At 37.1% G+C, this 243,793-nt stretch overlaps 1 protein-coding gene across 2 annotated transcripts; it reads right to left on the bottom strand.

The window, feature by feature from the left end:
* Positions 1-8,263: 8,263 nt before the first annotated feature.
* On the bottom strand, positions 8,264-188,047 carry Asxl3 (ASXL transcriptional regulator 3). 2 transcript variants are annotated; one of them, XM_046428402.2, is made up of 12 exons: positions 187,881-188,047; positions 155,320-155,402; positions 118,944-119,052; positions 117,485-117,593; positions 100,984-101,105; positions 89,578-89,695; positions 88,505-88,624; positions 76,212-76,375; positions 31,258-31,354; positions 29,118-29,223; positions 20,718-22,677; positions 8,264-16,986 (listed from the first exon to the last, which is right to left on the bottom strand). In XM_046428402.2, exons 1-12 carry the CDS (start codon positions 187,932-187,934, stop codon positions 13,267-13,269), a joined length of 6,762 nt encoding a protein of 2,253 aa, XP_046284358.1. In that variant the 5' UTR covers positions 187,935-188,047; the 3' UTR covers positions 8,264-13,266. The 2 variants fall into 2 exon arrangements, with proteins under 2 accessions (XP_046284358.1, XP_058429917.1); XM_058573934.1 differs by lacking the exons at positions 155,320-155,402; positions 187,881-188,047 and having other exon boundaries at positions 118,944-119,283.
* Positions 188,048-243,793: the final 55,746 nt, after the last annotated feature.

The raw sequence follows: 243,793 nt of genomic DNA, 5'->3' as shown, positions 1-243,793 counted from the left end.
CCACTTTTTATTAGAAACAATGACATAGGCAATGGAAAGATAATTGATTTTAATTATTTACACTTTCTTCTTAAGTTGGAACTTTGGAAAGAGTTATTCCCATTAGTTACGCAAAACCTTTGTTAAACGGAAGGCCTGGAAAGTTCATTATTTTACCTTGCAGAAGATCCTCTTCTGAGTATGAGAGAGAATTTTTATACAAATGACCTACCATAGCATACTGTGACCCAAGGTCTTAGGTTTGCTTTGACTTCTGCCAGAAGGCCTCTCCATTACATGCTCCAGTTCCTTCACACCTTCTTGTCTTTGCTACTCAGAAGTTACCTTCTGCAGAAGAAATACAATCGATCAACAAACATGAAAAAACCGTCATCATCTCTAGCAATTGGAGAAATGCAAATCAAAACTACCCTAAGATTTCATCTCACTCCAGTCAGAATGGCAATTATCAAGAATACAGGCAACAGAGGAAGAGCATGAGGAAAAGATTAACATTAAACAGAGACGAGTGGGGGGAGAGAAAGGGAGAGAGACGGGAAATCGTATGGAAATGGTAGGAGACCCTCAATGGTACACAAATTACATATAAGAGGTTGTGAGGGGAAAGGGGGGGGGCAAGAGAGAGAATTGAACAACAGCAGATGAGGTAGAGAGGGAAGATGGGAGGGGAGGGGAGGGGGGATAGTAGGGGATAGGAAAGGTAGCAGAATACAACAGTCACTAATATGCCATTTTGTAAAAATGTGAATGTGTAACCGATGTGATTCTGCAATTTGTATTTGGGGTAAAAATGGGAGTTCATAACCCACTTGAGTCAAATGTATGAAAGATGATATGTCATGAGCTTTGTAATGTTTTGAACAACCAATAAAAGAAAAGAATACAGGCAACAATTAGTGTTGGTTAGGATGTGGGGAAAAAGGTACACTCAGACATTGCTGGTGGTACTGCAAATTTGTGCAACCACTATGGAAAGCAGTATGGCAATACCTCAGAAAACTCGAAATGGAATCACCATTTGACCCAGCTATCCCACTCCTTGGTTTATACTTAAAAGACTTAAAATCAGCATACTACAGTGATGCAACCACATCAATGTTTATAGTAGCTCAATTCACAATAGCTAAACTATGGACCACCCTAGATGCCCTTCAACAGATGAATGAATAAATAAAATGTGGTACATATATACAATGGAATATTACTCAGCCTTAAAAAAGAGTGAAATTATGGCATTTGCAGGTAAATGGATGGAACTAGAGACTATTATGCTAAGTGAAATAAACCAATCCCCAAAAAACAAAAGCAGAATATTTTCTCTGATAAGCAGATGCTGATCCATAGTCGGTCAGGGGGATACAGAAGAATGAAGGAATTTTAGTTTGTGTAGAGGGGAGTGAGGAAAGGGGTAGCCTGTGGAGATGGGGAGGATGGTAGAATAAGACAGACGTTATTATCCTAGTGTGATTGCACTACTGAAGTGACTCTGCTCTATATACAGCCAGAGGAACCAGAAGTTGTGCTCCATTTGTGTACAATGTCTCAAAATGCTTTCTACTGTCATGTATAATTAATTAGAGCAAACATAAATAAATGAATGGTAAAATAATTTTCTATGGTTGTATAACTAATAAATGTTAGATCATCCCTGCCTCTCCCCGCCCCCGCCCAAGAAATGAAGTTCCCTTCTGCTTTAGTCTGCTGGAGGTACCACAATGGAATAGCATGGACAAGATAGGGGAAACAATAGAAATTTACTTTCTCACAGTTCAGAGACTGCAAGTCAAGATCAAGGTTCCAGGAATGGTTTCTGATGAGGCCTTTCTTCCTGTCTTATGGATGGTGGCCTTCTCACTATGTCCTCATATGGCCTCGTCTCTGTGCTCATGCAAAAAGGGAGAGATATGTGTCTCTCCCTTAGACACTAGTGCTTTTGGATTAGGGCCCCACGCCTCTGATTTTATTTAGCCTTGATTATCTCTTTTTAGGTCCTGTTTTCAAATAATGTCACATTGGGGGTTAGGGCTTCAACATAGGAATTGGGGGAGCACAATTGTGTCCATACCACTTTCTCAGTGGGGCCTTCCCTGAGAAGCATATAATAATCCATAACACTCACCACCTCCACACTGATATTTCCCGTGCCCTTGCTATTCCTTTGTAGCAATATCACTTAAATAGAATACTATCTGTGTTACATACATCTCCCTGTCACCTGCTTCCCTTCTCTAGAATAAAAAGTCATGGATTTTTGAGTTTTCATTACAGTACTCATGGCATCTTTAACAGCCTGGCACAGAGGAAGCCACAGTGTACACCTTTATTGTGTGCACTAATGTACTAGCCTACATTATGCCTGATGGAAGATGTTAGAGACACCAACATAGATGAGTTACCACACCTGCTCTTCAATAGCTTTCAGCCCATTGACAAATAAGGACTCACCGAAAATCAAGGATAGCTCTCTGTGGGGGCTGGGGTTGTGGCTCACCTAGCCTGCGTGAGGCCCTGAGTTCGATCCTCAGCATCACATAAAAATAAAATGAAGATTTTATGTCCACCCATAACTAAAAATTTTAAAAAAAGAAAGCTCTCTGTAACTATAAAATATATCCCAGGAAATGATGTAAAAGAAATAGAAGAAGAATCTGTATTGTTCACAGTCCAGGGAGATATTTGCTTCCTATGAAGAAACTAACCTCATCAGATTTGCATAAATCTATTTGCCAAACTATGGGACAGGAAATCAGATTTCCCATTATTAAAGTTATCATTCACTCCTGGCAATATTTTAATGAATCAACCTCAAACCATAAAAACAGGTTAAATCTCTGTGTTGATACGCACTTTAAATATCCATCCTTGCAAGCATAAACAGAAATATACCTGTGACGATCCTTTTAATAATCAATCATGTAAGAGTTGCCAATTACCACGTCTTGTTTTTCTTTCCTGATCTCTTAGTTTGATATGCATTAAAAAAATTTACTTACTGGCTCTTGGCCAAAGAGCTTTCCAAATGAAGAAGCATCAAATTTTATTGAACTGGCAAAGGTTTCTTTCTTTACTTTTTCTTTCTTTTTTTTTTTTTTTTGCTTGTTTTTTATTTTTATCCTCCTCTCAATTTGAATGAAAAATTTTAAAAAACCCATTTTCTTTTAGCTAGTAGGTAATATTCATTTTCTTGCTTAGGCTCTAGTGACAAAAGAGTATTAATGCACGTTGCTACCTATTACTACAATAGTGAACAGAAAATGAAATGAGCAGATGCTGATTTACCTTCTTGGTGAATCATGCATGGCACAAAACCACAATCCTGAAGCAAGCAGACCATCTGTGCTGTTTTTTTCCAGATGAGCCAAATTTGATGATAAACCATTTTCCCTACACAGGAGTTTTTCTTTCTTTTTCCTATTTTAAATGAGAAAAGTATAGTTCCTCCAATAGAAGATGCAAAAAAGATTTTTTTATTTTTTCCTTATTCTATATTGCTACTTCTACATTGAACCTGGATAAAGTAGTTTGGAAATTAAATTAGAATTTCAAAGGAGACATCTTTTTAAAACTTTCATCCTTCAATTATCTGCCCCCCTCCCTTCCCCATCCATCCAAGCTGTTCTGGGAAATTGTTATGTCCTGGAAAGACACATTTGAATGGCATTTTCTGAGAAATCCCTTCATCTTATGAAGATGTGTCATGGTATGATGCTGGTTTTACAACCCATTAAAAAAATGTTTGATAGCTTCATTTTTCTTGAAGAATCAAGTCATCAGTAAAATTTGGTATTACATATAATAGAGCACTTAGCATAGAGGTGATGATCAAAAAAAAAAAAAAAAAAAGGTTTGTTCATTGAGTATCAGATGGATTTTGGCTCATTGAATGCTTCATGGAAAGTGCCTTCATCCTTAAAATCCCCTTACAAGTACTGAGGGTCAGGGAGTAAACTGTCCTTGTAGTCACTGAGATGACACATTCTCCTAAAGTAGAAAGAAACTTAAAGTATATATTGCTGGAGATGGGAAAATGTAATTTCTCACTGAATGTAATCTCCAAAATAAATTTCCTCGTTTCACAATATCTTCAAATATGTACTTGTCAAAATGCTGAAAATATTAGGTTTCCAGATGGCTCTAAGAGAAATATTTATACGTAAGATGGTTTTGTCTTTTGGGGGAAGTTGGTGACTCACTTGGTTAGCGGGAGTGTGAATAACCCAGAGCCACATTCTCAGAGCCTTGCTTGACATACAGCACCAGACAGGCCACCCTGTTCTAGAGACCAGGCTTCTCTGTGTAGGAACAGCCACCACTTGTTCCCAGTTCCCAATGCAGAATTAAGGGAGCAGTAGGATTAACTCATACAGGGAAGACTTCCTTGGAAAAGTATTGATACAGATCATGTTTGTTTCTGGCACTGTATTTTCAGTATTATCTGGTGGTTACATTCCCGCCCCCAATGACCGAAATGCTTCCCATTCCCATCTGCGATCATCAGCAGGATGGGAAGCTTTTATTTCTCAAAAGAACTGGACAAGACATTAGTAAGTTCCCTGACTTCTATCCAAACTCGTAACTTGCAAGTGCAAGACTAGCTCTTGGTATTCTGATTTAACTCTATTGAATAATATGAATAGTCAGAAGTGACATTTGCTTCTTTAAGAAGTGTTAACATCCCACATTGTTATTTGTTTTGGGGCATTGCAAACCTTTTGAGGTAGTCTCTGTCATATTTTTTTTGATTCTTAATATAGGAATATGTATTACATTGATTTTAAAAAGTATTAAAAAGTGCATGACCACCAAGGACATCAGGAACCACAAACATCACTTTAGTCTGTTAATTTTTGCAAAATCAATCATTATTACTTGGCAGTACTAGGGATCTTGTCAAGGCCTTCCACATTCTAGGCAAGCAGCACTCAACCACTGAGCTATACTCCCAGCCCCAAGCAGAATCGACTGTTAACAACATCTAAATATATTTCTGAATTCATGAAAGAAGGGCTTGGTGACAGAGTTCTGAACTATGTAAAGTATCTAACACCTTGAAGAGATCATTGTCTTTATTAATAAGCCCTGATCCAAGGAACTCACAGGGAATAATCTGCTCCCCATTCCCTGAGGCTGTCTTTAGACCACATCAGATATGTGACCCAATGCTCCTCTTGAGCCATTTTCTACTGGTAGCAACCCTAAATGGCTTCAAACACTTGGTTGCTTCCTTTTCTGCTGTACCTTGCACATGTCGTGGCTATACTTTTGTCACACTAAAATTATTTTATCTTTTGCACTAGTCTATATGTTTCTTCAAGGTTTGGGACATGCTCATTTTTATCACAATCCCCAGCATCTACCAGCATCTGTGTAGCAGCAATTATGTTTTATTCCAAGAGATGGGCTATGGCCTCTGCAAAAACCTTTATAGCCCAGATCTTAGCTGAGTGTTCTTTAAGCTCTGTAAAGCCTCATTTTCCTTGTTTATTACACATATATAGTAACAGTCCTACCTTACAGGGTTTTTATAAGAATAAATATAATTAAAATTCATAAAATACTTTGAAGCCCTTGGAATACAGTATTTCATTAATGTTATCAATAATAATTTTTAAAATAAAAACTGTCCACCTTTCTGGAATAACCCAGGGAAGTTGGAATATTTGGTGTGAATAGTTAAAACCTTAAAAGCTTATTCATATGAAGAGAATCTAAAAAAAATCCATAGAATTACAGTCTTGGCAATTATTTATTATTGAGAAAAATCACAAGTATAAAACTGGGATTATAAAGAGTGAGATCCTTGATTTCTCTTTTGCCAAGCAAAGATTGGGAACAGAACATTTTTACTACCGAATCATTCCATTATCAAAACATGGAAAGGAAGAGGAGGGGAGGGAATGACTGCTACTAATGTCACAGTTATCTTTCTGATGGCTTAAAGTTGTAGTGCATATTCTGAACCTGCTTTAGCAAGGATATTAGCATTAGGTAAGTGAACATTAGAGGTAATAAATAAATCATTCAGAGTCCTACTCTGAATGTAGTTAATTTTTTAAAATTGTTAAGTGTTTCTTTTGAAGATACCAATTTCTCATAGCTTTGTTTTCTTTCTTCATCTTTGATGTAAAGATTTTACCAAAACACATATAGTGTTAAAAAACAACCAAAAAAATCTGTGTTGAATCCACGGATTAAAGAAGGGATGTAAAATATATTTGTAGCTTCCACTTAGAAGCTATCACAGGGAACTGTCCCCACTCATACTTCAAGGTTTTTAATTTCTCACTTTGAGGTTTAAACTGACTGACCAGGGAAGTATATATCACAGAAAAATTTTAAAAATATTAATACATAAGTGGAAACATAAATGTTGCAACTTCTATGTGGGAGAGAATACCCAAGTGAAGCTCCTGTGTTTCCTAGTCACTGAAGCCAACCACATTTTCCTAGAACTGAAAGATGGTATCACATTTCCAGAACTTGATACTGAAAGCCAAACAAATCAAGGAAAACAGAACCTCAGTCTTGAACTCCTCTGAATTCCCTGTTTTCTCATCATTAAAGAAGGATTCTGAATGCAGTGTTTTCCTGAAATAAACCATAATTTGAAACTAGAGATAAGTGCTTGAATCAAAGATGAAATTTATTTTTCCATTTATAAGCTTATGATAAAAGTAATACTTTGTGATAAGCCATGGAAGTTGAGAAGGACTTTATACAACCTTCAAATGTCCTTGACCTTCTAAAGCAGTCCATGTGAGAAGCACCCACTGATCTAGTTGGAAAATACCAAAAGGAGAAACGCCAGGACTTTTCATTGTGTTTGCTTAAAATAAACAAATATGTGTGTGTGCAGGGGTGTGGATATATGTATATACACACACATATATATACACACAAATATGAGAATGTAAATGGCATTTTTTGCTTAAGAAAAATACCTTGGAAACAAACTTTCCCGTAAATGCAGTGAGTGTACCAAGTATAAATCCTAACCACTGATAAACGCAGACTCAGGCAGCCTCTTCATTCACAGATTGCTAGTCAGCCAGTGTGCTCTGATCTGATGTTCACAAATCATCACTGTGGATACGTCTAGCATTTGTTAGAATTGGTTAAGGCCTTACAGTTTTGCTAAATATTTTTAATATCAGCTTTACTTAGAGTGAGGTGTCACCATATTATTTAATACAGCTGCAAAACAAAGTTGATTTTTGAAATAAAATGGTAAAATATTCAGTCATTGTTTTGTAAATCAGGCAATATTTATCCAAGTAGTGAGAGTGTATGGTAATTAGTTACATTAGCAACTTGGATAAGAGTTTCTGCAGGGAAGAGGACAGTGTTGTACTTACGTTAGACTTCCAGATTAGCTCTAACATTTGATTCTTCCAACTTTTAATTTCTGCATGTCAGGGTGAATAATTGTATGTGGTCTGCCCTTGTAATATTAACTCTGGGGGATCTAGGACTAAAGACTCCAAATATTTTTATGGGCTGGGAACTAATTCCTAGGATTTCTTTTCGTCTTATGCAGAAAAAAATCCCCAAACTATTTTATCAACTTCTCTCCTGGTTAGGTTCCTTCTAAATGACATAATTATCTTTGAGTACAATGAAGCATGTATGTGAAAACTGAGAAATTACCAGATAAAGTCGCTTGCTCGTAGATAAGGGCTATGATAGAAACAAGTGAACACTTTAAATCCTAAGGCAGAGTTTTGTTCAAATTAGGCCTCATTGATGTATTAAAAATAATGGAATTTAATAAAATAAAGACTATATAATTATACTCATGAGAATACATGAATTAAAGTACATAACAGCATTTAGATCATTTTTAATAAATATCAGCTTAAAGAGTGCTGGAGTGTTTGATTTCATCTGATGGATTCTGGACTAGAAGAATAATGTGATGCAAAGAAAAAAAATCTACAATTCTAAATAGAATTACAAAAGTATTTTGTAAATAGGTTAATAGGGGAAAAGTGGCACAAAGAAAGAAATGCCATCATTTAATGAAACCTGGGAATATCCATCCTCTGCCTTCCTTGGGTAAGCTGGACTTTCACTATTACAAGTCATTTCAGTTGTGGAAAGAGGAAGGAGCCTGCTTTGTTCTCCCCCCACCACCTCCCCCTTCCAAAAGTAAACATCCTCTTTCGCCATCTGGTGGCTAAAGACAACATTTTCCTTGTAGATGAAAACAGTGGAACTCAGATTTCTAACAGCCAATTATGTTTAATGTCTTCTGATTCAGCTTACTGAAAAGATATGCAGATGTCTTTAACCTATGTAAATAGAACTAAGGCAATTTTGTTCTAATGGTTCACAGAATTTTATTCAAATAACTCTAGCAATAATATTTAATGTAGGATAAAAAATTAACCAGAACAATTCTTTTAAAAGATCATTTTATGTACTACTCATTTTGAAAGATGAAATTAAATCCAGAAGTAACAATTTGTTTGACCTGAATGCTTTTTGGCATAAAAACTTACATCTTTATGAAAACAAGAAGGTCCAAATATAGTTTTAAATGGTGAGCATAGCAAATACCATTAATTTCAGAGGTTTCAGTGTTAGTTTTTACTGTATTAACAACAGTTATAACCACACATTGTCAATTTACTATAATGAAAATAAGTGCAGATAATTTAACAGGATACAGTTTTCCCTCTATTTCTTAATCAAATGTTCAATGGATCATAAGTACATTTTGCATATGTACATCAACTACCTCATTTCATTAAAAAATTAAAACTGACAGTATTTCATGTTTAATTTCTTTATTTTCTCCAGAATATTTTAATATTGAAACCCAAATTTTTACTCCGAGAAAGGGAAAAACAGAGAAACATGAAGAGACAAACATTTCCTTTCATTTAACTTATGGTATTGTGAGCAGTCACTTTTGTAGGCAACACTTTTTTTCTTTGTAGAAAAGAAGAAATAAAAAAACAAACAGCACCATTAAAGAATGCATGATCCCTGAATTCTAAACAAAACACTGTCTAAAAATTTTTTAAATGCTTGTTGCACTCAGTCACATTTAGTCAGGTATCAAAGCAAGCATAACAGTTTTAAATTGTAGCAGTCTTACTGAATCAACTGCTCCCCCTTCTGAGGATTTTACACACCTTTCTGAGTTTTTCCTGTGGGAATAATATATTCTTTGGTAGAGGACTGAAGGAGGGTTTTACTTTTCTGTATGCTGATATAAAATGTCTATGTATGTTCAGGGCCTTCGCCCCCAATCTGTTTGTCATGCATGTTATGTTTGGGTTGATTTCACATTTTGCTGTTATACTGTAGGAGTAATTCCGCCTTTCAAAAAAGGCATTAAATGGCTAATGTCAAACAGATGTAAACATTCAGAATACTGACCAAAAAAAAAAAAAATTCACACAAACACACATTAAAAAAAAACTGTACTGAAAATAAGAATTAGATTAAGTTTTCATGAAGCAGTGGGGAAAATACAGCAGTACAAGAAAATTATGGCAACCAAGTAAAGCACTTTCCTTGGAACATTCATGAACAGTACAAATACAACAGAGTTTTTCTACAGTCTAAATTATTCTGCAACTATCAAATATAGTACAAAGCGAAATAGTATGTGCTATAAAAAAGCAGCTCCTTTAAATTATAGTAAAAATGTTTTGTTCGCTTTACAGTGACAAAGCATGAGGACTGAAGACAACAGAAGTTTTCTATTCAGTGACGTTTTGGCTACATAGGCCCCTGACAGTCTGATGAGTTCCTGTTCTAGGACTCTTCACATTGTTCTCTGGGAACACAGATGGACAGTGAGTCTGAGCTCTGCGTGTTCGGAGGGGGTCATTCCCCCAGGCAGCTAGTGCAGTGCTGGGCCTCCACACCACAGAGACGATGCACCCTAAGATTGGCTTCAGCTTCTAAAAACTGGGACTTCATACCACGGAGAAGCTGGGAAAACAGAGGCCACAGCAACTTCCTCTTTTGAAAATTGTGCGAGTGTTTGTGAAGGAAATGGGGCTGCAACAACATGTATTTTTACTCTTGACTGCACTATAAAGCACCACGGGCACCAGCTTGTTTTTCTGTTTATATTGAACTGAGTAAGAATATCCAAGGTCCGGAAGTCAACTATGCCTTCTACAGCTCATCCCAGAAGCACACACCACCACAGTCTTTATAGCAACCCAGGCTCAACCTTACAGGTTTGTTTTCAAGTTTTTTTTTTTTTTTCTTCAAACTAGACCTTAGCAGGGAAATATTATATATAACTATGGTGCTCAGTTCACCAAGATTTCTGCCATTTTTCACTTTGGGGAAGGAAAAAATATTATCATTTTGAAAATGAATTTGCATCAGAACGCTCTTATTAACATGCCCATTAACGACCTAAATGTCTTTATATAACTCAGGCATATGCATATCATATAGGAGGGGGATGAGGGAATAGCAGTTTTCGTCCTTCCCCTGCTCCAAAAGTGCTACTTAGGGAAATACATCCTTTGTGATTAAAAAAAAAAAATGTTTCATGTGCAAGTTTATTCCTGATAGAGAGATAATAATGTTCAATAATCAGGATAATGCACACACTGAAATTTGCACATTATACCACAATAACCATATAGTAAATAACATACTCTATTTGCACATAGGCAGACACATGTAGAAATCAAGAAACTAAGAACCTACTCACCTAATTCAAATATACTGGCTTTTGTACATATATATTAAATGGACACCTATGAAACATCTGACCCACATTTTACTTCTCAATTTCTTTTTTTTTTTTTTTTTTAGCCCAAAGGTTTTCATTTTCTCAGTGATATAAACCATATGCGAAAAGTAGGAATTTGGATTGGGTCAAAAAAGAGAGTAAGGGCACAAAAAGTTATGCTCTTTGGACCTGGGTGAGAGAAATCATGCACTATCAACAATTAATTCTCCAAACGTATGATGTGAAAACTCCAAACATACAGAAGGACACTTTTCTTTATTCCCAGTAAGCAACTTGCAGGCAGTCTTCAACACTGATGGAACTGACAATGAGCCCAGTATCACATCGGCCTCAACTGTACCTCACATAGAGTGCAAAGGTTTTGTAGACTGGAGTTTCTTTCAATGTGTGTCAGTTACTGATGCGGTAGTTTTCAATTTGCTGGTGTAGACAGTATCTGACACTGGTATAGCAGCGACTGAATTTGGAAGAAGTTGGCATACAAGTGTCTATATTATGAGTGCCCCACCGTGAGGCTAAGAACATGATCTTTGAAATTAAGACGAAATCAGAGCCAAGCAGACCATAAAGACATCATCCAAAAGGACACCATCCAAATGTAACCTGGAGTGAAGTGAACTAGGGATCTACTGGTACTTATGCTGCATTCCTTGGGAAGGGCTGGTTAAGTGCATTGCTAACTTTCTCATTCATTTTGTCAATTTTAATATGAATAATAGAAGTGACAGTACTGAAGCATCTAATCGTGGCCACAGGGCAGGACTTCCTTTGCTGTTCTTAAGTATCTTTCACTATCAGGAATTTTTTAATAAACATGATGTCTCCTATTACCTAAAAAAAATTTGGCAACATCACAATAAATATGGAGGGAAAAATATCATAGTTGCTCATAAAATAATTACAGGTATATTTTGCTTCAGGAATGTAACTTCTGTACATTCCAGTTAACTTATAAGACATGTTCTCAGGGAATGTCAAAAAGTTTACATTGATTAGAGTGATCCCATGTGAAAACATCTGTCATTCTTACCCTGGATAAAGATGATTTTCCCCGTTTTTTAAAAAAAAAAATTCTACAGCCACAATCAATCAATGGATTAATGGTGTTCCACATTTTGTGCTCTGGAATCTGAAGTTAAATGGGCGTGGCTTTTGCTTTCTTTCATCTTCCCACATGTGCATGTGCTTTTGAACTTGCTTTTGGGAACAGAGCCTCCTGAACTACAGCTGTTCTCCAGCAGGATGGCGGCCAGCGTCTACGGAATGTAGCTCAAGTATTTGACACTCAGACTTAACTGGATAAACACTGAAGATAATTATAAGATGCAGTATCCCTTTTTTGAAAGCAGTTTATGGTCCCAGATATGGGGAGGGGGCGAAGCAAAACATAAAATACCTAAAAATGTATTTTTTTAAAAAATAAGGGTTATTTCAGAGTCAAATACAATTAGACTGAATCATGAGAAAATAAAATGGTTCAGAAAAATGTCACACGTCAACCTTCTAAAGTCCCTTTGAACATCAATGACACCTGTAAAAAGAGATGGCCAACTTCCATTGGGGTAGAGACGAGAATACATTGTGTCATTAATACAGGGCTACGATTATTTTCCCTCAATTTTTAATATCTACTCATTTAATTAGAGTGAAAGTTATTATTAATATGTATATAATCAAACCACTTATACATGCACATACAGTATTTTATTTGCTTTTAATTTTAGGATATTTTTTTCATACTTGGTGTTAAAAGTCATACACGAAGCTCCAAACTTTTCTGGACCTGTGACTCTATGTTGGCCAACCGATCTTATATTATCAGGTGTCCAAGGGCTAGATCCAGTTTACTGGGTATGAGGCCCATGCTGCAATTTCAGACACAGGACACATTTCACTAAAATCTGTGTACAAAATTCACGGCAGATACTTATTTTCTGCCATTGTCTCTGAGAGAGTAAAAGAAGGGAGAAAAGAGAACAGAGACAGTGAATTTCATTAATGGCATGCCTTCTTTAATGTATCTTTCATGATATGAATAAATACAAGGAATCACACATTTAAATCAGATTCCCCATTCCAAAAATGACTTCATCATGGTGGTAACGGCAAGTACAGAAATACCTGCTGTAATAGCTAATTGACAGAAAAATACATGTCCACCTTATTTTTTACCATTCTTTTTCTACATCTGCATTTCTGGTGACGAAGCAATAAAAACTGTCCTTTTCCTATCTGTACCTGGGCTCAAAGGGGGTGAAGGAGGAATGGGGCAGTAACCTGTATATGCCCAGAGAGAAACTTCTGAAGCTGGGAATGGCAATTAAATATGCTCAACATGCTGTTGAGCCAGTCAGTTGGTATGCATCCTCCTCATTATAAAAAAAATGCAAGAAAATAATAATCCTATGAAAAAAAGATTATCTGTTACAAAGTAAAATAAATTAGCATGTAAGTCAGTCACTACATTATTCAATTTGCGGTTGCTGTTTGGCTTTTCCGTGTCAAAAAGGGATACTGCATCGTTCACTCAGCTCTTATCGTACAACCAAGCAAGCTACACAGAGTTTTGAAGGACCTATGCAGTCATCATGGCAGAAGGCCCCACAGCCTTTGCACACAATCATGGCTTTCAGCCGGCAAGAGCATTTCAGTTCCAATTCGTCCGCGTTGCTGCTGTCGGCAAAGTTTTGAACAGGCATCTGAGCGTTCTGACCAGGCAGGCCCGTGGCAGGACTAGAGCCACTTCCCAAAATCCCAATGGACTTTTCAATTGCAGACGCTGCCCTTTTGAAGCTCGTGCTACCAAAGTGTATTGTTGGATAATTTCCACAGAGCTGCTGTTGTTGCTGCACCTGCATTTTCTGAGCAGCTAATTGGGGAAAAGGCTTCTGTGGCTCAGAAAGCAAATAGGAAGAGAAATCTGCATTTTTTAGCGCAAATGCTTTTAACTGTTCTTTCATTTCATTCTGGTCATAGGAAACTTGTTTCATGCCCAGTTCACAGCTGCTGCTTAAACCTTCCTCAAAAGAAAGAGGTTCCGATTTTATATTGCTACATATGCCCGTGGACTGTGGCCAACTAAGTCTCTTAGTGGTTTCCATGGTAACTGGCGGTTGCTTTTGATCAGATGGGACTTCTGCATTAGGGAGAGGTGGAGGTAGTGGAGGTGGTGGTGGGGGAGGCGGGGGCAAGGCCAAGGGTGGAGGGGGCGGGGGTGGAGGAGGTGGGGGCAGTGGAGGATGCACTAGTGCTTTGTTTGGCATTGTGTGTGTAGCCCCTCCCACGTCATCACCTTCCTTTATGGGCATATTGGGGGACAACATGTTGGCTAGCCTTAGCTGGTGGGGTGCTGAAGGAAGACTAACCTCTCCTAATCCCTTTTGTTCAAGATGCCTATTGAAGGCAAATGCATTACAGCCCACGGCGGGCTTGGAAGAGGCCTGTAAGAGAGCTGCAGTGGGAATGGGGCCCCTGGCAGCCATGGGCATTTGGTAAAACTGCTGTCTGTGTGAGGTACCAGCATCAGGGTGGAAACTGCCATTTTTGTCAACATGAAATAGGTTCTGCTGGAAGCTACATGCGGGGAGCAGCCGCTTTTGCTGTTTGACCTCGGGGCTGTGAACGATTCTGTTCTGCATGGAGTGTTTGTTCAGCCATTCTTGCTTAAATGGCTGACTGTGTCCTAGCTGACTCATGCCTGAATTTATGACACACGGCACCCCTTTAACATCTGGATCCACCAACAACTTCCCTGGTTCACATTTAACTTGAGTGTGTTCCCCTACAGTCCTGGCTACTCTCTTTTTGGGATGGTTTTCTCGCTTCCTCATTTGTAGTGGTGCAAGAGTCCCTGCCAAGTAGCCCTTACCATCTGGGTTTGGAGAGCTGGAAGGCATTTCAACGATGTTCCTCTCTGGTGGTGTTTTACCCACTGAGGTAGTTTGAAGGGGCAAAGGAAGCCTGTTGATTTCGAGCTTGGCACCCAGTCTGGGCTGTGGCAACACTTTCTCCAAAGGCAGGTTGCCCTGCAGTAGCTGTGTCACCAGTGGGTTGTTAGCCTCCACGGATGACAGACGACAGCTTGAGCTTCCTGCACTTGGAACTCTTTTCAGGGTGTCTGGAACCAGGGAAATGGCCTCTTCCCTGGCATTGGACGAAGGAGCATCCAGGTTCTGTGCTTGTGGTATGGTGGCGGCTACCTCTACCGGTGGCGGAGGCAGCCCAGGGCCAGGGAAGTCTTCGGTGTCCATTCTAAAGCCCTTGTCCACTTCGTGAGGTTCAGATTTCACAGGAAGAGCGATGTTTGCTATGAGATTCCTGGGGTGCAGCTCTGACATGTGCGAGTAGCTGGCATGTTCAGTTTTGATGGCCTTCGGGCAGCTCTGCTCTGCATATTCCTTCTGTTTACCTGAAACAGAGTGACTGACCAGAGGCTGTCCTGTGCCCCTCATGGCATCCTCATTCCAGCAGATCCGGTTTCCTGGGTTATACTGATTGCTACAGGTTGTGTCTGCTTCACTTTTGTAAGTAGTTGGGTTCCGGGTCTGCTCAGCAAAGCTATGACTAGGAGCAGCCACCTCGTTTAATTTGTCTGGAACAACAAGGGGCAGTTCTCGGAGACTGGTGCAGGGGGCCTGCAGGGTTTTACAGTCTTGTTTGACTGCAGAGGCAGCAATGAAACTCGAACTGTGGTCTATACTTTCACTTGCCACTGGCTCAGGCCTGCTAATTACAGAGACCTGAGGACACGCCATGGGCTGGATGGATACCTCTGTCCTCACAGACCTGCTCTGGAGGTCCAAGCTGGTTTCTGCACTCTCAATGGAGACAGTCAGTGACAAACTGGAGGTCAGCGTGGTGCTGTGGTCAACGATGACTTTACAGGGAATGGATCTGTTTATGGTTGCTGGTGCAAAGCCCCCGGGTGGCTGCTGAGGTTTCCCAGAATTGTCTGCCCTGTTTCGAGGCGCTGAATTTTTGTCCAAGCTTTCAGCACTTAACTTCGGAGGACTATCGTAAGAGTTTATAGTGAGCATGTTTCCCGTAAACATTGCGACAGGCGGACGTGCAACCAGAGCGTCGGTGACCGCCACTGAGTCACTGCAGCTGAGGGCTGCTCTCACAGTGGTACCCATGGATACGGTGGCCTGTTCTTCACTCCCAGGCATGGCTATCTTCTCAGAAGGAAATCTGCTGTTAATTCCCGTGGAGGGAATCAAGACAGAGCTAGTGGAGAGATGGTTTGGCAAATTATTTCCAATGGAGGGAGTTGGCACAGAGGTGTACTGACTGGAGATTAAGTTAGTGGCACTGCTGCTTGGTATGAGCAGTGGCTTATCGTCCATGGAGCTGGATATACCGGCGCCCTCTGTAGTGGCCGGAATAGGAGTGCTTTCAATACATTTTGGTATAATGGCTATGCATGGAGTGTCAGTTCCCTGGATGGTTTTTAACATGCTTATATTACAAGCAGAAATGGTAGTGGTTGCACTGTCGACGGACATCAGCACAGAGGATTTGTCAACAGAACTCACAAAGGGGTGTTCTTTAATTGCTCCCGACATAGCAGCGCTGCAGACAGACACGGGGACAGGATTTTTATTGAGAAGCATGGGCATACTGCTATTTTCAGAAGAGGTAGATGAAACAATTTTCTCGGATAAATGTGACACAGGTATGTTTTCATCAGAACTATGTACAGATAAGTCAGTGGCAGTTTCCGGAAGTTGAGTGGGGTTAAGAGACTGCTGTAAAACAGTGCTGCTCTCCCGGAGGTGAGCGGACTTGTTGCTAGGAGACCTGCAATTTGGATTGACAATAATGACCCCGGTGGAACCTTCCATTTTTGTTTCAGGGGTAGAAGAGACTTCTAAGTTTGGAAGCCCTTCCTTGGAGCTGAGCGAAGGCAACCGGGTCTCTTTAGAAGTCTGGAAGAGGTGGGCTCGGGCTTGATGTTTTGCAAAGAGCTTAGCCTTGGTCTGCTCTTTGATGTGTGCCAGGGTTCTTGCCTTTCCACCCTCTCCTGGGCTCCCCATAGCGCCAGAGACGATGCTCGCTGCAGCGGCCACTGCAGCAGCTGCAGCAGCCTCACGTTGGGCCCGAGCTTGTTGGGCACGGGCCTTGATGTCTGCAAGGGTCCTGGCTCCGGTGTTCCTCCCTCCACTGACGGAGGTGCTAGTGGATGCTCTGGACTCTGGTTTGGAGACTGGCTGACTCTTGATAATAAAGGGTGGTCCGATTTTGGAAAGCTGGATCTGTGAGGAAAGAACAGAAAGAAAAAGCACTTCATATGTGATGGCAGAGAAGGCATGTGGGAGGCCATGATGCAACTGGAAAACAAGCAGTGCTCTCCTACAACATGAAAGGAACTATACCTCTGAATGAGCGCTTAGGATGTAAAGCAACAGTAAGTGCAACAAGGGTATGAAATGATGTTTTAAAAATCAACCAGTGACTTGCTTTGACATGGAAATAAAGCACTGTCTTAATGTCTTACATAAATGAAAACAAAATCCATGTTTTGTACCATAAGATTAGCTAAAAAGTTTGGATCTGCTTAGTTCTTAAATCATCCTCCCTGCTAGAGTAGGGAAAAAAAAACAAACAAACAAAAAAAAACAACTAGGACACTTACTCTGTTTGAGTTGACCTGACTTAATTTGACCCAAAGAAAAAAGTCCAGGTCAAGAGGACGGGAGACGAGAATTATCCTGGCTTCACACAAAGGTATCACACAAAGGTACTCTGTTATGGTAGCAAATTACTATGTACCTGAATTTCACAGGTAACTCTCTCTGGCCAAGGACTGTATTCCTATACCACCTGGTGTGCTGCCTTATAGGTGTGTAAGAAGCACACTATATGAGTTTGTAAACTCAGTTGTAAAATGAAATGAGTTATTTCTGGTCTATTTCCTCCACAGGGCTGTTATAAAGATTGCATGAGACTGTATTTGTGAGAGCACAGTTTTCCAAAGGGATTACATTATCATTACATCATTACATCTTCATAAAAGCAAGAGCAACACTGATTTTCTGCCTTTCCCAGAAAGTATGGAGTGGGCAGTTTCTTTTGATGTTGGTAATGCACGATCAGCTGAACTTGGAACATGTTGCATTCTATACTTTTTGCCTACTTATGCTAATGAAGAGACATGAAATCACTGCCAAGTTCCTGAGGCACAAGACCTAGCACCCAGAATCCCATAGCAATGCTGTGATGCTCCAGTCAGTAAGAGGATTCTCAGAGTCATTGGTTTGTGGAGCTGGAAGGGCCCTGGTTAAAGTCTTCATTTTCCACTTAAAAAAACGGAGCCTGTGAGGGTAGAGTCATCTGACATAGGGTCATATAAACCAGTCAATGAGAGAGTATCTGTGGGCTCCCAAGTCAGGCTGTTTAAAGTAGTCTGTTTTCTCTCCCCCGATTCTGAAAAAAAAAAATTCTTAGAAAACCTCCCCCACCCCCAACATAGATACATTTACACTATAACTGCAACACCGACTACATGATAATTTCTATTTGGAATTACGTTTTGGAACCTTGATAAATGAAATTATCATCTTCCTGAGTTGTCTCCTTATCTTTTGTAAATCACTTAAAAAGCCTCTCCTCTAATCTATGACAAGAAGAGGTGAATTTGACAACAGAATTAAATTGTTCCTTTTAAATATTTCCCAGTCTAAAAAAAAATAAACGTATTTAAAAGTAAATCTAACACTCTTTATTTTTTTTTTATTGTTGGCTGTTCAAAACATTACATAGTTCTTGATATATCATATTTCACAATTTGATTCAAGTGGGTTATGAGCTCCCATTTTTACCCCATATACAGATTGCAGAATCACGTCAGTTACACATCCATTGATTTACATATTGCCATACTAGTGTCTGTTGTATTCTGCTGCCTTTCCTATCCTCTACTATCCCCCCTCCCCTCCCCTCCCCTCCCCTCCCCTCCCCTCTTCTCTCTCTGCTCCCTCTACTGACATTCAAAAAAGAGTTTAAGGCCAAACATCAAATATGTGTTTAACATCTCTAACACCCATCCATCTATTAATAAAGTGCATATCATTTTGAAAATGATATTTAGACCAAAAAAAAAATCAGGCTGGTATGTTTAAAAATATTTCCTCTAAAAATGATATTTATATTTTTCTTTCTGTGGTTCAGAAATTAAAATACGTACTGAATTTTTATTTACTGACTTATTTTTTTTATGTGGTGCTGAGAATCAAACCCAGTGCCTCACAGATGGCTAGGCAAGCAAGGACTCTACCAATGAGGCACAACCCCAGCCCCAATAATGGATTTTTAATTGGAGTTTAGTGTTCATCTCTTACATCTCTAGAATTTTATTTAATTGAAATTGCTTTGTTAAATAGAATGACTATAACCACATTCTTACAAACAAGTCAACCTTGTGAAGATTATGAGTTGACTATAAAAATAGATATGAAAGAATAAAGGAGGATATTTTTAAAGAGCTTGAGATATTGATAACTCCAATCAATCCTGAACTGGGGGAATACTCTAATTTATTGTACAAAAATATAAATTGGCTTAGATAAGAAACATCAAATCAAAATAACATTGGGTATGAATTTTTTAATTAAACAGAGGGTTTCTTTTGAATTGACCTGAATTTTCAGTTTACTTAGGCAGATCCAATTTATATAACAGATTTGCTTAATGAGAATTAAAAATTTATTAGAATCATGAGACTTTATTATAGTTCTACTAGTAGTTTGTAGTGCTACTAGTAGTAATAATAATAGTAATAGTATTTTACAATATTGGGGGTTGAACCCAAGGCCTTGCACATTCTTGGCAAGCACTGAGCTACATTCTTGGTCCCTTTTATTTGGAGAAAAGGTCTAGCTAAGTTATCCAGGCTAGAATTGAACTTGTGATCCTTCTACCTCAGACTCCCAAATAGCTGGGATTTGCAGGCATGCACCCAGCGGATTTATTACTTTGTGAAATTAATGACTCTTTTTCTCTTTGGAAATAAAAATCAGGATTTGTATGTCTCTGTATCTACATTATTCTCCCTCACAGTTCATAAGGCAATTTTATAAATTTATTCAAGGAATATTTAATGAGGCCATAAACCAGGTCATCTTTGCTAAGCAATGATGGTTTTCAATGTTAGCTGGAAAATGAATGCAGGAATAACATGTACCTTCACTTCCACAGTGCTGCCCTCTGACTTTAGACTACTTTCCCTAGGACACTGAAATATCTCTCACATTTTCTCCAAGTGTGTGCAGTTCTATATGTTGGGATCCACAAAAGTCTTAGTGGACTCCAGGCTTCTCCACATCCTGTTCCCTCTTCTTAATTTCTTCCCTTAAATACTGATGTTTAAATACCTGTTTATGAACTCATTGGATAGTTTTAAAAAGGATCATTTACTATTAAACTGGATGCTAGAAGGATTGACTGTGAATTGTGGTATAAAAACTGTAAAGAAAAACACCTGAAATACCTAATCTATTCTTGAAGTTTAAGTTTCTTTCTTTCTTTCTTTCTTTTTTTCCCCCTTTTGTCTTTTGGTATCAGAAATTAAACCCAGGGGCACTTACCCACTGAGCCCATCCCAGCCCCTTTTTAATTTTTTGACACAGGGTTTGGCTAAGTTGTTTAGGACCTTGCAAAATAGCTGAGGCTAGCTTTAAATTCACAATCCTCCTGCCTCAAATTTCCAAACCACTGGGATTACAGGTGTATTGCACCATGCCTGGCCTGAAAGTTAAGTTTCTTAATAAGGGAAGCCTCTTATACAATTTCCTTTTTAAAAAATCATATCTTAGGGCTGGGGTTGTAGCTCAGCGGTAGAGCGCTAGCCTAGCATGTGTGAGGCCCTGGGTTTGATCCTCAGCACCATATAAAAACAAATAAAATGAAAGTATTGTGTCCAACTACAACTAAAAAATAAATATTAAAAAAAATAAAAAATCATATCTTAAAAATATATATATCATACCTTGAGAGGGGGAACCCTGGGTTCCTCTCTTGGAGGCTGCTCCTTCTCGGGTGGGCTACTGGATGATATGTTCCGGGTTGACTGATCATCTTCTATCCTAGCTCTCTTTTCCTTACAGATTCCAAAGCTATGCTGTTCTGCAGTTTTCCTCTTTGATATCTCTGATTCCCTACATTCATTTCTTATCCCATCTGGTGACTTGGAGGGCTCTGATGATTTGGAAGTATGCGAGATCTCCAATCGATTCTGTGTGCTCCCTTGCTTATGTGTTTTACTTCTAGAGCCTTCTGAAAATGACGCCTTATCCACTGAAGAGATGTACTGCTTGTCCTGTAATTTAGCTGATGGAGGCTCATTTCCCTTGCTCTCTGTCTCTTCAGAGAAGGCAGGTAATTCTAATGGAGAGGATAGCCCTTTCTTTTCTGTTCTTTGTAGGACACTAAGATTTTTAACTTTCATCATTTCTGTAGAAGAAAGTTCTGGGACTGAAGGAAGATAGGGCTTCTCAATTTCAACATGTGATTTACAGGGCTGCTGACCCAGGGTCTTATTGTGTAGTTCTTCAGATGGAAACGCTTCAGGAGCAATGGAAGAAGAACCCATTTTGATGGGTTCAGGAGTATTGGATACAGGCTTCTGCTGAGAGATGAGGTTTTCTCCCAGGGGTTTAGCAGGAGCAGAGGGTTCATCTTTCTGTGGGGAGAGTGCTTCTTCAGATACTGAAGGTGACTTTCTTTGTTGATGCACCATTCTTTCACTCATGGAAGAATTTGAAATCGGAGATGTTTCTGCAGGAAGTGGCAAACTGGATACAAAAGTGGTCTCAGAGGTGAGAAGCATGGAAGACACTGAAGAAGTTTCCGATGTCAAAGGTAAATCAGACATCGGTGATGCTTCTGATGTTAAAGGTACATTGGATACTGGCGATGCTTCAGATGGCAATGGTAAGTTAGACATAAGAGATGCTTCTGATATTTCAGGTGAAGTGGATATTGGAGATATTTCCGATATCAAAGATGTATGGAGGTTTTCATCAGTTGGATTCCTCTGATTATATTTGTCTGTATTTTCAGTGCTGGACACCTCAGAACAAAATGTCGTTTCAAGGGAGGCTGGAGTACATGATTCTTCAGATGTGGATTGGGTTTCTCCTCCTGGGGATGGCAGGCTGGTGCAGGCTCCCTCTGGGCTCTCAGAAGAGAAAGAAGTTTCAGAGATGCAAGCATTTTCTGAAAGCTGTTCATCAGGATCACTCTGTAGCTCCATATCTACAGCAACTCCTTCATGTGGAAATTGGCCTTCTAAAGATGATGACCCTGTTTTTATTTTTGGAGTATTGGTCTCTATTGCAATTTCTGGTTCCTTAAGTTCTGCGTCACTGACATGAGTCACAGATGAAGTGGAAGGAACAAGAGAATCACAGACTTCTAATTGATCAATAACAACTGACATTTCTTCCTGCAGAGATTCTGATTTCTCTTCTATCTTAACTTCAATATGAGGCAAAGTTTCTAAAACATCATTCATCACAACACAGGATTCTACGTTGCCATCAGGAGGTGCTATTAGGGGCTCTTCCTGAGAGGTGGTTGGACTTTCACACTCTTCTGAAAATTCATGTATTGTCTTGTGATTTTCATCTTGGCAGTCACAGATACTAGTCTCTACTTCTTCTGCAATTTCCTCCTGAATCACAGCTTCCTCGGGGATCAAAATATCCTCTGATTCCAAATCTGTCATTACGTCTTTAGCTGGAACTTCGACCATTGGACACACTGTAGCACAGAGATCAGGTTGTGAAGAAGCAGAACTTTGCATGCTTTTGGGCTGTTGTTCTTCCAAGGGGGTCTGTGCAGAAGAACCCTGAAGACCAGCGGTCCCACGTGAAGAACTACCTTCAGCTCCATTATTGTTTGGTCCAGAAGTAAGCTTCATAGACTCCTCTCTTGACATGCCCAACCTGAACCGAAATTACATATATTAAACTATTGCTCAATCACAAAACATGAAAGATACAACTTGGATCTCTCTCATAGTACTTACTTCTATCCAACAGAAGTAAATGGATTGAATTAATCTTATATCCAACTTAGTGAAATAATTCATTTATGTAAAATAGTTTATAATGATATAGTTTTATCACTACCTTTATAACCATAACTAAAACAAACTCTACTTCTGGGTTACAAAGATATTTTTATTGTGTAAGCAAGGAAATACCAACCTTAGCAAGTATTCATAAAGCCAATAATAAAATCCCAAATAAAAAAGATCAGAAAATATGGGCAGAAAAGCAAAGGAATGTATAAGATATAACTTTTCTGAAGTCAGATTGTAGAAAGATGCTGTAATAATAGAAAATTCTGTGGACTTCAGATTATGCGACAGTTAATTAAGATCAATGGAAAATGAAGAAAATACACAAAATTCTGAAATTGAAATGACATCCAAAGATTAGTTCTCTTGAAGTAATCTAAGAAATATTTCTCAATCATCTTATTTTAGTATCTAATTTAAAATATGGAAACTTTTCTAAATAATAAAACATTTGAGTTCGTCAAAGTTATTCTAACAGATTCCATTTGTGTGAAGCAAAACTTTTAAATACATTCATGTAGATGGCCTTACTGTAAAGCTATTCCATACGAGGTAGTAAAAAAAAAATCAATAAATAATCCAGCCTAACATTCAGCAGTCAAAGCTATTAAGAATTACAATTATATATAATCTGGGTTTTGGAAAACCACCCCATTCACAATATCCTCAAAAAAAATAAAATACTTGGGAATCAACCTAACAAAAGAGGTGAAAGATTTATACAATGAAAACTATAGAACCTTAAAGAGAGAGATAGAAGAAGATCTTAGAAGATGGAAAAATGTACCCTGTTCATGGATAGGCAGAACCAACATCATCAAAATGGCGATATTACCCAAAGTTCTCTACAGGTTCAACGCAATGCCAATCAAAATCCCAACGGCATTTCTGGTAGAAATAGATAAAGCTATCATGAAATTCATATGGAAAAACAAAAGACCCAGAATAGCAAAAGCAATTCTAAGCAGGAAGTGTGAATCGGGAGGTATAGCGATACCAGATTTCAAACTATACTACAGAGCAATAGTAACAAAAACAGCATGGTACTGGTACCAAAACAGGCAGGTGGACCAATGGTACAGAATAGAGGACACAGAGACCAATCCACAAAATTACAACTTTCTTATATTTGATAAAGGCGCTAAAAGCATGCAATGGAGAAAGGATAGCATCTTCCAACAAATGGTGCTGGGAAAACTGGAAATCCATATGCAACAAAATGAAGCTGAACCCCTTTCTCTCGCCATGCACAAAAGTTAATTCAAAATGGATCAAGGAGCTAGATATCAAATCTGAGACCCTGCACCTGACAGAAGAAAAAGTTGGCTCCGATCTACACATTGTGGGGTCGGGCTCCAAATTCCTTAATAGGACGCCCATAGCCCAAGAGTTAAATACAAGAATAAACAAATGGGACTTACTTAAACTAAAAAGTTTTTTCTCAGCAAGAGAAACAGTGAGAGGTAAATAGGGAACCTACATCCTGGGAACAAATTTTTACTCCTCACACTTCAGATAGAGCCCTAATATCCAGAACATACAAAGAACTCAAAAAATTAAACAATAAGATAACAAACAACCCTATCAACAAATGGGCCAAGGACCTGAACAGACACTTCTCAGAGGAGGACATACAATCAATCAATAAGTACATGAAAAAATGCTCACCATCTCTAGCAGTCAGAGAAATGCAAATCAAAACCACCCTAAGATACCATCTCACTCCAGTAAGATTGGCAGCCATTATGAAGTCAAGCAACAATAAGTGCTGGCAAGGATGTGGGGAAAAGGGTACACTTGTACATTGCTGGTGGAACTGCAAATTGGTGCGGCCAATATGGAAAGCAGTATGGAGATTCCTAGGAAAGCTGGGAATGGAACCACCATTTGACCCAGCTATCGCCCTTCTCGGTCTATTCCCTGAGGACCTTAAAAGAGCATACTATAGGGATACTGCCACATCAATGATCATAGCAGCACAATTCACAATAGCTAGACTTTGGAATCAACCTAGATGCCCTTCAATAGATGAATGGATTTAAAAACTGTGGCATTTATACACAATGGAGTATTACGCAGCACTAAAAAATGACAAAATCATGGATTTTGCAGGGAAATGGATGGCATTAGAGCAGATTATGCTAAGTGAAGCTAGCCAATCCTTAAAAAACAAATGCCAAATGTCTTCTTTGATATAAAGAGAGCAACTAAGATCAGAACAGGGAAGAAGAGCATGAGGAAAAGATTAACATTAAACAGAGACAAGTGGGGGGAGAGAAAGGGAGAGAGAAGGGAAACTATGGAAATGGAAGGAGACCCTCACTGTGACACAAAATTACATATAAGAGTTTGTGAGGGGAAAGGGGAAAAAAAAAACAAGGGAGAGAATTAAACAACAGCAGATGGGGTAGAGAGGGAAGATGAGAGGGAAGGGGAGGGGGGATAGTAGGGGATAGGAAAGGTAGCAGAATACAACAGTCATTAATTTGGTATTATGTAAAAATGTGGATGTGTAACCGATGTGATTCTGCAACTTGTATTTGGGGTAAAAAATGGGAGTTCATAACCCACTTGAATCAAATGTATGGAAGATGATATGTCATGAGCTTTGTAATGTTTTGAACAACCAATAAAAAAAGAGAAAAAAGAAAAAAAAGATATAACATCAGCATCAGATGATAGAGATACATCTATTCTAAATGAAGTTTAAACAGGGAATAAGCAACGACAAAAATAAGTATAGGAGAGACTACTAACAAAGAAACACAGTGAAAAAATATAGCTATAGTAGTACTGATGTAAGAAATGTCAGTGAAATCCATTTTAGTCTTTTATTTAAATAAAATTCTCAAACTGTAAAATTGAATACACTTTTTGGGTGTCTGATCATTGTTTTCTTTCTTATAATTCAGAAGATTCTGAAAAGACTGGACAATAGTTCATTCAGAGTTTCTTTTCAGCTTTCCCTAGAATGGGTTCAAACTGAGTTATAATTTATAACTATACTATACTAGGAGAAGAACTATATTACAGAAAATTTAAAGCACAATAATCATCTGGATATAAAGTCCTTCAGAACTAGGTCAAGCAGAGACACCTCTGACACTAGATATATGACAGATAGAATATCTAGACAAATTTTTGTTAGTTGGCTAAAAGCAATGATATTAAATATACATATGGATAACAATATGTGTGAATGTGTGAAATGACATTGTATTAAATGTGCTTATGCTAATACTTGATTATTTTCATGCAACAATAGGTGTACCGTGGCATAGGCACTAAAGAAGACACTCACTGCATACCACATTCCTCACAAAGGGAAAACTGACCTCAAGAACCCACACCACAAATTCAGAGAACAACCTATAATTCTGAGTTGGCATATAGACGAGTGGTCTCTAAGTAACTAAAACTAATATAGACCAGTACTATATTATAAGCAGATTAAGTCAACAATGACTATGATAAATATCTAAAACAAGTCCCAGACGACTACATCAGACACAACTTAAATAGAGACAAGTTTAGATGGCAACATTTTTTGGAAAAACTTAAAGCAATGAGAAGCACGTGGTGTTGGTCAACAGAAAATTTTATGATGTTAGGGAAAATCCCTCCAATTGGGGAAACATGGGTAATCTAAGAGTAAAAAAAATAAAATGGGAAGGGCAGTCAATGAACGATCCATAATGTATCTGTCAATCAATATGCAATAAAAGAAAGAATGAGAGACTCAATTCACAATAGCTAAACTATAGAACCAAACTACGTGTCCTTCAACAGGTGAATGGATAAAGAAAATATAGTATATATACACAATGAAATATTATTCTCTACAAAGAAGAAGGACTCTATGATAATTGCTTGCAAATGAAGGATCTGAAGACTATTATGCTAAGTGAAATAAGCCAATCCCAAATACCCAAAGTTAAATGGTCTCTGTCATATGTTGATGCTAACATACAACAAGAGGTGGGAGGAGAAGAACAGAAGTTCAGTGGATTAGACAAAGAGGAATTAAGAGAAGAGAGGGGGAACAGGAAAGACAATGGATTGAATCTGACACAACTTTCCTATGGACATATGTGAATGCACCACTGTGGATCTCAACATCCTGTACATCCACAAGACTGGAATCCTAATTAGAATAAGATATACTCCATGTTTGTATAAGTATGTCAAAGTAGACTCTACTGTCATGTATAATAACTAAAAGGAACAAATAAAAATACATGTAAAAAAGAGACTAAACATATTATTCATAAACTACAGAAAAGAAAGGGTCCAGAGTAAGAATTTCTTTGTGTTTGCAGTTTGGTGAGGTGATGAGGAGTCATACTTAAGAGCATTGTAGCTGCTAATGAGAAGCACATGGTGCCGGTCAATAGAAAATTTGGACATTATCCCTTAACCTAATATTCATGAAAATTAATGAAATCCCCAAATTTCATGCAAAAACCGTGCAGGTGTGAGAATTTTTCTAAGAGCTATTTATAGGGATAAGACTTTGAGCAATTTACTTAACCTTGCTGTGTAAACTTGGGAAAATTACTTAGCTTCACTTTTTCTTAATTTTCCATTTTTAAACGATAGTAATAATAATAATATCCATGCTACATAATTATTAAGATGATAGAATAAAATAATACTACAAAATTCTTAGGAAACATAACAATCAGTATATGCTCAATAATTATTTGCCAGATGAAGGAAAGCTCTCTAATGCAAAGTCCCATTAATGTGGGCTCACTGGGGGCAGAGTCGCAAAAGCCCTGCAAGGGACCATGCCCCTGGCATTGAAGAGTGTCAGTTACAGAGGAGAGGTTAGATAAAATATTATTGTTAAATTAATGAAAGAATAGGTCCATCACTTATCAAAAATTAAGGATCAGTGCTCTAGAGGTAACTAACTGAGTTATATTTCTGCCATTACTAAAAATAGTGCCCCCAACATTCACTTCCATGGATAAAAGGAGAGGGTTTCTGAGTGGTCTTCAAACTGGTCCTCATGATTCTTAACCCTGCTGGGCTGTGGCTGTGGCATGACCTGGAAAGTTTCTACCAGAGTGGATTCTTGGGTTCAACTCCTGGAATTCTCAATCAGTATTTCTCAATTCGTATCTATTTACAATCTCCAATAGGGATTCTGATGTGGCCAGGATTGAGTAATACTGCTGGTGATTATATGTGAAGACACAGAAGTAGCCTGCTTCACATTCAACCTTTGAGAAAATACAAGAATTGTTTCCATTAAGTTCGCATAAAACTGGGCTGGCACAGCAATTAAAAACAGGCCTTATGGCTCAAGAGAGCTGCTACAGAGGATAGTTCACCCAGGCTGCCTTCCTCCAAGTAAGCAGCCTCTTCCAACATCAGAGTCCTTTTCCAGAAGAGCTCACCAATAGGACTCCTTTTGGCTTATTTTCATCATTTACAGGGGAAATTTTGTGAAATCGGAGCACACAGCACAGGTTTTGTTACCTGCAACCACCTTGGTGTTCTTTGCACAAAATAACAATTTTCAAGTCTTAGTTACGAAAGTGGTATTAAAACCCAAACTCCCCTCCTGAGTATGACCTGAAGTCAGTGTCAAAGATCAGCCCCCAAATCTTTCCTTTCCCGAGGGGATGAGTGTCTGAGACACTAATTCTACACTGAGTAGAAAATATCTGTGCTGGATGTGAGGCAAAGTTGGAACTGTTCGCAGGTTAGTTCAATTACTACTACACTCAGATGTGGCTGGTCTGACTTTTTTGAAGGAAAAAAAAAAGTGGATGTGAACACACAAACAATAAATTAGAAACAGACAACTGAGAGAAAGATGGACAGACAAAGTGAAGGCTAATACCCTCAGGCTTTCCCCAAAACAAAACTAAACAAATATTAAAGTGGACATGCTGAGCCAATATTTTTGGAAAATGATGTGAGAATTAAATATGTGCCTAAAACTACTTATCTTTAAAGAATTTACTAATGAAAATACTTGGATAAAAACCAGGGAAATTTTACTAAAACCTACTTGTGAAAGCCAAAATTGACCTCTATAGGATTTCATGTGCTATTTTCAGTCCAAAATGAATTTTCATGAACAAGTTATAAGCCCTTGAAAATGCATTTTAAAAAATTTAAGTGCTGATATGCCAGTATAATTTTACCCGCAATTTCTTACACCGAGGGACTATTGCCTTTTATCACAGGTTTATTAAGTTTTACAGCATATGAGTGTGCTATGTGAAGCGGAGAATTACATTTTCATTTCCTTCCAAGAGAAATGAGAAAAAATGCTCTAGTACTTACTTTTCTCCATAAAATCTCTCAAAGAATTTTTCTTTCCAAGGTTCTGTTTTCTTTTCCTTCTCAATTTCTTGCCGTATTCGTAATTGCATTTCTGGGGTAAATTCTCCTGGAAAGAAAATGGTAATGTATTGAGTAAAAGTGGTCACATCTTTTGCCACTAAATAAAGAAAACACGTAATTCATTTGAGTAAACTTTTATGGAGGTTGAAAAGTAGAAGGATGAGTAATGGCAACATTTCTACAGTTTCTCTTTATGAACATCACTCAAACAGTCATTTCATCTTAGATGAACTCTAAAACATTTAGCAAATGTATTGCATGTTAGGGGCTCTAAAGGGAAGCAATGCATATTCACCATCCTTAAGGAAATCAGTCTGGTGGGAGCAGAGGCACATAATTGACTATGAAATAATGTCAAAAGTCCTACACAGGCCATAAGAATAATATATGTAGTGAAAGTAGAGACAGGAAAACACTTAATTCTGCCTAAGTTAATTAAGGAGGATTACATATAGGAGTTGGTTCTTGAGTTAACTTTTGAAGGATGACCAGGCTTTGATGAAAATGATTAAATCACAAGGCACAGAGCTATGGGGATGTATAGTTATGTTCTTTTCAGTGGCAAATTGTGATTAGAAATGGCATGAAATGAAATAGCCAAGGACAGCTGAGGCCAGTTACCCAACCTAAGTTCCAAAGAGAGTTCTGCACTTTTCTGAAAGAGAAAGGTGGTTCTGTTGTCATTTGGCAAGGGAGGAACATGAATATATAAATAGCTCAGAATGATGGGTCTCTCAATATAGTGAAGAAACTGCAGGACTTCAGTTTGGAGGCCACTTAGAGATGTGCCAGCCTCAGCAGTGATGTTGAGGAGGAGGAAATACAATGAATAGTTATGGCCAGAAAAGAGGGCCAAAGACAGCAGTACGGCTTTAAACTGAGAAGCTGCAAGGACAGTGGTAACAATACAGAAAGAAAGAGCAGGCCAGGCAGAGTGGCAAGTGCCTGTAAACCCAGAGGCTCAGGAGGCTGAGGCAGGAGGATTACGAGTTCAAAGCCAGCCTTAGCTACTCAGTGAGGCCTTAAGCAAAATTTAAAAAGGGGCTGGGAACGTGGCTCAGTAGTTGAACACCCCTGGGTTCAATCCCTGGTATAAAAAAAGAATAAAATAAAATAAAATGAAAAACAAAACAAAAAAATAAAGAAAAAAGAAAGAAAGCAAGCAAGCAGAAGGAGCAGCAAATGAAAGGGAAAACACTAAATTTAACACTGGGTGCTTTAGTTTTAAGGTATCTGGCATCAGCTAGTGAGACCTGGTAGGAGTTTGAAATGGGACACTAGAGATAAGAACAGGGTGAGAGTCAGATCTGGAAGTTCTTGACATATGGCATCAGTTAACACCAAGGTGGTGAAGATGGCTGCTTGGAGAATATGTGTGGTTAAAAAGGAAAATGCTGGGGACATCATTTACCATCAAATGGAAGGGAGGGCGGGGTCCCACAGGAAACTGAGAGGATTGTCAGAAATGTAGCCCCAGGAAATCATTTAAAATATATTATGGATGTCTAGGGTAGGCAGTATCCTATTAGGGAAAAAAAGAAAAGAGGTATTTGGGACAGAGCATGATGTGTAAGGGCAGGAAGAGGAAGCTGGAGTTGGCCATCAGAAGGCACTCCTATATTTATATATTTTTTTAATAAGTATTTCAGTTGTGTCTGGAGAGGTGTAAAAATGTGGTAGCACTGAATTTTTAGTTTTCCAAGAAGCGTGTGACTATAGGAAAGACAAGGTAAAATGGAGGCTTCAGGGAGAAAAATACTAACAGAAGTTTCCTTAGACTCCAGGACACTTAGAATGCATAAGGATCAAAAAAATGTGTAATTAAAATTATCATTTCAAAGAAAATCATGCTGCATCAAAAATGTTTACTACGTCCCAGATAATATTCTGCTTTCTTCAAAAATATCTGACAGCAAAATGCCAACTACAACAAAAGAATCAGTGAAGTCATCTGTGAGGTTTTGACTAAATTAAAATATATTTGAGGGAGGAAAAGACCTGGAAATCAGAGAAAGGTACAAAGCTCAATACTGTATGTGAACTCCAATATGTCACATCATAACAGAGAACCGAAATTTACCTTCTGCCAGTCGCTGTTTCCATCCTTGTGCTGCATATGCAAAGAATTCATTATTTAGAGCTGAAGTACTGAGGCGTAAAATTCCATCACTTCCCATCTACGAAATAAGCCGACAAAAACAAGATCCCATCAGGAATAATTCAAAGCAAAAAAGTATGCAGTAAAGCAGCAAAAACTGAATGAGGCTGGTGTGTGTGTGTGTGTGTGTGTGTGTTTATGTGTCTGTCTGTCTGTGTTGGGGATCGATGCTGGAGGAAGGGAGGACAGAAAAAGGACCCCCCCCCAAAAAAAAATAAATCCCGTAGAATAAAAACTATGCATCCTGCTTACTGATACAGGGCATGGAAAGAAAGGTATTGTCCTTGACTGGCTTCTTATGCAGTTGTGGAGTGCAGATAAAACACGAAAGGAGAAACAATGTCAGGCATCAGGTGAGTGGGGATTAAGAAATGCAAAAAGCAAAAGCTACGGGAGATGTTTGGGTACGTGTGAGTACTTAGGAAGAACTTGATACAGGAGGTGGAACTGGTGCAGAGTTGAGAGATTAATAGGATTTGAACAGAAGGATTAGAGTTCTATGCATGGAGTGTAGTGTCCGAGGATGTGAGCTTTCTTGCAGAGGCAGGACAATGACATCAAAACCAGTACTAAAGGTATGAGGGTCCTTTAGTTGGTACTCAAAGATCTGGCAAATTATAGCCCCAACTACTTCCAAAGATTTCTTCTTACTCTATAGATATTCACTAATATCTGAGAACACATGTTTCTATTATTTTCTCTATTCTCCATCTTCAACCACTGAAACACTAACCTCCTTTTAAAATTTAACTCAATGTTTTCATGAATGTCTGGGAAACCATCTTTCCAGAGCAAAGGAGAATATCAAATTTAAAAATGAACATTATTCAATCTGTTCTAAAGTCAAACCCAGAGGCTGGGGATATAGCTCAGTTAGTAGAGTGCTTGCCTTGCACACACAAGGCCCATAAGGCCCTGGGTTCAATCTCCAGCACCACCAAAAACAAAACAAAACAAAACAAAAAAAAAAACATATACAATCAATCAAACCCAGAAAAGAGAGACATCAAGAATAAATGAGATATGCTGCTTGATGGCCAAAGATGTGAATCTGTGCTTTCTTCATCTGAGAAGAAACTGGTAACCATGCATGGAAATCTTAAGGCAAAAGTTCATTCATTCATTGTTTACCCTATCTTAATTTTCACCTTTATTCAACATATACTTATTATATAACACCCATGTGAAACTATCTGCCTGGCACTTGCATGGTGCTGGCACTACAGTACCAACAAAGGAAAACCCATTATCCTAATGTTCTGAATATATTCTACATAGGGCAGATGCTTCTGGTTCTTGTATGGCCCTTTCTGGGTCCACCTGGGTTCCACATGGCTGTAATTAAGTTAGGTCACCTTGCCAGTGTCCTTTCTCATGGACTACCACTGCCCAGAGGCATGAAGGGGAAATGTCCCATCCTTTGGATAATTATAGGACACTACGCTCTAGAGTATGGCTTATGTACTGAACCAACAGATGATAATTGGTGATGTGTCCTCAGTGACTATAAGTGGGTCTAGGTACTAAGGGGTGGAAATGAGTCATCATACTACCAATCCCTGGGACACACTTGCATGTGGTGTGACTCCAGTCCCCACAGCTCTAGATGTTGTGGGCTTAGAAGTCCAAGTTGCCCAGGGTGGCGTCATTTCTGCAAAGGAATAGTTTCTCAATTCTGGCACTACTGTCATTTGGGGCGGATAATTCTTTGTTATGGATGCACAGTGGGGGGTGTGGTATTTAGCAGCATCCCTGGCTTCTACTCACTAGATACCAGTAGTGACCCCTCTCTCAGATGTGGTAACTAAAAAGGTCTCCAAATATTATTAAGTGCAATTTGGAGACAGAATCATCCCCAGATAAGAACCAGTACACTACTAGACAACACAGAGGCTCTACTGTAGCTAAGCTCTGCCTGGTTACTTTGTACTTTTCATCCTTAGGACCATCAAGCAAAGATAAGAGTTACTAGACAATGAGATGATCAGCCCTAACTATCATTAGAGAACAGGACTGCTGCCTCAGAGCGAAGCCAACAGGAGGACTCTGTGGGTGTGTGGATTCACTGGAATATAGCTTCTAACTAGCAAAAGTGATGGTCTGAGACAAACAGAAATGGTTTTCAAAGGAGATGAGCGACTGCAAACACAGACTTAAGACAACAAGTGCAGCCTATAGCTGGCCTAGTAACCCCTAGACATATGTCTTTTTTTTTTCTTTCCAACTTATCATGACCAACTACCCCTTAAAGAGTCAGTGACACAGTGGTCATCATGTAAGGCACAGCGATATTTGAATGGTATAAGTAGACTGTACCGGACGATGGTAGTGCCCCACTCCATGTCCCCTAGCCAACACAGCGCAGAGAAGCTGGGTAAACACTTCAATGCACTCCTCTTACCCAATCATCTAAAGCTACAGGACACTCTGTGAAGCACAAAGGTCTTTGAGGTACATTTCAGGACAGTCAGGGCATACACAGTTTGGTCCCGGGAGCCACTAAATATCCACGAGAGGAAAGGCCCCCAGTCTCCTGCAGTCCCCGTGTGGGAAAATTCTGTGGCCTCGTCTACAAGTGTTCTCTGAAGTTCCTCAAGCAGCACTGAGTCCAGCTGTCCAGGGTTTCTTCACTCCCTTTCTCACACTATTAAACCCCTGGCTTCTGCTTCCAAACTATTAGTACTCAGGTTCTTGTCCTGCTTCCGCTTTGGGAGCAAAGGGACCAGGGAAAATCTTAAATAAGACAGCTAAGCCATGAAGTTTGGGCTCTAACCCCTACCTGGGAATAGCACAGTGAATGTACCATGAGTTCACACGAAGCCCCAGGTCAGTGGCTCCCAGGTCTCAGTTTCCCCTCTTATTTACTTCCACGTTTTACTATCTTTCGTCAATGTGTGCCATAGGGGGGAAAGCTGCAAAGCGTGTTTTAGGTAATGGGAAACTATCCAAAATGTTGAAGCCTTAGAAAGATCTAAAAAGACTCGTGATTAAAAAGATGGTTTTAGAAGCTGTGTAAAAGACGAGAAAGAAAGGGAAAAGTGGATTCAGAGACATCACTGGAAATCTTGTTAGTATTTCAGTAAAAGATGACAAAAGAAAAGCAAAACTGGAAGAAACTCAAGATTTGGTGAATGTCTTCAGGACTGAGGAAATAAAGGCTTTGAGAGACTATTTCAGAAAACACTAAAATTTCTCAAGAGGATTCTGGGAGATGGGGTGGATTTGAAAAGGATAACCTCCATTGAGTACATGTCTTCAAGGAACCCTATCCAAGAGGCTGAGCAAAGAGGACAAGGATGAGGATAAGACGGTCAGCCGAACAGGCCTCTAGGAAGCATGAGGGACATTCTCTGCAAACACAGGCTCTGAATACCTGTGCTAGCGGTTCAGGAGCTGTAGAAAAGGAGCTCTTCCACTGAGGAAGTCTGAAAGGGAAGAGGTGTTCCTCCTGCAGATGTCCACTGAAGTTAGGACCCGTGGGCAGAGGCCAAGTTCCCAGAAAAGGTGAAGAACTGTGTACTAAGGAGTTGATTTATGGAAGGTACAGTAGAAAGGGTCAGAATTATTCTATATTTGAGGGCATATTTGCAGCACTACATTCTTCACACTCTGTGCAATGCTTCGTATCTTGCAGGTCCTCAATAATCGTTTATTGTTCTGTCTTTATTTGGGATAGTGAAAGGTTGAAGATTAAAGTCTGGTAGCTGACACACAGAACTGTAGTTGTGTTATGTTGCCAGGCGAGGGACTTGAGTAGTTTCTAACTGAAATTTCAGCGTAATTTTGAAACACAAAGAAACAGCAGATCCAGATGCACTCTGACAGATTCTCAAGATTTCAGCACACAAAAATGTAAGGCAGTGTGACATCAACACACTCAAGAATAAGAAGGCTAGCCCCGGGGGGAATGTTTGTCTTTTAAAAACAGAAAAATAATATGAAATGCCAGATTCCTAGCCTATAGGAGACGGCACAATTAAACACAAGGGCTAAATTAGACCTAGGAAATATATGCCAATAAAACTTTTAAAACACAATATTAATTTTATGGCCTTTAAGAAATACTGTCTAAAAGATATAACATTTTAATGAACTGGAACAATAAACATTTCCGAAAGATCTATTTATTGCTGAGCTATAAATTCTTGCATTTTTCATTAGCCTCGATAGAAGCATTCATTCTAAAAAGATCACCTAAATATAATGAACTGTCTAACTAAAGTATTGATAAGTTATACTTTCTTTTAAATGAGCAAAAGGAAAACTCTGACTGAAATAATGCTTTCAAAGGAAAATAATACCAGTAAAGGGAAACTTACTCATACAGAGACCTTTTTACTGGAAAGCCTTTCTTTGGGGGATTTTAGCCAGGTTTAAACTATCAATGATTCTATCCCTTGCCTTTGATATTGGCTATATTAACATGCATTTTATGGGATGAATATCAAGTGGAATACAAAGGGTTAACCAAATGTTGCTATTTCATCCTATCCAATGCTTGAAGCTGGATAAATATTAATTTAGTACAAAAATATATTAACATTTCAGTATAATCTTTTAAACCTGTACTAGATTTTTATCACTTTTTTTTTCTTATTTTGTAGTTGTTGCAAGTGATTCTAAATGCACAGTATGGGGGCTGAGTGGAGGAAGAGTGAGAAATATGCTGGAGTCAGAAAATGGGTAAATAATGGTACATATAGAAATACAGGTAGTTTGGAATTCAGTCTACGGTTAATGGGAGTTGTTCAAAGTTAAACAAAAACATGATGAAAAGATTCACTTATTGTATGCAGACAAGCAGATGGCTGATTTAGACAGGGTGTCAGGATGGGTCTCCCTGATACTACTAATAAGGGACACTGGAGCAGACACCTGAAGAAGTGTGAAAGTAAGCCATACAGTGATATGAGAAAGAGTTTAGCAAAGGAAATGAAAATGCAAAGACCCTTGGGTAGGTGTGTGAGGAGACTGTTATCTTGTAGATATGTGTGAGACAATGCAAAAATGGTTCAGAAGTGAAATGAGTTTTTACGAATCAGTAGATTAATCAACTGACACAGATAAATAGTACTGCAATTGCAGGCAGGTAGGATGTGGCTGGAGGTGGTAGATCATGGGGATATGCCTTCTGGGTTTATATTTTGTCCCTGATGAGTGAAGCTCACTTTCTGCTTTCTGATTGCTGCATCCTAAGTTGCTTTCCTCCACCATGTCCTTCTGCCACGGGAAGGGTGAAAGATGATTCCCAAGGATAGGCTTGAATGCCTCACCCTCCGGCCCAGAGACAGCCAACCATGGACTGAACCTCTGAAACCATAAGACGAAATAAACTTTTCCTCCTCTATGCTGTTACTGTCAGGTCTTAAAGGTTGCACTAAAGCAAAATTGACTAAAACAGAGGCTCTTCGTGCTGGAGAATAACCAAAGAACTGGAGGAACAGGGCCAAAGAGCACAGGATCTACTAGGCTTTGTATCCCTCTATAAAGTCTGGCTTCTCCCAGGGAGCTGGAAAGCCTTTGGGGGGTTTTAGCCAAAGGAAGGATAAAAGCTGACATTTCAAAAAGATGGTTCTGACTGCTGTGTTTGGAAAAACCTCAGACTGGACCTATCCAATGTTAATAAATGTGAGTGACGTGCGATTTTTAATTTTTCTAGTAATCACACTGAAAAAGATAAAAACATGAAATTATTTCCAATAATACATTTTATCCAATTAAACCTATCCAAAATGTTATTATTTCAACATGTGCCCAATAGAAAATGTAGTTTGTGAAATAGTTTAAATTATCTTTGAATACTAATATTTCAATATCCTGTGAGTCTTTCTGCAGTACACCTCAACTCAGAGCAGCCATGTTCATAGTAATCAATACTCCCAGGTGTTTAGTGGTTACCACATTATCACAATTTTCAGAATATAAACACAACATTGAAATTAATACAGAGTGATTGAAATAATAATTTAAAAAAGGAAAACAGGAGCTTGAGGTTGGCAGAAAGAAACAGTTGGGGTCTCATCATATGGCAAGGTTGAGCTGCCAGGACTTGATAATGGACTGGATGTGTGGCATGAGACAGCATGCACAAGGAGGACAGCAGGGGTTGGGGGCTGTGGCAATGATAACTATGAAACTGCTGTTTGCTAAAACAAAGATGACTCTCAGAGAAGGGAGTTTGGTGTTCCCCACTTATGGCTGGGTGCTGATCATAATTCCCAGGTGATGTCTTAGATATATTGCTCCTGCTATCTAGTGTAGAGTGTGCCCTGAGGAAAGGCAAGACTCGAGACAGGGCTTCCTATCAAGACACATGAAAAAAAAAAGCCAGGGTACATGTGACAAAAAGACTTAACAGTGTCCCGACAATAGGAATAAAGAGGAAGGAGAGAATTACAGGAACCAGAATTGATGGCACTGAGTAAGCGTGCACATGGGGATGGGGTGGGGAGGGGGAAATATGATTCCTAGAGATAGGCTTGAATGCGTGAGCACACACGGCTAGCACACATCAGGACAGGAAAAAATACTATGAGGAACAGTATTTTAGACACAGAAATGATAGGTTTGGCATTGTATATGTTGATGTAAGTGCTTCTTGAGGGCATCCAAATAAAGATGGTGAGTTAAAAAAACTGAGAATAGAGGCAAGAAGCTCAAGAGTGAGAGAGAATTAAAAAATAATAATAATTAGGAATTATTGGGGCTGGGGCTGGGGCTGAAGGAGTATTTACTAAAAGAGAAGACAGCTCAAAGAAGAGCCTTGGAGAGCACTATTGCACAAGGAATGGGGAGAAGTGGATCCTGTGAGAAGACTAAGCAAAACAGCCAGAAGCAGGTAGAAAATCAGAGCAAGTAGCATCACAGATGTGAGAAACAAAGCATATTCAAGAAGATGATCTGAATTGTGCATGTGCTAATACCTATCAAACCACTTAAAATTATTTAGGTCAACACACCTTGTGTAGTATAGTACGTCAGCTGCTGTGTCCAATAAAAAAAAAATCAATAATGTTTTTAGAGCAAAGTCAATCTAGACAGACACACTAAGCAGGAATACAATTCAGTATCAAAAAGAGTCTTTAAAGGGCATATGAACTATCAGTTGTTATCATGGAGCCACTTATAACCTACATGATCAAAAATCCAGTGCCCTTGTGAGCTATACTCCAGTATGAATTAAACTCAGACTGTCATTCTCTCTAAAAAGTAAGCTTTCATTTTTCACCTTAGTACTTAGTATGATTCAGATGGCTCAGGAGACTCTGTAAGTAAGTTCAAGTTTTATCCAAAAATGAAAATTTTATTTTTTATATTAATATATAATTACAAAAATGCAGAAAGGTTGCTAAGAGAAGAAAGAGCATCACTGAAGGAAACAGAGTCAGCAATCTATTAAAGACTATTTTTCAAATAAGTTTTAAGAGCTATTTCTCAAACTAAAGTAAGACAATATTCCTCAAATTGTGCTTTGAAAAATAGTATTTTAATGGGTAAATCTATCTAAAAGGAAATTCATTCTTCCTTCCAATCAATATAGTATATGCTTAATAAATATAGCTCATTTTCTTTAAGCATTCTCTAACAAGCTAGAATTTATTTTAAAACCTTCAGAATGGACTATGTGGCATCTCACAAACTTTTTATACTTGTAGTCATCTCAGAGAACAATGCAAAATATCTCATGAAACAAGTATTTGCCAGAATACAGTTTGGGAAGTGATGTATTAAGAGCTGGAGAAGTGTCATTGTCAGAAACAGCCAAGTGAGATAAACCTGGCACAATGAATCTGACAATGCTATATCGTAAGTCTCTGTTTAACAAATCAATGAAAAGTGGGATAATTTTCAGTACATTGCAAAAATTAATTATTCAAAATAAACAAATGAAATAGTAAAAAATTACAAAGAATGATACAATAAGCCTTCACCAACAAGCCTGAGCAATCTCCAAGTTCAAAGCCCACTGCAGGAAATGTTATTTTTTCCTGTTCTTTTTATTAAAAATCAGTATGTGCATAGAACTTTAAAAAAATCAGAGATTTTCATTATAAAGATGAAATCAAAATTATTTCTTGTTATATGGGGATTAAAGAAAATAATGTTGTATATCATTTTCATCCTTCTGCCATCTAATTAAAAAATATATGCAAAGAATCAAGTTAAAAAGAACAAAAGGGAAATTTCAGAGAAAATATTATGAAAAAAAATCAACATTTAGATGGAAAAGTGGAATGCTTTTTTTATAATAATTGTTATGACAGAGATTTAAAGCTGATTTTCACAGTAAAAGCCTCACTTCTTCTGAGCCAAATGAATTCTTTTCTTGCCACTACATATGTTTTTTGTGATCACTGCTGAGCACCAGCACAGAAATCGCAAGTTATGAAGTTCAGTTTGGAAAATGAAAGTTCTGCCATACCCAGGACAATGCCAGGGGTAATTCTTAACTAGTCAAGTTATTCAGGGAGTGGAGTGGGCAAAAATACTGGCAACACTGTATTATTAAATGAGATTTGTGAATATATAAACTGAAAAGAACTTTTGAAAACTAAAGAAAACTCTAAGACAGAATAATGGTAGGTAACTAATCTTATGGGAAATGATTATCCTCTTATCACCAAAAATAACAGAAATACATTCACATGTGTAGATATAATTAATAGATATGTATGTATATATGTATACATAACTATATGTGTGTACATCCATATCTATACCTGCACACACACATTAACTTATTTATATGTACACATATGTATGCATACACACACACATGCACAATTTTTTCCCTCTGAAAATACAATTTGTAAGCAATTCAACCACTTGGTTAACATGATGGTCTCCTCTAGAACAGAAACTCTTGCTTTTCCCTTCTATTGATAACCTGCTCAAGTCCCCCAAGTATGCAAAGAAAAACAATCAACCAAATGTAGGGAAGGACATTCTTAAGGACAAGATGCACTGGCAAGTAATTTCTCAGGCTCCAATTAATAGGAAAAAGCAATTTTGTAGCAAATAGAGAAAAATATAAGTTTTTCTCATAATTTCAGTGCTGTATTTCAGCACATGTAATTAGGAAGACCATGTTTGAGGGATATAAACAATTTTAGAAAGAGATAAGTTAATATCTAGAATCAACAAATGGGACTTACTCAAACTAAAAAGTTTTTTCTCAGCAAAAGAAACAATAAGAGAGGTAAATATGGAGCCTACACCCTGGGAACAAATCTTTACTCCTCACACTTCAGATAGAGCCCTAATATCCAGAGTATACAAAGAAATCAAAAAATTAGACAATAAGAGAACAAACAACCCAATCAACAAATGGGCCAAGGACCTGAACAGACACTTCTCAGAGGAGGACATACAGTCAATCAACAAGTACATGAAAAAATGCTCAACATCTCTAGCTGTCAGAGAAATGCAAATCAAAACCACCCTAAGATACCATCTCACTCCAGTAAGATTGGCAGCCATTATGAAGTCAAACAACAACAAGTGCTGGCGAGGATGTGGGGAAAAGGGTACACTTGTACATTGCTGGTGGGACTGCAGATTGGTGCAGCCAATTTGGAAAGCAGTATGGAGATTTCTTGGAAAGCTGGGAATGGAGCCACCATTTGACCCAGCTATTCCCCTTCTTGGTCTATTCCCTAAAGACCTAAAAAGAGCATGCTACAGGGACACTGCTACATCGATGTTCATAGCAGCACAGTTCACAATAGCAAGACTGTGGAACCAACCTAGATGCCCTTCAATAGACGAATGGATAAAAAAAATGTGGCATTTATACACAATGGAGTATTACTCTGCATTAAAAAATGACAAAATCATAGAATTTACAGGGAAATGGATGGCATTAGAGCAGATTATGCTAAGTGAAGCTAGCCAATCCCTAAAAAACAAATGCCAAATGTCTTCTTTGATATAAGGAGAGTAACTAAGATCAGAGTAGGGACTAGGGACGAAGAGCAGGAGAAGAAGATTAACATTTAACAGGGATGAGAGGTGGGAGGGAAAGGGAGAGAGAAGGGAAATTGCATGGTAATGGAAGGAGACCCTCAGGGTTATACAGTGGAGGGGGTAGAGAGAGAGGAGGGGAGGGGAGAGGTGGGGAGGGGGGAGGGTGGAGGATGGGAAAGGCAGCGGAGCACAAGTATGGACAATACTTGTATGACAAGACACTAGTATGGCAATATGTAAATCAATGGATGTGTAACTGATGTGATTCTGCAATCTGTATATGGGGTGAAGGTGGGAGTTCATAACCCACTTGAATCAAAGTGTGGAATATGATATGTCAAGAAATTTGTAATGGTTTGAACAACCCACAATAAAAAATTAAAAAAAAGTTAATATTTGTATAAATTGATTTCTATATTTTGTATAACATAATTACTATTAATAAATTTTGTATACAATGATTACTACTAATAACAAAAAAAAAAGAAAGAGATAAGAAAGGGAGAACCTGAATATTAATTCTTAAAAGACTTTAGTTACTAAGTTTCAACTAGTATACCTATATGGGATATAGTCAAGTTTAATAATGACACAGTATTATTAAAAAAATAATAATCAATTCCCAGTGACAGTATTATATGTATTCTGACACCTTTCCTAAGAATCATTCTGTTTTCAAATTTCAAAAGGAGAGGAATTGTTATTCAAAGTACAATAACTTCTTCAATGCTTTAGTAGCCTGCTCAAAGGTGATGCAGCCTGTGGAAAAAAATCAGTGAAAAATAAATGAAATAAATATATCTAAAGACAAAAATAAAGTCACTGGCAGATCAAGCTTTAATCTAAGATTGGAGAAGGGTGTTTTGATGTTCATAATATATCTGCTTTATGACTAATCTGTGGACAATCATATGCCACACCTTATAATAATCTGATAGGCCTTGACTAGAAGTGTAGTTTTCAAGATGACCCTAAGTTGGATAATAAAATTTGAATAGGTTTTGGCAAATATGAAAATGTGTATATGTCTTAAAAAGAGAGTACTCTTATAATTGTATTTTTAATCAATGTTTCCTCTGTGGGAGGGGAGGAAAGAAGCAAGCTTCCAATGTACTCATCCATGAAGCAGAACATTAATGTTTTATTTAGTGAAACTCCAGCTCATGTTCTTATGTAGATAAAATGAGGCTGTATTATAAATGTGGTGGGAATCAATGAGTCACTGTTTCCATTTGTAATGCACTGAGCAGCTGTGTTTAGTGAGTATCTATTAGTCACTCATTTCTTTAACAAACATTTCTTAAGTATCTGCGATGTGCTAGAACTGTGAAATGGACAGACAGCTTCTGCTGCCTCAAAGGACAGCACCTACAGTGGGAAGAAAAGGACCAAGTGCCCATCGCAGCAGCATGAGAAGTGCCCAGAGAAGGAATGGAGGTGAGAACCCTCAAGCTTAGGAGTAGTTGGGCCCTTGTTCCCTACTTTGTAACCTTTTAATATTTATGCCCAAGAGCACCTGTTTGTTTTTTTTTTTGTTGTTGTTGTTGTTGTTTGTTTTTAATTTCTCCTGGGTTTAACAATGGCCCCAATCTACATACTATTCAATAAAATCTACAATAATAACAAGCATCATCAATTCAGCACTCACATCAGCCCTTAAGGAATATGTCTTAGTTCCTTTGGGTAGCTTGAACAAAGTATCATATATAAATGGCTAATATGCAACAAAAGAATTATTTCTCCATTTTGTAGGCTAGAAAGTCTAAGATCAAGATGGCAGCAGATTTATCTGGGCCCATTTCCTGGTTCATAGATGGTACTTTCTCTGTGCTACATTGTGGAAGAGACTCACTCACTTTGGGGGTTTCTTACAATCTCAACCAAAGCTCTGTCTGTCCTCATGACCCAATCACATCCCAAAGATCCCACCTTCTAATACCTGCACCCTGAGCATTAGGATGTCAAAAACTAAATGTAGGAGGGACATAAACATTCAGACTGCAGCAGTAGGTAGAAGTAGAATCAAAATGACATTCCCCCCCATTGTCAACTGGGGTGCTTTGATTAACACAGGCCTATGGTTTTCTACTCAAAGGGTTTATGTGCAGGTGTGGGGAATATAGCAGCAAACACAAACAGGATCCCCTCTCCCACTGAGTTATATATGATTACAAATTGTGTTAAGGCCTCCAAAGGGTTGGGGGGAGTGTGACGAGAGACAATTCTGGATGCATGTGTACAGGAAGGCCTCTCTGAGGTACCCACTTCTAAGCAGGGATGTATGTGAAAAATGGGGAGGTGTGAGCCACCAAAACTGAAAAGGCCCAGGAAAAGAAGGAAAGAAGCAGCAGCAGTCACAAGTCTGAGAAGGCCAGTGACGAACCTAGCTATAGAGAGAAATGACATGAGTGTGGCAGCTGAAGGGTTACGTTGCCACATCGCTGTCACTGGTATTGCCGCCCCTTGAATTCTCTTTGGATGGATATTCTTAGCTCACAAGGACTCACCTCTCACAGTTCAGTCTCATCATTTGTGAACTATGAATAACAAATTACTTACTTCATAGTTTTGGTGAGGATTAAATGAATGAGCATATGTAAAATGCATTAGGTGAAACTGGTTTAGAGAAAGTTCTCGAGAAAGTTTAGGGATAGTAATAATAATTTGGTGGGAGGTGTGACAGACACATTCCAGGGTGTCCCCCAGTGAGTCAAAGTGTGTACCCCCGAACTTCGTTTGCCCCCTGAGTGCAGGAAGAACCTGTGCCCTGCTTTCAGGTCACAGAAGATGGGGAAGGTGATAGGAAGTCACTCTTTAATGAGGTTGTGCTATATAAGCAGTCATATAGAAGCCAAGCAATCACATTATATGAGCTGTTGACAGACAGGGTGGCCCTTAAGAGGTGAGAACTTCAGCCAGATAGCTGTGAGGAACTGAATTCTACAGGCAACCTGAGGGACTTGGAAGGTGACCCCCATGCTGCAAATGAGAATGAAGCCATCTACCTCCCACTTAGTTTCACCTGCTAAGACCCTAGACAGAGGACTCTATGCAGCTGCACTGAGACTCCTGACCCTTAGGAATTAACCTAATTCCTGAGCCATGGAGACACTACTTAGTGCGCTACTTTAAGCTGCTAAATTTGTGGTAATGTACTACACAGCACACACACACAACAACAACAACAACAACAACAAATATGAAACAAGAGATGCAAGTAAACTCATTTGATTGCTTTTCTTTTATCAGTTTAGAGACAAAATTATCTGTTAACGACCCCAGATGTGGATGTGTGTCTGTGTCCAGAGAACAGGTAAAGAGAACTCAGAACTCAGAGCAGTTTGGTCGAAGAATCAAAAAGATGGATTATAACGAGCAGGCTATAATCTCTAGAGGGCAGGGATCAGTGTCCCATGACAGAGAAGGAGCTTAGTAAATGTTGTTGAATGAACTAATTTTGTTGTGGTTTAGAAGTGTCTCTATTTGATGCAACCACTTAACCCCACCCAGTTGTCTGATGAAGGTGCCCCAAAAGATACTTTTGTTAGAGTGTACAAGCTAGTGATTTTATAAGGAACATACAGATAGCAGGGGCTACTTTTAGTTACAGCCGTCTATGTAAAGAAGAGAAAAAGAAAGCTAACAATGGATTTTAGCTTTTGCCTGAGGTTATCAAGACCACAGTTCTGTTACTGTAACACAACATACCCAAATGTGGACAATGTATCTCTTCCAATTAAATCATTCAGCTTTAGGCAATCCAGAAAATGGAGGTACTGTTGCTTCTACTAAATCTGGCACAATTTAAATTTTATGTACACCCCAATTACTCTAATATTCTCTAGGGAAAGAAAAATAATCCCAACAAACTAGAAATATACAAGACATTTCACTCTATTCTCCATCATTAACTCAGCATGTCGTAGTGGAAAGGGACTGAATTTAAAGTTCAAAAAATGTCTATTATATCAGCTCTGCATCTTCCCACCTGTCTCAAAATGATCCAGTTTTTAATAGTTTTAAGTCTTTGTCTCATTATTCAAATGAAAAAAGTAAACATTATTCTAAACTGTTAATGTGAATCAGAAATAATAAATGTAAAAACATGACATAGTAATTAATTATATATAAGGAGTGAAATTTTATAAGACTGAAATATGCGAATACTGATCATCATTTTATTAAGTGCTTAGTTTGTGATCCTTTAAATCTCAGAATTCTCAAGTGTGTCTGTGAACCTGAACAGAGATACAATATCTTAGAAAGTAACATTTGAAAATCTGCTTTGAAATTAGGTATCCCAGCTGGGGAGTCTGGTCTTGTTGCCTTAGTGCTAGTTGGTCACGTGACCTCTATGTCCCCTTGTGAGAAATTAGCTCCTCAGCCTTGAGCAACTCAGTCCTAGCATCCAGCCTATTGCTAATGGGTGCAGAGATCAGTGTCAGAGGCAAAGCTATCCTAGGGAGATACTCTGGACATCAGATAAAGTTAATTATCTCCTCTAGGTGAAGGGCAAAGATATAGGGTCAAAACAACAGAAGAGATACCATGAGAGGAACACATACATGTATAGCAAATATATATATAATACACACACACACACACAGACTGGGGCAAGGTAAGAGCACCAAAGACTGCAGGTCAATAGCTGATGCAGGTTCAATACTCTCCCACCCAATTACTTAAGGATTCCCCTCCCCCAGAATTACCTTCACTCCTTGCAATTTTAGCAAGGTTAAACTAACACAACCAGGAAGTATTACAGTAAGCACTAAGTAAGCTACTAAACACTTTCCACTTTGAAGACAGAAATTCCATTTGTAACGAAAGCCAAAAACCATGAAAAAAGTTGGACTGAAAACTAATAACAAGCCAACAGTTCCACTTAAAGAATACTATGAGCATAAAATTTCATTACCTCTCAAAATCAACCTCCAAATATTCCTAACAAAATGCCTAAGTCATACTGACACTGTGAACCTAGATGGAAACCCTAAAACAAGAGAGTTACAGATGAGCAACACTTCAAACCTTTTGTTCCTTGACTTCCCTGTTTCCCCAAAAGATTTCATTATAGCAACCCATGAAAAGGGTCTCCTAAGGAAATAAAAGATTTTATTATCAATTAAGTTTGAGAAATACCATTTACACAAAGTTCACCAATCTTCTTCACTGAAAAGCTCTAGAACTTTCATGATGCAATTGTGCACAGCATTTCCCAAACTTCTGAGTGCTCAGAACACTGTTAGCCCTAGAACATTCTATTATATGTTCATTCTAGAAACTGTTGCTCTATACTGACTAAACTGTAGTGGCTTAGAGCCCTGGAGAATTATAGACCCACAATCTACTTGGCCCTACTTCAACTTACAGCCTCACTTCAACTTCATAACTCTCAACACTTTATAGGCCAAAATAACAAATGCACCTCATAAAAAATGTCCCTGCTATTTTTAACAAAATTGCCATTGAAACGTAATTCAAATGTTGTTTGGTATATAAAGAAATGAGGTATATGTCTAACTTTTTGTGTTTGTCTTTTGTTTTACCTCTCTAGAGCCTCTGAGATAAGGGTTTGCTCAAATTTGCAGGCCTCACTTGGGCATTTCTGATACAGTGACACCTTCTAGCCCCTTCCTCTTCATTACCTGCCCTTTGTCTCTTTACCTATGTCTCTAAAGTTCCATTTAAAAATAAATTCTTCTTGCTCCCTGTGCCCGGAAGCAGTTTGAGTCCAGGACACTCCCCAGGACCATCTGGGGCTGTCCAGGACGCTACAGCCGGCAGAAGAGCTACCAGCGTCCCTGATGTTTGGTCATTTTCAATGCCAATAACTAAGCTACAATGGTTCTCCCACACCTGGAAGCTAATGAGTAATGAGCACTATTAAGGCTTATTTCAAATGTAAAGAACCTTGAGATAATATACTAAATATACAATTATCTAAGTTGTTTTCTTAGTGCCTGCTGGAATACTACAGGATTTTCTTTAACATTTGCCGGAGTTCCCGCCTTCATCCCAGTGCCGGTGAGGACGAGGGTGGAAGAATTTCCAGTGTTGCTGAGAACCAGAGGAGACTTCAGATCAAGCTAGCTGCCTGCAGAACTTAGCTGGACTGTGATTTAAGCTAGCTGCCTGCAGAACTTACCTGGACTGTGATTTACCTGGACTGTGAGTTAATCTATTGAGACACTGCTTTACCTGGACTGAGACAACAAACTGTAATCTACAACAAATTGTAACTCGATATCTTTGCAAACGGTGTCATTGCTGGTATAATTTTTTCAAGGGCTCTTGCATGGAGCCATCAATTGGCTTGGTATTGTGGCATTTTGTATCCTCCCCTTCTGCTTGTAGCAGTTTATTTATGGTGTTTGTGTAAAAACCACTATGGTCGTTATTTACATTAAACAAAAGGGGGAAATGTTAGAGTCTGTAAACAAGTCAAGATGGCGCCTGGCATTTTGCAGAGGGAGCGGTTTGTGAAGTAACACCAGCGAGCCATTAAGTGTGGAGATTCCTTATTGGTTGACTGCTGTATCTAGTTTATGTTAATTAAGATAAGCTGTGTGTAATGTATATATACCCCTCCTGTCCTACAATAAATGGCTCCCACTCCTGCAAAAAAAAATAAATAAAATAAATTCTGAATGTAAAGAAATTATAAATGACAAAAACAAGTTTTAACACTCAGATTTCCCATATCTATTTGATTAAAAATTATCCTAAAACTAAAGATAAAAATAGAAAACATCTTCACAAGTAACAAAAATTTTAAAGACGAGAAATCTTGTGGATCACATTCAGACATCAATTACATTGGGTTTTTAATTATTACGATCAGCACTGGGCCTTCTCCAGCTAGCAAAATTGCCCTTCCTTCAATTATAGAAGGCTAAGTTAAATGTGAAGAACACAGAAACATCATTTTAAAAGGCAGATGTGAGATGCAAAAAGATAATACTGGGACAGAATGTGTAGGTTTACATAAGTTTTTAAAACATGTTAATGTATATATATATATATATATATATATATATATATATATATATATGACAGAGCTGTACATTACAAATTGGTTTCAGAGTATTAGCAAAGAATTAATAAGAGCTTGCTAATTCAGGTATAGGAAAAAGGACAACAATCCTGAAAATAAGGAGCTCAGGAAGTAGCAGTAAGGTCACATGATCCAGGGTATACTAAAAAACACATCCGTAGCCCAGAGTGGTGGTGCACACCTTTAATCCCACTGGTTCCAGAGGCTGAGGCAGAATGATCAAAAGTTCAAAGCCAGTCTTGAAAACTTAGTGAGACCTTAAAAAACTTAGTCTCTTAAAAAAAAAAAAAAAAAGTCTGGGAATGTGGTTCAGTGGTTTAGCACCTCTGGGTTCAATCCCTGGTACCAAGAACAAAAAACATCTGCACCTGCACAAGCTGGTTATTGGATTCAATCCCAGAACATAGACAAGACAACCCCATGGGAAGCAGAAATACAGTCAAATGACAAATAAAACTGAGCCCTCACTTAATCTGCACTTCCAATACTTCAGTCACTAATTAAGTGTGCTGAGGAAAAGTGAGGGGCCTTACCAGCTACAAGAACCAAACCAACCGACCTTCCTTCTTTCCTTCCTTCCATTTTTCCTCTCTCCCTCCCTCCCTCCCTCCCTTCTTTCCCTCTCAATGTACTTCAAAACACTACACTTGGCTTGTTCCAAGTTAGAGGTTTCTACCAATTACAGATTGTCACTAAACATACCTTCAAAAACATGTACAAAGGGATTAGAAAGGTTCCCACCCAACCACCCCCAAAGACAATAGAATCAGCATAACACTAACAATCAATTTAAGCCAACAGGGAAAGGTCCTACTCTTAGTTTGAATTCATCATGCACCATATGGAGAGAAGGATCAGGAGAGAGTGGGGAAAGAGTGAGCAGGCTCAGGAGACATGTTTGCCATGGGTCTAGAGGACAACAGTAACTCATATAATGAATGGTGGTCTAAAGCTGAGTGAGAGGAAACCTGAGCAGAACAAAAAGGATGCTGTGACTCAAGTTAAACAGGGAAGCAATAAGAGAGACCCTTGCCCTGTTTCAGAATTAGCACCAACCATATGTTCTTGGACAAGTTACTGTAATGACATGAAAGCAACTGAAACAAAAGATCTCTAATGCTTCTTCCAGGCCCAATGTTCTATGACACCCAAGAACAAAGAGAAAAAAAAAAGTGGCAATTATTAGGTCTAAACTAAGTCAAAGGTAACGGAAATGGTGAACAGAGTTAAGAACTAGGTGCTGCCAAGCTCAATGCCAAGCTCATGAGTGGTGTGATTCTGTCTAACTGACCGCACTGAATGTAATTTGAATCCTATAGTAAAACACATGATGAACACAGGTGGGAGGCAAAGCACAAGAATGAGTGCAAATCCATGTTTCCCACCAAAGAACTGACAGCAAATGGCAACAATGACTTTCAGGAGAAAAACTTTCTAAAAATAAGAATTGCTGCCAGGTGCCACGGTGCATGCCTGTGATCCCAATGGCTCAGGAGGCTGAGTCAGGAGGATCCCGAGTTCAAGGCCAGCCTCAGCAAAAAGCAATGTGAGAAGCAACTTGGTGAGACCCTAACACTAAATAAAACACATGATAGGGCTGGGGATATGGCTCAGTGGTTGTATGTCCCCAAGTTCAATCCTTGGTACCCGTATGCCCCCCAAAATAAGAATTTCTACTTGAGCCAGGTGCAGTGCCACACCCCTGTAATCCTAGTGGCTTGGGAGACTGAGGCAAGAGAATGGAGACTTCAAAGCCAGCCTCAGCAAAAAGTGAGGGGCTAAGCAACTCAGTGAGACCCTGTCTCTAAATAAAATGCAAAATAGGGCTGGGGATGTGGCTCAGTGGTCAAGTGCCCCTCAGTTCAATCACTGGTACCCCCCTACCCCCCAAAAAATTGCTACTTGTAAAGGATACTTTCCACAACTGAGGTGGTATAACTGGTCTTGCATGGACTAAGAGAAAAGATGCAGAGGGCAGGCTAACGTTAGAGCTCAATTGGTAGAGCACTTGCCTAGCACATATGAGGCACCACATAAAAATAAAAAAATAAAGGTATTGTGTTCATCTACTATAAAAATATTAAAAATAAGGGCTGGAGTTGTGACTCAGTGGTAATCCACAGCACCACATAAAAATAAGATGCAGAGGGCTTGCACTGTGCATACAGTTAGTTATACAGTGTAGGGAGTCACCTTGCATGGCATATACCTCAGAAATGACTCACTGGGCAGTCATGCAAGTAAAATGCCTGCTATGATGATTGGAGATGGAATAGGACACCAGCATTTTGCATGGGTTTTAATATATATTGGATTTTTTTTCTAGGAATGCACCTAACCTGTATTTTGAGAAAATATTATACTTTGCTACATCCAGAATTTTTAGAATAGTTTTCCATGAATAATTAGGTCACTGAAGTTAACACCACATGTGGTATTTCTACTGATATTCTACTATATAACTAATAAGCTCCAAATGCAGTTCTGGCAATATCAGCTATGTGATGTTATATATATATATATATATATATATATATATGGTAGCCCAGGTATACTACTATCTATCATGCCAAAATGAAAGCTCATGCTTGGCCATTGACATTTGGGAACACAGAAGATTCAATTATTACTCTGAATTTACTCCTCATATAGGATATATATTGTATTATAATAAAACATAATGCTATTTATCTGTATTAAGAATATATGTATATTTATGTTATATTTTCAAAGACTTTTGTTTAAAGACAGCAAAAGAACTTTACAAAACAAGCATTTTTTTTTAAAGGAGTACTGCTTGTGGTAGCTTCTCCTCTTGTACAAGAGTGATTTTACATGTTTTGAGGGTGTTGTGCCTTTGCTATGTTTGATAAAGCCCATGGACAGAAAACTCCATGTGGCAGACTGCTGTCTTCCAATATCCATTCTCCCCTTCATTCTTGTATAGTAATAAACACCTCCTCTGAGTTTGCGAGTCATCAAGGTGATATTTCCCAGACTCTTGCAGTTACTGTGGCCATGTGTTCTAAGTTCTCCACAAAGGAAGATAAACAAATATGATGTGTGCAACTTATGTATTACTTCTGTGAACTTCCTCTACCCAAGTCTTCTAATTAGAACACAGATGAGCCAGCTTTAATCACTGGGAATGAGGCAACAAACAGCCTGTCAGGATGTGGGACAAGAGAGGGAAGAAACTGAAGGCTAAACTTCACAACCCTAAGTGCTAAAACTCCATGGGCACACTGTTTACCTATAGACTGTTAAGGGAAAGAAAAACTGCTACCATGTTTAGGCCATCTTTTTCCGGGAATCTCTGGGAATATGTTACAGCAAAATGGCCTTTATCTTGATTAAGGCACCCTGGAAACAAACCATGGAACAAACGTATATTCAGAAAAATGTGTGCGTGTATGTATGAATGTATGCATATGTAAAACATTGGATAAGATTTCAGAAATTTCATAAACAAACCCTTGAATCCTTCCTTGGTACTCTGAGATAAATATTTTATAGTGATTGAGGATAGCTAAAAGTCTTTTAGGAAGACTAGCTTTAAAAAAAAAAAATCAGAGGAGCTTTTGTTTTGAGGCAGTTACAAGGAACCTCATTTTGTCAGCCAGAATTATAATACACAGGTGCAACAGGAGAGCAGGCTGAAATACGAAACATGATTAAATGATTGGCTCCTTCCCCGGTAACCTAAATTCTTTCATATCTCATCTCTATTTTCAGGCCTGCAAGCTAGTCATCTTAATGAATGTCAAAGCTTATTTAAGTGTGTTGCTGTAAATACCAGGGGCAACAATCATTTAGACTCTAAAGCTATAATACAATTCTCCTTTAAATGAAAGAAATCATTAAACATCATCATCTACATTCTCTTTCTGTCATTAATAAAGGATGAAATTCTAAAGCCAACATTCTTTGCAATAAATATATAAGGAGGTTAAACAAAGAGGCAAAATCATACTTTGTAATTAACCACTATGAAAAAATACACTTAAAGAATGTGAGAATTCATTCAAAATAATAGCAACTGAAAGATCAGCAATAGAGCTCAAAATTTTGCCCACCCATTTTCCCTTTAATTTTATATTTTATCTTAATAAGCAATTATAATACCTTAGGAATAATCTATTGTTTTTAAACTGGAAATTGGAAAAGCATGTGGAAATAATTCATTTTATATAGAATGAAAATGTAAGAAAATAAACATGGCATATTTTATAACTGTGTAGCCTCTTTTTTATTTTTATTTTTTTGAGCAATGAGGAATGTGTAAAATTTTATTATTTTTATTTCTTAACAGAAGTTTTGTATCGCTGAGGACTCTGTAAAAGACTAGCCCTAAAATATGACTGTGAGCCCTGAGAAAAATTCATAGGAAAGTGATTGCTGTCACAGTGCAGCCTGATTCTGCAAGGGTCCTCACAGTCCCTCCTCACCTAGGGACTGGAGTGATCTAACCACACCATTTGCTCTCACCCACAGGACATGTATGCTCTATGTGCAAACAATCAAGTCAACCATCTAATTTTATTCAAGTGATTAAAGGGAGGAATGGCTTTTAAAATTCAAGCTGTTTAAAAATCAGTTACTAGTGACACAATTCATTATCATAATAACTGAAAAGTGTTTCCATTTAATTCAATAATAACCATATACTGATAAGTGAACAACTAGTCATGTGGGAATTCAAATCATCCATGGTAAGATTTTCATCTCATAAACTGGAATAAAATGCAGCTAATATAAATATTATAAACAATTGAGAAAGGGGAGTTAAATCCAATTTTGGCAAAAGATCATGTATATTTTGAAAGCAAGTTTTAGCCATATGGCACAAAATCCAATCAAAAATTAAAATGAGAACGTGTTCATCAAACTTATATATAAAAGCAAAATGAGTGATAGAGTAATCAAGCAAATGTGGATGTCATGGACATTAGAAATAAAAAAAAAAAAATCTATGTTGCCCAAAGGAACAGAGCAATTATAGCAATAAAACAAAGATAAACATCTGTTTATAAAATAAGATGTGATTTCTCTAATTTAGAAACCAACACAAGAAAAAAATTATTATATCTACATCCATTCAGTGGTAGAGTACCTCTAGTTTCAATTCCCAGTATGAGATGGAGAAAAGGCATATAAATAGGTGTATGTATGTGGGTTTGTATATCTCTGGGGATCAGACATAGATTCCTGTGCATGCTAGGGAAGTGCTCTACCACTGAGCTACATCAGCCCTTAAAAGTATTTTAATAGAAATTTTAGAGATTAAGAACCAGATTAAAGGATTGAGACAGATCATTAACACTCAGAAGCATTCCCGCCCAGGTGCCAATCCCCAGGGTAATCCACACAGATCAGTTATGCTGCTTTTTGACCTTCATAAAAGAAAGATTGCATTGTACATATACTTTTATATGAAACACTTATACTCAACATTATGTTTGTGAAATTCATCCATATTTTGACATGTGGATGTAGTACATCCTTCCCATTTTGATAGATTCAAACAGTGGAATACTACACAACAATTAATTCATACATTCTGCTCTTGATAGTTATTTGGGGAGTTTCTAGCTTTTAGCTATGGTGAACAGTATGACTATAACATTTTTGCTTATTTCTTTGGGTAAATATATCTACAATTTCCATTGGGAGCTTAAATGCTGGGTCAACTTCAATAAACACTGTCAAACCATTTTTTTCAAAGTAGTTTACATTCTCATAAACTTGAGAGTTTTGTTTCCTTTACTTCCCCACCAATACCTATTATTATATGTTTTCTTCATTTGTTTGTTTCTAACCTTAGCTATCCTCCTGAATATGTAGATGTACTGCATTTTGGTTTTATATTTTTAGTCAAGTAGATGATTTTCTGTTTCTTGATGATTCGTGATGTGGAGCAACTTTTCATAGGTTTACTGGCCATTTGGTTATCAGGCTTTTCAAAGTGCCAGCTCTTGTCTTTTTTTCCCAAACTGATAAAAGTTACTAGCATTAACAAGTAAATTTAGCTCAACTTTTGAATTATAATATTATTGATTAAAAAATCTATATCATTGCTAATGACAGCATCAAGTAAAAAGAAAATGTTAGGAAATTATTATATAAAATACCATGTAAAATATCTTTGAATAATCAAACAAAATTTTGTTATTTTGTTATTTTTTTGGGTGATGATGGGGATTAAACCCAGAGGAGCTCCACCACTAAGCTATATCCCTAGTCCTTTATATTTTTAATTTTGAGACAGGGTCTCATTGAGTTGCCCAGACTGGCCTTGAGCTTGCAATCTTCCTTCCTTAGTCTCCAGAGTTGCTGGGGTTATAGGCATGTGGCAACATGCATGACTTGAATAATCAAATTTAAGTGAAAGATGTGTGAGACCTCTGAACTAGTGGTTCTCAACCTCTTCACCTTGGGGGATTCATTCCCAGGGGGCCATTTGACAATGCCTAGAGAAGATTTTTGAGTGACTGAACTCCAAGTAGAGGATGGTATTGATGCCTAGCAGGTGGAGGTCAGGTGTGCCAGCAGATACCCTATGGTGCACAGGACAGCTGGCCCACTCCACCCCTACCACAAAGGATCATCTAGTATAAGATATTACCAGTGCCGATGCAAACCTGTTGTATATTGAAAAATGTAAAATGATAAAGAAAAAAATAATTAAGATATAATCAGATGAGGGTATTATATAATACTTATGGATTGGAAGACAATATTGCACAGATGTCAGAAAGGTATGAGAAAACTCTGATGTGACAGGTATGTTCACGACCTGGATGTGGTCATGGTTCCAGAGGTGTGCTCCCATATCAAAATTCATCAGCTTGTGTATTCTTAGTATGTGAAGTCTATTTTAGGTCAGTTATATTATCAAGGAAGCTATTAATGTTTTTAATTATCAAAAATAAAATAAAACTTAACTTTAACAGAAGACATCAAAGTTTTACAACTATCAAAAGAATTAAGTCTGTAACTAAAAGTTGTCAAGAAGATACAGGCCTCACTAACTTTACAAGTGAGCTTCCTCTAATATTTTGAAAAGATATAAAAACCTTTGTACCAAATAGCCTTTTTTTAAAAGAGGCCAGCATTACTTTTATTACAAAATTGTCAAGGACATAATAAATAAAAAAATAATAAGGGTCAACCTCTCTTCTATCATAAATGTAAGAATCCTAAAAAAAAATTAGCAAATTGCGCGCGCGCGCGTGTGTGTGTGTGTGTGTGTGTGTGTGTGTGTGTGTGCGTCCTTTTTTTCTTCTAGGAATCCAAGAAAAAAAGTAATCATCATAGTAGATGAAAAAATATTATACATGATTAAACTCAGAAAATAAGGAATAGAATGTAATTTACTTAATAAGATTTTAAAAAAGCATCTATAAAGGAAACCTGCTTTAAGCCTCCTGCAGAAAGGTGAAATAGTAAAAACTTTTATCCCTGAGGTTAAATATATAACATTGACTTCAGTCACCACCACTACTATTGAATACTACTGAATATTTTATCTAGTAGGAAAAAAGCAAGAAAGATACAGCCATTTAAAAATAATAAATAAAACAATAATTATCACAGACAGCAATGGTATACTCAGGTAATCTCCCATCAAAAAATATATACTACTAGAATTAATAAATGAGCACAATCACTAGAAAAAAAAAAACTACACAAAAATTGACTCCTCCATTATCAACATAAGTAGAAATGAGTTAGAAAAGCAGCAAAAAATATTTAGGAAAGGATCAATTAACAGGGGCACAAAATCTATCCTAAGAGAACTATGAAATATTTTTGAGAAAAGTTAAAGAAAACCTAAATAAATGAAAGATAAATTATAGTCATGAATAAGATGACTCTGTGGGAAATGTATTACTTCTTCCCTAAATTAGTCTATATATTAGATGGATCCCCTAAACAAAATCCATGTAATTTTACAGAAATTGACACAGTTATTCCAACACTTCTATGAACATCTAAAGGGCCAATAGACAAGGAAAAACAATTAAGCCAGTGAGCTGCCTCTATTAACTATCAAGCTACCAACAACCAAGAAGCATAACACGATTTTGGTGCTAATGTGAAAGACCAACACAAAAGAGCAGCATCCATAAACAGAAGCACATATAACTTGTCAATTGACAAAAGTGACATTACACTGCAGTGGGGAAATCAGCCTTTTCAATAAAATAAAATATGAATGGCCAACTGGACATCAATTTGTGGGACTGCTTAATATAATGTAGCATTATATTTTTTATAGAATAACATCTTTCTATAATAATCTACAGTTTGGCATATCAGTTCTGACCAAACATCAAGAGTTCAAACTTGATTTTGCTGCTGAAAATAACTCATTTTATATAAACTAAAAGCTTATTTAATTTGATAAGTATACTTAATTTAATAAAATTCACACACTTGGTATAAAGAAAATATTTTAAGTTAAATTTTTAAAATGTAACATATCCTCAAGTTTTGGCAACAGGTCTGTAAAAACTGGTGGGACTGTGTCCCAGTACTTTTTCTTCTCCAAGTAAATATGTCCAAAACATTAAAAACACATCAAAGGTCAGCTTCACTGTTTCTCTAAACTTATTTTGCCTTTTGTAATATAAAACTGCTGCAAACTTATTTTAAAATATTCAGAAAACAAAAACTTTCCTAATTTCTTAGGAATTCAAGTGTATACTGGCATATAAAAATATTAGAATAAACATATCTAAGCCATTAAAATATCAAGTAATAGCTCAGCATCAATAATAGCTTATTCATTCTGTTTAAATTTTTCCTGTTTTTTTTCCCTTCTTTTCTTTCTGAATGAATAAAAACATCAGAAAAGGAATTTAAATGAGAGCACAGAGTAACTTTCTGGAAACTATCCCAAGAGAGTAAAGAAAGCAGGGAAACTGAACCACTTGAAGCATTTTCTCAATCCTCCATCAATGCACCTCTTCTTTCTTTCACATGCCCATTATTTAATCATACCTCTAATGTCCACCAGATTTAAATAAGATAAATTAAAATACAAATTAATAAAAACAAATCTGTAATAGCTTGGTACATAATTACTAATGCAAGAAAAATGTTCTCAGTATTGTTAGCATTTCTGACACTCTCATTATCAACGGCACGATTCTGTCTTACACTGATCGCACCATTTCCTAAGAATGCTTATTAGATTCTCCCTCCAGATTGTAAAATCCCTGAGCACAGACACTGTGGCTACTCACTAGTTTATCCCCACTGCCCAGCTAAGAAACAATAGGACATTTAGAAACAGGCTCAATGGTTATGAGTAGCTAAATGCAATTTAATCATGACCACTGAAAATTTAATATGATTATCTCACTCTCCAAAGAAATAAAGCAAACTCCTCAAAATTATGGAAAATATTGATTTAAAAAAAAAGAAAAAAAACCACAATCTTCTTTGAGGATGAAACACTTTAACTGCTACATTAATTTAAGAATTTATACTAGAAACTGTCACACTCCCTATGTTGTTTTTCAGATAATTTATACTTTAATATAATCCTCTCTTTAAGAGGCTTCTGTAATACAAAAAACTTGGCAAAACTAAAACTTTTCTTTCTGAAGTCTGAATGTGAAATGTAATCTAAGACGATAGGAAGAATATAAAGCAGTTTTTTAAAGATGCTTTTACTTACAAATAAGATGTTAATTTGAATTTCATTCAAAAATAACTACTGAATACCTACACGACAGCACATATTGAAATATCCATGCATTATTAATATGTAACTTTTGGGAAAACAGAGATTTATTTAATAAATGGCTTTGGAATACTTGGTAATCTAACAAAGGAAAAAAATTAAACTGATATTTATAACCATATATAAATACAACCTTAAAAATCTAAAGGCAGTAGAGTTCCACTTCCAGACCATCCTGTGAGGAGCTCTGTGGACCTGTTCCTCAGCAAAACACCCATAATGGTAAAAATTACTTACATAAATAACCATTTAAAGTCTCTGGAATTTGTCCTATTGGCATCCAGTGAATGAAGAAACAGTTATTCCAAGAGTCTGCTAAATCTTGTAAACACAGCAAGAGTCTGTGCCACTGGCGCCCTGAACCACTCCCCCCAACCCAACATGTCCCAGTCAGGGGTGAGGGAAGCCTCTCTCCAGCTGCAAGGAGTCTTTCTCTCTCTCTCTCTCAGCTCCCTGTCAAGTGATCCAGAACCTCAATGGGAGGTGCAGGTCAACAGAATTTCTCACATCCTCCCTACTAAATTCCTGGAAAGTACAGCTAAGAAATAAGGGCTCCTTTCTTTCACCCAATGAGCACTATAGTGCAGAGACTCTACCCACATGCAGCAATGAGTACTGAGACCCTCAGTCCCACTCATAGGTTGGGGGCTCCATTCCAGGAGAGGCAAGCTGGGAAAACCAGTGCCCTGCTATTAAAACAGCCCCACCTGATGCCATTAAAACAGTTTTTAAGGTTGTCCCAAAAAACTAACTTTATTCAAAATAGAATACAGGCAAATTCAAGAGGAAGAGGGCTCTGTAAGCTACAGAGATCCTGGTGCTGAGCAATCAAAAGAACAAGAGCTCTATACAGCAACAAGCTAAACTTCAGGCTGATTTACTAGATAGAACCAGAAAAGATTTAGCTATGAAGAGCCCTCCACGGATCTGAACTACCTCAAAATCTGCCCTCGAAACTATCCTGCAATGGAGCACTAAATTAATTGGATCAGACTGTGAACCTGTTGAAAACTATAAAGCAACCAGGCAAGCAATTAACAGAACCACGGGGCTGGTGTGATACCAGAGGAAGTCCTAAAGTCTTGCACACAGTTCTACTGATATTGAAATCAAGGAATAGAGAAAACTGTGTCTCTAAAGGAGAAATGTTCCTGTTGGAATATGAAATGGAAGGCTCGTGGACAATTGCTGGAACTAAAGGAGCCTAACGAACAGAAAGAGACCAAAATAAGAGCACACTAAACAACCCATAAATTACTCTGTATCTTTCCCACTCCCTATAAGTTTTCTGGAATGAAGCAAAGCAGAAACAAAACCTCAACAGAAAGAGACCATTAACTTCTTGAAGCTAGGGGTAATGTTTGATTGGATCATAACCCTCTGGCCCAATGACCACATCAACCTCCCAACCTGCCAGAGACTTTAATGAAAGTGTAACATGCAAACCAGACCAGACTCCCTGACGGGAAAACATGATCATGCTCAATGTTTTCCAAGCCAAGGGAAGTTCAGTCCTTTTGAATCACACACACACACACACACACACACACACACCCCACCTAATTGCATATGCTAATAAAAGACCATATCCTAATATAAAATCCAACAAGCCCTGGCATACACTTCACTCTTGATAGCCCACATTGTGCCCTAAGAGCACATACCCTCAATTTCCAATAACACTCCTCCTCTTTGCTAAAATCTGATGCAGCCTTACGTTCTTTTCTGTGGTGTTCATACAGACCACTTCGGACCTCCTTCTGGTGACACTATCAATCCAATAACTGTATCCTCATTGTTTACAAGGAAGTAGAACATTTAATAACTAGATCACAATGAGTTTAAATGACAAATGTCATTATGTTGTGACTACCAAAAACCCAATATAAATTAATTATCCCACTCCCGGAGCAAAGATAAAGGAAGTCCTAAATATCATGGTACACAGTGATAAAATAAAGGTACAACCAAGAGAAATATTTTCCTACTTTGAAGAACAAAGATTTTAAGTAATTATTGCATTTCACACGGGTACTTACAATGGTTTAACAGAAACATCAGGGGAAAGGACAGTGTGTGCTCATGGCCAAGGTCATGCCCTGTGAGCAGCAACAACACAGGCTTCATGCTGCAGGAAAACCAGCTTGCTAAAATAATCTAGCCAAGTCTCTAGACAGATTAATAAGAAAACAGAGCAACAAAAACAAGCCCTGGAGAAGGGACTATCAGTATACAGACATGCTATAAGATATGCCTACTTTAAAAGAGCAACAGAGAGAAAAAAGTAGGGCGTAAGAGTGAGGAGAGGAGACAGAGACGGGGAGGGGAAATTGACCACAGACTAGGAAGTGGTCAGGCAAGAAACCCACCTGTGGGAGACCTGATGTTGAATTTAACAGGAAAAGGGTTCAGGGCAGCCATTTTAAATATCTTCAAATAACTAAAGGAAACCATGCCCAAATAAATTGAGGAAGGTATGAGGATCATATCTCACTAAATAGAGCAGAGCATAGTGACTGGGAAAGTAAGAAAGATAGTGAATGGGGAAAAACACACTGAGTTGAAAAGTAAAATAATTGAAATTTTACTCAATGGGCTCAACAATAAATCTGAACTGGCAAATCAACAAGTATGAAGTAAAATCATCAGAGATTATGTATTTGCTAGGGCTTGAATGTTTTCTTTAAAATTCATATTGAAATATAATTGCCATGGTGATATTAAGAAGTAGAACCTTTCAAAGGTGATTAGGTCACAAGGCTCCACCCTCATGCATGGATTAATGTCTGGTTGTCTGGGGTCACTTTGCTGTAAACTGGAGCTCCCTCGTGCACACAGTCTTTTGCTCCTACCCTAACCCTCTTGCTCTCTGGCCCTCTCTCAGGACATGTGATGCCCTCTATCACACATCACAGCAAAGAGAGTCTCACCAGATGCCAGTGACTTGACATTGGGTTTCTCAGCCTCCAGAACTGTGAGAAATAAATTTATTTTTAAATAAATTACCCAGCCTGTGATGTTCTGTTATAGTAACAGAAAATGAACAAAGAATTCTAAAGAACAGTAAGAAAAACTATAAAATGAACATAGGCTCAGAGAAACGTGGAACACAATGAAGCATACCCAAGTGTGGGGAACTGATGTAGCACAAAGAGAAGAAAGACAGAAGGAAGAAAATATTTGAAGAAATAATGGCTAACTGACCAAATTCAAAGAAAAACAACCTACAAATTAAAGTATTCCTGTAAAATCAGACAGAAAATTTTGCAAATAGTAAAAAATGACTCATCAAGTACAAGGGAAACATGATAATATATACCACTGAATTCTCATCAACCCAAAAAATGAAATAAAGGGGAAAAAATCAACTTAAATAACATTAAAAATAAGAAAATAGCAAGGAAGAAATCAGACAAAGGATGTATAAAACAAACTGAAAACTAAAACATTATTGGCAGAAATTAAAGATTTACCTGACACTGTTCAGGAATGGCAATACTCTCCCCAAAGTGGCCTACAGATTACAAAAAATTCTGTTAACATTCCAGCTGGCTTCCTTACAGAAATTGACAACCCCATTTAAAATTCATAGGGAAATTCAGGGATTCAGAACAGATAAAAACACATTGAAAAAGAAAACAAAATTGCAGAACTCCCTCTTCTGAAAATCTAAAGTGAAAACATTTTGAATCTAAAGAAGATTAGAATATTTTGGACATTATCTGTACAATGTTGATGTGGGGGACACATTCTTGAACTCTACAGAAAGCCCCATTCTTGTTAAAGAAAACTTTTCTGTAGAGTTACTAATAACTTAAAAAGAGACAAAAGTCTTTGGGGAAAAATCCCCCAAACTTGTCTATCACTGTAGCTCTTCCTCCCTCTTTCCAGCTTGTGGGTTTTCACATGTTCCTCTGGTGGCCATGTGCTGTCCACTCAACCCTCTACCTTCAACTAGTCCTCTACTCTCCTTTCTCTATGCCCCTCCTTATCAAGTTTAGGCCATGGCCCATGGAGTTCACATAATTCTTGCTTTCTTGTCATTCAGATACATGCACCTGACAAAGTCCAGCTCCTGTAGAACCTCCCCATTCTACAGCCAGCACTCACCTTGGTACAGCTGTCTTCAGCACTAGGTCAAAGTGCCCCTTTATTGGCTCACTGTCTCACCCTTCAGTCACTAGGCCAGACTCCATCTCCTCAAGCTTTCTTCCCTTCCTCCCCACCCTCATCCTGCTTACGATCTGGACTCTTACCTTCTTGGGGGAAAAAGAACCTGTAATGATCAAATAGGAACACCCTAAGCTTTTTACAGCCAGATTTCATACCCATTTTATTCCCCTACTTCCTCCCTTCCATTTTTATGGAAATAGTCCTCTTTCACCATTTTATATGTTCCATTTTATAACAAATTTCTTAAAAAACATGAAGTATCCTCCGCTTCCCCTCTTCTTCAACTCACATCTCATCCAATACCAATCTGGATTTCTCCCATATCAAATAAGTGAAATGGTTCTCAAAGAGCATACAAATCAGAAAGATGAAGATCAAATTAGAATTCATAGTAATATAAGTACTCATCTTTAAAACTCAAGAGGATACAAATAATAATAATAATAATTATACATTATTATTATTTTGGTACAAAGGATTGAACTCAGGGGCACTCAACCACTGAGCCACATCCCCAGTTTTATTTTGTATTTTCTTTAGACAGGGTCTCGGTGAGTTGCATACTCACTGTTGCCAACACTGGCTTTGAACTCAAGATCCTCCTACCTCAAGCTTCCCAAGCTACTGGGATTTCAGGCATGTGTCAACCACATCTGGCAGATAAAAATTCATTTGATAATTAAAAATTATCAAAAATTCAGCAGTATATCTCAGAAGGAAAAAAACAGCTTTTATATACATAAAGCACAACAACTATATTATGGAAGAAAAGATATCATTTATAATAGCACTTTACAAAAAACTGGCCTTAATAGATTCAACAAGAAATTCTGAGATCCACTGTTAGGTAGGAGAACATGAAAGAGTTCTATTCAAATGCTCTGCTTCTGCTAATTTTATCAATCTCCGAACTGGTACTTCACCCTACAATGCCATGAAAATTGTACATGTTTGTCGAGATCACTGGTGAACTACATATGGGTAACTCTCAGCCCTCACCTCACCCAGTACTTAATTGCAATATAAGCCATGCCTGCCTCTTTGAACCTTCACTTCCCTTACTCCAATGATGCACACCCCCTCCCCCTTCATAATTGTTACTTTTCAGTATCTTGATCAAGCTCATTCTCTTTTATTCAGTCATTAAGATTTGAAAATCTCAAGCCTTAGTCTTAAGCTCTCTTCTCACTCTGTTCTATAGCCACTATCATTTATATCCACATTTTCTTTTGCAGTGCTGCAAACTGAACCCAGGGCCTTATACATGATAGACAAAAGGCTTTAACACTGAGCTACATCTCCAGATCAATATCTATGGTTTTAATGAACATTAGAACTGTATTTTAACCTCCAGACCAACATAGCCAACTTCTTACTTCTACAATTTCCATGTAGCTTTTTCAATCAGATCCATAAAAAATATCCTTAAGTCTTTTCTTGCTGCTACAACAAAATATCTGAGACTTTGTAATATATAAAAAACTTGATAATATATAAAGAAATTTATTTTCTCACTGTTCTAGAAGTGGAGACATTTAAAATAAAGGTACTAGCAGATGCAGTATCTGGTGAGTGATGCCCTCTGGCTTTCAAGATGGCACTTGGGGGCTATGCTTGTGGCTCCATGGTAGACCACCTGCCTAGCATGTGTGAGGCACTGGGTTCAATCCTCAGCACCACATAAAAATAAATAAATTAAGTGAAGGTACTGTGTCCATCTACAACTAAAAAAAAAAAAAAATAAACTTTTTTCCAAACAAACAAAAGATGATATATTGTTGCTGTGTCTCCACATGGTGGAAGGGATAAATGCTGTGTCCTCACATGGAAGAAGAGATGGAAGCAACAATAACTCTTTTAAGCCTTTTATAAGGGCACTAATCCCATAAGAGCAGAGTCCTCATGATTTAACCATTCCCCAAAAGGCCCTTCCTCCTAATACTATCGCCTTGGTGTTCAAGTTCCAGCATATAAATTTTGGATGCACACAATAGGTTCTTCTCCCAATTTTACCTATCTAAGTAAATCCCATCCCTATCCATGTATTGGACTAAAAAGACATTGAAACCAAGACACAGGAAGCAAAGATGGCTATAATTCACAGAAAGAGAAACCAGAAAAGCCACCATATCATAGAAAATTCTGGAATTCTTCAGTTGAGGGCCAATCCGCACATAAATATGCAGAAAGTACCAGAGACAGACTGGGTAAGAACTACCTGAGATGTACTGAGGTAACAGTGCCTGATACTCAGCCAGAGTCAGAAACAGTGGCTCTTCCCAATAGCCAGATTGAAAAATCACGTGTCTTAGTGATAGAGTAGAAGTTACCACCAAAGGGGCACTATTCTTCTTCAGCCATGGTATCTTCTGATTTCAAAATATCCAACTGCTCCCAAATAACCACAATAAGCTTCTCAGGGGCTTCATACATATTTATTAGTTCTAACTTGTTACCCTGCTAGACTGTTGGCTCAATGGCAGTACTCACGATAGTCTCATGTAATGTGATACCCACGAGGTCTAGCATTTTACATGGCCCACCATAAAGCTTCAAGTGATATTTGTAAAATAAATGAATTCTTTGAATCATCTTCAGTTTATTAATACATCTAGTTGGATCTTTTTATCCTATATCAGGAACACATGGATCTTGTTCTTGGAATTGTCACAATGGGTCTCTTTTTTGAACTGCCAACCCTTTCCTGGGTCTAGTTATTGAATGCTGTCTTTTAGCTGTTTAACAGCATGAGTTGAGTAGGAGTTGGATCAGTAACAACTATTGACATGGTAAGTAAGTCTGCTGCACCTTAGGCAGATTGTTCGGGCACAGAAAAAGGATCAAGAAAAAGTATGTGTTAGCCCAGGCTCATGTCCAAGTAGAAGTTTAGCACTTATGAGGAGCGGGAATTGATTCTCTAACAAGGAACATTTTATCATATATTCTAATGATACATTAATGAGGGTGGGCTTCCCTTTAGCTAGAATTATGACTAGTCTCTGGACATAGCACAAAAGGCAAGTCCATAGCAAGCAGGGACTGGAAATACTTTCTGCAGAAACATTCCCAGATATCAGGAGCAGTGTTGAGATCTGTTCTACCTGACTGAGTGCTCCATTCCTGACTCTGGCCCCCATCACTCAGTCCCCTTTAGTAAAAGTCCAGAGAGAGCTTTCCTTCTAAAACACATTAATTCTTTATTTCACTAGTCTCATCTTCATTATCTTCTGCAGAAATTCCTCACAATTTTTGGCAACTGAATGGCATTCTTCTGCTAAGTTCCAAAACTGATAAATACATTAATGGAAAAAAAAGCCAGTGTTGCTTTAATGGAAAATTAGAAGCACTGAAGGAGATTAAATATGCATATTTATACTGCCTCCTTAATACAAAGATCCAAACATTACTACATCATTGACTTCCTTCTTATAATTGATTTGTTATTCCTTTACACAACTAAATGTTACAACTGGAATCCAAGTATTTTCCCCCACAACTATATTTTTTGAATAGGGTTTAATAAGTACTCGATATTCTAAAGGTGACTTTGTGAGTAAAGTCGGTTTTCTTCCTTCTACCTTTGACCCTAATTTAGGAGTCACTGTATGACCCCTGTTCATAACAGTCTATGGTGTCCTTGGCATGAAAATGTTCCTTATTAAAATGACAGGCACCAAGGTGCAATGTACTACATGAATAAAACTCCCTTCACCAAATTCTACTACTATCCCTGTTCCATGCTGATGATAAAGCAAGTTTAAAGACCTTTATTCTTCCTTCACATATAAACTGGCAGTTATGTATTACCTATACACATATCTTACCAAATAAATCAAACAACAAAAAGGTTATTATGTAAACATTACAATATTAAATATTTAGTAGTGCAAAATGCCAGGGGTAATGGATTATGCATGGCCAAAGATACACTTACAAGCCATGATTTGCCATTGAGTACACTATAACATAGGCAGAAAGTGTTTTAATGCACAAAATGGTATGTTTTCTAGGTTGAATGAGTTTGTGCTCCTCTATTAAATCATCATATTCATAAGACTAAAAAAGCTCCTCTTGTTTGATTCTCTATTATTTGTAATTTAATCTAATCTCTACATTATTTGGCATATGTTGAAGCAGATACTGATAAATAGGACTTGAGGTAGGACTTGAGGTTAACTATCAGTTTGCTAAAAAGTGAATAATACACAGATGAATCAATTTCCTCCTTAAGTGATTTTCATATTATTAATTAAATTATATGTGCCTCCATAAAGCCATTGGTGAGAATGGAAATATCCAGGCATGGTCTGCAAGGATACCTTCAGCTATGTTTGATTTACTATCACCAGTAAGTGACTTAGGCAAGAAGGAATAATGGGTTTCCTAAGTACTTTAAGATATGCTTTCAGAAGCAGAGAGAAAGCCAAAGTGTCAGTTCCATTAAAATAATTACATCTCAAGCACATACTTACTTTTACCTAAAGGCTTAAGATACTAGTATTTTCCATATATTTAATTCATTTGAATTTTATAATCTTTTAGGTAAATTGACATTTCATTATATACCCTATTTGCAGAATAAAATAACAGTATAATTTTAAAATCAATATATACAGTACGTAGAGCAATCTCTCTAAGAGAAGTCTGAGTTATTGAAAATGTATGAGCTATTTCCATGGAGGAAAAGGATGGAAAGCCCTTTCCCATTTGCATTTATAAAGGCTTCTTTAAATATATACACTGATGCCAACAGAGCCATCAGAAATCAATAAATCACATTCTGGTGTGCTGTAAATGTCTGACACACACATTCATTTTCCTAGTCCAAAATTCTCTGTAAAAGAGACTGTGTAAATGTTCCATTTTAGTTTAATGACATTCTCCACAGTTAAAATTATGTGCATTATTGCCAGTGAGTGCAAAACCTGAGGAGCACAAAGCCAGATAGGGTTTTAAAGAGCCTACACAGTACATATCCTTCAGTGGCTTGTCATTTAACAGACCACAGACACAGATATGAATGAAGAACAAAATAGGGAGATTAGTAAGAATGGACAGAAATGCTGCAATTACCATTTGGACAAAAAATAATAGGCATAATTTATTTATAAGTAGCTGGGGGACGGTTTTACAAGTATTTGCACACGGCCCTGTTAGCCCTGATGCTACCAAAGGCAGACAGCAAAAAAAGATCATTTAAAAATGATACCCATGACAGAAATGACAACAACCTATTCATCAATGAGGTTCAATCTGAACATGTAATAAAAACCTAAATATGAATCCACTTTGGTTGACATTTATTCTACCAACTCCCATATATTTTAAAAGGTCACAAAATTGTTCTATGTAGATACAGTTTGCAAAGTACAAATTCTTAAAGAAAGAAGAATCTGCTGCATATAATCAAAAGAGGTTCTAAAAATTCTCCAAGCACATCTTGCAGAGAGTTATGCACAAAGGCATGTCTGGCTACAAACCCAGGCACCGAGCTTATTAAATCAATATTCCCAAGTAAGGACCAAATAAAGGACCAGTATAATTCTACCTATTTGCTAGCCCTAATTAATGCCATCTGGACCATTTGATTTCCTTGTATTTGAACTGTGAACCAAAATGCTATGGCCAAGGACAAGAATTTTGACCCCTGTGCCTGCCTAAACCTGATCATATCCAAAGCGTGTTAAGACTCTGTAACACTCCATTCAACAACATACCTTCCTTCCTGCAAATCCACATTTCCTTCACTCTGAATTTCCCAGTCCATCCCCTTCAACCTTTCCAACAAGCATGTCACAAGTCCCCTAAAATTCCTTAATTCTTTCCATTTGAGCCTTGGCAAATCTCCAACTTTTGCAAGATACAACTTCTGACATATCTGTGACCAAAATTCAGTGCACAAATATTTAGCATTGCAGGGGTGAAAAAAACAAGTAGGTCAACTGCATTCATTGCTGTCTAACCTTGACTGAGCTCTAAGTGCTGATCAGCAACCTCTCTTTTGACCAGGGTGAAACCCTGTCACAATCCAACAGGCTGCCTTCCAAAGTCATTTTAGACTCCTAGTCCAAACCCCTATCCTCTAGTCTCTAAGCACACAAACACACTCCCAAGATCAATACCCTCACTTAGCACTGGACTTTTCACATTTCATTATTTCTTTACTCCTTCTTTCCTCTTTCTCTCTGATCTCAGGAATGGGCTTACTGACCTCTGAGGCCTTTTCGATATGCTTCTTCCATCCTGCCTTTCTAGCCTCAACTTATTCACCTTATATCCCAGCCACCTCAAATTATATGTTGCTAGACCCCATTCACTTCTCTGTCTTTGTGTCTTGAGGACAAGGGACATTGTGTAAGGGAAAGAGTATGAGCTTGAAGTTAGAAAAACTTGCATTCAAATTCTCCCAGGGTTTTACTTATAAAAAGTTGAGTAAGGCTTTTCTCCCCCTTGATCCTCAGCTTCCACATGCAGAAAGTGGGTTAATAACACCATCTGCAGCATTATTATAAGGACTAGACATAGTCTATGCAGACAGCCTAGCATTGTAAGTAACCAACATTATTACTAACATATATTGTTTCTTCTATTTGGAACACCCACAGCACATCTTTTTTGGCTGGTAAACTTTGAATATTTCTAGACCCAGCCTGAAGGACACCTCTACTCTCAGAATTCCTATAACTCTCACAAACTGCTTCCTCTATATTTCCATGGCATGATGCATATACTACCACTATAGCATAGTTCTGCAGCTACAGGCTTTTCCATTTCTCTCAAGACAGGAACTGAGACTTACTAATGTTTGTATCATCAGTGCTTAGCAGAGCCTGTCACATAACAGGTGTTAAATAAACACTGGCTGAATAACTGAATAAATTATATAGCCTGTTCCTACTTGCTTACATTCACATTATTCATCTTCCTCAAAAGGTCTGTCATTCAGGAGTCCCAGAAGACACAGATGTTTCATTCAAGTTAGGATCACTTGAGCAGAGTATACTCAAGATGATATTTACAAAGCCATGGTCAAGGTACAGCAAAACCACAGAGGACTGTGTGGGAAAATAGACAATTAAGGGGAGGTACTATTTGTCCTGAAGTGTAAAGGGAAGAGCTTCTAAAACTTGGATGAGAGAGGGCTGTGTGCAGAGGACCACCTGGTAGAGGTTGACCAATGATTCAGCCTGTGCTAGCCACACAGGGCCGGGGCAGGGTGCAACTTCACTCTTCTTTCTCCATCCAATCCACTACTGAAGCTCCCAAAGACCTGAATCCAATCAGAAACCAGACAGCCTTCTCTCTCCCCTTCTGAATAATTCAGGTCTAAAGCTTAAAACAATATAGGGATGTGTGTGTGTGTGTGTGTGTATGTGTATATACGTGTGTGTGTGTGTGTGTGTGTGTGTGTATGCGTGCATGCGTGTGTATGAATGCCCAGGGTTCATGATGGCCTAATGAATCAGAGTCTAATGGGGGGAGGAGGGGGAAGATAGGTAGGTGTACATGTTGAAGAGAGACCTAGAAAGAAATTCTGGACTTTGAGCATGGTGAGGAGGTACATGCATGAAGGAATGGCCTGGTTTGCAGCATCAGATGTTAAGCAGGAAGAGGAAGATGTCCAGGTAAGGTAGGTGGCTGAGTGCATGGCCTGCCATCAAGTCAGAGCCTGAGTGCAATGAGGAGACCATCCACATGGGGGCAGGATGCTGGCTATGATGGGAGACTGGCTACCAACAAGGAGATTATTAAATAATTAGATCGTTTAGTAATAGAAGCCAGTTTCTTACTGTCTGAGAACTGAGAGACAACCATGGAAAGAGAAAACTAGAATGAGCTATAAAGTATTAGATTAGAATTGAAGGCATTGGTACTAATTCATGATTTACAAGACAGAAAACTATATGTAGAAATAAATATAAGATAAAAATTGTGCAATGTTTATATATTTGCTTGGCCTCTTTCTTCAACATAATTTTCCTTGTCACCAAGATTCCTCGGTAAGGAGGTCTTCACACACACATGCAAAATGTAGTACTCTTGGGTGAGTGTGTGTGTGTGCGTATTTTTCCACCCAAAACTCTGAACTAGATCCAAGAGCAGCAACACCAAAACAGCAAAGAACACACCCTTCATGAGACTATAAATTCCATCCTGCACTAAAGGGAACCAGAGCTTCTTGGAGAAAGGGTTAATTCCTACACTGGTGCCAGGAATGTACAAGATGAATTCAGTACATCTTGATGTGCTTTAAAGTAAGGATACGCTCAAAGAATCGTGGAGCCATGTCAGAGGACACAGAAACAGCTTCAATGTGCTGCCCAGGAACAAATGGTGGACATTGTAAGCATAAAAACCCCTATCTTAAAAAGGAAGCAATGAAGTCGTACAGGTATAAGTAAATTAATAAGTGGAAACTTTGAAGAGAAGCAGGCTATTTACACAGTTAAAAAGATTTCCTCATCAAATACTGTTTAATTGCTAAGAAGAAAGGAGCAAGTTTATACTGAAGAAGCTTGACAGATATACCTTAAATTGAAAGATGAAATGAACAACCTTATTACTGAACAGATCAAAACTGAGTGCCACCAAACTGGATGCAAGGACAAGAACACAATATCATTTACTGTACCCCTCCCAAAGGTGCATAATCTGAAAGACTAGCAAAAGGAAATATCATGCAAGTTCAAACTGACTTATAATCTTCAAAATTGTCATGGTCATGAAAGACAAGAGGACTATTCTAGAAGCAGAAGGTGGGAAACCAGAAACAATAAGACAAATTCTTTTCTAGATCTTGTTGCTAAATGATATTATTGTGATCACTGGCTAAATTTGCATATAGTCTAAGGATCTGATAGTAATTATCACTGTTATTTTATATAAGAGAATGTCCTTATTTGTAGACATATACCCTAAAGTCAAAATATATTGTTGGGAGGAAGACTGAACCACTATACTGGAAACATCTTGAATGTACCATAAAATTTTCTAAAAGTTTACAACTATTTCAAAATTAAAAAGAGAAAAAAAGACGACGGAGGGCACAGGTCATCCTGTTGTAGGATTTCATCCACAGGTTTGTTTCTGGAGGAAAGCAAAGACTGAAGGGGGGAAACCCAAATCTGTATATGCTCTCCACACTGGTGGTCTCCCATGGATTTGCTATTTTCTCTCTGTTCCGGCTGCTTCTCATACTCTTTCTTAATGTATGTGTTCCTCTGTAAAGACAATCTCATCAAATCCATGGCTGATATAATAATCTATATACGTTTTATCATGAACACGATCTTCTCCAGTTTTCAAACCTAAATACAACATAATTTTCTGGACATTTCATTCAATAGACATTATCTCAAGCCAACATGTTAAAAACCAAACTCAGTTTCCACCCCACTTCAGCGGGTACTATTAGTTGCCTAAAAAGCATCTATACCCCATCAATCATATATCCTCTAACAATAAAACTTCCTAAATATCAGATTTTTAATACATTTCTGAACTCTAACTATGATTATACCCTTTCACTCCAGGAGCAGGCCTCGCTGGCTTAAGCCAAGTTGCATATTCCATTACCTTGGCTGGAGTCACTGCTTAAGAAATGGTCATGTGATCTCAGCAGCACTATCGGTGTGAATCTTAGGTCTTTAGTTTAAAATATTGGGAAAGATATGTTCTCCCCATGCACACGAACCAAGAGGCAATTATCTTTTTTTTTTTTTTAAATTCAGTTAGCCATACCATCACAAAGGGAGTCAGGTTTAGAATACTGCCAACAAGAAGGTAGATTTTTTTTTAAATTAACTATTTGAATAATAATTAAATGGGTCCTTCATAATAATTGAATGCCAGGACCAATAACCAAAACTACACCTTAACCTCTGTCTTCTACTTACCTGAGCTAATAAATCCCATTTATGTTGAAAGTCAGTTTGAGTTAGATTTTCTGTTACTTGCAATATAATTCATGAACAGTAATAAAAAGTATAGAACTAGATGTAACAATGTTATAAAACAACTAGAAGTAAAAAAAAAGAGAGAGAGAGCTACAATCCTCCCTGTTGGGGATGTAGCTCAGTGGAGGAGCACTTGCCTAGCATGTGTGAGACACTGGGTTGGATTCTCAGCTCCACATATAAATAAAAACAAAGTAAAGGACCATTGACAATTAAAAAAATATTTAAAAGAGAAAAAACATAATTAAGACAAACAGTCCTCAAGAAAAGATGGAGAGAGATGAGTAGAGGCAGAGAGGAAGTAGGGGAGAGAGAGAATGAGCTCTGAACTTCTTGTTTTCAAATGCCACAGAGCCTTGGTCCTTCCCAATCACCCTAGATAAAATCTTCAGTTGCCTTCCACACCTTTAACCCCATACTATAGGCAATCTGTCACTCATTCCTACTAATTCTGGGTTGAAAATACATTTGGAATTCATTCTTTTCATTTTCAAGGCCAATGTACAAGGTCAGACCTTTATCTCTTATCCCAGCTACTGAGACTGTCTCTTCTCCATCTCCCAGTGCCTTATCTTTCTGCCTTTCCAATCCATCATTCACAGGGCTACTGGCTCCCTTAGGGAAAATAACAACTATATTTTATTTATTTATTCTTTGTATTCTCTTGCCCTCCTCTCTGTCCAGACACTAAAATATTTGTTTAAATTATTCTATGCATGACACTTCTCATTTGCAAACCCTTTGATGGAACCTAGTGGTTTCAGAAAAGGTTCAAAATACATGGCCGACTGGAAGCAGGTCCTTGAGGTTATAGAACAATCTCCTCAACAAGGTATCCCACCACTCTCCTGTGGACTATTCTAGTCCTACAAACCTACTGCATCAATGAGGACAATAAGCAACGGGTCTTTGGAAATGCCATGCCTCCCTGTGTAAATCTCTTTCCTTTGGCTTGAAGAAGTTCCAGGTTCAACTTAAACATCATCTCTATCATAAAATCCTCTCCAGTACTACATTCAGGTTACATCTGTGCTGTCAGAGGACTTTCTTCATACTTCTATTCTAACATTTATGTAATTTAGCCTCATCTTATATGAACTTGGGTATAGACCTACCTAGTAATTAACCTTCTTTCCCACTTTCCCAAGTGTACCATATTTCAGTATGAGATTGCCTTTCTCCTCTGTTAGTCCTCCCCAAGATCCTTTCTTGTATCCTCTGTATTTAGCAAAGCAAACAGCATGCAATACATGCTCTGTAAATATTTCTTGAATAAATAAGTAATTTCCCAAAGGACTAAATGTTATTTGAGGATAGGAATTATGCCTTATTTGTGTGTATTTCTCAGAGCAACTAGAGAAATTCTGAGTCACATAAACTGCTACAGCTTGAATAAAATATTAGGCTTGGATTCTGGCCTCCTGAGTTACTGAATGGTTGGCTAAACCTAGGACAGTATGTCATTTCTTCATTCCAAAAATATTTACTGAACACCTTGTATATGCCAAACCCTATTCCCGGGGCCGGAGACAAAACTCAAAACAAGATATTAAGCTAAGAAGTCAATCCTCTCAAAAAGTTTTTCTAGACATCTGAACCTATTCTCAAGCATGCTTGTAACCAGAGAATCAACAATGACTCCTCCTTTTATCTTGCTTCAAGGGTTATTTAACAAAATGTAAAACTCTGCATTTTATTGTACTTCAATTTTACCTCAATAAAGCTATAGGAATAAAAAATTTAAAATGGTTAAGAAAAATGTAACACTGCCAGGAGGCTAGCTGTGGTGGCCCAGGCCTGTAATCCCCGCTACTCGGGAGACTAGAAGATCACAGGTTTGAGGCCACCCTTAGGAATTCAGTGAGAACCCATCTCAAAATAAAAAATAAAAATGACTGGAGATGTAACTCAGTTGGAAAGCTCCCTGAGTTCAGTCTCCAGGACCAAAAATAATAATTAAAAAAAAAAAACTGCTAGAAAGAGGAGTGGTGACAGTGACAGTGACAATGAGGCTGATGACTGCATTCTCCTCCTCTGTAATTTCAAGGCCAATCCCCCAAAGGCCATCATGCGCCACTTTCGGAAATAACTAATACTGCTTACCAGCTATTCTTTCCATCACAACCCCGCCTCTCAGTACTGCCAGAATACTGTCTGGCCAAGCAACGCTCTGGTGACATTAGAGCTCTACCCAAAGGCCCTCAGTGGCTTCTTACAGCAGACACTAGGGGAGTACAGTTCGGATTCCAGCTTCAAACTCAAGACTCTTCCAAAATCTACTCCCAATGTGTTTCCAGAAACATTTGTTCTGTTCTTCCTACATTCCAGAACCCCTGCCAAATTAGCTTTTGACGTTTATATCTTTGGGCCTTTCTTGGTACTTTTTCACCTACTTTATTCATATTCTATGTGTACATCAATATTCAATTCAAGGATTTTGAATTTGTCTCTTGATTTTTCCCTTTGCATAAAAATCGTGACTCACCGCAGGGTGACACAGTGTGCAGGCTTGTAATCCCAGAGACTTGGTAGACTGAGGCAGGAGAATTATGAGTTTAAAGCCAGCCTTAGCAAATTAGCAAGGCCCTAAGCAATTCAGCAAGACCCTGACTCTAAATAAAATTGCAAAAGGGCCGAGGATGTGGCTCAGTGTTTAAGCACTCCTGGGTTCAATCCCCAGTACCAAAAAAAAAAAAAAATGCAATTCATTTTTGTCTTTTTCCTCTAAGCTTATCTGTCTCTACTTCATGTTTTAGTTATTCACAAAAAAAGTGTATGCATCCAACTGGAGTATATTCAATCATTAATTCCATAACCGCTCATTAAGCATATACTATCTTTCTATTTTCCCAAAGCACATGAAATATATTCACAGTGAATGGTAAGTAAATTTTTGTTGAGTGAAGGCAAACTCCCAAATGAAAATGTATCTGGAAATCAAAATAATCTTTTTCTTAATACGAACAACAATCACCACCAAAGAGATTCATGGGAACTGTAACAAACTATTGCTTATCATATTTAAATATTATGAAAGGAGATGGGTAAGATAATAGAAAACAGAAACAAATAAAAACCTAAGAAAACTTCTATAAGGTAATATGGAAATCTGCCCATGAATGTACCTATCATTTCAAACTACAAATTCATAAATACACATCTATTAATTAAGTCCATCAAATGGAAATAATAAACAGCATCAGAATTTAATGAAATGAGAATAACAGAAGAATGTTTCAAGATACCACTCAATAATTTCTGTGAAACTTAATAAAAGTTTATGTGATGAAAAATTTTTTCCCTTTGCTTTCCTAAGGAAATGGCTTTACAAGATGATTGATGCCTGCTATTACGGGCCTATATTTGTATTTCCTTATTTTTAGAAGCTTTTCAAAAATATACTTAGAGCATTTCCAGTTACACTAAAAAGAAAGATAAAAGGTGATTATTTATAGGCAATCATATTCATGATGATAGACTCTCAGAAAGCAAATGCAAACATAAATTTTAAATGCCTTTTGGAAAGAGTTGAGAATAAAAACATTTACATAATTTCTTAGAAACCCTGGCTTTTTATTACTGAATTTCAATATTCCCTCCAGGCAAAGGAGCAGCTACTTCAAAGATTTATTTGATAGTGGAATGTTTGATTTCTTTGCTTTCCCTTCCCAGGGTGGAGGTCTATAGTTTTCACTCTACCGCAGTACACTGCATTTTAAAATGAGAACTGGCTCACTATTAAGAACAAAAATATGGTTCTATTCTTGGCAGATTAAACAACTAAGCCAATGACAGCAATAAATAAGTAGATATAAATAAATTTATATATATATATATATATATATATATATATATACTACATTATTACAAAATAGACCATTGAGATATCAGTCATCTCTGAGAACAGACAGACCTGCCACTTCATAATGTGACTAGTGACTGATATCAAATGTATAAAACTTCTACTTACCTGCCTATCCACTTCTGGAAGCAAAAGCAGGAGGTATTGCTGAAAATGCTGAGGTAAGGAAGCAAACGTATGTTTATTTATTAATGCCCTCAAGTTAGTGTTGACAAGAATAGATCCTGGGGTTTCTATGTCAATGTCCTCAGCTTTGGTCCATTTCAAGTGTCCTGTGATGAACAAGCAAGAGGTAGGAATTTACTACAGATTGAGGAAAATACACATGCACACACATATACGTATATATTGAACATATATATTCAATCATATGTTTAATTCCATCCCTTTGAAAACGATATTTTTAAGAAGAGAAATCTACAAAGCTCCTTTAATTATGTTTGTCTGGCACTGGCAAGCCGTAATTTCCATAAGAAACATTTCATTCAGTGTCTTCTAATTTTTTTTTTAACTCAAAGGATGTCCCAATAAAGAAACATTTTATTGAGGAACTTTTAATTAATCAGAATTTTAGAAACTTTGGAAGCATAAATGGTAACAACTACAATTGATATAAGTTCTGTAAGACTGAGAATCCATGATGACAACGAAACAAAAACGCTGTTAACTTTATGTTCATTTTTATTTTTAGTGGTGCTGGAGACCAAACTTCGAGCACACTAGGCAAATGCTCCACTGAGCTACATCCCCAGACAGATGTTGTTCATTTTAACAGAGAAAATGGCAACAATAGTAGCTGTGTGTTCACCGTGTTTCAAGTAGTACACTAAATACTGGGTTATTTCAGAAAATTGCTATCCAGTGTATTTCTGAAGGCGATAATTTACAAAGCAAATCTTGATAAAAATATTAGCTGCAAGGTCTGAAACACAAATGAGCTCTGAAGGATAATGTCGCAACTCAAGGCACACTCATGTCCAACAGAAAACCACGTGCAGAGTTCACAACTCAAAATCATAACAAACTACAAAATGACTCACCATAAGGGACAGTCAGCTGACACACTGAGGAAAAGAATGACTATGCTTAGTTACTTGAGCTAAGAGATCTGCTCACCTGTGATTATAAACAGCATGTTTTAAATCACAGGTCAGCAACTTATGATCCATGGGCTACTGCTAGTCCAATGCCTGTTTTGATAAATACACTTTTGCTAGAATATAATCATGCCCAGTTATTTATATACTGTCTAGGTCTGCTTTGCACTATAATACAGAACTGCAGAGTTGTAACAGATACAATGGTCTGAAAAACGTGCAGTATTTGCCCTCTAACCCTTCACTGAGAAAGCTTATTAATCTTTTGTTTTAAAAAATTAAACAAGAAATATTTTTAAAAAGGATAAACAGAACACTATATGATAAAAAGAATAGTCATATCTTAAACAGAACTTCCAGAAATGAAATTTAGCTTTTAGAACTTAACACAAATATTCAGTGGACACAGCAGGAAATAATTATTGAATATCATGATAAAGCACTGAAGAAAATATCTAGAATGTAGTATAAATATGATAAGTCATCAGGGTGTGGTGGCACACCCTAGTGATCCCAGCTCTTTTTAAGGCTGAGACAGGAGGATCTCATGTTCCAGGACATAGTGGGAAATTCATTGAAGCCCTCTCTCAAAATAATAAAAAGGCTAGAACATAAAAATAATGCAATAAACAAATTTAATTGAACAAGTTAAAAAAATAAAAATGGCTGAAGATATAGCTTATTGGTAGAACAAATGCTAGCCTTTGGTTCACTCGCCAGTAGGCAAAGATAAAATTAAATTAAATGATGAGTCAATTTAGAATAGGGCAGCAATACAGAGAATGGATAAGTAGTCACAATGCATATCTATGGGAGTTTCAGAAAGAAAAAAACAGAATATTGCAGAGAGGCAAAATTTGAATAGTTAGTTAATGAATGAGATATTTTAAAATATGAGTTCTCAGAAAAAGCAACACACTTAATCTCAAGAACGATAAATGCCCATTTCCATTCCTGTAACTGATAGGTTGAAATGTCCAAACATCAAAAATAAAAAGGAATATCTAAAAAACATTTGGAAGAAAAGATACATTATCTCCAGAGAGATGACAATAAGATAGAAACTTTATGAATAAATAACAGAAGACACTGGAATATCTTCAAAGGGCCAAGAGAAAACAAATGACAATGTAGAATTTCATCTGCAACTGTCTCTCAAAAATTGGCAATGAAATAAGGACATTTTCAGTGCCCAAAATTGAATTCTAGTCCTTTGAGAAACTTGCTGAAATAACCACTGGTGGATCTTCTTGCCAAATAAAGAAATTCTATCAAGGAAGGAATGACAGGGCTGCAGAAGCAATAGTAAACTAAAAGACAATAAGTATAATAGGTATGGATTGCTCCAAACACTAATTGTAAAAAATAATACCAATGACAGATGAGTTAAGACAATGTGGAAATAAAATGCTTCACAGTAATTTTGCATGCAAAGTGGGAAGATATGACTCAAATGAGAGCACTACAAAACACTGACATTGAGAACAAGATACATATGAACTAATTTTTTTTTATTTTTTACACGTAACATAGAAAGAAGAAAACTATATCCTCCAAATAAATGGATGGAAGGAAAACTTAGTAAATCAAAAGGTAGGCATCAAAAGAGAAAAAAATAAAATTCCAGCATAATCATGATAAATGTGATTTGATTTTTATGTCAGACTTAATAAAATTCAGGTACATGCTGCTTTTGAGAGATAGGCTCAAAACAAAAATTACATGGAAAGAATAAAAATTAGGAAATAAACTAAGAAATACAAATAAAAAATTCCAAACAACTACAACAACAACAAAATAACACAAGATTAACATCGGAAAGATAAACAAATATAAAAAACATTATTGGGGATGAGAACAGTCATTGTATAAATGTATAAAAAATGATTCACTAGAAACATATCATGACCTTGAACCTGCATCCATTTAAATGTGACAGCCTCAAAACGTAAAAGTGAGAGAACTGCAAGGAAACTGAAGTCAAAATCTAGAAGGGAATCTTAACATATATTACTAAAAACTGATGGCTCGGCTTTAAAAATAATCTTACAAACATGGGGGGCTTTTACAACTCAATTATAACTCTTGTACCAGTGAATTTAACAAAGAACACTGCACAGAGCCTTTAGAGAACTCAATTGTTTTTCAGAACTCAAGAAATAGTAAGAAAAAAATAAATCACCATTATGAGTCTTAACAAACACTGAAGAGTTAATATAAAACCTCATCTCTCTGTCCAGAGAGAAATAAAGTTACGTATCATAATGTAAAGATAGCAAGTCTTCAAAGTTCGACACATCTACTGCACATTTGGATATTCAACTGCATACTTGTAAGTACTTCACAAGTTAAGGAGGGAATATAGTAATAGAAACTTAAGGGATAATGAGAAAAATACGTAAAATGTTCCTCAACTGGCTTTAAAGGTAAATTGCACATATTAAAGGATAGGGGAAAAAGATTGATAATTCAAGGGTTATCTAAGTCGTGAACTTAATAAATCAACCAAAGAATAAACACTCACGAAGGGAGAGATAAAAAGTATAATAGTAGACACTCATGACACAGAAAAGAACAAAGATAGTCAATAACAGAAACAGACTGTTTCTTTTTTAAATTAAACTAATGAAAATTGATATTCCTAGTTAGAGATGGCATGATTATGTGCAGGAATTTTTAAAAGAACATAATACTAGATATAACACAGATTTAAAAGGTAGATGTAATTAAAAACAGACCTATAGAGCACAATATAATACTCTGACTTTTGTCAGTACATTTGTAGAGCAATAAATTATTTTAAGTTTACGAATTTCCACAGTTTAAAAATAGAAAATATGAATGCATCTGTTAAAAAAAAAATTCTTAAATGGATCAGCAAGCAACCCTTAGCACATATACACAAACCACAAATTAAAAAGGTACTAGAGATGTGGGCCTGGGGACTCTCTTTCTGTACCTCCTCTCTGAAGCTCTTCCACTACTTTATAGCATAGATTTCAGAGAAGAGGGAAAGAAACAAGTTTCTCATTTCACTCTATAAAATCATTATAATCATTATTCCAAAATAAGTACTATATGAGAAAATAGAATCATCAATCTCAACACAAAAATTTTTGGAAGTTGAATTAAAAAAAATCTAACATTTTTTAGTCAAGTTGATAGGTATATTGGTGGGTCATTTTCTTAGCATCTGTATTTTTGAAATATTTCACAATTTAAAATAAAAACCCTACATCATCACAGAGAGAATTTCGAAGATCTTTCTTTTTTCAGCAATTGAGGAAGAGACAAGAGCTAAAGAAATGCTGGGAAACCAAAAAGGGAGTTTGTTTAATTCTATTACATAGTCTAAATAGTCTCATATAAAAGTATTCAGGTAATTTATAGAGAGTGTCTCTGACTGGAGGGGAACATTGGGAAAATTTTTTTTAAAGGTAAAGAATTCTGAAAAATATTCCATGTCAAGCAATGTGAGAAGCAGGACCCATACTGTTACTATGTAGTATGCTTCAAAATCTTTGAAGAACATCATAGAAAAAAGGAAGCATCAGACAGTCACGTCTTTCATGACAAAGCCAATAGAAGATCTATTTCAAAGATGTCTACCTAAGCAAAAATATGTTTTAGAATGTTGGAACAAAGACAAAGCAGCTGAACCAAATGTGTTACCACAGAGGATGTTTAATTCCATTTTAATTATCCTTACACATGTACTCTTAATTGGCTTAAGAACAATCCAATTATATATGATTGTCTTATCTCATTAAAGCTGGTACTTCATATCTCCCTACAGTGCCCAGAGAAGGAAAAAGATGTAGCCATTTCAGTGTTGAATTCCCAGACATTCAGCCTAGAGGTCTGAAGTATCAGAGGCAGGGTGAGGGAAAGAGGAGAAGCCCCAGTGGCTGACCTGCAAGCTAAGTATCTAGGCTATCCAAAACGGTTGGTCTCATGATAAAAATCATGGGGTCTGTACCCAATCAGGGTTAGGCTAATTCTCTGCTATTCTCCATGGGGGTGGGGTGGGGTCTGAAACCCCCAATCTGGTCTCAGAACCACTAAGTATTCTCTGGAATATTTAGTCTTTGGAGCACTTATTGATCAAGGGTATTCTGTTGTTAATATTTCCAGAAGGGAATAAGCATAGAAATTATGCATCAAAAAGGAGGAGGAGGAGGAAGAGGAGGAGGAGAAAAAAGGAGCACAATGTCAGGCAGACCAGGCAGACAAAAGGAAATGCCCAAACACAGGCCAGATTGAAAACCAAGAGGTTCTTTATTGTCTCAGGGAAAATGGAGAGAAATGTCTCTGAAACAGAGCTCAAACGCAGAGGGAGAGGAAAATGGGCTTTCAACATAAAGAATAAGGGAAAAAGAAGACAAAAATTGTATCATAAACAATAGGAATGGAGCACTGAATCCATTAAAATATAGTACCAGGGTTTTTTTTAAAAAAAAAAAAAAAAAACAAAACCTATGGCCATTAAGGTTAAACCAATAAAATACGAATGTTATCCACCTATTATGGGCCAGAACTAAATGGCCAATGACCAAACACATTCCATTTTACTTTGAGACGCCATATCATGTAAGAAATGCTTCTCCCATGGGAAAGCCCCACCTCTGTGCCCATTAATAGTTACCTAGCATAGCATACTTGGCAACACAAAGTAGCAATTCTTATACAATTGTACTCTTTGGTTTCCATTTTTCTTGGGCAATGTACCTTGTCAGAGATTCATTGTCTAGACATGAGTAACCATTTTCTAACTTGCACTGAACAGAGTCATTTTGACCTCCACTTCCCTTCTGCTTGCTTGCTGCTCTGCCAACCTGGAAAGTCCTGTGGGAAATGCCAATGTACCCATTGCATTGTCTTGCTAACTGCCCAATTCAACTTCTGTACAAGCTTTCTTGCAGCTACATCAACCCAGATGAATTTTTTACCTTTAAATATCCTAAAATGCTCAGGCTCAGGGCTGTTCCTCGCAGAGGCAGTGATAGGTCCTATGGGGAGCAGACCAACTGGCTAAATAAAGACTCTTCAAAATGGACAAAACTGGGACTTGCTGTGTTTTCTGAGGGACCTGCCTTGATGTTTAAAAAATAATATAACAAAAACATGGAAGTAGTGAGACTGTAAAGACAATTATTTCCCTTTTATAATATATTGCCCAAAATTGAAATGAATAATTAGCAGAGAATCATTCCTATTTATTTTTCCTAATTTTATTATCTTTGGAGACATATGACTATATCCTGGGGCAAATATTTAACAATTTTGGTCTTTTTGTTTTACTTCTGTTTCTTAATTAGCCTAAAATTAATTAAATTTAGTACTTCTAATTAAAGTGGAATAAAATAATGGTGTAAAGTAAGATCTGGCTATGTGTGCACATTAAGAAATATTGATGTTTATAAAACACAGAGAATAATATTAGATGAGAGGGTGTAGGAGTATTGTTCAAATTTCATTCATACTATTCTGTACTGATTTATTTAAAGAAGGTGTAACCATTTAAAAAAACAGAATAGTTAGTAACTCTTTACTACAAATATATGAAGCCAAATATGTTCATGTAACTATATGAATGAATTTCAGTTGGGCTCAATGAGGACAGTATTAAATCCCCCCTCAGAGACATCCTTCAGCAGCTTGGGTTTGCTTAGCAAGCACTTTTTATCGGGTGTTATTCGGTGGGAAGAAATATAATTAAAAACTAATTTAGATTCATGACCCTGAAACCAAGGAACTTTTAGGGGAAAATGTTAGAAAAAGAAATACAAAACAAGAAAGAAAGGGATAAACAAAGCACAGAGGATATTTAGGCCAATGAAATTCTTCTGTATGAAGGTGACTTTGCCATTATTAAAATAATTATTAAAACAATGGCAAAGTCACCTTCTGTTTGTGAGAACCCAAAGAATATACACAACAAGGGTGAACCCTAAGTAAACCATTGGGATGAAGATGTGTCAATGGAGGTTGACCAACTACAATAACACATACAACCATGAGGCACAGAATGTCAATAGAGGTGAAGATTGTGTGTGTGTGTGTGGGTGGGTGGGTGGGGGATAGGGGCTTGGGGGTCTCTGTACACCAGCTCAATTTTACTGTGAACTTAAAAACTGCTCTAAACATAAAGCTAAATAATTGCAAACATATGAAGCAAGTGATAAGGCAGTGCATCACTAAGAAACTTTTTTTGAAATGTTCACAAATCCATGCTCTTAGTGCTATAAAGACAGTGACATGATAAAGTATTAAGGTTTTCTCAGAAAACTCCATAGGGGAGGACTTAAAATAATAAGTTTTATCCTTTGCAAAGACAAGAACAGAGAACATTGAAAATACTGATTAGGCAAGAAAAAAATCTGTATTTTCAACATCATTTGCAGCCACACCTATCCTGCATCTCATCAGATGAGGTTTCTGCTCCGGTTATTTGGTAGACTAATGTTTAGTGGCCTGTGATAATAAAAGAACCCCTGTAGACATGGTTAGAATTTGGTTTTATGCATATTGGAACTGTGTTTTCTACCATGCTTGACTCAGAAAAAGGAGAGGGACAGACCAATTTTTTGTTTGATTATATCATCATCATCAGAGAAACACTATTTAGAATTATTTTTTTCAGCTGGACTCACTCATCCCACATTACCAAGTCTATTTATCAGAGGGCTCTTCAGGGAAATACTCAGTTTTCACACATAACCTTGGCAGAGAGTAAAGGAAGGAAACACCTACATCAAGAGCAGTGGGTTCTCATGCTGAATGACTTAATTCTCATATGAACACCAAGATTACCATCAGAATTACAATGGCTGAGGAAAGTCATTGTAGTTGTTGCTGTTATTATTACTACTACTGCTAGTACTATTTTTTTTTAAATTGTGTAGCTGGTTATTATTACTACTACTAATAATAATAGTAATAGTAATTTTTTAAATTGTGTAGCTGGGAATCCTCTCCAGGGAAAGTGGGCATATGAAAGTGTGTGGAAAGGGCTATGGTGGGTCCCCTATTAAGTCCTCAGGAAAACACAGGGTTCCACTGTGTGCTTAACCACACAAGCTCACTCATTCAATTCCAAGAGCCAAGTAAACAGGTTGACTATCCTACAATTTGACAAATTAGGTGGTTTCCAGATATCAAGAGGAAGCGCTTGGGGGAGGATTACAAGTATTTTTGTTGTTATTGTTGTTTTGTTTCCTATTAGGGAAATCTCACAATAACAATGACAATTTAGACTTATACTCTGAAGTTCAATTTTGATTGGATGTTGTTTCAGAACTCTCAAATTATAACAGACTTGTGGCATTTGTTTTCATTTCAGAATGTTTTCCACAAGTTAGTACCTATCTAGAGCTACGCCTACCAAAAGGAGGCAAGCAAAGTTAAAACCACACTTCAGATACTATTTGAATTAGACATGGGATTTAAGTGGGAGAATCAGATGAGGAAGAGCCAGCTACTGCCATTTGGCTGGCTAAGGGCTCAGGGGTGGGATCTTTCCTATGCACTGGTTCAACAGCTACACAGGGCCTCACAAAGAATGACCTTCCCCAAATACATAGAGGCATTTTTATCCAAGGAGACATAAGACTAGATGCATCTTTCATCCAGATTGAATGAAATTCAGTAAATCTGAATTATTCATTCATTCAAAACTTATTCAGAAAATATTAAACAGGAGGGATATAATGGGTACAGTAAGGACTGCAAAGATCCATAGGAAGGTCACTGTTTCCAAGGAGCTAACAACTTAATGGCAAAGAGAGAGCAGAATGTTCACAAAGATGCCTTATAGGGAACTAAACATCCTGATTCTAAGAGACCATCAAGAATATCACAACTGTCTGGGAACAGTTATATTTAAGGTCCTTTCTCCCAGTTTTCTTTTTTTCATTTTATACTGCAGGGCATAAATTGGTAGCTTAATAAGCACTTCTGACTGCAATGGCACAAAATAGGCCACTCTGTTCCACTGCTTGCCAGGTTAGGCTGTCAGCTGCAGTCCTTCCCAGTAATCACCTGCCGTTTGTTTTGGACAGGTTTCTACCCTAATTGACTTATCTCAGATCCCACCGTTTCGTGTCCCTGTTATCACAAAGGACACAGAAATCTATACCTCCAGCACCTGCACTGTCAACACCAGGTAAACTCCTCATGACATTACAGAGCTGGGTGCTTCTCGGTGGTTCCTACATGGGCAAAATACAGGCTGGATGATTTGACATTTGGATTCCATCCAAGATGAATGGCTGGGACTTTGGGGATAGATATGCCTTGGCTTGTATGTTAGCTGTGCCATTTATGAGCAACCTTCTTAACCCTTCTGGGCCTCAGTCTCTTTATCTATAAAATGGAAATCACTCTACTATACAAAACTAAAGAAAGATTTAACTGAAATAACATATCAAAATGTCTAGACCACAGTATTAAATGTGACCAGTGAAAGTGATTTCCCTTCTCCCTTCCTGCACTGAAGTAGATTCGTTATTTCTCCTATTTGTACTCTAACACAAAGCAAGTTAAAAATGACCCTAGTTAATGATGATGAACATTTTTAAATGTATTGGTTGATTGATTGTACATCATCTTCAGAGAGGTGTCTCTTCAGGTCCTTGGGCCATTTATTGATTTTTTTTTTTTATGTTTAGCTTTTTGAGTTCCTTATATACCCTAGAGATTAGTGCTCTATCTGGAGTGTGACGGGTAAAGATTTTCTCCCAAGATGTAGGCTCTCTATCACCTCACAGATTGTTTATTTTTCTGAGAAGAGATTTCATCTCACTCCAGTCAGAATGGCAGCAATTATGCATACAAACAATAATAAGTGTTGGTGAGGATGTGGAGAGAAAGGTATACTCATACACTGCTGGTGGGAGTGCAAATTGGTGCAGCCAATATGGAAAGCAGTATGGAGACTTCTTGGAAAACTGGGAATGGAACCACCATTTGAACCAGCTATCCCTCTCCTCGGTCTATACCCAAAGTACTTAAAAACAGCATACTACAGGGACACAACCACATCAATGTTTACAGCAGCACACAATAGCAAAACTGTGGAACTAACCTAGATGCCCTTCAATAGATGAATGGATTAAAAAAATGGGGCATATATACACAATAGAATATTACTCAGCAATAAAAGAGAATATAGAATCATGGCATTTTGCAGGTAAATGGATGGAGTTAGAGAAGATAATGCTAAATGAAGTTAGCCAATCCAAAAAAAACAAATGCCAAATATTTTCTTTGCTATAAGGAGGCTGATTCTTAATGGGATAGGGAGCGGGAGCATGGGAGGAATAGATGAACTCTAGATAGGGCAGAGGGGGGTTGGAGGGGAATGGCGGGGGCATGGAGTTATTAATGATGGTGGAATGTGATGATCATTGTCATCCAAAGTACAGGTATGAAGATATAAATTGGTGTGAATATACTGTGTATACAACCAGAGATATGAAAAACTACTCTATTTGTGTAAGAAGAATTGTAATACATTCCACTGTCATACATAAATTTAAAAAAATAATAATTAATTAATTTTAAAAATGACGACCCTGGTAGCCCCCTTATTACTCTTTTAAGTTGCTCAGAAGTCAGCCAAAATACTCTGCCAGCACAAATCTGAACCGATAAAATGTTTAGTGGTTGTAGGATTGTCTAGGAGCAGGCTTGACTCTAATGTAAACAGAGTTAAGAGAAAGAATTCTGATCTTCTATCTGCTTGAATATGGATTTCAAGATGTCTCCAAGTAGAATGGAAGCTATCCTGACTAAAGCCTGGAGCCCCGGAGGATCCTGATGACACAGAGTGGCAAACTGTCCTTTTGACTTCAGCCCTGAAGTTAGCTAAGTAAATTGGGGGGAGGGGGAGGCTGTGCCTTGAATTTTCTCACTTCATCGCATGGCATTGACTTTACTGAAATTGACAGCAGGCATTTCTAAATAAAGGTCATTGAACTTTTAATCACTTTATGTGTGGCAACATGGTTTTGTTTGGGGCATTTATGTACTTTTCAGGACATTCTCTGTCATTCTCCCGCTATCGTTTTCCATTTCAGGTGCTGTTTACAACACCCAGAAGACAAGAAAAAAATCAAGTCTGAGTACATGTGCATGTGGTTATACATAAGTACATATCTGGGGTTAGATAATAACTGTGTAATTATTTAGCCTTAGAAATAATGTAAAGTAGGTAATTATGCTATATTTAAAGAACTTAAATAAAAATAAATTCTACTTTCCTGGATATATAAATTGTATTAAAAGGCTTTTTATTCAAAGCATTTAAGAAGATGCCTGGCATATAGGAGGCAACAGAAAAGAAAGAAAAAAAAAACTTTACCAAAAATAAATAAATCTGTTAAAAATCTCACTTGAATGATACAAAAAGATAAACTCTGCAAATAAGAAAGTTCCTAAGTTGTGAAAAAGGTAAGAGGCAGAACCAGTAATTAAGTCCAGGTCAGTACATTCATAGTTTCTACTAACCATTTTACAAAAATATCATAATGATCCAGGTTACTATCATTACTCCTATTCACAAGTGAAATAACCAAAAGACTTGAATGAAGCCATCAGGTCCAGGTCATTGAACAAGACGTGGTGATTAAGAATTATAATATACAGACCAGGATGCATTTATTTTTGTCTTTTTAATTCTAATGCTTCTGGAAGCTGCAGTTGGGTCCCTGGTGAAGAGTTATTAGAAAGGAACTATTTGGGAGAAAAACGTGATGCCCCCTAGCCAGACCCAGGGACTGTGCCATGTTTCTCAGCCATGCTCACCATTCAGACACACGCTACTAAATATTTCAAGCAGCACAGACAGAAATCAAAGCAGAACAGCTTTCCTGCAGCAGACCCCAAAGACAATGTATTATCCAATTCAAGAAGCCTTTGTAAGAGTGGCATTTTCACCCATAAAGCAAATAATACAAGGAAACCCAGTTACATCGACAAAATATTACTCATTAGATAAAGTTACAACTAGAAAGATAATTATTTGAATACATATTTTAAGTTGGTTATTTTTACCTCTGCCTAATCTAATAATGGCATTCACAAATTCAGTTATAAGCTGAGGACCATTCCATTATAACTATAATATTTCTTTCTTTTTACTTTTTCTTTTCTTTTCTTTTTTTTTTTTTTTGGTTTACATAGATGGAAGGATATTTTAATTTCCTTGTTTGGCCACTTAAAAAAGTTTTTGGAATGCTCCATAACTTATGTGAAAAGACATACATCTCTAAAATATAACATGTTAATCTATCGATCACTCACCTAAACCAGACTTTTTTAATCGTTTTAAGTGTTGATTCGTTTGTTTTCCAGTGGGAGATTTTTGCCCATGTTTCATTTCTTTATCTGAACTGTCTGCTTCACCATTTTTAGATTCGGATCCTAAAAAAAGGAAATAGTTATTATGCCATTATCTTCCTCTTGCTGTCCTTGAAAAGAAAAATCTAAAATTGTTTTAGGAACCATAGATACAATCTTTCTTTCTAAGAGTTAATATAGTACCTTTGGCCACAATCTGATTCCCTTACTGGATAAAGAGAGAAAAGCCCAATAAATCAATCAAACAGGACCAAAAGCAAGAACAGATGGCTTAATAGCAGAATCAAAAACTCAGTTACTGATCTGATAGCTTTTAAAATAGTCTAATCTTTTGTAAAAATCCATGAATAATCTTGAACAGTACGATGCCAGTGAAAGATGAGACAAAACAGAGACAGAATGATGAGGGAAGAGGGGATTCCTGAAGAAAAAGAGAGATCAGACCTTTATGAATAACTTTATGTTGAAGCAGGGACAGAAAATGCAAACATTAATAGAATAATAAATACAATGGTATACAGCTGAGAAAATGACAAGAGGTAAATTGGAAGGAAAGGTCAGGGCCGCACCGAGGTAAGAAGAATGTTACTAGAACACAAAACTAATAAAGGATTCCAGATTTTGCAGGAGAGGATTGAAAAACAAAATCACACTCATGGCAGAACTGCTTTTGCTAGTGTTTCAAATCAGCATGTGCTTCACCATTAAAGTTCAGCAGTCAAAAGCCAAAGCAGCAACAAAATCCACCTAGATTCACCAGTTATTTCCTCACATCTACTGACAATAGCAAATGAAGTCATTTCATGATGACTTCACTTCTTATATATTTTTTAAACTGGGTAGGACTCTATATTTTTGAATCACTGCAGAGTCAAAGATGTGAAAAAAAATTAAACCAAACCTCAAGTGTTAGTATTATTCAGTTAAAAAAAAAAAAAAAAACATGACATCTCTCTCAGTGAGAAAGTCTCCTCTGAGAAGAAACTGGCCAAGCATAAAATATTTTAGCTCTTTACCTGAAGGCGGATCCGACTGCTCATCAGACACCTTTAATGGTGTCAAAACAACACGAGGAACAGTCTTGTTTACCATCATTGAGACTCCATTTCTTCTTTTCTGTTGCTGCCTCAAAGCCTATAAAACATGATAATAAAATATAACATAAAAATGTAGCCAAAATGATTCCTCATAATTGAATTAAATGATCCACTTGCCCATCATTAGCTCAAACCTCTTATGAGACTTACATTCCACAGAGCCCCTAATTTGTCAGGATTCTTAATAGACACCTTCATATAATTTTCCCTCAAAAGCATAAAATTGGGCTGTGGCAAAGGGTATAAACCTGAGACCATTTCAGTATAATTCTGACAATAAAGCAGTACTTAACGGTGTGTTCTACCTTAGCAGTGTGGCTTGAGAGCCTATGGAATTTGAAACTATGACTCCCACGTAAAATAAATGTAAAATAAATATTTCAAAACCAGGATAAAAATATATGTGTCTGCACTCCTCTTGCAGGTGCGTCGTCTCCAGTGCACAGCTCAATCAGTTAACACCGAGTGTCATCAGTATGTACAGCATGTAAGAACTACAGTATTGATGCATTCACTCAGCCGTGGGGAGCGCTGCACAAAATCACTGAACATGGCAGGAATCATTTATTTCTGTGAAGGGAATCAGTCCTAATCTTGGAAACCTTGCAGCATTTGGCTTCTGTCTGCTTGACTTTGGGCATTAACCTTCAGAACACGAACAGGACGGGGTTCTGGCAAATCCAGGGGAAAAAAAAAAGATATGAGAATAAATCTGTCCAAATGGGAGTGCTTTGTGTTTCCTAAATGATCGACCATGGTCATGATAATGTAATAAAAGACATTTAAAAGTTTTGAAATACAGCTTAATCTAACTGATTGCTTTATGCAGAAAATTACCTGTAATAAAAAAAAAGGGGAGGGTGTCTTAAGCACATGAAGCGGAAGAAACATTAAATTCACAGTTAACAGGAATGCTAAGACTCCTCGAAAGGTTAAAAGGCTGGCCACAGACGGTATGAAGCCTTTTTATTCCTGATTTCTGTGCAATTTCTACCAATTTTACAACATCTCAGTTACTTGATTAATGATCTCTGACTAACAGTTGTCAGAATTTCCTGAAATACTGCATCGACTGTATATTCCCTTGCTGTCAAAAACCATGTCAGGTTATTTGCTCAGGGTATTAGCTAAATGTTCAACTTGTTGACCATAAGATTTAGCAATCAAGTAATTACAGAAGTGAAAACTTAAATGCCACATAAATGAGAGAAGGCATATTCAGACAAGAGTTAAAGCCAGATGAGAAAGAAAGGCTGGGGCAATCTATCATAAATGACGCAGATACTGATGATTACACAAGACATGTTCCCTTTGATTCTTATGCTTACAGAGCTTTTAAAAAGTATCAGGCGCTGTGGGGGGACAAGAGGTATAAAGATTAATAAGATGCTATCCTTCTCACCTTTAGCCTGCTGTCAATAATATGGCAAATGAGAGCATATGTGCTATAAAATATTTAAGACATTTACTCTTTCTTCCAAGGAGTATACATAATTGCACATAAATTGTGCACATACTTGCATAAATCTCTCTAGTCCTGTATAAGAACTCAAAGCACTTTATAGACATTAACCTAACAATCCAATAATGTAACCAAATGAGGTAACACAGTGATTTAAATTATAATTAAGTCCACCTTTGTTCACAATGTAAGATTTCACAAAAGAACAAACAGGAGTAAATTTTTAGAAGTCATGCATTACATATTATTCAACTATTTCTCTTGGCAAAATATTATGCACTAAAAAATATTCAGTGTGCATGTGTGTATGCGTGTATATATACATGTGAAGTCACAGAATTTATTTTAGATAAATTTTGAAAAAACGAGAGAAACAAACTAAAGGTCTAGAATCTACAATCAAATATCAAAGATGGGCTGGGCATAGTGGTGCAGGCCTATAATATCAGCAGTTAGGGAGGCTGAGACAGAAGGATCTCAAGTTCAAAGCCAGCCTCAGCAAAAAGTGAGGTGCTAAGTAACTCAGTGAGACCCTATCTCTAAAAAAAATACAAAATAGGGTGGGGGACATGGCTCAGCAGTCCAGTGTCCCTGATTTCAATTCCCAGTAACCCTCCCCCAAGAAAAAAAAATCAAAGATCATATGTCTTTTTGAAGGATTTGTGGTAAATAATAAATGAAATAATGAAAATTTGGACTCAATTTCTAGAGCTAAAAGGACTCTAATATAAAAAACTTAGCAGAAATAAATCATGATAGAAAAAAATTTAAAAAGAATAAAAAAAGGAAAAATTTTAAATTTTAAGGTCTGACAGGATAAAAGAAATTGTTAACCATTGCCCATTTGCATGATTTGTTTTCTGAATATGTACTTCATACTTAGAAAATTCAAGCAATATTTCTCAACACAATATTTTTTTTTTTTAAATTCTGACATGCAACACCAATTGCTTATATGGACAAAAACCAAATGACCATCATGTCACAAAAATTAGTATTCTAAATATATTAAAAGTATTCATGCATATTTTTGTTTTATCTCTGACAAATAAACATTAAATTTATTATTCCTAAATGATATTTGTAGGGGCTTAAATAAGCGGAAGCTCGGAAGTGTCTCTTATTCTGACACTAGTGACAACAGTGAAGCACAGGGAGTTCAGCAAACTCAGACAGGTCAAAGCTCAGTCATCAGAATAGGAAAGGGGCATCTTCATTTTGCATTCTAGACTCACAGTCATGTTAGAGTGAATCTGTGGTCATTTTTAGGAGTCTAGCTCACTTTCCTGGAAGCAAGATTCACTTGACATGCCAACATTCACTTGGGCATGGTGGTGCAGGCCTATAATGCCAGCAGCTAGGGAGGCTGAGACAGGAGGATCTCGAGTTCAAAGCTGGCCTCAGCAAAATGTGAGGTGCTAAGTAACTCAGTGAGACCCTATCTCTAAACAAAATACAAAATAGGGCTGGGGATGTGGCTCAGAGGTTCCTTCCAAGCATATCAGAATATTGACTGAGGGAGAAAACCAAGGTCACCTCCATTGAGATATGCCTGGGACCTCCTGGGTGACCCTTCTCAAGAACACTCAGGTACTTCTGTCTACGAGGCTACGAGGCTCCTGGTCTCTTGGAGTGGAGTGTGCATCCTCCAAGTAAAGAGGGCTGGCTGTGTAAAGGCTTCTTGGTTGTTTTTTTTTTTTTTTTTCATGTAACTACGCTTTCAACTTCATGCACATCAACTACTCAAACATGCTGCATATCTCTTTTTCAAAATCATCTTAAAAAACATGGAATCCCTTTGGGGCCAGGATGACCTGCAGGTGAGAACGGAAGAGGCTGCAGTGGGCAAGAACACACCCCCCCCCCCGCCATCAGAATGAGCTGTTGCTGTCTAGATTTTTAGATGAGCTTTCCGGTTTTGAAATCATGTTATCAGACAAACACAGATAACTATGGGCCAAATTCAGTCTAAGGGCAGCCACTTTTGATTTTTTACTAAATACCACTCCCACCATCAAAATAAACAAGTTTGCACAATGTAAGTATTAAAATAAACTACCAAGTATAGATACTGGCTAATATAGGTCTTCTAAGGTGCTGATATGCAGAGAAACTAGGGACTCAGCAGAACTTTTTTTTCATTTGTTGGTGGACCTTTATTTTATTTATTTATATGTGGTGCTGAGAATTGAACTCAGTGCCTCACACATACTAGGCAAGTGTGCTACCATTGAGCTACAACACCAACCCCTGCAGAGCTCTCTTAATGGCTGTGTGGTACAATGGTTACAAGGTTACAGAGGCAAAGAAAGACTTAACTAACTAGCTTTATAATACTGGGTAACTGAGTTGGACAAATGTCCCTAAAAACCCTTGACAAAAGTGTGGGCAAGTTTTGAACAACCAATAAAAAAAAATTAAAAAAAAAAAAAAAGTTTTGAACAACCAATAAAAAAAAATTAAAAAAAAAAAAAAAAAAAAGTGTGGGCAAGATGCTTCAAACAAGAAAGCTACAGAATAGTATTTTAGCACAATTTATAGCACAAAGTAAATACTCAATATATGCTGTTTTGACATTTCTATAATTTATCCATGCTACAAAAATAAAATGATTTTTTGAGGATTTCTTCTGCTGAACTACCATGTAAGCACTGCTGATTCATAGTACTGAACATAACAAAATTTTATTTTAATTATTTTATATTTTCATGAAGGACTGACAAGGAAATGCATAAAATAAGCAAAATAATTTCACACGCGCGCACACACACACACCAGTACTAAGAATATTATGCCAGAAAAAGTAAAGATAGCAGAGTGGGGTGTGGGAATAGGTGAACTAACCTGGATTAGGAGGTCAGAAGAGGCCATTCTGGTGGTGACAAAGATAATGAGACCCAAGCAACAAGAAGAACCCAGTCATATGAACATTGTGATATCTATCATCAGTAAATGAAGCAATGACCAGACCCCTAGCAGGACAGGTCTTTGGTGGTTCAGGGAATGAAATGAAAACCAGAGTGGCTGTGAACGAGGACTAGGAAATTTACAGAGACAGTGAAGAACTACTCTCAGGATGGCTGCCCAGGTGTCCCAGAACAGTGGACATAGGTTCCTTGCAAAGACAGCCCTGTGAATCTGGTCCTTTCCCCACAGCTTGACATCACCATATTTGCCCTTCCGCCCAAAGATGGAGATAAGGCACAGAAAACAGGAAGCCTGGGATATCCTCCAACAAACACCTGCTATTTGCCTTTATTCGTTTACTTGTTTTATATGCAAAGGCTGTATTGTATGAAATGCATGGCATATCTCACACATCAGACAAGTGTCTTAGTAATTCTCGATCATTTTGAGCTGTCCCTTCTATATCAGGCATACATATACCCTTTACATTAACTCTTCTCTCTGGCTGATACACTCTTCCCTCAGAAACCTGGGCAGCTCATTTCCTCACATACTTGAAGGCTCTGCTCAGAACACATTCCCACTGTATCTCCATCTCCACCACCGACTGTGCTTTATTTTTTCCCAAGGACGTATCACCTTCTAATACACTGTAAAATATCATTTTCCCCATCCTGGAAGGTAGACCCTACAAAAGACAGGGATTTCTTTGCTTTTTTTCACTGACATGCACCAAATATACAGAAGAATGCCTGCAATGTATTAGGTGCTCAGTAAACATTTACTGAATTGAAATGAAAATTCTCAAAAATAAGTTTATCAAAATAGAAAAGCCCTCATTTATCTCTCGAAAATCCATAAGTGCTTTATCTACAAGACTGAAATCAGCATGGAATAATCAACAATTAACTTTTTTCTTCTAATATTTTGTTCAAAATACTCTGACCAACTCTATGGCCCATTCCTGAAGAATATTTTATGTAAAATGTATAGTTTCTTGCATCATCTTTGAGTATTTCTACAGTCTCATTTTCAAGTCTGAAAAGATAGAGTCAAATAAAAAGCTTCCCTCTCCACTCCCTAGACTATGCCTATACCTCAGATCAGAAACTTTATTAGGAAAGAGATTCCTGATTTTTCTCACCCCCCATTTCCTCCTCTTTTCTTTCTAGGTTCCCCACGCACCAGCACTGAGAATGAGGAGTGAAAATAAAGGCAAATTTGTTTTAACTAGTTCCATCATACTTATAGCATCTGAGCCTTCTGGGAGGCAAGTGGCCTCCTGTGAGATTCTTAGGGCTGCACTAGTGGGGACTTTAGAGGTCTTCACAGGGAGCAATTGAAACTACATTCCACCTGGACATCAACCATGCACCTTATGATCCACCTCCAGGACTCCCCTAAACATAAGACCTAGACACCTGGGCTCTTCTATCTAGAGAGGCAGGCTTCCTGGGCAAGGTCTTAACAAATCCACCACGGCTGTCTAACCGTTCAGCACCCACTCAGGCCATAAGCACACTCAGTATCCTTGCTCCACTGCATACAATATATCTTGATTCCTTCTGCTCAGTCATTATGGTAAGCCCTCTGCCTGCAGAATTCTCCAAGTCTCATAATGCTTCAAAATATAAGAATACAAGATATGGAATATTCCCTCCCCCTCCCTAACACCTCCTCCCACCGTGTGTGTGTGTGTGTGTGCGCGCGCGCGTGCATGCATGCACACGCACGCACACACACACCCGTAATCAGTCTCGAGCTATTTTTCATATAGCTGTTGGGGGATGATCAATAGACCATCTGGCCTCTCTAAGTTTTCTGGGGCTGTGTCTAGCACCTCTCTTCAAAATAAGGAATATTTGTATCACATTTTCAGCTTTGAGTTTCTACAAAAATTCCAAGAAAGATAATTCTATTGCATATTATGTTACAAATGTATGTTACATGCAATTTAATTTAAAATTATCTAAATAGGAGTGTTCCATGGTCTGAAAAGTATAAGTCCATAGAAGAGATCAAGAAAATAGGACTAGAAGGGCTACTTTAGGTAGCTGGGGAGATGTGCCCTGTATAAAGGTACCTTAAAAGAAGGTTTTGTTGCTTTCTGTTGTGCCATCTTTGGGAGCTGGGCTCTTTTCTATTCCACACCAGGCCTGATCAGGTAGGCCTGATCGTTAGTCTATAACATGGATTTGACATCAATATTATGTAGTCAGTCTTACTATTTCAGCCAACATTCATTTCACGGGTATATTATCAATAAGGTTCCTCCAACAGCCTTAGTTGTAATTTGCTATGCTAATGGTTATCTTATTGATCAATTTTATATCCTATCATTTTAAACCCAGAAAGCAGCAATATTATACCAAATACATAAGCAGACAGCAAGTATAAATGCAGTCTACCATTCAAGCTGGTCACATTATAATGTTCTACTGCTCAAACTAGGTAAAGTGAAATTTCTGTATCCATGACGTTATCAAGAGGACTATAATTAGACTTACCAAGCTTGAGACTTCCAGGTATTACTCAATGAGAAAGAGGTTTCCAGGCTTAAGCTTGAAAATAAACGTACATTAAACTTTACAATTACTGGAAACAAGCATAAGAAGCTAAATCAGTCTAGAAAAATAAAGATTATATTACACATCAATTCAATTCTGGCTTTAAGTGAAAGGAAAGAAATCAAAAGATGCTGACCAAACTGCTTCTCTTGAGAAACACACCACAATGTTTTCTTGTCTAAAAAAAAAAAAAAAGGTGGAGGGGAGAGACCCTTAAACAAATATTTCATTTTTACACAGAAATCTTATGAGATAATTTGGAAAAAAAGAAAGAGAGGAAAAAAAGAAAAGAAACAGTTCTAGTGTTTACTCTAATGGAAAAATAAAATGGGGAATCAGAAATTTTTGTGTTAACTGTGAATTTTAAATTAATGCTTGCTTTATTTTAGTGGAGAAACATCATCAACAAAGTGACTTAAGAATGCACTGAATGCAATTAGCCCTCACCGACAATCTGAAAACATCACACGCTGTCAATGCTAACACTTAAATAATCAGAGATACATACACAGAACACAGCTGGCTGAGTCAGGTATGACAACACACACTCTTGCGACTATGCTAAGTTCTGACATACGTGTTCGGAAACCACTATGGCTCGCCAAAACCTTGGGCATTCATAGTCCTGGTCAAACATATGAACCTAAAGAAACAAAGCACCAAGAATCTACCTGCCTTGCATTATCAAGAAAGAATTTTGTGAATAAATTCTCCCACTCTAAATACACAGTGAAGAAAGTGCAAAGAAGCACCAGAGACAACGTGGAAAGGTGGCATCCACCTGTACCCCACCACTGCGGCAGAGCAAACCCTCCTTCTTTCATCTTCTTTGTTTGCTTAAAAACTTCCAAAACTTAATCTTTCTTAATTATCTATCTTTAAAATCCAAAATCTAACCGTTTTATGCTTTTTTAGGATCATGACATCTAAAATACCAAAGCGGAAAGAAGACAGGGAACAAGGTAATAATCAACCTGCTACTTTCCAGTCTTCTGCATATGTGTATGCAGAAAGAAACCCACTGGAATAACAATGTATTATATTCATGGAATAATGCTCAACATGTGGTATTAAATAATGTTCTGATGATCAGAAAGTAAAATGGAACCAATAATTTGGGAGCAATGAGAATATTCCATGTGAAGAGTCAGGGCATTAGAATTAGCATGCTGCCCAACCTGTACCTACAATGCAATCAACAATGCAGGGATGTCAAAGAACCCACTTGCTAACATGCTTTAGGTGAGAGGAAGATTAAGGACTATGGGGCTAGGAAATTATTACTAGCTTATTTTGCAAGGAGATTTAAGTTGTTATTTTTTTGCTATACTTATGATGCTAAAAGTTCCTGGGTTCTTAAGAGATTTTTGTTCTTGTTCTCACCTACTTTTTTCTAAAAATCTACATCAGCAAAGCTATAGATGGATAACTAAAGACCTATTGAATCAGGATATATTTCTAATAAAATATTAGTGACTTATATATTTGAACGTAGACTATTAATATACACTGGTCCTAAACGTGAGCAGTCTGTTTAGAGATGGTATTCTAAAGGACTATATTATATTGCTGTCTTGATGCTATACAAATAGTCAAGTATATACGTTTCTTTGAATTGTGCCAAAAACGTGATCTGCCCTACTTAAATTCTATGTGCTGAAAGGCAGTACTGGTGAAGAGGGTAGAATATGAAACTATAATTCTGGATGCAAATACCATTTCCAATATTCAAATGCTGGGTGATCTGGGACAAATTATCTAACTTCTCTTAGCCTTAGTTTCCTTATTGGAAAAACAGGGATAAGAGTACACACTTCGAAAGAATTCATATAAGGATTAAGTGTACATGCAAAAATAAAGGCATAATGAAATCATCAGCTAATGTAATTATCATTAAGGTCATTCAACTAATGAAGTTTGTGTGATAATGACTTGTGCTTATATTCATACACACAAAATATATATTCCTAAGCACAAAGCATGCACATTGACATATATGTATATATTTGTATAACACACTTTACAAAATATTATAGATGGTCACAGTCATTCAACTATCTGAAAGAAAAGAAAGCTGCAATCTTGCTGTGGCTGTTACAAATTAAAATGCCATATGTTCAGTCAATTTTTGAAATGTTGTCTTAAAAAAATCAGCAATTACAGGGAATCTGGGCAAAATTCTGCAAGGACAGCTTTTCTTCTAAATGTATTTCCAATATGAATTTGATTATTAATCAAATATTAGCATATCTGCTACATATTGAGGCATATTCTCTTGCTAATTTGCTACTTGGTTATAAAATAGAAGTTTTAAGAAATGAATAAATAACTTTTCTAGGGCATCAAGAAGCTTACAGGACAAGCAAGCAAGTGGCCCTTCTCATAAACATGCTCCGTAACAAAACAAAACACTGCTAACCTAAAGTTGTATAACACTTTAGGACTTATAAAAAATGTTCAAATAATATAAAACTGAAACAAAGAAAATAAAAAATAATGATACATAACAGTACAGACTTGAATCTTTATTTTCCCATCCACATACTAGAAGATTTCATGGTGTGTACATTTTCCAAATCACTGCACTTCACAAGTGTGAGTTTCATTTATGTTCCCATTCCATTCCCGTTCCTGTTTCTTATATGTCATGATACAAGTATCCAGTTTTGTATCTTTGCTCCATCCTGCTTGCTATTTTATTACCTACATCTTATTTGCCACCTGAATAAGCTTTTGCTCAGATTTCCCTATCTACTTCATCCTTTATTCCACCAATTAATTTCAACAGTAATTACAGTTTTGTTCTCTGGTCTCTAAAATGTTCCCAAAAAAGCCATGAGGGGCTGGGGTTGTGGCTCAGCAGTAGAGCACTTGCCTAGCATGTGTGAGACCCTGGGTTCAATTCTCAGCACCACATAAATAAATAAAATAAAGGCATTGTGTCCAACTACAACTTATTTGAAAAACACAAAAACCAAAAAAAGCCATAATATTAATGGAAAGTTGCCCCAAAGATCTGTGCAGGATGAAATACTATTATTACCTAAAAGATAATATTAAGAATGGCAATGTTGCAATTTCAATAGTTAATTCAGAATGAAAGGTAATATACTTCTCTCCAAAAATCTTTTATTTTTTTTAATTTTTTTTTAATATTTATTTTTCAGTTTTCGGTGGACATAACATCTTTTATTTTATTTTATTTATTTATTTATTTATTTTTTTTAATTGTTGGTTGTTCAAAACATTACATAGTTCTTGATATATCATATTTCACACTTTGATTCAAGTGAGGAAGTCTAAGAGGTTGGGTGTGAGCATTAAGAAGTTTTAGAGGTTGGTGAGGCTTGTTTCTTTAATTAGCTTTATTTTAGAATACATGGTTTCTCTTTCTTTACTCATATTACCAGAATGATACCTTTATTTATGTCCTGGTTAGAGTGAACAGATTACGGGATATTGGGACAGAATTCTGATCGAAAGGAAGTTGTAAGAGGAAAGCAATTGAACAAGGGCACAGAAGGAACTTGGGTTCAGTTACATAGACCTTCCACTCACTGCTAGGATGATTAATATAATCCTCATGTGATGGTCCCATCTAACCACAACATCTCTTCTTTTTCTTCAAACAATTCAGCACTTGCTGGAGTGACAGCAGTAGCTAAGGCTTCCTGAGTGATCAGTATGGCCCAGACATGTCCATGTGCTTCCAATGCATCACCCCAGTTAACTCTCAGATCAACCCCGTATACTATCATGTCCACATTTTCTAGAGAATGCCTTTGAGAATCAGAGAGGAAAAGCAGCTTATCTAGATTCACAGAGCGGGTAACAATGATCCAACTGAGGTGTATCAGTGCTCAGAGCCAACCTTAAAACTGTTACCTCTCACCACCACCTCAACACAAAGCGCATGTGACATTAGCATGAGACCATATAACTTCATACAGCATCCAACACCGCATATTGATAGATATTCTAGATGTAGGTAGATATTTGTAACTCAAAAATGAAAAAGAAAATTATCATTTGTTTTTATATAACTATCAGATAAGCACAATGAGATCATAGAGATATTATTTTCAAATTATGCAATATATTTATGAACCCAATTGGTTTACACACACCAACAAAAATCTTAACACAAGTTTTTTTTGTGTGTTTCCAAGAACATTCCTCCTCTATGTCAGATTTGAGTCCTCAGCCAAGCCTCCCCTACTTTTTAGTGTGGACTAAAATGATTATATTAAATATTATGCAAGAAGTTGAACTCAGAATGTGTTTGTTGCTTTCTGATGGTTTGGTTCTTATTTATTTTACCTGATCAGCAGAACACATTACCTTAGGTAGGCAGAACGGAAGGAAGAGGACAGATGGCAGCTCTCTTACCTGCTTGAGCGCCTTTTTGGTGTGCTGCTGAAAGGAAGACACTAGCTTGCCCTGCACTGCTGTGTTCGTGAGGCTTGAATCTCGAGTGGAAGATGCTTCATCGGGTACCTGCTTCGCACAAACTAGAAACAGAGAGAGATAATGATATTACTAATTTGAATTCCTTTTTTTACCTCCACTGTAATTAACTCACTTGGAGCTTTTTCTCCAATTGAAAATGGATACTTAAAATAAAGCAAAATAGCACAGTAAAAAAGAAAAGTTATCTAGATTCAAAGAGAAGGGATCATTTAACAAATGTGTGGCCACAGTTCAATTTAACCTCTTTGGGCCTCCATGTTGCCTTACCCACTAATGGATGATAATTTTTATGTCACAGAGCTATTGTATGGACATAACAAACAGAACAATACCTGCCTCTGAAGTTGTAGTTTGGAGTCAGTAGACACTATCTGAATCGGAATATGGCAACTGAACAATGCACAAACTGAAGAAAACTATCTACCTGAGCAAAAATGTTTTAAATCCACCCAGCTTCATAGATATAATGTTTCCTCTATTTAACGACCCTCCTTCTGCAGAATCTATGACCTGGTGCAGAATCCATGACCTGCTGCGACTTATTTCTCTTCTCCTATGGGACAAGACATGTAGAATAGAGAGGGAAAAATGAAATCTGAGATACTTGTTTTCAAATCAAGACCAATTATTTTTAAGAAATGGTGCTCTCTACGGATTGCAATGTAATCTGCCCATTTTTACCAGAGTCAGATTTTTCTTTGGCCTGTTGTACAGCAGACCAGTACATTCTCCCAAAAGACCACTTTTTAGGAGAACTGATGTCAAGACATGGGTGACCAAGGAGCTCATCTGGAAGCTAGAACTCTTCCTTCAGTCCTGCCCCAACAGACAGACAAGGTTTAACACCTGCCATGATCTTGGCAGGAGCACTGACACAGGTCTTTTTCTGTGTATACTGGAAGAAAGGGAGGCATTTGGAGAATTGAAGTAAGGAAGTACTATGATTAGTAGTAGCAGAATGAAGGCATATGTCAAAGGCAGGAGGCAAGAGGAAGTTAGATAGAAGAAAATAACTTGAGAACATATTGTAAATGCACAAAACATGACTTTTTAAGGGCACAGGGTAAACAGTATGTCAAGAAAACTTTCCAAGTAATGGTAACATGGGGGATTCTGAACAGAGTTTTAAAGGTATGTAGAGAAGTAAAAACTATTATACTTATCAATCCCCAGCACCAATAATAATAATAATTGTAGTAAAAAATTGAAGCTATGCACATACATAGTGCTGAGAAGAGTCAAGTTTCTTTCTACAGACTCTAGCAAATCTTGCCTATGAATATACATGTGGCTCATGAGAAGAGAATTTGGGGAAATCAAGCATTAATCAAGCTTTATTTTAATACAGAAAACAATTAGGAAGCCAGCCATATGAATGAGTTTAGGAAAATGGTTGTTAATTATTAATCTAGGCACTTTACATATGTGATCTCATTTAATTCATACAGCTTGCTCGCAAGACAAATGGGTATTATGTTCATGTGGAAGAGAGAAAGCCAGAGCTCAGAAAGGCCAATAAGTCACCCATGGTCACACAGGCAATGACACAGCAGTGCTGGATCCAAGGCAAGCCCGGTCTAGTTCTGGAGCCCAGGATTATTCCATGTAAACTATTTGGTCTTGAAAGCCAAGAACAGATGCAGGAAATTCCACGTCTAAAGAAATATAACCGAACTGCATGATGTTGCAAATGCTAAAAAAGAAAGTTTCAGAAAGGGAACAAGTCATTTAGCCCCTGGCATGAAAAAATTAAGAATTGTGGGTTTAAATATAATTGTATGGTTTAAAAACATCTGCACATATAGTGACAGAAGTCCTTAAAGATCTAGTGATTTTTTTTCTACTTGATACATTATGACATTTTTCATTAAGATGGTGTAAATGTTCTATTTTAGAACATTTTTTAACACTGTTTGCATAAACCACGTATGGTTGCTAACACCTCTCCTTGAAATTATTACTCATTTGTAATACTTTGCTGAAGCTTACTTACCAAAAAATATTAGAAATAATTGTCAATTTATACTCTAAAGATAAATCTACTGTGTGTGTGTGTGTGTGTGTGTGTGTGTACTGGTTTATACAGATGGTCTTTTCAATGTGTTGAAGTCTCTATGAAGTGTGACAAATCAGGGAAGTGATAGAAAAGTGGCAGACAGGATATATAATCCCAAGCAGACAGATTGAAATGGATATAATGTAAAAGTAAAGGGTGCGTTAGTAAATATATTTTATTACTTTCACATTCTTAGAAGCACTTGCATCTAGAAAACTGAACACTTACTGATTAGAAAGGAGAACCAAATGCAGTCCGTGGGTATTAAGGAATTTATGGAAAATATGAGAATGTTCCTGCATCCTAGACCTCTAAATTCAAATTTACTACCAATTTACTTGGGAAATGCTTTTATTCATGTCTTTCAAAGGTAAACTACAGTACAGCAGGATCAAATAACAACAAACTCTGTCTATACAATTAAAGCCTTTGTATCCCTCCTATTTTCTGACTGCTAACTAAGCGGTGCACAATCGACTCTCCTGAGGATAACACTAGCTCACCATTTTGCTCTATTTTTCTCTGATCTAGGAAACCATCCAATATTGGGAAACCACATGATTTAAATTTATGATGACACTGTGTTCACAGTGATTCATATACATTTATATACACTGTTTCCAAAAGAAAGATTCTGTTCAATTTGGAGCGCAGAACTTTATAGGGAAGCCAGGACAATGGAGTTAATGTCCAGCCTTAATGAATACTATGAACCTAGTTCTCAAAATGATTCATCTTCCTCTACCCAACTCTATTTGCTTTATCTTACATTCCATTCCAGACTCAATGAAGCACTATGAATATTCCTGTATTAAGTAGCCATTTTTCTCCCTGATTGCTCTTTCTGGGACTTGGTCCTCACACATTTCTCTGGGTCAAACCATTTTTTCCCTAATTATTTTCTTCTGATAGAATGATTATAGAATCTTAAAGAAAAGTACAATGTATCAGAAAGTACAATATATACATGATTCGTTCCTTTGGGCTAAAATTTAAATTTTTAAGGAAAAAAAATCAAAAAAGAAAATTACTGATGGGGTACCCATATAATTCATCCACAAGCTCCAAAAAGGAGGTGTGTATGTGTTCTTTTAAGTAATGGCAAATACAGACCCTTATGATGAATATATGAATCACTGGGTAACTGAACTGTACAGGGTAATGCAGTTTCATTCTTTGACAAAACACAGGGTTTTCAGCTTTTTAAAAAAACTTATTTTTGAAGCTTTCTTAATAATAGATGGGATAAATAACTAAGGGCCTATTCCAAACAGTTCCCTGAAAATTTATCTGAAGGACTCAGTGTAGCCTCTGAAATTCAAGCCAAAGAAAAATTAATGCTAAAGGAAGGATCAAGGAAAATCCCCTGTAAGTAAAACTACAACAGGAGCCAGGAAACTGAAGAATTAGGACAGATGTTTTATCCAATAAATATCAAACACTGACATGCAGTTTAGAAACTGATATCTTCTTGGCATTCAGGACAGAATGGGAGCTATTTTTTCTAATTGGCAATTGGCATGATCACAAAACTACTGCCAGAACTTTATACCTTGAAACCCCAAAAGACAGCCTGCCCTTTCCATAGGTGTACAAACTGCAGATGAAGAAACAAAAATAAGACTGATTTTCCCTGGAACTTACATTCCTCAACACTTTTTTTAAAAATGTGTAGAAATAGTATTTGTCTACATTTTGCTTGCCTCCCAAAATTAGGTGAGCAAAACACATAGTTAACGCCAATCTTCTGATATTAGACCAGCCTATCATCTACCTCACACTCCCCCAAATCTCCAAAATAACCTGTTTACAAGATCCAGGAGCAAAGACAGGTGGATGTAACCATGTAACCATGAGGCAACCTCAAAGCCCAGGGACATGGATGACTATATTCTAGCAAAACTGTGGGTTTATTTTTTTTCTCTTCAGTATCCCCAAGTTGTCATATTGTCTCTTTTTCACTTAGCACTCAACTTGAACATGCAATTGAACTACAAAATGTGGATTGGGACCCATGTTTAAAGTTGCATGTTGGACAGAGGATACAGGTGGTATCCCCTCCTAATCTCACTACTAACCCACTGACTGGTGTGCAAGAGAACACCCACAATTCTAACTTTGACCTTTAACTCAAGACACACACACACACAAAGGGAGAAATCAAAACATAAACTTGCTCTGCCACTACTTCTATTCTCATATCTTCCTGATTTCCCACCATCTCTGATCCATTTACCTGCTATGTTTATGCATTGGCTCTGACGATCCCTCCTCCAGATTCTCCTCCCCTTTACTCTACCTAGCAAACTCATCTGGGCAAATCAGACTTCAAAGAGCTTCCCACAAAGCTTCCTAGGGTATGCGTGAGGCCAACTTGCTTCTCCTCTGACCATGCTTCCTTGGAACCTAGTGGATGAATTCTTGACATTCCCTGCAGAACTGGGACCTGTGTCCCCTGGCTCAGCAACTCAAGGACTGAGAATCCCTGCAATACTGGGATCTGCACAAACATGGGCTCAGAGCAGTCAAACTATAAATGTTATTAAACTAAAAATTTTAATTTGATTTTCATTAAATTTGTTTAAAGAATTCATTGTTGAAGCTAACTTTCAATTACTCTTTTTAACCTGAATCATGGAAGGGGAGGTCAGCAAAGCTAGTTTTTATTATGCAAAAGCATATATAATAATAGAATTTAAAAATTTTGAAAACAGAAGCCTGTTTTCAAAAAAATCTCTAAAATTATCCTAAAGTCAATTAGGGAAAAATATAAAAGCCAAACCACAGACCTTCCTATGAAAGTCTGTGGGAAGCTGCATGACTTGGAACTAATTATAGATACATTTCCCTCTGCTGTCCTTACTCATTGCCTTATTTTAAGAGGAAAGTCAGAGTTTTGTGGTTTTACATAGGGAAATAAAAATAAATAAAATTTAAAAGTCAAAATTAGAAATCATTATGCTATGTAAAATTGCAGGAGCGGTGTGGGGTGCAGAAGTGCATCACAGACCAGAATCTGGACATTATCATTATATAGTCAATGCAACGCAGATATTTTGTACTATTAGTTGCTATATATCCCACACTAAGCCACACATCCCCCAGGCAACTGATGTTCAAACATTTAATAAAGTCAAGTAATGATACATCCTTTGGCCGTTTTCACTTTTTTAAATTTTTTTAAATATTTCTTTCAGTTGTCAATAGACCTTTATTTTATTTGAACAAAATCAAACTGAGTATCAAACCCAGGGCCTCACACATGCTAGGCAAGCACTCTACAATTGAGCCACAACCCCAGCCCGACCATTTTCATTTCTATCAGTTGTCCCTCTAACTACTACCTTTCAATTTTCTGAATAGTAAAACCATATTCTCTCAAAGCCCAACAGCTTTCTATAGAAATATAGGTTTAATAATGCCTTAATGAATTAGAAGAAAATTAAAATTAATCCAAGCACTGTGATAAATGGGTTTGTTTTTGTTTTTGGTTCAAGGGATTGAACCCAACACCGCCTCATCCCCAGACCTTTTTCATATTTTACTTTGAGACAGGGTCTCGCTAAATTGCTCAGGGCCTCACCATGTTGCTGAGGCTGGCTTTGAACTTGCAATCCTCCTGCCTCGGCCTCCTGAGCAACTAGGATTACAGGCATGTACCCCCACACCCAGCTTCAATTATATTTTTAAAGAGGGTTGGATCTTAGAAGTTTGTTTTTTCATTTATTATTAATTCAACTGTACAACTTCAAATGAGCACTTTTCTTCATGTCAAGCACCAGGGAAAATGTAGGGAAGAAAACTGTGAACAACATCAAGATGTGAGGTTGAGGCCACGAGAGTTTTCTAAGGGTTTTTGTTTTCAAAGAACGATGATGTGGAACCATTGATTCTGAGGAAAACTGTGCCTACAAAAACATAGTGGTGATAACTACGCTTTGTTTTGAAAGATCAATAAGCAGATAATTAAAAAAAATCACCAAATAGCAAGTAATCAAAAGAATTTAGTTTGGATTTTAATATGTTTTATATACAGAACTTAATTTGAAATTGTATGCATTAGCTATTTTGGATATATGCAGCAACAAACTAAATGTCCCAAATTGTAAAAATTGACCTAAAAAAGAACATGGAAGCCCATTTGACCCCAATTAAATCTTTCTTGGACTCCATTTCTTTCAAAGAAAGATAATTCCCTAATTCCTTTTGGATCCAGTCTGTGGAGAGCTGCCCTCTCTAAAATCATTTCTTGTTCCAAGATAGGTATAGGCATTTGGGCTTAAGCCATTTTTCTTACTGCATTAAAAGAAAACATTCAAAGAATATGCCAAGAAAAACTAGCAATTACATAGAGCAATACTAGCAATAAAATAATGGAAACAGCAATTTTTCCCTATGAAACTTTCAAAGGACAAGGAGTCAAAACATTGTAGCTATTGATGTTCTTGATAATATTTAGAGCAATATTTTCCATGAATAAAAGAGACCTAATATACCTGAAATTTTTACTATACTTTAGGCTTCGAAAGCAGATTATATAAAGTATACAAAGCCTAATAATGCTCTTTTCTTCTTCAGGAGAGGTTTCCAGAAAAAATAAATTAATTAATAAAAAGTAAGTTGGGCACAGTGGCACACACCTATAATCCTAGGAACTCAGGAGGCTAAGGCAGAAGGATCACAATTTCAAGGCCAGCGCCTGCAACTTAGAGAAGCTCCAAGTGACTTGTTGAGACCTGGTCTCAAAATAAAAAATAAAAAAAGGGCTGGAGATGTTGCTTAATGGTAAAGTACCCCTTGGTTCAATCCCCAGTATCAAATAAGATGATCATTAAACCAACAAAAAAGAAAATGTGTGTGTGTTCCTATGAGATGCATCATGGTGACACCTAAATGATTTTTTTTTTCATGGCTAATACAAATACTGCAAATGATGTTCACGTGTTGCTGTCCCAGAACTGGATATACCACAACTTCATTACAATGTCCACAAAAGGTTCACTCAAATTTGCACTGGATAGGACACTGTTACTACATAGGTACCTAGGAAGAACATTTTACACATGGAAAATGTAGCTATAGAAATACTTCCTACAAGCACTTGATTTATCAGCCAAGCCAATTTAGTGATACAAATACCTCTGGATATTCATAAACATACCCTTCAGATACAAACTAGAAAAAGAGGAAACTCAAACTGCAAATCAATATATTTAGTAGGAAAACCCTATCCTATTGGTGCCAGCTTTGAAACCTAACCCTCCTTCCACCACAGAACCAATAAGAATTTCTCTCCCAGAAGTATGGAGAGTCATATAACAGCATGTGTGTGTGGTAAAAATATCAGGGGCTATTGCTTTTGCCCTGGTACAACACCTGGGATCTTCCATGTTGCGTCAGTTTCCTAAAACAGCTGAACAGACATAAAGAATCAACCTAGAAAATGAGCAATAGAAAAAGAAAACAGAAAGCTATCAGCAAAAGGTTAGCATGGGTCAAGAGTAAATGTTTCACTCACAGACATCATTACTAATTACTTTATACCTCAACATATATCAACTCCAATGTGTAGCAACAGGGAGTTAGGTAAGGGACCCAGGTGGCTCACTGAGAAATGGTTATATATAGTCACTTAGAGACAGAAGAGAGAATGGATCATCTGGTATCAATGAAAATAACTTTTTTTTTTTTTAAGAACATGGGTGCTTTGTTCTTACATACAAATCACAGACTGTATAAATCAAACAGAACATTGGCTAGTTAAGATGAGTAATTGGGGGAATACCTTTAATTTTGTTTTTATTTGAAAGGGAGTTTGTTCTTATTATGAGATCATACTCTTTACAATTTTTATCTCTTTATTATGAAATATTCCTCTCATAACACAAGAAAAAGGGGAAAGTACATTTAAATGGGTCACTTTATCTGCACTGAAAGGAAAACTTTCTTTTTTTTACATGTCTCTGGACTGTTAAAACTGATTAAAATCCATTTATACAAGAACAAAGTTCACAGTTCAAGGGGAAATATGTTTTTAAAAAAAGAGCCCCTAATGGATAAAAGAAATGGAAAATAGTATCTACAAGTAATGTCTGAAAGAGTTGAAGTAAGTCACTTGGAGAAGTTGAGATGGAGGGGATAGTGACTGGATAGTCACCAGCTGTTCGCTATCATCAAAGAGGAGGAAAAGGAGGAAATTAGTTTAATTAAAAGCCCAAAAGATTTCAACAGAGGGAAAAAATTCTTCGCTATACAGGTTATCAAAAACATAGAGGGACAGATATTAGGAGAGGAGGATGTCTATCCTGCTGGACATCTGCTATTGGAATAATGTCTAATTGAATTGACGGGTTTAAGAAAAACACTGGCATGGGAGAGGACCCAGGCCTGAATGATCTTTTGAAATCTCTCATGCTTCTTGTGAACTGTGAAATCTGTGGGCTGGGATGAAAGGAGGGAAAATGAGAAAGAGTGGGCAGAGGAAGTTTTATATCCTGCCAATGGTCATTTCTGACTGTAAAGATTGTTCTCTTTGTACTTTCTTCCATGTGTAACTAAAACAACATAATTTTCACATACTTAAATTTCCTTAGGCCACCAATGTGGAGCAGGTGTCTCCATGAGCTGCTAACAAGATTCTTTCTGACTAAAATGCAGAGATGCTGAATGAAAGACGAACTAACTTAACCCAGGAAAGTAAGGGAGGCTGGTGTAGACCCTGAAGGAATTTCGTTTACTCACAAGGTTCTTAGGAAGGGCTACCAGTTGCAAATTGATTGTATTTTCTCTTCTCCCTCCAAACCTACCAACACCTCCCAGCACACCCCACCCCAAACACACCATCCTAGGGCATTCACAGTTGGGCATTCACGGGTTGGTACCGAAAAAAATCTCCACCAAAAAAAGACCACGGGGAAAGAGACCCTAAGTAGGAGAGCAACCTCTAGAGGTATTCCAAACATTCCCTTCCTGGCTCCTCTATCCCTGTGTCATTTTGCTTTCCTTTCCTGTTGTGTGAAAATGCTCCATAAACTCTCAGAGTAACAACTCCCTGGGGGTCGGAGCCTGGACGGTGCCCCCTCGCTTTCCCCGGGAAGCCCCTCATCTGTATGTAATTGATGTCTCAACAGAGATCCTAGCCACACACTTCAGGCCATCTTAAAGTACTTTTCAAGTTTGATAAAAAGACCCCTCAAACTGTGGCCTCTGAGCCAATGAAAACAAAGAATGAGCTGAATAACGTTTCATTAAGTTAACAGAACTCTGCCAAGAATCACACAATCAGAAACCCACTTATAAAACTAGCCATAAAGAAGAATGAAAAAGGGCCATATAAAATTCTTGAAATGTTGGAATCATTATTTACCCTGGGATCTAAGGTCTAAAACATAGGATATGTGTTCTCCATTTTTTTCCCCCTAAATGAAGACTTTTAAAATACTAATTCCCAGCTTGAGTGCTGCTTCCTCCCTGAAAGCCATTAGGGTTAATAGCAAGCAGAACCTTTTTTGATCTCTGTGGATGAAAATTGTACATTCTCCGGTTTCCTCATTTAAAAAAAAATAAATAGGATGGTTACTGTTGATTTTAAACTTGAAATATATGACCACCACAAAAAGGGAAACTCATTTTTGTTCTTGTTAATCTAAGTAAAGGATGAAGAGAATGAAGACTGTCTACTGATGATATCATTTCATATAAAATATGCATGGGTTCTCTGTAAACCAGCAGCACAGTGTAAGTCAACTTAATGTGTGAGGAAACTCAGGGTAGACCAATGTATTATGCTCAGAAAAAAAAATATTCTGACACAAACACACCCACAAATCTCTGACTAAAACAGACCATAAAATTAATAATTTCTTTGGGTGATATGGATCTATACTTACATATGCATAAATGGTCATGGTTTGTCAACACAGAGACCTCAAGTGATTCACCTAAATCACTCTTCAATCTCTAGACTAAGCTTGTAAAATTTGAACAGTTTACTTTCTCAAGTCTATACTTCCAATGCTTATTGACAGACTGTTCAGAAGTCAAAGAAACATACCCGCAACCACAGTTCTGTGTCTCATAAATGCTACTAAAATCAATAATATACCCCTTTTCCCACATTGTAAAAATTTTCAATGAATCTTTAAAAAAACATCTTGGCAAAGCATCTCCCCTTCACAAAGAATGTTTCCCTGGCCGATGTTTCCAAGAAGAGTAAAAGCCCCTTAACTCTACGTAAGAACTTCAGTATTAATACCTAATTTTCTCTCGTTATCTGTTTTTATAAAATACTTTCTTCTCATATGCTTCTCTGCCTGCCTCTCTAAGGGTGCAACAAATGTCAATTAATCTTCATTAATTTGAAATAACTCTATGGTAGCAGAAGCTTATTCTTTCAATTGTGTCAGGGGTATTTTACCAATTAAAGGCTATTATTTACCTCAATACCCTCTACTCTTTCACCCAAAGGGGAGTGGGGGAGAACACAGAAAAACAGATGGTGGGACCCTCCCTCCCCTCTCTCCCTAACCCCCTCATACCCACATCCACACATGTACCCCACCTTCTTTATTTGATCAGACTTTCAACATATATTTGTACAGCTGTAAAAAGTATGGAAGGTCTATCCATTCTAACTTCTGGTCAAATATGTATCAGAGCAAGGAAATCTCCTAAAGCAGTTCTCTTTCCTGGAATGTGTTACTGATTCATAAGCAATCATGTGGTATCCTGTTCCTTCATTTTTATAAGCCAAGGGTTCCTCTTTGTCAGAGTCTCATGTTTATGATCAAAATAGATGTGGTCTAATGTTAGGCAAATTACATCAGCAACCACCAGGCAGTGGGAGTCTGACCTTTGGTGTCACACATATCTGGGTTTGTAACATGAATGAGCCATTTAACCTCTTTAAGTCCGTTTCCTCACTGGTAATAAAATAACTAAAAGAAAGTAAAATAAAAGAGCCTAAAAATATTACCTACTTCAGAGAAATGTTGCAATGATTAAAAACTATAAAAGTAAACAGTGTACAAAGGCTGGACATTGTAAACAATACGTTTTCAGGTTCTTGGTCTGAAAATGTATCCTGAGGCTAGATTAATAGTCTACACCAGAAGTAGGTGACACAGAGATGAAGAAGAAATATGCTTATCCTGCAAGAGGCAATTGTGGTTTGCAATAAGATACAAAAGTGGGCAATCCAAGGAATACTCAAGGAAATAAGTTATTTACTATTCTTTCAGTGATTTCCCATAGCAATTTCCCTAATGCAAAACTTCAAAGGAGAGGCCAGGAAATCTATCCAGGTCACATTAGTCAGATGTGTGCATGTGTATGGATTATTCTGTGCAGTACCTATTCACATGTCAAATTAGGAGGTTTGCTTACCCCTTTTGGTCCAATTATTGGCTAAGTTTCAACCTATCTTCTACCCCTTCCCAATTCTTAACACCCTCCCCTCCATCTCCTTTTAGGATTGATTCAGGATGAGCCACAAGCAAAAATCTTCTGCAACCTCCCAGTTTCTTCTGAACATCCCTTTACTTCTTGGTCTACCTAACTCTCTCCTATGGATACCACTTCCCTGGAAGACTCTCAGGTAGAAGGAATTCTTTGTCTTTTTCCACTCATCTTATATCACTGGGCCTGGAACATGGATAGGTGACATATGTTCTCCTGCCTGTTCCTTCAGACCATTCTCCCTCCCTGTTCCTTAGATGCCTCCAACAGTGTATCTCATTTCATCAGAGGGCATTACCAACTATTCCCGTTAACTGTACTTATCCACCAACTCCTGGGTTACTCTCACTTATGTTATATGTTAGAAGATTCTCTAATATGTTATGCCAGGGCCACAATCAGTTTTTTACAACATCTTTGTTCCAATAAGAAAAAGCAGGGCTGGGGTTGTGGCTCAACGGCAAAGCACTTGCCTAGCATGTGTGAGGCACTGGGTTTGATTCTCAGCACCACATATCAATAAATAAAATAGAGGTTCAATGACAACTATAAAAATATTTTTTTAAATAAAGAAGGACAAGGAAACCTTTCCTCCAGGTAGACCTGCCCAATCCCATGATGCTAAATTGAGCAAATGGAGAGGTGCTTAACTCCAGCCACTGATGGTCCCATCTTCCAGAGTGAATACTATGCCTAACCATTCATGACACCATTAAACCTAGCCCTTTTCTTTTCTCTCAACTCAGACACATAATGTTACCCTAACCTCAATGTCATGAGCTACACTCTCACATGCTTTTCTCATTTTCTCTATCACACCAAGTCAACAATCCTTCCAACCTCACTGAGACTTCCACTTCCACACCATCCCTCAATTAATTGTGTCTTCACTTAGCTCCACGTCCAACTTAAATTCTATGGACATTCACCTTAACTTCTCCAGTTCATACACCCGATTCTTTTATTCCTTGATTGCTTCATTTGGCAAAAATCTCAACTTTCGTCAAATCTAGCTTGTGTACTTGTCTGTACTTGTACAGTGATCCTGAACAGAACAGGGGGACTGGTGCCATATTAAATGCTGACTGGTGCCATATTAAATGCAAGATTAATAACCTTAATGAATGCCCTTAATGCAACAAGACTGTCTTAGACAAATATTTTACATCTTCTCATTATATGTACAAAACCACCTCTCCTATTCTCAACCTCAGCTAATGAACTGATTTCCCTTTTCTTAGAGAAAAATGAGGCAATAAGAAGGAAAATTCCATAAGCTTCTTCCACAAGTACTCACCGACATTCACTTCTGGTGAAATAAGCTGACTCTTCCTATTGCTCCTTTCCTGACCTCAGTCATCTCATCAAGCACAGAGGAAACAGCACCTTTTGCATGTTATCAATTTCTCCTCCTCAACTGGAATTTCTTATTAATAAGCAATTATTCTAAAATTTATTTTCTATAAGAAAAAAAAAAAAAAAAACACCTCTCTCTGGATTCTACTTTCCCTTTTATGCTCACATTCTCTTGAACCCACTCCATTCAGGGTTTCTTAACATTCCACAGAAGTTGTCAACGTCAAGTTCACCAATACCCTCATGTTCTGATTTGGTTATAAAGTTCCTGTTAATGCAGCAATATTCAGAGGAAAAAATGGATACTGAGCTGTAACCTAATCAGCCAACCCTAGTTTGAACTGATGGGCTGGGTGATAACTGTTGGCAGGTGGGGTGCTGCAGGGGGTGGTGGAACACTGAGGTGTGCCCTAAAGGTGCAACTTCCCTGTGGCTCCATCCCCCCACACCTGCTTTTTCTTCCTGACCTTGCCATGAGCTAAGCAGCTCCACTGAGCCCTCCCCAGGATGTGCTGCCACATCTTGGACCCAGAGCAATAAAGCCAGCTGTCTATGGACTGAGCCCTCTGAAACTGTGAGCCCCAAATAAACTTTTCCTCCTATAAACTGTTCTTGTCAGGTATTTTGGTCACAGCGATGAAAAGCAAACCAAAACATCTCATAAAACTAAATCCAGTAAAAAATTTTTAATCTTCAGCATAACATATCAAAATCCCTGACATATTTGAATCACTTTCCTCCCAGAAACACTTATCTTCACTTGATAAACCTGTTCACAGAAAACCTGTTCTCCTGTCCATTTATCCATAGTCTTATTTGCCATTTCCTACCATTTCTCCCAACTCTAGAAATTCAAGAATCCCTCAGCTCAGTCTTTGAGTCTCTTCTCTTTGCCATGCACTTTCGATTCCTTGGTGTTCTCATTCCATTTCATGCTACAAATACCATCTATAAACTGACTGCTTTCAATTGTGTATCTCCAGCAAGGTCTTCCGCTGGAGTTTCAGATAGGTAAGTCAGTCACACAGCATACCTACCTGCGTGGTGAAATGGAATTTTATAATCAATGTCTAGAATGAGCTCATCAATATCCATCCTGTCCAAAACTACTACTCTTACAAATTCTTCCATCTAAGCTAAAGGTAACACTATTCTTCTCTTTGCTCACACTCAAACTCTGGAGTTAGTTATCCCCAACTCCTTTGTCTCCTATATACACATTTATCTGCTGGCAGTTCCTATTGGACCTACCTTCAAATACATCCAGAATCCCATCGCTTTTCATCATACCTACTGATACTCCTTTCATCAAATCAGTTATCATCTGTCCTCCAGACTATGGCAATAAGTTTTCTACCTCATCTCCATGTTTTCGTCCTTGTTTTCATCTTTTTATTACTTAATGATCCTGATAAAATATGAAATTGTCTTTGTGGCTCAAACCTACAATGGCTTAATCTCTCTCTCAAAACAAAAGCCACTGGGACAGGGTTGTGACTCAGTGGTAGAGCACTTCCCTAGCACATTTGAGGCCCTAGGTTCAATCCTCAGCATAAAAATAAATAAAAACAAAGGTATTAAAAATGACACCATGTTTTAAAAAACAAACAAACAAAAAAAGCCACTCCCAAGATACTCTATAACTTAGCCCCCACAACTTCTCTTGCTTTGTATCTTACCACACTCTCCCTTATTCAATCTGGCCTCCCAATTATATTGACCTCTGTTTCTGAAACATTCTAGGCATTTTCTTGCCTGAAGGCCTTTGTGATTGCTGTTCCCCTCTACACAGAACTCTCCACCCTTGAAGACCTTTTCCCTCACTCCACTCAGGGTTTTTCTTAAACACATTCTTCTCCCCATTCTTATGCCTTTATGTATTTTTCCCAGTTCTTACCAGTGAAAGAGGTACAAATTTTACAGATCTATTTTGCTTACTGTCTATCTCTCAAAGAACATAAGCTCCAGGAGAGATCTGTTTTTTTTATTCACTGCTGGAACTGCAATGCCAAGAACAGAACTTGGCACCCAGAAGCTCAATGTACATTTTGAGAGAGAACACATGAGCGCTCACACAGGCAAGCGGTACAGCAAGGGGAACGACCTCAGTCAGATTCTCCTTCATTCTACTGAAGGGATGCTTGTTCGCCAGCCCTTCTAGAATGCCAGAAACTGTGCATCTCTGCTTGTCCTCTGCCTAACCTTAGAAACTCCAAAGTACAACAACAATTGGGGGGGGGGGGTCGTTCTCAAAAGGGGTAAGAACAGGGATATCAAGACAAGGGAAAATTTGGTAAACAATCTATAAAACAGTCTGCTTCCGTTGGACTAAGACAAGAATGTGCATTTCCTATGCTCAATTCACAACCTCTGCTGCAGATCAGACACAAATGAAGTCACATCAGTCTTATGGGGACCATCAGACAGCACACCAGTTTAAAGTAAAGGGAAGGAGTGTTCAGTCCACCCAGAGAGCATGCAAAGGGACTCCTATAGCCATTAACAAAATGTATGGGTTGAGGTTATTACTAAAATATGATATGTCTGCAAGGATTGTTTTAAAGTTTGTTTAAAGATAATTTACTGATTCTGATGAATCCACGGACAAGAGAATTTAATTACACACTCTTCCTCCCAAACCATGATCAGGGACCATTTTTTTTTTATAGTTGTAGATGGACATCATGCCTTTATTTATTTATTTTTATGTGGTGCTGAGGATCCAACCCAGTACCTCACACATGCTAAGCAAGCGCTCTGCCACTGAGCTACAGCCTCAGCCCAACAGGGACCATTTTTGAGACCAGCGGATAGAGTGGAAGAGAGTACAGCAGCTTCTGCAATACAGAATTACATGCAACAACAAGTCACAACAGATTTTCAGAGAGATGAGAGTGAAATAACAGAGTTCACAGGTGGAAAAGATCCTCTTAGAATTCGGGAAGGATCTCTCATTTTTCAAAAGTGTTTAACGAGTAAATATCTTATTAGAGCCTTGTTTCTCTGTAAGGAATGGTAACATTAGGTTTAATTTACAAAGGGCAACACAAGGAAGGAACAAAGCTATTATAAAACAACTACTTGTGATTACAGGAAAAGTCAGCACATTTAGTCATAAGCACTGCACTCTTAATCCAAACCATAAGATACCTCTAGCACCATCTTAGTTTACATGAGAAATATACTGATAATACTTCAGAAATTATTCAGGGAAATACAAAAACACACACGCAAAAAAGCAAAGAACCAGGCTGGGGTTGTGGCTCAGTGGTAGAGCACTTACCTAGCAAGTGTGAGGCACTGGGTTTGATTCTCAGCACCACATAAAAATAAATAAATAAATATATTGTGTCCATATATATATATTTATGCAAAGAAATGTATACTTTTCTTAAGTGCTAACTTTTCTAAATAAAAAATGACTGATGATAAACCCTGGTAAGGGATAAAAATCTTACAAGAAAATGTATAATGGTGGGGAATTCAAGTAGTAAAATCATTGAAATTAACTTAAGAGAACCAGGGATGATATTTGAAGCTCCTCGTACTCACCTCCGTTTTCTTCTCCGTTGGCGTTTGCCTCAGCCATCTCTGTGCCATCCAGCTCAGAGTCACAGACTAAATCCAGTGTTCCATCTGCTGGGCATGATGACTCCTCTTTCTATATTATTTTTTTAATGATGATAAATAGAGATATGTTAGCAACTAAAAATATTTTAAATACTTTTAGCATCTTAAAGGATTTTCACAGTTTTATGAGATTTGGAGTTTCAATACAGATTTACTTTTTCATGTAAAAGTCACTCCTTTGGGGAGGGGTCAAGAGGAAAAGCCCATTACCACTCCATATATTACTGTATAACCTTTTAAATCTACATCCAAAAAAAAAAAAAGGAAGTCTCCTTAAAAGGAGTTGTTTCCAATTTCTTTTCAATTATACGTTTTTCCTGATGTAAACAAATGGATTAACAATTCTGAATTTTCATCAGTGAATTGAACATCCAAGTAGCCCCAAAAAGCAAAGGGAGAAAAAAAAGCCATTTTGAAAATAGCCTCCGCTACTTTCAGAAACATTCATTATAGCTGAGAGAGAATCCCTACTTTCTTTGCCAGGTATAACTTTTTTTTTATTATTTTTTATTTGTTTTAATAGTTATATATGACAGTAGAATGCATTTATTATGCATTTTGAGATATCATACATAGATGGGATGTAATGTTTGACATTAAAAATAAATCTTCTCGAAGGAAATAAATAAACTTTAAATATAATCCATCATTTATCTTTAACATCCTAACGGATTTTCATAATAAACAGTAATTATTTTCAAATAAACAGTAATTTATTTTTAATCTATAAAAATAATATTCTGAGTTTACTTGTTCTATGTTACACAATCCTTTGTAGAACATAAGCGTTGATCATCTGGAATTCTGAATTTTAGATGGCATTTCCCATTCTATATGGAAATAGAAATGCTATTAAAAAATTCAGAATTAACTATTTTAAAATTCTATTTTATTCCTTCCTTGAGGTCACTGCTTATTTTCAAATTGAATGCCCAATTAAAATCAGTAAGTTTTCAAGAAGAAGGAATAAATTGATTATTTTTACAAAAGTCAGGAAAGATTACAGGTGTGAAGACCTATCAGCTGATGGTCATTAAGTCAAAGAGTTTCTGGCAACTGTGATCATCTTACAACTCCTCACTGATGACTCATGATACTCCTCCCTGTAAATTTTTCAAATCAAGAATTTTAAGGAAGCCGTAGCTATTTTCCATTGCCAGATGCTGTGGAGTGAAACCACAGATAAGCTTTCCTTAAAGAAAAATGTCATTGTTTATTCTCAATATGAAATCATTTTTATGACATCTGAAAACATTTAAAAGGCATAGGGGTCATCCTTCAACCCTTTACTCAAATTTAATTTTGTTTACCTTCTTATGTTTGAAAAAAATGCATGATACATGGTAATAACACACATAACATGCAGAACAATACAACTTACTTTGAGAGCATAGAGGCCTGACTTTCCAGGGATTTTGAAGAATGTTCCATCCCCTATCCGAGTGTTAGTGTGAAGCATTGCATTCAGACAGGCTAATGGAGAGGTTCCACTAGAAAATAAAAGTGTGGAAAAATGAAGCGATCTGAGATGCAGCTTCTGTAGCAAAACTGTTCTCTGACTCTCTTAAAAAGAGATCTTCTTGCATGCCTTTTTAAAATATCCTCCCAACCCCGAAAACATCTACATTACAATAACAGGCCAGTCCAGTTTCCCCAAAGTTAATCAGATGCATCTGTCTTGCAGGCTTCAGGCAAAAAGTCTCCTAAATTGAAATTATGCTTTTATTCATAAAGCAACCAACACTGTATTTTAAGGAAACCAAAGCCCAGACTTTTATGTGGTGTTATTTTGTAAAATAACACTATGAGGCCTCAGATTTAAAATATTACAGACAAGTTGATGGTTGCACTTGAATGATCGGGGCGGGCGACGGGGGTGGGGGTGGAACCCCCAAGTTCAAGGGCAGCTCCATCTCATAGGTCGAAAAGCAACAAAAGAATAATAAGAACCGGGGAAGAACTGATTTGAAATTATAAGTATTTAACTTACTCACAGGACTGCATTTTTCACATGGCCAAATAAGAATATATATCTGTGTTTATATCTCTGATACAACTTATACAATGACATCTTTTTCTCAGATATGTCAATAAAAAAATATGTGTTTGAGAATTCTGCCCAACAATTATGTTCTGTAGAAAAGATGCAAGTGACTGAATTATGAAATCAGTTTTCTTAAAGAAATTAAATATTAAATTAATGATTAAAATATCAATGCACATATCTACAAACATTATTGCAATGAATTTGTATACTTGCAAAGATGGTTATGAAATGCATAACACACATATTTTATACATAAAATATATATATATATATATATATATAATATATATATTTAACAAAATATATATAAAAATTATATATATATTTTCCCCCCTTGGGGTAAATTTTAGACTTTTTGTTGTTGTTTACTTATAAACTAATAGTTTTGCAAACCAGAATTTAAAGCCACAATTATTGCACTTTTATTTAATTGTGTTTCTATATATCAGTGTTTGGTCAAACCAATTTTGATGACAAGCTTGTATCTCTTACAGGTCTTTAACTTAAAATATTCTGGGAAAGAAGGCTTTGAAGATATTAAGTGTTCAAATTTTGAATTTCGAGGATAAAAATGTCATTGTTAATAAATTAATCTCTTACTACTAAAACTCACCAGTAAAATGCAAAAATTGAATTAGCTGAATTGCCAAAACACTCTTAATAACAAATCAGCATATATACACATCATGGTTATAAAGGTTTATAAATATTATAATAATATGAGTAATCTGCATTATTTTAGGAAGCAGCTTCTCTATGCTGTCACATAAATATGATTCCACTGGGTGTGACAAGAAATAAGAGTCTGAATAAATTTGGTCATAGAACAATGCAGTAACACTAAAGTACACAGAACAATAATCGGTGTGCTGATGCACTACCCTTTTTTTTTGAAGCTCCTAAAAGCTTACAGACCTCATTTCATGATTTTTCCCTTACAAAAGATTTTTATTCATATTTATGTGGACACAGGCATACCTATAAAGTAACATACATTCATCTCCACTGAAAGATCTATGAATGAATTCTAGATAAATAATGCAATGTGTGTTATACAGAACTCTGCAAAACATATACTTCCACATTATACTCTCAGACAAAAGCACAGAAAATTAGAAGCTGGAAATGATTATGCCAGATTTTTGGAGTTTTAATTTAGTGAGACTGTTAGACCTACAGAATTTCCATAGGGACTTGGCAAGAAGATGTTAAAAGGATAAGTATAAAATATAATACATAAAAACGAGGCAATGTAGATTTAAAAAAATATATAACAATAAAACCATCCACCTAACATAAAACCTCATGATAATCTTCCTGCTTTTGATTACTCCTAATGCATACAATTTCAAGAACTCAGATTTAGAACACTAAGGAACAATATGGATCTATAGGCAACTAAGAAATAATGAACAAATAAAATACCACTGTAGTTTATATTTTCTTTCTAAGGTAAAGGTAATTGTACAAGACAAATTGACTATTAAGTAGCAGTTTGATGCTATGCTTGCTGGAAACATATGTGCTAAGTATCCAATTATGTACAAATAATAAGCTCTATTGAGCATGAATATATTATTAAATCACACTGTTTACTATGAAAAAAATTAAAAATATGTAATTCACAATCACATGAAAATAAATCTCCAAAAGACTCAATGACTACCATCATTTCCTCAACTCTTTCCCAAAACAAACATGAAATGTTATTTTGGAAGTACTCAACGTTTTAGAAGAATTAGATAACATTTGATAACTCAAATCATTCAATGATTCACTTGTTTTAAGCATATTAAGGGTATTTCTTTAATGGCAAAAAATACTTTATTATTCTGATCTATCTCATTTTAAAACAATTAAAATTATCAAGTGTTTAATACTTATTAAAAAGTGATTCATTCAATGCAACAGACATAATAGGAAAATATATTTTAAAAATCTTGCATATCATTTTTACTTATTGCTATTATTCTCACCAATTCTGTGAAGTCTAGAAAACTTGGACTACTTTTCTTGAGGAAATATATGATCTTAGTTAACTGATATTGACAGGGAATAAATAAAATATTTTTGTTATTTTTATCTTCAGAAAGTAATGGAATTATCAAGTGTACATTCCATATAGCTAACTGTAGTTAAAACACAAAAATTAGCAATGGGTTGCTCCTGAAGTCTCTATTCTTAGATATTAGGAACACTTATGTAACATTTCTTATTTTTCACTTATTTTTTAAAATTACAGTTAATGCAAAGGTTAATCACCCTAGTCAAAATTACAGAGTTTAAAACTCTGTATCTCTGTGTATATATTCATATACATACACACACATACACATATATACATTTATATATAAAGCAATAAAACTTCAATGTTTTAACAAAATATCTCTAAAAGTTCAGAAGTTACTTACTTTCTATCAAGATGCATTGGAGGAATCATGATGTTCCAATTTATAAAAGGAAAACAAAGGAAAAAAAAAGAAGAAAAGAAAGTTAGTTTTCCAACATTAAACATGATTCCACATTTTACCATTTCCATACATAGGATAATGTGTAAGACCAAAGCCTTAGATTTGGCTGCCTATGAGAAGATGGGAAGGAAAAAAGGTCAGTGGGCTAAAAGTGACTTTGCTTTCCTTCCTAATTCTTCTACAACGTTTTCATTTTGTTCATAATGCACATATATTTCCAGATTATAAATATAATAAGAAACAAATAAGCAGGACAATGTACACCCCCAATTCTTTTCTTTCTTCCATCCTCTATAACTGGGCCTTTTCCTATACACCTGCCAGGGTAGATATACAGCTTATTCTGTTTATTTGTTTTTTCCCCTAGACTGTAAGGTTGTGGAACCCTTCTGGTTTGTTTTCATTTCCCACAACCCCTGAAGCAGAACAGGGGTGGAATTTGGAGGCAGGGGAGCAGGCATAATTTAAACTGTCTAGACATCAAAGAACCCCCAGAGACACTTTGCAGAGTCCCAGTGCTGTGTGAAACACAGAAAAAGCACTGCTTTATACCATCAAAATGCTGATGGGACATACAACATTTTACTAATAGTAGACACTTGGTGAAGGGAATGAATAGCCTCTCTATTTAAATAACTTTAAAATCCAGGAAGAATAGTGGAGAACATGACTGAAAGACTATTTGCAAACATGACAAAGAAATATCATAATCATGGGCCTCCATTCCTTTATATATAAAGTAAAATGCTTTACATGACAGTACTGAAGTAAGGTTAATATTAAACTATTTTATTAATGTACCTGTTACTTTATAAAAAATTTAGATGGAAGCTATTTCTCATAAACATTTTTAAATCTCATTTTCAGATATGGAAATATAAAAAAAAAATCCTTTGCAACATAAGTGTAAAAACAGATTGAACAAGCAATTATTAAGCACCATTAGTTATTAGAAGTACTATTAATATCAACAATTATACGCTCACTCTCCTTTCAGAAAAATTACAATTGCTTTGTTCAAGTATTTCCAGTATCAGTTTTCAGAAAATATCTTAATTATAAAGAACACATCCTTAAGAGAAAAGTATGTGGGCCTCTGGCAGTGCAAATATGATTTCAGTTGTTGATCTCTGTGTTTGGGTTATAAAATTAAATTGTTTATACTTAGGATATATGCACTTAAATCTACAAGTTTTACTTCACAAAAAAGTTTTTGAATGTTAAGAAGGAAATAATGTACCTTTGGATTTATTTGACTATTCATTCTACAAGTGGAAAATTAAACTATTTTTACCAGTGAATGAGGATAACATCTAAGCACACATAGTAATATAGTATATATCAGCTGATAAAGTAGAGGCCTAGATGAATAAAAAGAACCCGAAAAGTAAAGACCAAACTAATGTCTACTGTAAAGAAATATTACTACTACTAAGATATTTTCTTAAATGAGTGCTAATAAAACCTTTATTAAATACTAGGGTCTTTTGTATGTTATATGAATAACACATGCATGTAAGTATGTAATTGTTATCTGAATAACCCCAGCACAAAACATGCACAAAAATGACCACAGTAAGCTTGAAATTGATTTTGAAGAACAGTCTCCTAAACTGCACATTCCCTTCAAGAAGCTCACTAATGAGAGTTTGATGAACACTGACACAGGAGAAATAATAAAGATTAGAGGTTAGGGGGGAAAAAAAACAGGAATAACTCAGGAACTCAAATAAGAGATAGGTTAAAGGAAGATATTGGGTAAATTTCTATGTAAACATATTTACATGATTTTCAGTATTCGGCATGTCTGTAATAGAAATGTAATCCTAATATTCTTTTATCAGATGAAGATACTGAGGCAAGAAAAGATCATCAAATGCCATATATTATGCAACTTACTTCTTAAATTCTTAAATGAGAATTTCAGACTTCAACCTTAATGCACATCTGATGGACTTCAATATAAGAAGATATTCTTAAATAGATATTGAAACTTAGATGTTTTATCCATTTCTATAGACTACGATGCTACTACTAAACAGATGGCAAATAATTCATACATTGTTACTAAACTGACAATAATTAGGAAACAAAAATTTCAAAACAAGAAAGAAAAGTTTAATTAGTATCATTTTAAAATAGGACCTATAAGAACATTAAATATCCCTATAACTATAAACAAAGTATACAATCTATATTATAATTTTCAAAGACTTTCCAGTAAAACAGGAGGACAGATATCATCTTTGACTGAAGACATCCAACAGCCTGTATGCCACATATGGGGCTAGATATTGATAACTCTTCCTCTACGAACATGCATGTCCTGACATGCCATGTTAGCCTGCTTACTACGGAAGGCCACAGAATGAACAAGACTGTCGTCCCTGGAGGCTGGCAGCCTGAGTTCAACTGAGGCAGACTATTCACAAGATGTATCACAATGAACTCAGCCTTCCTGGGTCTCACTCTCTTCAACTACAAAATGTGAACACTCAAAGTCACTATATCATAGAGAACTATTCTAAAGATTAAATAAGTCAAAACATGGAAAACACTTAGAATGATGTTTGACATGTTCTAAGTGTTCAAAAGTTACCACTGCTACTCAACATAACCAATATCTGTAGGCTCAAAGAATGGAAAATGGAAAGAAGTTAGTATTTCATATCTAGTTTAAAAAATTGGTTCAGAAAAAAAATACATGTATAAAGACATGAAAGAAAGAAAAAAAAGAACTAGTTCAGTTAAGATACTGTTTAAGTTCTAATTTCATTTTCATCTCATTAGTAACAATTAGCAAGTGAAGACAAAGGCAGGTGAAACTCCTAGTCCGCAGTCCTTCACATGTGAATAATACTGAAAATCAGGGATGACTTACACAGTCAGAATACGGAGAAAACAACAACAGCAATAAATGATTATTACAGTTATTGATTATTAAGAACATCTAAAATGTGTCTAGGCTTTCACAACTGATCCATATTTCTTATATCCCTGACAGCTACACAAGATGTAAGCATGATTCCCAGTTTTACAGATGAGGCTGAGGCTCAGATATTAAGAATCTTATTGACGTACAATAACAACTAAGTGATAAAGTGAAATCCAAAATTGAATCTAATTCCAAAACTTTCCACTGTCCTATATTCTGTCTCCACAAAACTGCCTGCTCCACTTCCTCCATCTTGACTACAAAAGGAAGAATATTTAGCACTTGAAGGAAACACACCAAGAAAAGCCAGATGTTGCTGAATAGTAAGGTGGTTGGCTCCATCTTAAGTCAACACTGCATATGGTTTGAATTCCACAGCACAGATTTTAAATATTATAAATATAGACCTAGGCTATAGAAGATTTTGTCAGTTTTCTTACTTGGGTAACGCTATCCCTGGAAACTAAGGAAGAACAAACTTTGAGAAAATATGAGAGAGAATTCAGACCTATAATTGAGATGCCTTTGTAGAATTGGATCATTAAAGAAAAACAATCCATTCATTGAACAAACATTTATTCAAACACAATATATGTCAAGATAATCTTGAAATAAATTTGCACTCTGACAGTGCTTCGCACATAATAGAAATGTAGGCTGAACTGAACTGAATTTTCTGAATACATATGAAAGGACTGGGATTCAGGAAAAAGGCTGCCATGGGGCACATTACAAATGTGAGGTGAACCATTTAGAACTGAAATGTTGCCCTTAGTTTATTCCAAGGAGGTGACTGGAGATATGACCATGTGTAGATTTCTCATGTCATCAATTCCAAATGCAACAGTCAATCCATGTCCACCGGTGACTCTCTGGAACTATATACTTTTTCCCCAGTTATGCAAGCCCAAAGAGAATACTGCCAGATCAAAATGAAAATTTGTACATTCTACTAGGACCTACGCATCCTCTTCCATCTTGTCAGCAACAGTTAATACCACAACTCCCTTCCCAAAATCTGTTCTCTGGGATATTAGTCCCAAGTGATGCTCCAAAAAAATAAAAATAAAAAACCTGACAAATGTGTTTGGAAAACACAGCATGCTGTAGTTGACTCTGGCAAATTTACCAAATATATTAGCAACGTATGTTAAAAATCTCTGAAAAATTCTGGTTAACTCCTTGTTTCTTAACCACATATAATAAAAGAATTATCCACAGCATAATATTTAGCAATGTCTCCAATTATATGCCAAAAAATATACACGGTAAAAAAAAAATGCTATACTATGTTTATATGGTTAGGATCATTTGGAGGAAAGTACTAGTAGTCATCATTCCCAATGTGTTTAATTCTATTAGCGAGAACTTACAAAGATTATTTTAAAAGGATACAATATATCTATTTTTTATGAAAACATAATGCAAGGTGAGTTTTTTTCCTGTGTACATTTATAAAATTGAAAAATACTGACAAGAATTTTGAGTAGTATTGAGATATTATAAGCACTAACCATATATAATTGAGAATACTGTGAATTTTCAAAACTATATTACCCAGCTCATCCTCCCCAATTTCCAATTGCTTAATGAGGGGCACCATCCTCCTCTTCATCTTCATCATCACTTGGGACAAACATTTCTCAGACTATTCCAACTATTTTGCCTCCACAAAGCCTCCTCAAAGTTCATTTTAAATTTACATCATCATCATCATCATCATCTTACTTTTTACTTTCTCACGTCCTAATTCAGTCCTTGCCTCACTCACAAGAGGATAATTCTATGGCCCCTAAATGTTTTCTCTGCCTTCAACATCTCCCTGCTGTATAATAATTCATCCAACACACTGGTGCCAAATAGTTTTCTTTTCTTTTTTCAGAGTAGAAATTAGAAGTTTATTAAAGGACAGCAGAAAAGACTTCTCCCGGAGGAAGAAGGGGACTCAAGAGGTGGAATCCGTGGAAGGGATGTTGTCTCCCCTTTTTATAGTTCTTTCAGTGATGGAATGTAGGTGGGAAGGCCCAAGGGGTGGGACACAGGTGGGCCAAAGAAGTAATCTGGTCAGGAAGGACTTCTGAGTCAGCACCTTTTTGCTGGGGGCTGTTCATTAACATTTCTTTGAGGTGGACTTTGGCCTAGGGCCTTTTTGGGACTTCATTAACATTCCATGAGTTGTCCTGTGTTTTCCCTGAGTCATTCTCCGCACGGCCTCCATTTTAGATTTCACTCGATATTAGACCCGATTTACCTAACTACACTGACTACCTAACTTTAAATCTGGCTTCATTCCCCACTCTAAGTTGGGAACTCCTTACTGCTGTAAGGAAGGGGGGCGAAGAAGATCTTTCTGGCTTCTTCAGGCTGAAAAGGGACGATGTGGGGCAAGCAGTTTGGAGTCCCCCTTTAAAAATAGGGTCTATCGAGTGGTCCATGATAGAAGTCTGATTGAGAAGTAATAGGCTGGAGGGCCATTTGAGTGATGGATGGTCTATAAGAGAAACAAGAATTCATTAGTACTGGAACCATATTGATGCAGCAATAAATGCCATAGCACAGGAATATGCCAATGAGTATGATGGCAAAGACAAAGACTAACAATGTTTTCCACCAGGAAGTACCAAGAACCAGGAGCTAAGATATTGTTTCCATGACAAAGTTGCTGAGGACATGGCTTCTATCTGAGCATGTAAATCTTTAAGGACATTTGTCACATTGCCAGAAATGTCAGGGATATAAACACAACATTTAACTTTTAGGGTTACAGACGTTCTTTCCCTTAAGATATAGTTTAATAATTTAATGTCATCTGATCTTGCAAAATCCTTTTACTAGTATGACCTCTGTGTCTAATAGAGAAATCTTTAATTCTGTTACTTAGGGCTGGATAACCATACTTGCAAACACTAAGCCTACCTGTGTAAGTTAGAAATAAAGGCCTTAAACTAAAAACTACTCTGGCAGTTCCTTTTGATAGTTATCAGGCATTCCTGTCTGAGAATCTCTTTTGTAGCCTCCAGTTTACTTATTTTTGGAAGTTACATTTAACTATTATTATTACTTAAAATGTCCAGGAACAGCTGTGCTTTGGCTTTGACTGTCTTTGCTAAGTGTTTAAGATGAAGCAAGTCAAACTGACTTTTGTTTTTATCTATTGTTAACTGTCAGCTGAGCTTCCCTGGGAGTCCTCGGGGAACTTCACAGCAGCTTCTCAGTTCTGCTACTGCCATTGCGCTAGGATGGGTCCAGGCCTTGCTTGACCATGTGGCTTCCCTTGGAAGCATCAGGGATGTCTCCCTTTTCTGATGACCCTCCTCTTCACAGAAAATGCACTGATTGGCTTTCGGTCCTCCACTGGTCTCATTAATCTCCCTGCTCAGGAGTTTATGTGGCCTAGAGTTGCAGAGCCCTTTGGAGAAGTCCCCTATTCCCTGATTCAGACTGACTCAGAGGGCAAGAGCCAAATATTGGTTTTCTTGGCCCTTTTAATTTAACTAATTTTAAAACTTAATCTTAAACATCCAGCAAATAAGTTTCAACAGCCTTATACTAAGAGTACTGGGCTTTAATGTCTATCTCTCTCTTCTGTAGGTGATAACTCCTTATCTTAAATTAACCCAGGTTGTGTGTTCTTAAAGCAGTACCTCTGCAAAACATTAACAGGCAATCTTAAATCATTTATAAGAAAACTACAAAATAAAATTATCAAGAGTAAAAACATATTTAGTTCATGTAATAGCTACCTTGAATTTTGGCAGAGTTATACATTATAATCCCTTGTTTGAGATCCTGGTAATCGTGACAAAAAAGAACTTTTGGACACAACTTTAAATGTACTGAAATCTGGCCTATTTCCTACTTGAAAACAAAAAACACTGTTCAAACTGCTTCTTAGGCTATACCATTCACTGGCTTTGTTTTTTAATTTGTGGGGTTTTTTTGCCCACCAAAGGAAGTACAATCTCACACCGCCGGCAGTGTAGTCCTATACAACATGCTCGGCTCTCATCTCATTTCATCGGCTCCAACCCTCAGACATTCTCCCAGTCCAATCCAACTCAGTAAATCACAATGCCTCTGCCGTTTTCCACCTCTCTGCTTTAGAGCTCAGGTTAGGACCTGTGCCTGGAGCCATCACCCCACTCCTACTGGGCTTAATTTTGCCACTCTAATACAATTTTTAAAGGAGATGTTAACCACCACCTATATAGTGAAGCCCTTTGAACTCAAGTATATCCCCCTTCCTCTGGAAAATCGTAACAGTGAGGTTCTCTTGCACAGTTTCTTGTCTTCAAAAACTGTTTATACCTCTAACTTTGCTATTCTTCCTACTTCCAAAATGTTTGGAAACTCCCCTGGAGACAGACATATATTTATCTCTGTATCAGCTGACAAACCATTCCAATATACTCAAAAGGTGTTCACTGCAGTAAGTTTGTTTACTGCTATAAAGCTGTTGCAACCATGGATGCATAGACATAAAACGCCTGTGGTGAATATCATAATGGCTCCCTTCATGTCTGAAAACACTCCACACACCCATCTGCAGAGGTCATCTTACAACTGGCATGCCCTGCAGTCTTTCTTGCAGAAACTCTCCTTCCTTATTAATGTGATTCCAGTGCAGAAATCAATGAAATGGTCCAATTTTCCCACCAAGAAGACTGGCCAGATTAGGCTGGGGATATATAGCTCAGTTGGTAGAGTGCTTGCCTCACATGCACAAGGCCCTGGGTTCAATCCCCAGCACCAAACAAAAACAAAAACAAAAAAAGACCCAAGAAGACTGGCCAGATTAAACTATGTTCCTGATCATAGTGATTAGTCCTCGGATGGGAATTGAGTATTTTGGGGGGGTGGGGGGTGAGTGGGTAGAATTTTTAAATAAACAAAGAGAAGGAATATAAGTAATTTTCAGTAGGAACATCAGCTGTAAAAACATAAAAAATATTACCTGGTGCATATCTCTGCCTCTACAAGGATAGAGCCTACTGAGAATAAGGCTACCAAGAGGAAAGCAGAGCAAAACACAGAAGAGAGAGGAAAATTATCCCACCCGATCTACTGCATTATGTAGTTATGTTGAAGATCAACCCATTCATTAGATGTTGAAGTTAAATAAGCCAATAAATCCAGCTAATTTTATTTTCAATATCTGGCTAATAGAAAGCCTAAATGACTTATATAAGCTGACCTTATTTTTATGTGCTTCAATTTCAATTTCCTCATCTGTAAAATGATGAGTTTAAAACAAGTATGTTTTAAGGCTCTGTTAATCTCTTTCTGGCTCAAGTTTTAAGGGCAGCTAGTGGTTGACTATTAGCTTTCTAAAGCTCATACCACTTGGGCTGCCTGGCTACATGCTTCCCTCATCCTCAGTGCCCTTTGCTCTTATAAACTGCTAATTACCTCTCCAGCCTCTAAGGATCCTCTCTGCACCTCCGCAGGCAGCGCAGTCTGTGCTGCTATCCTAGCACTTAGCTCTGGCCAGTCTAACACCGCAATGCTTGTGGCAACAGCTGCCGGAGGACTCCGACTTTATTAATGATTCTTCCAGTTCCCCTCATAGGACCCCACTGGCCTTGAACACTCAGAAAAATTCAGGGCTTGTTAAGAAGCTAACATTTCACAATTTACAGAGAGGAACAACATTTAAACCTTGAGGATTCCAAGTATTGGCTGAGGATGTCCAGACATGGGAATTATGAAATACTCTAGTGAGAACATAAACTGATATAACCAATTTGGAAAGACATTTGGCAATATCTAGTGGAAATACGCATACATGCTCTACAGACCAGTAATTCCACTTTTTGGTATAACTCTAGAGAAACTCACACTTTTACAAAGAGATGTTACTCACTATGGGGGTGGGGGGAACAATAAATACTCTAAATGTTCAGTAGGGTACAACTATAGGCAAACTTTTCACCCAGATAATCAAAGTAAAATGTAAAGTTCCAAACTTCAGTAATACATAACAAATCTATAACAGTGGCTGCCTCTGAGAAGAAAATCGAAGGAATTTCAGCTTTTTCTGTTACTTTATTAAAAAAAAAAAACAAAACCTGAAGCAATTATGGCAATATGTCCAGAACTGTTAATTCCAACTGGTTTCTGCTGGTATATGGGCACTCTGTGGTATTTTCAAAACAGAAAAAAAAAAAAAAAAAAAAAAAAAATATATATATATACATATGAGATTGATTGTTGTTACTGTTCTTTTACCCACGATTCAGCTTCTCTCTAATACTATCGGTTTTTCTGCTTGATTCAATTTTTGTTAATGGATAATTTTTATGCAAGCTAATTAATATTTATGTACATAGAAAGTATAAAGATAAACATTATACTTGCTTAAAAGGAAAAGTCCCTCTCAACTCTCCTCAATCCTACCCAACATTTCAGAAACAATAACTACTGAAAAATGTACAATGTTTTCTTTTAGCTCTTTTTGTATTTACATCTACATATGCACATATTCAAATGGTTTAAAGGCTTTATTTTCAAAACAAACAAGAGCATCATGGTAGGTATGCTCTTGTACTTAACATGATTAGGAGATTTCCCCACAGAACGATTTTTTTTCTTTTTGTTTGTTTGGTTTTGGTGGTGCTGGGGATTGAAGCCAGGGCCTTATGCATGCTAGACAAGCAGTCTACCAACTGAGCTATATCCCCAACCCCATGTTTTATTCTTAATAGTCTACAGAATCTGAATGATTTTAATATTCATTTAAAGCTCTTAAGAGTCTATAGAATCCATATACTGTATCATGACTTAAGTATTTCCCTATTATAAAGTAACCAATTTGCATATAATTTTTTGCCCTTTTGAATAGGGCGCAATAAAAAGACTTGTTTATACTTTCTAGATTATATATATATATATATATATATATATATATATATATCTTTTTTAATATTCATTTTTTAGTTTTTTTAGGTGGACACAATATCTTTTATTTTTATGTGGTGCTGAGAATCGAACCCAGTGCCTCATGCATGCTAGGTAAGCGTGCTACCACTTGAGCCACATCCCCAGCCCTAGATTATATTATTTTTATATATATATATATATATATTTTTTTTTTTAACCAATTCCAAAAGTTGAGTTTTTAATTTGAAGAGTGCTTTAAAAATGTTGACGGGTACCTTCCAATGAGAGTGCCTAGTTAATGAAGGATCTTAAATCTTTGAATGTTTGATAAGCCAATTAAAGGTGGGGGTGACGAGATCATTCCAAGTAGAGGGAGCAGTACGAATGAGGCATAAATGGGAAGGACAGAATGCCCAGTGCAACAACATAATTAGCTGGCATTTCCAGGGCAGACAGTAGGAGAGAGTCTAGGGGAGGGATCAGATTCCTGAGGGAAGGCATGCACTCCATCTTAGTGCATGAAGTTTACTAACACAGTTTGAATGCCACAGCAAGCAGCTTACACTTCATGCAGGAGGTGATGGTGAGGCCCAGAGGATTAACAGGGAAAGTGCTCTTGACCCTCAGCCAGCAGCAGAACAGATTTGAATTGAGATACTCCTAGATACAGACCAATTAGGAACCTGTAAGACTAGCCTGCAGGGAATATGGGAAGAGCTCCACCAGACAATGATGTTAGTATAAAAATGTGTTAGGACAAAAGATGTGGATAAAAGTCAAGAAATGCATGGGGAGAAGTAGGGCATACAATGACTAGATGTATGAGATAAAGGGGAAGAAAAAGAAATCAAGATTGCTTCAGGAACTAAATGTGAATAATGCTATGATTAATTAAGATGGACAATAAGGCTAGGCACCATGGCAGATCAGGAAGCTGAGGCAGGAGGATAGTGAGTTCAAAGCTAGCCTCAGCAAAAGCAAGGCACTAGGCAACTCAGTGAGACACTGTCTCTAAATAAAATACAAAATAGGGCTGGGATGTGGCTCAGTGTTCAAGTTCAATCCCTGAGTACAATTCCTACTACCAAAAAAAAAAAAAAAAAAGATGGGCAATAAGAAGAGTGATCAGAAGACAAGTTGAAATTAGTTCTGGACTTTCTAATTTAAGGTGTGCATCCAAATTGAGATAGACAGACATCACAGAATCAATATTGGGGTTAGAGATAAACACTGGGACCCATCATTTCCTAGATGGCATTTAGAATAGTGACAAATGATAGGCACACTTGTAGAGAAACAAAAGAAAAGAAAACTTACTCATTTGAGTTTATTATATTCCAACTTCTGAAAACTACAGGAGAAAATGTTCCTGAGACCAAAGAATGGAAAAATTCTATGAAGACTTCATTGTAATAGTGTAAGATCTATTCTACCATCAGCATTTGGTTATTTTATAAGCCAGAATAAAAAAATCTCTGATTTCACAAGGAGAAACAACTTATAAATAGGACGTTATCTAGAGAATCTTGCCAGCAGAAACCCTTCCTTTAACAGTCTTCTTTTTCAAATTAACAAGAATATTACAATACATCTGCCAATTGAAAAAAAAATGAGAAAAATTGCTCAACTTCATAACTCCTTAAAATACTTTCAGCATTTCGTGAATTTTCTTTTAGACTATTTTTATTATTCTCCTATTTTAAAGTTATAATTTACCTAAATATTACAACTCATGATAACGCTTTCCATACTACCACAAAACCACCATTAACATCATATCATATATGGTTGAACACATTGTTCTAAGTCAGTGGTCTTCAACCTGGCTGCATTTTAGAATCTTAAGTGAACTCTTCAAAACTGAATTTCAGGACCCATTCCCTAGCTATTAAATAAAAATCTTTGGGTGTGCCCAAACATTAGCATTTTCTTAAATCTTTCCAAATGACTCCAATGTAAAACCAAATTTGAGAAACACTGATATCACCAGTGAACATTTACATTATGTTCTTTATTGACAATTGAAATAGCATCGATATGAATCTCTCAGTGTATATAATATCTTTTCCTGGGAATCGAGAATACTTTCTTAAGATGGTTTGCAGAAGTGGCATTATTAATTCATGAGATGGAGGTTATTTAATAACCTTTGGTGAGTAATATCAACTGAATTTTCATATAAGCAAGAAGCACCATTTGGAGTCAGGACAAAAGCATGGACTTATTAATGTATTCGGTGTGCCCAAAAACAACCTCAAAGGGTTGCTTTAACTTGCACTTTGATGATTATTAGTAAGAACAGATATTTATCCACCTATTTGTTTATTATTCATTAATCTTATCCACTGGAGGTCCTCTGTTCACATCCTTCCACCATGATGCTTGACAGTTATTATCTTTTCTTATTGTTACAATAATTTCTTTATATAACCCTTCTAACATGTGCACTAAAATATTTTCTTCATGGGTTTATTGTCATTTTTACATGCAGGCATATTACAAGCCAATTACATCCACCTTTTCCCTCATGCTTTGTTTTATAGCTTCTGTGAAAAGCTATTTCTCTATCAGTGATGAATTTAAATGTTAGATTTGAATTTTTTTCTAATTTTTTCCCAATGGTATGAATGTTTCATATTTGAATTTTCTATCAGGCTTGTATCTTCTTCAACATAAAACACAACTACCACATTACAGGTTCAATAAAAATTTATCATTTGTAATGGCTTTCTATGGCTCAGAAAGAAAGGGTATATAGTTCCCTTGTCCATTACTTCAGTTCAAATGCATCCTCCCACTCCTTCTCTGCAAAAGACTCTGGCACTACTACTCTGAAATTCCTTGATCAGCAGAATGTCAAAAGAATTCAGCTCAGAATTTTGCTGGCTATGGGAAAAATTTTACCTTTAAATGTTTGATAAAGGAAATGCCTAAAAATAACTACACAGACCACTACTGCTAAGATTGGCATTCACACCACAAGACAAATGCCAATTTGATTTAGTTTTCTTCTCTCCTCTCTCCCTTCTCTTTCTTTGTCCACATATGTTCTTACTTTGTTCATAATGCCTTCTACTTGATTAGAAGTGTTAACATAAAAAGATATTTAATAAAAATAACCTTTTAGGAAAAAGATAACTTTCTGCTATAAAATGTGTTTTGTAAAAATTCAAACACCATAGTTATTTTTAATGATATAAACAGTATCTGTAAATTTTTGATAGAATTATAATGTAAAAACAAACTTTATTTTACCAAAGGCCTAATTTCAAGATAATACTTCTTATGGTAATAATGTGCTTTGGAAAGAAGTATAAATACAAAAACCAATGATTTGAAGAAGCATCCTTCCTTTTCCCAAACTTAGCATGCAACACTTAAAAATATATCTTGAGAATCAGAAGGAGGTCTAAAAGAAAGGCAATACACCTATTTCTTGCTTTAATTTCACCCTCAGGGAAATATGATTCATGAGAGATATAAATAGGAAGCAGGGGGTTGCCGAAATGCTTATGTTTACTGTAACCCACAGTAATACTCTTTCATACAGTAAAAGAAAAAAAATAACATATAAAGTTCAGGATGGATACAATCAATGTAAATGTTTAAAGCCAACAAATACTAACGTTTCAGGCTACCAGTTTTGAAAATTATATAATCACATATACATACATATTAATAAATTACAAAAGTAATGCTACTAATAGGTTATGTATATATTATTTCTGTTTTACAGTAATAAATATCTTCCTCAGGAAAACTGTGCATTTGATGACCCATGAGGAGAAATACATGTTTAGATAAAACAAGATTTCTTGTACATTATTTGACAGCAATATCAATGTTCCAAACAGGCATACACAGACTCCCCAGAGAACAACCACAGTAAGGAAGAGGGAGAACAATAGATAAACAAAATTGGGGTAGCAAGGAAAAAAACTGGTGAGCTAAGGTAACAGTTCAAGAAAAACTACTTCAAACTCGTGGTCTTACTCAACCAACTAACCAGTTGTTAAAATTACAGAAAATCATCTATGTTTACCTAACTACAGGAGAAACATTTTTTCTGTCTTCATGTCTTAATTGTTTTAAAAACACAACATGGGCTATCATGGTTTCTAGCAATTTGTCAAACATCTTATTTAAATAAACATAACTCCAATCCATTCAGTTAACTGGAATCAATATTCCTGAATTTTTATACTGCCACTTGCATAAAGCTTTCAGGAAATATTTCCTTGATGCACCTGCCACCCAATTCCATGAAATCAATATTTCATTGGAGCCAAACTGAGAAATCCTAAGGCACTGAACTCAGATATGAATGCTGCTTTATGAGTTGCTAAGATAGCAATGAAATTGAACACCACTACAGTCAAAGAGTTTTACCTCTCTTTATTGCAAGGGGTTTGTTTTCTAAGGTACCAATGAAGTAATTAATAACAACATTGTGCTAGGATAACAGTAACAACTTTAATATATTATATAGCACCTTCCTATTTCCAGATGCCAGTCTGTAAGCCCAGAAACAACACTCTTTTGGGCTATCCCTAAAATAAATTTATTGTGGTGGTAAGAGATAGCTACCCATCAATATAAAAAGGAAGACTAACAATTCGAAACCCAACTTTGAATCCAATTCAAAGATAAAGACAACCATTTACTAAAATACATACAAATTACTCTTTAGGCAGAACCCCAAAAATTCAGCACACTATCGGCCACATCTATCACGTTCACATGTGAGAACAGCATAGCAGAGGTTCCACACAGAAAAATTCTGCACATTTTTTAAAAGCTTTTATTCACAGTAAACACCTGGTATTTGCCTTCAAACGTTGTTTTTTCTCAAATAATTACTACCTAAGTACTTCATGCATTTATCTTTAAAAGTAGTTTCCTAGGATCCAATACAGGGTATCATTACTTCATTTTCAGCACCAATAGTGAACAAATGTCAGAACAAAGATATAAAATCCAAACTCTAAACCTATTCATCTCTTAAATGGTAAACATTTGCTGACCCTAAAATTATTCTTTTGTCACTTGGCTTGTCAAACTGGGTTGTTAGAAAACTCTGAAAGTTTTCAAAATAAACATTAAGCTAGTACATTCCTATGTCTCCCATTTCCTCCTTGGTTTTTTCATGGCTCCTAAAAGGCATGTTTTTCTTTTTTTTCTTTTTCGTCTTTTTGTTCTTTTCTCTGGAGACCCCACTTAAAGTTTAACATTTGCTTATAGCCCACTGTGACGAAAAGATTGAATTTAGAATCAGCCAACCTAGGCTCAAATACCAGATCTTCCACTTCTAACTGTGAAGTTAGGCAATATACCCAACTTCTCTCAGCATCAATTTCCTCATGTGTAAAATGAAGAAACAGCACCCACTTCTCAATGTTACTGTGAGGATTAAATTAGCTAAAAAATAGAAAATGCTTGGCTCAATGCCTGACACTGATCACTTACTGCATAAATGTTAGTTTCTTGCCCTTTTGCCAAAATGACATTCAACAGACAATTCTAATGATATTTACAGACACACACATCTGTGTTTCTTCTTTTCAGTTCTTTACCTGTATTCTACCCACAGGCCTAATAAAATTCCTCTATCTGCAGTGCTCAAAACAATTTTCATTCTTCCGAAGGAAAATAACTAAAACTGCATTGCATAAATAAATAACAACCAAAAGAGGCACCAAATTTCTAAGAAAACCTGTCCAAAATTGAAGAAAATCTACCATATTGCTTGTAAAAACTTAAAATGCCTGAGCAGCTTAAGGAAAATTATGTTGCAGAATTCCTTAAAAGTACAGCCCAATTTGATTCTCAGTAAAACAGAGTCAGAATAATGAAGTGATTTCAATGAAGAAAAAAACAAAATCACTGGGAAAAAAATCAGCCATCAGCCTCCAGCATATTGATTAATGTCATCAGGCTACTTTGCTTCAAAGAGCCCCAAGCAAAAGTGTGAACAAGTAGACTACAACTTCAGCAAGAAAAAGTATGGAGATGCAGTCAATGTTCACAGGGAAGAAAGTTCTGGACACACGCCAGAAAGAAAAATAAAACATTACTCAAATTGTAATAGGGTTTTTATGATGAGATAAATTTGTGCTTAAAAATATGGCTACAGTTTACACGAACTGTAATTCTAACAGAGAAATTAGAAAGCACACCAGAGAGCCCCACATATTTTCACTTTCCTACATGTTACCCTTTCTCAATTTCCATTCCAGACGGCACTGCCACACTGACAAACGGAAAGTATATGAGCGACATCATTCTGGGAATCACTCTCATAACCTTCTACCCAGTCATTCAGATCACACTGCCTGGTCTTTAAGTTGTCCTCTCATGTCCACTAAACATGAACTGGGAATGAGTGACCACTACGGGGTTCCATATGGGAAGACCCTCAATGTCCATTTCACCCACATCACTAGCTGGTACCTACCCGGAAGGAATGAACGGAACCACTCCAATGCAATCCCAGCCACTCCTGCTAGTTCAAGCATTCGGTTCAGCATCACCTCATGACCAACACGAAAGCAGCTGAGGCTCTAATATAATCATCATGGAAAGTTGTCCCAAATCCTTCATTCGAGGAAGATCCTTCATACACACCAACGCTGTCTCCAAGCCATGCCGGGGTCTGAAACCAGACTGGAAAATATTATATATGTGTATATATAGTAAAACTCCCACAAACCACTCTTCTACTTTGTAATATTTATTTACAACTGCTAATCCCATCCTCTATGCATCACCTTTGCAAGGTGAAAATATGACCATTCAAGGAAAGATCCTTTCCATAGTAGAAGGTAAACTTAAAGCATATGAAGACCTGGTGCTGCCTGGTAAGGTGGTTGAGGCGATCCCAAATGGAACATACTTTGTCCTGAAGGGAAGAGAGAAAACACAATATTGGTTTCCAAGGCTAATTTTCTAAACTTGGTGGACAGGATCAAATTATTCTGATTGTTTTAAAAGCCTTGGCATTGTCAGGGGATAGAATAACAGTGACAGATTAATTCTTGAAGCTCAATTTTTTATTACCAATTGTGCCTCAACTCCTGAATCCCACTGGGTAGATATTGCTTTCATAATCCTAACTACCACCACCTTAATAGCATTATCAGACTCTGTGCTGATCAAAGAGCTCTATTGCGCTTACTCATCGCAGAGACAGGGAGGGCTAGGAACCTTAGAGTGAACCACAACTTCAACTGGGAGGAAAAACAGAAAAGTGATCAATCGAGCCCCAAGATCTATTATACCTTAAAAAAAAAAAGAATTCAAGACAACTTTAAAAAAAAAATTTCCTTCTCTCCTCTTAATGAATAGACTTTTTAGAAAGAAGGTGATAGAGTATACAAAGTTTAACCAAAGAGTCACCATTTTTATTGTCTTGAGCCCTTTATTAAAAGACTGAAGACTATTCCTTTCAGCTTGCCCCTTTTACCTAAATGAAAATATAGACAACTACAACTTTCAATCCCACCACAAAATTTTACCAAGTTTCTATTTCCAGAATATGTTTTAAATGAGTTACATCACTGCAACATTATTTTCTATGTACTTACCCTAAATTATTGTGTATCAAGCAAACAGCTACCTATGAAAGTGCTTGTCACATGTAATTCCATTTAAAAGTTAGTCGAATTCTGTCTTATCTCCATTTCACTTGCTCTCCTGGCCAGACTCACTCCATCCTTGTCTGTTACATTCAGTTTATATTAAAAGAGCTTAGAAATGTCCATCTGCTAGCCTGCCTACATACATTCACTCCCAACTCCGTTAAGTTCTGTGGACATCAAATATCCAGAAATCTTTCAGACAGATTTGGACCTGTAATACTTATTATGTTTTTCTGCACAGTCCCCACTACCTCACTACATCTCATAAAACTGACATGTCCCTCATTAAGGATCATTCACCTAGGTAAGACTCAGAAAACATTATTTAAAAATTTATAGGGATATAAAAATTGAAGGGACAGTATACTTGGTTGTTTAGTTCAAGCTCACAGACTGCTTGGTGCTTGCAAAATAGTGGTTTTCCTCCTAAATGTTAAGTTCTCAAATTGAACCCTGCAGCATTATCTGGTTTCTGACCATAGAACAATAAGTTTATCAGTCTTTCAAACCATCCCTATGCAGATAAGGCTAAGGATTATCTGTAAGTAATAAAGGTTTGGTCAATAAACATTTGCTCTGATGCCTACTATGAACTAGGAAACGCACAGGATGTGCAAATATAAGGTATGTCACTCACCATTGAGGAATTCATAATTCAGTTGGAAGAGAGAGATATAAACAAAACAATTATAATAATGATACAGTAAAAAAATTCCCATGGAATACAAAAGAAAATTTATTCTGCTTGGATGCTATGGGGAAAGTTTCATCAGGAAAGTGACAATCTGTATCTTAAATGATAACAGGCATTCGAATGACAGTGACAGTAATAACCCACAGAAGCTAAGTCATTAGGATCTATGCAATTTACAAGAATCTTGGAAATCAGTTCAATACTTGCAACTAAAATATACACTAAGCTATATTTAGTTTAACAGGCAGGAAACTATTTCATTATAACAGAAAACTCCTCACATATTATAAACATTCAAATATATAAAAGCTGTGAGAATCTCAGTGACTGAAGTACACAAATAATGACACAGATTTTCCAAGAAATTAATTATTTACAACATATACAAATTTAGAGCTCCTAAGAAAAAGCAAAGTGAGATTGTTCATTAAAGTCTATTCTCCAAAATTTCATTTTGTGTATTTAAAATTTCATAATTGAATTTCAAACAAAATTTAGGTGATATGTAAATACACAGGACATTATGACGCGTCTTCCTCCCCCTCAAAATAAAAAATAAAACCACGCCAATTAGATAATTAGGAGTACTGTCAGGATACTATATGTTAACACATATGAATTTAGAAGGTAGGGGAGCAGAGGAAATTCTAAATCAAGATTGTAGATTCAGAAGGCTCGGGTGGCTGAACAATGGGAGTTACCTAAGGAAATACACTCTCTAGATTGCAAATAAGACCTAGGAAAGCATCTTATTTCACACACACACAAAAATAATAATAATAATAATTTAATTCCTGGTGTTCTATATCTCAGGAAAATCCCTAATCCCACACTCCCAACGTTCATCCCTGGCACATTTCATTACTAATAACAACTAGGCTTTGCTCCACCAACTCACAGTAATTTAAAATCTTGTCATGGAGTCTGAATTAAGAAACTAACTAGAATCCCTTTTCTAATCTTGGATGAAATTTTAGATAGAACTTAACTGGTCAAGGATACTATACATTTCTTATTGAAATGTGAAACATTTGGCACCAGTGTGCCAAAATACTACTGTAAATAGCTTAGGAATAATATAAATTGGACTTCATCCCATCTTGATTAACTGCCTCCAAATTGCTAACAAAATGGCCAACATGAAATCTCATAAACCAAGTATCTTACAATTGGCAGCACATTTTCAAATTTTTCCACATTATTTTTATCTTTATTACAGCCTTATAATGCAAATAAAGTTAAGTTTCTTCTATTTTACTGGAAAGATGAGAAAGAAATGACAGACAGACTGACGACTGACTGACTGATTTATCCAGGATAACACATTACGTTAGAAGCAGAAATAAATCTGGAATTCAAATTTCCATTCACTCAATCAGAAAACATCATGAGCCTATTATGTGAAGGGCACCATAGGGAAGAAAAGGATCAATGAGACATGAACTTTACCATTAAGGAAATTGTAGTCCTATTACAACAAGAGAAAATTTGAGAGAGTTTATTAGATACTACAGCAAAGGAACACACACACATTATGTTATAATGGAAAAACAAGGATAAGATGATGAACTGAAGCTGAAGGAGTTAAAAGAATTCTACACTGAGAAAGTGGACTTCACATTTGAGCCTTGAAGATGGGGATGGAAAGCAAGAAACAGTGAGGGTCCTTATAGGCTGGCAGTGACAGACCTAAAAAATACATGAAATGTTTACATATAGAATTTTTTTCAATGTAAAAATACATATTTAACACAAATCAAGTCCAAGCATGAGATTAAATGAAAAAATAGGAATGGGAGGGGCTGTTATTTCATCCCCAATAAGGACTCTTCCCTGCACTTAAGTCCTGCCCACTGTTTAACCGGGAACATGCCACTTTTGCAATAACCATAGTACACCCGCCCCCTGCCCACCCCCAACCACCACCACCCCACTCCTCAGCTTCTCTTTGAGCTTAGTACAAGTATAGGTAAGGCCAGTAGGACATAAGGAAAGAAATGATGCCCTTAACATCCAGAACAAATCTACAAAGGGATTACATGTGCTCCTTCTTCCAACTACAAGCTCTCTCAGATCAATGAGATGAGAAGAAAATCACAAAGATAGGAACGCAACAAGCTGCAAGGATCTGGTTCCCGGACATCTTGGTAGAGCAAAGCTAATCCCATCACTCCTGGGACTACTCTTCAAACACCTATTTGATTAAGCCACTTATGTGGGAAATCCATCATACCTAAGCAAACTTATACATAAGCTTGTATAATAGGTTACTGTATAAAGTAAATAGCAATCAAAAGTAATTCTCAAAACATCTAAGAAAAATAATCTGAAAATATTTAATTTATTTGCAAGGGCTAAAATAAAATGTGCAACATGCAGTTGTAAGAATTTTTAAGTGTATTTTTAAATTTTAATCTATAGAACAGCCATAAACATTAGAAAGTTCAGGGATCAATATTATTTTATATGTGAGGAATAATACAACATATAATTAATTACAAGATATTTGATAGCCACAAACTGTAATGAATTTAACCTCATTTAATCCATTAAAAAATCATTACACATATTCCATGCTATGTTGATACCTAAAAACCCATTCATTAAGTCAAATAAATTATTAATATCAGAAAAGTAGGAATCAATGAATCAAAACTTGATTTTTGCTGTAGGTTCACATTGGTCTATGTTTTCATTTACCCATTGGACTTTTCAGACACTTCAATTTCATTGATTATATTTATATATTTAATTATTTTTATATTTGTACATTTAACTGCTATCCACCTGTGTTTATATATAGAGAACAGAAGGAAAAATATAATAAGTAAGCATAAAATAGAATAACATTTAAGAATATTAATACATAAAAGCACAGTGGTCTGCAAGTCCACTTGGAAAAACTGAAATCCAGAGAATCATGGATGCTGGATGAATCTTTTTACTCAAACTATCTGCAGGCAAATCTATTGGCCCTTGTTTTACTGGTCGTCTTCTCATGTACATTAGAAAGAACAACTAGAATAGGAATAGTCAATAAAATTATCTGTTCCATTTTCATTGGTTCACTGAGCCTGGCTCTCACTGGCTCTTCAATCAGCCCCCAGCAAGGGAAGTCTATTCTCCTGGGTACTCCTTTGGGGCACCAAGGAGCCAATGAGACCAGAACCAAGAACTTTAGATCACTATTATAATCTACAGTACAATCTTTCTTTTACCCTTATGCCAAGAGTGCCACTAGAGGCAAATGGAATCAGGTAATAGAAGATGACTGGATCACAGTCATCTTTAACTCAACACTTCAGTAAAAACAACGGGAAGGCATGATCCTTCTAATAGTACCTTAGAACACACCTGTTTTCTTTATACAGTCTAGCCTTCACTCACTACTAGGCTTTTGTATATCCTACTCAAACTCCAAAACAATCACCCTCTTCTAAGTTGAAAGATGGCTCAAATATTCACTAACTCTACTATTGTGCACAAGTGACTTACATTTTCAAAGTCTTAGTTTACTATCTGTAAAATAAGAATCTAAAACTACATGATTTGTGAAGACCTCCCCAGAAACACAATGGTATAATTCCAAATTAAACTTCATCACATCTTAGCTTGCATCCTAATGTAGTAGGAGCTGTCTGAAGGATCTGCTTCTAGAAGGGACTTTGTGCTTCACAACAGTTCTCACAAGTATAGTTTAAGGTTGACAAATGACAACAGTAAAACTAGTCCTGACCTTCTCTTTACCAAAGCACTTAACCCCTCCTGATATTGAGGGCTCTCACTACCCGTCCACTTTGTTTTCACGGAGCCACACTTTTAAATAAAGACTAGAAGTTTTGGGAAACTAGGTAAAGTTGAGTAAAGGGAAGACTGGATTTTAAATTTTAGATAATTATCCTAATTTCTCAAAATGCCTTTGAGTTTATTTCATAAGTACTCATCCCTTTCTTCAAAGAAGACTGTAGGTTCACATTAGTCTACCACTGTGCCTTATTATACAAAGCAATTTACGAAAGTATAAAAACTAAAATTTGTAACTTTTTTTTTTTTTGGTAACATGACAGACGAATGATTTGTAAAAATAAGCATTAAGTGATCATCTTAAAAATCTAGTTAGAATTCTCAATATTGAAATTGGAATTTTTTTAAGAGGGTGGGGGGCTGGAGATATGGCTCAGTGTTCTAACATTTGCCTAGCATGCATGAGGCCCTTGGTTTTGATGCCCAGTACTGCAAAATAAATAAATAAATAAAATTAAAATTTTTAAAGTAATCCAGTAGAAACTGGTTTGGTAATGCCTAAGAGAATTTCTGTTCCTAGATATGCACTTCCCTTCTTGGAGTGAACATGTGGGGGATTCCTAAGTGAACTTTGCCAGCAACCCCAACACTTAGCAACTTAAGATTGGAGGCATTCTTTCAACTATCCCACTAGCAAAAGCCTATTCCTAGAAATCTGCAGCAATGCCATTTTCTAGCAATAGCAGGTCTTCTTCAAAGAACACAAAATAAACAACAAGTTGAATAATTTGTTATATAAATCATTGTACTTCATGCAGACATGTTAGGAAAGAATTAAGTCATGGATTCAGGAGAACCATGGCCTGGCAATTTTGCATGTCTATTGTAAAAGTAAAAATTAAAAGGAAAGAGAAATGATCTTGTGACTCCCAGCAGGAGTACAGGAAGGCTGATGGATAAGTGGTCATGATACAAATTACAAATAACAGTAAATTGTCTCTGGTCATTTTCTGCTTAACAAAATTTCCTAAAGGAAGCACTGGTGGTGCTTCTGAAACTATATTCACTTATGCCTCTCGGCCTTCTAGTGTCTTTTCCTAGTCTCCTCTCTTAAAAGAAAAATGGGATTAATAACCCAGTGTTCCGGTACCTCCACCCAACCATGGTTTAAACAATACCATCTATTTTCATTCAGTTGTTTCCACAAATGGACAGACTACTACTCTCTAAAATTGTCTTTTGGATTATCTACATTTTGTTAGTAATCATGCTTTGATTGATCAAGTTAGCCAGTTCAGAAAGAATGATTTTAATTTCTAAGTCCAAGATCAACAATAAAACAGTAATATTCCTATGAAGTCCTTAGTTCTCCCTTTATTCACAGTACAAGTCACATTCTCACAGTGTTATCTTGTTAAAAAAAAACAAACAAACAGTAAAAAGTTGCATTTGAACGATGTCTTGCTGCTGCCCATAACCCTGATTCTTTACTCAAAATCACCTCCTCATATTAGGCAAGCATAGTCATCAATGTCTGTCAAAGACGTGGCACCCCACAAATCTCAGGGGGTTATGAGAAGGCTTTTTTAACCCATCCACCCTAATTACAAATAGACTATAAACTGAAAGCATTTCAACACATCTTGGTGAGTAATATATACAAAACATCAACAATGAACCAGAAAAGCCACTGAAGAAGATGGGGGGAGTATTTATTAATAGAATCTTACAGCTTTTAACTTTGTAAAGTTGAAATCCTGTTTTATCACTAGCCACTGGAAAAATTATCTCAAGGTACTTAACCTCACCTGCCTCCATTTCTTTCTCTGTAACATGGGGTATAGCAGAGTATCTACTCACCTCAGTGCTTATTTTACAAAGATAATTCACACAAAGTCCTTAGCCTAATATAAAGGATCAATAAACATCAGTATTCTTTTTATCATCAAGTCCCTACTCATTAATTTGCCTGACATGCTACATAAAACACAATGTCTCAGCACTCTGCTAAGAAAATTAATGGATAAAGGTATCAGTTTCTTACCTTAATGATTTTAGATTTGTGCTAGAAAGACAACCCTTACTGTCATGTTGGAATACCAGATATTTGTTAAAAAAAATTAAAGAGTTTAGACATTCCCAAGTATAAAAGTTAAACATTATGCTCTAGGTTTAAGACATGCTTCACAGAGATTAGAAGATTGAATTAAATAACACAAAGACTGATCTGGAACCACACTGTTAAACCCCAAAGCAGAGACCACATTTTGTTCATCTATTAACCCCATCATGGACTTAGAAATGCTAACAGAATAAACATTTGCCTCATAACTTCCACAAAGCCCCTAGGATCTTATAAGTAAACACTGAGTAGGCCCTTAACTGGCCAACTTTGTGCAACGATAGTCTCTCTCTACAACTTTAACTTCCTTGATGCCCTCTAATTTCTCTTATGTCCCTCTAATGTGACTCCTATGCATCCTGGGCATACATGCTTGCATACTGAGAATAGCCCAAAAGATGATAACCAACAGACTGAAGAGACCAAATACAAAAATCTTTACACTACACCTAGCACAGGTCTTGACTTTAAAAAAAAAAAAAAGGTTAACAAAATAATCACCTGAATTTCAGACAGAGCTCCAGCCAACAATTAGCAATTTAATTTTGCTTGGGTATGTGAGGAGGCATTAGATAAATAGTCTTTTTTTTTCCCCTAAGAGAAGTACAACTTATTCTTAGGAATTATGCACTATAGCTTTTAGAAAACCTGGCTCAACAAAATACCATAATTTTTATTCCTTTTGAAAACAAATCAACTATAAAAAGAAGTCCCCATGTCAGCATATCAACTATTTTGCATTTGAATTATGTTGTCAAGTTCAAAACAATGAAGCAAAACTAAAATCATTTAGGCGTGTGGCAATTAAGAGCACAAGGAATGAAAGAAAAGATGAAGAGAAAAGCACCACTTAGGAAAGAATGAAACAAAATCACCCCGCTTTACAAGCCTGCTCCTCCCCAAAGATTTTCACCTGCACAGGATACTTAGAAAGACTCATGCACAGTGTAATTTTATATCCATTTCTGGTTCTATTTCTGCACTGAAATATTTATAGAGTGCTCAGTGTTTCTGGAGTAAATTATACCTAGATCTTGGTAAAGCTAAAATCACTTAAATTACCTTTTTTGCTCAATTATTTGGAAGAATGGAGAAAGAAAGCTTGACAGAATAAAAAGATGTATTAAGCAATGGCCATTTCATAGCTATAATTGCATAGCTTAGTGGATATTGATGCCTTGAGGGCTATATGCAGTCACCACAGCTATTTTTACCAAAGGCTTCAAATAAAATCCAAATCAATTTATGTTATGTGAGCATACACACACTTGAACATGAAAGTTCTTAAGCCAAGTATTCCATCGGTTTGTATGTTAGGAATAACATAGAAAAACACATATTAGCAGTACACAAAATGGATGTATGTATGGGTACTATGTTAAGCACACGAGTATAAATACCTTCCAAAATAACCACTCAGTTCTAGAAACATTCTTATGATACGCCATGAAATTCAGAAAATGTTCCAAATTTGGAAATCACTGTTATGGACTGAATGTCATTCACCGTCCCCAAGATTCACGTGTTGAACCCTGAGCCCTCAATGTGGTTATATTTAGTCCTCTAAGGAAATAACTAACCTTAAATGAGAAAGGGGTCCTGATCTGATAGGATTAGTGTTCTTATAAGAAGTGACAGACAGCTCTCTCTTTCTCTGCAAACTGTACTGAGGAAAGGCCTTATGAGGACATAAGCAAGAAGGCCAGCTACAAGTAAGGAAGAGACCCCTAATCAAAAATTGACCCTGCCAGACTGATCTGGGATTTCTGGTCTCCAGAATTGTAAGCAAATAGATTTCTATTATTTCAGCCACCCAGTCTATGACATTTTGATATGGTGGCATATACAAACTAAGACAATCACTATTAATATGACTTTGATGTGAAGAATCCTGTTTCAAACTTATTATATCACTGTGAAGCACTGCGTGTGAAAAGTATATTAGACCCACTCACTCAGCAATTCAATCTTATATCAAAAATGTGATAACTATCAAAAGTATATGGGAGTAAACACACAAACACACACACACACACACACACACACACACAACTCAATTCATAAATGCCTTGTGGGCTCTACTTCTATTTTTCAAACCATTAAAGAAATAATGGGGGGGGGGCTGGGGATGTGGCTCAAGCGGTAGCGCGCTCGCCTGGCATGCGTGCGGCCCGGGTTCGATCCTCAGCACCACATACAAACAAGGATGTTGTGTCTGTCAATAACTAAAAAATAAATAAATGTTAAAATATTAAAAAAAAGAAATAATGGGGGAAATTTCACAATGAAAGACAAGTCATCAACTGTGGCTGCAATGTCAGATATTTGACTTTGAAGGCTCTTACAGCTGCCCAAGTCCAAGTTGATTAGGGTTGTACTAAAGATCTGGAACCTGATCTTGTAGGATAATGTTTCACATAATTACTTTTAACTTAGGAACTGCTTTCACAGTAAAATATAACAGTACTCCCCTCAAGAATTATTTCAATTACTTTTGTCACTATATAAAAAAGTAATTTTAAGTTTAACAAAAACTTAATTTATGAGATTACAAAATTATTTTTAAACAATTAGTAATATTCATATATGACTATGTATTTAATCAATACTAGATTAAATAGTTTTTCACTATACATTTAAGTTGAAAATTATTTACAGAAAACATACAATGCCAACAAATATTTTTAAAGATTTATTTTGGGAAAAGTCAAATATATATAAAAATGATCAGATTAGAAATTCAAAATTTCACCTACATGTAAAGTACAACACATGCATTCATCATTCATATCATATATTATCAGAAATATCATAATTTATACAGAGACCAAAAAATAGGAAAAATACCATGCCTAATTTCATCTGATTAACCACAAACATACAATGTATAGTAGTTTTTGGTTCATAATTCACCAAGTGTGATACTGGTTCTAGAATATTATAGATTATCAGTAAGAAATGCTACAATAAATGATGTTATTTGTTTGAGAGTGAAAAAATAGATTTGAAAAGGGAAAACTAGGAGTATGGTCAACAGATAAGAAGACAGTGCAATAATACAGGTAAGAAATAATAAGTGCTTGAAGAATGGCAAAAAGCAGGATACAGAGAAAGAAATGTGTACCTGAGTAGTAGAACTGACACTATCCATGAACCAACTGGCCATAAGAGCTGGGAGAAGACTGTTAAGAATGACTCTAATGGAGATTTCTAATCTTACAGTGATGACAAGTAAAATTTTGCTATCAACCTCTAGAGGCTTGCTTAGACACATGGACACACACATAAATATATGCAAATTACCCTATGTTTCTGCTTAATAACGCCATTGTCTCATGCATCCCTCTCTCAGTAGCTGACTGTGCACACCATTTACACAATGAGAGAATTAGATGTTAACAAATGGCAGGGATGACACTGTGTGCTAACACTATAATTCTAAAATGCCCCAACACAAACAAACTAGACCACCATTTCAGTATGAAAGGAGGACTGCCAACATGGAGACTGGAGATAAGAATTGATTTTGCAATAGAAATTATTTGTGTCTCTCTCTTATCTCTAGACAAAACATTTCAGCAGCAAAAAAAAGGAATCATCTCCTATAGCACTAATTAGCAACATAAATCTCACCAGGAGCAATGCCAAAAGATTGCATTGTTTTTCACTATACATGGAAATAGAATTTCTGACGTTTTATTCCCCTAAAAAAAAAAATGCAACATCTTTAATAAACCATAGTACCAAATGGAGATCCCAATTACAGCACATCATCACAGAAAGAGCAAAACAGAAAACATAAAAATCCTTAAACTGGCGGGTAAAAACAAATTTATTATAAGAATTATCAGCAGGAACTTAAAAAAAAAAAACCTTCATACTAGAATAATTACAAAATCTTGAGTTGGTCAAGTGGATGTTCTCCACACTGCAAAATCTAAAATATGTCTATATTCTAGGTAACACTAAGTCCAATAAAGATTGTATATATAAGTTTTTCAATGTCCCTACTGTGATATGTGATTACAGGCTACTGCTCTGTAACCAGATGATGAACTCTAACAGATTTTTATGTAGGTAGGGCATCTGTAATATTGCAAAAATGTACCTCATAAATATTGCCTATCTTGAACCTTACAGATTTTTTTATTGCTTTCTATAGTTTGTGTATTTTCCTCCTTTGTTTTATAATCCTCATCTCATTAGAAACTGTGTATCTATTATCACTTAACATTACAGTTCATGCCACATTAGTAACAGGTATTTAAGTATGCCTAGTGCATAAAATCTAGCTCATACTGATTTTTTGCTCACACTAAGTAAATGAGGTAAGCCTTACTCCACAACCTGCAACCCCTAGATATGTGACAATAACTAAACACACATTTCTTTGGAAACATCTCTGTTCTTGTCAGGTCTTTTGGTCATAGCACTGAAAAAACTGACTAAAACAGGGGAGGAAAAGTTTACTTGGGGGCTCACAATTTCAGAGGTCTCAGTCCAAAGACAGCTGGTTCCATTCCTTGTGGATCTAAGTGGAGATCATGCTTAAAGAGTGTGGTGGAGGAAAGCAGCTGGCTGGCAACATGGCCCAGGGAAACAGAGAAAGAGTCTGCCCCACCAGGACAAAATAAACCCCAAAGGCAGGCCTTCAGGGACCCACCTCCTCCAGCCACACCCTACCTGCCTACAGTTATCACCCAGTTAATCCCTATCAGGAGATTATTCACTGATTGGGTTAAGATTCTTATATCCCAATAATTTCTCTTCTAAACTTCCTTGCATTGTCTCACACATGAACTTTTGGGGGACTCCTCACATCCAAACCATAACAATCTCTTTAAATATTACATGAGACAGAGCAGAGAAAAACATCCCCAGGCATCAAAAATGCCTCAGTTCCTCTTCATAAATAAATGACAACTTCTGAATAAGTAAATCAAATACAGAAAAGCAGCACTGAGATAACCCTCCACCCCCATCACCCAAAGCATGCTAACTGAAGTTACTCTTCTTTTTCGACATAAATATTGTTCCTGACTGCAGACAAGAATATATTCTGCAACAGCAGCCTAACTCCCTGAGGAAGTGGGAATGTTTAGCTAAGGGGTCCACAAGAATATCAAATATCCATTGGCAAAAGCAGCAGACTGCAATATGCACGTAATCTCCTCTCTCCAAGCAGCACAGCTACTTGATGGATTATAAGATTCTGATCATCTGAAAAGCATTCCAAACAACTGTGACTGATCAATTGCTGACAACCGATACACATAAAGGAACAGAAGCCTGAAAATCTCATAACCAGTAAAGCAAAAGCATAGGTGGATCAGATGTTTTATAATATAAAATTATACTGATAAATTCCTCTATCCCTTTATGTAAAGATGAAGTAAACTTTACCAAATATATTTTCACTAAAAAGAGAACTGGGTCTAGAAAAAATCATGCTATGACCATGCCATTAATCTTTTTCATTAAAACCACATCTAACAATTTATTATATTCAGGTATCTTTTCAAACCCACATGAAAAATATTTATTCCATTCTGGCTTTTCCTAGTAGAATTTAATCATACATTACATATTTCATCAATAACATGAAAATGATACACAGAATATGATATAAAAGACTGTCCTCTTTTTATCATATCTAAATTTTAAAAAATGTGATTTAAAGTGTCACTTGAAAAGTTTGCATAAAATGTCAAGAATTTCATCTCAAAGTAACATCATATATACTGAACATATTCATCTATATATAGATTAGCTTTGCAAAATTACTAGCGTAGTTTTCTTTTTTTAAAATTCCAAGTTACAAATTTAAACTAGTGGCTCTTACAGTGTTTGAAAATAAGCAACAAAACAAGGACTTTACTTGTTCACAGATAATCTACTAGAGACTATCAGCATGCATATATTAAAAGAGATTCCCCAAAAGTTCAGTTTCCTTTTGATTTGAAGCTTTTAACTCTGAAAGCAGGCCAAAGTCATCACTAAATGCCAGCAATTTAACATCATGAGAAAGATAACTTGCTCATCAGCTATTTATTGAGTATCTGCAGAGTGCTAAGAGTGCTAGGGTGGCCTACTCTAAAGGACATAAAGAAAGACACACAAGGACAAAATTATAGCCCAGAAGGTCAAAGCAAGAGAGACCTGTCTATCGAAGAGAATGAAGACCCCGGTAGCATTTGACACCAGCGGCCTTACAGGTTGGAATGATGATAGATAAACACCCTGTCTTCTCTTTCCTAGAAATACCCAATACAGTGGTGGACTATTTGGGTGAAGACTATCACCATTATCTGACATCCACAGAAACCAGAGGGGCTATGGTCACATCAGTAACTTCACAATCAATTCTCTGTATTTAATCAGGCATATCACCAATCTGCATTTCTTGAAAAAGCACATCATTAAATAAATACCTAGCATTAATCAGCCATGTTTGACCTTCTGATGATGGAATTTCTAAACTTTATTCAAGAAAAATACATACAGTTACACTTCATTTACTCAGCTACCTTAAATATTTGGAAAACATTTAAGAACGTAAAAAGTAGCAAAACAGTACATTAAGTAGGCAAAATAAATGTCAGCATCTGCTTCCTACAACTACATAGGACAGTCCCAAATGCACTCAAAATATGTTTATTTTATAGGTAAGTTTAATAAGCAAACTGTAACTAGAAAACCAGGGAAGAGTGAGCAGAGACACATGAGCCACTTATAACAGGTCACAAATGACAGGAGGGAGGAGTTAAGGAAAGTGACAAGAAATGAGAACACAAAATGCATAGTCTGAGGATACTTGATGCAGAACTGATTTTAAGGTGAGAACTTAAAAGAAAAGTGGTCTCTTACTTTTTTTTTTTTCCTTTCCTATTGAACTTGGGAACTGCTTGTAGGTACTACTTTAAATAACACAATACTGGTCCATCAATATTAGGAATAAGGGACATTTTTCCCCTTACAGGACACAATAATAATAATACACACAGTGGGTGGGAAGTACATTTACAGAAACATGAGTTTATGTTTATGAGTTTCCCACTTTAATGTTCTTTAATCTTTAAAGAAATTGTTTTGCCAGGTGTGGTCATGCATGCCTATAATCCCAGCTATGTGGCTGAGGCAGGAGCACCGTAAGTCAGCCTGGGCAACTTAGTAAGACTCCGTCTTGAAATAAAAAATAAATAGAACTGGGAATGTAGCTCAGTGGTAGAGCATCCCTGGGTTTGACCCATACACAGTACCACAAAAAATTAAAAGAAAAGTAGAAGAAAAAAAAGGAGCTGTTTTGTTTGGTGTTTGCTTGTTTCTGCTAACTATGTATACTTAAAACCCTTTCAAATACCATTCAGGGAGGAACAGCATTTTGAAAAACATGAAATAGTGCTGTTATGATAATAAGTGTAATTAAAATGCTGCCGAGAGCCAGTACAGGAATTTTAGATCTCACAGTTCGCAACAATAAATAGCAGCAGAGTCACTCCTGTGGAGAAGACTATCTTAATGAACAAATTTCAAACATCTGCTTATAAGAGATGCAGCTCGTGTCTGTGCTGGCAGATTCCTCTGGCACAGAGCTCACATTTGACAGGAGTGTATCTCCTTAGACATTTACTCCCTCTTTTCTTTTGGCTATGGCACATACATTTTCGGTGCTAAATGTCATAAATATTTTCAGGGTATTGACAGGTGGCCAGGAGAAAATTAACTTCCAGTTTTCCACATTTTGTTCCTTACCTCTTCACACCGACCCCAGGTTGAGAACAACATCTACTTCGACAGAGCTATTAGGCTCCTACAGCAACTAACTGTATCACTGCCACCACTGCCTGGGGGAGCTACTACTGCAAGCATGGGTGTGGTCACATCATCTCAGCCTGTTTCTTCAGAACAGGCATAAAAGTCTCCAAAACAGAGATGAAAATTTGTACATCAGTGTCCTATACCTGATGGGTCTAACTTGCAAAAGATATGTTTTAAACAGCTAGAGATTGATGCTACCCACACTTTAAAGTTACAAGAGTTATATAGGTGCTCAGGAAGATATTCATTTCTCTTAGCAGTTCTATTTCCATATTGATCGAAACATTTCACCAAATTACAACCACTGCCACTATGATGTTGCTAGTCAGCGACAGACAACTCAGGCAAAATAATGTACTTGATAAATGTGGCCAATGGCCTACACTTGATATTATTATAGTCATTCCCTTCTATAACAAATCTCCTTTTGTGTGTGTGTTTTTAAGCAATATATACACAGCCCTACCCTGCTGGTTAAGGCCCAAACTATGAAATTAATACACAAATAAAAACAAAAGACCATTGGAAGTAAACAAATTGTGGTATATCCATACAATGTAATATTATTTGGCAACAAAAAAGAATGATGTTCTGATTTTGCTAAAACATGGATCAATGCTGAAAACACGTTAAGCGTCAAAATTCGAAAACCTACATTTATATGAATTCTATTTAGATAAAATGTCCAGAATAGCAAATCCATACAGACAGTAAAGAGTAGCGGATACCAGAAGCAAGGGAAATGGGGAATGGGAAGCAGCTTCTAACAGGTACAGAGTTTCATTTTAGGGTGATGAAATGTTCTAAAGTTAGACAGCAGTGATATTGCAAAACTCTGTGAATATAATATGAACCACTGAAATGTACATTTTAAAAGGGCACATTTTGTAGTCTGTGAATTCAATCTCAATAAAGCTGTTATTTTTTTAAAGGCTCAACAGATGATAAAGGACACTACAAGTAGAGTTCTTCGCTATAGGAAGACTAAATTCCCAGCCACACTTATTGGCACTTGAATTTTATCAGTGTCAGCTCATCTTTATATCCTGGATCTATCTACTAAGCCTGTAAAAGTTTCACTTTCACTGCTTAATTTTAGAAACACAATCTCCACTTAACAAAAAAAGAGAAACAGGAATAACTGCAGTCAGGGGCTAAATCCCACAGTGCTTCTCTTTGTTAACAAAGTACATTCTATATGAACCCATCTAATGTAATTTATTAACAGGCAGTTCCAAGGAAATCTTAGGTCATCCAAATATTCTGCAATCACAGAAAAAAAAAAAAACTGCAGGTAGTACTTAATTCACCATCAGCTACAATGTCAAAATCTAGGTATGCCTATTTTACACAACTAGTGACAATTATTAGTCAATGAAAAAGGAAAATGTTTTAAATGTGAATACTCACCTTGTTTCTTTTAACCCTTCCTTCTGAATGACTTCCAATATCTGCTTTGCTGTCATTGGTGAGTTGGGATGTTTTTCTAGTGCCTAAAAAATAAAAATAAACATAAAATTTCTAGATTATTATATGGAAATATAAAAAATGAAAACATAGGTAAATCATGCAATTTTTATTTAAAGTTTTAAGGGGGAAGGGGCTTTTATGTGAATGTTATGTTCCCATCACACAGCTCAGGTGTCCAAATTTTTTTTATGAACTTTTAAAATGGCAATTTCTGCAACATATAGGGGGGCTGTTCTTGAAAAAATGTCACAAAGGCATACACACCAAAAAAGAAAAAAAAATGAAACCTAAAGAAACAAGTCAATAAATGTATGTAATTTCCTTTATGTGAAAAATTGCTAATATTTCATGGTTAAAGTCATGTCTCCAGGCTATTAAAATGTTTCCTAAGTTCCCAGGACCTTGGAAACATGGAGCCTGAATGCTACCAGTAGCAGAGAACAGAATGCTGGTCACAAACGTCATCATGGGATTCATATTTTGATCAATCTTGTTTATATTTTTTAAAAAATGAGAAAGAAGATAAAAACCTTCATGGCTAAAATGTTGAAATGAGCATATAGGAGCCAAAGTCACTCAGTGCTATGTGTTTTCCAGTTCAGCTCAGTTTCCTTTCTTTTGCCTTTTCCAATTAATTTCAAGTAAATCCTTTCCTCTTTCCATTCAGCCCATCTCAGTTTCATGACCTCAGTCCCATTTTCTTTCCTCTTCTGCCCTACTTATTCTTTTGGGAAGGGGTTTGCCTCAAACAAAGGGCATAGAAATACATGAAACATAGCTCATTATTTTCACAGGCATTAGACCATCAGCCCTAGTAATCAGGTTCCCTTACTGATCCAGGGACTCAACTCCATGCAGTGGAAGTGGTAAGTAGCTCACCCATGTGGACCCCAGGGACCATACATGGGCACAAGAACCAAGTCTACACAAATCTTCACAATGACCTATTTCAAGGGTAGATGACACCAAACTATGTTACACTGGAGCATCATGCACAAATCATGGCCCCGTGCAACTTAAAGATACTACAGTTCTCATTTATAATTATTTACTAGAAGGATCACAGTTATTAAGAACTAACAGGGTCAACCTAAAAGGCTTCCCAGTCCATTCAAAACAGCTCTGTGATCTCTTTGACTGTCATTGGCCAAATTTCAACTAGTTTACTAGCAAAGGCTCTGTCCATGGAGGTCCCCAAACTCCAAAAGTCACACACAGCCTGCCCCGCTTCATGTTCAGGTTGCTTCCCCTGTCCTCCCTCTCCAGTTCCCAGGCGATTCCCCCCCCCCTTGCCCAACCTTACTCATTCCTTTACTCATTGCTGGTAAGTGCTTTACAGGATGCAGACATATGAGCCACACTAGAAAGAGAGCGTGGCAACTGGTATGTCCACAGGAAAGAAGGAAAACGGTCCTCCCCGAGGAGGACACGGAGAGGAGGTGCACTGAAAACTGGGAAAGGAGATAAAAGAAACAGGCATCAGGAAGAGGACTGAAGGATAAAAATCTTGGAAAAAAGGCAATAAGGAAACTGCATAATAAGGCTGAAAAGGGGAAAAGATTTTATCACATAGAAAGGGAGAAATAAATAGACATGGAAACAAAAAAAAAAAAAGCTGACAGAATTTTCAAAAAAAAAAAGAGGAATTGTAAGAAGAACAGTGCATAATTATGAATCACTGAAAGGAGATGCTGTGGTCACAGGTACTACATATAGGGTGGGCATCACCCCAGTGAGAGGCAATGCTGGGAACACGGATGGTCTCTCATAAAAGATATGGATAGAAGGTCAGTAGACACAGACACACACCAAGCAAGGATGAGGGGAACCGAGGGGAGAGGAACAGGATGGTGGAAAGAAGGGGAAGAAGGGAGAAGGGGAAGAAGGAGGAAAATTGAGCTGAACTGGGAATGTCTAAAGGCAAAATGATTCAGTCTAGAAAGGGCCAAAGAAGAAACTCCAGTGTACTGGACAATATTTTAACAGAAATTTGGGTGCACTTGAAAGTGGGGTTACTCACTGTGGAGGATTCCCTGTTTCTCTTCCTGAGTACAGGCCCCTCAGCACACCTGGGCAGCTCCTCCCAGCAATTGAGAGAATTTGGATAGCCCTGTCCCCTTCTCTATGACATCACATCCTACTCTATAAAGGAAGTAAAAGTGCCAAGAATTACATCATGAAGTGGAAGAGAGGCAGGAAGGAAATGATGAAGCCACACAGACACCAGAAGCCACCCTCAGTTCCTGCAAGACAGAGAAAGAAGACAGAGGAGGACATGTTCCTGGGTGTGAGCAAGCTGTACTGAGCTCTAGCTGTGTACACATGAAGGGAACAAAAGAAATTACCTTCACAGAACAAAACATTGATACCATCAAAATAATGTGACACACAGCAAAGACATGAACAGACTCCCAAGCAGTCATACTCTAAAACACTGAAGTGAGGAAAAGCCCCAGTCAAGTATAAGAGCATCCTAAGCTCTCAGGTGCAAATACTAGATTGAGTACCACCCACTGTACCAGTAAACCTGTAGCTATGGGGTACACCTTGGCCTTCTTTTTCACGTGTTTTAGATATTTTATCTATATGTGCAAAGTTTTCTATATTTATGCAAGCAAGTCCATTGGTCTTTTCCACTGGCTTCTACTGTTTAAATGCATAGAAATTACTTTTACCCACTGAGCATGCAAATATCTGCAAATGTTTCTCTCAAACATTTTTTTAAATATTTATTTTTTAGGTGTAGATGGACACAACACAATGCCTTTATTTTTATGTGGTGCTGAGGATCGAACCTGAGTCCCGCCCGTGCTAAGTGAGCGCTCTACCGCTGAGCCACAATACCAGCCCCATCAAACATTTTTATATACTTTTTAATTCTTCTGAAATTTACATTTTATGCAAAGGTGAATACGAACGTAAACCCCCATTTCCTATTAAAAGCCACATTTCCCCAAGGTATGTGTTCCACTGGCAAGTGAAGCATCCTCTGCCCTATATAAATACCAGGATGATGAAAAGCTTTCAAAATATGAAATCTACATATAAATGTGGGGACCCAATATATAAAACATACAAACAGAGCTGTTCTTGCTGAGCTGGATATGAGAAAGGTACAAGTCCCCATACTTATGGCCAAAGGTGCATCTGGGAATCCTGAGGGTCTCAAAACTGCAAAGCACTGTCCTGGTGGCTTATGCAAGGATCCCTCTGGGTCTCTCTGATCTTTCAGATAATCACTGTCAGGACTCTGATTAAACTGTTGTAACTGATATCACACTAGAGTGCGCTGCGCTCTGAACAGGATGATGCTCTTATTATTCCTTATTATTTTTTCTTTAAAAAAATTATTTTTAATCCATTGGGATTTTTTTCTTAGTTGTAATTGGACACAGTACCTTTATATCACTTATTTATTTTTTTAATTTAATTTTTTTATTTATATATGACAGCGAATGCATACAATTCTTATTACACATACAGAGCACAATTTTTCATATCTCTGGTTGTATACACAGTATATTCATACCAATTCGTGTCTTCATACATGTACTTTAGATAATAATGATCATCACATTCCACCATCATTGCTAATCCCATGCCCCCTCCCTTCCCCTCCCACCCCTCTGCCCTATCTAGAGTTCGTCTTTGCCTCTCATGCTCCCACTCCCTATCCCACTATAAATCAGCCTCCTTATACCAAAGAAAACATTCAGTATTTGTTTTGGGGGGATTAGCTAAACATCACTTAGCATTATCTTCTCTAACTCCATCCATTTACCTGCAAATGCCATGATTTTATTCTCTTTTATTGCTGAGTAATATTTATTAGAAACTTCCAACACAGTATTTCATTTAAATTTAATTTTAAAATCCATAATAACCACCTTATTGTTTTGTATTTTCAGTTGCAACCATGAATAAGCTTTTTTAATATAATATTTTCACATTTTACTGCAAATGCATACAAAAGCCATAGAACTGATAATTATTATCTATATGAAACAGTTAATTGAATTCTTAATAGTTCTAATTGTACCAAAGAATTGGAATTTTTTAACAAATGATATGAATTGTATCTTCTTTCTAGTATCTGTTTTGTTTCTCTTTCCTACATACTTTGGCTGAAAATTTATCTTTTGTAACTCATTTCAAAAAACTTGCTAAAAATTTGAGCTAACTTATCATTTGCTTCCTCAAAAACAGGCCCCTAAAGCTGCAGCATTTTGCTAAGGATAAGCTGCAGCCAGAATTATTAGAATAAGCACTGCCAAGAGAAGAGTGTAATTAGAAAACACTGGGCAGACACATCACTGTCTCTTCACAAATTAGTCTATACCAGTGATCAATCTTTACATGAAATGCCCTTTCTTTCTTTGTACAGTGACTACTCTCCTGTGGGAGAGCCATATCTGTGATTCTTGTTCATTCTCACTCTCCAGGAGTTACCTTGCAACTCTCAAATCCTTTCAGTTATTACCTACTTTCTTTCTACAGCATTGCTCCTGTAGGAAAAGTTTCAAATTCAACACTGGTCTCCAAAAATGGGAACTCCCCTATGGCCAGGGACACAAAGGATACATATCATCAGCTACCTTCCTAGAGACGGGTCTTTTATTTTTTCCCAGGAAGTGAACAAATAAATGTGCAGATACACCACTGGATTTCAGGTTTCTGACTTACTGTATCAGAGCCCATGTCAAAAACATCTAAATTCATGCAACTGAAGCAAGACAGACTCATCCCAGATATTTCCTCCCCCCATTATCCACAATCTTAGCTACAGGAAGGGCAGTGCTGGTATGCCAAATCATTTAGGGCACAGGCCATGTGAAGAATGTGTCTTTCTATGCATTAGGTTCACTCTCCTAAGTACTTTTCTGATTCAGGAACATTGGCTCAGACATTTTAAGGCTTACTCAAAAATTCCTTAGTGCCTTTCAAACAGAAAACTCACTTTAAGTGTCTATAAGACAAACACACTAGAACAGTATTCACATAAAGGTTAAAATTTTGGCCTTCTGGGCCCTAAATTAAAGTTTCAGAGAGTTTACTTATTTGATTGCAAAAAAAAAGAAAAAAACTCTGTACAATTTAAAAATCATTTTAGTGTTTACAATTGTAAAATGCTAAATGGATATCAATGACCAGGCTGTCACCCTTTTTCTAACTTACTGTGTTCTTCCCCTAATCCATAGTGGCAGTTCATTAAAGTGTTTAGATGTTTAAGGCCTGTGTCCTGGGTAAATGATTATGGGGTTATAACAACAATAAGCCATTATATAGCTCTCTACAATTGCAGAGTGCTTTCAAACAACATATAGTATTTCATTTGCTTTCCCACAACATATTATTTTATTTGATCCTCACAATGCCGTGAGATGCATAAAAAACAGTATCATTAACACTCTGTGTGATCAACAGAGTTGAACAAGGCCATAAAGCTAGTAAGTGGGTGAAGAGGACCTATCCACATGATGTTATTGATGATGGGAATGTTTAAATGTAATAAGAGCAGCTAATATTTTATTAGACAACTTTTATGTGAGAGGTCCTCATTAGGAGCTTCTCATTATTATAATAGACTCCAGAATTCCCACATGTAACATTTCCTATTTCTATTACTCTTGAAAAATCTCAAAGGTCCATGTCATTTTGATGAAACATGAATTTGGATCACTGGTAGTCTTCAGATAAAAAAATAAATCACATAAAAAGTTATAGCACCTTGCCAGCTGCCTGGTATTTACAGTTCATTTAGGTTTTCCTCCACTGACAGTGTATGTGGTTACTAATTAAGGAGTTAAAGATGATACTTCCAATTTTCCATTTGAGTTTAATGCATTTTATGAAAAAATGTATGCTATAAAAGTATTCATGTTTATGTGACTTGGCAGGGAAAATAGCATTAGGATAGCCCAGAGAATCAGCCCTACTACACCCAAAAATGAACCCTCTGAGAAGGTAATATGCCGCAAGATGGTACAGCTAGTAAGTGACAGAACTAGCCCATTCTGCTCTTTTTAACAAGTTAAACTTCTCCTCATCATGAGCACAGGGCTTTTACAGAAATGGAGATCCTCTAATCAAGATATTATACATAGGATCTATTTCAAAACCCCACTACAACAATTTCACTCTTAAGAACAATCAGACATTTTCTTGAATTCTCAGATAATGGTTTAAACTATATGTTCCCTCGATAGCACCTGTCAAAACTGTCATTAATTAGTATAACCTGTTTAATGATGTTCTTCCTGCTATACTGCAAACCTCATGAGACCAAGGGTCTTAGTTCTCATTTACATCTATATCCCCAGATTATAGCCCTACTAAATAGGCTCTAATAAATAAAGACCAAGGTAATTTGGTGGGATATACTGATTCATCCAATATTTGGAATTTTATAGAATACTGAAGGCACAATCAGGTGAACCAGGAGCCCCTACTCATTAACTGACTGATGTTAGATGTTTAACCTCCTTGAGTCTCAGTTTTTACATTCTGTCATTCACAAAAAACATTGTGAGGACTAAATGAGATAATGAATGTCAAGTACTTATTATTCCAATGAGTCAAATGACTACCTACAGTAGTTAGAGTTAATAAACATTAGCTAGCACTATCGTAAAAAATAAATAAATAAAGACCCTTTACTTAGTCTAGAAACAGATCTTGTCAAAACCCATAATAGAGCTATAAGAAAATGAAGGACATTAGAAGTGGTCGCTGAGATCTTCTGAGTAAACTACACCAGTTTGTACAAATCAGGTAGTCACATATTCCCATTCCTCATCTCCTGGCCAAGGCCAAACATATTCCACCATAGATTCACAGGAAAATCTGCACCACACAGTGCCCAATTTCATGGCACAGTTGACATTACTTGGGTACACAGAAAAATGGAAAGCAAGAGACACCCAGAGCTCACCCAATGTTCTAAAAAAGTAAAATAATAATTGTTACAATTATTAAGTCTTTTACCTGCATCAAATAAAAATTCTACTTCCCTTTTATTTCTACCGAGTAATCCTAATTTTTGCCTTTGGATATAACAATGAGTATTTAATATTAAATTATAAGCACTGTCCTTACATATAAGTTTAAAAGGCAACTGTTAAAAAAAGGTTTGTTACTCATGACATATTGTCCCATGTTTTTAACACTAGTAGGAGCCAAGTCTCCCTATTTTTCCAGGTTAATGGAGCTTGTTTCTTTCATCAGTCCTCAAGTAAAACGGTTTGCAACAATGCCATCAATATCACCCTTCTTTGAATATTCTTCAGTTTCCCAATTCACTTTTAAAACACAGCTTTGTCTTTGAGAATTATACTCATTACAATAAATTAGCCAAATACCAATGATAAATACTTTACAGTTTAATCAAAATACAATATCGTGTGACCCTTAAATCCCTTTTTATATCTCCTATGAGTACATTAATGTAACCTAATATAACGCTTTCTCTTTTTAGCAACCATCTCACACTGTCAGTCAATGAAAACTTTTGAATCTTTCAACATTTGCTTCTGAAATCACATCCACAATTCTGTGGTGCATTTTCCGAGCTTGCCAAACAGATTTTTGTTTGCACTTGTGTTTGTTTCAATCCATTTGTGCAGCCTCTAAAATCTTATTAGTCACAAGTATTTGATTATCCAAGGTCAATTCATCCAAGAAATCTCCCCCAGATTTCTACATGCCCAGAAAAAAGGCCTATTAAAAAAAAAAGGACACTGTTAACTTGAGTGAATTTTATCTTTAAGCTGCAGGCTATTTGTTCAAGCTTATAAAGTACTCTGTTGGCCAGTTGCTCACGTTCTGTTTTAATCAACTGTTTTTTTTTTTTTTTTTTTCCTGCTGGGACTAGAAGATCTGACTAGAACAATTTTAGGAGGAAAATTTTATTTGGAGGCTCACTGTTTCAGAGGTCTCAATCCTCAGGGCTCAAGGTAAGGCAGAAGCCTGTGGTAGAGGGAAGCAGCTCACAAGCTCACATGATGATCAGAAAGTAGAAAGAGAGAGACTTCCTGCTCCAGATACAAAATATATACCCCATAGCCATGTCCCCAATGAACCACTGCCTCCAGCCACACCCCATCTGCATCAGTTATCACTCGGTTAATCCCATCAGGGCTTAATTCAAGATTCGGGGGGCTGGGGTTGTGGTTCAGTGGTAAAGCACTTGCCTAGCATGTGTGAGGCACTGGGTTCAATTCTCAGCACCACATATAAATAAACAAAGGCCCATCGATGACTAATAAAATATTTTTTTTTAAAAAAAGAATAGATTAAGGCTATAACCCAATCATTTCTCCTCCAAACCTTCTTGCATTGTCTTGTACGTGAGTTTTAGGGGGACACCTCACATCCAAACCATAACAAGTTCCTTTTGTATTCTGTAATACCCACACCCTTGACTGGCAGGATTTTGATGTATGACTTCAAGTGATCCATGGCAGAGTCACACAAGGCAGTGGAAAACAAACTTGTGGCTACTAAAATCTTCCTGTAGACTGATACTGATTACTCAATCAATATTTTTTGCCTATAGGTGTTCAATCTGCTACAAATCCATTTACTAATTCTATCACTCAGATCATTATTGTCCATCACTTCTAAAAGAGTTTCAAGTAGACTAATGTCAAATAACTAGCTGAAGCATAGCTCTAATAGGCACATCTTACTGATGTATGAATCTGATAATCCTATCAAACATAGATTAATTTAGTTTGGCATAAATTAACTGAGAGAATCCATAATGCCTTTCATGGATCTTTACTTTAATTTCTAAATGTTCATAGTCATATGTTTAATAATATACTCCAGAATTTTTACTGAGAATTGAGACAACGCTATGATTTTGAAAACTCTGTCCTCCCTTTTAAAAAACATTTTTAATTTATATATGACAGCAGAATGCATTAAAATTCTTATTACATATATAGAGCACAATTTTTCATATCTCTGGTAATATTTACATAACAGTTATTCTGAAGCAGGTCTTATTCTGTGATGCATATAATCTCATTCAATGCTAATAACAACTCTATGATGTCAGGCCTGTTATCATCCTCATTTAAAAAACCACAGAGGAACAACTAAGGCACAGCAGTGTTAACTTAATTTGCTCAGAGTTCTACAGCTAGAAAGAGACAGCACAAGATTTGAATCTAGTTCATCTGGACAACTGTTCTCCTGTTCTCGTGGTCCTTCCCATGGTTATCAGCAGCGCTCTCGGGTCCCATCTGTACTATTTCCGTGTCCTGTCATTAAGCGGATATTTGATCATTACTTATCCCAACTGTAGTCAATATAACTTTCTTATGACACCTTCTTAAAAGAAACATGATAATTTAAAAAGAGACAAATATAATGAAATGTTTCAAAACTAAATGATGATAAAGTTGCTGTGTCTGATCTAGAACATGTCCTAATTTCATGGCAGTTCAAAAGTAGAATTTGTTAATTCACATTAGTTGAGTGAAAGAAACAAAAGTTTGTCAAAGCAGATAAGTGCTTTTCTATTTCCAAACTGAAGGAATTGTCTGTTATCAAATTCATAGTCCTTGATAGTAAAGGACAATCACCCCACTGAGGCTTTTGCAAAAGCAAACAGAGAAGATATACATTGTGCTGTAGAAACTCCCATTTATTTATATATATATATATCATTAAAAAATAATTGAGAATATTAGGTGAAATAATCCAAGTAAATAATTTTCCCACAGGCTAATATGATTAAGTCAAGATCATATGTTCTACCAACTTAGAATTTGGGTGTTTTTTGTTTGTTTGTTACCCGATTAAACTCAGAGGAACTCAACCACTGAGCCACATCCCAAGCCCTAGTTTGTATTTTATTTAGAGACAGGGTCTTCACTGAGTTGCTTAGTCCCTCACCATTGCTGAGGCTGGCTTTGAACTGCTGATCCTCCTGTCTCAGCCTCCAGAGCCGCTGAGATTACAAGCATGCACCAACATGCCTGGCAAACCTAGAATTTATTTATATTTTGTTAGTAACTATGGATAAATAGGTAACTCTGAAAAACAGATTTGCCAATGGTGGGACTAATGCAGTATCATCAAATTATGGTGCTTCCTGTGTATTTTTGCTCACGTATGGAGACAAAACCCATGTCCATGTGGAAATAGACAACAGAGTATTGATGGTCAAAACCAGCATCATTCTGCAGGATGATTTTTTTTTTTTTTGAGACAAGATCTCATTAAGTTGCTTAGGACATTGCTAACTTGATAAACTTGGCCTTGAACTTATGATTTTCCTGCCTTGGCCTCCCAAGTCATTGGAATTACAGGCGTGCACCACCACGCCTGCTTACAGGATGACAAGCTGAAGCAGCAATCACTAGAGACCTTGGGAAGCCTTACAAGGTTCTGGTGTTAATAATAGCAGCTAATAGTTACATAATGCTAGAAAGCACTTTGTAACAGAAGCACTTTGTGATAGAAATAGGCCAGGCACTTTTCTAAGAACTGACTTATGTTAACACATTTAATTCCATAATCACCCATTAAGGTAGGTATTACTGCTTTCCGTACATCATAGAACCAAGACACCAATCTATTCCCAAGTCAGAAGCAGAGCTGGGATTCAAACCCATGCTTCCTACACCAAGTGTTTCACCATCACAATATACTCTCTTGGATCAAATGGTACAAATTTACTTGGAGGGTAATTTAGCAGTACTATTAAAATATAAAAGATAGGCTGTACCATTTATGGAACCTAGTGCACTTTTAGGTACTTCCCTTACAGGAATCTACAACCCATGCCACATCTTTAATGAAGCACTATATGAAATTATAACAAAAAGATCCAATTCTAAGAGAAATAGTTAAATGATGATACACAAATGTGATAAAATAATGTATAGTCATTAGAAAAAATAGGGTAAGAAATATATACTGACATGGAAGGATGTCTGTGAAAAAAAATGAGTAAAAATATTTCCCAAGCACACACATTCTCCAAAATATGTATGAGAAAAGTATACATTTGAGTGTATGTGGTATTCACATACACACACCCACAAATCCCCATCCATATGAATGCAAATCATATAAAAACATTCAGTCAACAACTGTTACCCTTTAGAAGAAAAAAGTCAAAGAAGGTAATTTCATTTCATACTCTGTTATGCTTTTGTATATAAAATCACTAATGACTTTCATAATCTTTAAATTGTACACTTATGCAATCTCTATATTATATAAATTATACTAATTATGCATGTTATGAAAATGGTTATTAACTAATTGAAAAATCTGCTCCAAAAAGAACCAAAAGTGAAAACTCACACAACGAAACAGTTATATGACTTATACTGTAAAGCACAGTGGAGAAAATATAATACAGGTAGACCAATTTTTTTTCTAAAGCAAATATTAATCATCGTTCAATCTGAGTCAGGAAAAATCTTCAGTCTTATTCCCACAAACTAGACTGAAATGACACAGCATCCAGATGTATCTGCCAGAAGGAATTAGTTGCTAAATATATTTTTAGATAACTGTATAAAATTACATTGCTATATGGAATTATTTGATTCTGCCCACTTAAATGTTGAAGAATGACAAAGATAATGATGCTCATTTTGTCACAGTTAATAGTAAACCTTTTATCCTGACTATAGTTGGGCAACAGCATCACCTCCTCAATAATTCATTGATTTAACAAATATTTGCCAAGCACACACATTCTCCAAAATGAAATACAATAAAACAAGCCATCACTATTCTCCAGAGACGCTTATTCTCTGGCTTACTGTAGTGGGGGAGGGGAGGAAAGCAAGAATCTAATTTACTTAGAAACAGATTTAAAATGAAAGGACACTAAACCATGTCTTCTTTCATCTTCATTCAAAATGCTAATCTAGTCTACATAGAAATAACCTCTGCCTTTCTTGTTTCTAGCAGTAATATTATAATTCTAACTGCGTGCAAGTGTGATTATCATGGTATCTGTGTTTGTGTGTTTGCACAGCATATGGTAGGTACTTAATAAAAACTTGCCTGATGAATAAAAACATGATGAACAAATGACAAAGAGTTACTGAAGCACTCAATTTACTAGATTTTGTGCACAACTCCCTACTCTCTTCTTTGCCATTTTTTAGTTTCAATGGGAGGTGTCATATTGCCATAGCTGCTAAAAACCTGACAACCAACAATGGGATAGGGGGATGTTTGGGGTTGGTACACAAGAAGAGGCAGTCACTGATCATCTGGCAAAAACAAATCTCACCAGCTTTCTGGTAACGACACCATGGGATGTGGCCCTGATTTGCTAGAAACCATGTTCCTAGCTGTGTAGAAGAAGCCAAACTCAGAAAATAAATCACTGTGCAGAAAGTAATAGAGTTGAAAGCTTTCTTGACATGTTCTTTTCATTAAATTGGTTAGATAAGAAATGCTACCACATGTCTGTTACACTAATTATTAAGCTCATAGTTGGTTCCTTTCACAGGATATCAAATAAAGGCCTGGAGTTTGATCTCAAGCACCACAAACAATAATAATAATAAAATTTAAAAGTACAAAACATAATAAATGCTTGTAAGTTAGATGCTAATTTTTCTGATGGCTTGAAGAGAAACCACTACTAAAACCTCATCATCGCTGGCAACTCAAACTCATAATAAACTAAAATGTTGGAAAGGCAAAGTGTATCCCTTTGTTAAATATGCACTTTGATTCATCCAAGGATGATATCTTAAAAATTAAACAATTTTATAATATTGGGACCTTACCGGGCAAAGCTATAAATAATTCCAATAGTAAAAGTTCTTCATCTCAAACTTAAATTTGATGAGTAACAGTGAAAGAATTCCTGATCACAGACAGGCTTCAGACAGAGTACTACCATTTTTTAAATATGAGCAGGTAGCCTAAGATTTTAGAAATATGACAGAGGCCTCTCTCCAGACAAGTAGGCTTATGCAGTACTGCATCCCTATTTCTAATAAGAGTCATGCAAAAACAAACAAACAAAAAAAACTACCATCCTAGTTTATATAAAAATGAACTCAAAGATCTCTCGCTCTGGTTTACTATACTCAAGTAATTATGATACACTGAAATATCTACATTAAGATATATGCAGAATAAATTCTTGGATTAATTATTTTCATATGCTAGTTGATATACTATACCATCTTAATAACCAAGTTTTCCAATCCTATTCCCCTCCTACCTCTCTCTCTGGTCCTGCCTTTTAAGCCATGTATTATAAGATTGAAGGCCACATTCATTAGGATGCACAGCAAGCAGAACTGGTTTCAATCAGTCAATATTTGTTGATTTGAAATACAGGCTAGGTCTTAAAGAGTTAAGGAGGCAATGAAATATTAAAACTTACTTTTGCCAACCAAAGATTCTTTATGAAATCAGAGAGTCCCTATTGCTTCTCGCCTTCCACAGTTCTGATTTTACAAGCTGAGTTCGACTTTCCACCAGGCTGAGAGCTCACTACTCTATGATACCACATTTTGATATCAGAATAAAGAAATATGATCAACTCTGATGTGATCAAAATTTCTGTCTTTTGCAAAGAACACCAAGAAAGAATTACCTATTACCCAACCCTAAATTAGCACTCACATAAACTCTTACTTCTATTGTTCCCGGAGGTTACCATTCAGCATTATTAAATTATGCCTGAAGATAAATTAGACCAGATGTTTTTCTCTTACATTCACTCAACCACAGAGAGTAGGCCTTAAGCTCACAAGGAATCAGTCCTCCCAATGCAAGCAAACTACAGAAAATCTGGAGAGTACTGCTAACCACCGTAGCATTCAGGTTTTAGGTATGAAAACACCTGCCATCAGGTGCGGAGAACACATTAGATGATGAACATGTGGATAATCTGTATATATTCTAGTACAGGAAGTAAAGATAAAATATATCAGCACTGTATGGTGGGATATTAAAGTGAGAAGATGAAATTCTGTTTTATGACCCAACCAATTTATAGGTGGCCTTACCTATAATAATTAAATGGCTATATCCCCAAGAAAAGGTCAAAATTTTCATAGATAAGGAATTCACTGTGAAAATCCATGCCTTCTGCAGATAAATCATGCCAGAGTTTAAAAAAAGAAAAAGAACTACAATTTAACAAGTCAGGTATGGTGATTGTTTACAGCAGCTCAATTCATAATAGCTAAACTATAGAACCAACCTAGATGCCCTTCAACAGATGAAAGGATAAAGAAAATGTGATACATATACACAATGGAATATTATTCAGCCTTAAAGAAGAACAAAATTATGGCATATGAACAGAACTAGAGAATATCATGCTAAGTGAAATAAGCCAATTCCAAAAAACCAAAAGCTGAATGTTTTCTCTGATAAGTGGATGCTGATCCACAGAGAGGCGGGGGGATGGGGAGAATGAAGGAAATTTCATTTGTGTAAAGGGGAGAGAGGGGATGGGGGGGCTGTTGGGATGGGAAGGACAGTAGAATGAGACAGACATTATTACCATATATACATGTATGACTACAGTACTGGTGTGACTCTGCACCGTGTACAGCCAGAAGAATGAGAAGTTGTGCTCCATTTGTCAGTATGTCAAAATGCAGTCTACTGTCAGGTATAACTAATTAGAATAAATTTTTTAAATGGTTAAAAAAAATAAAGTAAAACTAACAAATAAAAGAAAAAGTCAGAGACTGTGTATTTACAACTCATTTGAGGACAGAATTGGCAGAAAATTCCAGGAAAAAAAGGAAAGTGAACATGATCAATGAAGATGTATACATGCATAGTAATGTCACAGTGATAGATGTTAATTTGCATAACAAATAGATGTTAACACAAAAGAAAAAGGAGAGGGCTGGGGTTGTGGCTCAGCAGTGGAGTGCTCACCTAGCATGTGTGAGGCCCTGGGTTCCATCCTCAGCACCACATAAAAATAAATAAATAAAGGTATTGTGTCCAACGACAACTAAAAAAATAAATATTAAAAAAAGAAAGAAAGAAAAAGGAGAAAATTTCAGGAAACTTTCTGGTTTTGAGTTTGGGGTTTGGTACACAGAACAGAAATGACTGGCTATTGGGACTGAAGAGCTGGACAAACATGGTTCATCTGGTTTAGGATGCATGTGGTCAACACATTCCTCATGGAATGAAAGTCTGCAGGCTTTCAAGCCTGGATTTCTTCATTTTTTTTTTTTCTGTTCCTACATGAAGTGGTAAGGCTCAATGGGGAGTCTGTGGGCTGTCAGGAGTTGCTGTACACTCTATCTTAGGGAAGAGTGGGGATTGGTGGGGAACAGCCCGAGGGTGGCTGAGTCCTTGGTGGACAGGAAACATAGCCAGGGCTCTCTGAGACAGAATGGCAGGGAAATGGAATCTGTTCTTTGGGGTGCTTCTGGATTAGTACTCCCCTCTGCCAAAGAGGTAGCCGGTGGGAGTGTGAGAAAGGAAAGAAAGGAAGAAAGTAGTACTGAGACAGGGTCTGCTGTCCTCCTGCCCCCCCCCCTTTTCAGTGAAACACATTTTGTCTGGACTTGGAAACCTGAACACATTTAAAATATTCAGGTGCCCTTTTTCTATCTCTTCAACTATCGTAGAATTCAATACCTGTTAACAGTAATTGTTCTATTCTTTCTGGTCAGAAAATGTTCCTCCTCCAGAGGCAGATGGGAGGGAAAGCAATTATTTCATAAGGCAAAAATATAAACAAGTATCTAAAATGAAATATAAAAAGAACTTTCTTGCTAATAAAAATTCTTTATTGTTTACTGGTGTAACAACATATCAGAGCACAAATAGTGGAGAGGAAAATTTTATAAATCAATTTAATGTAATGCAGATGGGGAAAAAGGGGGACTTAACCTTATTTGTCTAATCTACCTCTGAGCATGTAATTATACATTTAGTGTCTCATAAAGGAAAAAAAAAAAAGTTGCCTGGAATAAAATACCAGGTTTGCTGTAAGTACTGTATCTGTTGGGAAAGGCAGAGAGATGCAAGATCAAACCCAAATCACAGTGCAGTACAACAGATACTTCTCACTCACAGCTGTATGTCTAACCACAAAACAGATTAACCTGGTCCCAAGTTTCCACTGGCTTCTGTGATCAATGAAGCTAAGAAAGAAATAAGGAGATTCAAACATTGTCCTGAAAAGCTTCAAGACAAAGGTAACAAAATGATCCATATGCTCCTGACCTAACTTCTAGGCAGCAAAGGAGTACAATCCTACTACCTACTGACTGTAAGAAAATATCTCATTGCCTATGTATGAAAGAAAGAGATTTTTAAGAACTTAACAGAAGACAATCTTTCTTCTTCATAGATGTTCTTCATCAGCATAAAGATATATGCACAAGCACACATGGAAAGCATTAAAACAAAACAGTAATTTTTATTAAGTACTACTGTTTGTTTCTCCATCATTCATATTTTTTAGATCATATCTTTCATGTGCTTACCAGTTGCTTTTTGCACTAAAACTGCCTCCCACTAGCACATAACACTGAGAGAACAGAGATAAAAATTTCATAAAAAGATGAAGTGGGTGGAGTCAGCTAAGAAAAAGCTTCAATCTCCAAGAAGCTTTTAACAAATAAAAAATGTGTTTAACTTTCAGGAATGCATTTTGTGCTATGAAGTTGAGCTCAGTGAATAATGAATTCTGAAAACAAAACAACAAAAAAAGTGGAGTCATTAGAAGATTAAAAGGAAATGCAATATCGGTATTTACCATTGATTTTTCTTTTTTCTTGCTGACAATCCAACTATCCCTGTTTAGTTCCTGTAATTTAGTGAAGAAGGCTACATTAGTAAAAGTGACGAGACACACACACACACAAAAATTGGAAAAGGACTGAGAATAAGGAGATAACATTTTTGTTTATGTTGAATAGTGTCTTTTGTTCATTTTTCTCCTGAAAGATTCTGGTGGGTCTAGACTAAATGTGTTTTACTTTTTTTTTTTTTTTTTTTTTTTTTGGTGGTAGGGGCAGGGGTTCAGGCAGTGAACCCAGGGGTGCTTAACCACTTAGTCACATCCCCAGCCCTTTTTTTTTTGTATATTATTTACAGACAGGATCTCACTGAGTTATTTAGGGCCTCGCTAAGTTGTTGAGACTGGCTTTGAACTGGAAATCCTCCTGCCTCAGCCTCCAGAGCCACTGGGATTACAGGCATGTTTGACTCTCTGTGCTTAGTGGGCACCTGTACCTAGAGTTGAGTATGAATAAATATCAACCCTCAGCATATCCACCTCCTTCCAAGCTGAAAAATATGAGAAAATTTCCACAAAGCTGAGGGGGGCAGGAATTAAAGAGAGAGAAGAGGGAGTTTTCTGATGCACTGTGTCTGCTTCTCCTGGGATGTAGAAGAAGAGTGCCATTAAATATCAGGATGTGGCAATAACGACACCATGGAGTCTACAGCCTTCTATGTGAAACAAGGAGTCATCATCCAATTTAGCCAACCTCAGCACTCAGACAAGGAGGAGTGGGGATTCACTCCAGACAGAAGGAAAGCGTGTTCTCTTTGACAAAGTTAACATCCTCTAAGGGTAATGATATACTCAGAAACTTGGCATTTTAGTCAGTGAATAAAAATATTTACTTACATCCAGAAACTATCTGGAAGCTTCATGCAGACATATGCATTTCGGTGTGTTAAGACCTAAACAGACCAGATTCTGAATTGTATTAAACCAAGTCATAAGTATTACATAAGGCTATTGATATATAACTCTAAGAAATTAGTGTGTGGGGGGAAACTAGAACTAGAAACTAGAAACTAGTTACCACCATCCATGGTAACTTCTAGCCTCTAAATTTGGAAAGTCTGTTTAAGTGGAAACAGACCAAAGAAATATTTAGGATTGTTCTAATGGCTGCCTTGGCTTCAACATGTTTTTAGTGTAAAATAATTATCATTAAAAATAACACCAGAAGAGCTGGGATTGTGACTCAGTGGCAGAGCACTTGCCTAGCATGTGTGAGGCACTGGGTTCAATCCTCAGCACTGCACATAAATAAATAAAGGCCTGTTGACAACTTTAAAAATACTAAAAAAATAAAAATAAAAAATAAATAAAACACCAGAAATAATGAGAAAGCACCTATATGAGAATATAGGTCCAGAGCACTGAAGTCATTCAGATGTAGGTTTTTGTCATTCCTCTCCCACTTACCAGCTGAGCAAGTTAACTCACCCTCTTTGTATCAAAGGCAATGGCATTTCTAATTTATTTTTCAAGCATATTTCCATTTGCCTTTTACTGGTGCTTCTGTGTAATTTTCCTCTGTGTCCACATGATCCTTGTATGTCAATCAGTCATAATATCTGATCCTGCACTATTGCTGGTACAAGAATAGGCATGTCAGCCAAGCAAGGACAAGGTAAAATCTTCCCTGGGATTGGTACTTTGAAAGTGACAGGGGACAAGGATGGAGGCTGGGGTGGAGTCTCTTTAAACTGGCATGGCTAAGCTTAGAGGAGGTAAGTTTGTAGTATCCTTGACCATCTTCTCCAAGACTTGGATAGAACCCTGTCTGCAGTGTGATGCCATGATAAAAAAAAAAAAAAGAAAAAGAAAAGAAAAAAAAAGTCTGAGAAAGAAAGCAAATACCTGGATGATATTCTCTGATCTCTATATCCACTTACAACTGAAGTCTGTTTCTCAGTTACGTGAGCCTTTTTCCCTTAAACTAGTTAGAGCTACATTTATTTTGCTTGCAACTGAGAAAAAGTCAATTAACAAAATGTCTACATCTCAATTTCTTCATTAGAAAAACATGGATAATAGTGCAAAATAACTCCTACATTTATTCACAGGATTAGGCAATTTAAGACATATACAAAGTTTACTTCAGTGTTAGGCACGTAAGTACCCCCAAAACTACTAGTTTAGTGGTAAAGTCATTATTCAGCTTTCTATTATACAGCTCTCCATAACAAATACCTGAAATAATACACTTATGAAGATAAAAGGTTTATTTTGGCTAACAGTTTTGGAGGTTTCAACCCATGACTAGCTGGCCCCCATTGCTTTAGGGCCTGGGTCAAGGCAGCATACCATGGTGGGTAGTGCACAAAGGGAAAAACCATTAGCCTCACAGCCAGAACAAAAGCAAAGAGGAGACCACATATATATCTAATTAAAATAAATTAATTATTGTTTTTTAAAAAGTGAAGAGGAATCCAGAATTCCCCAATCCCCATAGAGGGCACAGCCCCAGTAATATAAGACCTCCTGATAGTCCTCACTCCTTAAAAACATTCTACCACCTCCCAAGAGTGCCACAGGTTGGGGACCAAGCCTTTAACACATGAACCTTGGAGGACATTCCAGATCTAAACTACAGAGCTATATTTAGTGATACTAATATTTTATATAATTCATACACTAAAGCTAGATCATGTCAAATTCCTATGTTCTCAAAAGGATGAAACAACATAAGTTTATGAATATTTTATTTACTTATACAAAAATGATTAACTTTGCAAACATATCTAAAATGTGTTGTAATCAGTGTACTGGATAATTCTTCTTTTGATTTGGAAATCAAAACAAGCCTTTATAGATCATCATCACCGTAGCTTATTAAAAATCAAACACATAAGATTACTTTTAGGTCACTGAATTTCTACATTACATAACTTTAAATTTACAGAGATAAATTTTATTTGAGCCCTAAGGATTTTTCTTTTTTTTTTTCCTTTTAAGTTAACTACCCAAAGGTCAAGATCCATATCTTATTTCATTCACATCATGCCTAACATATTAATGGCAGGAACTGAATATTTTTCCAGTGCTATTAATTATAATGACTATTAAATTATAATCCCAATGAAATAAAAGGTGCCACTAGTGGGTTGAAAGTAGATATAGACTTTCAAAATTCATAAGTTATCTGACTGAATCTTGGAAAATTTGATCCCTTTACACTGTACAGTACCAATGACACAAAAATCAATCAATCAACCGTAAGTTTTGTGGAAAAATCCTCCTCCATTTTTACAGATCTTTTGAAAACTTCTAAAGACCTGGATCTATCAGCTCCTCTGAAAAGTCTCCTGTGGTTTATTCACTGAATTCAACTATAATCTAAACCAACTGAAGTAGTGCAAAAAGTATAAACAAGAAAGTAAGGAGAAAATTATACCATCACAACTACAAAGTGCTTTGGGAGCACATAAATGCATCTCAATGGGAGTTGAAATCTGAAGAAAGCCTAAAATTTTACCAGATTAAAAAAGAAGGGAAAGACGTGTGCGGTGGCACATGCCTGTAATCCCAGTGGCTTGGGAGGCTGAGGCAGGAAGATGGCAAGTTCAAAGCCAGCCTCAGCAAAAGCAAGGTGCTGAGCAACTCAGTGAGACCCTGTCTCTAAATAAAATACAAAATAGGGCTGGGGATGTGGCTCAGTGGTTCAGTGCCTGAGTTCAACCCCAATACCAAAAAAGAAGAAGAAGAAGAAGTAATAGTAGTAGTTTTGGGGAAGGTGGGGAGAGAAGATTTTCAAGAAACAACAAGACATACAAAGTTCAGGCAAATTACAAACAGCAGGACCAGTACAAAGACCTGAGAGCACTTTACTATGGAGTATGGAACGCCAGTAGCAGGAAAATCCAGCAATGAGACCAGAGGAATATGGAAAAGACCATTGGGTTTTGCAGATTTTCATCTGGGAATGAGACTCCTGGAATAATAGAAAGCTATTAGAAAACACTATAATAGGTATGTCTCACCTCCAGATCCACCATCTATCCATGTTCACCTAGTTCTATGTCTCAGTAAGACAATGTCTGTGAATTTCCTCAATGCAATCACCTGTCCTTTGACTTCTGGATGATTTGGCTGATAGGAGGCATCAACTATAGAGATCAGAGAATAGGAGAAAGATTTCAGAATATGAACTGGACAGTCCTTCATGCAGGGTTTAAGGCTCTGTCCCACCCGGAAATGCCATAGCTTCTGTCAGAAAGCTTTCTGTGACCGTCTCTGCCCACCTCATGTCAAACAGCCACTCCACTCTTAGTCCTCCAACTCTAAGGACTGTAACCACTTCCTAATGTTATAAGCCCTGGTTTGCCTCACAGGTTTCCCTGGTTTCCCTTGTGATTTTCTTTTACTATGCCCTAACTTTCTTAATCACCCCTTTAAGATAATGCCATCTGTTTCCATGAGGGACTAAGTCAGACTCAAGGGAAGTAAGGACAGCTAATTTTACAGAGGTTACAGATTCAAGGAGGAGGATCCCAGAGGAGACAAGTGGAGTCAGTGAAACCAGTTACATACTGGCTGTAGCAACTTAACTAGAAGATGAAGGTGGCCACATAGGAATATTAACTGGCATCTTATAACTTCAGACCCTGTACTATATATGTTTAAATAAGAATAATATCTTATTTAAATACTCAAGCTACTCTTCAAAGTAGATATTAGCATTATTCCTTTTTTAACAGACAATGCAACTAAAATGAAGAGCTGTTAAATACCTTGCCCAAGGGGCTGAATTTTTATTCAAAGACCAACTGGCCTTCCTTTTAAATCTATCATGAATTCATACTGTCTTCATAACCCTCATAGTGACTGAATTAAAGGTAAATGACAACCTAATTTAAATATAGGATTGAAAGAGTTGAAGAAAAAGGGACAAAAATAGTAGAAATCAGTAATTTCTGGATAAAAGGAAAGAAGAAGGTATTAGTGATAACAACAGGGTTTGCAGCTGGAACAACTGTGAAGCTGGGGGTGGCTTCCACTGAAAAATGAAAGAAAGGGGAGAAGAGTTGCTGAGAAGAGGAGATGGGGAAGAGAAAAGACATGCAGCTTTAATCTTGTAGACCTTATGTGCAATGAAAATGCAAATGGATATGTTTCTACTTCAGGATTTACAGGAGCCACATATACCTTCTCACCCTTCCCTGGCAGCCAAGGAACATAGAAGGAACCTAGATTCTGCCAATTTGATGCTTCTGCCTGTGAACACGAATCTTGAACATGGGATGCAAACACAGCAGACTATGACACATGCATGATACACTGGCAGCACTGCAGTGACCCACTGAGTCACAGCAGCAACCATCACTGGTCTGAGTGGTGCCTGTAGCAGCATCCCAATTGGCCTAATCTTGTGGCATGACCTGAACTGTGTTTTTTTCCTGCCTAGCCCCAACTGACTCCTGACAATAATTCAAGCTTGATTCTCCAGATTCCTCCCGATGGTTTATATAACTACTTCACAGCACAAACAAACAAAAAGCCTTCTATTTCTTCCCCAAATTATCAGTTATTCAGTGTTGGTTGAAGCCCATAATCCCGACAAAGTCAACACAGCCATCATTGTATTCTGTTCAGTAATAATGAGGAAGGCGTCCTTTCCCCATGGCTCTCGTACAATTTCTAACCCATAAGCTAGAGATGCCATATTTACTAGATGTTAAGAGGACTCTTTTTAAGAGTTCAAATAATTCAGTCTGGAAGGGATACAATGCAATAAGCAAGTTATATACAATATGATTCACATTTTAAAGTATCCAAATGGTGACAGCTTGGGAGTCTGAGGCAGGAGGATTGATTGCAAGTTCAAAGCCAGTCTCAGCAAAAACAAAGTACTTAGCAACTCAGTCTCTAAATAAAATACAAAATAGGGCAGGGGATCTGGCTCAGTGGTCCAATGTCCCTGAGTGCAATCCCTGGTTAAAAAAAAAAAAAAAAAGAAAAGAAAGAAAGAAAAAAAAAATGGTAACAACAAAATATACTCTAAGTACCAAGTAAAATAAACACAAATCCATCCATCAACATTAAGACAGAGTATTTAAAAAACTGGGATTGGGGATTTAGCTCAGTGGCAGAGCACTTACCTAGCACATGCAAGGCCCTGAGCTCCATTCTCAGCCCTGGTGTGGGGGTAGGGGGGGAGCCTGAAAAAAACTTCAAAGAATGTGTAACAAAAATAAGATACAAAAAGCCTATTTCCTCCTAAAGAATAACAATTGAGGCAAGGTGCCCTGTAATCCCAGTGGCTCAGGAGGCTGAGGCAGGGGGATCACAAGTTCAAAGCCAGACTCAGCAACTCAGCAAGGTACTAAGTGACTCAGTGAGACCCTGCCTCTAAATAAAATACAAAAAAAAGAATAACATTAGACCAAGTCTCACATTCAAGGATGAATGAACACAATGAAGAAACATTTCTAAAATACTATGGATAGTTAACTGAGGCTTTTGTAACTAGCTAAATTATCATTATGAATTAAGGGCAATATGGGGTCTCTTAGTTTTCTTCCTGCTAAGTTTCTCCATTTTTTAAAATAAAAGATGTGCTACTGGTACTTTTCTAATTCCTATAACATCATGTGAGTCTATGTTTCAAAACTAACAGTTTAAAAAGTGAAAGTACGGTTTTTAGATGTGCAAACAATAAGTGTTTAGACCCAGAGGCCTTCACATAATTAAAGATGTTAAAGGTTATGACTGTAATGCATTTCACTATTGTCATGTATGTAAGAAATTTAAAAAAAAAGAAAAAAGATGTTAAAGGAGGCAATTTAGAAAGAAGGGAAAGTACAACACAAGGAATCAAGTTGAGCACCAAAGCTGATAAAATATGCTGATAAGCTTAGTCAATTATTTCATGTTAAAATAACCAGTCTCTTGTGTTTTAAAAGAACACAAAATAAATTTAAGGCTGCAGAAAGTACCACAAAATGAGAGGGTTGTTACAACAAATGGACATAACACCCTCAATTTCACAGATTATTAGGGAAAATACTTATCAATTTTTTTTAAAAAAAGTGTTGCCAATATTGAAAAAGGGTTCTCATGGCCTGCTGGTCTATAAAAGTGTTTTGGCAGAAGAATGACTCAGTGAGATCAGTTCTGTCCTAGACACATACGTACAGTTTCAGTAAGAACTAGAAAAGAGATTAGAGACAAAAACGATTTGGAAAGTCAGAATTCAGTAAAATGAAGTGAATGAAAAGAAGAGGCTCTAAATGGGAGCCATATTCAGAAGACAGAATTCACCACTCCCCAGGGACTCAAGTATTTAGGTACACACAGACAAGTCCCTTCGGAGAAGAATGCTGTCACATTCTCTTTGTGCACCCAATGCATGACATATTTGTGGGAAGTGTTCAATAAATGTTTACATGAACTTGATAAATTTCATTTGAAACATCTACAGTACCTAGAGATAAACCATTGGAACTGTTAATATAAGTCTGAAATTCAGGGAAATCATGGCTGCACTCCTGGTCATGGGAGATTCACCAAGAGTCTAGGTGAGACTGCCCAGGGAGGAGGGCAGTGAGAATAAAAAGTAGGGAACAGGCAGAACCCTGAAATGTGCTTGCACTCAAGGGGCAAAGGAGAGAACAGGAAACTCAAGTGAGCAGGAAAGAATAAGATGACAGAAGGAAAGAAAACAAGGAAAGCATCAAAGATAATAACAAGTATATAATTAAATATCTAAACTTGACTTTAAAAAGATGAAATTAAATAGACAGTCTTTAGGAAAGACATTAAGATAAATCCTGCCTAGTGGATTTTATAGTTAACACTTTTAAAGAACAGAAATTTTCTTAGGAATTTTTTTTTTAAATGAGAATTTATCTGTTGTGGGGTGGGTGAGGGGGTATGGAGGGTCATAAACAGTCCTAATGGTCCAGAGAATACCTTATTTCAGTGGCCATGTCAAAAATATTTGATATATATACAAACTACATATGTAACCATTTTTATTTTGGGGGGGTGGGAGGGGTAACTGGAGATTGAACTCAGGGGCACTTGACCACTGAGCTGCATTCTCAGCCCCCTTTTGTATTTTTTTTTTTTTTTTAGAGACAGGGTCTCACTGAGTTGCTTAGCACCTTGCTTTTACTGATGCTGGCTTTGAACTCGCAATCCTCCTGTCTCAGCCTCTCAAACCGCTGGGATTACAAGCATATGCCATGGTGCCTGGCCCATTTATTTTCAATATTAAAAAAAAAAGACCTTAGAATAAACCACAGATTCACTATATCATGACTCCCAATGACTAAACATGAAAACAAACACAAGTATACAATCTCAATTTCTAATTCATTGAAATTTTACTAAAATAGGTTTAATATATTTTAGTTAATAAAATTTTAGAAATACCATCTGTCAGCTGGGTATGGTGGTACATTCCTGTAATTCCAGCAACCAGGAAGATCACAAGTTTAAGGGCACTGTGGGTAACTTAGTGAGATCCTGTCTCAAACTAAAATTAAGACAAAATAAAATTAAAAAGTCTGGGGTGCGGCTCAGTAGTAGTAGAATACTTGCCTAACATGCTCAAGGCCTCAGGTTCACTTCTCAGCACAAAAAGAAAGACCATCTATCTTGTGACTATAAAGTGAACAGGGTCCAACCTTCTTTAGGTCATAGATAACTGACTTATTATTGATTTTCTAATTTATTCAAAAACCAACTGTTGCATAATAGTTGCATAAAGAAACACTTGCCAAAAAAATATCAACTCTAGAATTATTTTTAAAATCGTAATCTACTTTTTTTCTGAACTAATCCATGCTAGAGTTATGCAAAGTAAACCAGTGATAAATAATTATTAACATAAATTAAATATATACATGTACATCTTTAGAAAAATCTTACAAGTTTTAAGCTTGTCCATGAATTATAAATTGCGCCGCCTTGGAGAATTTCTCAGGTTCTAAAAGTTCCTCCAAAGCGAAGGTCTTGGATGTCATTTAAGTTATATATTTCAGCTATTAAAGTCAATGTTCTGACAAGCCCTTTGGCTCTAACCCCAGGGCATGAATTTGCCTTGAACCGACATAAGAATGTGTCTGAGGGCTATATGTCAATCAACTAGGAGAAGTGCCCATTCCCAATTTAGCAGTTGTCAGTTGCTGACATTAAAACCAGCAACAGTTAATTGTAACCACTTCAAGTGGAAATACTGAGGGAAGAGGAGAGGAAGGTGTCTTAAGTTCAGGCCCATAAAGCTGTTAATTGCCACCCTTTTATGTAGATTTGTTTAATAATGAAACCAATGTGGCTAATCATATAATGTTTCTATTTGTTCCCCAAGGGCTCTTCAAGGAAAGTTTCAGTCCGGCTAGATTTCGGCAGCTACCAACTGTGCAGGGACAAAAGCAGAACAATCAAGGCACTCAGTGCTGGCAAATAGCTGAAAGTGGTTCCACAAGGACACCCCTCCTCCCAGCCCCATCAGGAAGGAGCCAGGAGCCGCTACTCCCCAAACCTTAGGGGGAAAGTTGAGGATGTAAAATAACAATAGTAACAACTTATGCACAATTTTAAGGCAGGCAGAGAGAAGAAAGGAGAGAGAAAGGGGGTGGGTGGGGAATAAAGCCAAGGAATAAATCTGATGTAGGCTTGGATCCTCCCTAAACCTACAAGCAACAAAATCAGTTAAAACCCCAACAGTCAAAATGCCCATACTGTTTTAAAAAACTGGAGGCAGCACAGCTGGGGAAAAAAGTCCTGCTCAGCCCTATTCCTTAAGGACACGGTGAGGATATTGGACACAGTCACTGAGATGATCCCAGCTATCTACTGATCTCAAGAGGGTATTTTAAGGAACAAATAGAGTACTCTGTATAAAGTCTTCTACAAATGTGATGTATATTATTTACAGATTTCTATTTTGCCTCACTTAGTAAAGAACATAGGACAGAATAGAGTTGTATTGTGTAACTGTTTTCAGACTGTTTAGTGCCAATTGATGGGAGCACTCAATGATATACCTCCTCTCACACTGTACAAAATACATATAAGGGATATTGTTCTTTGTGCTTCTTCATGAGTGTTGGCAAATGGGGTGTTTTTAAATTCTCCTACTACTATCACCTCCCCCATGAGTCCCATGCTTACAACTCACTGCCTTAAAATGATTTTCAAAACTCTTTCCAGTCTGATCACAATTTAACTTTCAATTATATCAAAGAGCCTACTCCCTCAGTCTTCCCATATTTCTAGACTCATCTGCTCCCTGGCACCAGAATCCATCCTCTCACCCAACATTACACCTTTGCCCACGCAGTTCTCTCTTAGAATGTTCCCCTCACGTCTACTGTTTAAACTTACTCCTATTTCAAGACCAAACCCAGCTTCACCTAATCCACCAAGCATTCCACAATTGCCACATACCACACAGCTTCTCCCTTCTGTAACTCTGTAAACCTGCACCTGCTTGATCATTCATGTGTCACCTACAGATGGTGTCTGCTCAGTCATCCTCCACTTCTTGCTCCCTCTCCTTCTGAACTTTATACTCCTCTAGGATATATCTTTGCATCCTCCCCAGCATTTGAACCATCTACACAAGAGCCCACAAAATGTATGGGCCATATTTCACATTTCCAAGCATTTCAGTAAAGTTTTACAACGATTTCTTTATTAAATATTGAGTTTAATTCCTTTACTGGTTAAATTTTCTGTTATGAAATTCCTTTACAGGTATGACTCTATCGGTCTACCAAAATGTAGTTCATGTCTGACAGCTAGGAAAGCATTTATCAAAGGAGAGAAAGACTTTAAAAACACTAAATTCTTAAAATTCACTGTCATGTCAGCTGGAGTAAAAATTAGCTAAACAGTAGGCCTAACTTAACATTACTCATAATTTCAAATACATTTTTTTTTCAAACTTAAAACTCATTTTCTTTCTAAATAGGCATACAGATCACTAAACTCTTCCCTATCTTTCAAATTGCAAAATGGAAATTTAAGTTCCACATTTGAAAGAGGAGATGATGAGATAGAGACATAAAGAAATGATGCTATGTGTGGATCACAGAAAACAGCTGAATCAAACTGAGTGAAATGTGAGTGATTGAAAATAAACTCCATTTGCAGAAATAGATTTGTCAGGCTCAGGATTCAATAAGAATTTCCACAATTATGCTCAGGTGCACCTTTTGGGGTGACCCCAAATCACAAGTCAAAATTGTCTTTACTGTTAAAGAGGAATGATCATAACCTAGAATTTAAACACAATGAAAAGATTCCAAAAACAATTCCAATATCCTTCTCAATCTCCTTGCTTATCATCCTGAGAAATTATATTTATTTATAAAATACAAAGACAAAAGGCAAAGCAAGCAGTCAATTAACAATTATGAAGTATTTTGTATTTTAACAGCTACCAACAGCATTCGACTTTATTTTATAGAAACACTAACAGTTCATTTGGGATGTAATGCATTATTCAAAAGAATATTTACTGCGCAAAAGATGCACACAGATTTCCTTTAATTAATAAACCCACCTACTTAATTTTTAATAGAACATGGCTTAGCAAACTTCAATTTACTTAAAACCTTCAGTAATCCTGCTTTGGCATACAGGGATATATATCTGTTTTCTTCCAACAATGAGATAAATTTGCTATATTAAAAAAAATTCCCCCCAAAGGTCACCTTGAACTACCCCCCCAAAAAAAATCCCTACCAACAAACTGATATTTATTATCTGTATGAATATATCTAAGCTATGAGTAAATAAATCAGCCATGTTACAAAGCACAAAGCTACTGAAATTGCTAAGATTTATTTCCAGATTTTCAGGTGCCACTGAGACTAAACAAAGATTGTAAAAAATAAAAAAAATTTTAAAAAAAATAGAATGAAATCAGGGAGCAAATTAATACATTGAATCATTATCTTAAAAGCTGCATTCCCTACAGAACAAAGTGATGAAACTATCAAAAAGCACTGCTCAAAGCAACAACATTTTTGCATGTCAAAAAAAGAATTAACCTAGAATAAATATATAAATAACAGTATGTTCTGTGTTAAGCCAGTAACAAAGAAACCCCTTAGTGCAGTAAAACAAAGTCCTGTCAAATCCCCATTTTTTACAAAGAAGCATGAAGATCCTTTCACAATGGTTTAAACTGTATTTATAGTAACAGAGTGAAGACTTGAGATAAAAGTCAAAAGGATTAAAGTCAAAGCCCCAGCTCGACATGAGTTATGGTTTTGATTTTTATTCTTATTGTGGTCTACAAATATTAAGACAGAAGATACTTCCATTTGATTGTGGGGTCCTCTGAGACTCTACAACCTTAGAAGAGCAGATAAAACAGATGAAAATGCATCTGGTTTGGGAGCAGCCTCCATATTAAATGGCAATGCGCAAAGTAATGACTACAACTGCAGAAGGCCGTGGGGGAGGGGAGGAGGCTAAAGGCTGAAATTCTGCAACTGATGCAGGGCAGAAAGGAAAAAAAAGGGGGGAAATGTGGCATTACTGTTTTAAGATGGCAGCCTGTTAATAATCACTGCATTCCTGAAAATACAGGCAAATTATTCCACCACTCCTTCTTTCAAAAGCTGAGAAAGCCCACCACATACAAGTATTGCATACTCTCTGAAGGACAGGGTAGGGTAGGGCTTGGTAGCTGTACCTACAGCTAAAACAAAAATCCCAGGAGTTGTCACTCAGGAGTTTACAGATTTGCACACTGTATACTTTTCTTACAAAGAAACAAAACAAAAATTTGTTGTCGAATGGAACAAAATTCTTACTTACTCTAGGAAGAATTATTCTTCTTCTAGATATGTTTTTCTTAAAATGAAGACAAAGCTACATTTAACCATAAGCTCTTGGTCACAGTTCAAAATATCTATTTTGCATTTCCTCTCCCCTTGTATCCTCCTTTTTAAGAAAATCTCTCTCACACACACACACACCACACACACACACACACACACACGCTCTCTCTCTCTCCAATAAGAGTTTATACACACACACAGTATGAATTGGAAGACTGTTTTTTACTGTTAATTTGAGTACTCCTTCTTTAGTTCACGTATTAGCAGAGCCACATATTGAGTTGCACATTTAGCCCCCATTCTTAATCATTTTTACTATTAAAATCTGATACCTGGTTTAATATTTTGTGAAGAAAAGGCTAAAAGTCCTGAACATCAGCAAAATCAGCAGTATATTAAAAGATAATATCTATGTCACAGAAAGATTAAAAAATCCCTTTTTCATTGAGCGTACATTAATACGAACAATTTAAAAAGCAAAAATATCCTATCTTACAAGTTTGAAACAGAGTTCAAGTCCATATGCAGTCATGTAATCATAAAGAGAGCATAAGAAATGTTACCATTACCCAAATGGACCAATTTCTCCTTTTCTCATAAGTTAAGAATTATCATAATTCACTTTAAAAATCACGAATCTCTGAAAATGATATTTCCAGCACAATCACTTGCTATTTCATTCAGTATTTTACTTCAACTGTCACATTTTGAACACATACACATTTGTACAACTACCAGGGGAAAAATAACTTGAACCAAATTGAAAAATTACCATAACTACTAGTTCAATATGTCTGGTTAAAATAGAGACATCTGGTCTATCATTAATTCTTTTGTGTTGATGACTCCTAGTGTGTCTTTTCCTATTAATGAACTTTGCAAGAAGAAAATTTAACTTTCAACAAAAAACTGTGACTTAGTAATCTATTGCAGGATCTATCAATACATATATATCATGATTCAATCAAATAAAGCTCATTTTTTGAGAACAGTAACACACACTGATTGAATACAAACAGCTAAGCTTTAAATTCCATTAGAATAATGTTATCTGTTAAATAATTCTCTGCAGGCAGATATGGCTAATTCATGAATCATTATTTTTAAATATTTATAAATCAACTCATTGTTCACTTGTTTAAAATATATACACTGAAGCTCTGTAATAGTACTTGATTGCCACTCCAAGGAACCTGAATAATGCATTTTCAGAAGCCTTGTACACCCCCACACAATTCTGAATTAATGGCCAAGCAAACAATAAGTAATGTACTGTGCTCTGGCAAAACTCAGTGATAACATCAATCTGGCATCCACTTAACACTTACTGCTTACTTCTCACATATTCCCCACAACTAAGTTTCCTCTTCCAGAAGCAGTTCATTAGAGAATGGCTATCACCTGCCCATTCATCCGCAGAGAGAGTGATTTAGTGATTAACAGTCACAGATAAGGGGAGAAATCATAACATACACCACTACCAAATTAAGAGATGAATAAGTAAAAGAGCCTGGCCACTCCCCATACCAATAACTAGACTGCAATTAAAAACGACTTTTGTCACTTCTTCGCAGGGCAATAGGGCCAATTATCTAAAACCCTCTGCTAGAATCCAGAGACACGGGAGCAAGGCCCTTCAAGGAAACTCAGATAATTACTTTTGACAAATGTTCTCCTTGAGCATAATGTAGTTACTCAATAGCTTTTAAAAATGACTCCAGTTATAGTAAAACAATCTTTACAAAGTCAACCCAATAACATGTCCTGGGTCCCCCACCCCCACCCTGCTGCATGCAGCCAGCTATCTTTTGGCCGATTTATAAAGATAGTAAGTTGGTGAATAAATATTTAATTTCTGTAGCCAAAACCCTGAAAGGCTCAGCTTCAAATGTAATGCCTCGCATTCCCGTGAGATGCACTGTTCAGAAATATCCTTTTTGAAAACCCCGTTTACAGTTGTCCTTTAAAAGAAGATAGGGAGGGGGAAAGAAAAAAAAAAGAAGAAGAAAAACCAACATATATACATGCATCAAACCAAAGACGCCGACGCCCCTCTGCCAACCAGCATTTCTATAGAGACATTCTTTCGATGATTAAAACGTAAGCTCCGAAAGGTTAAAGAAAAGGAAAAGCAGCCAAGTAACACCGCCCAGAAAGCCAGCAGTAAAAACACACCTAGCTGTACACTCTTAACCTCCCACGACAAATGACACTGACCCAACTTCACCAAACACACACACACCGACACACACACTCACGAATTGCACACACGTGCACATAATGTACACACAAACATCGAGCGGAACACAATACCTACAAACACAGCGAACTGGATCCACACAAAACATGCACGTATCAGTGTGCATACATAATGCACACGACACGGCACACAGACACGCAACAACCTAGCCCACAAGCACACGCCCCACAAGTCCGTGTCGGACACACAGCGTGCATGCACGTGTAAAATGTTTGAACTCACAAACGCCGAACATACACACAGACCGTGCACAGAGTTATTGATGAAATTCCGGGGGGTGGAGGGGCCAGGAGGGAGTGGTAATTGCCACACAAAGGTCTCCGGAGCGGCAGAGAGGGAAGTCGAGCGGAGCCGAGCGCTCGGAAATTCACCGGTGGAAGAAGCACAGCGGAGCCTGTGCGCGAAGTACCGGGAGAAGTGTGCCGGGCAGTCCCGGGCGCGGCGGGCGCGGGGCTCCCGGAGATAATCGCAGCTCCCCTCCGCGCGCACACGCACACACACAGGGGACCCTGGGCGAGCCCACTCCCGCAGAATAACAAAGAGCAGGAGCCCGGCGAGCGGGCGGCGGCTCGGGCTGGAAGTGGCCGTCTCCGCCGCCACGGGCCGGCGCGGGGCGAGCGGCGGGGCCGGCAAGACGCGCGGGCGGCGGGCGGGGGGCGGTACGTACCAGGCGGGCAGCCTCGGCCCAGGTGCGGTCCTTCTTCTTCCTCTTGTCTTTCATGTTTGCATCTCATTGATGGTTCTGATGATGACGTGGGGGATTCCACGGGGTGCTCGGGGTTCGGGCGCCGAGACAATGACCCAGTGACCCGGTGACCCGCACTCGCTCCGCGGGGGGAGGTGCGCGGGCGGCGGCGGCGGCGGCGGGTGGGAGGGATGGAGCGAGGGGGTGGGGTAGGTGGGTGGGGGCGCGCGGCGGCGGCGCGCGGCGGGCGGGCCGGGGGCGGGGGCGGCGGCAGCCGCGGCGGCGGGGCCCGGGCCAGCGGCGGGGGCGGTGCTGGCCGGGCTCGCTCGTGCGGGGCTCGCGCTGCGCCGCCGCCGCGGCCGCCGCGGTGACAGCTTCGGGGATGCTCTGCTCGGCCCCGCTCACAACAATACACTCTGACGTCACGGGGAATGGCGACGCGGCCGCACACTCGCCTCGCTCACACTCGCCGCGCTCACACTCGCCCTCCGCGCGCGCACACCCGCGCACACTCGCCGCGCGCCCCCTACTCCAGCCACGCCCTGAAACCCTCGCGAGACCCCTCTCCTTCCAACCCAGCCCACTCTGGGCAGGCCGTTCCACCTCGGTCCCGCTGTCCCGCTAGGGCCGAAAACCGCGGACGCGGTGGCCTTTGGAACTTATGTCGGAGTCAGCTCCGCAACTCGGCGCTGTGTCCTGTGCGCTCGCTCGCGCTCTCTCTCTCCTTCCCCTCTCTCTCTCTCTCTCTCTCTCTCTCTCTCTCTCTCTCTCTCTCTCTCACGCGCACACACACACACACACACACACACACACACACACACGCCGTACTACTCCCCTCTACTGGACTTTCTTAACCCTGTTACTGCATGACTGGGTGGATTCCCAGAGCCTTGTTGAACTGAGCCAGCCTCCTCTGAAAGAGAACTAACACGGAACGTGCAACTTGACACAACATTGAGCCACCTACATCATCTTAAACAATGCAAGACCAAAGAGCCATTTCCGGGATCTATGCAATGCCATCCCTTAGCGCTAATTATTTTTAAATGGTATACAGGCGTCATTCATAGTGTAAAACATGGCTTGTGCAAAAGACTGAGCGAATCTTTTAAAATTATTTATAATCTTCAGGCTTGGGATGCAAAGAGATTGGTTATTTGTGAACTACGATAAAAATGTGTCAAGATTTAAAAAGTTTATTGTAACCTTTCCAACTTCTTAACATTTCTGATAAATTGTTTAGGTCAATAAAGTTTTGTTAAACAAAGGAACAAATGACGCTTTGACCCATACTTTAATTATGTGTATGTATGTCTTAAGTATCGAAAAACAAAGGAGAAAAAGGTCACTCCTAAGAGATTATTTACCTAAAGTTATTTCCTGAATATAATAATGATATGTAAATAATACTTTGTCTTTTTTTGTGATGCATTATCTCATCTGATTCTCTAAACAGGCAGTTAAACATATTTTTCCCTTTTGTGCCAAAGGAGGACAATCGAAAGCATTACAATGTATCCAAGTTCTGCTAAATCATTTTTAAGACCTGAACTCAAGTCTTTTGACCCTAATTCCTCATTGTGTGTACTCTCCCGTACTACTGTGCTTAAAGCTGAATGCCCAAGTCTAAGAAGTGAACACTTAAATCTAGGTAAGACATGTGCCTACGAATTAAGTTGATTGTGATAACGCGATTCCTTTGAGAACCCTAACAGGTGACTGAAATAATAAAAATTTTGATTGCCAAAAATTAAGCATAGACAATTAATAATCACAAAGAGCTGCATACTAATTATTTAAAAATATTTGTTTTTATTCATTAAAATAAGAAGAAGCTATGCATCTGTTTAAGGAAATAAAGATAATCTCCACTTTTTGTTCTTTAAAAAAAGGATTTAGAGAATACACTGAAGTTGTCCCTAGGGAAGAATTTTATCCATGCAATTTGCATAACTCTATCCGGGTGTATTATATTTTTACTTTACATTTCAAATATATTGAATTTGAGTCATGCTCACATCTGCTTTTATTCTCAAGAATACTCTTTATGACTTGAGTAATTGACATATTTTCAAAGTATTTTCATTCTAATGTTTTTTCTTCTATTTAGAAATACCTATTTTAAGCAATCAGACCGTAACATATAATTTGTTATTTTTCTGTGAAATAGTGCTTAATAAGAAGTTTTGGAGCCAGTAAAAGAAAAACATACATAATCAGTTATTCACAGAAAGGCCAATTCTGGTTATTAAAGAACAGAAAACATATCATCCTGTTTAAGCAGATGTAATTTGATTTTTTTTTTAAAAAAAGCTATTGCTCATGCACCCATTCTCTCAGAGTGAGCTGAGCATAAATAACCAATATTATAACTGACTCTTGGTTTCTTCCTCTACTTTTAGGTACTTGAATATAAATAGTCCATGGCAGGTAAGTCTGGTTAAAGAATTGGTGAATATTCAGTGCCATAATGACATATTTTAGAGATAGAGCAGAATAGAAATAGGATACCATTCCAAAGAGGCCACTGTTATATTCTTTTCTTCTATTTTTACCTAAGTACATTCAGCTATTACTTTCCTTTAGAACTCACTCATTCTCTCAATAGATGTTTATGGAGGGAAGGAGGAAAGATCTATGTTCAATTATAGAACTTTTTAGTTTGGTAAATCCTAGGAATATGTTTTAAACAGAATGTGATAAATTTCACAAAAAAAGTGTCCAAGTAAAATCATGTGAATTTGGGAAGAGAAATAGCTCTCTGCTGGGGAAATTAAAGAAGCTGTTGGTAAAAGAGAGGCCCTTTGGAATGGGATTTGAAGACTGGGTAGGATTTGAACATTTATGTTTGTAGGAATGGTGAAAAATCCTTCCAAACACAAATGCATTTAAGTCAGTTAAGAAAACTAAAAACTAGACGAATATTCTAAGAAATAGGTGACATCTACCTAGTGCTGTTAACATTAAGTTTATAGCAGATCTCATGAAACTTTCCTTTAAACAAGGAGAGAGGAATAATAATAATTCAAAGCACAAGTTCCAGTTAGAACTGCCTATAAATTCTTCTCTGAATCCCTTTCCCAATTATAGGGCAATTGTGATTGCCCCGGAGTTCAATTGGCATGTCGAAATGAAACAACTTTTATGAATTCCCCTGCTTTCTTCAGTTCCTTTTCTGCTGTTAGTTCTGAATTCAACAATTCAAATTTCTTTTGTGCATGTCTTCCCTCATCAATTACAACAGATTTTACATCTCTTGCAATGCTGTTTTTTTTTTTTAAAGTTTTGCAACATGTTTTAAGAATTGATGGTCACTCGATGGATGCTAAACCCTAGCAGTAATAAATGTCAATTTACAAAAGACAAAATAGAGGTGATAGTATGCTGGAAAAAGGTTAAAGTTCATTTGAGACTCCAAAACCAAGAGAACAAAGACTCAAGAATGTTGGAACAGCTGGGCACAGTGGTGCATGCCCGTAATCCCAGCACCTTGGGAGGTTGAGGCAGGAGGATCGCAAGTTCAAAGCCAACCTCACAACCTAGTGAGGCCCCAAGCAACTTAGAGAGACCCTGTCTCAAAATGAATGAATGAATGAATAAATAAATAAATAAATAAGGGCTGGGGTTGTAGCTCAGTAGTTAAGCACCCCTGGGTTCAATCCTTGGTACAAAAAAAAAAAGAAGAATTTGGGAACAGAAGTTAGTGTGTCATGTCTGTGGTCCCTCAGGAGAGACAAGGTTTCACCATGGATCCTAATCAAAGAGTTCAGGAAATATGGAAGTTTAGGTGTTTCAGAAGAGAACCAGGCTGCAATTGTTCTGGCATTCAAACCCCTTCCTTGTGTACATATCTGCTAGCCCTGTAGGTGCCCATTACACAACCTAGAATGAATGGAAATCTCTCCCATTCCTTCCACATGCATGCCCCCCTAGCAGGCAGCATACCAAGGGGAAAGGGAAGGTCCTGCAGGGAGGGAGAAATAAAAGAGGAGGGGAGAAGATGGAGGCAAGGGTTGCAAGGAGGTGTGAAGAGGTCTTAGATGGTCTTGACCATTCAACATGGGTCTTGTTTCTGAAATATGTTAATTGGGCACAAGTTGGGGATCTATGAATGTTATAAGAACATTCAGTAATCTTGTTTTCCCTGAAAATCTTTGGATAATAATCACTTAGGATCTCACTGGAAAATCCATGATGGTGGTCAACTTGTCTCCTTTGTCTGCTGCTAAGTTCACTAAATCTCTAGCTCTAACCAAACTACTTGTCATAATCTAGGATTCAGTATTTACTGGCAAAAAAAAAAAATCATTGGAAGTATAGTAGACTTAACCCTTTTATTGTGGTACAGTAAAATTCAGTGAATCAAAATGTATTTTCATATTTTTCCCCTTGATACCATTTTTTCTTTCCATATTTTTACAGAATAATTCAGGCGTACTATTGAAATGAAGTGGAATAAAGCCAAATATCAGTGTTATTATGTATACTCAGACACTACTGGGTAATGCTCTTTGAAGGCCTTTGACTTATCCTGTTATTATTGTACATATTCTATGGAACGTACTTTAAAGTTTTTCAATATGTCCACTTAAAGTTAGTTTATACTATTATAAACATTTGTTGCACTCTGGGAACACACAGAGGTAATAGAATATTATCTGATACTAACTTCATCTAAATTTAGGACACTTCTTCCACCAGGAAACAAGTGACTTAACTGTGATCATTCTATTTTTTTCTCCAAAATTTTAACAGTCTAATTTTAATGTACTTTAATTATATACATGTGTAGCTAAGAAAAAAATACATTTTCATTTCCTTCAAAACTTTGCTGTAGATTATTTTATTTACATCGTCAATGCACATCATTTTTCTTTTTTACCTAATTAAAAATATTTTAAGATTTCCTTATATTTCTCTGGTTAATTTTTATTTTTATTACATATCATTGCACTAATGAAATTTTGATGATATATCCATACTCATAGCAGCTAAAGGAGAAACAGAATAAATTAGCTAAAAATATTTTCATAGTTTACTTCTTATTCACTTGCTTAAATTGCTCTTTTTTTCCTGCTTTATCTCTCTACTTCCTTTGTGCAATAACCAACTGAGCTTCTGAACCCTTCATTTTAGAACACTTCATTCAAGAATTTACCTTTTCCCCCTTTAAACCCTTAATTAGGCATAGAGAACACAGTGTGATTTATGGCCTAGTGTTTAACAGGACTCACACTTAATCCATTACACAAAGAAGGATACACATATTCCCTAACAGCACCACTCATTAGTTTATACAAAATGAAAAAGAAAAAAAAAAAAAAACACTTAGGAAATGTAAATAAAGCTTTGCTTGATACTATCTTCTTATGCATATGTAATGTGATCAGAATTTCAACATTGCAGTGGAACAGCTTTTTGCTTATTTTCAAAACTACAAATTAGATTTCTCTAGGTAAACTCTAATTCAATCCCACATTTAGTGGATAAGAAGGAAAATTACATGCTGCTAAATTCATCTTTATGTGAAAAGAATGTTCTTAGTTCGTGAAAAAAGACTAGAATTCTGATTACCACCACTGTCTCAAACACTATAATCCAGTGGAGTCTTAGGCATGTTACGGATATTCTGCTTCCACCATGCTTACCAAAAGGGTACGTTTTGTGATTAAGACAGCCCCAAAAGAATTTTCAGAGGAATTACAAACAAGTAATTTATTCCAGAAATTTTTCAAGTTGCTACAATTTTTAAGTTGTACAGTAACTTCTTCATTCTACACATAGCCTTTAAAGCTCAAAAGAAGATACAAGGCTATTCTGTAACATTTACAAGGATAGATTGAAATGATGGGGAGATAGAGCTTCTTTTGTAACTGAAGAATTCTTATTGCTTTCCTGTTAAGTTTTATTGCAGAGGACACGGCTGATCATCTTAGGCAACACACTTCCAGTAACCATGGGGTGATGTGATTGATTAACTAAATAGCAGGAATAACTGGAAGATCTCTTAGGAGCCCATTGTGACCAAGGAAATGCCTTCCAATTGTCCACTGGCTTATGTGACAAGAGAAAAGCAAGTAGAGAGGGGATGCAGAAATTTCTATCCCCCACCCCTCCAGTAATTTCCACTTATCAGCGAGGAAAGGCAGCAGGACTATATTTTGGGGAAAAAAGGAACAATGACCCTGCAGTGTCTGAAATCTGTCCAGGATTAGCCCCAGTGAAGCTACGGGTGGGGATGGAGTGCTCCATATTTATTTTTGTGTGTGATGATAGAAAGATCCAGAAAAAGAGATTTTTGTTCACCCACTCCCCCTGACTTTCTACCACTCTATCACATTTAGGCGAGGTATCCCCAAGGAAAAGAATCAAAGATAGTTATGACATTTCGATGTCAAAATAATGAATCATACCTTTTAACAATACCTGGATTGAGTTGCTGATAAGAATTTTGATAAATGCGCATTTTTTAGTAGAAAATTCTTTTCTCTGGGGATGCTCCCCTTTTTCAGACCAAGAGGTGATTAACACTGGAGAAAGATCCAAAATATCTTGATCACAACCTTTCTACCTAACCCATAATCATTCAGTTAATTTTCATTTAATAAGACTATCTGCCCACTTTCCCTCCACCCTTTGCTATTCATGGGCTTCTTGCTGAGTTCTCTATTCAGGCAAGGAGTTTTTCATTTTGGTAAGATTTCTAAAAAAAAAAAAAAAAAAGTTTAATTTTTTTTAACTTGGGGTATAATTAAAATTAAATGCATAGGTCTCAAGCGTTCAGTTTGGTGACTTTGGATAATTTTATGTACCCTAATAACTATCATTCAAAACAAGGTGCAGAACGTTTCCAGAACCTCTGGGTGTTTCCTTAGGCCATTTCCAGTCATTGCTCACCCGCTACAGAAGCAAGCACTTCTAGACTTCCATCACCATAAATGAGCTTGACTGTTAGTAGACGATTAATATTTTCCCATCAGTACTTTGCCTATTCAATTTTGTAATGATGTCTGGTGCATTTAATGAAGTCCATTTCATATATATGTTTTCTTTTATGATTAAGGCATTCAGGTATAGTCTAATAAATCCTTAACTACCTCATATCAAGAAGACTTCTCCTATTGTTATGCTCGAATTCGGGACCCCCAAAGACCACCAGAGACCCAAGATCGATGTAAGCAGCAAAGAGGTGTTTATTGCGAGCTAGCTCGGTCCTCCGCGTGCACACACAGCAACTGGTGATGCTGAGAGGCCCCGAGCCCAGGGTTTGCAGTAGTTTTATACATTCTTTGGAGAGGGCAGGGACTTCACATACATCATAGCAAATCATCACACACCGCGGGAAAATCAAATAACAACTCTAAAACATGATTAGCACATTCACTGGCGGGAACAAGTTGGGTAGGGGTGATTGGTCAGTACAAAAGGGGTATTCATTTGAACTGATTGGTTTGAGCCAAGAGGGGTGTACGTGCTGAACTACATGGTTTCCCAATATGTTATCAACCACCATAAACCACTGGCATCCCAGGTATTTCCCTGTCTCATGCTGATTGGTGGCTGCTATGGATCCCCACCTAGCCTGACTGAGTCAGGGACACCTGGCGCAGCAGATCTCTTCTGTTATTTGTAGATAAACAACTTAGCAGGGTGGGAATGTGCTTAGGAGTGCTCTGTGGGTTTTTCCAAGGACTAAGGTCATGTCCCTTCCTTGGACAGGCTTGGCTCTGAGGTAGAGGCTGGTTTTTCACTATCTTTTTTTGAGAAGCTTTATGTTCTAGGTTTTATATTTTTGTCTATGATTTAACTACAAGTGATTTTATATATATATAATAAGATAGCAATTCAAATTTTTATGTAATTTAATTATCATTTACTATCTGAAATGAATTAGAAAGGTGCTCAGATATCAATTGACCACACATGTGTGACTCTGTTTCTCATCTTTTGATTTTATTCTACCTACCTCTTTGGCTAAATGTACAACGATAACAAACAGTCTTGATTACTGTAGATTTATAGCAATCCTGAAATCAGGTATGTTAATCCTGAAACTTTCTTGGTAGTTCTCAAGTTCATTATAGATTTGCTAGATACTTGCATTTCCATACAAAGAATCAGACATTTTTATAAGGATGACACTGAATAGGTAGACTAATTTAAATTAAGGGTATATTGACAATATTGAAAGTGTTATATCCATAAAGTTGAATTTGTTTGGAGGTGACTTCTTTGATTTTTCTTAGTGTGTGTTTAAATTTTAATATAGAACTTTTAGACATATTTGCTATATTTACTCCCATCTTGATATTTTATTTACTGTTTGAAATATTATTTTGATTTGATTTTTGGATTTTTTCTAATAATGTACAGAAAAAAATGATTTTTAAATATCAATCTTATATACAATAACTGACAAATTTACTTATTAGTATTACTATAAAATTTCTGTATTTATAATTTTATTGCTTATAAACAACATTATATTTTCTGAGCTAATGCATTTTATTCCTTTTTCTTGCTTTATTACATTGGCTGGGACATCTGGAATAATTCTGAATACAAGTGATAGAGGAAACACACTTAGCCAGTTTCCAAATCTTAAAGAGATACATGTTTCTCTTACGTATCATGTTAGCTGTATGACTTTTGCAGATGCCATTTGTCTGATTGAGGAATGTTCTCTTCTTTTCCTAGAAAGCTAACAGTTCTTCTCCTCCCCTCCTATGAGTAGGCTTTACATTTTATTAAAAGGTTTTATGCATCTTTGAGAATATCATAAGATTTTTCTCCATTTTCTGCTAACATAGTGTTTCACATTGAATTTAAAACCATTTCTACAACAAATACCACGTGGTTGTTTTAAGTATATTGTTATATGTTGCTGGATTCGTTTTTCTAGTATCCTGTTAATGAATTTTGTCTATATGCTCAAGATGAATATTAATATTTTTGCTGGAGTTGAACTAAGTGGTAGAGCACTTTCCTAGCACATGTGAGGCTGTGGGTTTGATCCTCAGCACCATATAAAATAAATTTTTAAAAAAGATATTGGGTTGGTGATATGGCTCAGTTGGTAGAGTACTTGCCTTGCATGCACAAGGCCCGGGGTTCAATCCCCAGCACCAATAAATAAATAAATAAATAAAGGTATTTTTGTATCCATCTACAACTAAAAAAAAGTCTTTAAAAAATATTGATTTTGGGGGGGGCTGGGGTTGTGGCTCAGCGGTTGAGCTCTCACCTAGTGTGTGCGAGGCCCTGGGTTCCATCCTCAGCACCACATAAAAAAATAAATAAATAAAAACAAAAGTATCGTGGACAACTAAAATAAATAAATATTTTTTAAAATATTGATTTTTAATTTTCTTTCAATATCTTTGAGATATATATATCATGTATCAGTGAATTCATAAAATGAGTTGGAAAGTTTGTTCCTCCTTTGTATTCCAAATGCTGAAAGAATTTTTGTTGAATTAGTATTATTTATTTTTTTGTTTCTCCCCCTTTGGTACTGGGAGTTGAACCCAGGGTTGCTTTACCATTACTCTACATCCCCAGTTATTTTATTTTTCATTTTCAGACAGGGTCTTGCTAAGTTGCTGAGGCTGGTCTCAAACTTTTGATCCTCCTGCCTCAGCATTCTGAGTTAGTAGGATTACAGGAATGTGCCACCACACCCTGCAATTAGTATTATTTCTTTAGAGTTCACTGTTGAAACTATATAGAAGTGTAATTGTAATTGTGTGTCTATGTGTATGTGTGAAGGTTTTTTATAGCAAATTCAGTTTGTATTATATATGAAAGATTATTTATTCTGTCTCGTTTCTCTGAATTCCACAATTTTCATCAGTGTTACTAGAATTTTTAAATTTGTGCGATTTGTATGCCACCAATTTAGAAACTGTACCTACATACTTTAATGTTTTTATTTTTGTGAATTTATACATTTGTACAAAAATAATCTAATTTTACAAGCATTTCATCATCCCCCAATAGAATCCCCAGTCTGTTTGAAGCTTGTTTTAGTTAGCTTTTGCATGTCTGTGACCAAAAACACTGACAAGAACAACTTAGAGGAGAAAAAGTTTGTCTGGGCTCACAGTTTCAGAAGTTCAGTCCATGGTGTGCTGACACCATAGCTCTGGGGCCAAGCTGAGCCAGTACATCATGGCAGAAGTTCTTGGCAGGGGAAAGCAGCTCAGAACCTGGCAATCAGGAAGCACAGAGAAGGATCCATTCACCAAGGACAAAATATAAACCCTAAAGGCACACCCTAGTGACCTCTATTTCTTCCACCCACACCTTACCCTACCTGCCTATAGTTAGTGCTCAGTTAATCCACTGATTAGGTTAAGATTCTCATAACCTGATCATTTCACCTTGAACATTCTTGCACTGTCTCACACATGAGTTTTTTGGGGATACTTCATATCTAAATTATAGCAGACCTCCCACCTCCAGGGCGCGGAATCACACAATGTGCAAGATTTATATCAGGTTTCTTTAATGTAGCATAATCTATTTTACATGTGTCTGTTTTATTGCATGCATCAGTAATTTGTTTCTTTTTATTTATAAGTAGTAACCAGTCTTATGAATATACAACATGTTGTTTATTCATCAATGTGGAAGAACATTTAGAATATTTCCAGTTTGGGGCTATTATAAACAATGGTAAGAACACAGGTGTAAATCCTTGTTGTGGACATGTTGGAAGTACCCAGGTGCCATAAGGAACCAAACATGTGCTCAGAATTCGGTCAGCAAGGCAAACTTTACTTCTGCAGAAGGGTGTGCCACCCAAAGAATCCAGCCAGCAAGCACACCTGGGCTGGTAGTCCACCTGATTTTATTGCTAAGGTAGTACTGTCCTTTGTTCAGATAGGAACAGTTTGGGTGTTACAATCTACATGATTAGCTGCTTTAAAATTGAGGAGGGCAGTCAGGCATGGTGACACAGGCCTGTAATCCCAGCAGCTTGGGAAGCTGAGGCAGGAAGATGACAAGTTCAAAGCCAGCCTCAGCAAAAATGAGGTGCTAAGTAACTCTGTTTCTAAATAAAATACAAAATAGAGTTGGGGATGTGGCTCAGTGTCCCTGTGTTCAATTCCCCTAGTACCAAAAAAAAAAAAAAAGGTGGGGGAGAGCACAGGAAAGGCCTGCAGCTATGATTGGATACCTGTTATGGAGTTTAAAAATGGCCACGTTTTGACCACATGGTTTCCTAACTTAAAAAGTCTCTATTATACATTATGAAATTTAAGTTAAATTAAAAATGTCTGTGTGTTACATTTCAGGTTTGACTTTCATAAAAAAGAAAACATTAATTTCACCAGCACATTTTCATTTTTCTTGGTAAATAGTCTCAAGTAAAATTACCATATCTTATGTTAAATTTATATGTAGGTTTTCAAATTGATTCATTTTATTTTAGGTGTATGATCCCAAATTTGTACCATATTTTTTGGTGAAATTTATATTGAAAACATTTACCTATTTTTTATTGTGTCATTTTTCTTCCTAATATTGATTTTTAAGAATTCTTGGTATATTTTAAACATAAGATTTTTATTAGATATAAAATTTATAGATAGTCCCCTCAGCCTACGGCTTTTTAAATTTTCTTAATGGTATCTTTTGGAGACCAATATTGCAATTTTGATAAAACCTAATTATCAATTTTTCTTCTGTGACATACATTGATAGTATCGTATCTAAGAAAACTTTGCCTAAATTAAGGCCATATATTTATCTTATGCTTTCTTCTAGAAGCAGTCTAGTTTCAGCTATTAAATTTATGTATATGATTAATTTTGAGTTATGGTGTGGATTTTGTAGACCATGTGAGGTAAAAATATCAGTTTTATCTTTTCTGATATATGAATATGCAGTTGTTTTCCAAAACCTTTGTTGTAGAGGTTATCCTTTCCCCTATTGAAACATCTTGGCACATATATGATTATATGACCTTTTCTGTACTATTAATTGATACATGTTGTTTGTCCTTATACCAATATTGTCCTGTTCTGACTACTGTAGCATATTCCAAATTTTGAAAACATCTAGAGTAAAATCTCCAACTTTCTTCTTCTTCCTTTTCTTTTCTCCTCCTCCTCCTCCTCCTTCTTTTTGTAATTGCTACAGCTATTCAGTTTTAATTGAATTTCATATAAAGGTTGAAATTAGCTTTGCCGCAGTCTGGCTGGGCACAAATCACCGAGCCGCCACAAAGCACTTGTATGTTCAAACAGGAAACTTTATTGCCTGAACTCCAACAGCACTCCACGCACACTCCCCAGGAACTCTCCCGAATGCCACCCAGGCAGCCCCTCTCTGGCACACCACACCAACTGGAACTCCCTCCTCCGGAACTTCACCAACCAACGCAAACTCCCCAGGAAATCCCGCTAAAACTCCAAAGTAGTGGGCACCTGAGGTGGGCAGCAGGGGTCTATATACAATTGAATCAATCCAGCATCATCTTAATGGCTCGCCTCTCAACCATTACTTCTGGCAAAATGCCAGGGGCCATTCCAACTTGGCTGTGGCTCTCAGCAAGCTTATCAATTTCTATCCCAAATAGGGGAGGATGAAGTTTCTAATAAGCCATCCTTACCTAGTCCCCATGTTTTCACTCTCTTCTCACTTGGAAATGCTTTATCCATTATTTCTTTTAAAAAAATTTAAATTTGTTCTAATTAGTTATGCATGATAGCAAAATGTATTTTGGTGTATTATACATATATGGTGTATAACTTCTCATTCTTCCAGTTGTACATGATATAGAGTTACACTGGTCATGTAATCATATATGCACATAGGATAGTAATGTCCCATTCATTCTACTATCTTTCCTAGTCCCATTCCCTCTCCCTTTCCTTCATTCCCTTTTGTCTGATCCAAGTACTTTTATTCTTCCCTAATTCCCCCTTTCTTATTGTGAATTAGCTCCACATAGCTGAGAAAACATTTGGCCTTTGGGTTTTGAGGATTGGCTTATTTCACTTAGCATGATATTCTCCAGTTCCACCCATTTTCTGGCAAATGCCATAATTTCATTCTTCTCTATGGCTGAGTAATATACCATTGTGCGTATATACCACATTTTCTTTGTCCATTTATTCATTATTTCTTCAAATGTCCCTTTTGTTTAATAATCATCCCTCAGTATGCTCCCTACTGACTGGTTACTTTCTAAGGAAGGGAACTATGTCTTTTTTGGCAGCACTGCATTACTGTAATTAACCCAGGACATGGTGCCCACTAGGTGTCTGTCAATGTCAAATGAACTAATACGTGAATTTCTAAGCAGCAAGGACAGCATTTATTGTACTCACTTAGTTTGCTTAGACAACGTATCTCTGAACAGCATTACATTTGGTTAGAAATAATTGATTATATACCACCTCTCGAGCTAATATAATTCTCACTCTAGTCCAATTGAGTTCAATCATCTCAAGCCAGGACACTCCACTGTGATCCCTCCATTTATCCTTGTATTTTTTTTTTTTTTATAATCCCTGTCATTCCTACCTTTAAATGGATGAGGAATAGAAAAGGAACAGGTGAAAAAGAAAGGAGTGAAGGAAAGAAGAGATGCAATTGAACTTGTCCCTCGAAATATCTGAATGATCAATAGCAATTTTCTACCTTTTAAATTTGCAAGGCTATACATTAAGAAATTTTATTGACTTGATTTTCTGTACCAAAAAAGTCAAATATTTGTCCATTTTAAGGACGACACTTATGTAGAAATGGGTGGTTCTTCGGTTTTGCCAATTTTCAAAATAACTAACATTTGTTAATCACTTATTATAGCACTGATACTTTGTTTACTTGTTACCTATGAAAATATCATGAGTAGAAGGTCCTATGTTTCCTCTCATATGTGGAAGCTAGAAAAGAAAAAGGAAAAACCCATGTTGGGTGAATCTCCTAAAAATCAAAGAGAGATCAGTAGTAGAAAGGGAACAAAGGGTGGGAAGCATAAAGTGAAGGGGAAGAGCTGGGGAGAGATATTTATCCAATTATATTGTTATATTGTGTTCATGTATGAATACATAATAACAAATCCCGTTAATGTGTCCAACCACAATGCCCCTATGAAAATGTGGAAAAGAAGAATTAACTAAAACATTTATGAGTCATTGCCGCAGTCCGGCTGCAGCAAAATTACTTGGGGGTGACGAGCAACTTGTGTACATTGATACAGCAGGAGTAGGAGCCGTTTATTGTAGGACAACAGAGGTATTTATACATTCCACACAGCTTATCTTAATTAACATAAACTAGATACAGCAGTCAACCAATAAGGAATCTCCACACTTAATGGCTCGCTGCCATTACTTCACAAACCACTCCCTCTGGCAAAATGCCAGGCGCCATCCAGACTTGTTTACAGACCTTAACAAGTTATGAACCATTGTTACTTCTTTTGTACCAATGAAGAAGCTACGCTGACGATTAAGTAAGTTACAGAATGTCACACAACTTGCAAATGACAATGCTGAGATGAAACCTTAGGCGATATGAGTCAAAGTCGCTGACTTTCACCTACTCAAAGAAAGCACACCATGCCACAATAGTATACATTTCTTCTATTATAAATTAGTTCACTTTTGCTAAAGAGTGAAAATAAAGCTTTGTATTTTTATGGGTATTATTCTTTTTAAATATTGATGCTACATAATAAGCTTGAGTTATATTATTAACATTTTTGCCACTAATATTTGTAAAAGGATACTCTTTGTTTTCTTCTTGTGTGTGAATAATTGTGTTTACTTAGAAAAACAAATCCAGCATGTCCTTGATTTCCTTAGAAACTTTGAGATAATTATTATTTAATAAAATTTACATTCTAGAATAGTTTTCAATTTATAGAAAATATACAAAGATATACAGTGTTCTCGGGTACCTAATCTAGAGTCTCACATAATTAATCTTACCTTGTTGTGGTGTGTTTGTAATATTGATTAGTTAATACTGACACATTGTTAATAACTAAAGTGCTTACTTTGTTCATATTACCATTGTTTTATAGTCAATGTGCATTTTTTTTGGTCCCTGGATTCCATAAAGAATCCTGTATGACATAGCGTTACTCTGGCTCTTTCATGTCTGTCCCTGGGTTGTGACAGTTTCTCAGATTTTCTTTGTTTTGGGTGACTTTCACAGTTTTGAAGAGTACTGGTCAGACACATTTTCGAGTATTTTGTAGGATGCCCCTTCTCTTGGCATTTGATCATGGTTTTCTCATCACTAGAATGAGTTCACGGCTTTGGGGAAGAAGACCAGTTGCCATTTTTTATCATGTGACATCGATAGTACATACTGTGAGCAAGATTTATCACTGCTGATGTAAACCTTCGGGTCGTGTTTGTCAGGTTTCCCCTTGGTAAAGTTCTTTTCCTTCCATCTCTTTCCATACTGAACTTTCTGGAAGAGAGTCACTACTTATAGCAACACTTGAGAAGTGCAGGACGTACATAAATTTTTTGTATTCTTCTGCCTGAGAAATGTGTTTATTCTCCTGTTGCCTTTGTTCAGTAATTATTAATATCACTATGGAGTCATGGATATTTTTCTTATACTTTGTACAATCCAATAAAATTTTATTGATTTTGGTAGTTCAGTTTTCCAGTTTGGGTGAATAAGGATGCCTTTGACTGACTATTGTGTCTCTGTCATTGTATTTTGTTTTTGTTATTTATTTTTTGAGCACTTCTGTACAAGATGTTCCAGGGCCAGACCTGTCCTGTATATGTCCTGCCTCAGTCCTAAAATCAGCTTTTCTCTAAGGAGTCCTGTTTCTTTAATTGGTGGAGGGTATTAGAAACTATGATCTGAATGCTAGGTGTACTGGTTCCTTATTTTTAGCTCCTCTAAGCTGACAAAGCAGAGAAATATATGCTTGAATACAAACTAAAGCCTATACATTCAGATACTTATTCATATTTTGGAAAGTAACAATCTGTATTTTTACTAAGTAAAAAAATGAGCTCTCAGTGATGTCTCTAATTCTGATTCATTATCAAGTAGATCCTTCTACCCTCCCCTCCTTGCTTCTTTGTAAACTTTTCTTAGAACAATAAAATGAATGGCTCTCATCTTCTTCCATCTAATTACCTAATTGTTCAAGTCCATTATTCCCCCATATTTATGCCAGTATTGTTAAATAATCTCCACAAGGGGGAGGGGGGGAAACAAGTGAAATAGTAGACAACAATCCTTACATATAGATTTTTTTTTTAGTCTTATAAATTCCACTCATTTTCAAAGTTAATTAGATTAAAAAAAAAAGTCATCTAGGTCAACAATGTTTCCCTCTATCCCTTCAATGATGCTGTTAATCCCTTTGTTACAGTTTGCAATCTTCATCAATATTCTATACTGTTATATATCCACCAATGTAATATCATACCTAATAGTTTCACTGCCCTAAAAATCCACTATGCCTCATATAATTCAAACCAGTCCCTCCCCAGATCCCTGACAACAAGTTAGTTATCTGTTTACAGTCTTTATACTTTTCCCTTTTTCAGAATGTCCTATAATTGGAATCATATGGTATTTAACTTATTCACACTGGTTTCATTCACTGAGCAATATGCGTTTACATTTCATCCATATCTTCTCTTGGTTTGAAACTTTCCTTTTTATTGCTGAATAATATTCCATTGTAAGAATGTACCACTGTTTCTTTATTCTTCTGTTGAATGGCATTTTGATTACTTAATTTGGGGCAATTATGAATAAATAACACTTCTATAAACATTTTATTATTGTCTGAACATAAATTTTCAACTCATTTGGGTAAATACTTAGAAATGCTATTGTTGGACCATATGGCAAAAGTACTTTTTCTCTTTGTAAGACACTGCCCAACTGTCTTCCAAGAATTCTGTATAATTTTACATTTGCTCCAGTCATGAATGAAAATCCCTATGTATTTTGCATCTTTGCCAGCAATTGGTACTGTCAGTTTTTTCTGGGTTTTAGGCATCAAAATAGATGTGTCCTGGTATCTCATTGTTTAAATTTGCATTTTCATAATGACAAGTGATGCTGAACACTTTTATATGCTTATTTGCCATCTGTATGTGATCTTTAACTAACTGTTAAGTTGATGCAAATCTTTTGTCGAATTTTCTTTTTTTTTCTTGTTGAGTTTTAAGATTTTTTTTTTATATACTTTGAGTGTAAGTCCTTATCACATGTGTGTTTTGCAAATAGTGTTTCCTCCACTGTGGCTTGACTTTTGTCTTCTTAATAGAATCCTTCTCAGAGCAGAAATTTTACATTTAATTAAATCTAACTCCCTGTTTCTTTTCTTTTTTTGTACTAGGGATTGAACCTAGGGGTGCTTAGCCACTGAGCCACATCCTCAGCCCTTTTTTATTTTTTATTTTGAGATAAGATCTTGCTAAGTTTCTTAGGGTCTCGCTGAATTGTTCAGGCTGGTTTTGAACTTGAGATTCTCCTGCTTTATCCAACAGAGATTACAGGTGTGTACCACCAAGCCTGAAACTGCTTTTTTTTTTTGAATTCTTCTTCTTTTCGGGCTCTGTTCTTTGTGTTGTAGCTAAAACTTCATCATCAAATTCACATACATATCCTGCCTGGTTTTTTATTTTTTTCTGATGTTTTATAATTTTGTATTTTACATTCTGTTCCATGACCCATTTTGAATTAAGGTTTGTGAAAAGCATAAGGTTTAGGTATATTTATTTATTTATTTGTATGTTCATATCTAATTGTTCTAGCACTGTTTGTTGAAACCATTTTTTCTCCATCAAAACGCCTTCAAAGATCATTGGAGATATTATTATTTAATATATGTGTGTAGTTAATTCTTGTGTTCAGATCATTGTGCTAATGAGGTCAACTTTGAAGTCAAACGTTAGAAAACAATTTGGATTCATATAAACATAATGTTTTGAACACATGTGCCTCTGTGTGATGGGAGTTCTCCAGACTTATGCCTCTGCCTGTTTGTTTCCAGATGCATATCCTGTTTACAAAGAGAAAATATTCTAACTAACTTAGGCAAGACCCAGAACCACAAAGGAAACCCTGTGAAAATTACTGGTCTTTATTGCCCTGTTTATACACACACACACACACAAAAAAAAAAAAAAAGAGAAGAAGAAGAAGAGCAATTACAACGACCAGGACATAGGTAAAACTGTGCTGAATTAGTATCCAGAATAGTTTTGAATACACCTGAGATAAGTTGTCCTTTCCTGGTATACAGCAGACGGTAGGCGACTTTTGGTACTCAGCTCATCATCTCCATTTCTGGAGCTCTGGCAAAGGGCAAAGAGTGCCATGAAGAACAAAGGGAAAGAAAGAAAGAAAACACAAAAACAAAAACCCTTCTGTGGCAGTACTTTTTCCAGCACTTTGTAGCTCCCATTACTTAGGAGTCAGCTTCTTGAAATTTGTGCTACTGCACCCTGGGTGGATAAAAGTGTTTCTGATCACAATCAGGTATTTTTATTTTCCTTTCCTGATAAAAATACCATGCCCTGCATTTCCTGCTTCAGTCAAGAATTTCAAGTCAAGCTGGTTGTGGTGGTGCATACCTGTGATCCCCAAAACTCTGGAGGCTGAAGCAGAAAATAGAATGTTCAAAGCCAACCTCAGCAATTTAGAAAGGCCCTAAGCAACTTAGTGAGAATTTGTCTCATATAAAAAATAAAAAGGGTGGGGGTGTGTGGCTCAGTGGTTAAGTGCCCCAGCATTTTATCCCTGCTTCCAAAAAAAGAAAAAAAGGAAAAGAAAATAATAATAATAATAATTATTATTATTATATCAGGTCAAAAATATCTACTAGTAAAACAAAAATCCATCCACATTTATCCACATTTGTTTTTACAAAATAAGTCACTTCTATTTAAAGGTAAGTAAAAACAGCAATACCAACCCATGCTCTGCCCTGTATCACAGCTCTGATAAGCATTGACAAATCAAAGAGGCTACATTGATGTCTGTCAATGAAAGCCTTGCATCTCTTAATTAAATACACAACTAACAAAAAGCCTACATAGGCATATCCATAACTATGATTTCATAAAACCCAATTTGGAGTCGAAATCATTGCTACAAAATTTCTTTCCTATAAGATATGCTCCTTTATTATTTGTTAGCATGTCAGCTGTTTCATTAATATTTTATAATAAGAAGTAAGTGTCTGGAGATTCTAAAATCATCATACACTGCCCCAGCTCCACTCTACTGGTTACTATAATGTCATCAAAATCCTTTGATATATGTATAGAAGCCTCCTTACTGGGAATAGCTTCTATTCTCAGTTTATGCATATGTACAGAGAAGGGAAACCTATGAAATTCACCTTTACTGGCACTGAAGATTTGAAAGGGTGTTTTGAAAATCTGTGTATATTTTTCTGTTCTGGATGGTTCCCATGGTGAACCAGTATTCAGCATCTTTTTTATTTTTTCATTCAACATCAACCCTTTTGAGTTTTTCCTTCTTCTTTTTTTTTTTTTTAATCTGGGCTCCTGTATACAAATTGATAAAGAAAATATTAAAATAAGATGAATACGAATAGAAACTAGAGAATATATCCACCATGAATAAATTCCATGTTAGAATAGCTAATGTATTAAAACTATGTCATAGTAAAACAGATAAACTTATACTAAAACAGAAATTTTAAAACATTTCTTACTTAGTGAATACTCTGTTGGTGCTGTAGTTGTTATTAGTGTAGTGTAATTACACTACTGTGTAATTAGTGTGTGTGCGTGTGTGTGTGTGTGTGTGTGCGTACTGTTGGTCTACTTTATGCTTCAAATATAGCCTTTGCAGCTCTGCCCCTGACAGTTATTTTAAAATGCACATCTTTCTTTCTCTTCCTCTCTCCCTGCTCCTCCCTAATCTTCCTGCCTCCCTAATCTCTGGGGAAATAGGATTACCTTTCTTCCCCATCCTAGGCAGATTTGTCTTGAGCACACACCTACCACTGGATAAAAGTACTTGGGAGATGGTACCAGAAGATCTCAGAAATGACTTTCTCTCAAATTAACAAGTGAATTACAACTCAGATGGAGAACACTTTTAAAAGCCTCCGGTTCCTGCTGATGGGGTGAATCACAGCCTCAGGGACAGGAGATCCCTTGTTTCTCCTTTGCTTGCAAATCAACAAACCTTCCTTTTCCTTTTTCTCAAAGCTGGATTGGCATCAGGGACCACAACAGAGCTTTCAGTAACACCTAGATTCAATATTATTGTCAATAGAACTTCTTTTGCACTTGTTCAATGTGAGAATATTTGTGTGTTTGTGTTAATGGCCTAGCTTTAAGTTTTGAGTTTGTGGTGAGGAGTCCTTGTTTGCCCCCTCTTCACATTGGTGTGGAGTTCCAGCATATGATTAGTCTCAGAGAGAATGTAGAAGCAGCGACAGTGTCAAAGGTATTGGTCTTACAACATATTTTCCTAAGCACACATTCCAAAGAGCTAAAATGATGAGTTAAAACTCCTTATATGATCTGCATGCTACTATATACTATATTAGCACAGTAGCAAGTTTGTAACTTATCAAACGTTAAAAAATTTATAAAATTTAGAAAGAATTATTGTTTTTCATTTTGCTCAATTTACGAACAATACCAAATATTTTCTTCTCATTAAAATATCAGTTAATATTAGATTTCTGTGAGAGCCCTGTAAATAAAATATTTTTTGAAGGCTAGCGTAATTCTAAATTAATTAACTAAATAAGAACTAAAGCTATTTGGTTCTAAATTGAACTTCAAGTTTTGCTTCTAATGGATAGTAGAGAGAAAAGGTATTTCACAAAGTTGCATAAACTAATGGCAGAAAACCTTCATTGAGGCCCTTACTAAATCATGATGCGTGTTTTTCAAACTATGCTCATCAACAATGCAAGGGTTTTTGTTGAAGCTTAGATAAAACATTTGTCTTTTCCAATGTCAATCAATTGTTTTAACAAATTAATTGAAAGATGTCAGATTTAAATAACTTTAGCAAATTGGTTAAAAAGAAATTTCTGAAATTATTCATTTGCAAAATAACATGTTATAAAGTAGTTTCCAATTTTTTAAATTTGGCAAAAGATGAAAATATTTTCTATAAAATTTAAATAATTATTATGGCAACAAAAATTGAATGATGGTAGTAACATTTCAAACATACATTTTTATGTCTTCTTTTACTCTACAAGACTCTTGGCAAAAGCAATGTTTTCTCAATTACTTTTAAAATTATATATCTATATAAAGAATATATATATATATATATTCCTGTAGATAACATACTGCTGAGAGCCATGCATTACTATAAACAAGATAAGCAAACTTAGAACAAATGAATTTTTGTTAAAAGCATTATGCAAATAATCTTTAAGCTTACTTTGTTGTTGTTCTTTTTTTTTTTTTCCTCTTTCTTTTTTTTGTATCAGGGATTGAACCCAGGGGCCCTTAACCACTAAGCCACATCCCCAATCATTTTTATTGTACATTTGAGACAGGGTCTTGATAAGTTCCTTGATAAGTTCACAAGTTGCTGAAGCTGCTTTGAACTTGAAATCCTCCTATCTCAGCCTCCTGAGCATCTGGGATTACAGGAATGCGCCACTGCGCCTAGCAATGTCCAACTTTTAATTATCTTTTTAAAGTAATTTTATGTTTAATCTTCAGTTTTTAGTTTTATTTATTTATTCATTTTTGTTTATTTATTTATTTTTGGTAATGGGAATTGAACTCAGAGGCATTCAACCACTGGGCCACATCCCCTCGCCTATTTTGTATTTTATTTAGACACAGGGTCTCACTTGCTGAGAGCCATAGCCAAGTAGGAATGACACATGGCAATTTCCTTGTCGCCTACCTAATGTTGCTTAGAGGGAGGACTCTCCATTGTGGAAATGGGCTTGCCTTGGACCCAGGTCATTTGCAGTGACATTGCATGAATGTTTGAGAAAGGTGACCCTGCTCAAGGACCAGGGTGGATCTGGGTTTAGGGTGGATCCAGGTTTAGGGTGGATCCTGCTGGGAATAGGGCGAATCCTGCTGCCTCAGGCGCCCGCTCCTTGAGTTCCCGTTGAGTTCCCGTGGGGTTCTGAGAGTATTTGGGACACAGAGCCCGGTGGAGGAAAAATTTTCCCAGAACATGCTTGTAGAGTGCCGGTGAGAGTTCGGGAATAAAGAATTGCTGTTTGAATCTACAAGGCGGTGTGGTGGCCCGGTTCTTTTGTCCCCAGCCAGACTGCGGCATTTGGCGACCCATATGGGGAACGTCTGAAGCTTAGAGGTAAGTGAAATTGCTCGCCCCTGAGGGAAGGCGAGAGAATGGGTGACCATTTCAAAAAACAATGTGTTCTTGTTTTGATTTATTTTGTTTTTGTTTCAAGCTGCCTATCCCTAGAACTTTCTCAGGCAAACTGGGAAAAATGGTTGGCTCAGGGTTTGAAGTTTGTCGGCCCTGAGGAAGAGAAAATTGATACAATGATTTTTTATTCCGTTTTTGTTTCATTCAGTTTCGGTTTTGTTTTGTGTTATCTTATTGTGTTGCATTATCTTTATAGTAGATTAGAAATTAGTAAAAAACAAACCGAAAGAGTGTTAAGTAAATTGTTAGAGGTTCAGACCATGGAGAAAGACATTTTAGATCAAGCAAAAGAGAAGGTCTCTCGAGCTAGTCAGACAGAGGAAGAAAATTTAAAGGAAAAGGGGCTATTAGGAAAAAAGCTACAACAGGAGGCTGCTACTAACTCCGTTCTATCACCAGTGGGTGTAATTCAACCAACAGCTCCACCTATGGAGACAGCTGAGTGGCCCTCAACCCCCGTAGTTGATAAATGGGATCCTGAGACAGGACCTCAAAGATTAGCATGCCCTGTACTTGAGCAGGCAGGAGGGCAGTGAATTCATCGTGCTTTAGATTTCAAAACAGTGAAGCAGTTAAATGAGGCTGTAACAACCTATGGTCCCCAAGCACCCTTCACGGTAAGCATGGTCGAATCCATTACCAACTTGGACATGATACCAGCAGATTGGGATAGCATGTATAAATCTGTGCTAAATGGAGGACAATATTTGTTATGGAAGGTTGCCAATGAGGAATTTTGCATGGAGACAGCTAGACGAAATGCAGCAGCCGGTTACCCTCAAAGAAATCTAGATATGTTGTTAGGAAAAGGACCTTATGAGGGTCAACCGCAACAAATTGAATATGATCCTGCTATATATGCACAAATTGCTGCAGACGCAGTTAGGGCATGGAAGACTTTACAAGCACGTGGAGATTTACAAGGTCAGCTATCTAAGGTAATACAGAGAGCTAATGAACCTTACGCTGAATTTGTAGATAGGCTTATTCAAACAGCTGCCAGAATTTTTGGGGATACATAACAAGCAATGCCATTAATAAAACAACTGGCTTATGACCAAGCAAATTGTTGCTGCAGAGAGGTTATTAGACCATGGAAACATGAAGATTTAAATGCATATATTAAATTATGTAGAGACATTAATGAACAAGGGCAAGTCTTGGCAGCTGCAGTACAACAGGCTTTAGATGCCAGGCCAAAACATGCTAAAATTGTGAACAAACAGGACATTTTAAAAGGAATTGCCCCATAGGAAAAGGGTTTAACAAAACTAGGTATCAAAGGAATAGAATACCAGGTATTTGCCCATGGTGCCGTAGAAGGAGACATTGGGCTAATGAATGCCTTTCTCAAACCACCATAGAGGGTACTCCATTATCAAAAAACGGACAAGGAACAGGTATTTACCCACGATATCGTGGAGAAAGGCATCAGGCTCCATTGCCAAAAAACGGACTGGGGGGCCCAATGCTCCGGGGCCCACAACCACAAATATATGGGACAGTGGAGGAACCCAGCAACACCACCAGGACACATTGTCCATTAAATCCCTCATCAGACAAACCAGAGGGAGCACAGGGTTGGACATCTGCGCCTCTGCCAGAGCAGTACTAACTCCAGAGATGGGAGTTCAAATCATTCCCACAGGAGTAAAAGGACCTCTTCCCCAAGGAACAGTAGGCTTATTATTGGGACGTAGTTCTTCTACACTAAAAGGACTTATGATAAGTCCTGGGATAATTGATCCCAATTATGTAGGTGAAATAAAAATTATAGCTAGTTCTCCAAGAGGTATATCAGTAATTTCACCAGGAGATAGAATAGCACAGTTGTTAATAATACCCAGCCTACATGATAAATTTTCCAGCCATAGTGTAGAAAGAGGTTCCAGGGGATTAGGCTCCACAGGTGTAGATTGGGCTATGCTGTCTTTAAATTTAGATTCTCGCCCAATGCTAAAACTAAATATTCAAGGACATGAATTTGATGGTCTACTGGACACAGGTGCTGACCTTAGCATCATATCTCGTCAAGAATGGCCTAAACATTGGCCATTACAACAAGCCACTCAAACACTTCGAGGCCTAGGAGTGGCGACTAATCCCCATAGAAGTGCAATGGTATTAGATTGGGAGGATCCTGAAGGATGTGAAGGAACTATACAGCCATATGTATTGGATCGTCTTCCTATAAATTTATGGGGACAAGATGTCCTAGATCAATTAGGTTTGATGTTAACAAATAACATCAATCTTAATGCGCCCACTACTAGGGCTAGACAAGGTTTTAGGAAAGAAAAAAGATTAGGAGAACAAGAACAAGGTATAGCAGCACCAATTCAAATAGATCAAGGAATAAATAGACATGGATTGGGTTTTCAGAAGGGGCCACTGAGACAATCAAAATTACTTGGAAATCATAAAGACCAGTGTGGGTTCCTCAGTGGCCCCTGACTAAAGAAAAGATACAAGTAGCCCATGATCTGGTCAAACAACAATTAGTGGAGGGACATATACAACCTTCCGTACCTCCCCATAATACTCCCATTTTTGTCATCAAAAAGAAATCTGGGAAATGGAGATTATTGCAAGATTTAAGAGCCATTAATAATGAGATGGTTATTATGGGACCTGCTCAATCAGGGATTCCTCAATTGTCTGCTTTGCCAAAAACCTGGCATGTTTTAGCTATAGATATTAAAGATTGTTTTTTTTCAATGCCAGTTCATCCCGAGGATAGTCCACGTTTTGCATTTACTATCCCTGCACTAAATCATGAAGGTCCTGATCAGAGATATGAATGGAAAGTACTCCCTCAAGGGATGGCTAACAGTCCAACTATGTGTCAAATCTATGTTAACAAAGCAATCCAGCCACTTAGAAATCAAAATCCTGAACTACAAATATTTCACTATATGGATGATGTATTATTAGCACATAAAGATAAAAACACATTGCTGGAATGTTATGCCACACTTACAAACTTATTTAAAAATTATAATCTAGAGATAGCAATAGATAAAGTACAATTAAATTTTCCAATTAATTATTTAGGAGTTCTATTATCCTCAACCATGGTCCGTCCACCAAAAATTCAAATACGAGTAGATCAACTCAAATCACTTAACGACTTTCAAAAGTTACTGGGAGACATAAATTGGATAAGGCCTTATCTAGGCATACCAACAGGAGAGTTGGGACCTTTATTTGATATTCTAAAAGGTCCATCAGATCCAAATTCACCCCACATGTTAACTCCTAAAGCAAGAAAGGCATTAAAAATTATTGAAACATATATGGAAAATATGCATTTGGATAGAATTGATATGTTTGCCTTTATTATTTATTGTACTACCAACAAAACATATTCCTACAGGAGTATTTTGTCAAGAAGGTCCATTATTGTGGATACATTTATCTTATTCTCCTAACACTATTCTTACTAGGTATCCTGAGGCTGTAGGACAATTAATACTCAAAGGAATAAAAGCAGCGAAGGGAGTGTTTGGAATTTCTCCCAATAAAATTATTACTCCATATACTATGGATCAAATTGATGAGTTAGCTAATGAGTTAAATACTTGGGCAATAATCATGTATAAATCTAATGTTTCATTTGATAATCACTTACCATCTAATCCTTTGTTGTCTTTGTGGTCTAAGCATCCTGTACTTTTTCCAAAAATGACAAGAAAAACCCCTATCATGAATGCTCCAAATATATTCACTGATGGGTCAAATAATGGTACAGCAGCAGTAGTTACCCCTGATCAAACTTTTACATTTTTAGTACCCAAGCAATCAGCTCAAAAGGTAGAGCTTAATGCAGTTTTACAAGCTTTTGTGATGTTTAAAGATTCTGTATTTAATTTATTTTCTGATAGTCAGTATATAGTTAATGCTACAGTATCCCTTGAAGATGATGGTAGGATTTCTCCTTCCTCTACTGTTTTCTCTTTGTTTTCCACTATACAAAGTCTAATCTGGGACAGAAAAGATCCATTCTTTATAGGACATATCAGGGCACATACAGGATTGCCTGGAGCCCTTAGTTTGGGCAATGATTTAGCAGATAAAACTACACATGACATACATATTTTCTCTACACTATAAGAAGCTACAAATTTTCATAAAAGATTTCATGTCAATACTAATACTTTACAAAAGCATTTTAAAATAACTAAGGAACAAGCCAGACATATAATAAAACAATGTCAAAATTGTGTGACCTTTTTACCACAAGTTAATCTTGGAGTCAATCCTAGAGGACTGATATCTAACCATATTTGGCAGATGGACGTCACACACTTGCCAAAATTTGGAAAATTAAAATATTTACATGTTACAGTTGATACTTCTTCTGGATTTTTGATGGGCTCCCTTCATGCCGGAGAAAAAACCAAAGATGTTATAGCTCATTGCTTACAAAATTTTGCCACTGTGGGAGTTCCAAAACAGTTAAAAACAGATAATGGTCCTGGTTATACTTCTACCTCTTTTAAACAATTTTGCTCATCATTTGGCATTACTCATATAACAGGAATCCTATACAATCCACAGTGACAAGGCATAGTTGAAAGAGCTCATCAAACTATTAAAATGTACTTATTAAAGCAAAAAGAGGGAATTGGAAAGGGGTATATATCCCCCAAAGATAAACTTAAAATAACCCTTTTTACTCTAAACTTTTTAAATTTGGATTCATCAGGACTTAGTGCTGCGGAAAGGCATATGTATCCAAAAATTGTACATAAGCCTAAGGTACTTTGGAAGGATATTCTAACAGGACAATGGAAAGGTCCTGACCCAGTGATTGTCTGGAGTTGGGGTTCTGTTTGTGTGTTTCCACAGGGAGAACAGCAACCGATTTGGATTCCAGAGAGACTAACCAAAGCAATTTCTACAGACCAAAAAGAAGATGATTTGACTCAAATCCATAACAGCTGATATCCAGAGCTCCAGCTTGGCTATTCTTACATCTGCAACAGTGATTAACCAGGATGCTTTTTTCAATATCTATTTTATTATTGTCTTTTCCCACATCATAAAGTTCTATTTTATTTTTTGAGCTCATACAAACCTAGGTTAATGTTTTTCTGATCAGTTTTATTTTTTGACTGTGGAGTTTTTAAACATTGCAATGGAGATTTCACCTGTGTAAAGCTACAAGGCCTTTACTATTGTCTTATGTGTTGTATGTTATGTGTGCACACTTTTGTGTTTTGTGTTGTATGTCTGTGTGTGCGTATGTCCATATATCATATATGAGGAACGCTCATGAAAAAATGGATCCGAATTTTATTTATTCACGTGATTTAAATGGTTTAATTTAAATTAGGTAAATAGCTGTTAAGGATTGTTTTTAAAGGTGGTTAACAGATCTGTTTGTTTACTTTCACCTTTCCTTTTCATTATATTTAATAATTCTGTTCAGGATAATGTAATGTTACATAATTTCTTTTTAGCATCATTGCCAGAATTCCTATCTTCATCCCAGTGCCAGTGAAGACAAAGATAAAACCAAAATACAGCTTCTTTTATAGCTATCACAGTAAACTGTATAAATTGATGCATCAATAAATAATAACTCAACAAGTAATGCTCAATCAAGGAGTCGATTTACTTTGGGAGGAAATGGACATATTGATAGATTCCTCCGCTTTGAACTGCTTGCAGAACTTGCCTGGACTATGTATCACTTGTATGCATTGTGAACTATCTGTTGATGCAGCGAATTGTGGTAGTGCTGGCATATCTTTGCTGATGGTGTCACCGGTGATACAATTTATCCAAAAGAGCCGTCAATTGGCTTGGTGTCATGGCATTTCTGTATCCTCCTCCCTTCTGCTAGTGATGGTCTAAAATTTGGGGGCCAACAGAGGTGAGGAAAAGAACTTCACCCCCCCACTGGCACCAAGGCCAAATTTGGGGGCCAACAGAGGTGAGGCAAAGAACCTCACCCCCCTACTGGTGCATAGGCCTATCCACGAGTATGGCTGTATGCTGGACCGGTAGTCAGTGACGGGTATGATCCAATTGCAATGGTACCAACCTAAGACAGGAGGCTGACGCTTAGAGGTCAGATCATCCGATGACGGGTAAGAACCATATGTTGAATTGGACAACCTAACAGGCACGGTCCCTAAGCCACATTGCTTGTTGTTTAATTGCCGCAGTCTGGCTGCAGCAAAATAACCGGGGAGTGACGAATAACTTGTGTACGTTGATACAGCAGGAGTGGGAGCCGTTTATTGCAGGACAGGAGCAGTATTTATACATTCCACACAGCTTATCTAATTAGCATAAACTAGATACATCAGTCAACCAATAAGGAATCTCCACACTTAATGGCTCGCTGGTGTTATTTCACAAACTACTCCCTCTGGCATTTTGCCAGGCACCATCCAGACTTGTTTACAAACTCTAACATTCCCCTGGCAAAATGCCAGGTGTTATTTTGACTTGTTTACAGACTCTAACATTTCCCCCTTTTGTTTAATTTAAATAACGACCATAGTGGTTTTCACAGAAACACCATAAATAACCTGCTACAAACAGAAAGGGAGGATACAAAATGCCACAATACCAAGCCAATTGATGGCTCCATGCAAGAAGCCCTTGGAAAAATTATACCAGCAATGACACCATTTGCAAAGATACTGAGTTACCATTTGTTGTAGATTACAGTTTGTTGTCTCAGTCCAGGTAAAGCAGTGTCTCAATAGATTAACTCACAGTCCAGGTCACAGTCCAGGTAAGTTCTGCAGGCAGCTAGCTTAATCCGAATTCTCCTCCGGTTCTCAGCAACACTGGAAATTCTTCCACCTTGGTCTTTACCGGCACTGGGACGAAGGCAGGAACTCCAGATGGCTAAAGAAAATCCTGTAGCATTCTACTAAGAAAACAACCTTCTGAACAATTTAGTACATTATCTCAAGGTTTTTTACATTTGAAATAAGCCTTAATGGTGCTCATTATTCATCAGCCTCCAGGTGTGGAAGAACCATTGTAGCTTAGTTATTGGCATTGAAAATGACCAAACATCAGGGATGCAGGTAGCATCTTCTGCGGCTGGCTGTAGCGTCCCTGGGCAGCCCCAGATGGCCCTGGGGAGAGTCCCGGTCTCAAACTGCTTCTGGGCACAGGGAGCAAGAGCCTGTGAGATTGTGCCTCCAGGTCAGGTCTAGATTTGGGCTCGCAGCAGTGGAAGAGCCAGCTCCCCGGCCAGGAGGCGGGGAAGGGCCAGTCACCTCAGCCTCTTGGAAAATCCTTGCTGTGCTGTGACCGGCTTGCACACTCAGCAGCCGCCTCTCCGCTTCACGCACCCTCTGGTAACGAAAAGTATTTAGTAATAGCCTTTTGCTGCAACTTTTTTCCTAATAATCCTTCTTCTTCTGAACTTTCTTTTTCTTTCTGACTAGAGTTCCTGGGCTCTTATCAACACATGCCCTAACTATTCTTGGTTCCACTGGGGTGCCTTCTTCCCTTAGAAATTTATTTCTCACCCCTTCCATATTTTCATCACAAAGACAATACAATACACTGAGACAAAACAAGACACAAACATACTGTATCAATCTTCTCCATCTTTTTAAAATGGCCATTTTTCCTCTCGCCCTATCTGTCTAGGGACGAGCAGATTTTCTCCCATCCTATCTATGGACGGGCAGCTTTTTTTTCGTCACTTACCCCCGAGTGTCCCGGGGCTCCCCGTAACGGGCCACCATCTGCCGCAGCCCGGCTGGCTGGGCAAAATAGCCGGGGGGGGGGGCAGTGACGAAGAACTTGTGTAGATTGATACAGCAGGAGTGGGAGCCATTTATTGCAGGACAGGAGCAGTATTTATACATTCCACACAGCTTATCTAATTAGCATAAACTAGATACATCAGTCAACCAATAAGGAATCTCCACACTTAATGGCTCGCTGGTGTTATTTCACAAACCACTCCCTCTGGCATTTTGCCAGGCACCATCCAGACTTGTTTAGGAACTCTAGCATTCCCCTGGCAAAATGCCAGGTGTTATTTTGACTTGTTTACAGACTCTAACATTTAATTAATCAGAAGGGGGGAGATGCTGAGAGCCATAGCCAAGTAGGAATGACGCATGGCAATTTCCTTGTCACCTACCCAATGTTGCTTAGAGGGAGGACTCTCCATTGTGGAAATGGGCTTGCCTTGGACCCAGGTCATTTGCAGTGACATTGCATGAATGTTTGAGAAAGGTGACCCTGCTCAAGGACCTGGGTGGATCCGGGTTTAGGGTGGATCCTGCTGGGAATAGGGCGAATTCTGCTGCCTCAGGCACCCGCTCCTTGAGTTCCCGTTGAGTTCTCAGGGGGTTCTGAGAGTATTTGGGAAGCAGAGCCCGGTGGAGGAAAAATTTTCCCAGAACGTGCGTGTAGAGTGCCGGTGAGAGTTCGGGAATAAAGAATTGCTGTTTGAATCTACAAGGCGGTGTGGTGGCCCGGTTATTTTGTGCCCAGCCAGACTGCGGCACTCACTGTGTCGCTTAGAGCCTCGCAATTGCTGAGGCTCCCTTTGTACTCCTGATCCTCCTGCCTCAGCCTCTGAAGCCGCTTGGATTATAGGCCTGTGACATCATGTCTGGCTATGTCATATAATCTCCAAACACCTATACAGTTTCATTAGCAGTCCTGACTTTCCTACAAATTTTTATAAAGATTCTACTGTAATGCCAGATTCGTGGGAACCCAATAGACCTCCAGGAGCCGAATCCAATGCAATCACACAAGAGTCTTTATTGCAAGCTTGAGCCTGGACTCACAACCATTCCTGATGCAGCAGTCCTGGGGAGTGAGACCTGACCCTTAGTTCAGTGAGGATTTATAGGTTTTTTTTTCCTTGGATACGTCACAAAAACACACAGCAAATCATTTCATGTTTGATTTCCATTGGAAAATCAAACAACAATTCTTTTTTTTTTTAATAAGTTTTTTTTTTTAATAAGTTTTCGGGGGGAGAACATCTTTGCCTGCATGTGGTGCTGAGGATCGAACCCGGCCCACACGCATGCCAGGTGAGCGCGCTACCGCTTGAGCCACATCCCCAGCCCTCAAACAACAATTCTTAATATTGATTAGCAGATTCACTGGCAGGAACAAGTTAGGTAAGGGTGATTGGTTAGTTCAAGTGGTAGATACATTTGAACTGATTGGTTTAGGCCATGAGGGGTTGCAAGAGTGTATATGCTAAACTGCAGAATTGCCTATTCATTTATTGAGCACCAAAACTACTGGGAGGGTCAACTGGCATTTCAAATATTTTCCCTGTCTCATGCAGATTGGTTGCTAGGGGGTTGCTATGAGTCACCTAGTGTAACTGAGTCAGGGACACCTGGCATCACACATCCCTCCTGTTAAACAACTCAGCGGGCTGGGTATGTGCCTAGGAGCGTTCTGTAGGTTTTTCCAAGGACAAGGGCCATGCCCCCTCCCTCTGGACAGGCCTTGAGATAGAAGCTGGTTTCTCAAAAATGGAGTCACATCAGTTTCTCACTACCACTTAAAATCACATATTTCATCAATCACTTACTTCTTAGTATACCTAAAGACTTTGTTGCAGAAAGCTCAGTCCTTGTTCCTGATACCAAGCCAATAACAAGAAAACAGGGGGGCTGGGGATGTGGCTCAAGCGGTAGCGCGCTCGCCTGGCATGCGTGCACCCTGGGTTCGATCCTCAGCACCACATACAAACAAAGATGTTGTGTCTGCAGAAAACAAAAAAATAAATATTAAAATTAAAAAAAAACAAACAAAAAAACAAGAACATGGTTTTGAGGAAAAAAAAAAGATTAATTGCTTTGCTAAGCAAAGGAGAAACACAGGGACTCTTGTCCCAAAGGCCGATTCTGCCCATCAGTAGGAACAGGGGATTTTGAAAGTGGTGACTCAGAGACTACCTTCCACAGGTTCTCTGTATGGAGTTGTAATTCACCTGTTCATTTGGGAAATAGTCATTTCTGAGGTCTTTTGGTGCCATCCCCAAGGTCTGAATGACTTCATTTCTGTGGTGGGTGTGTTCTCAAGAACAGAAAACTCTGCCTAGGATGGGAAGGAAAGGGAATCCTGTTTCCCCAGAGATTAGGGAGGGGGAGAGATTAGGGAGGAGCAGGAAGATAGGAAGAGAGACAAACATCCTTTTAAAAAATAAATGGCAGTGACTGAGCAGCAACGTTGTATTCAATGCATAAAATGGACCTCGGTTACAACTTGACACTGATTCTGTTGAGTTAGAAGGCCAGTGCTAGGCTCTTCATGTGGTACAACTTCTCTTCTCCTTCAGGATACTTTACATTGTCTTCAACATGTGTAAGGGTAAAAGAAATTGAAGTTAAAGTGTAAAAGTTAAAATGTAAAAGACCAGGCATTGTAAAGTTCCTAAGCTGCAAGGCCTGAGTTAAAAAGTGAAGGACTAGGTATTGTTAAGTTCCTATGCTACACACAAAATCTGAAATTCCTGTAGCTGTTAAGACAATACTCGAACTGCCCAGTAAATATTCCCCCTGACCGCCTGGTTGTTTAATAACTTAGGGCCCTGTGCGATCTTGCACGTAGGCATCGCGGGGCCTAAACCAATCAGTTTGAATGTGTACCCAGCTTTAGAACTGACCTATCACCCCCGCCCGACCTGTTCCTGCCAATGAATGAACTAATCATGTTTAGGAATTGTTGTTTGATTTTCCCGCGGTGTATGATGATTTGTTAAAGGAGACTGTGATGTATGTAAAGTCCCCGCCCTCTCCAAAAAGTGTACTTAAGCATTGAACAACCCCTGCTCTGGGCTCTGGGCTGCTCTCCCTTCTTGAGTGAGCGCGGAGCCCCAGCACGCTGGAATGGATCCCCAATAAATCCCCTTCTGCAATTGCATGAGTCAGTCTCTTGGTGGTCTCTTCCTCCGACGCTTCGCCGGACCCTTACACATGTACCTGTGTCATTCTATGTATTAAATTATAGGAAAGGATAAAATTTTGTTTCCCTTCTTTCAAAAACACTTATAAATATTGCCAAGTTAATATTTATTTCCAGCTCCTCCATACAAAAATCTCACATGTAATCTGGGATATCTGCATCCTTCTTTTGGAGAGCCTGGGTGTGATTAGGACATTCTTGAGATACAATAGGCTTTGAACATTGTCTGTGTCAGAAATATTCACGGTGCCTTAAGGCACAAGAAGGTGTCTTTCTAGGACATCTGCCCACAAGGAGTAGAAACCAAGCAGATCAAGCCCTGAGGGAAGAGAGTCTGGCAAGAAAGATGGGGATTGTCATTCACAGGAATTGTCATTCACAGGAATTATCATTCATGCCACCTTAGGATATTGTGCCACAAGGCTCAAGAATTGGGAATCTGAAACCAGGGAGCCAGGTATGCAAGTGTGGCTTGCCTGGCAATATTTAATCCGCCTTCAGCTCACAATGGAGAAGTCTGATTGGAGAACAGCAAGAGAGCATGAAGGAGCCCCGTATCCGTGATGGACCCTTAGATCCTGTAACATGTCCACTTTATGCTTTGAATATAACCCTTGCTGCTCTGCCAGTGCGACTTATTTTTAAAATGGATGTGTTTATTTCTCTTCCTCTCTCCCTCCCCTTCATCAATCTCTCCACTCCCTAATCTTTCTTTCCCTAATCTTAGAGGAAACAGGATTCCCTTTCCTCCCTATCCTAGATGTTATCTGTCCTTGAGCATATACACCCATCATAGGAATGGAGAAATACAGATTTGGAGGCTGACTCCAGAAGATCTAAGATATCTCCCAAATTAACACATGAATTACCACCCAACAGGCACATCTGGAATGTAGCTTTTGAATCTCTCTTTAAAAATCCCTCTTTTCCTGCTAATAGGCAGAATCACAGCCTTTGGAATAGGAGTTTCCTGTTTTTCTCCTTTGCTATCAAAGCAAAAAAACTTAGTTTACTTTTTTTTTCTGAAAATTATGTCCTTGTTGTAAAATTGGCATTGGAGATAAGAACGTAAATGTCAGGAACAATTGCAAGCATGAGTTGGACTATTCTAATCCCCATTGGATGTTATAATAAAGGAGGTGCTTTATACCCCTTTCCTTAGTCAGGATTGGCTGTGAATACGAACAGGCCCATAGTATGTGAGGGAAAGCGCCAAGAAAGAGATTAATCACAACATGACTGTAATTGCACTAACACTTTGTAAGATTGTCAAATATTATGGTGAAAGCTACTAACTCAGTCAAGCTTTATATTTCAATGGAACTGTCAAGCCAGTTTATATGCATATCTGTATCCACTAGACTATGATTTCCTAAAGGCAATTACAGAGATAGTGAATACAAATGACTTTAGATTCTGACCCCCAAATGCCACCATTCACCCTCTGTGGAAGATAAGACTGAGGAAGGGGAAAAGCTGTTGTGAGCCTCAGTTTCCTTAAATGTAAAGTAAGGATAATAATCTCTGCCCTACAGATTCCCTATCCAGATTAAAAATATTATTTCTAAAGTTCTTAACACAGTGTTTGACAAACACAAAGTACTTACTAACGGGTCACTATTGTAAGACTGGAAGACGCCGCACCACACGACACAGATTACCAAAGAGGTTTCCGCTTTATTACAAAAGGCTGTGTGTTTATATAGGTCTAAGAGAGGTAGCAGGGGCTGAGGTAGATAACAGGTCGCCCGTTTATTGGAAAGCTCTTCCATATGTCAGTTCCGGAGCCCAAGAAGTTAATTCTAATTGGGGCTAAGGCTTCCCACCAGCAAGATTTGAACATTGGTGCCTGCGGGAACGTTTCGCGCCAGTGAAAGAAACAAAGAAGAGAAGGAGGGTCCTTAGACGCCATGCTGGGTTTTTTTTCTCTGGGGTGCGGCTGCCATTATGTTTTCCCAACAACTTTATTCTATTCTTAAGAGCTCAATATTCACCAGGCATGGTGGTGCCCTCATGTAATCCCAGTGGCTCAGGAGCCTGCGGCAGGAGGATCATGAGTTCAAAGCCAGCCTCAGTAATTTAGTGAAACCCTAAGCAACTCAGTGAGAACCTGTCTTTAAATAAAATACAAAAAGGACTGCGGATGTGGCTTAGTTTTTAAGCACCTCTGGATTCATTCCCCAGTACCAAAGGGAAAAAAAATGCTCAATATTCGATGAATAAATAGAACAAATATCCAACTTCAAATATTTATATATTTGGCTTTTGGGGGGAGGTAACAGGGATTGAACTGAGGGGCACTTGTTATGCTTGAATTCAGGACCCCCAAAAGACCACCAGAGACCAAGATTGATGTAAACAGCAAAGAGGTGTTTATTACGAGCTAGCTTGGTCCTCTGCGCGCACACACACAGCAACTGGTGACGCTGAGAGGCCCCAAGCCCAGGGTTTGCAGCAGTTTCATACATTCTTTGGAGAAGGCAGGGATCCCTACATACATCATAGCATCTCTTAGCAAATCATCACACACCGTGGGAAAATCAAATAACTCTAAAACATGATTAGCATATTCACTGGCAGGAACAAGTTGGGTAAGGGTGATTGGTTAGTACAAGAGGGGATTCGTTTGAACTGATTGGTTTAAGGGGTGTATGTGCTGAACTACATGGTTTCCCAACATGTTTTCAACCACCGTAAACTCCTGGGAGGGTCACATGGTGTCCCAGCTATTTCCCTGTCTCATGCTGATTGGGGGCTGCTAGGGGGTTGCTATGGGTCCCCACCTAGCCTGACTGAGTCAGGGACACCTGGTGCAGCAGAACTCTCCCTTATTTGTAGATAAACAACTTAGCAGGGTGGGAATGTGCCTAGGAGTGCTCTGTGGGTCTTTCCAAGGACAAAGGTGATGTCCCTTCCTTGGACAGGCTTTGCTCTGAGGTAGAGGCTGGTTTTTCACACTCAATCACTGAGCCACATTTCTATCCCTATTTTGTATTTTATTAATCCTATTTTATTTATCCCTATTTTGTATTTTATTAGAGACTGGGTTTCACTGAGTTGCTTAGTGCCTCACTTTTTGCTGAGTCTGGCTTTGAACTCAGGATCCTCCTGCCTCAGCCTTCTGAGCGGCTGGTATTATAGGCATGTGCCACCATGCCACACCAAATATTTATATTTTTAAAACTAACTATGTAGGTTTATGATGAACCTATTTATTACAATAGAGAACTGGTATGGGGGCTGTATTGCCAGGAAAGATAGCATAAATTAGATAAGTTTCTTGGGCTGGGGCTGTAGCTCAGTGGTAGAGCTCTTGCTTTGCACGTGTGAAGCACTGGGTTTGATCCTCAGCACCACATAAAAATAAATATATTGTGTCCATTTACAACTAAGAATTATTATTTTTTTAAGAGAGAGAGAGAGAGAGAGAGAGAGAGAGAGAACTTTTTAATATTCACTTTTTAGTTTTCGGCGGACACAACATCTTTGTATGTGGTGCTGAGGATCGAACCCGGGCCGCGCGCATGCCAGGCAAGTGTGCTACCCCTTGAGCCACATCCCCAGCCCAAGAATCATTTTTTTTTTTTTTAAATTAGATAAGTTTCTCACTTCTTCCTGATAAGTAAAGCTTACCCTCCTGGGCATAGTATACAAAGAGACATAAGAAGACTTTGGAAGGTGGAGATGGAGGTGGATTGGTTAGGAATTTTGAGACACAAGGACCAACATAGTAATGAATTCCCTGGATTTTGTTCTTTGGTTCATACATCCCAGACAGTATTGGAGTCCCAGGCTCTCCAAAAGAAGGATGCATTATGTCCCAAATTACACGTGAGATTTTGTATGGAGTAGCTGGAAATAAATATTAACTTGCCAATATTTATAAAGCCTCACAATGGCCTTCTCTCTTGAGCCAAAAGACCAGAAAAGTGCCAGCCAAGCAAGACACAAATACTTTTAGACAATAACTGTGATGCACCTACCACATAGTCTGGGGGAAAAAAAGTGTCTCTGCCCTTCACTGACAACCCTAGCAATGGCCTATCCACAAAAAATTCCTCTGCTTTACTCACAGACATCTACCCCAGGTTGTAAGGGAATGATGGTTTTGTCTTGAGTAAACCTGTGTCGCTGTTGATCTGCCTCTCCACTCTTTATTTCCTTCTTTTGTTTCTTTCTTTACACCCCTGTTCCTGGTGATGGGTAGAAAGAATATCAGCCTTTGGGAAAGGAGTCCATGTTTCTCCTTTGCTACAAAGCAATAGACCTTCCTTTTCCTTTTCCTCAAGACCGTGTCTTCCTTGGATTGGCGTGTTGGACGAGGACCAAGCTTTGGGTTACAAAGGCAGTGTCATGTCAGAAAAGGCTGAATGGCCAGTGCCGTGGTGCATGCCTGTAATCCAGCAGCTCAGATGGCTAAGACAATAAGATGAAGAGTTCAAAGCCAGCCTCGGCAAAGGTGAGGCGCTAAGCAACTCAGTGAGACCCTGTCTCTAAATAAAATACAAAATAGGGCTGGGGATGTCACTCAGTGGTCAAGTGGCCCTGAATTCAATCCATGATATCCACAACCCCTGCTCCCCTGTCCCCAGGAAAAAAACGAAAAGAAAAGGCTGTGTGGAGGTCTGGGACCTAATCCATGCCAGGTGTAACTGAGGTTCCACACCTCTGCAGTGTCAATAAAGATCACTTGGGAGCTGGAACCTTCACTGTGATTAGTAATAAAGTCCCCCTTGCCTTCCCTGCTGGTGTGGGGTCAAGTAGAATTCAAGTAAAAAACCACTCAACAGTCTGGGGGTGTAAGGGTCCAGCGAAACTTCGGAGGAAGAGACCACCAAGAGACCGGCTCATGCAAAAGCAAGTGGGGTTTATTGAGGATCCAATCCAGCATGCTGGGGCTCCGTTCTCACTCAAGAAGGGAGAGCAGCCAGAGCCCCAAGCAGGAGTTGGGCAGCGCTTAAGTACACTTTTTGGGGAGGGCGGGGACTTTACATACATCATAGTCTCCTTTAACAAATCATCACACACCACGGGAAAATCAAACAACAATTCCTAAACATGATTAGTTCATTCATTGGCAGGAACAGGTCGGGCGGGGGTGATAGGTCAGTTCTAAAGCTGGGTACACATTCAAACTGATTGGTTTAGGCCCTGCGATGCCTATGTGCCAGGCCACACAGGGTCCTGGGTTATTAAACAACCAGATGGTCAGGGGGAATATTTACTGGGCAGTTCCGGTATTGTCCTAACAGCTACAGGAATTTCAGGTTTTGTGTGTAGCATAGGAACTTAACAATACCTGGTCCTTTACTTTTTAACTCAGGCCTTGCAGCTTAGAAACTTTACAATGCCCGGTCTTTTACACTTTAACTTCAATTTCTTTTACCATTACAGGGGCAGTGACACACACCTGTAATCCTAGCAGCTCAGAAAGCTGGGACAGGTTCAAAGCCAGCCTCAGCAAAGGCCAGTGAGACCCTGTCTCTAATAAAATACAAAAATTGGGCTGGGGATGTGGCTCAGTGGTTGAGTGCCCCTGAGTTTAATCCCTGGTAACTGATCCCATCCACCCCCCCCCACAAAAAAACAACAACAACAACAACACTCAACAGTGACAAAGGAGGACACATTTTATTTCTGAAGGCTATACTTTATAATATAAATAAAACTTTCAGGAATACTTATAGTTCAAATAACATAAGATCCACCTTTAAGAAAAAGAAAATGGGGAGACAAATAAATACTATACTAATAATAGGAGATTTTAAGCATATTACTCATGACATAGGAATACAATATATCAATATACAGAACTGTACAACACAATTAATTGGTACATCACATGTATATCATACCATAAAAAATGGAGAATAAAATTACTCAAACTAGCTAAAAGGTTTTTTTTTTAAAAAAATATTTATTTATTTTTTAGTTGTAGGTGAACACAATATCTTTACGTAGTGCTGAGGATCGAACCCAGGGCCTCACATGTGCTAGGCAAGCACTCTACCACTGAGCCACAACCCTAGCCCAAGCTAAAAGTTTTTTAAAAATCAGTCATATAGTAGGTCAACAAATATGTGTCATTCATTTTCATAAGAACGTTTTAAATAACACTCAAGATCACCATGCAATAAAGCTATATATTAGTAATAATCAAAAACACAAAAGATCTTTTATTTCTGGAAATTTAAAAACTTGTATGAAACAACTTCTAGGTGAGAGGGGAAATAAAACCCAATATTATAGAATTATCTTTTTAAATGATGAAAATGGAAATACTATATAGCAGACCTCTGGGAAATATTGAAAATAAAACCTTAAAATCATAGTAGGGCCAGGAATAGTGGCACATGCCTATAATCTCAGTGACTTGGGAGGCTAAGGCAGGAGGATCATGAGTTCAAAGCCAGCCTCAGCAACAGCAAGGTGCTAAGCAACTCAGGGAGACCTTGTCTCTAAATAAAATACAAAAAAGGGCTGGGGATGTGGCTCAGTGATTAAGTATCCCTGAGTTAAATCCCTGATACCAAAAAAAAAAAAAAATCAGGAAAAATTAAAGGTTAAAATAAGTGCATTAAATCTCCAACCAAAAATCAAACTGGAAAATTAAGAATAAAGCACATCAAATAAATAATACAATGTAAAAATAATAAGAATAAAAGATGAGTTAAAGCCCATAAAATTGATAGCTCTAAATAATGAGTAAAATACTGGTTCTCTGAAAAAAAAAAAACACTCAAATTCTAACTAAGGTACTAACAATAGAGAACACAGACAAAGTAAGAGATGACATGAGGGTAACATATTGAAACAGAAGAAACATTTCAAAGAATACTGGAAGAACTACTGGAAGGCTATTTTGAAGAACTCTGTAAATAGACTTAACCTACTTGAAATTAATACATTGATAAGAAGATAACTTTTTATCAAAACTGATCCAATTAGAGGTAGAAAACTTAAACACATTAATTTCTCTAGAAGAAGAAGTTAAAATTTTTAAAGGAAATTCTGTACAATTAAGCACTAAGCTCAGTTAGTTTCCCAGAGGAAATCTAGCATATCTCTAAAGAACAGATAATCACAGTGTTACACTGTGTGTTTTGAAATGTCCCAGCATTTTTTTTTTTTTTTTTTGGTGTCAGGGATTGAAACTAAGGGCGCATAAGCACTGAACCACATCCCCTTGCTAAATTGCTGAGGCTAGTTTCGAACCTGCAGTTCTCCTGTCTCAGCCTCCCAAACCACTGGGATTACAGGTGCATGCCACCACGCCCGGTTATCCCAGCATTTTTTGAAGCAAATTCAACAATGATAATTAAATTTCATGAATATAGCACAAAAAACAAACTTGCAAACCAGTAAAAAAATATTTGTGAAGATACTCTATATAATAAATATCAATACAATGGTATCTATTTCAGGACAGCAAAATAAATAATATTCCATATATATGTGTATATATATACATATTTACATGCATATGTGTGTATGTTTATGTACTTATATGTATATATGTGTGTGTGTGTATATACATATATGTGTATATGTATGTGTGTATATATGTATATGTGTGTATATATATACATATATGTATATATACATATATATATCAGGAGTAAGGTGAATATTCTCACCACCCTCTCTAGTAATTAACACTGTACTGCAGATTTTGTCCAAGTCAGTTAAATAGGTCAATTAAAGCATATGAATTAAAAAGAAAGTTTAAAAAATTCTGTTAGCAAAAGATATAATAGTACACATAGAATCAATAATATTGTCAAATTTTAAAAATGAGTCATGTGGCAATATATAATGTATAAAAATCAGTACCCTTCATAGACAAAAATAACCAATCAGAAGGAAAAATGGTAGTGAAAACCCTGTTTTCTATTTCTAAAGAAAATAAAAGAAGTAAATTTAACAGGAAAAAAAAGCTATAAAGAGAAGTTGAACACATTCTTAAAAGTCACAAATGTGAGTTTATACAAAGGAAATCCATCCACTTTTTCTTTGACAGGATTAGTCAACATCATTAAGATGTCGATTCTCCTGAAAATAATTCGTACATTTTTTACAATTCAAGTACCAATAAAATAGTTTTATGTAGCCAGGAAACTTAATACATTTAATGTGGAAAAATAATCATGTAAGAATAGCTAGAAAGACAATGAAAAAGGAAAATGATAAGGAATTAGCCTCACAAGATAAGAAAGGTGAAATAACCTCTGTAAAACAGTACAGAATTGAGCCGTAAGTAGACCAGCGGAGAATAGAAATTTCAGAAACAGGCCAAAGTACATATGGAAATTAAGGGATGGAGATAGCCCAACAATTGCTGGGGCAAAGATAGGCTTTTAAATAAATGATGTTGAGATAACTGGCTATCCATTTTGGAAAACATGAAGCTTCATGTATCATATCATATATAAAGGGGGGGGGAATCTCCAAATGCATCAGTGACCTAAATATAAAAACTACATACAAATAGTAAAATGAAACAGATGTATGTTTCTCAATAATGTGGGGATAGAAGAGGCTTCTGAGTCAAAATCCAGATGTAATATTTAAAAATCAGCAGTCTACTACATTAATAAAAAGCAATACTTTTCCAATGGCCAAAACAGAAAAGGCACATCTAAAAAGGCACAAACGATAAACTGGAGAAAAGTCACTATTTACACTATTTACAACTCATCTAAAGGGTTAGTATCTCTGATTTATGATGGCTTCATTGCAACTGTCTTGAGCTAGAAATATTAGAGGAGTTTACTTCACTTCTGAAACTCCCTTGTCATGATTATGTCTTTTGTGTAGAATAGGCCATATGGTGGTTTCAAACAGAATATACACTTTCATTATTTGAATTACATTTGAATGTAGCTATACATTCAAAATACTGATCCTCAGGCAAAGCCATCTTTTGGCAAATTGAACTGAGAATCATTTGATTGCAAAAGTCATATCCACAGCCAGATTTTATGCTAATTGGCCAGGTGATTCAGATTTTAAAAACAAATTTATTTGCCTCATCCCCAAATCAATTTAGTGCTTTGTCCTTGTAGTTCTACTACACATTCTAGGTTAGTCTATGGATAAATTCACCACAGTCTCTTTGAATAAATGGATGTTAATGAATATAATATTGAGCTTTTTCTTGTCTAAATTACCTCTAACAAGACATTTTAGAGTTAATTTAATGAAGTGCACTAGGAAGTAAGTGGCTTAGTACATTTAATTGAGGCAACTTTGAAGAAAATAAACACAATAAACACTGGAAAGTATAGGTGATTTTATCATTTGCATTTTCACTTTCAAGTGAAAATGTAAACTTCTGTCATTAATGTCTTTCTTCTGTGTCTTATCTCTCTACATATTAGATCAGTAATTTTTTTAATGTCTTGTTATTTTGATCCAGGATGATTCCATTAATTTCTTCAAAACATATGTAAATTGTATATGATGTTGCTGTGACAATAATGGAAACATTCAAAGAGTATCCAAAGTAGAAAAAAAATTGCATTATTTACCTATAGGAATACAAGTGTTATTTTAAAAAATGTGAATTATAGATAAGAAGAAACATATGGCTATCTTTCCTACTTCCAAGAAACATATTGCACACTACATATGGGCATGTTATTTAAGTTTATCTGGCACTTTTGTGTCCATTATCTCTTTTGATGGTTACAATAACATTTCAAGATAAACAAAGCAGGGATTTTCTTCTTTGTTTTAAAGATTGAAAAACAAAGGATCTGAAGAAGTTTTATATCATGTAAAATAAGATCATATTGCTGGTATTGCTATGAAGTTTTTCCTGTAAAAATACGTTTATTCATTAAGTGATTTCGAGATAAGTTGTTGCTATTTGCATAAAACGAACACCTGTTATTAAGATATTAACATTTAAAAAAAATGAGGATTAGGGCTGGGGATGTGGCTCAAGCAGTAACGCGCTCGCCTGGCATGTGCGGGGCACTGGGTTCGATCCTCAGCACCACATAAAAATAAAGATTTTGTGTCCACCGAAAACAAAACTGAAAAATAAATATTAAAAAAAATTCTCTTAAAAAGAAAATGAGGATTAAACCCAGTGCCTCGCATGTGCTAGGCAAGTTCTCTATCACTGAGCTAGAAACCCATCCCCGATATTGACATTTTAAAGCTATATATTCCACCATCACTTTGTGGAATCCCACAGATGCTTTAAGAGAGGTTTTTTTTTTTTTTTTTCATATTTCTTGAAACTCTCTGAATGGGCAGTCTCAGCAGTACATGAGTTGGAGTATGTGTATTTTCAACAAATATTACAGCCTCTTTGGAACATGGATTAGAAAGAATGGCCTACTCTAGACAGTCAGCCTAGACACTTGCTGTCTTGCTAGAAACACCTGCTGTCCTACTGTTGAACTGGAGCACTACTGTGCGGACAAATGTTTAACAATTGGCTCTCCAGGAAACAGGAGGTCATGGTTGGATTCCTATTCTGTTCCCTAAGAATTATCCCCATGGCTAATTTCATCTTCCAATATGAATGCAGAGCTGAGAAATGTCACAGTTTAGATCAGGAATGTCCCCTCAAGGCTCATGTGTTGAAGGATTTGTCCCCAGATGGTGGCCCTTTTGGGAAGTAGTGGAAACTAGCAGGTGGGATTAGTTGGAAGAAGTAGGTCACTGGAGGCATGCAGGCCTTGGAAGGGTAGAGTTTTCCCTAGGCCTCTTGCTCACCCTCTCTTCTGTTCCCTCTGTCTCTGTGCTCCCTGGCCACCAGAAGGTGAGCAATTTTGCTGCATCCCATTCTCCCTGCTCTGATGCTCTGCCTCACCACCAGCCCACCATGATGAGGCCAAGTGACTCTGAACTGAAACTTCTGAAATAATGAACAAAATAAATCTTCCCTCCTTTAAATTGTTTTTCTCAAGCATTTTTTGTCACAGCAATAGGAAGTGGACACAGCAAGAGATGCTGACAATGGAGTCTCACGGGCCAATGAGTGGCAGGCCCAGTCCATCACTGACTGGAAATCGCCATTGTTGTACAAAGGTCTGAAATTATCAGTTGGAGAAGGGACGTGGAACTGTTATGGTTTGCATGTGAGGTGCCCCCCAAAAGCTCACTTGTGAGACGATGCAAGAGGATTCAGAGGGGAAGTGATTGGATGTGAGAGCCTTAACCCAATCAGTGAATTTGTTCCTGATGGGATTAATCGAGTGGTAACTGAAGTGGTAGGATGTGGTTGGAGTAGGTAGGAATTAGGGCATGACTTTGGGGTATATGTTTGTATCTGGTGAGTGGAGTCTCTCTCTGCTTTCTGATTATCCTGGGAGCTGGTTCCCTTTGCCACACTCTTCAGCCTCACCTGGAGCCCCGCAAAATGGAGCCTGCTGTCTACAGATTGAGACCTCTGAAAATGTGAGCCCCTAAATAAAAATTTCCTCCTTTATAATTGTTCTGGTCAGGTCCTTTAGTCACAGAAGCAAAAACCTGACTAAAACAGGAGTGTACACTTTTGTATTTAGATTATCTTATTTATCTTACTTGGGTCCATTGGTGTTTTCACCCATTCCATAATTATAGTTTAAGACCAGAGAATTATAAAACTAGAGGATGAATACCCTGTCCCCCATTTTACCAGAAAAGTTTCAGTAGTAGAACTCTGAGGTAACAAGTCAGCTAAGAATTTGATTGACATTGTGCCACAGGAAATAGGATTACCTGTAGTACTCCAGGTAACATATACTTTATGAATTTGAATGAATGAAAGAGATCTTCCTATTTTCCACAAATAGGATTTTTTTCTCAAAACCAGAACTTAGTAATGGTCATGGTAAAATATTAAAGACAACTTAGAACTGGTCTCTGTTTTCCAGGGACTGACCATCTAGTTAGAAGGAGAATTTAGATATAGGCACCACTGATGGATGTCTAAGGGCACATATTTGCAGTACAGCTTTGATGCAATGGACATCTACCTGCTTACCCATTTGACCTTCATTTCTGATGTTCCATATTTCTTGTCCTCTGTCTTCACACAGATTAATAAATTATAATTGTTGGAATAGAAAGTGATTTACTTTTTTCTCTGGAGTTGGTATTTTCAACATGTTTTACTAGAACTAATACTGGAAAAGTCTGGCACATTATTTCTACAATAATTTAAAATGTGTGAACTGGAAATATTCTCTGTAAACTCAAAACTCATCCTTAGAATCTGACCCTCTTATACCTGGATGATCATGTGCCATGATATACCATAGCAATTTCTAATCATTTTTGGTAAAGATCTTTCCGTAGGGTCTTGTGAATAATGGAATATACCCTTGACCTCTGAGGGCTGTTTTTGCATTGAAATATTGAGATATATCCTTCAATGAGGAAAAAAAAATATTTTTTTTCTGATATTTGTAGCCCTTCCTGCCTTGGTGTATCCCTGGTTTCTTGTACCATCATCACCATAAAGTATAAGGCCAGACACAGAAATCAAAATCCTGTCAAAATATCTAGGTAAAATTCTTAAAATTTCTATTTGTAAAATTAACAGTGGTTAACAGACCAGTGGTGCTCAAAGAAAGGTACTAAATCTGAAGCACATGCTAATAGATTCTCTGATCCCACCTTATGTATTTTGAGCTGGAATGTTTTGGGGTGGGGCCCATGAGTCTGTGTTTTAAGAAGTTCTTCATGTGATGGTGATGCAGGTTCAAGCTTGGAAATCACTCTCTTAGAACAATGATTATTAAAGTAGGAATTTGTTGGGGGGAGGGTTTGGGGGATGCTCCATTAGTTTGTTGAATCATACTTCAGAAAGAGTTACAGGCAAAATCGTCCTCAATGTTCTTTCCATATCTGGAAAGATTTTCTTTATTTTTTTTCCTCTTATATTCATCAAAATATTCAAACGCTATGTACTTTTTTTTCTGTTAATATCTGATTGAGTACTTCCAGAATATACTCATTCCATTGAGAATGTGTTTCCTGAATTCCCCCAAGTTTTTGAGTCACTTCAACTATATTTAATGCTTAATTTAAACCCAGCACAAGTAAATCTGAATTTCAAGAGTGTTAGACATTTTTTTTTTTTTTTTTGTGGTACTGGGGATTGAACCCAGGGCCTTGTTGTGCCTCCCAGGCCAGCACTCTACCAACTGAGCTGCATCCCTAACCCTTCAAGAGTGTTAGAAAGATGCTTATTTTGTAGTTAAGAAAGCATGAAGGGATCCTGGAAGAAATTTCTGCGTGAGTCCCTTGTCTTACATTTTATATGAGGGGTCTGTTTAAACTAAAATTTAAGTCTTTTCAAAAAACTTGTTCTTTTTAGATATACATGACAAAAATGTTAAAGTCTTATTACAATTACTTCTTTCTTGTTTTAATGTATTTTTTATTTGTTCTTTTTAGATATACATGACAGAGTATATTTTGACATATTATACATACATAGAGTATAACTTATCCTAATTAGGATCCCATTCTTGTGGTTGTACATGAAGTGGAGTTACACTGGTTGTGTAGTCACATATGAATATAGAAAAGTTATTTCTGATACATTCTACTGTCTTTCCTAATCCCATCCCCCCTCCCTTCCATGAAATCCCTTCTTTGCCATTCTTCAGAATGCAGAATAACTTACTAGCTCCCAGGATCCAGAAATTAATTCGGAAAAAAAAATTTCTTTGTTGCAAATGTGATTACCTGAATTGGGCTGCTCCTGAATATTATTAGCTGCATCTATTTAAGAGAAGTCAGTTTCCTTAATTACAAACTCCCACAAAATCAAGTTTAGTTGGCTTTTCCTCCTATCTTTCCCCAGATTCTTTTGCTTCTTTCCTTCCTGTTTGGATCCTTATCCAAACCATCTCTCTATTTGACCTAAATTTCATTTTTATTTCCCACCTTCCGTTTTGCTCTAATCTTACCACTTTTCCCTCCCCTGATTTTATCCTGGTTCCTGTTGTCATGCAGTGGCTGGCTTCAATTAAAGAGAACTTATGTCTACTCTTTTAAGACCCGAATTTGAAAACAGGCTCCTTTATAGATCACTGTACTTAGTGTTAATGGACTGATCCTGTTCAGAGAAACACATTAAAACATTAAAAATAATGAGATTATTTGTTTTGGTTTCCGATAAGCAGGAAAATAAAAATCTTGCCCCATTAAGAACTTGATCACTAGGTTTCCCTACCTGCCTTCTCTGCTTGCTTAATGGTTATCATTTTTTTGAGGGCAAGCTCTCAAAGCCAGAAAGCTTAAAAAAAGAAAGAAAGAAAGAAGAGAGAGAGAGAGAGAGAGAGAGAGAGAGAGAGAGAGAGAGAGAAAGAAAACCTATTCTCTAATGTGCTCCTACCCTCTCCTTATCATTGTTAACAAAGTATAAGCTTTTTTTCCCTTGATCTTTTAAGAGATGTTATTCAGATATTTTTGGAAAGGTTTAATGTCCAAGAAATGCAGTGCTGTTTCAGTACTCTAATACCCACACAGGATCACAATATTTTTTCCTCCATTTTTTCTGAAACAATGGAAATGTCACATATTTCTAGAGTTTCTTTCGTATCAAACTTTAAATTTGCCCAATTTAACCTCCTTTATTCTTTTGGCTGAGTAATTATTATCCAGGACTGGACTGATACAACATCATATCTTACCAGTAACCTCTGTTTACTGTGGTATATATTGCTTTAATTATTTATGTATTTATTTATGGTATTGGGGATTAAACCCAGGGGCCCTTAACCACTGAGCCAAATCCCCCAGACCTCCCACCCTTTTATATATTTTATTTAGGGACGGGGTCTTGCTAAATTGCTTAGGGCCTCACCAAGTTGCTGAGGCTGGCTTTGAAGTCATGAGTCTCCTGCCTCAACCTCCTGAGCAGCTGGCATTACAGGCATATGCCACCCTTCCTGGTTATGACTATATTCTTATGTATTTGTTGAGACTATTATTTTCTGATTATAAAAACAGTGAACGTTTTAAATCCATGTTCCAACTGATAACTTGTTTTGTGCTAATTAAGAAGACTACAGTGAACAATTTTATATACATACATGTCTTTGTGTAACATGTAGGTGGTATTTTAGAATAGATATTTTGGAAATTGTTGAGCCATCTAGCATGTATATTTTCAATTTTGCTAGATTCCATTAATGTGTTGAATAATGTGGTTATACTACCAGCTATGAACAAATTTCAGTTTCTTCACTGATTAGTCAATATGTAATATGTCAAACATTTAGCATTTTTCAACATGATGAGTGACAGATTTCATTATATTAGTTGTACTTTTTCTGATACTCAGACTTTCTCTCGTGAATTTCCTATTTGTGTTTTTTTCTGTTTCTTATTTATATGCATGCAGGAATTCTTTATGTATTCTAGATACAACATCTTTGTGTACTGTGTTGCAAAATCTTTCAATATGTTGCTTACATTTTAAATTTAATTATGATATTTTTATATATGATTTGTTTTTAATTATTAAATATGTAGATTGTGATGTTTCTTCTCATTGACTTTGAAAGTATAATATCAATAATTCTTGTTTCAATTCTTCTTGACATAATTCCAACTTGGCATTCAGCTTGAGGAGTAATATTTTAACTTCTAGGAAATATTTGTTTGAAACCATTACCTTATTGAGAATATATTGTGATTATTATACCACTTTGATGAATAACATTAGTGATCTCTGAATTCTTTTTTTTTTGGGGGGGGGGGTACTGGGGATTGAACCCAGGAGTGCTTAATCACTAAGCCACATCCCAGCCCCTTTTATTTTTTATTTTGAGACAGTCTCACTATGTTGCTTAGGGTTTTGCTAAGTTGCCTAGGTTGGTTTAAATTTAAGATCCTCCTGTCTCAGCCTCCCAAGTTGCTGAAATTACACTTATGTGCCCCTGTGCCCAGCAAGCTTTGAATTCTTAAAGTTGATTGCTGATTAAAGACTAATTTTGGATAATTGCTCTATTTTAGGACTGAAAGAGCCTTTAGTGATCATCTTTTCCTTATTTTACACAATACAAAACTACAGAGAATGTGTTAACCAAGGTCCCATTATCCATGCAGGACATACAGCTAGAACTAAAGTCCATTCCTAGTTCAGGGCAGTTTCTATTGAATCTCAAAATAACTCCAAGAAACAGTAGATGGATTTCATTTTTCAGAATCAAAGTTAATGGTATTACTAACAAACATGTTTCTTTTCCTTTCAGAATTAAGTGACATTGGACAGTCCGCACTCAGACTTCAGATAAGAACCAACAATTATTTAAAATAGGCTTTTTAAACTAGTGAGCTAAGAAGAAGGAAGGAGAAGGGCAAATGTGCTCACTAACCACATATTCTCCTTTTCCTGTGGGCCACACTCTGCAGGTGGTAGGAAAACCAAATGAAAGAGAATCTAACTTGCAGAGGTTTACCAGTTTCACCTCCCAGGAAACTGTTCTCAGTCTCAAAGAAATTTTCTAGCCAAGCCTGACCAGTTTTCCACATGCAAAAGTTCAGTTTTAGATATTGTTCATATTATGGAGAACATTAACCTCAGAGTAATTACACTGTAATTACCCTGTTAGAGTCTCCTATGCTTATAACAAATTCCTGTAACTGGAAAAGTACTAAACACTGTAAACGCTTAATTACTTAGTTTTACCTTTAGCATATCTACATTATACGCACACATCCATTAGTTACAGCAATCGTTTTATTCATTCAGCTTTGTTGTTACTTTTCCAGCTGAAAGAATTTATGGTTGGTACAAGGATTAAATAAATGTGATTAAAAATACAGCTTGGGTCAGTGTGTAACCATTTTGAAGGGCAGCTAAAATGCTCTCAAACACAATCAGTGCTTTTTATTCCTCAAGCTGTTTGTAAGTAGGAGTCCTTTCATCTTTTCATGGTAGTTCAACATTTATTTACATCTTTTAATAGTACCTTTTCTAGTTCTGACATCAAGGACTAGTTTGTTCAGTTTCAGATGGGAGTAAAGCTAGAGGGTATTAGCGGGAGAAAAAGAAATAACTGTTTCAACACTGTAGCACTCACATAGGAAGGAAATCTACATTACAAGCAAGTATACATATGCAATTCCTATAGCGTAAAGCACCCTGAATCTTAGGGGTCAGTTCCTGTCCCACATGGTATTTTCTAGTTGCCATGGCAATTACTTGTTTTCATTGGGCAACTAAGCGAATGGCCACATCTGTTCTTGCTGAGCACTTTCCCCCCACCTAACACAGAGCATAGGGAATAGATTCACTTCTCAGTGCCAAGAGATTTACGTGCATAACTGTCTCCACATCAAGGGGAGGTTGTAAATCTCAGGTCAGAGAGTCACACTTGCCCTTGAGTACCCTTCTTTTTTTCTGCCCAAATGTTCTCTGTTCTTCTATAAACACAGCTAAATATGCATGTATTCAGTGGAGAAAGATATATAACATTCCCCTTAGGCAATAAAGAAATATTCATACATATATATATACACAAACACACATGGATATAGATGTATATATGGTTATAAATCGGATATTGAAGAATGGTAACATGCTCTGGCACACTTATATTCTGGAATTTAAACTAAAAGATTCATTTGGATGAATTCATTATTTTTTTATTTTAAGTAAGTCTGTCTTACTTGATGAAATCCTTCAGGTAAGTATTCAAATACCTTAGTTCTGGTGCCCCATGGAATGGAAAGACCTTTTGGCACTTGGATAAATTTGTACTAGCCTCACAGAAATAAATAACTACCGTACTGACTCAATTCTTTTCTATTTTCTGCAATCCTGGAGAGAGACCAGTGATAACAAAGATGTGTAACAGCATTCATGTTAACACTTGACTCGATGTTACAAAGTCATGAGGGAGATAACTTCTAGTATTTCTATTTTTTTTTTTTTTTGTGGTACCCAGAATCTCATGCAAAGGCAAACTAGGCAAACTCCCTGCTAGGACATTTTTAAATCTGAGAATCAAAATCTTAAACAGGAAATAGAAAGCATTGGACTTCCATTATTTTCTCTATTTGTCAATCACTTTTTTTGTTTTATTTTTTGTTTTGTGATGCTGGCGATTCAACCCAGGGCCTTGTGCATACAAGGCAAGCACTCTACCAACTGAGTTATATCCTCAGCCCCTGTCAATCACTTTTTTAGAGCAGAGCCTTATATTCACATTTTTGTAAAACATCTTTTACATATCTTTTACTTTCTTTTTGGGGGGGATTCCAGGGATTAAACTCAGGGGCACTCTATCACTGAGCCACACTCAGTCCTATTTTGTATTTTATTTAGAGACAGGGTCTCAACTGAGTTGCTTAGCAACTTGCTTTTTGCTGAGGCTGGCTTTGAACTCGTGATCCTCCTGTCTCAGCCTCCAGAGTTGCTGGGGTTACAGGTGTGTACCACTGCACCCGGCTTCTCCATATCTTTTTTTTTTAATATTTATTTTTTGGTTTTCGGTGGATACAACATCTTTATTTTATTTTTATGTGGTGCTGAGGATGGAACCCAGCGCCCCACGCATGCCAAGTGAGCGCGCTGCCGCTTGAGCCACAGCCCCAACCCTCTCCATATCTTTTATTAGGTTTTTATTGGGAAGATTGGCTAACCATACTCTGACTTGGTAACCCTCCTGATTTAGAGTCAATTGGTTTTCCAAATAGTTCCATAGTATGTTAAGCCATAGAATTTGAACAGCAGAAAATGAAATATTCTGACAGAGAAAAGCCAGATATCTATCATTCAAGCTGACATAACGGTTGAAGCCAAACCTGAAGGAGATAAAAGGAAAAAGATGGAAAAGTGAGGATTTAGGTCCAAAGGCAGAAATGAGCTTAATCCATGGTGAGAAAGAACAGTGGAATCCAAGCTAATTACAGGATTCAAGATGTTTATCTAAATAAGCAGCATGAGAATTTAATTCCTCTTCCTGAGGAGCTAGAATAGGCCTGAGAAGAAGAGTATCAGTTCCCATTGGCTGAACTGTGGATCCAGGAATAGATAGAGATTGGGTTACATGTTATGCTTATCCAAAGAACAGAAAGAACTGAAGAGTGGCTTAAACCCTGACCCAGAGATTTCTGAGGTCTAACCATAATAACTAAATTTTTAAAAAATTTTTATTGTTGGTTGTTCAAAACATTACACAGTTCTTCATATATCATATTTCACACTTTGATTCAAGTGGGTTATGAACTCCCATTTTTACCCCGTATACAGATTGCAGAATCACATCAGTTACACATCCATTGATTTACATATTGCCATACTAGTGTCTGTTGTGTTCTGCTGCCTTTCCTATCCTCTACTATCCCCCCTCCCCTCCCCTCCCCTCCCCTCTTCTCTCTCTACCCCCTCTACTGTCATTCATTTCTCCCCCTTGTATTATTTTTCCCTTTCCCCTCACTTCCTCTTGTATGTAATTTTGTATAACCCTGAGGGTCTCCTTCCATTTCCATGCAATTTCCCTTCTCTCTCCCTTTCCCTCGCACCTCTCATCCCGGTTTAATGTTAATCTTCTTCTCATGCTCTTCCTCCCTACTCTGTTCTTAGTTATTCTCCTTATATCAAAGAAGACATTTGGCATTTATTTTTTAGGGATTGGCTAGCTTCACTTAGCATAATTTGCTCTAATGCCATCCATTTCCCTGCAAATTCTATGATTTTGTCATTTTTTAATGCAGAGTAATACTCCATTGTGTATAAATGCCACATATTTTTTTATCCATTCGTCTATTGAAGGGCATTTAGGTTGGTTCCACAGTCTTGCTATTGTGAATTGTGCTGCTATGAACATCGATGTAGCAGTGTCCCTGTAGCATGCTCTTTTTAGGTCTGTAGGGAATAGACCTAGAAGGGGAATAGCTGGGTCAAATGGTGGTTCCATTCCCAGCTTTCCAAGAAATCTCCATACTGCTTTCCAAATTGGCTGCACCAATTTGCAGTCCCACCAGCAATGTACAAGTGTACCCTTTTCCCCACATCCTCGCCAGCACTTGTTGTTGTTTGACTTCATAATGGCTGCCAATCTTACTGGAGTGAGATGGTATCTTAGGGTGGTTTTGATTTGCATTTCTCTGACTGCTAGAGATGGTGAGCATTTTTTCATGTACTTGTTGATTGATTGTATGTCCTCCTCTGAGAAGTGTCTGTTCAGGTCCTTGGCCCATTTGTTGATTGGGTTATTTGTTATCTTATTGTCTAACTTTTTGAGTTCTTTGTATACTCTGGATATTAGGGCTCTATCTGAAGTGTGAGGAGTAAAGATTTGTTCCCAGCATGTAGGCTCCCTATTTACCTCTCTTATTGTTTCTTTTGCTGAGAAAAAAACTTTTTAGTTTGAATAAGTCCCATTTGTTGATTCTAGTTATTAACTCTTGTGCTATGGGTGTCCTATTGAGGAATTTGGAGCCTGACCCCACAAATAAAAGACCCAGAATAGCAAAAACAATGCTAAGCAGGAAGTGTGAATCAGGCGGTATAGCGATACCAGACTTCAAACTATACTACAGAGCAATAGTAACAAAAACAGCATGGTACTGGTACCAAAACAGGCGGGTGGACCAATGGTACAGAATAGAGGACACATAAACCAATCCACAAAACTACAACTATCTTATATTTGATAAAGGGGCTAAAAGCCTGCAATGGAGGAAGGATAGCATCTTCAACAAATGGTGCTGGGAAAATTGGAAATCCATATGCAACAAAATGAAACTGAATCCCTTTCTCTCGCCATGCACAAAAGTTAACTCAAAATGGATCAAGGAGCTTGATATCAAATCAGAGACATGGCGTCTGATAGAAGAAAAAGTTGGCTACGATCTACATAATAGCTAAATTTTATCCAGGGAAATTTTTATGCAAGGTATCAGAGAAAGGAGACCAAACCAAAGGTCAAAAATCAAGATTATATTGAATTGGTACAGGGAAATGGAAGCTGTTGGAAAGAACATACCTATGGGCTTATTTTGAACATGGCTAGCGTGCTTTTGAATGGTCAGCCTGATTCAATGCATAGTGTTCAGCAGAACATACAGAAGATTTGAGGGGTTCAGGGTAAAAATTCAAGAAAGTACTAGTGTCAGTCATGGGCCTTACGAAATGATCACATTATAGATATTCATGGTTCACTGCTTAAAAATTTTAGCACTGACTAATATATGGATGGGGCATGATAAGAAATCTATATTTGATCTTTGACTTCAGTTCTTAATACAGAACTCCTAAAACCCTTGAGTTTTCCTAAGTGGTAGTGATGACAGGCGAGTTTTGTTTGTTTGTTTGTGTCTGATACAAAGCTCCAAAGTCTACAGAAATCTCTTGGGTGATAGGATCCTTTTTTGTTCTAATGAAGCAACTGTTGGTGGGACCTTACATAGCTTAAGGATGGGGCCTGATCCAAGAAAGACCAAGCTTGATCAGAAGCCAAGAACATTCAGTCCTACTCCACCCAACCTCCAGGGAAGGGAGAACAGCTAGAGATTGAGTTAATTAATGATTCATCATGCCTACATATTGAAACCTTCATAAAATGTCTAAATTATGAGGTTTGGAGATCTTTTGGTTTGGGTAATATATCTTCTCTCAGGGATGACACACCCTGATTCTGTGGGATGAAAGCGCCTCGGCTCAGGATGTTTCTGTACCTTACCCAGTAAGTCATGTTCATCTTTTATAATAAACTGGTAAATGTAAGCATTTTTCTAAATTCTGTTAGGCTGTTCTAGAAAACAATTGAAACTGAAGAGGGAATTGTGGGAACCCTTTGGATTTATAGTCAGAAGGTCAGAATTCCTGGTGGCCCAGAACTTGCAACTGATGTCTGTAGTGGAGGTAGTTTTGTGGGACTGAATCCTTAATTGGTGGGATCTAATGCTAATTTCAGGTAATTAGTGGTAGAATTGAAGTAAATTGTAGAACACCCAGTTAGCGTCTAAAGAGTTGAAGCAATGGTCTTTGGTGTGAGTAAAAAACCCGTACTCATTCAATGTCAGAAGTTTTCTGTGGATAGAAATAGATAATTATAACAAACTTTTGTTTACTACAGAGAACCAGCCCAAAAGTTGAAAGCCACAAACAGATCTCTCAAGTCACCATTACTGTGGGAGCCAGAGGGCATGAGATTATAATGTCACTTAAGAACTTACATATCACTAATATATGACATTAAAATCAGATATTATGACTAGCTCTTCTCCTTGCTACTTTCATTCAACAAACAGTAGAATATGCATACAATGTACAACACAAACTGCTAGGTATTTTAGTGATGGTGCAGAAATGAATAATAAAAAGTTGCAGGGGGTTTCCTCTTTCAAAGAGCTAGAGATTTGCAGACAGATGACACAGTTTATTTTGCTAGTCAAGACTCTCCTTAATCCACCTCTTTATGTACCTACTTTATCTTTCAGCCCTGACCAATTCTTTGTAAAGTTTACTGCAGATTACCATCTCTTTTTGTTCCTCTTTTTGTTAGGACTGAATCCAAGTCTTTGTCGTGTAGCATTGGGAAAATGGAATTGAGAGGAGATCCCAATGGAGATTATAGGAAAGTTAAGATTCAAAGGCTAACCAATAGCATTGGTAC

The sequence above is a fragment of the Marmota monax genome, unplaced genomic scaffold, assembly GCF_021218885.2.
Source record: "Marmota monax isolate L192 unplaced genomic scaffold, Marmota_monax_Labrador192_F-V1.1 WCK01_AAM20220418_F8-fsc00031, whole genome shotgun sequence".
NCBI classification, from domain to species: Eukaryota; Metazoa; Chordata; class Mammalia; order Rodentia; family Sciuridae; genus Marmota; species Marmota monax.
This window is presented reverse-complemented; position numbering and strand designations above follow the sequence as displayed.

Coding starts and splice junctions, on each gene's coding strand:
- Asxl3 (XM_046428402.2), bottom strand. CDS start 187,934: ATGAAAGACAAGAGGAAGAAGAAGGACCGCACCTGGGCCGAGGCTGCC. Junction 101,106..117,484: donor CAACGGAGAAGAAAACGGAG/GTGAGTACGAGG, acceptor CTCTGTTTCTAG/TTTGTGCGAAGCAGGTACCC. Junction 31,355..76,211: donor TTCCAGAAGTGGATAGGCAG/GTAAGTAGAAGT, acceptor CTTATTTCGTAG/ATGGGAAGTGATGGAATTTT.